This window comes from Hippoglossus hippoglossus, chromosome 3 (genome assembly GCF_009819705.1).
Source record: "Hippoglossus hippoglossus isolate fHipHip1 chromosome 3, fHipHip1.pri, whole genome shotgun sequence".
In the NCBI taxonomy this organism is placed as follows: domain Eukaryota; kingdom Metazoa; phylum Chordata; class Actinopteri; order Pleuronectiformes; family Pleuronectidae; genus Hippoglossus; species Hippoglossus hippoglossus.
This window is the reverse complement of record NC_047153.1, coordinates 15330609-15618966: the sequence shown is the minus strand read 5'-3', so window position 1 is coordinate 15618966 and position 288358 is coordinate 15330609. Positions and strand designations below refer to the sequence as shown.

The window sequence follows — 288358 nt, the reverse complement described above, 5'->3', positions numbered from 1 at the left end:
CCTCCTCGAACCAGGAGTCGATGACATCATGAAATGAGGTGACGCCACGAGGAAAACGCTGACTGATCAAGCCAATGTGACTGAGCGTTGTGGGGTGTTGAGGGGAGGGGTCTCTGTGACAGGACTCTGCCATCTCTTTTGCCAGTAAGGCCAACTTCTCATCCCACTCCTAGGGATAAAGACAATAGGAATAGTGTATTTAATCAAATTAGTACACTCCTGCCTTTTTAAACTAGGAATTCCACCCAGTGGTTTGTATGCCGCCGCCAACCAGTGCAGTCGTCATGATGTGTTTCCCCCAAACTCACATGAGGTCACAATCACCTTTGACCACTGAAATCTAATCAGTTGATCTTCAAGTTCAAGTGACAACTGGTCAGAATTTGAAGAAATGCCATAAAGACAGACTTCATCTTGTTCAAGAGGCTTTGTGAGGCCACAGTGACCTCTGACCTCCGACCACCCACATCTAATCAGGTCATTTGTCATCTTGAAATTTGAAAGAATGCTCTCGAGGTGTTTCTTGGGGTCACAATGACCTTGACCTCCAAATTCCTTGAGTCAAAGTAAATGTTTGTGCCAGATGTAACAAAATTCCTGATGGGTGATCCTGATATATCACGTTCACATGAACATGAGGTCATCGTGACATTGACCTTTGACCATCAAATTGTAAGCACTTCATCCGTGAGTCCAAATGAATATTTGTACCAAATTTAAAGAAATACCCTCAAGGTGTTCCTGAGATATCTTGTTCAATATAAAGGTACAGACAAGCAGCAGACCTGTCAGCAGGAGCTGATTATCTTTATCGTGAATAGTTCCTCAACAAGTGATGCATAGAAAGGCATTAAATAATAATTGATAAAAAAAATAATGACTTAGTAATGACATCAATAATTACAAACAGGAAATTCTAATCATCAGATAACTCATTCATCAAAGTGTGCTGTTTGGATCTAATAAAGCTTGTATTGTACTTTGCAGATACTGATTAAGACGGGATGACAGAAGAACTTGTTGGCATGAAGGTCGTTCCTAATAGTGCCTGAGTGATTTAATTATTTTCATGGGTCGGAGCCAACTGTTGGCTGAAGTGGGCGACAGGGCAGGAGACATCTTAGGCAAACTGCCAGGTCGTGACAGGGCCAACAAACACAGACTGACACTCTGGTATAAACACTTCACTAAAGCCCTGGTTTGAGTGGCACATTTTCCAAGCTTTGGATTGGCTGCTTCAAACAAACGACTGGTTTCCAGACAAACTTTCCTCTAAAACTCTGCCACATTTACTTTAGTACTGAAATCATTGCAGTTAGTTCTGTTCCGACTGGGAGGGTCAAATCTTTAACATTTATAAATGATTGATGGATAAATGATGGGTTATTGTTTTTGCATCAGTAATCCTTTGTATGACTCCCGGAGTAACCAATAAGGGAAGGGTAAATTAATTTTTTTTTTTTTTTTTTAAATGAAACTATTTACTGCATTATAGAGAATCTAAGCTCCAGTGTCTCTGGGCGAGGGATATTGGATGTTGGATTTTGATTCTCCTATTTATGCATCCACAGGGGCATTATGTTTTCAGATTGTCCGTCCAATTCTTGTGAGCACAATATACCGACGCCTTAAGTGAATTTCTCAAATTTGGTACAAACTCAGGGAGGAACTGATTAGATTGTGGTTGTCAAAGGTCAAGGTTGTTGTGACCTCACATAAAACATGTTTTTTGCCTTGTGAACTCAATATCTCAGGAGTACCTGCAGGGAATCTTTTCAAATTTGGTACAAAATTTCCATTGGACTCTCCAATGAACTCATTACAATTTGGTGGTCAAGGGTCAAAGGTCACAGTCATAACAACAAAACTTGTGTTTGGCCTCTTGGTCACGATAACTCAAGTCTGACTTTAGGGAATTTCCTCAAATTTGGACCAGTTGTCAGTTGGACCTCAAATATCAACTCATAAGATTTTTTCATTCTTATGAGTTCATTGGTCAAAGCTAAAGGTCACTATTATGGATGCAATATGTCAGGAACACAATACAAAAAAACATTATCGTTGTGAGAGTACTGGTAATTTTTTTGGTTTCTTGATAAACTTTCCTTTAAGAGAAACTTCCTACTTTGAGAAACAAGTTAATTTTATTCCAAGAAAAGTCAAGGTGTCCCATTGCCATCTTTCCTGTCACTGAGCTATCTGTGCATCTACTAAAAAAGGTACATGCATTAATCTCTTAAAATGAAACGTCTATCCAAATGTTTCTGCACGGTTACGCAGTTTGGAGGATAAGTATCAAAGCTATGACTCTGATGTGTGGTGTGGAAAGGCTGATCAAGTTCAGCGTTCACTCTGCTCTGTGATGAGACAAGATCTCGTGGCCAGGAGGTTTGTGATCTTCATATCAAAAGTTCATACTGAACTTTAATTATCTGCATCTGAGAGAGATGGTGTGACCTCATAATACTTTTCACGAGCTCAAAGAAAACTCGCAGACGGGGAACTGGGTGAGAAAAGGAGGAGCATCATTTATTCCTAAAAATATTGTTATCTTATCTCAGCCTTAAGCAAAGCCTAAAGGACTATATTTTAATCACTTAAACACAATCTCACCATAATGCTTGCTGGTTCGTTTCTGTACGTAAAAAAAAAAAATTCCATATTCAGATATTCAAAAACTCAGTGGAAGCCTTGAGCCTTTTAACGTCTATCAGTAAAGCTCTTTAATATGCCTCTTCAGCTCGACAAAGCCCCTCTGAGGGTTTTTGCAGGGAAATTACCTGTAATACCACAGCTGTGAATGCAGAATGATTATCCACATCCTCTTTTTCTCATTACCGCCTTATCAGTTGAGAACAGTTCTCTAAGGCTGAAGAGCAGTCGAAGAAAAGGGCTTCAGTCGGAGCATGTGGCTTTGAGGATGTAATCTATGAAGTGACAGTTTGCCCTGGCACAAATCTCATAGTCGGCCCGGAGGATATCTAATCCATTGTGAGCGTCATAATCCATCATTACCTCTCACAATCACAATCACATGCAGGCAGGACAGTTGTGTGGATGCGGTAAGAACCGAATGGAAACGCAATAGATGAAATGAGATAGGATTGTGTACTTTGCAGAAGGTGGGGTCAGAATAACCCGAGTGAAAGATTAATATTCAGAGTTGGAGCACATTCAACAACATCTCATCGTGGCGCTCTGACCTTTTATATCACTCTGTCAAATTTATGATTGACAGTGTATCTAAAGTAATTTAACTATCTGTGTTCATCTGTAGGGTTAACAGACAAACAAGTGACTAATGATGCTTGATTCTACTTCAATTCTATTTCAGAGGGAAAAAAAGGAGAAAAACATTGGTGTAATTTGACTGTGTGACATTCACATGATGCTATACATAATGCTATACATGATGCTATACATGATGCTATACATAATGCTATACATGATGCTATACATAATGCTATACATGATGCTATACATAATGCTATACATGATGCTATACATGATGCTATACATGATGCTATACATGATGCTATACATGATGCTATGCAAGGCTAATTACTTGTTTTCATTTGTTGGTTGGTCAGCAGCATTACGCAAAAACTACCCAACGGATTTCCACGAAACCTTGGTGGAAGGACATGATATAAACCAGAGGGAACCCATTAAATGGTGTGATTTGTATGGGGGTAGGTCCAGGATTTATTTTTACATTTTCTTAAACATTGTGAGATACGGTATTTTTCAAATTTTTTGTGTTTTTAATGTAACTAGAATGGCACTGAGAGAGTGTGTACCTCTGCCAAGGCCCAACAGTCCCCTTATGAAACTGCATTTCAATTCACTAGATCTGATACATTTTTGTCATCAAGAGCCATGAATAATTCTGTAAGAAAAAATTCTTGGATCTGCCCCCTGATCCAAGTCCACACCAACATTTAATGGGTCCTTCCTTGGTTCTTATCACATCCTTCCACCAAATTCCGTGGAAAACCGTCCAGAACCACTTAATTTCTCGGACATGGAGCCCAACAGAATTATAACATAAGGACGGCTTATGAATCTGCTGCCTATGGCAGTAGGTGTTTAATTTAAAAAGGCATAGAGGTAATGATGTCTGAGCTACTGAGGCCACATGGCTTTCATAGTACTGAGATACAAGCCAGTAGCCAGTCAGATTTACCTTCAGCCTCAGTGTACCCTCAGGTTCAGCTTTTAATGTTATTGGGATTAAAAGGCTGAAACACCTGATACAACTAAATATTATTATTTTCATTATAACAACTAGTCTGACAGAGCTTAAATGTGATAGTAATATATATTTTGTGAAGCACTTTGTAACCTTGTTTAGATAATCGCTACAAGTTATTATTATTATTATATTATATTACAACACGTGTTGACTTTCTCTCCCTCCACTGTTGCATCAGTGGAGGGAGAGAAAGTCTACATTAAAAAGAAAATCATTCTCATAGAGAGCTCTGTGGGCAGTGTAGCACCTTCAGTTTTTAACAAGAGAACATCAACAAATGGATTATGTTAATCTGAAACCCACATTCACACCACACACACACACACACACACACACACACACACACACACACACACACACACACACACACACACACACACACACACACACACACACACACACACACACACACACAGAAGAAACAGACAATAGGTGTCACAAACCATTTTTTGCATGTTAGCTGCCATGGGTCTGACCCGGCTGCGCAGTCTATTGTGCTGGGTGACAATCTGCGAGTACTCCTTCACCCCGAGGCCTGGGAGAAAACAGAAACGCTCATTTAGTATACATCTGCCCCTGTCGCCACGGCAACGGAATGCAATGTTTTGGCGGGATGTTTGAGTTTATGTCAGAGAGTGTGTGTGTGTGTGTGTGTGTGTGTGTGTGTGTGTGTGTGTGTGTTTGTAAAGTTGGTGTATGGACTACGTCACAGTTTCACTCAAGGGTCTCTTCAGTTAAACACAAAATATCAATCAAAACAATGACAATTAATTTTCACCATGTCTGCGTGTACTAAGCTAACAACCTCATTTAAAAAGAAATAATAATACCCTGATCATCACAAACACACATATACCACTCAGGATGCTTTTGGCCTGTATGACAACTTTTCCTTTTTAATAACAGAAGCCACACCATATGACTTCTACATTACATTACTATATATAATGTACTGGAATCATTAATTCAGAGATGTACGGTCGTCCTATGGATAAATAACATGGTCAGGTAGGAACACCCCTGATATTTACTTATTACATCTGAGCACGTCATAAAAAAGTTAGGATGCATTTTCAGATTCAGCTCTGCAGTAACAAGTTGCTAATTGTGCCATGTGTTTGGATAAAATACCATCAACTTGGTAATTTGTTAATCTCATGCTGCACTTATAGAACAGTAGGGCAGTGACAGAAATGCTGGGCTGCTGGTGCTTTGCCAGATAGATTTGGACAGCTAAGAAAACCCAGAGTCCACAGCTTGAAGGATTGCCACTTGACTGTCAGCATTAAGAAAACAACTCCCCACATTCATTAATGTGCCCCATAGGTCACTCACTGTACTGTATTGATGTACAGGGTTAATTCTATGTTATGGTGTTATGCTTAATTCAACCAGGAAGGACCAATTCAGATTTAATATCTCTTCTGTCAGGGAGTCCTGGTTAAGGTTGCTGAATTAGTAAAAAACAGTCAAATATAATTACAAGCAGGGACAAACACACACAAACATACTAAAACACAGCAAACTGATCCATAACAAAGAACACACAACGAAACACATGGGATCGGTAGTTAAAACGAATTAAAGAAAACTTCTAAACATGCCAATGGAGGCGATAGTAAGTTTACAAGTTCATCCTGCACCATAAGCTGTAGTGCGCGTCCCTCGTGGACACCTGACTCGTGCACAGTGAGTGGAAACAGCGTGTTTACCGGCGGTGGAGGAGTCTGGGATCATCCGGTGAGCGAGGAGAAACGGAGCCAGCGGAAACAAAACCACGAACAGTTCCAGGTGCAAGGGAGCTGCTCCAGGCCCCATGGTGGGTGAACTACAGGAGGGTTTCTGTACAAGTGACCGCTCGATCAGAGCTTTCCTGCCCTCCTGCCTCCTCCTCCTCTTCCTCCCCCTCCTCCTCCTCCTCACTCCTCCTCTCCAGCAGTCACCACATGTCTCTATACCTACAAGGACCCACGACTCATTTCATGAGACCGTTTTCTTTATTTAAAAAAAACAAACAATCCATGACAAGAAACTCAAAACAAACATTGTATCTTCAGAGACGTCCTTTCTAAGGATTACAAACAGCCGCAGTGTCACACGTGCGCGTGCAAAACGAGCAGCTCATCATTCACATCTGTAGAGTTTATTCTGTAAAGTAAAACTTAAAAAAATGAAACCACATGACTCAATCATAGAAACGTTTCCATCGCACAATATGTTGTGCTTTTTATGCATCAGTTATGTAACAGAGTTTTTAAAAAGTTTATTGTATTAAAGAATGTGGCCAAACAGTGTTAGAAAAAGTGTAATAGCTCCTGCTATTTAATCATACATAGTAGTTATTACTAATACAGTGATGTCCTTGTCGATGTTACTGAAAGTCGAAGTGATGCTAATTCTAACTTTTTAGTGCCTTGTTTTATTCCCATGAGCACTTTGTAACATTGTTTAGATAAGTGCTACATATCTAAAGTTTATTAGGGCCCGAGCACCTCCGGTGGGAGGCCCTATTGTATTCCAAAGGATTTGTATTTCCCTTTTGGGGTTTTTTCAGGGCCTAGACATGCTCAAATTGTTACCAAAGTTTTCAGGGAATTCAAAACCCCAAAAAGTAATTGTATGCTGGAGTAATTTGAAATGGGCGTGGAAAAATGGCTCAACAGCGCCATCTAAGGAAAAGCCCCTCAGTTAGCTTTCACCGATCTTCACAAAAATCGTAGCCCAGGTGTATCATGACAAGACAAACAAAAATGGTCAGAGGTGCAATTGGAAAAAAGCAACAGGAAGCCCGCCATTTTGACTTTAGTGGCCATATTGGTCATTTTCCACATTTTTACTTTGACGAACTTGTCGTAGGGCTTTCATCAGATCAACTTCATATTGAGATGAGTGTCATTTAAACAAGATGGAGACAAAAAACTAACTTAAAGATCGATTTTTCGTCACACGGTGTGACCGTGGCGTGGCGTCAAAGTTTGATTACACGCCATCAAAATGAGGTTCTGTATCTCTGACATATTTGTTCCAATCGAGTTCCAAACTAGACATGTAAGACAAGAGTCCCAGCCTGGTGACATCTACACAGAAATCTTGACTTAAAATCACAGCGCCACCTGCTGGCTACAGGAAGTGACATGTTTTTACTTTGATGAACTGCTCCTGGCTGCTTTACAATATACAGCTCAAAAGAGCTCAGTCAAGTCATTGGATCATGGTCAGAATTGTGACATTTCCTCAAACCGTGTAAACATTGAGGTGCGGCGAAGGTTCATCCTTCGCCAAAGGAGACGATGTTGTCATAAGTCCAGTGTGCATTGTCCTATCACTGCCAAACTGATGTCTCATGATCAGAGACCAAGCCTGAACAGTGTCAATATGTGTCAATATTTCCTCAGTGTCATAGCGCCACCTACTGATTCGCCATGAAACAGGAAGTACTTTGTAAATCCACTCTGCATTATCCAACCGGCTCCGAACTACTGACCTATGATCACAATCCTGACCTGAACACATCCATATATTAATATTAGTTCAGGGTCATAGCGCCACCTACGTTACGTTACTTTTCGTTACTTTTCGTTACTTTGTAACTTTTCGTTACTGTTAGTTACTTTTCGTTACTTGTCGTTACTTTGTAACTTTTCGTTACTTTTAGTTACTTTGTAACTTTTCGTTACTTTTCGTTACTTTTAGTTACTTTTCGTTACTTTTCGTTACTTTTCGTTACTTTGTAACTTTTCGTTACTGTTAGTTACTTTTCGTTACTTGTCGTTACTTTGTAACTTTTCGTTACTTTTAGTTACTTTGTAACCTTTCGTTACTTTTCGTTACTTTGTTACTTTTAGTTACTTTTCGTTACTTTCGTACTTTTAGTTACTTTTCGTTACTTTCGTTCCTTTTCGTTACTTTCGGTACTTTTCGTTACTTTCGTACTTTTAGTTACTTTTTAGTTACTTTGGTACTTTTAGTTACTTTTTAGTTACTTTGGTACTTTTAGTTACTTTTTAGTTACTTTGGTACTTTTAGTTACTTTTTAGTTACTTTTGTACTTTTAGTTACTTTTGTACTTTTAGTTACGTCACGTCACTGTAGGTCACGTCACTGTAGGTCACGTCACTGTACGTTACGTTACATTACGTTACGTTACGTTACGTTACGTCACGTCAAGACGCACAAGATGTTTTCATGTAACAAACAAAATATGTCCTATTGTTTCCCCCCAGTCGTTCGGCTTCCCCATGATGGTGTGTCATATTGATGGAAAACCAGAGATGTTTTTTGGATCTGACCGATTTCAGCTCATGGCCCACCGCCTCGGTGAGAATACTGTTGTACTCCGCATCTTTCACAAACCAACACATATAATGTAAAACTGAAATGATAAAGATTAACATCTGACGCAGTCTTAATCTACTGTTGAACTTGCTGTTTGTCACACTTGAGAAGAGAATGACATAAATGCAAGATGTTCAAATATTGCTTTCATCCCGTTTTTATGGCATCAGCTGACTAAGACCAAACTTAAAGGAAAAAATGAACATTCGAAGATACATCAGTGGGATAAGAAATACCCAAAATTATGAAACATAAAACAATCATTTATTTCCAGCAGGGGAATATCTTCCAACTCACTCTCCCTTCCCCCTCCTCCTTCTCCTCCTTCTCCTTCTTCTTTCTCTCCATTTGCTCTTTCTTTTCCTGCTTATTCTTCTCTTTCTTCTCCCTCTTCTTCAGTTCGTTGCTCTCCTTCTTCTCCTTCTCTCTCTCCAGTTGCTCTTTCTTTTCCTGCTTCTTCTTCTCTTTCTTCTCCTTTTTCTCCTTTTTGACCTTCACCTTGTCCGAGTCGGTCTCAAAGGTGAGTTCCTGAAAAGACAGAGACAACATAAGTGTCAACACTTTCTTCCTCAAAGTCTAAACATGAAACAAACTTACAATCCATATAATTCAAACCTAAAATGATCTGATTTAACGTACCTGAAGCTCAATGTTCTTCAGTATCAGGGCCTCATGCTCCTTTATAGCTACGTTCTCAGCAGCCAGCTTCTTCAGTGCAGTGTTTTCTTTGTCCAGAGCTGAGTTTTCAGCAGTCAGCTGCCTCTCTAGATCACCTTTCACTGCAGCCAGAGCAGCGTTCTCTGCAGCCACAGCAGTGTTTTCGGCAGCCTGCTTCTTCAGAGCTGTATTCTCTTTGGCCAGAGCTGAGTTTTGAGCAGTCAGCTGCCTCTCTAGATCACCTTTCACTGCAGCCAGAGCAGCGTTCTCTGCAGCCACAGCAGTGTTTTCGGCAGCCTGCTTCTTCAGAGCTGTATTCTCTTTGGCCAAAGCTGAGTTTTCGGCAGTCAGCTGCCTCTCTAGATCACCTTTCACTGCAGCCAGAGCAGCGTTCTCTGCAGCCACAGCAGTGTTTTCGGCAGCCTGCTTCTTCAGAGCTGTATTCTCTTTGGCCAAAGCTGAGTTTTCGGCAGTCAGCTGCCTCTCTAGATCACCTTTCACTGCAGCCAGAGCAGCGTTCTCTGCAGCCATAGCAGTGTTTTCGGCAGCCTGCTTCTTCAGAGCTGTATTCTCTTTGGCCAAAGCTGAGTTTTCGGCAGTCAGCTGCCTCTCTAGATCACCTTTCACTGCAGCCAGAGCAGCGTTTTCTGCAGCCACAGCAGTGTTTTCGGCAGCCTGCTTCTTCAGAGCTGTATTCTCTTTGGCCAGAGCTGAGTTTTGAGCAGTCAGCTGCCTCTCTAGATCACCTTTCACTGCAGCCAGAGTAGCGTTCTCTGCAGCCACAGCAGTGTTTTCGGCAGCCTGCTTCTTCAGAGCTGTATTCTCTTTGGCCAGAGCTGAGTTTTGAGCAGTCAGCTGCCTCTCTAGATCACTTATCACTGCATCTTTCTCAGAGATGATGTGCTTCATCTTCTTGTCAAAGGAAAGCTCCATCGCCTTGACCTGGTTGCACTTGTCGCTCAGCTCCCTTTTCACCCTCTCGATCTGATCGTTTCTAGGACGAGAACTCAATTTGTAGATGTACTTTTCTTTGTCCTTCAACACCAGCTTCAACTCCTTGAGCTCGTCCTCCAACTCTGTCTGCATGGCTCTTCCAGAGTCAAAGGCCTGCCCCTGTTTGACGGAATCAATCTGATCCTGCATGGCCTGTTTGTCCCTCTTCCACCTAGCATCATTTGTGGACATCATGCACTTCAGTGCCGCATTTTCCTGAGCTAGCTCCATTCCCTCAAAGTCCATTTCCTTGATCTCTCCATGGAGGAACTCAATCGTTTTGCTGGGAGATTCCACATGATGTACAACGGACTGAAAGACACAAACATACATATAACAGGTAAATACACAGTCCCATCATAAGTTTGGATACACAGAAAAAGACAAGAGGTCTTTCATCTTCATCTCTAATGATCCACACTGCTGAATGTAACTTTAACAGTTACATCACTTTCATCAATTCAGACGATTTCTCATCCATCCATTCATTATCTCTCTTAAAACATTGATCATCACATGAAATTGTTACGAGTTAATTTAAATGCAGTTTCTGCATTTCTCTTAAGTACAGTATCTCAACACTAAAGTGAAAGTGAATTATCCTAAACAGAAGCTGCATAATATCCACAGAGACTCATTTCATGGAAAGTATTGTAACACACAGACCGCAACTGTCAGTTCAGACTGAATGTCAGGTGACTGATGTGACGGGTTTATTGAAAATTCACAGACAAAACATGAAATAATGAAATAAAATGTAAGGTGGTCTGAATATGTGTAACACTAAAAGTGTCTCCTGATTAGAAAATCTTACCTTGTTTCTTAAGTTGTGTCCCTTCTTCATCTTGGCTGAACACAGGTACAGGGTAAGTGTTGTAGAGAAAAATGATCCGTTGTCTTCTAATAGTCTTGATGTTTCTTGGAGCTGTTGTCTTCTCCCTGTCTTGGACTGGTAGCAGTGTTGAATATGAAGGGTCAGGTTGGAGCTGTTATCCTGTCGCCGTCTCAAACTCAACTGACAAATTTCTCCTCCAGAGTTCAATAAATAGGATTTAAAGAGGGTTTCATACATGACATCAAAGGAACAGTTGGCTACACAATACAGGCCCTCATGCCTGTGTTCAATAGGGCCTCCCACTGTCTCCTACTGTTCGGTAGGAGACAGTGGGAACTAGAACACAGGCATGAGGGTTTCAAATGTGACATCAAAGGAACAGTTGGCTACATAAAAACAACATTGAATAAAATATCCGTAGGTCTTGAATTTCCTGCAAAGTTTCATGATCTTTTGAGTATGCCTAGTTAGGGCCCGAGCACCTCCGGTGGGAGGCCCTATTGTATTTTGAGGGATTTGTATTTCCCTTTTGGGGCTTTTTCAGGGCCTAGACATGCTCAAATTGTTACCAAAGTTTGCAGGGAGTTCAAAACCCCAAAAAGTAATTGTATGCTGGAGTAATTTGAAATGGGCGTGGAAAAATGGCTCAACAGCGCCATCTAAGGAAAAGCCCCTCAGTTAGCTTTCACCGATCTTCACAAAAATCGTAGCCCAGGTGTATCATGACAAGACAAACAAAAATGGTCAGAGGTGCAATGGGAAAAAAGCAACAGGAAGCCCGCCATTTTGACTTTAGTGGCCATATTGGCCATTTTCCACATTTTTACTTTGACGAACTTGTCGTAGGGCTTTCATCAGATCAACTTCATATTGAGATGAGTGTCATTTAAACAAGATGGAGACAAAAAACTAACTCAAAGATCGATTTTTCGTCACACAGTGTGACCGTGGCGTGGCGTCAAAGTTTGATTAGACGCCATCAAAACATGAGGTTCTGTATCTCTGACATATTTGTTCCAATCGAGTTCCAAACTAGACATGTAAGACAAGAGTCCCAGCCTGATGACATCTACACAGAAATCTTGACTTAAAATCACAGCGCCACCTGCTGGCTACAGGAAGTGACATGTTTTTACTTTGATGAACTGCTCCTGGCTGCTTTACAATATACAGCTCAAAAGAGCTCAGTCAAGTCATTGGATCATGGTCAGAATTGTGACATTTCCTCAAACCGTGTAAACATTGAGGTGCGGCAAAGTTTCATCCTTCGCCAAAGGAGACGATGTTGTCATAACTCCAGTGTGCATTGTCCTATCACTGCCAAACTGATGTCTCATGATCAGAGACCAAGCCTGAACAGCTCTATGTGTCAATATTTGCTCAGTGTCATAGCGCCACCTACTGATTCGCCATGAAACAGGAAGTACTTTGTAAATCCACTCTGCATTATCCAACCGGCTCCGAACTACTGACCTATGATCACAATCCTGACCTGAACACATCCATATATTAATATTAGTTCAGGGTCATAGCGCCACCTACATTACGTTACTTTTTGTTACTTTTCGTTACTTTTCGTTACTTTGTAACTTTTCGTTACTGTTAGTTACTTTTCGTTACTTGTCGTTACTTTGTAACTTTTCGTTACTTTTAGTTACTTTGTAACTTTTCGTTACTTTTCGTTACTTTGTTACTTTTAGTTACTTTTCGTTACTTTCGTACTTTTAGTTACTTTTCGTTACTTTCGTTCCTTTTCGTTCCTTTCGTTACTTTTCGTTACTTTCGTACTTTTAGTTACTTTCGGTACTTTTAGTTATTAAAGTAACTAAAAGTACAAAAGTAACTAAAAAGTAACTAAAAGTACGAAAGTAACTAAAAAGTAACTAAAAGTACAAAAGTAACTAAAAGTACCAAAGTAACTAAAAAGTAACTAAAAGTACAAAAGTAACTAAAAGTACCAAAGTAACTAAAAAGTAACTAAAAGTACGAAAGTAACTAAAAGTACAAAAGTAACTAAAAGTACAAAAGTAACTAAAAAGTAACTAAAAGTACCAAAGTAACTAAAAAGTAACTAAAAGTACAAAAGTAACTAAAAAGTAACTAAAAGTACCAAAGTAACTAAAAAGTAACTAAAAGTACAAAAGTAACTAAAACTACAAAAGTAACTAAAAAGTAACTAAAAAGTAACTAAAAGTACGAAAGTAACTAAAAAGTAACTAAAAGTACAAAAGTAACAAAGTACGAAAGTAACTAAAAAGTAACTAAAAGTACGAAAGTAACTAAAAAGTAACTAAAATTACAAAAGTAACTAAAAAGTACGAAAGTAACTAAAAAGTAACTAAAAGTACAAAAGTAACTAAAAGTACGAAAGTAACTACAAGTACGAAAGTAACTAAAACTACAAAAGTAACTAAAAAGTAACTAAAATGTAACTAAAAGTACGAAAGTAACTAAAAAGTAACTAAAAGTACAAAAGTAACAAAGTACGAAAGTAACTAAAAAGTAACTAAAAGTACGAAAGTAACTAAAAAGTAACTAAAATTACAAAAGTAACTAAAAAGTACGAAAGTAACTAAAAAGTAACTAAAAGTAAAAAAGTAACTAAAAAGTAACTAAAAGTACGAAAGTAACTAAAAAGTAACTAAAAGTACAAAAGTAACAAAGTACGAAAGTAACTAAAAAGTAACTAAAAGTACGAAAGTAACTAAAAAGTAACTAAAATTACAAAAGTAACTAAAAAGTACGAAAGTAACTAAAAAGTAACTAAAAGTACAAAAGTAACTAAAAGTACGAAAGTAACTACAAGTACGACAGTAACTAAAAAGTACGAAAGTAACTAAAAGTACCGAAAGTAACTAAAAGTACGAAAGTAACGAAAAGGAACGAAAGGAACGAAAAGGAACGAAAAGGAACGAAAGGAACGAAAAAGAACGAAAGTAACGAAAAGTAACTAAAAGTAACAAAGTAACGAAAAGTAACGAAAAGTTACAAAGTAACTAAAAGTAACGAAAAGTTACAAAGTAACGACAAGTAACGAAAAGTACAAAAGTAACTAAAAGGGAAACGTAACGTAACGTAATGTAACGTAACTAAAAGTTACTTGACTTGACAGTATTTTAACAAAGACACAAGTTGAAAATATGTGTTTTGAGTTAATTGTATTTTTTGACAGCCGTTCCAAAGGCTCTGACTTGTTTCAAATTAAATTGCCTCAAAACATGGACAACATTTAAATAAGTAGTCAAAAATTTCCAAATAGAATCTTCTTTTAACTGTTTCCCACAATCAAATACTGATGACTCTAATACATCAATGTATCAAAGATGAGGCAGTAGAATATATGTCCTTACAAATTCTACTAATATCATCATATCATACCTATTATCTAATAGCAACAAGTAAAGTCAATTTTTGTGTTTATATTAATTTGGTGAACTTTTTCAATGTGGACTTCTGATGTAGTTGTTGGGATGAGACAGAAGATATGATACATAAACATGTATTTATGATATATAGAGTGCTGTTCCTGGACTGGCTGTAGACACCGGGGCAGTAGAAGAGAGCCGTCATGACATACTGCCGAGGGACAGATGCTGCAAAGCACCAAACTGATCCCATACAGAGAGGTCAGCACGAACACCAAGAGGGTCAGCAGGAAACTGCGGTGGTTTGCCTGTCCGACACAGCTGTTTATCCTGCAACACCTCAACACAAACACACAAACACACAAACACAACACAGACCCACAAGACAAAGATCTGTGAGACCCAAGCTGACCCGGATATGTTGGCTCCATATACCTGCTGTATTTAAAATAACTCAGTAGATGTAGTATTTGAAGTTTACATTTGAAAGACTATTGAATATTTCCTGGTCAGACTATCATGTGGGTTATTCTAGTTTGGTGGTAATAGATTCAGTATACTCACAGTATATCATGGTTGGTTCTGGAGTTTCTATCTATATAGTAAATGTGAATAATAAACAGGAAGATTAACATCATATATACATTTTATTCTTTTGTCTTTGAGGTTGTAAGTCTATTGCAGACAATGAAACAATTCAGAAACTGTGCATGAGGTATAAAGAGATTTATAAAACTGACATCATCATCTTTAATGTTCTTGGCAGTGTGCAGTTCAGGAAAGTGTCTGATAAAGCTCACAAACAAATAGACACCCTGTCTTCCTGGTTGGCCTGAGACAGATCCCAGTTTACCAGTTTTCTAGTTCAAGTTTACATTTCAAGACATTTTTGCTGGGAGCAGTTTCCATTTAAAAATCAATTTTTGGATGCAAAGAGTTTTTCACTTGAGCCCCCGCTCCCCAAAATGTCTGTGCATGGCCCTGAGGAAACCAGTGGGTACAGTAGGAGTCTTTGCTTAAGACATGAACGTTGTTGTGTAATTACAGGGCAGTTATCTAATCTGTCATAATTCAATATTCACTTTCATGATGTGGTGTGAATGTACAATTCAAAGAAGTATAAAGATGTTATAATATCAAATCCAACCCACCAGACACAGTGGTGGTCCAGACGCTTGACGCAGGATCCACAGGTTCGACAGTGTCCGGCCCGTTGGGGTGGCATTGTTTTGCACACAGAGCATCTGCTCCACTTTTCTGTCAGGGCAGGAGGAGAGGAGGAGGAGGCCGCTGATTGGATGGATCCATTAAGATGTGTAGAGTCCTTGTTAACCTCCTCACTCTGGCTGTGATAGGAGGTGGTGTGAAACCCTGGGCCCCTCTTGGTGTGAATGAGAGATCCGATGGTGAGGATCATGCCAGCAGTCACAGTGCACAGCTGCAGATGGCTGACGTCCCCACACGGTAGAATCTCTGTGATGAAGAGGTAATACATGTAGGCCAGAGAGAACAGCGCCAGAGTGAGGAAGAAGAGGGTGCGTCTCCTCTTGCGGTGCGTGGCGTAGTAGTACCAGAGGACCAGGCTGGGCAGAGCTGTCAGGATGATGATGCCCAGCAGGTAGTGCAGCGCTGCGGCCCGGAGCAGCAGAGGCAGCAGCACCAGGGCCGGGATCATGGAGATCTCCAGGTTGTCAATCAGGGCCCCGAGGACAGGAGAGTGACATCCGCTGTGAGGGGGTTTGTGTCTCAGCCACCTGCAGCGCACACATTCAGGCAGAGTTACAAACACATGAAAATAAAAAAACTTAATTAGGAATGATGCTAATACACTTTCATTGATCAAACTAATAAGATGATATGAGGAAAAATCACATGTTGTTTTCTTATTAGAAGGGTCAGACCCTGTAATTTTAATATTGTGCTTTGGTGTGATGTCACACGTGTTTGGTTTTAAATAAACTGTAAAAAGATAAATAAATGGATAAAATAAAATGAATTTATGATTAAATACATTGCAACATGAAGTCATGAAGTCTCAGAAGGATCTGGGGCCCTGGGACATTTCTTCACTCGGCCTGACGTTTATTGTACTAAAGCAGGGATTCCAAAACCTTTGAGTCCTTGATGCCCAAAATAACCGAGTCAGAGATATGTGACCCCTATTATCCCAAAGGATATTTTAGCTGAGCTTGTTCACAAAAAATCTCCCATGTGCAATGTTTCCTGTGGTGACACTCATCTGTCATAATCACCATGCATGGTTATTTACATGGTTTTATTCTAACAAGTACTTTTTTTAGCTTTTGGAACAATTATGGCTAAAATGTGATATTGAGAATTGCATCTAAATTGTATTTGATGTCTGTAAATCACCTTGTGACCCTTTTGTGTCTCATTAAAGGTCATACTTCTTCTAACCTGTTAAAGGCCTCGTCCAGATCGTCACAGTCACAGCAGCATCCGTACTGGTAGATATCACACTCGCAGCAGCACATGGGATCATCTGGCTCCGGAGGCTTTAACTTCTCCCATTTCATTATGGCTTGCTGAAGTTCACAGGGCAACTTCGTTCTCTGGAGCGATGCACAAATGAACTACACCATTAAAACAAACTATTAGTGCAGGGAACATATCTATGGAAATGTACTGACAGAATCTATAACACAAAAACACACACACACGATCTATAACTTTGAAAAAAGCACATATATACATACATATCAACATATATATAGGAGCAATTATCGTAATTATAGAGGGTTTACTTTACATCTGAATTGGCAGCAATATTTCATCTATCTTACTGTCTATAATGATATAAAACCACTTATCAATTAAAAGCAACTAATTAGGGCCCGAGCACCGAACGGTGGGAGGCCCTATTGATCACTCTCTCCACTAACCGCAACAGGCTTCAAAATGCCTGTGCTCGGGCCCGTTAGTGCTACAACGTAGCCCTAGTTATTATTATTTTTATTAATATATTATTATTATCGCCATTGGAATAGTATAATGCTTTGGCACCCACTCTCTGTTTTACTAGTGAGTCAGTCACTGAGGACAAAAAGTCTAAATCATCTCTGTTATCATTTCCTGATGACAAAACGTGGTTTACTCTGATGCAGGGCTGAGGCTGAGTGTTCATCACTGTTTCAGGAGGGGACGTTTGTTTTAAGGGACTGATGTTGATTATTCTGATGAGATGAGCTGTGTTAGTCAGACATTTTCAGATATTCAAGTGTAGCAGAGCGTGAGGTGGCAGAACTAGTAAATGAGCGGATCAGTCTGAGTGGGCAGGTTCCACACGGAGCTGTCTGTTCAAACACAATGACATGTGTTTTTATGGACCCAGTGTGTGAAACATGAATCACGATCTGCACACTGTGGGGTGATTCACCGTCTACAGATCACTGCTGTGCAACCCAATGCACTAATTTCTCTGCCCTGTGGGCTGAATGTATTTTGCACTGAGGACTCAGTCCCTGCAGCCTGTCCAGTTATCACACATGCTTGGGTTTTGTTGCATCTGTGAGGGTTTGTCTGACCCTGCTGAGTAACAGCTGTGAGCACAGTCCGCTCTTCCTGGCTTGGTTAGACAATGCCACGCACAAGATGATTCCTCAGGTAAATCCAACCACCACTGTCAGCTCCTTCCTGCCTGAGGGTCTCAGCCTTGTCGTCACCATTGGAACAACAGTGGTGTTGGTAGCACACGCTGATAACAGAGGTCCGTACACTTCAGTTTTCTCCATAGGGCATAGTCAAGCTTCAAACTCATTCTTTTCTACCAGTCCAGTTTTATATTTACTACCTCCACCAAGGAGGTTATGTTTTCACCCCTGTCTGTTCTTTTATTGGTTTGTTTGTATGTAAGCAAGATTAAACAAAACCTACTGGACAGATTGCCATGAAACTAGATGGAAGGATGCGGTATAAGTCACCGCATCCTTTTTACTTTCTTTAATTTTGGAAGATTGAACATTCTCACAGTTTTTGCAGAGAATATTTAATGGCTCTTGAGGAAGAAAAAAATCAGGCATCTTTAGAGCCTGATATCTATAAGTGTGTAATTTAGGGCAGTTTGATTTAAGGGGACTGTTGGGCCTTGGTGGAGGTATAGTCTCTACTGAGGGCTGTCCTAATTAGTCTTATTTTGTTGAGTCCAAGTATAGTACAGGGATGCATGTGTGCACATATTCCTGCAGAGGGCACAGCTCCTCTGTAGCTGCATCACTGGCAGTGAACTGTGTGTCTATCGGCAAACGCAGCATAATGATTTCAAGTTGTTACGTAGTTTTCCAGCGTATATAGCAGGTTACATGATTTATCATCTAAGCAATATAACCAGTATTTCGTTATATTGATATGATACTGGTGTTACAGTTATTATTGCTTTAAAATAAACAGCATCAGAAAATAATGTCTCAGAGAGATGGTCAGCAGGCAAAGAATGTGCTTGGAAATTTAGTGGTAAAACTCTTTTATTGCATTTTGTTAGGAAATGCGAATGAAAAGGACTTTAACCAAACACAAAGTGGTCAAGGTGCTGATTGTGTATCTGTTATTGATCCAGAGAAATTATGTTTTCTCCCACTTCTCCGTAAACAAGATAAACTAAGCTGCTTTTTTACCTGCGAGGAGGTGCAGTCCAAAATTGAATAAATGCATAATAACGTGGTCCAATTTTTCTTTAAGTCTCCCTCCCTGATTGGCTGCTGAAGAGTAAACCCAGCTGCATTCCGCAGTAGTTCTCCTCAGCAGCTTTTCCACTGCCAACTGTGTTTTCTCTCTCACCTGGAGTCCCTGCACACAGCGAGGGCTGACCACTTCCCACACAAAGTTCAGGCTGCCTGCAACCTGTGACACCTCTGAGGACCGATCGCACACTGCACATTGGATCAAGACTGGAGGAAACATGCTTGTGTCAGCAGCACTCGTCATCACCATAGCGTGTTCCTGCTCACTCCATCCTGTGTTCGGACAGGTATGTGAAACACACTGTTATTGCCTAATGAGCGAATGAATGGATCACAGTAGGAGGATTTGGCTTGTATGACATCATTGCAGTTAAAGACAATGAAAGCAGTGACACTTGTTCAGCTCTGTTGTATCTATTGAACTGATTCATTGGTTACAGTGTGCATCTGAGGAGCTGCTGTTTATGGTTTGAAAAGCAAAAACTGTTCAAATCTGAATGAGCTCCCTCTCCTCTGAAGTGCAGCTCAGACAGAGAACGTCCTTGCTTGGCCCAAACATTGAGTCACCCTCACTTTGCATTCAAACTTCAAACCCAGAGGCTCCACTTTATGAACAGCTCAGTATGTCTGTGCTGTCGTTCACAGCAAATCTGCTGAGAATTTCCAGAAAGCTGCTGCACTGACATGTGTTCATGGCTGTGTGTGTTGCACATGTGTGTATTTCTTTGTGCATTGCTCAGAGATGGCTTAAATATATGTCCATAAGAATATCAGTGTGGTGCTTTAGGTCTATGTATATATATATATAAAGGGATAGTTCACCCAAAAAGGAAAATTCGCTCATTATCTACTCACCACTATGCTGATGGGAGTTTCAGGTGTAAACAGTGTTGCAGCCAAATCCAATACAATTGAAGTAAAACAAAACTGAAAATGCCTCCACACTGCTCCTGTGGTGTCATTCAAGTGTCCGTAAGCCCCGACATTCATATTCAACTCAAAACGGTGTCATTTACACTGTGTCCTCTTGAGCCAGGTTCTCTTTTTTTTTTACATTTGAAGAATTGGTCACCATTTACTTAAATTGTATTGGATTTAGCTGCAGCGCTGTTTACCCCTGAAACTCCAAAAGTGTTTTGTGGACTCAAACACGTCACCCACCCCTCCATCGGCATAGTGGTGAGTAGATGATGAGTGAATTTGCAGTTTTGGGTGAACTACCCCTTTAAATACACAAATCTGGTTAGATTTAATAGAGTTGAACTGGAGTCTTAAGCTCCTGTCCTGCATGCCTCCGAACACTGTGGTAACAACACCCAGTGAACATGAAGCCATGTGAAATATCACCTAGCACGGACAGAAAGAGGCCTTTGACAACTACACTTTAAACACCAGCAGCCCCCCCCCTGACTGATTGAAGTCCCTCCAAACCCCAGTTTGGTCCAAATCAGGTGTTTTCAACAAATATTGACTCTTCTTGCATAACTCCTGCTGGAAGAAAACACTAATTGGTTGTCTGAAAACATGTAGGAGAGGACGGCACAGAATGACGCTGTTGAATGAAAGGGAGTAAAGAGCGAGCGGGCATGCACGGGTAGAAAACACGTCCCTGACACTCCATTCGTCCGCTCCTTGCAGCCAACAGAAAGGGAGGTTGTAACGGGAGGTGGTGTTTGCGCTGAGGGCGTTTCTACCTGACTGTCTGACCCCAAAAGCCTAAATTTACCACTTCATAGAGATCCAGTGATTACCTTTAATGCAACCTAAGCCACTTTTGCTGATATTTCCCCCTCTCATGACATATAGCACGTTTCATAACTTTTTATACTGAAGTTTTTAAATGTCCATGCAGGCTCACACCTACGACCACGTTGACAGAACAGTAAACTGATTACTTTCAGTCTGTGTTCGTGTGAATGACTTGGTTACAGCATCTCGTTTTGGGTGGAAAAACATGCTCTGATAATACTGCTTTTACTCACCCATGTAACAGCCCAGCCTCTGTACTGCACAGCTCTCACTTCTTCAACAGACCTTCATTTGCTTACATCCAGATGGAGCTGATTCTGTTTTGGTTACAGCTCAGATTAAATTTTTTCAATGTACTTTTAATCAAAGCATCTTCCGAGATAGAATGAATGGAAACTTAGTTTTCCGGCTAATGCATCAGTTACTTCACTGGCTTGTGGCCCTCTGGTCTCTTTTTCATGTTGACAAATATTTATTTTCAACTCACCTGAAGCCAGAGGAGAAGCTTTTCTGTATTCATAAATTCAGCAAATAACAGCATTCCTTTTTCAGAAAACAAGTTTTTAAGCAAAATGAGTCTCCTGCAGCTTTTAACCCTAACCTAATACTTATAGTAACAGTATGTATATTTGCAGATCATTGCTAAATGCAACAACAGAATGAAAAAAGGAGGACGTCTTGTTTTTGTCATAAACAATGGTCCTAAACAGTGCACAAGATAAATAATGTAACACATATTTTACTCCTAACTTCATGTATCTACTTTCATTGTGGCACAATACATAATAATATATAAAGAATAAATAATTCGATGAAATCTGAAAATACTAATTTCCCCCAAATTGTACGCAACATCTCCAACTCAACATCTGCACCAAAAGGTAATGGTTCCTTCTTGGTGGAGGTAATATATGTGGTTGCACTTTTATTTGCAACGTTGTTAAAAAAGAAATAAAATTCTTCATGAAATATCCTCAGCGTCAGTGAATTTGAAAAAGGCTTTGAACAAGTTGTGAATAATTCAACACTGTAGTCACCCCCTCTGTTTGGTTTCAGGACTGCCCCAGCAGGCAGGAAATACAGGGCTCTCTGAAGCAGGTCCAGAAGCTTCTCTCAGCACACGAAGCCTCGTACCTGCAGAGTCTACGCAACCTGAAGAAGAAAATAAACTTACTGCAGAGCAGTGCAGGGAGGCAGACGACGAAAGCCATCAACAGTGAGCAAAACATCCTGAGACGATGTTAGATGTTAAAATTATGTATTCTGTTTTTTTCTTTGATTATTAAATCACCTCCTGCTTTTCCAACAGGCACCTGCACAAAACTGGACGCACCCATGAATGGAAGGAAACTTGGAAAGTCGCACAGCGTGAGCCATGAGGTCCACTTCCTGTGTGACCCTGGTTATGAGCTGGTGGGTGCAGAGAGCAGGGTTTGTCAGGAGAGCCTGACCTGGAGCGGTCAGCAGCCGACCTGCCGAGGTGAGACACAGCTACCCGGCCTCAGCGGGATCGTCACTTTCCCCACTGTGTGCTCCTTCCCCACCAGAGTCTCTCCTCCTCTTCTTCACCCTGACCATCTCTCATCCTGTTATCTAACCGTCTGATCACTTTTACAACCCTGTCATCATCCTCTTTGTAACCCCCCCCCCATGCTCTCTATTCCCATTCCTCTTTTGGTGCATCATGCGTGACTCCACTGTTTTTCTACATCAAGATATAGTTCATATATGACCCATGGTCATATTTCCTCTCTACGCTCTGTCATTGTCCAGAGAGTTTATTGAATGCTCAGACATGTGATATTTTAACCGCAGCATCTTGACAGCTCACTAACTTTGAGAGAATGGCTCAGAAGCTTTTTGATCCAGCAAAGCCTCCCAGCACCTGCTCCACCTTCTCCCTTATTCTCCTTCTAACACGTACATATGCCATGATGTAATTTTCTCTTATCTTTCAGCATCAGAGATATTTGGTTTCATGTGCCCCTGTATCTCTGACAGGGCTCAAACATATAGCACCAGTGTTTCCTCGTATAACCCTCCTGTTTGTTTCTTTCCCCTCAGACATCAATGAGTGTGCGTCCTCTCCGTGCCTGAATGGCGCGACGTGTGTGGACGAGATGAACCAGTTCTCTTGTGTCTGTGCCAAAGGCTGGGCCGGAGCTACCTGTCAGAGCCCCGTGCCAACATGTAGGGATTACACACCCACACCCCACACGCCTAATGGAGATGTTTATTTTATCTTAACATGTTGCGATAACCACTAACACGTCAGACAGCTCAAACACAAAGGGGTTTTTGAGTTTTTTGATATTATAGGAGCAACAAATAGCTAATAAGCCTTTTTCAGAGCATATATTTATAGTCTACTTTAGTATCAAGACTGCTGAAGGAGATGGCATTGACCTGTGGTTTGGTTTGCCAATACAAGTCAGTGCTACATACCACAGAGTGAGTCCAAGACAGTGCTGGTTGAGAGGCTGCAGTCCTCTCCCTGGTGTGACTGTGAATCTCTGGAGCCCACATAGTTTAGTTTCTCTCTTTTCATTTACTATTTATATGCAAACATACAATACAATACATACAATTCATCATATCACTATGATGATAAACTCAGTCTAATCCCTCAATTAAAGTTAAAGTTAAAGATATTATTATATTGTCTGGAAGTTAGATTTGACATAAAACATTATTTATAAAAACATTTTTATGAGGATTATTCAAATTCCCTGCACACATAAATATCAGTCCCCTAAACTTGCCTATTTTTTAAATCAAGATTCATGAATTATTCTCTGAGAAATCAACAAAAATGTAAAAAAAAAGATTTCCTGGTGTCGGCCCCCCTGACCCCAATCTGCACCAATATTTAATGGTGTCTTCCCTGAAAATACCGCATCCTTCAACCAAATTTCATGGTAGTCCATCCAGTAGTTTTTATGCACATTTTTCTTCGTGCCCACAAACCGTCCATCAATGACTGAATGATAATGAGCCCCAGATAAAATCCTGAGCTACTGCATTACAGAAAACGTCTTACCTCTCCTCTTCCCTGTCTTCCCCATTCAGTCTTTGTTACCATGACAAACACATCTGCTGCCACCTCTGCAGCCACCGGTGGTGCTGCTGCTGCGGCTACCCTGCCAGCTGCCACCACCGGGCCCTTTGTCCGTCCATCACGTTGCTCTATAGTGCAGGGGACCACCCACTGTACCTGTGAGGCAGGATACACCATCTCTGGCCGGGACAGCAACATCTGCACTGGTACGACAAATTCCTTACGACTAATATACACATTAGTTTGTTTTTATATAGGATGCTAACTGTGTGTTTGTGTGTGTGTGTGTTTTTTTTTTCTTTAGATATAGATGAATGTGAGCTGTTCCATAATGGCCAGGCGGGGAAACTGTGTTTACATGCTTGCGTTAACACCCCTGGAGGCTACCGCTGCACCTGTCCCGTTGGATATAATGTGACCCGCGATGGACGCAGCTGCAGAGGTGCACTCACATATTTATTTTCCTGTTTTGTTATGAAATCACTTATAATGTTATTATTCCCAACAAAGCAGTGTGAATGATGTCCCAGCTAACACTGTGTTGATGTTTTCTGCCAGACATCGACGAGTGTGCCACCAGACAAAACAACTGCACGAAGGACCAGATGTGCATTAATACATATGGTAGTTTCCAGTGTGTCCATGTGGACTGCCCCAAAATTCCTAATGCTACATATGTCAAGACGTCGCCTATGTGAGCATTGTCTTCTGCATTTTTTGCTCCTGATTCATTGTACAAAAGAGAGATTTTCCACAGTAACGAGCATATGGTTTTTTGGCAGTACAACATTAATTCCATTGTTTGAACAACATTCCACTCACACTCTTTCAGCTACATCTGTCTCACTTTTCACTTGGTTTTCTTCTTCCCAGGCGTTGTGAACGTAACCCCTGTCCTTTGGACAACAAGGCTTGTTCTCAGACCCCAAATTCCTTCTCCTACCATTACATGGCTGTCGCATCCAACCTGTCAGCTCCTCGCGTCATGTTCAGGGTCTCAGCTTTGCGTCCGATGGGCGACACGCTTCGCTTCTCCCTGCTGGGGGGGAGGTTAGCTCGGCGCCACTTCACAGTCCAGCGTTCAGACCGTCTGACAGGTCAGCTGATGCTGGTGAGCCCCGTGCAGGGGCCTGCCACTCTGGAAGCGGAGGTGGAGATGAGCGAGCTGGAGAGACGTGTCCAGCTGGGGAAGTACATCACCAAAATCACCCTGTTTGTTTCCCAATATGAGTTCTAGAGAAAGAAGGTGGAAACACTCTTAGAGCACAAAAGACAAACTAAAGTCCGGTTTGGATTTATTTAAGGAAGGCATTTGGCCATTGATGTGTGATGATATGGTGACCATCTTAAAAATCCCCTGTACTGTCGGTGAAAGAGCGGTAACAGCCAGGTAGTGAAAACATGAAGTGCAGAACAAGGTGTGTTGCACTGCTGCATGTAATAAATGTTTCAGAATGTTTGCTTTTCAGAGACACTGGTGTTCAGCTACAGACATAAATGCAAATGACTTCAGTATAAGAACATGAGTTTTGTTGGGAATAACTTTTGGAATTTCCTCTAAATCTATTGCAAAAAGACAGAAATGAGTGTAGGAGTTATAAAGGACGAATGACACAATGTAGACAATAAACCTGCACTAAACTGAAGGACACAAACAAACTGAACCAGGAAATATGTGGAAGGTTCATCCTGAAAGAAAGTGCTGCTTTTTAATGAAAGTCTGGCAATGTTTACATATATGCGATGTATATTGGACACGTAATCATGATGTGTTATAACTTTGTAATCCTTTCTGCTACCATGTTTCATTCTGGTTTTATTGCAGTTCAATTTCCAACGCAACCATTAAAGCACCATGTAAACCATAAAGAGTTTGGTCTCTTCTACTTTTGTGAATATGTTGTAAAAGCAGTCAGATTAATATAGGTATATATGTATACATATATCTAACCCAGCCCTTATACTTACCCTGAGCTTTTTTTACACACACACACACACACACACACACACACACACACACACACACACACACACACACACACACACACACACACATATATGTATATACAGTGATATAGTACAGTATGTGAGCAGTGGTTGTTTGAGAAACACACAGTTCTTGCAGTACAGAGCCGTGCTGTTCAGCAGACAGGCAGCCAAAAACAAGCTACTGAAAAGAGCCACTGTGTTCCTACTTTGCCTGAATGAACTTTAACTTTTAAATCCGCAAGTACACATTGAAAAATGCATGAGCATGTCTCGTGCGCACTGCGAGTCGTGTATGTGTAATCATTTTCCTGTCAAAAGGACGGGTGTACTTGGAGAAATTGTGACGTTGTGATGAAATGTGCCGCACCAGCCATCTATCTTCTCCACTGAGCTGTGCCACATTTTGAAAATGAGACCACACAGAAGTGCATCTGTGGACAGTGAGGCAAAGTGTAGGTTGACTGGGAACAAACAAGGTGTATTTAGTTGCAGAGGAGGCTTCAACCGAGATGACACGACTGAGAGGGCGGGGGGGCTTTAGCCACAGGATCCTGAAACAAGTCTGTACGCTGAGTGAAGAAAAAAGATGCACGGTGATAGCGAGGCAGACAGAGAGCGATGGTTGAATAGAGATGGCTGAATAGATGATTCAAGCGAGGCAGTCACTGGCTGAGGGTGTGGGCTGAATTAAAAACTGTCTTTTATTACCACTGCACACAGAATGCTCTGGACTCAGTCTTGCCCTCTTGTGTCCCTGATGGGAAAGGAAGAGTTCAATCACAGTCCCATCCATGTTCCTCAGGGATCCCACAAGAGGTGGTCATTCAGTATTAAAAGCTCAGCTGGGTTTGCCTGTGTGAGAGCACCTGATCTGGAGTCTGGTGTTTCGTCTGCTCTGTGCGCCTCACTGTCCTCTCTTTTCCTCCCCTTCCTCTATGTTATCATATTACATCCACTTTCACATCCTTCTCCTCCAACTCCACTGTCGCGTCTCTTCAGCTCTCAGTGTGGCTGAGTCACACTGTGCAGATAAAAAAAAAAAAAAAAACTCGTAATGAGCACTGGCAGTGTGTGTGGGACTGAAATCAATATCCTAATCTCTCTCTGCTTGTGCAGGATAGTCATAAGAAACCATCCCACTCCCTTTGACTGCAGCTTGGGTTATCAGTGGTACTTGCATTTGAAAGGAAATACCTCGGTCTCATCTGAAGTTTAATAGAACAAAGGAGAGTGGGACTGGTGCTGCTGAGGCTCCACATGGTGCAGACAGGACTCTACTGTCAGTTTGGCTCAGGGTCTTTTAGTGTGGCCATGATGGTGAGGGTGGAAGGGAGGGAGTGGACATGGTGGTGGCGTCCGTAGTTGTTGTGTTCAAGGAAGCATAAAAACTGACCTTGTCTTTCGTCTGCCACACCACTGATCCCCCTCCTTTAGTATTCTCAGCCAGGTGTGGTCGGTACAGTCTATGGGTGTTGAAGCCCAAGTGGCCTCTAAACACACAACCAAAAGCATAATAGTTGACTAAAATTACCAACAAAATAGCCAATAAAAAATAATCCAGCGATAGCAGCCTGGTAAACTGGATCAATCAAATCTCATCCATGGGTTGGAGCTCCTGTCAGTGTTGGAGCCTCCATGGAGACGATTCAGCTTTCAAATTTGGGTTTGACACGTACTCCAGAAATGTCCAGAGATTTTCCAGAGTTTGCTTTCGACATATGAGGAACGCAGCAAGAGATTGTGCGGATCAGAAACGTTCACGACAAGAGAATGTCCGGAGCATGCAGGAGGCAGGACGTGACGGAAAGATTCTATGTTTTTGTTTACAGCACAAATCCTGCGTTGGCCTTTATTGTCAAAAGCTCTTGAATCCCATTGTCTTTACAAGTTGACAACTTTGTCTACATATCCCTCGACATTTTACCAGAGGTCAGGCAGGAAAATTACCTTTAAGTACGATTCAAGTCAAAGTGGCTGAATATGCGGCTTCTTTGCATCTCTGCTGTTTGTTAAATCTGTCATTTGCTTTTAAATTGCAGTAATTTCATTGTTGTTGCCGAGCAAAAGAAAACCTGCAAATGTGTCATAGTCTGTAAAGAGATGCGTTACTGTGCATAATCAAACTATGATGTAACACTGCCCCCTGCTGATCACAGATGAGACTTGCTGCACACTCGATGTCCGCTAAACCCTGAAGCCACAACCTGTGATTTTACAGCTGCTGCAATGCTTTCCAACAGAGTGTGGTTTCATCACTGTGGAACATGTATAATGCTTGTAAAATGTAGATGGTGAAAAGGGTCAAAGACTCATCATGATATGACAAAGCATGTGTATTAACAATACATACCTATACAGTCACATAGTAAAAACCTTCCTTGAATTTATCTGAGTTGATTGTCTATTTGAATTATTTTATTTATACGAATAGAAGTAGCTAACTCAGAGCGCATTTCTATCAGAATGCCTTTTTTGATTTTACCTGGGTTGTTTGTTCTTTTTATTTTTGTCCTTGGTGATTTGTTGTCTTGTTTATTGGGAAACAGCATCTTGAAAAGTGCTATAGTTCTTTATTATTATTATCATCATTATTATTAATGATGATAATAATACACGTTATTTGTATAGCATCTTTCATACAAGAAATGCAGCTCAAAGTGCTTTAGATAAAAATAAAAACACGTTTATATATAAGTTATATCTTATTTTTCAGTCTCACTATGACTTTTAGCCAAGTATAGACAGTACAGTCTAATTTTACAATGCAACATCCATCAAATAAAATGAAATGAAATATCAGTAAAATAACATAAAAACAAAACAATTTAAAGTAATAGTAAATAAAATATCAAAATATGATAAATAATAATAGGTCATAACTTTAATCCAGGGTCACAGGAAATAAGACTATTTCAGGGCCCCTGGTCAGGGTCAATGTCTCCGTGTGAAGATTAAACTCAATCATAAGATTTATTTTTATTGCTGATTTATAGGTGAGTAACATCAGGGGAAACAAATGCAGAATATGAGGTATCGGAATTCAACTAATAAATGTAGCACAGGAATGTTCAGATACTGTGATTCTTTGTGGATCAATGTTTAAAAACCTCTTTGTACTGAGCCTCCTCATCCACGATGCTCCTCCGAGACCAAACCCGAAACACAGCCCAAACTTTCGGGCTCCTCCCTCCAGCTGCCCCCCTCAACCTCCAGCCTCCTGAACCCCCTCCAGTGTTCTGCTGGACCCATGGAGCTGCTGCTGCTGCTGCTGCTGCCTCACAGAAAGTAAGATGTTTCTCACACTAACACCCACTCACCCGGTCAGTGGATCCAGATGGTCAGTAGCTCCTCCGGGTGTCGGTGTCCAGCCTCATCCTCATCTTGTGGTTTGTTGTTCGGACTGCTGCCTGGCTAAGTGCTAACGTTAGCTTAGCCGAAGTTATCTGGGGGAAACATGCAGCCTAACGAGCAAGTGTAATAACGTGGGGAACTTCTCGTAGTAGGAGCTTTAGAAAAGTCGACACTTGTGTGTTTTCTCTCATTTGTGTGTTTTTTCCTCCCACGGGTAGCGGTTCCTGACGCGTCCATCTTTATCTGGTGACTTTGGCACACTGTGGTAACGGTGGCTAGCTAACGTTACCCTGCTAACATGCTCAAAATAAGTTTACACCACCTCGGAACACTTCGGTGTGTGCAGACAAAGTTTACACACAGAACAAGTAGGTTCCCCACGTTGATAAACGTCGTGTCGCGTTCCTGATCGTAGTCAGAGTCGTTGTTTGTGTTATTTGTTTACAATGAAGACGAGTGACGACTTTCAACTAACGTTATTAACTATAACGTAACTTTATGAAGAGATCCCACATTCAGTTTTCAGACTGATTCATTGTTGTGAATGTCGTAGAGCTGCATGTGCCAAAGTGTAAATAGTGACGCAGGAGACAATCCAGGTGGTGAGAACTATCTTTACCGAGCATGGATCAGAGAGGTTTGTGTCCTGCTGCTGTGAGAGGAGGAGCAGAGGTTCACCCAAAACATCCTGATCAGACCTCATCACTGCAGCGGTTTATTGTTTGAATTAAATTTGTGCCTCTTTGTGACAGAGCATTGACTCATAACACATCATAACAGTAGTTACTGGGTGTAACTATGACTCTATGAACACACACTTGAGTACCCTCAGCACCCTAAAGCCCAATTCATGCTCCTGCGTTGAATCTATGGCGTGTACCCTACGGAGAACCCTACGCTGTACCCTGACATGCAGCTCCCCAAAAATGTAACCACGAGCCAAGATGACTCCGATCACAAGAGCTTGGCAGCATGGCACTCTGGGAGACAGTATTTGTTGCAGTTCTTTAAGAAAATGTAATTGCTCTTCAACATCTATCTGCTCTTACTCCAACATGGCAACACTCCCCACTGTTCTGAAGTAAACAGAGACGCCAGAGGATTCGTAAATAAACGGATCGGAAACCGGAAGCAACTCATCACAGCAGCGTAGAATCTCTTTGACCACTAGCATTTCGGTGGTGTAATTGCAGAATGACACACACCCACGCACAATGAATGCTCACAACAGCGTACGCCCTGTGCGTAGGCTACGTACGTTCCTTCGATGCAGAGCCATGAATCGGCCCTAGGGGTCGGAATGTACTTGCTGTTGACTTCAAGTGAGCAAGAAGGCTGCTTCGAGTATGGTGCATAGGTGGTGCAAGTCCTCTGAATTTATCTCAATGTATACACAAGTTGCAATACCCTCATCCAGGCCACGGCTGAAATTAGTCCTTGATAGAGTCAGTGGACACATCACATGGGGACGTAGAGTTTTCTTTTGCCGTTCTCACAATTTTCACGACGTGTCTAATTTGGGGATCTGACATACCACCTAGGAATGCGCAATCGTCGAATTTTCTGTCTTGATTTTATCATCACCAAATTTGTAGCTACTCGAGATTCGCTATCTGTCTTTGTGTTTATGCAAATCTGGAAGTAGAAGATAGATCGGTTTGAGTTTATGGAGCAGTGCTCTTGGCAATCTTTAGTTGGAGTTCTGTTGTGTGCCCTCTACTGGAAATCTCCCTTAACATGCATTGTACCTAAACACGTACGTAAACAATAACATTTACGATGCAGCCGGTTGCCTACGCGTGTTTACACTGTAAGTTTGTTGGGGGCCTTAGGGCTCATTTCAATTTCTGCCTTCAAAAAATCAAGAAAAAGTGTGTTTTGAGCTACTAGGTTGGTTTGCTGTATTATCATGTCATCAGTCACCTCCTCACTAGTAGTCTTATTACATTCTTCCAGATGATGTAAGATGTTGTGGTCCAAAGATGAACAATACATAACAGAAGAAAACAGAAGAGCTCCAACAGCGAAGCAGAGATGTCTCTTAAAGTGCCTGGTGGCCAAGGCAGAGGGGACTTTTCTGCAGTGCAAGTAGCTGTTCGAGTGCGCCCCCTGCTGCCTAAAGAGCTTCTACACTGCCATGAGAGCTGTATCACTGTGGACACTGAACTTTGCCGGGTCACCCTGGGCCATGACAGACACTTCCTTTGTGACTTCCTGTTTGAAGAATCCTGCTGTCAGGAGGAGGTTTATTCTGAGTCTGTACAGCCACTCATCGACGCCTTCTTCCAAGGGTTCAATGCTACAGTGTTTGCCTACGGACAGACAGGCTCAGGCAAGACCTACACCATCGGAGAAGCTAATATTTGTAAGTTACTGATTTCTTTTTTGCTCTTCCTACATTGTCTACTTCAAAATATTTGGTTCCAACAGTGTTTTTCATCATCAGCGTAAATTTGAGCTGATATTTTCCCTTTTCCTTCCTATTCAATGGCATTTTGCATTGGATAAGACCAGAAAATAAGAAGACATCAATGTGACTTGTCCAAACCAGTTGCATGTAATTATTTGTATTTAAATTGTGTTGTAGGTTCCTTTCGAGATGAGGTGCAGGGTATCATTCCAAGGGCTGTTGCAGATGTCTTCAAGCTGTTGGATGAAAATGACCTCACAGACTTCTCTGTCCGAGTGTCCTACCTGGAGGTCTACAAAGAGGAGTTCAATGACTTACTGGAGGTCGAGACGGCCAGCAAGGACATCCACATCCGAGAGGATAAAGGCAACATTGGTATAGAATACTAATATTTTCATTCCGCTGTTACATGTATTATTTATGAGCACATTTCTGCGGTTGTGAGAATTGTTAATGGTTGGTGTATGCATGTATTTACATTTTATATCTGTGTGTGCTTTCATAGTTTTGTGTGGCGTAAAAGAGTGTGAAGTGGAGGGTCTTGATGAGGTGTTGAGTTTACTAGAGTCAGGAAACACAGCCCGGCACACGGGCGCAACCCAGATGAATCCAAACTCCAGCCGGTCACACACCATTTTTACAGTGTACATGGACCAACGTCGGGGGATTTCACGCCTTTACGGTGCCACTGCAACGTCTGGACCACAAATGTTGTCTTCCAAATTCCACTTCGTTGACCTGGCAGGGTCAGAGCGCATTTTAAGGACAGGGAACACTGGAGAGAGACTGAAGGAGAGCATCCAGATTAACAGCGGACTGCTGGCCCTGGGAAATGTTATCGGGGCGCTGGGGGACCCCAAGAGGAAAGGCTCTCACATACCATACAGAGATTCTAAAATCACAAGGTACGTTTTTATTAAGTTGATCAGACACATGAGATACCGTAACATAATACAGGATCTGGTGTAAAATGTCAGTTTGGTTTGATATATATAATCTTTGTATCTTCTAGGATCCTAAAAGATTCCTTAGGAGGAAATTCAAAAACACTGATGATTGCCTGCATCAGCCCATCCTCCTCAGACTTTGATGAGAGTCTGAATACACTGAACTATGCCACGAGGGCAAGAAACATTCAGAACAAGGCCACTGTCAACTGCAAGCGTGAGCCCGATCGTGTAGAAGGGCTGGAGCAACAAATCAAGGCCCTGCGCAGAGCCCTCGAAAACCGCCACCGTTCAGAGACCCGCATCATCGCTCACGCTGATCCAAACAGGAGGCCGCGACTCGGAGAGGGAGAGATCAGCAGAATGCAGGCCCAAAGTGCTCACTACCGGACCTGCACGGACACTGCTTACAGGTTAAAGTTCATTCATCAATCAAAATACATGAAGTTTGTTGTCATGTTGTTTAACTACTCTTGAAACGTCTTTAAAAAAAACGAATAATAGAATGTTAGTATATATATATATATATATATGCTGCATTTCTTAACTTAATTTCACTCCATTGTAATGTTGCTGATACATCACAGGTTACTGCGGGAGCTGCAGAGTGAAGGGGCTCTGAGTGCAGAACAGGGTTTGAAGGTGAAGGAGTGGCTGTGCTCAGTGGAGGAGGAACAGAGCCGACTGACCACTGCTTCAGGACCAGACAGTGGTATCGAGAACAGCTCCACCGAGGAAAGTGTTGCACTGAGGAGGGGAAGGCCCACTGTGAGGAACCAGGTTAGTCTCTTAAACTCTCAAATATTTAGACAGTAATTAGAAGAATTTTTAGGAATTTAAGTTCCTTACTGATATGTTTATAAATGTTTTTTATGAGCAGGATCCAGAGGCTCAAGAGGAGAGTTGGAGTCATGAGCATGAAACTGAGAAAGGTGGAGAGAATGAGGACAGTGTTCAGCTTCAGGCCCAGATTCAGCGGTTGGAGACAGAGAACACAGACTTTTTAGCTGCTCTGGAGGATGCTATGGAACAATACAAGCAGCAGGTCAAACACACTCTTATTCTAATGTTTTCATACGTAGGAACCATGGCTTAGCAATTGAATTGGACCAACATTATTCCATTTTCTTTTGAGCAAAAACCAAGTTAAATTTAAATGTTCAATGGCTTCTTTAAAGATTTGGGCAAAGATTAAAGATAATCAATTACTTCACATTATACAGATATTCTCCCTGATGGAAAGCTGCCATAACACTTGTTTTCTGTGCATTCTATTTGAACCTTTTTTAGCCTTAGGATATCTTTTAACTTATGTGATTGTTTTCCTTGCCTCAGAGTGATAAGCTGCAGGAGCAGCAGGACCTGATCGCAGAGCTGCAGTGTCAGCTGTCCACTCCAGGGCTGGTGGGCCTTAACCTGAGATCCCGGCCACACACTGCCCCTATTGCCTCCATGCAGCAGAGTCAGAATGGAGTCACATTCAGACAGGTAACCAACCAGTAGAGCTAGACTAGAGTAAACTATTTTTACACACTTTACAGAGTATATCACAGCCTGCTTCTTTGTCAACCTGTGGGTGTATGTGTGTGGTCGCAGATGAGTCCAGTGGGCTACATCGGTAATGGGCCTGGTGGTGATCACGATGGGAACCTCTTTGAGGAGCTGGGGATCCAAGGAGGAGCAGAAATGTCGGACACAGAAGAAGAGAGCAACTTCTGCCAAGAGAGACGCAAGTATGTTGTGTTTATAGAAATCACAACCTACAACTTTCAAAGGATTCAGGGTCAGTGCGCCATGTTTAAAGTGCCTATGATGTAATGCTAGTGATTGTCTCAGGCAGGTGAATCTAACCTGGACTAAAAGGGAGGTGTTGTTTGGAGGACTAACAGCTGGTGGTAAAGGTCCAGCATCTCAGCTGCCTCAGCACATGTGTTTGACCAGAAAAGCATGTAAGTGTAGAACTGTCTGATGTGCCTGTCTTTCAATTACTGCCACAAAGCCTTGTCTGCTTCCTCATTACACCTCCCGGCTGAGCTGTTGTTTACTCTCTGATCACCGTGTAGCCAACTCCAGTTCTGGGGACACATCGGCACGCGGGAGCTTGAAAGGTTTTGAAGGCGCTTCAGACTGGGGGCTACATCAGGCACAGCAGAAGATCCGCGAGCTGTCCGTCACCATCCGCATGAAGGAAGAACTCATCAAGGAGCTGGTCAAAACAGGTATCTATCCGCATTATCGTTTTATTAGCTGAACCTTTTCCAAATATAGCCTTGTCTCTGTTTTCTTTAAGCCAATTGTTAATCTTTGCCTTTGTTTTCTTGTTATTTTTTCAGGTAAGGATGCTCAGGCCCTGAACAGGCAGTATAGCCATAAGATCACAGCTCTGGAGAGTGAAGCTGTGCAGGCTCGACAGGAGCTGCAGGAGGCCCAGCGGCAGCTGCAGGATCTAGAGAGACAAGAGAGAGAGATCAGCACAACGGACAACACAAGAGCACAGGAATGTCGCAGGAAGATAGCTGCTGCTCAGAGCAAAGTCAAGGTTCGACTGTCATACCTATTAATCCTTAATAACACATCAGCAACAGAGCCATGTTAAATTAAATTGTGTGGCCTTCAATAGTTCTGTGCTGCAAAGATACAATTTTAAACCCAGGTTCCTGCTTAATGTCTAATCCCTTGATATATGATTCAAAGCAGCACTTCTACTCTGACCCTAATGTTCTTGCACTTGAACATTTTTATGGTGGTGCTGTAGGTTCTAAGTCAACGTCAACGGGATACTGCTCGTCTAGCTAACCTGCCCGCACAGAACGAACGCCGCGTGTTGGAGCTGGAGCGCAGTGTGCAGTCTATGAGGCAGCAGCAGGAGCAGCTACAGAAGCGGCTGCGTGAGGAAAGTCAGCAGAAACGACGTCTAGAGACCGAGATGCAACGAAGAACTCACAGAGTCAAGGTAGCACTGAAGAGAACACACTGACAGAGCAGCATCAGTACATGTTTTTAATGATCAAACAAACACTGTTAGTGTATTTAAGAAATGTATATCACCACCCAATGCTTCGGTTTTAGTAGATAATCAATCCTACACTGATGTAGCTGTTAATTTGATGGGAAATGTATTAGTGGAGATGGGACAGATCCCATTTGGCTTCAACATAAGGTTTCTTACTGAGAGTTTTCTTAGAAGCATTGATTACTAAGCTGCTCTCAGCTTAAAAGAACTTTCTGTCAGAGTTGCCTGTAATTGTTGGAGTTTACCATAAATATCACAGTACATTAGTGCCAAAAGCGTTTATTTGCTTTCTATAGAATTAGTTTTCCTTTTATCTTCATCGTCATCGTCCTGTAATTCATTTGGTCTTCTCCCCTGCCTCCACCGCAGGAGCTCGAGATAAAGAACGAGCAGCAACAGAAGATCCTGAGGATAAAAACGGAGGAGATTGCTGCGTTTCAGAGGCAGAGGCGCAGTGGCAGCAACGGCTCAGTCATCTCATTGGAAGAACAACAGGTCTAACAATTTTCTTATTTAAAATAGTGCAGTGTTAATAAAAAATTAGCCCCCCCTGACAGTTTAGTGTGAAGCCATTTGCTAGCTTCATCACCACATGATCCACTGAAGAGAAGTCATTTCATTTTATTGCAGTGTTTTGTGAAATTGACAAACAGATATTTCAGCTTAGTAATAATAGAATACTGTTATTACGTGTTCATGGTGATAAATGTGACTTTAAATTGCACGTGATAACCAAGTATTTTTTATTAGAGCTGACTCACCTTTTTAAGCATTGAAAATACTGTGATACATGAAAATACAGTGCAAATACACAAGCTTTTTAATCTATTGTCAGTAGAAGTAATATAATATATGGAATCTACATAGTTCTTGAGAATTGATGAAAATGTGCTAAATGTATTTTCACTTCCTGACTTTGTCACTTTATCTTTCCTGTGTGCTTTACTACCAATGAGCAGAAGATTGAAGAACAAAAACGCTGGCTTGATGAGGAAATGGAGCGGGTTCTGGAACAGAGAAGAGGACTAGAAGATTTGGAAGGAGAGCTGACGAAGCGAGAGACGATCCTGGCGAAGAAAGAAGCCCTGCTGCAGGAACGCAGCGGACTGGAGACCAAGCGGCTCCGCTCCAGTCAGGTATCAATCAACTCAAACCACTCACTTGAGCAGTCATGGGAAACTGGCAAAATACTGAATGTTTGTTTTCATCTTCTCACCAGGCCCTGAGTAAGGACCTGGTGACGCTAACAGGGCGAATTGAGTCCCTTGAGAGAGAGTTGAGTGAGAGGAACGGCCTCCTTCGCAGCAGCAGCGCTCAAGATTCGCAACAGATCCGCCAAGAGATCTCCAACCTCCGGCAAGAGAAAGATTCGCTGCTCAAACAGCGAGTTGAGCTGGACGATAAGCTGCGGCAGGGTAACCTGATCTCCCCTGAGGTCAGATATTACTCTGGAGATCAAGCATTTGAATGTGTTATGCTCAGAATGAGATAGAGATAAAATACTTAGCAATTATGGTAATTATGGCTGGCAGGACCGTGGCACTAATTAGACCTTACTGGAAACTCTAATATTAGCTGTCTGTTCACATTATCATTAAGATTGTGTCTGCTCTTTCAGGAGGAGCGAACGCTTTTCCAGTTGGACGAGGCAATCGAGGCTCTGGATGCAGCCATCGAGTACAAGAATGAGGCCATCAGTCAAAGACAGAGGCAGCTGAGGGCTTCTGCCAGCATGCTCTCCCAGTGGGAGATGAACCTCATGGCCAAACTCAGCTATCTGTCTGGCTCTGAGACCAAAGCCCTGCTGTGCAAGTACTTTGACAAGGTCTGAACTTCCGTGTGACATTCGACTTTTCTTTTACCATGTTCACCCATTTCAGTCATCCAAAATGCAATATTCTACTTTGTTAGACAAGACTTTTTGTTGGTTACAATATCAATCGTATTAAACAAAATCCTTATTAGTCATAAGCCATTTTCAGGCATGAACGAAAATGTCAGGAAAATTGGGTCTTGACATTTTCCGCAGAACTCAGCAGAGGATTGTCAGATGCGTTCAGAACAACAGGAAAATGTCCAGAACATTCAGACAACAGGGTGATGTCTGCATAGAGCACGCATGAGGCAGGACTTGACGTATAAATAATGGGGCGGAAGGCAGTTATTGTTTGCAGCACATCAACACCATTTTCACGTGGGCCCACTCGTTCATGTTCTGGATATTTCACTAGGGGGCTGTTAGGAAATGTTGTGGAAAATGTCCGGAGCAATTGACATTTGCATTCTCATGTTGATGTGGATGTTTAATGCAGGTGGTGACTCTGCGTGAGGAAGAGCGAAAGCTGCAGCTAGCCCTGGCTGAGCTGGAAATGCAACTGGACGAGCAGCAGAAACTGGTGCAGTGGCTGGAGAATGCCCTCGATCGCACACAACTCGACACGGATCGCCGACTCACACAACAGCAGAAGGAACATGAGAAGAGTGTGCAGCTCTTACTGCAGCAGTGTCGAGGTGCATGGATATTGACAAAATAATGATTTGATAACAGATTCAAATTCTTTCCATAATCGGCTGTTAGAACTAATAAGTACTAGTACTCGTGTAACTTAATGTTTGTATTCTCTGACCCTGACAGAGCAAATGGACGAGGGGTTGGCAGGAAGGCAGCGGCAGTACGAGGGATGGATCCATAACCTCAGCAAGGAGCTTAACCACTTCAAGGCTGCTAATGTGGAACTAAGCAACAAGCTGAGGGAGCTCTGTGGTTCTGCTAAAGGTAAATATATGTAAATGTTAAATCTGCCTGTTTTGCCATTAGATCTCTGTGTTCCCACCTGTTTTGTTGAGTACGCTGTTGACTTGCCTTGTCTCTCATCTGATGGTAAAGCAGCAAGCGTCTGCAGCATGGAGAAGCTGACTCGCTGCCCCGAGGACAGCCCAGGGGTCAGAACCGTGGGCCAGCCCGACAAAACTCCCAGGTCTAGGGAGGAAATGCGTGAGCTGGTAAACACCCCGCTCCCGTCCACATGGCGGCGCTCTTCCCTACCTATAGAGGAGCCTGCAGTCATGGATGAACTGTGGCTTCAACCGGCTGGGGACGTCTCGGTTAACCGTGTAGTTCAAACTGGTACGGGGCCCTGGGTCGGGCAGACATCCCTGCCTGTGGTCAAATCTCGCCGAGAGTCACGTCGCCCCAGCCTCAACGTCGGACCACTGAACTCAAACAATGCATTAATCGACGTACGGAAGAACCCTGTCTGAATTTTAGTAAAATGTTACTTTTACGACCAATCACCTAGATTTTGTTCTGTGGTTTCAGAAATATTGTTTTGTCCACTTTTTGTCTTTGTATTACAGTTTTTATTCTTGTATATAAAGTTTTGTATTAAAAACAGAAATCCACTGATTTTTACAAGAAGCACTTTCACTAAGGTAAAGTTTAAGTTTCCGTTTCATACCGTCATTTGTATGTTTCTATTCTTAGCAACCATGAAAGTCATTAAGACGTGAATTAGTTACATTATTACAATGTGACATTCTCTTTTCTTTTTTTTCTAATAAGTACGCGTCTTTTCACCTTTAAAATATTTTATATTAAACTGTTTTTGCCTTCCACACTCATCTGGCTTGTGTTTTCAGTGGCAGACAAAAAACTCCAGATAACGTAATGCACAACATTTTATCTCACACCGCTCGAAAATATAAACCACAAAAGAAATAAAGTAATTAATCATTGAAATCTATTTCAGTAATACACTGTAGCAAAGTAGGGTAAACATAAGTGAAATCCCTTGAATCAGGTGATTTAAGACAGGTTTTCCCACTGGGAAGATGAGAGACATTGGATGCCCATCAATTAAAACTTCATATCTTTACTCAGAAATAATAGGTGGAAAAAGGATAAGCTTTTTTCAGTGCCCCTCTAGACACCCAAGGACACCCTACAATACATCATGAATAATTAAGGCAAACCAAGCGTTAAAATCAGATTAGGAGACACAAACACGTATCAATACAACATATGTAACAGTTAAAAATTAAATCTAAGGCTAACAATCAGGGGAGAGTTGTTTGTACATCCCTGACTGCCCTTTCAAAAGAAATTGCTGATGGGTGATTTGGCACAATGTCAATGTTACTTTGCCAATACAAACTTTTATTTAAAAATAATTTGCAGAAGAAAAATCAACCAAAGTTTGAAAATATAGGAACTAATTTAAACTGTTCTGATAAATGACTTTGAGACCTCCTGGTATAGAGAGCTAGTTTAATTTAAAAAGTAGACCCATCACCACCATTACTACTATTGAATGTAAGGTTTAGCATTAACCTAATGTTACCAGCAGCCAATTAATATGATCTATGGCGATAACTGTGTCATTGTGCAGTACATATCAAGTCTTCTGATCTGCATAAACATCCAAGTTATTCCAACACTGTATCAAAACTAATCCTGAACTCAATAATGTAGGAATACAAGAGACAGTGAGGTAGTGTTGCCAAAACCGAGCACTAGAGGGTGGTATATCCTCAGTTTTTTCTCATGAGTTGAATCTTAACAGAGGGATTGTGTGTAAAATTGATGCCCATTTAAAACACCAACCAGACTTAAAAAATATTGCCAGTTTTAAAAAGGAGCATTTACAATAATTATACAAATTAAAATACTGTTAGTAGTTTATTTGTGGTTTAAGGATAAATTCAACTTCACTCCTTCGCATCAAAACTAACAAGAAAGGTCCTGACTGCTTCATGCTGTCCAGAAAATAAAACAACCTATCGAACTTGAAGTAAAGCCGGGTATTGATCCGAGCTACACTTTTCTGCTCAGAGGAGCTGAAAATAATTTTAAGGGTATAGACTCTTGGTGAGAATAAATTAGTATAAAGTCTAAATTTAAAGAGAAACCACCAGAGAACAAGCTGCAGAGAGAACTGAAATTCATTCTTGAGACTCAGTGAAGCAGATATACACCTGCAGAGTGTTTGCTTTATTCTGAGTATAATCATTTGGATGGTGTATAACCTTCACCAGGGAAACTGTTCTCTTGTGGCTCTGTTAGGTCTTAAATAACTGTAGAGTTTTTGATCACTAGTGGTACTGCAGAGCCAAGTCTTAATGAGAGAGCTTCCATACTGTGTCTACCTTGTTCCCTGCTGCCAGCACAGACATGTGATCAGCTGGACTCTGTATGTGCTGTAGGATGTAAGCGGTGCACCAATTAAAAAGGAGAACAGAGTGTAAATACAGGTTGTCTTTGCTGACGTGTGGGAAATCAGGGACGATGCAACAGGGCAGGCAAAGCAGGCCTTTGCTAAGGGGCCCCAAACTGAGAGATGCACCGGAGAACGACTGATTATATTTAATTTAGTCAGAACCCTCTTAATTTCTACATTTGCTATAGACACCATGGTTGTAAACCCCCTAATGAGGCCCCGTGTTATAGCTTCCTGTGACAAATATTTGTGGTTTTACAGGTTTGGTTGAAGACTAGAATGACTAAATGTGTGCGTATTGACACGTGAAACGATCTCCGGATAATCTCCTGAGATTGTTGGTGCAGTGGACATTTCCCCTCCACTGGAAGACGGACAAACACAGGATACTGTCCGAGTGAGCTCATGTGGAAATTCAGGAGGAAAACGTCCGCAGAATTCATGGCGCGTGAGTGGGGACGTTCATGACATTTCTAACATTCAAGGGATGCACAACTGAAATAAATAAAAAGGACCAAAATAGCTCAGGGTGAAAAATAGGAGCCACACGCGTATAAGTCATTGATGAAGATGTCAACTTGGAAAGAGCTTTTGTCGATAAGGGCCGATGAGGTGCTTTAACAAAACCATGCACAATTTATACGTCATGTCCTGCCCCTCACCTGAACACTCCGGAGATTTCCCTGTTGTTGTCGACACGTCTGACTCCGAAAATCTCCTCATAAGTTCCTCATACATGAAAGGAAAACTCTGGAAAATGTCCAGTTTTCTAGACATGTTCCACAGTTCATGTCAGAAAACAGCTTATGATGTGCCCTATAGTGGAAGTTTTGCACCTAAACGTAACTACTTTACTATTAGCCATGTGTGTGTTTGTGCTTATGTCTTTGCTGATGAATTTTGCCTGACGCCCCCAAAGTCCCTTGAGACGCTCCCGCAGGAAATGTTTGCTCGGCCTTAGCATGAATGAAACTGGGCATTTCTGTGTGCAATGGTTTCTTTCTCTGTGCCACCACCGAGGGGCACTAAAGTCAGAAATGCTCACCCTCTCTGTAGAGGTTTTTAAACATTGGGTTAACAGATTAAAAACTCATCTATCACCACTTTATCATCAAGAGGCCACAGAGTCAGAAATATATATCCTCACTCACCTCATCTGTATTTATACTTATATACATGTAAGAATGGAAAACAATACATATGCCTGATGTTCTTCCTCACACAAACCACATTTAATTATAGGAGTCATGTTATATATTGAATACTTGATAAACTAAATTAGAGCTTCATTCAGAAACAGAATGTGTGTTGGTTTTTCTTTTAACCTTTTTAGATGGAGACACTCGAAATAAGTTAATTCTAATAATGATCATTTAATTTTTTAATTCCAGATGTTTCACCTTAAACAAACGAAAGTTCAACAAACCGTTCTCTCTGGTAACTTTAGTTTATTTGACACCATCAGTCAAAAGGATAATACGGTGAAGGGGAGGCTCTCGCTGATTGGTTGCCAGCAGTTTGCCGTCGGTGTGACGTGATCGCAGCCGTGAGGAGGAGGAAGCGTTTAGAGAGAAAACCGTCAGAGAGGAGGTGAGAGGAGAGGAGACCATCCTAGGCTCGGCCAGGGACACAGTGGGGGAGAAAGCACGCACACGCAGAGCGGAGAAAAGGCTCCTCTGTGCACCGGAGCCCCGCACATCTCTGACGCGGGAGGAGAGTGCCGACCTCCCGCCGGAGCCTCCCGATCACGCACGGATACAAACGCGCAATTGACCGCGGAGCTCTCCTCCTCCTCCTCCTCCTCCACAGCCGGGAGGACACGCAGCCTCGGGGCAGATGCGGTGGGATTTATCGACCCGATCCACGCGCACCTGCACATCTGGAGCCTGGAGGACGCTGCACCGACCTGACCTGCTCCACATGTGGATGTTTTTTTCCCACCGCGGACGCAGGATGCAGCTGATGATGGAAAGTGAGTGTAATGATCTGCACTGATGAGACCTGGCTCGTGTCACATGCACGTTGATGCATCTCATTCACTGACCTGGATGTTATTGACCTGCTGCATTTATTTAATATATTAAGTTCTGGTGTTTCTCATTTGTCGTCAAAGCCACAACCAGCAGATGAAGTCACAGTGAACTACTAGGTCTTATTCTCATCGATTAGAACAATTCGATTCTAATTTCTATCAGAGAGCAAATGTATAGTTGAACCATGTGACAGACTTTTTCCTCCAGGCCTGTTGTGTTTCATTCACCCTCCAACATCCCGATCTAATAAATGCAATTCATAGTGAGACGGTTACTGATGTGTCCACTTATACACACAACAAGAAAGTGACGCATATGTCAACGCATCTGTTTCCCAATTAAAAGCACTGACGTCACACGCGCTGACCAAGAGAAGCGTGAGTTCATCATGAGGTTATTTCGAGCTATAACAAATAAACTAACACACACACACACAGTAATGGCTGTTTTTCTCAAGAACAACATTTATTGAGAAGAAAAATTACACAGAAGGATTCACTAAACCAATTGAGCGCATAACAGTAATGCAGGAGTGTAAAAGACTAAGGCATAAAGACCATTTGATTTTTAAAAGTTTTTTCAATCTGTGATTTTAACCTGATGATTCTTAATAAAAATTATGAAAAATATATAATGAGGAGCTGAGTTTACTCTTAAAGCAGGGGGGGGGGGGGGCTTTATTTGGGTCAAATCTGTGGGTGTGCTTGAAAAGTGTGGGAGGAAGGATTCAAACTAAAAAACAGCTACAGGTTGACTTCATGGTCAAAATTAATAAGTCACACCTTCAGTTGTAAAGAGCAACAGGAGCTTTTTAGGTTAGTTAGTTAGTTAGTTAGTTAGTTAGTTAGTTAGTTAGTGAGCTTATTAACCATGTTGGAGTTAATAAAAAATGTGGATGAAGTCTTATAGAGTGGCAGGTGGATCTTTCATTTTAACTTTCCAAATCAAAAGAAAGTAATAATCATGTATTAAAATGAAGAACTGGTTCTATTTGATTGAAAAGTTATGGGTGTAATTATGTTACCATTTTTCAATTACATGTGCCAGTTTTTGAATGAGGCCTGTCACTAAAGGCCCGATGCATTAACACCATCATCATTGCCTTTGTTCCCAGCAGGAAGCTTCAGACTTAACCTTGTGCTGCTGAATCAACCAGCGGAGCGTGTTCCTGTCTTTGGTTATCTAGCTGTATGAGTGTTAATCCTCCTTCATAAAGCTAGATAACCGAAAGTAGGAATGACCTCCACACCCCCCATCTCCTAACGAAGAGAAGAAAGAGAGAAAATCCCAGATGGCAACACAAGAGGACATGGAGTGTGTTCAGGTAGGTCTTCACATATCAAACAATTGTTTTCATCTGAACGTGAAAATGATTTGAGTCATTTATCAAAAAATAAGGTTTAATCACAGTAAGAGGTGAACCATTACTCTACTAACTGATACGTTGGTGTATGATCTTAACTGATCAGGTTCAATGTCAAACTTTTTCCACTTCAAGCTTCTCATTTGTGAGGATCTTTGTATTCTGATGGGTGAGTTGGACAAAATAAGGAATCTGAAGACATGTTAAAGGCTGTAGGACGGAGTGTTGGACATTTTCTTTTTCCACAATTGACATTTGACAAACAGACAAAATCCATCATGAAAATAATTATTAGTTACAGCCTTAAGACACAGAGAGAAACAGATCAATACTACAATTATGTCTTTTTATTTTAGTTTTTTGAAATTAAAGTATTTACACTCTGATATGCTTTTAAAAGAAGATAGAAAGTCATTTTCTGAAGGATGTCAGGGGCACATTTCAAGGATTGATTTAAACAGATCATCCACTTTCTCATTTATACAGAAGAAAGTTAGGAATACAAAATAAATCTTTGTGACAGGTGAGTAGGTAAGAAGAAGAGACGACCGCACGTCTTCTTGCTCAACAAAGAACATTTCATATTCAGTTAAAGATCTTCTTCAGATTTATACCTGCAGAATGCAGAATGCAGCCAGTGTTGACATCTCAACTTAAATGTTTCTTTCCCACATTTTCTTCTGACAGACTTTTGATATGTCTGATTTCACTATTACTTGCTGTTAAGTTGTCCGTTCATTATAATGTCTCTGTTGAACAAACCAAAAACTATCAAATAACTTAACTTTTGCTTAATGTTGCTGTTGCTTTGTTTAAACTCAAAAGCTGCAGATAGTCAACTGTGACCTGAACAGAAAAATATAAATTACACTTAATTTGTGAAATAATTGAATCTTGCACTTATTCAAATAATTGCATCAAAACAGATGCCCTCATTCTTTTGCTTATAACATGCTGAAAATTAAACAGACCGATTGGAAGAATATATGTCCGTTATAATAAGCAAACGTTTGATGATCTGCAGGTTTAAATTATACAATCAAGAAACTATTGCTGTTAACTATTGCTGTTAATTCCCTGATCCGGCATATTAACAATAAAGTTAACATATACATAATAAAACGAATTAGTAAATCAATTTTGCATGACACTGTCTGGTTTAGAAATTATTTAGAAATTATCATTACTTTTTGATTCATACTAAATACATTTGTTTTTTTACATTTGTTTTACTATAGGACAGATTTTAAATTGAATCTCGATGCTCATGCATAAGGAGATTGTTCAACTGTCATAGTGAAATCTAAACCGTTTCCCTGTGTCAGACACTGACAGTGCAGAGGCCTCCTGCCATGACTGAGTCTCATGTGCGGGTTGCAGCTCATCCTCATGAACATCATGTTGTGTGAATGGAAGCCATCTTGACGGAGCCTCCCTGCTGCCTCTAAAATGGTTGTGTTGGCGCGGAGCTGTGGCGCGTTAATTGGCGCATCGTTGCGTGTCTATCAGGCGCTAATCAGCGCGGTGTGTATAAGGCCTCGTGTCCTGAGTCTCATCACTGGTCTGTGTGATGGAGCTGCTGCTGTAATTAGTGAGGTCACATTTCTGAGGCCTGTGAAAGGTGAAGCATTCAACTGCTTATAGTGTAAAAGTGAATATTAAAGCAGTGAAGCAATGGTGCACAATGCCAGGACACTTTCATTTAAGATTATTATATTATCGGTTGGATCTCAGTAATATCATGAATCATAACAGGTAAAACGTCAATTTAGTAAATTCAGGTTTACAGTAACCACACTGGTGATAGTGGACTGCTCTAATTACCTCAAAAATACACATGACTATAGTTTTATAATAAGCAAGATAAATAAATGCATTCATCCAAAGTCGTTTTTCAAACTCTTGACATTATACGATTATTAAGACTGTCAATACAGAGCAGACAAAATAATTCAGTTATTTTAATGGAAAAAAAGCTAGGAAACATAAAAAATGCATAAACTGTATATCTACAATACGTTATAAGAAATAACAAATACACTTTCCTTGCTTAAGATTTGATCATACATTGTTTTTATGTTTATTTGTTCCTTTAAAACAAATCTTAATTAACTAGTCCAAAATATTGTTACCTTACATTTAGAGAAATGATAGAGCTTGAATAATACTACTAATGCTACTAGTACTACTACTTATAATAATAATAATAATAATAATAATAATAATAATAATATACAACTTATAGTGGAATGATAACGAATAATATGAAACTTAATTCTTCTGAATATATGTATTTAAGTCAGAGAAGCGAAGGCTAAAACAACAGGCCTTTTATTCTGTAAAGCTGTTCTGGTAAAAAAAACATCAGTCCTAGTTCATTCATGCATTCATTATTATTTATTATTCTATTATATATATGGGATGAGTAACGGAGCAATGTACACTTTTCATTAATGATTCCATAACCATTAATTATACATCGCAGACGCAGAGGATCAGAGCAGCAGCTTGCATTTATTTTATTTTCCAAAAAGGCCAGATCCTCGAAAGCTGGTAAGAATACAGATGTTGAATTTGAAAAAGGAAAAAGGATATAAACTGAAGCCTCTTTACTGTACCTCCATCCCAAACACCTGTCAGTGTCCGTCTGTATCAAAGCATCACCTTTTTACAAACTGAGCACAAATGACAACAACTTCCTCCCTCTTGTATCCAGATGTTTGAGGAGCTGGTGGTCCCCCTCGTGTCCAGATGTTGAGCAGAGCTGCAATAGTGTTGACGTGCACACAGGCTGAATTTACTGTTCTGTTAAATACTCATCATCAAAAATGACCCTGCGTTAATTGGCATTGCTTCTGACGCAGAGATGATCGCCTACTCACGTGCATGCGCCTCTGTTTTATCCGCAGTGTTGAGAGAATCATCCCAAACAAATAAGAAAAATGCGCTGCAGACATTAAGGCTTCTTGCAAAAATAAAAGTCTTTATTATCCGAACGGTAGCGCTCTCTGTTGGTTTGTGGTTTCCACATCTCTGCATGCGGTAAAAAAAAAAAAAAAGAAATCAGACCTGAGTCAAAACAAAGAGCCTGACGAAGACGCACAATAAAGGAAACAATCGCGCAACTCCAGCCGTAAGGAACAGGACACAGACGAGCGGTGCATATTAACATAATTGCATAGAAACGAGGGGAGCAGATATTTAAAGGCGCAGCAGCATCAACCTCCGTCTGAGAACAACAACAAATCCAGATCAGTGTTTGAATAATGCAAGCAGAAATTAAACTTTCATTAGTCATGGTCAAATTGTTTGTGGTGTTAAATATTATTTATAAAGGTGAAGTAGGCCATTGATTCATCAGGACAATTAACCTGGACTTATAATACCTGTTAGAGGGAGCTACACGTTAACATCACAAAGCCAGAACATTTTACATAACATACATGTACATGTGTCTTCATTAAGGTCCAGCTCCTTTTATTGTCCTTATCGTTTAGAATCGTCAAACATGAACTTTAATTAAGATTGTGGAGTCAAAACTGTTAAATCATGTCAGTTAAAAATGCTGTTTTTTTTTTCATCATGGTATAAAGAAGTAGCCAACTGCATTAGTCAGCACTGTGGCCTGACAAAATAAAAGGGGAACTGTTCCTTTATTAGAAAGCATGCAGGCTGTAATTAGACAAGCAGCTGGGGGGAGGGAGCATGTGTGAAGGTGGCTGATAATATGAGCTCATCCAGTAAAATACTCAACGGCAGCCAGGCACAGATGTGAATCACCCTCATTATCTTCTTTAAAAAATGTATTTCAGTCTAAGATGCAAATGTTTCTCTGTGTGAACCAGTTTGGTGAATCACACTGAAAGAGATTCAGACCTGATGTTGCTGAAATTACATTATATAATATTTACAGTGTATTTGTGTTGTGTGTGTGAAACCAATTGAGCATCTCAGAAAGCTTAGAATTGTGCGACAGGGTCCCTGAGAGTTACACTGATTATTTGCTTATTTGAGAAATAACATTTGATATCAACGAACCTTCTCATTTTACTCTGACCACTCAATCTTCAATAGTTATCATCAATCAATCAATCACATTTATAGCCCCTATTCACAAATAACAATTTGTCTCATATGGGTTTAACACTCTGCACAAGGTGTGAAAACTACTGTCCTTAAGGTGAGGAAAACCATGAAATAAAAAATTCAACTGGAGAAAAAGAAACCTTTAGAGAAAGTCCCAAGAGTCAGACAGAAGTGTAATCATAATATTATTAATGGGACCAACACTCGATATGCACCTGTACGGATGTAAAGTACAAGTGATGTTTATTCCCCCGATGCACAGACACAGTGCAGCCCAGTGTCGGTCGGGACACACTGTCCCCTGCAGCTGCACAAGACCTGTTGGTAAACAGCAGCCAGAGTCCACATTATCATTCTGATCCTGGCTTTGCCCCACAATGGCTGCTTTGTGAAAGGAGCACTTGACAAAGGTCCGCCACCTCTTTTTTCCCCCAAAACTGCACATGTGAGAGGCTGCTGCACTGAATCCTGAGCGTGCAGCGAGGTGGGGACCACGCTCCAGACCAGACAGTGGCAGATGACTGCATTAGCACTGCAGCCATGAGAGTGTCTCCTGGAAAAGTTGGCCCTTTGTCCTCTTTATGTCTCTCTCACAGCCAGTGTATGGGTGTGTGTGTGTGAGTGTGTGTGGTCTCATGCCAGAACTAATGTTAACGAAAAAGAATAACGTGGCCAATAGGCCAAATGTATACACTGCTCAGCATAGTTCTCTGCTACATCTCAACAATTCTCGCTTTTGCAAACATGAAGCCTTCCTAAAATTTTGTCTAGTTTAATTCCCACACAAAACACAAGTGATGTTCAATGGGGCCTAAATATAAAACTATCAATAACAGGAGGTGTTATGCTTTAAATTGAAGCATGACATTGGAAGAAAACACTGAAAGTTGAAATAAATGTTAATTTGGAAAATCATGTGAATTTCCCCCGCTGTCCATTGAAAGCAATCGGATTAAATGATAAAAAACGTACAGATCCAAATCCCTAAAATGCAATATCTGAAACATTAGAATTCAGTTATATAAATTTTGTCTGTAAACAAGACAAACAGAAGAGTTGTCTCCTTCCAATCCAATACATCGGATGGAATTGCCCTCCTTCAATCAATCTGTCTCAAAAGATACACTAAATAAAGATGAAGTAGATATCATTTTTGATTATTTTTGGAAATGTGCTTTAACTCTGTAAAGAAAGGTGTAAACTGGTGGCATCAATAGGAATCATATAGACATATACGTTGACTTGACTTGAGCTTTGCAGAATGTGAGAGAGTTGCACAGTTGTGTGCTTTTGGGGGTGGGGGGGGGGGGGGGTTGCATGATTACCAGAGTTACTGAGCATATTAACAGAGAGGATAATCAATTACAACACACAGATCAGACTGTTCAGCTCAGTCAGCCTGAGGTGTGCTTGTTTGTTTTCTAATGTGGGACCTTGTTCTCATGATTTTACCGTAGCGTAGTGACCTGATCATGGCTGTCCTGTCTCCGTACCAGAACCTGGTAGGTAACGAATGTAAGCTCCCCTGAAGGCAGGACATTGTATGTTTTACGTCCCCCTCTCCCCCCACAAAGATACTGCAGCTGCGATCCTGTCTTAATCTGGGGGGGATAAACGTGATTATCCTGCTATGGCTTGTTCTTGGCTTTGTAACAGCAACAGGGGACCTTTCACGGCTCCTTTTTTCCCATGGTCGAGTGGGTCTGAGCAGCTAAGACCCCCGATGTGGACGAGTCGCCATTCATCAGCTGCGGGCTGCAGCAAACAGGCATATCACACCGATCCTCTGCAGGCAGATACACAGAGATAAACACTGAAGGTTGAAAATATGACATTTGTATGATGGAGCTGCAGCTCGTCACAGTCTACGTCTCGACTGTCTCAGTCGATGCAGCTGTAACTCAGATGTTCTCTGTAGATCCTGGGTGACTTCATCAGAGACATTGGTGCACTGTACAAAAAGTGACTGTATTATTAATATTCTCATTGTTATTACTATTATTATTATTATTATTATTATCCAGATGTCTTGTTTTATTTATTATTTCATTTGAACAGAATATTTTATAAGATATGTCTATTTGTTTTTTAATTATTTTCTGGAACTTTCTACCACATTTCAAAATCTAAAAATTTTGTTTGCCAAACTGCACTTTCAAATGTCAAGAATTAATATCCTCACATCCCTAAACATTTGCTTCTTCGTGATTTAAACAGCAGATTTTTAACGTTAACAATATGTAAAACTATTTCAGAACAGAGACTCTCTCAGGGAATGATTTCCATTCTCCCCCGCCAGTCCTTCAGACAAGTCAGTCAAGTTCAAGTTCACAGGGGCACAAACGTCTCGACTCTTCATTCACTTCTGTCATCCCCCATCCCCCCCACAACCACACCCCCACCCCTCCTCCCCCCCCATGTTCTTTGGTGACTGCATGGCGTTACTCTGACAGAGGGTTGTTGTTATGGCAGCAGCCTGGACAGCTCGGCTATGTGCTGCTGAAAAGCACGGCCTGTCAGAGAGAGAGAGAGAGACAGACAGAGAGAGAGAGAGAGGGAGAGAGAGAGAGAGAGAGAGAGAGAGAGAGAGAGAGAGAGGTTCCCCCCAACAGCTGGGCACAGACACCCACCCCCGTTCAGACACCTCCCAGACCCTGGGAACACCAATAATTTCACATTCATCATCCTCACACACACGCCCACATACACACACACATTCTTCTACTAACCTTAACCATCATAGCTAAATGTCTAAAGTCTAAACCAGTGAGGACCGGCCAAAATGTTCTCCCTTTTGTAAGATCTATGCTCAAAATGATCCCCGCAAATATATATAAATAAAAATACAAGTACAAGTACACACACACACACACACACACACACCCCAACCCATCTCAACCTCCTCCACTGTTAAACCATAACTTTTGAACTTGAATTCCATATATCTTGGTCAAACGAAAAGCAGCAGGCTTTGATTTCTAAAACTGTCAGTGGGCACAACTGAGCCATTGCACCATGCCCATGTGCAAGATACAAATCCATAAAAGATCCATGAAATACATAGCATTACTCCAAACCTGACATGTGTGCTAAGTTTTGTGACATTTTGTGACTCAGTTCCTGGCATGTGTGTGTGTGTGTGTGCGTGTGTGTGTTGTAGGGGAAGAAAGAGACACATATTTTGTTAAGGGCCCATTCAACTCTGAGCATGAAAGCCTGATCATTTGCATAAACTACATGCTGTCTGATGGGCGGGGGTGTTTGGGGGGTGGCAGCCACACTGAGAGAAGATATGAGAGAACATGAGAAAAAAAAGAAAGCAGGATTGTGCATTGTGAAGCTGCAGGAAGAAAGAGAAGATGTGAATACGAGAGAGGGTGAAAATTGGCAGAGAAAGGGTCTTACCATGTCTCCCAGTGGGATTAAATTGTCCAGGAACCTTTTTATGTATAATTTGATCAATCTGACAGTACCTTGGCTGTAGGACTGAACTCAGCCTGATCTCACATCGCGCCCCCCCCCCCCCCCCCCCCCCCCCCACCTGAACGTCATCCGATGAGATGTTCAGATGATGCAACCAGTCACAGAACAGTGTAAATGTTCCTTGTGGTCCCTTTTGACATGATTTCTTATGACAGCATCTGCACACAAAGCACGTTCTGTGTGAAGGTTCAATTACCGAGCTGATTTTGACTGATCTTATGTTTGTTTCTTCTTTTTTTAGAAAAGAATCAGAGTGATGCTGGTGCCACCCTCTCTGTGCAGGATGTGCAGCGTCTTCGTCGGTGTGTTCATCACATGGATTCTCTGCAGCCAAACACAAGGATTTGTCTCTGTGCAAATTGGACAACTGCAGGAACGTGTTCTCTCTCTCCTCCAGACTTTAACAAAGTTTGAACCACAATTCATTCATTGATTTCATTTTCATTTTTTGGTGTGAAAATGAGATTTGATATTGAGTCATCAGTTATACTTGAGTGGAAGATTTTATTTTCAAATGCATGTTGTTTTTTTGAGAATCCTGTCTGTAAAATGATTTGGAAGAATTTTGAATGAAATGTGATAAATGTGATAAAATAAATATTAAAAAGAACACAAATTATTGCCTGTGGTTTCCAGGTGACGAGCTACTTAAGGGAATTGTCGCATATAATGACAATATGTGCTTTAACTCTTGACTATCACATTTGAGCATCAAGGATAGTGGATTTTACTTTATCAATGACACTATGGTATTTGAAATGATAACAGTCCGAGGAATGAAATGCTTTTGTTTCATTTCATAATAAAAGAAATGTTGAAGCAACATGATCAATTTGTCATCATTTGCGTTGTTGAAATAAAGGCTGGTCTCTGTCAGCACCTTGGACAGAGGCAGTCTCCAGGTCATTGGTAGGGGTTGTATTGTGGAGCTATTTAAACTTTCCATAAACAGGCCGGCACTGCTTTTTCACATGTTCAATAAAACAGACAGAAAATGGTGAGAAATGTGAACAAAGATTTTCTCTTTGTTTTGATCAGTCATCTCTCGGATAGATTATCAAAAGAAAACTCAAAGATGAAGCGTTAACCAGTGAACAGGTGGAGAGAGGCCTTGGCTTAACACACATGACGAAGAGCACAGAAAGTGATGTGATAACATGTGAACTCTCCCTTTACACATTGCAGACTGTAATAACGTGACAGGCTCCCTCCATACTGTGTTTCTACATTTGATGAAATCATGTACAAAAAGCTGAGTTTACCTCGTCACACTAACTTGCTCACTTCAGTCCAAAAAAGTCTTAATATCTTCACCTGCACCAAGACTGAATCCAGTCATTTGTCTTCATGTTGTACCGAGACATAAAACATTCAGATGATTTACATATTGGTCCCATGTCACCTAATAATCAAAGAGTCGATCTCAAAAGATGGTATTAAGTTGTAAACTTTACTCAAACGCATTGTTTCTGTAGCAGCACACAGCGTCAGTCTGCTGTGGGCCTGAGGGAGTCGTGACCTTTCACCCTACAGGGACTCAAGCTGACCCGGCACAAGCCGACAGACACGTGTGTTTTCCCCTGATGTGTCTGCGACCCCTCGGATACTGTGACCTGAGGATCATCAGGGCCTGTTTAGAGGAATCAAAGGTCATGGTGATTTTCTCTCTCTTTTTAATCATTAGCCCATAATCATTAAGCACATATTCATCATTAGAATCACTTAAAATACTGAAATCATAAGGGAACATTTTCACAATTCACTTTGTGAAGCACCAAATAACAACATAAATCATGTCAAAGCCGAGGCCTTATGTTATTACTCAGTGACTGTTTTTTATCATGGTCGTGTTTTAATGCAACGTTAAGACACAGTTCATGTATGTGACTCTACATCCTGACAAAAGACATGAGAAATATTTTTCAGTTACTGGAATCTTCAATTACAGATACACCGTATGTCTGTAAGTTGTCCATTTTAGTCATTTGGTTTTCTAGGTCCCCTTAGGCTTGATGACAATCTTTATACTGCAGAAAACAAAGACATTTTACACATATAATGTGCTTCCAATTTTGTGGCAACATAAGTCTCATCACCTACAAACTCTTTTGAATTGGAGCTAATTCCTGCAGTCACAATGAAAAGAGTGGAAGCTGTTGAGCAGCAGATCAGTGCCCATGGTTTCCAGGTGACCACACACTTATAGCATCGTGCATATACTGCCTGGGATTTTTTTCTCGACTCTATCACATTTGAATATCAAGGCCTAACATCTCATGCACGTCGAACACACATACAGTCAATGAAACATTTCTGGTCATTTCATAAAAAGCGAATGTTAATAAATAAATATAATAATAAGATTAGCTAATAGACAGACAGCACTTCCCTCCTGTCACCGTAACTGTGTGTGATGCATGGGAAACCGTGTCAGACAGGGATGAGGAGGAGGAGGAGGAGGAGGAGGAGGAGGAGGAGGAGGAGGAGGAGCGGCTGGCTGCAGGTGCTCTCTCTCACAGAACTCAGTGTGAATTCATTCATTCATTAAATCCACTCAGATTTTCTACTTGTCATCAAATAGAGATAGATGTTTCCTATTGTGTTCAGAGTCACATTACTCACCAAAGCTGAAAAATTCATTTCCAGACACTTGGGCGTGCTGTTATTGTACATAAATAAACCAGCACTTATCCTGTAGCACCTCATTCTTTACACTGCTGCACTACGGGCAATAATAACCCACGAGACAGGACTGAATTCAACATTTATTTGTTGTAATCAACAGAAACATGGTCTTAAACTCTGCAAGCCGGATGCAGGATGTTCAGAGTGGACTCACATGTCGTTGCACTACCTCATGAATGAGTAGTGGGCCGCTGTAGACCAGGGTTGAGGCTGCGGAGGGCTGCAGATGATTGTCTAGTCATTTATATCTTCCAACTCAGTGAGCTTTAGGTCTTGTACTCTGAGTTTGCATAAGAATAGAATCAGGTCCTGTGAACTTCCCCAACCTATTGACCCAGCACCCCAGACATGAATAGCTCTGCTTTGAGGCTCCCCAGCCTCTCAAACAAGCTTTAACCATGCCTTAAGTCCCAATCATGGTAATTTAATATATCTTAAGCCCGGCTGTTTTGCTGGAGCCCCTCTACAGTTTATTTTAGGCATTCTCTGCTTCTCACCTCATCAGCGATTCTCCTAATTTGGCGAATTTAAGGAGCTGCCGTGGCACTACAAGTTCCTTTTCAGCAGCTAAATAAGCCTCGATTCCATATAATTAGAAAAAGGTTGTTTTTTTCCCTCTATTATTATTCAGTCTGTTGATTTAGAATAAAGAGGACAAATCTCACCAGTGGTGGAGCAGCCTGAGGATGCCTCAAATGCACCAGTGCAACACAAGGGGCAGCTTTAGGTCCAGTTACGTGGGGTTTGTGGATAGAGACAGAGATCATTACTTCATATATGTGGCCTGTGGAGACTGGCTGCGAAAGTTAAAGATGCTGACGTGGAGTTTTATCACAGTAACTCTCTTATGATTGTAGAGCACACAGGCCTTTCAAAATGAGAAGGCGTGAAAAAACTATTCCTTTAGAATTAAATAGACTGCATTTCTATTACATATTTTATGTTTTATTTGCGTGTCTGAAAAGCAAAATCTAATTTTACACAATTTGAGCGATCATCAATTTATAAAAATCTTGTAGGAAACAAATTTAAGGGTCAGGCAAGTACAGTATGAGGAGAGTTTAAATGTGGTAGCGCAGAGAAAGATGAAAAAAAATAAGCCCAATTGAAATTTTGCGTATTTCCTGTAAAAGAAGTGTCATGGGCTAAAAGAAAAGCCTGTACTTTTTGTGTGAAAACCAAAATACAACGATACAACATTAACTAGAATGGTACACACATAGTAAAGCACATATTGCCACCAAGACCCAATAGTCTCCTTAAATTCAAACAAGCTGCCCTAAATTGTTCACACTAATGTGTTCTACCCTGACCCATACACCCGCACACATCCTTTCACCAAGTTTCATGGTAATCCGCTGGGAAATATTTTGCTTAATGTTGCTTAATAACAAACATAAAAACAGACGGGAGAAAACATAACGTCCCAGGCGAAGGTAATGAAACAAATCATCATATGATCCTCAATTCAAGATTATCAAGACACTGTTTTCCTTTCAGAGAGCATCGTTTGAAGACACTCTGCAGATACACAAGGCAAAATAATAGATTCAATATTACAACCTTCACTTTTTCTGACGTGTTGTGTTTGATCGTCTTGTGTTTTTCATTCCTCACAACGCGGAATGTGTCAGATAATGGACAGATACATGTATTTGTCTTCCTCTCACTCATCACTCATCTGGCCGAATGACTCGTGGTCCTGTCAGTGATAACAAAGGTTATTTTACCACAGGAACCAGGTGCTTGCCTTGACTCTGTCCCTGAACCACAGGTATACAAACCTCTTCGCTAAATTAAACGCTTTTTAACTTCCTAATAATAAATGGAGAGGGACAATAATGTGATTGTCAAAATGTGTTGGAGGTCACATGGAATCTAATTTAAGCTTTTTTATTGTCTCATATGAGTAGTTTGTAAAACTTCTAACAAAATATTTATTTTATTACATAATAAAAAAAAATTCCGTAACAAGAAACATACCAACAAGCATATAAAGGTCTTTATTGGCAGTCAATATAAACTTATTTCTTCTGATATTATTATTATAGATAAGAAAAAGAAAAAGCTTGTGGTGGCACATATATCTTTCACAGTGTCACAGTAGCCTACGGTCCTCTACATTGTGAAGACTGCTGCTTTAAATCACAGAAAACAGAAACCAGTGGGATCATCATTTTTTCAAGAGTTACAGTTTTGAAATATTTTTGTTCTTATACAAATAATATTCTCACGTAAGAATCACCTCGATTAATGTGTTGAATAAATTATAAATGAAATGTTCGTCTGCTCTCATGATGATCGACCTGTGGTGTTGTCACTGTGGCACCACCTGCTGGAAAAACAGCAAAAATGTTCCAGTCTTACATACTCACCAGCACAAATGTGTCAACAACAAAGATTGAGAACAAGCACATCTCACGGCTCATTTTTGGAAAGCTGGACGCAAACTGTGAGTCACTTCCACCAGCATTGTATTATGCAACGCCTTACCACAATCTTTTGGCATCTCTTTCTTTAAAGAAGCTCTCTGCAGAGTCTGCCCTGCCTTGTTCCGTCACCTGATCCAGCCACAAGTATGGACACACAAATGGCAACACCCAAATTATGTTTGCCTTTTGTTCCTTTAGCTAGTACAGTATATTCAAAATAACAGGGAAGTTGGTCAAAGTTAGTTTGCAGCTCTGCTAAACGAGGATTACATTTTTACATGCATTTTCCCATAGCAACAGATTCTGCAAACACCACACAGCCCAGCTCAAAGAACGTTTCATCAAGGCCTCTTTTGTCCGCCTGCAAGAAAACACATCCTGTTTTCGACACAAGAAAAAATACTGTGAACTTGTATCTCAGGTTACTCATCCAAAAAGAGATGGTGCGTGTGTGTGATGGTATGATTTGGTGTGTAGGAATAATTGTGCTCATTTGAAATAACATAACGTTATTATATACACATAAAGCTCATTATACAAAAACAACAGTAGGTTGGACGCTCATTACTGTGACCGAAGTGTAATAATAAAAAGGCGCAATCCTTTTGTTATGTCTTTGTTGTGTTTTGTGTGTAAACTTTGTCAAGAAGTGCATTGTTTCAGTTCCTGTGGCTGATGAGCTGGGAGGATGGGGCGCACATGGACCTTTCCCCAAACACAGACACGGGACTGGTGCTGAAACAAGGACCTCATCAAAGTTTGGGACACAAAAAAAGCGTTCCGTCTCTGCAGATCCACAAACTCCCAGAGATTTGTACAAGACAACAAAGCTCGCGTTTGTTTCTCTACCCTCGTCGACCCAATCAGAGCCTCTAATGAACACGGTTTCTCCTCAGAGAGTGGACATCAAATAGTAGCAATTATCTGTGCAAACTCTGATGAGGTGGAATCTCATGCATTCATGGCTTCACATTCAACAACAATCTCATTCACTGCACAACCACAGCCCAGTGAGGCCCACTCTGCAAAAAATACTAATGATCTCTAATGAAGGTCCGTACTATGATCCATGCCGTCCACGCTCACATGATGCACAATTCACACACACACACACCATGCACACACACAAACACACACACATACACAGATTCTAACAGTTGATTGAAAACTCTTTAGGTTCATCTTATTTTGGTGTTAAATCTTGGTCAAATAATTAGATAAGAGAAAATAACAGATGTGCACAGTGAGCAGGACTCTGTCGTCGTCCAGCAGGACGTTCAGTAGCAGTCTAATTATTCTGACTGTTGCTTCCTTTAACACCTGAAATGCTGAATTGTCCTATTCTCTGCTCTCCCATCTTAACAACCAGGCCACGTCTCTGCTGTGTTTCAGCCAAACCACAGAAAAAAACCAACCGGGAGGTCATCTCTGCACTTTGGATCCGAGTGTAATCATGTGTGGACTGTTGGATGGATCGCAATAACATTTTACAGAGGTAATCATTTATATGTGATCCTCTGACTTCTCCTCTAGCGCCACCAGCAGGTTCACATCTCAGATTTTCAGTGAAATGTTTTTACAGCGATTCAAATTTGGTAAAGATGTTTATTTCTCCCGCAGGATGAATTGTTTTCTCCTGGCTGATGCATTACATTTTCATGTAGCACCTGCATCCGGTCATTTCAGTTTGAGCAATTTTCGGGTTTATGACAATATATCTGATGTATTATAGACATTCCCATCATCCAGCTGAATGTCAGCATGCAAGCCACCTTATATCAACATTCAGGTCAAACCACTGCAGTGCTCATAGTTTAGTCAGAGTTGTTACATGGCTGTAGATCTGTTCATTTTCACGTCTAATATATCTGATTTCTATTTTCTTACTGCCAACAGTTTTTCAAGTTCAAGTTTATTTCTTGTTTCAACAGCAAAAATAAAAGTGTACTGTACTGTAAATTATAAAAGTACACACGAGAAAAACCTTAAAAGCATGAATCAAATACAGAGCCAACAGCAGGATGAGAATATTAGGCTTGAATATCAGTCCTCTAAACATGCCTAATTTTTATCAACAAGATTCATAAAATATTTTCTGATCTCTGATCCGGATCTGCACCAAAATGAATGGGTTCTCTCCCGACTCATACGTACGGTGGCCCTACGTGATCCTTCTACCAAGTTCGGAAACCAGTCCTGTAGTTTTTGTATAATCTTGCTCACAAATACACAAACAAACAAACCATCAAACAAACAGACAATGTTGGAAACATAACCTCCTTAGCGGAAGTAATAAAGTATGCATTGTGCATATTAAGCATACTTGTACGAATACATATATTTACACCAAAAGTGGGTTCATTCGCTCACATTTTCTCATGGTAAAATATAAAAAATACCTTTTGTTTCGTCAGGACTGATGTTAACAGTTTTTCCTAACATGCATGTGCAATGAATTCAAAGTGATTCAAACGTGGCATTAAATGTAAGATTTAATCTTATGGTTCAACCTTTACATCTGAGCCTATATACTAAAGTATAATATGCCTGCTATAATGATGGCCTGAAAATGACATTTTTAACTTGTTATCGATATGAAAATAAGGATGCACACTTACAATCTCTCTCTCACACATACACACACACGTACACACATGTCTATACAGGATCCCTGTGGCAGCGAGGCAGGGAGAGGAGAGGAGAGGAGAGGAGAGGAGAGGAGAGGAGAGGAGAGGAGGGACACAATCACAGGGCCACAGTGTCTCTGCAGCCGGGGCAGGGCAATGTGTGCACATCAGGTTTTGTGAGGCCCTGACGAGATGTGACAGCCCAGCTCTCACTAAAAGATCCCTGAATTTAGTCCATTTTTATGCCTTTTCCATTTACAATGCTTCAGTGGAGATTTCTTTATTTCAGAATGGACAATAGTCTCTTTCTTTCGCATTCCCTACATCTCCCTCTCTCTCCCTCACACACACACACACACACACACACACACACACACACACACACACACACACACACACACACACACACACACACACACACATGCACATGCACACACTCACACACACACAAAGCCTCGCTGGCAGACGCACGCACACTTGCTTGCTGTCATGCTCATTTTGATGGTAATTAATGACATCACCACTGCGTGCGGGTGCATGGTGGTGTGTGGTGTGGTGCGTTTGTGTGTATGGGGGGGTTGCGTTTGTTTGTTGAGCAAACCGTGGGAACAGGGAGCTCTCCAGGGTGGCGAGTCAGGGCCTCCAACAATACATATGCTGTTGCTTTTCACCCAAACACCCTCCCTTCCCAGGAGAATCATTCGTCTCCCCTCCTCTCCTGTCCCCCCCGTTCCCTCCTTTTTCTTCCACGACTTTCCCTCCATTCATTGTATTTGTCGCAGTGTGGAGTGTGAGGTTGCTGCCCCCTCTCTGTCAGTGTGTCTCATCAGCATCAACTTGGATGGAGCTCAGGGTTTCTGTGAGGATATGTCACCAGGGAGATTTACGAGACATGTACAGTCACTGTGAAACATTGAAGAGTGTAAAGCAACCCTTTTTATTCACTGCTGCTACTGTATGAGTATTACTTCTCTGTATTACAACTTTTTCTGTACTTTCTTAACTCATTCATTCTGCTTCACAAATGTACACACACAGACGGCCTTGACAAAAGTAATAGAGAGTGATCTCATATGTATCCTATAATACTGCAGACCTAATATAATAACCCCTGAGGGTCCTTGACGTTTAAATAAAGAAAAAAATGCAGGCAACCACCAGAGAAGCCAACAACAAAAGGTGCAGTTTAACTAGTTTTGACCTCAGACAGAGATCAGGCCAGAACCTGTTAAAACAGATTTACACCAGGTATTGCTCACATACTGAAATTACCTTTCTTCTCTTCTGTTGGACAAATATTTTTTGTTCAGCAGAAACCATAGAGTTAAGTCACTAAGTCAGGAGGGATCTGTCAACATTGAACCCTGTCAACTTCCTCAAGAATTTCTCCAAAATGCTGTTAGGAGCTGTCATAAAACCTCTATTTAAAAAAAAAATGTAGATACCTCAGTAATAGAAAATTACAGGCCCACATCCAACCTCCCATTTTTGGGCAAAGTCATAGAAAAGCTGTTCATCAACAACTCAACACCTTCTTGGCAATAAATAATTGTCTTAATTCCTTCCAATCTTGATTTCAATGACAACCCAGCACTGAGACTGCTCTCATGAAAGTCCTGAACTATATAAATATCTAAATACAGATAATAGCAAAGTGTCTGTCTTAGTACCACTGGATCTCATTCGATGGAGTTAACCACACAATACTACTGGAAAGACTGGAAAACTGGGTAGGACTCTCTGGTACTGTTCTCAATTGGTTCAAATCTTATCTGCAGGGTAGAAACTATTTTGTATCAGTTGGTCCTTACGGAGCTCAACAAACAGCAATGACGTGTGGAGTTCCCCAAGGGTCCATTCTTGGTCCAGCTCTGTTGATCAACTAGATTTATATAACAATAACACTACTAAACCAAAACACTACTCAGAGGACGACCAAGTCAAAGTCTCCAGGTGAGGGTTAACCCTAACCCTCACAGTTTGTCCATTTACTGAAGCAAACTGGGCTGTTAAACTTGTTTTTTAACATATTTTAGTGAATGACACTAGCATTAAAAATAATTAGTGTTGAATTGCAGAGTCGTCTGCTGACAGCTTCCTTACTGGAACTCATTACCTACTTGTGTGCTTCCGCGTGGCACGCTGCAGCCCTATTTTAATATTTTTGATTGATCATTGACAAGATCATTTATCACAATCAACAGATCGTAACAGGCCTACCTTAATATTTTGAATAATGCACCAAGTTAGAGATTTCCTTGCACAGTTTACACATATAGTTCTCTGAGAATTCCTTTCTTATCCAGGTAAAATTGGTATTGTAAAATGAAATATCCTTAACTCAATCGATATCGAATCAAATCAAATTGGAACTTGAATCGAGACCTCGTTGATCGTAGTTGAATCAATTTGGGAACACAGTGGCGATACCAGCCCAGTTGGACAGTGGAGACGCTGTTCCCCGTGTTCATTCGCATGCAGAGCATTTGTAGACTAATCATTTGTGACAGGGGAAGCCTATTAGTATTCTTATTAGTACTCTTATTATTACTAAAGCTTGTTTTTGTTTTAAAGTATTTTATGTTTGTTGTAGTGTTGTGCTAAATAGGTATCGTTGCTGGTAGTTGTTTTATTTTACTAGATAAATAGCTAGAAAGCACAGCTACCTACAGTATTTAGCATTTGACAGTTTGCCAACGCTCAGTCATATAAAGTGAATGTACCTGGTTGGATAGTGCTACACTTAAAGCTGTCATACGGTTAATTGAGGTTTAATGTAAAACTATGTAAATTCTTAAACATTACCACTCTACATACAAGTGCTCTTGAAATTATTCAAAATGATTTGCACATGAGGAAAAGGTTAGGATTTCAGTAGAGAAGTAATTGTATCAGAGGTGTGAGCAGCACTAGTACTACACTACTCAAAGTTCTTACTTTGGACAATTTCACACATGGAGATTTTGATATCTCATGTTTCAACTATTAGTAAATTCTACATTCTATTGACACCAGACCATGAAGTAGTACATCTGAAACCGATTCAAAAAGGCCCCAAACTCTGAGAGCTTGCTCCTTTTATGGTCCATGTCATTGCTCCCAGTTATATAACACAATAGGTTTTTTTTCATGTTGCGTAAGAGAAAAACCAAACCCTCTGTGCTGACATGCTCAAACTGCATGTTTGACACGGCCTTGTCAAACACAAACAGCGGCATAATAATGAGAAGGTCACAGGACTGTGAAGACCTTTCTATGTCCATGTGACACAATACGTCTGAGAAACAAAAAAGGATTAAATGTTTTTCGGTCTAATTAAAGGTCCCAGGGTTGACAATTTTCTGGTGTTTTATTTTGAAGTTTGAGTCTGAGCCTCTCTTCTGATTGGTTGACCGTTGATGAGTGCCACACACCCAAGCCAACCACATGGATTGTGGCTGACTGCTGTAGCTTGCTAAAACTCACATTTTCAGCGATGGTCAGTCAGCGCTGAAATGAGCTGAACAGGAAAACAGTGAAATGCTGACGAAATGCTCTGGTTGGATTTGGTGCAGAGATAAACCCTGGAGCATTGGGCCTGGGCAAGGTGGAAACTCCCGGATCATCTGGTGGTGTCAAGGTGACCATCCGTGGTTTATCAGTGTCCAGAGCCAATGAATCCCGCTGCCCCTGCCTCCAGCTCTCCGTAGCTGTTAGAGCCTTTGAGTGAACCATTTGGTTGCCAGTGATCAAGGCCAGAGGAGCATGCATAGCCGCAGTGATATCTTGATATTTTCACAGTATTTCCTTTACACCCAAACCTGCTTTGGAAAGAAAGAAAAAAAAAATGGGAGGGACTTTTAAATAAAAAAAACATGTACAACGTAAACAGAGAAATGTTTTAATGCTTGTACAGGCACTGTCTGTTGTAAAGTATAGTTTAGATGTTGATCTGGGAGTTATTATTGTGTGATGGAAGTGAAATGAAACTCGAACGGCTCAGTCCTTTCTCTTTCTTTGATTTCATTTCTTCTCCACTTTTCTCTTCATGTTATTATCAAACAGGCTTCAAAGAGGATTTTTTTACTGGTACACGGATGTATATTCAAAATGTTCAACATGTACGATAATCCCAAAACTAAGCAATGATCCTAATGGCAATCAAACACTTAGTCTTGTGCTCTAATTAGGGGCAGGTGGAGCACTACATTAACCAAACCATTCAGTTTCCTTGCCTCTCATGGTTTAAAGCAGCTCTGGTTTGAACTGGGGCCTTTGTGGCTGAATCAAAGCTCTCCCCTGCTATGAATGGTGATTTCTTTGCCTCTCCTCCTCAGCAGTGGCCGGCTGAGAGGTCTTCTCCCCTGAGACTCCCCTTTGACCCCAACAAATGGACTCTTGTCAAATGAATAAAGAAAAAGTGACTGGCCTTTAGTGATGCCTGGTGTTCGGCCAATTGCTGTTTGATGAGTGATCACAATGACAGAAAGGAGACTGGTGCAGCTCAGAGCTCAGTGGGACGTCCGGTGATATGACATCAGCTTTACAAGCCCTGGACCATGAGGATGTCTGGGAGGTTAATTTGAGGGGTTACTCCTCAAAACATGATCACAAGTGTTTAACGACAGTTTAAAAAGAACAATAAGCATCTTCGGCCTTGTGTTTTTATTTTTCAAATGACAAAAGAATGTAAACTGATGGATTGTCATCGTCATGTGGTTCTTTTTACTAATGAGTCTTAGTAAGACCACAAGAGCCCCTGATATCTCACTCAATGTCCCTTAGAGACCACTCGGTGAGGACAGTGAGAAAATGCAGGTTTTTGCATCCATCTATTGGCCCAGATGGAATCTGTAGCCTGCTCCAATCAGCTCACAAAGGTGATATAATTGCCAGGGCAGGATTGGACAAGGCCGCTGCCTTTGGAGTTCTTCAGTCTCCTCTTTTTCCCATTGCACCTATTCTCTCCCACTCTATACACACTGATTATAGTCCCCTCCCTCATTGTCCCATTATCCTCCAACAACAGGCCAATTTGTCCCTCCAGCTTGGCTCCCGCCTCCCCTCCTGCTGCGTTATTTAGCCCCTCTTCTGCACTTCAATGGCAGGTACTGATTGGAGAACTTCCACAACCTCTTTGCTGTTCCTCAAAAAAATCCCTCCTCCCCTTCCCAGCAACCTTTAATCTGATTACAGGCTTTCTGCAGCTTTTCAGAGGAGGCCAGTCCCAGGAGGACAATGGCAGACCAAGTGGTTTCACAAACACTCTCCCCAGGGTCTTATGATTCACAAGAGGAGCTGCGTCCACTGTCGTCCGGCATCAGGTCCCAGCAAGACCTGTCTACACACAGATTTAACATCATCAACATCTCTGTTACAGTGATACTCTCTGTGCACTTTAGGAATAAAAACAACAAGAAAAAGACTGGACTTGAGTCAAGCTCCTTTATGTGTCTGTCTTCTTTTTAACAGGGGAAACAAAGACTGAAGCCCATGTTCTGATTTGAGTCCTTTATGCTGCACAGACTAACATTACTGAGCCTCTATTACTGTGAAAAACTCATGACACTTAGTGATATTAGCTATTTGTCTCTCACTGGAGGCTACAAATCAACCAGTGCTCCAAGTTTCCTGAGAAGCCAGATTTAGATTAAATTTGCTGGAGGATGTATGTTTTTCATTTTTATATAACTGGAATCTTTCCATGAAATATCATTATACGAGCAGCTGTGGATCAGGAGATAGAGTGGGTTGTCCACTTACCAGAAGGACGGTGGTTCCATCCCCATCTCCCCATTCCGCATGCTGAAGTGTACTTGGGCAATGGGTGACCAGCAAAACTGTACTGTAAAGCGCTTTGAGTGGTATAGTACAATTCACCATTTATTCCAAATAAGTTACGTCATTGACATTTATTGAAATTGATAATAAAATATGCTGAAATAGCAGCATCTGTTTACGTGATTGTTAATAAATCTAACACCATGTCGTACCCACCTCGCTGTGTAAACATCTCAAAGAGACATTGGAATATTGACACATTTCTTTGTGCACTGGAAAACGTCTAAAAACTTTTGAAAATTAAAAAGTGATCATTTTAATGATTAGCTCTGAGACTATTGAGGGAATTTCTAAGTTCATCTGTTTTGGCTAAACTTTATTGACACTATAATGCAAGCACAATCCAAACTTAAAATCTTCTAATATGCAAATGTTTTTTATGAAATAATCTTTTTTTTGGTTAGGCTATAGAAAAAAATGTATAATGATACAGGTGTTATTGATAATTATCATGACATTATTATTTCTTTTACGTGTCAAGACTTTTTAGATTTTTGCTCCTGAGTGAAGGTTGTGGTTTTAAATTCTTGTTCATGGGGAGAGAATGAAAAACGCTTGATACCTGGTGTCACAGTGGAAAACCTCAGGTCTAATAAGATTAAGTCAGAGTGATGTGAAATATATATAAATTATTTTTGGAACCAAAATAAATATCCTCATGATTAAAGGCATATGATATAAGTGTGTAAGTTCTGATCTTCGGCCCTCCACCTCAAAAAAAGGCTCTCTCACTTATTCACATCAACTGGAGTTTTTTTTTTTTTTTCAATAATTCAAGCAAACACTAATGTTGGGATCCCACATATCTGTCATATTTTTTATAAAAATGCATTTAGTTTACAGATTAATTTATTAATGTTTAATTACAGATTCATTTATAAATTATCTATATTGGGGATTATGGATTAATATAAGACTGACACAAGTGTGTGACAAGGCAGTAAAACCACAATTACATCAAAAGAAGCTCAGTTCATTCAGGTATTCTGCATCTGACAAAGTTCCAGCTCCCTCCTCCCACTTCCTGGAACTGAATGTGACCATCACTCTTTTTTATCCAGAGATATATTTTTCTTTTTGTGTCTTTCACCTGTTACAAACTTTATCAACATGCCCACTCACTCCTGATGAATCTTGTGGAGGATCGATGCTGCATTCTCGCATCCTCTGGACTTTCTGCGGACTCTAGGGGTCCAGTCGGAGAAAGTCAGGAGGCTCTCACTTGGACAGTTGCGTTCACACATACAGCGCCACTAGAGAATGTCCGGAGTTCAGTGCGTGACTGAACGAATGTCTGAAAGCAGCTTATGTTAGCCACGCAATATGCTGAATGGATATTATTTTCTTTTCATCGTGTGTCTTTAAAAATGAGAACAAGAACATGAGAGCAAGGACAAAAGAACTTTATTCTTAATTTGAGTTTATCAGCTACTCGAAACAGAAACTATTTGAATAATACAATAAGCAGATTTGTAAAACACAATCATATATAGTGTATCAGAGGTAACATTCAACACTACATCAAGCAAACTACTAACAATTGTATTACAGTTACTACAGTTACTCACAACGTCTATTTGAACAACAAGTCATTTATGCAACAAACAAAAAGTGGACTGGATTTGTATATACAACTTACAAAGACCTATACATATAGTTTGAAAGAAATAGGTAGTAGAGTTCAAAGACTGCTTAGTTTAGCAGCACAAGTAACTTTGATTTCTAAAGGCTTTTTATGCAAAATATTTTAAATAAAATACATTTGCAATCATTATTAATGATAACTTTCGCAATCAAAAGGTGAGACTTCCGAGTGTTGTTTAGTCCTTTAAAAGAAGGACTTACTTTTATGTAGACACCAATGTGTTTCCAAACTCGTTAACAGTATCTCTCAGTTCTTCGGTGCATTATAACTTAGCTTATAGAAAATAAACACCTTGTCTTTATCTTCTCATCACACTGCATTGACTCAGTGTATATAAAGCTTCTTTCAAAATAAATTAGAAAGTGATTCCAGTTTAAAATGTATTTCGAGAGCAATACTTGCTCTTCAGATATTTTGTCTATATATTTTTGGTCACTGCTTTATGCAGCTTGGTTATAACTTAAAATTTTGAATAGCTCATTGTTGAGGTTTGCTCCTTCATTTCTTTGTGTTGTTTCACAGTTATATCAAGTTCAAGGTGACATGAGAGGGTCGATCTCCTGTTGTGCCGCTCTAACTTTGCTCCACGGAGAAGTTTGACTCAGATCTGTTGAAAGAAATAAGGACAACAAAAAAATGAATGAATGAATAACTGAAGGTGAGAACACGGTGCATGAGGACATGCATGTGTGAGTGAGCTTACATGTCTTGGTGCTTGTGTATCATGTGGTTGTTGTACTCCAAAACAGGCGGGATGGAATCCTCATCCTCAGGGACCTGAAACAACAACAGACGGGATCGGATCATGAGGCAGAGAGTCAGTGATCTCACTTGAAACAACTGACGTTTCTTTCCTCTCTAGTTACATGGCGAGACCACCATCTAGTGGTAGAAAACCACTCTCACCTCCCAGTACACTTCATCGTCATAGCAGTTGTCATCAGCGGGATCGCCCCAGATAGGGAGCCTCAGGATGAGACCTTTAAACAGAGACAAAAAAAATAAATTTAGATATATAATAAACATTGAGCAAGAATTCTGCAACGATTTTGCATTTAAAAGAACACTTTAAAATGTGGCTGTCCTAATTACAAACTACATTCTGTGACATAACAGTTTTAATGTTTAAGAGCACTTTGTCAGTTTGATGGTTGAGAAGTATCACTATTATCATTATTTTTATTATCATAACATTTTCTCAAAGTCGAGAAAATATTTTTAATTTTTAAAATATATTATATTTATACATCTGATTAAGACATTGAGGTAAGATGAGAAGATACAATAAATGTACAATACAATAATAACAATAATAATCAACTAAAATGAAACAAGAAAATATTAGGAAAACAAAGAAAGGGAGATTTTACAAAGGGTAAATAAAAAGATAAATAATTAGATATCTTAGTGTATTGGTTTGGCTCAGGGAGTATCCCAAGGTAAAGAGTAGGCTATTATGATTTACTTTTTCATTTTCTACAGTATTTGTTTTCTCTATGTTACTTGAGTCCTTGACACCGCTCATTTTTTAATACTCACCGACAACCCCGCCTCCTACAAGTCCAAATGCAATAGCTACACATGTGCCAGCCGCCTGGAAGCCTCCCTGTGTCCCAGGAGACCTGTCTGCAAAATCGCCTACAAAGTCAAATGTGTTGATCAACCTGGACAGAAAAAATAAAAAAATAAACCTTTGTAAGCCAGATTTTCAAAAAAAGGACCTTTCACTGAGAAGAAACTGAAAACATGTCTGTGAATAGAAGCAATAACAGTACTTGATTTAACAAATGATATATGTCTGTTTCGGTCACTTACCCCTCTTTGCTATAGACAGACTCAGTGGCCGCTGCAGCAACGATGGCACCTATGAAGCCGCCCAGCATCCCTGGCACAGCGTGCAGGTTGTGGATGCCACATGTATCCTGGAGTTTCAGATATTTCTCTAAGAAGGGCTGAGAATGAGAAAACAGTCATATGTTAATTAGTGATCTGTACGATTTAAAAACACTGAGGTCAAATTTCCATTCAAGTCCAGTGTAGCTTTCATTTTTTAGATAAATCTTCTATAATTCTACAAGTAATTATATGAATAGGCTCATAATTCTGGTGTAAAAATATGTAATCTCTTCCCATTTCCCCTAAATCAGTACGGGTCATATTCATTTTAAACTTGCAAAATCACCTTAAAACCACAGAACAAAGTCATGCAAAGTATCATGTTAGGAGTCTGCAACACCTTTAATTATTTTATTAAATTATTTTGACAATATCTCTCACCACTTATTGTCAGCCAGTTATTTTCCCAGAATGCAAACCACAAATTGTTTCAACATATAATTGCCCTTGTCTGCTTTCATGTTGCGCCATTCATGTTAATTCGCTTTAGGATGACAGCTTTACCGTGCAGACAGATCATAAGTCAGTAGGCGGAGTCTCACCGTGACAAACAGGTAGCCGAATGTGGAGATAATGCCGCAGCAGAAACCCACGATGAGTGAACCATAAGGAGTGATCATGAACTCTGCCGCTGTCCCCATGGCAACACCACCAGCCAGAGTGGCATTCTGGATATGGACCTGTCAGGTGAGACAGCGGGTTAGACAAGAGGACATGAGTAATAGACAAATATGAATGATAAACCATGACTGTTCTTCAGTTGGCTTGTGGGTGTTTTTCCATGTTGTTACCATGTCTAGTTTTCCTTTCTTGTCAGACATGCTGGAAATGGCCACCGTGGTGAGCACAGAGGAGGCGAGGGCGAGGTAAGTGTTGATGGCGGCTCTGTGCTGTCCGTCGCCGTGGTCCGTGATGGCCGAGTTGAAACTGGGCCAGAACATCCACAGGAACAGTGTACCTGTGAGGGGGAAGAACGTCAATTAAACCATCCAACCGTTGGATTTTTACAGTCAAGCTTATAGATCTGAATCATATGAGAAAATCCTGTGTGTGAGGCTAAAAGTTATGGAAGTTTAAATCATGAATCAGTCAATCACTCACCGATCATAGCAAATACATCCGAGTGGTAGACGGATCCATTGAGGCTTTTGCTTTGATTCAGGTGTGGTCGGTACAGGACCCATGAAATGGCCAAACCATAGTATCCTCCAAAGGCGTGGATGACCATGGAGCCTCCAGCATCTCTGCACTGTGGACACATTAAGATTTCACTCAACGGTAGATACACAGCAGCAGCACAAAATACAACCTACAATGTCTGACGGAAAATTATCCCTTTGGACAATTAATACAACACATTGGAACTGGATAAAACTTCAACGTGATTGTGTTTGGTGAGACTCACATGAAGTAGGCTGAGGATGATGTACTCCTCCACAGCAAAGAGCGTGACGCCAAATAAGGTGACAACCAACAGCTGGACAGGACTCGTTTTTCCCAGCAGGGCACCGTAGGCGATCAGAGTGCCGGCACAGCAGAAGTCGGCGTTGATCATACTGTGTGGGACGAGGACGACAACAAGAAATGGGTGAATACGACCAGATCATTTAAGTGAGGCTGAACCAGGCAAACCTTGACCTCAGTATGTACAATGCAACCTGTCGTGTTCTTTTTTCCTTAGGTAGAGATGGTAGAGTCGGTCTGGTTCAAAAAAGTATTTATTTAGAAGCAATGAACAGCTACTACATAGCTATGGGCACTCAACGTACAACCCGCAAGCCGCCTAATACCGCCAGGGAAGTCAAGAGTTGCCCCGAGCGGACGGTGGGTGCAATATTTATAATAATAGGTAGAACTTCAGCAGGAGGGGGAATCACGTGGCTAGTGCACAGGCTGGTCCCAGGCTCAAGGCACTGGAATTCGCCAATGATGAGGAGCCGCTCCCAGTTTCATCCCTCCTTTGACAGTAGCTGGGACAAACCCGACCACCAACAGATATTCAGGGCTGTCAAACTTATAGCAGCGGAAGTAGGAAGAGGAAACGAGGAGCAGGCAACAAAGAGCTGTGAAGTCCACACCCTGACCTCGAGCGGTTAAAGAATGAGGGAACATTTTGACTTATGCAACACACCTGTGCAGTCCACCTGGCTTCTTCCAGTTTACCGAATGACTGACACTGCACAAAATAAACATTTCCTCTGGCTCACCTCTCAACTCCGATGTGGATTTTTCCAGTAGCCGGGTCGAGGGCGTGGAACCAGCCCTGCATGAGAAGGGCCCACTGCAAACCGAAGGAGGCAATCATGAAGTTGAAGCCAACGGCGCCAAAGCTGTATTTTTTCAGGAACGTCATGAGGAAACCGAAGCCAACAAAGATCATGACATGGACGTCCTGGAAGCCTGGAGGGACGGAGAATTAAACATGAATCAATCAATCGATGATCATCAAGATGTATCGAGCTGTATTCACACAAAGTCAGTTGCATATCTCAAAATTAAATAGAACATCAGTTGACAGTGTCTTTAATTTTCGACTCGGATTATTTAAATGCAAAGTTTAGGTTTCTTATATTCATTTTCAATTACATATTTCCCATATATTCTTATAGTTGCATGTTAAGATTCTTTCAAATTGCAAAGTATTGACAGGCAAAATACAATTATACATTCGATGCCAGACTATCACATGTGAACCCAGAAAAACAATCATATAAAAATATACACATAATACATACATGTGTATTGTGTCAAAGTAAAGGAGGTCGTTTGAAACATTTGAAGCAGAATTTCTTGAATTTGCCTTTCCTTGATCCCAATCTAGATTCATGTGATAAAACTGCCTGTTTTTAAAAAGAACATTATATTTGATTTCTATTCATATCATAATTTATGTATTTTTTCTATGACCATCGGCATTTGAATGTAACATCATTTTGTGATGTGGTTAGATCCAGCAGTGAACAGGAAACCAGGACAGACTAAAGCTGACACAACATGATTCCAGCTGTGAGAAATATGAAATTTTACATAAACATTAAGAAGGAAATTAGAAATTCATAGTCATCTATTTACCATGAATGGAAAAACATTAGAGGAAGTACAAAGTTAAGTGTGTGTGCACAACCAACAGCCCTTGTGAGTGAAACACCCATGATCATCAAAATGACAGCTGCATTTATCATCACAGAGGATCAATCGCTGAACTTACTGGGATATCTGAAATAGAAGTCATTTTCAATGTCACTGGTGATGTTGTGGTCCCTTTTGTGCTCTGCCCAGTGGGTGTCTGACTCCTCATCATAGCGGATGAAAACTCCAAACAGCACAATCATAGCAATCTGCCAGACCAAGCAGACGGCCGGCAGACTGATACGCACGTTGGTGTTCTTTGTCCGGCCAAAGAAATTCCTCATGCAGTCAGCACAGTTCCCCATGTTGACGATTCTCTGGTCACTGCTGGGCTGTGCTCCTCTTCCTCTGCTGTCACCAGGTAGCAGGTATTTATGGAGCTGTGGGGAGGTGTGCCCCACTTTGCAGCTCATTCACAGGGGGTGGGAACTCATACCTGGGAGGAGGTAAACCACTCCTTACCTGCTCTCTACCTCCACTCATGCTGTTCTGGCCTCTTAGACCAAATTTCCCTAGGAAAATAAAGTCATTAACACCTATAATGGAAATTGCATAGTACTGACAGAGTTGTGTGAATTAACTTGATATGATTAGCATTATTTTGATATTGCAACTTCTAGCAGTTTTTACAAAATGTTTAAAAATGGCGGTCAAAGTCAAAGACAGTAAAACACTATCAATAAACAGTGTGTAATGATGAAGATGTTCATGTACAAAATGTAACTCATTCATCTGCGATAATGCTCTGAATGTTCACTCTGCACCAAGGAGGTTACATTTTGGTGCAGATCCAATAATTTTTTTCACTTTACTGAACATTAATAAACACAAATAATAATAATTAATATAGTTATTATTACTAATACTTTATTTATTAATATCAATTGTTAGTAAGCCTATACCAAAATATACCTGTGCTAATCCCACAGTTGTTTACACGCTATTCAGATCTGCAAGTTACTTAGCTTAGCAGTTAGCAATGACGTTTCTCTTTAGTTTAGCTCTTAACGTAATTTGGGGATTGTGCGCCGTCTTTTCAGCTTCAACTCCTCCACACTGGGGCTTTGCTTTCCAACGCATTTATCCTCTCCTCCAGGGAAAACAGCGTGGTGTTTACTTCAGCCAGTTTTTCACACCGAAAACAGAGTCATTCATCGAACCACGCAAACAACAGCTTGTCTGGGGTAGACAGACGCTTCATTCAGTTTTTTCCAATAATTTGGGAGGAAAAATGTTTGGCGATATGCTTTATGTGAAGCACAGTGTTTTGGTGTCAGCAGAAAGACTTCTCTTAGAAAACTGTACAGTGGTGCCACTCTCTCCATTCCAACAGATTTTCTTGGATCATCAGATGTACCCTGCAAATTGTATCACTGATTACTAAGCTTAGTATAATTATAGAATCATAAATTGTAGCTTGAATAGATTTGCCTTATATAAGTAAGTATGCTATGATGCATTATAGCATACTTACTTATATAAGGCAAATCTATTCAAGCTACAATTTACCCCAGATGCCCCATTTATCCAGGAACAGAAATATGATTCTGCAGGTTTTTATACAAATCTGCTCTGGGCCAGACGGGGCCACCATGATAGAGTATAGTCTGATTATAGAATTCAAAACCGTATTTTTTTAATTACGGCAAACTTGTAATAACAATAACAGTCTAAAATACTTTATAAAGCACAAATCATGAGGTTAGTGAAGATGCACACCTCTGCTAGTCACATAGTGATGAAAGAAATAATCATGTACAGAAATATTATTCTTTGATGCTTAGAGATGCATCGATAATCGTTTCATAATCAAGTCGTAGCCCTCTGAATCGGAATGGAATCACGAGACTCCCTACCTACAAACAAGTCCAGTTGCCTCTGTACACAAGTGCACCTTTCTGTCATGTGAAAGGAACAAAGACGTAGTCGTACACGTGCATCACATGCCCGCTCCTCCCTCAGTGTCCTCCATCCATCCTATGTTTTCCTGTCTCGATGATTATCAGAGAACAGAAACCCGAGAGATGCTACTCTAAGGATTCATCATATGTCATATGGTGCACTCACGGTGTCTCTGTAATACAAAGAACATTCCAGATGTTATCTGTAACAAAGATCCTCCCTTTAGATAATATTTCAATGCAGTGCATCGCTGGTCTTTGCAGGTTTTACCAGCCCACAGCAACAGGTCTGCAAACACTCACATAAATACAGAAGAGGATTAAGATTCCTGTCAAATATAATATAGACATAATGTAAAAAGATTTGTAAGGACAGTGAATTTTCATTTATTGATTAATGAAAATTCATGAGTCAGTATCTTGTCTTTCCAGGATGTTTGAACTGTTAGGTTGTACTGACTGTTTTAGCTGCACAGTAACAACATTTAAATAATACAAATACATCAACTCAAACAAATCAAATCAACTCACTGAACCTACAGATTCACAAAATGTTGCTAATGGCACATTTTAAGAAAATTATAGAAAATTAAGGTTAATAAAAACACACAGAAGGATCAGAAGTTAAATTCACAAACTACTGACAATAATCATTGTTCAGTTCTAATACTTGAGATTATAGTCCCGCTTTCATGTGTGAAAAAGAAACACATATAATTTAAATACAGGCATGGACACAGGAAATTCACAGGCAATTAGAGTCACATTTAAAAAGAGTGCGAGTGGGAAAAAAATAGCGGTGTAATCTGCAGGCTTTTAAAATCCTCAAGCAAAAGCAACTCTCAGCTTGTTTGATTTGTGAGGGTAGAATCTAAAACCAGTTCTTCCAATCTCAGGTTGAACGTTAAAATATCCTGTGGCGTGACATTGCAGGTTCTGCATGTGACACCACAGAGCACCGGCTCACATGATCAGGAAGCAAGCAGAAAAAATCATCATAACTACAAACCATATTTCCACGGAATCACGTCGGCCATGACACCTGTCAGCATGCTGATGTTTAAATCCACTACTACTCTCACAAGTCATTAAAACAGTCATTGTATGCGGAAATTATAAGTTATATATCATAACAGTTAAAATCTATCTGAAAGTATCTGATCATTTTATCTTTATAATTTCCATTGCTTAGTTTTGTCTTTACTTGCTGGAGATGGGTTTCCATAGTTATTAGATACAAACAGGTTTGTAAGTGTTGACTGTAGTTTAGACGCCATCAGCTCCTGAATCTAAAATCGGTGTCAATGTGCCATCACTCTTTATTGTTGTACAATTAGATATAAATGGTTACCATGTTTGCCTTTTAGTCGACACACTCTAACCCATAATAACAAATATCTGCAATCTCTCTAGTAAAAGTATGAAGACAGCTGGTTACGGTACTACAAACTTTAAGGCATGAAGAAAAAGACTCTTGTCAGAACTCAAATAAAACTAAAGGAGCAGATCCTTTTTAATCTTCTTTAAAACGAAGCAGCATCGTGAAACCTCACTGTCGACCAATTCAACCAAACGACTGATTCCTTCAATGTTCAAGCTTCAGATTCAACAAGTTCTCAAAAAGACAGTGGAGAAAGAGAGGACAAAGAATGTTGTTTGACCACAAGGTTATTTTCAAGGCTCTGTCACAGAAAGGTCAACTTTAAGTAAAAGGTTCTGCCTTTCAGGAACATTTGAATAAACAAACCATTTTAAATGAACGCTGCAGGAAACCAGAAATAACTACAATCTTTCCAAAATAAATTCAAGGAATATAAATTTATGAAGGACAACAGTGGTGATAAAGTGTTGCCTTTAAACATTTTCACTTCGTAGTGTTTAAACATGTGACAGGAGGGCAGCATGGAGGTTTCAGATCTTATCTGCAGCAGGCATTTCAACAATGTTCTCTGTCACATGCTGTGCTGTACTCTGCCTTGGGCACTCCGAGCCAAAGAATGATGCGCCTGGAGATATTATGAGCTGCTGTCACTCCACAGGTAAGTGAGACACAGTTCGATGCACGACAACTATTCAAACGACAAAGCTCTTCAGGTTTGTTCCCTTTCACCAGAGCTGAATCTAAAACAAGATCTTCAGAAGTTGTACAAGTGTACGTTGGTCAACGATCAGCCTGGTTAATAAAACAACTCCCAACACAGGTACAGACCCCCATACGTTAAATACCTGAAACCTCCCATGAGAGGTGAAACACATGCCAGGCCAGTTACCTACTAACACTTGTACAACGTCTGAAGACACCAGACTGAAAAAAGACTAAACACACACAAGCAAGTGTTTTTCAGAAAAAATGTAACTGTACACACACATACACATATTGCTCACATATGGTGTGTGCACAAATTTACTGATTTGTCACGGTCTGTTTGGAAAACAATGTCAAACCTGCAAGTCAAAAAGTAATAAATCATAACAAAATTTTATTAAAAAATTCCTTTTCACATGATGAATGTATTGTTGACTTTGGAATCAATTTGCGTTTGATACTTCATTGCACTTCATTGCAAAATATTTTCTATTGTGAGATGACAGACATATAAGAAGCAATACCAGGATGTGAAACTGATCGTTATGACAGGGCTTATTAACTTCTTTACTTTGTGTTGGGTCAGAGAAATGAAAGGTAATTAAGTGTTTCATACTTTTTGTATGAAGTGTGACTAACCAAAGAATGGGGCAGGGACAGTACGTAACACAATCAGATGCCGCAGAGATATGAGAGCGTCAGCCAGTCGGCCTTTTCTTGGTGACAGAAAATGAAGGAACACTCCTGAGGACGATCTGACTCAGTGATAACCCTCAGTCACAGTGCTACAATCTGAAGAGGAGACAGAACTCCGACTTTGTCAAACGGCATCTTTGTCTCTCACATGGTTCATCACGCCACTAAAGTTCATGCACATGCATCCGGAGGTGTGACAGGCATCATGTGCCTCAGTCTGACTGACTGGGCAGGTGACTAAGAAGTGAACATTGTTTCGGTTACATTTATAAGCTGCTGTTTGTCTGTTGTTTGTATTTTAGAGAAACAAATAAGTAAAACTTAATGAATAATTTGCACCGTTTTACTGCCCCAGACGAAATTAGATATTGATTTGTCTAATTTGGCAAAAGAACATTTTGTAATAAGTGTAGGAATATGTTGGAAAAGGTAGAAGAACTTGGGCAGAACAGAACAGAGCACAGTGGTAGAGTACACCAACTGACAAAATCCTCTTCAACTTTTTTAAGTAGAGGGAAAAAATTGCTGTTTAAAAGTGTCCGCTAGGGATTTTGTAATAAAAATACCTAAATATGTAAAACCTTTTTTTACCTTTTACCTTTATCTTAAAAGGGCCTATATCACATGGCAATCCCTCTGCTAGATTATTAACCAAAAACAATTAGATCTTCCCAAAATTAAGCTTATAACCTGATAGTTTAAATCAAATCGTTTTAAAATGTTTAAAACTATTGGGAGTGACTATAAGGATTCAATACGTAAAGGAGTAAATCATCGGCATAGAGTGACAGCTTATGTATTTTTTCCCAGGCGAGTATTGTGCCCTCAAATTTCTCCTCAGATCGCAGCCAAATGGCCAGTGGCTCAATGGCAACAGCAAACAGAAAATGGGATAGCAGGCACCTTTTCTTGTGCCATGGTGTAGCTGAAAGGGGGTTGTTGACCCAGGAGATGAAACCTGAACAAAGACCAAATCTGTCCATCACTTCAGAGAGAAAGTCCCACTCCACCCTGTCAAAACCTTTCTCAGCATCCAGCGACACCACCACCTCTGGAGTGCTGGAGCTATAGGTACATTAAGTATGTTTAAAAGTCTTTTGGTGCTGTGGAATGTTTGCCTCCCCAACATGAAGCCTGTTGGATCTGATGAAATGATCCCTGGTAAAACATGCTAGAGGCGGAGTGCTAAAATATTTGTCATCTACGTTTAGTAGTGATATGGGTCTAACCCTCCTGCAAAGTAAAGGGTCCTTATCTTTTTTAGGAGAAGAGTAATTGTAGCATTAGTCAGAGTTGGAGGGAGACGGTCAAGCGACAAAGCCTCATTATACAGTGCCTTGCATAAGTATTCACCCCCCTTGGACTTTTTCCCATTATGTACTGTTACTAACTGGAATTCAAATAGACTTAAATAAACTTTTTCCCGTTTGATCAACAAAACATGCATAGTACTTTGGAGGTGCAAAATAAATTTTATTGTGACACAAACAATAATGAGAACAAAAAAGTTGACATCTGTTGGGTGCATAAGTATTCACCCCCCTGTGTCAATACTTGGTAGAACCCCCTTTCGCTGCAATTACAGCTGCAAGTCTTTTGGGGTATGTCTCTACCAGCTTTGCACATCTAGAGATGGAAAGGTTTGTCCATTCTTCTTGGCAAAAAAGATGAAGCTCAGTCAGATTGGATGGAGACCGTCTGTGAACCGCAATCTTCAAGTCTTGCCATAGATTCTCTATTGGATTGAGGTCTGGGCTTTGACTGGGCCATTTTAAGACATTAACATTCTTTAATCCAAACCATTCCTTTGTAGCTCTGGCTGTATGTTTAGGGTCATTGTCCTGCTGGAAGATGAACCTCCGCCCCAGTCTCAAGTCTTTTGCAGACTGCATCAGATTTTCTTCAAGGATTTCCCTGTATTTGGCTCCATCCATCTTTCCCTCTATTCTGACCAGTTTCCCTGTACCTGCTGAAGAGAAGCATCCCCACAGCATGATGCTACCACCACCATATTTCACTGTTGGGATGGTGTGCTCAGGGTGATGGGCAGTGTTGGGTTTTCGCCACACATAGCGTTTTGCATTGAGGCCAAAAAGTTCAATTTTGGTCTCATCTGACCAGAGCACCTTCTTCCACATGTTTGCTGTGTCTCCCACATGGCTTCTGGCAAACTCCAAACGGGATTTTTTATGGATCCCTTTCAACAATGGCTTTCTTCTTGCCACTCTTCCATAAAGGCCAGATTTGTGGAGTAGACGACTAATAGTTGTCCTGTGGACAGATTCTCCCACCTCAGCTGTGGATCTCTGCAACTCCTCCAGAGTAACCATGGGCCTCCTGGTTGCTTCTCTGATTAATTTTCTCCTTGTCCGACTCTTCAGTTTGGGTGGACGGCCTCCTCTTGGTAGGTTTGCGGTTGTGCCATATTCTTTCCATTTTCTTATGATGGATTTTATGGTGCTCAGAGAGATGTTCAAAGCTCTGGATATTTTTTTATAACCTAACCCTGCTTCATATTTCTCCACAACTTTATCCCTGACCTGTTTGGTGAGCTCCTTGGTCTTCATGATGCTGTTTGTTCAGTAATGATCTCCAACAAACTCTGAGTCCGTCACAGAACAGGTGTATTTATACTGAGATTAAATTGCAGACAGGTGGACCCTATTTACTAATTATGTGACTTGCAAATGTGACTTGTGAATGCAATTGGTCGCACCAGATCTTTGTTAGGGGTTTCACAGTAAAGGGGGTGAATACATATGCACTCAACACTTTTCAGATTTTTATTTGTAAATAATTGTGAAATCCATGTAATATTTCCCCCCACTTCCAAATGATGCACTATTTTGTGTTGGTCCATTACATAAACTCACGATGAAATAAATTTTAATCTGTGGTTATACCATGACAAAATGTAGAAAAGTCCAAAGGGGGTGAATACTTATGCAAGGCACTGTACATATCACGCAAAACTGGAGAGAGGAGTGGAGTGAATGTCTTGTAAAATTCAACCGTGAATCCATCCGGACCAGGTCATTTGCCACTCTGTAAAGCTGTAATCGCACTCATAATCTCATTTGTTGAAATTGGCCTGCATAGATCCTCCACTACCTTGCTGTCAACTAGGAAACTTAATAGGATTCAATACACCTGGTGGAGATTTAATACTTGTAATAAGCCTGGACGCAGCTACAGCCCTGGCTTGTTGGGCCAGAAGCTTGCCCGCCTTGTCATTTTTCAAAAAACGTACACATGAAAGTTCGAGATGCTCTGAGGGATGTTCGCGGACTGGGATGTGCTCTGTGAGCCCCATTGAAACAACATTAACTCTATGATGATGCACTATATAAATGTCTTCGTGGAAAACATCAACATCATATCCAATAACTGTGGGTCATGTGTCCTAAGGTATGAATTGTTGTGAAACTCACTGGAGATGGAAATCAGGACTGTATGGTATGTGGCTGATAGGTAGTGTCTTAAACTTCCTGTTCAGAGATGGTATCTCTAGGGGTCGAGTCGGCCAATGACTCTTAATGCCCCATAAACAACTCCCAGTGAAACCAGCTGCAGGGTAGGTCCAGCCTCTCAAGGAACCTCAACGACTCCTAATGACCTGTAGTCAGTTAGAACTGAAGAAGCCTCTTGGATGAGAGGTGAAACGTCTTCAAAAAACTCAACCAAGTCCAATTGGCCTGTTTTTTAGCACTTGGATATACCAACACCATGATGACTGAGAATGTCCACAGACAACATCAACATTAGTTCAAAGTTTTCCTAACAGCAGAACAATGTGAGGGATGTGAGGGGTGTGTGGCATGATATGAAGAAGACTACAGGTTTTAAGACTAAGAGGAATCATCCTAAGGCAAAAACTGGACGGTGTTGGACGGTGTCAACATTTGACCCCACATGCTTTTAAATACATGCACAGCACACCAGAGTGACCACATGTAGCTTGTAGCTGACTGTTTTGTTTAAGTCGCTCATCTAGGCTAAATGATATTGTTTGCCATGTTCCCCCTTAAATCACATTTCAAGCTCGTTTGATCATCCATATGTTTTCTGATACATTTTTTGTCTCTTTTCTTTCTCATGCATTTATGCTCTTTATCTAATTTCCTTTTAACACATTTTGTAACTTGGTAAAAAACAACACAAATAATAGTTTATTATGTTGTTAGACCGTGTATATATATTATTTTTTTTAATCAAGACATTATTGCACAGAGGTCACTTTACACGTTATTCTGTAGGCTATAAAATTTATGAAAATCCATTTAAGATAATTTCTATATAAGGAAAATACATAAATATCTGACTTAATATCAGAATAATATTTTCAAATTAATCAATTAGGAAGGAGCGTGCTGGAGCAAGATCCAGAGCAATAACATTTTTTTTGGAGTGTAGCAAGATAATGTATGTTCTCTTCAACCAATACCCCACATTTATGTCTTCTATCCTGACGTGGGCCTCTACACCATAAGACACTCATGTGACAACAGAATGTGCTCGACTGGTGCAGCAGATCCAAATGCAAATGAGCGAGCAGTCACTTAAGGCAGCTGAAAGAAATAAAACTGACAAGTCATTCCTTCAGTAAAAAGGTGTTAAGTGACAGGTGCCACGCCCTCCTCTGTGCAGGTGTTTTTCATCTGAGAAAAGAATTTGAACCCGACATTAAGGCCTAATTGGGAGCATGTTGGGTAATTTTTTGCCTTTCTACTCTGAAACAATTACAAAGGATTTGAGTTCATTGCAGCTCTGAAAAAAACTCTTTATTCCTTCTGTCGTCACGGGAAATGTGACGTCCCCTGTATATATGTTTAAATACACCCTCTTCCCCCCTCAACAGCCTGGCTGTTAATAGAGGAGGTTCCCGCGTGGTTTTAATTAAATGCACGGCACACCAGACTGACCTTATGATTGCTTAACAGATATTTTAAGCATTCTATCCATTTATTTTATTTTTGAGATAATCATAAAGTTCCCTGCTAATTCTGACTGAATCGATGATTTTCCAAGCAGATCCCAGTTACAAAATATCCAAAATGTTGGAGATAGTAAGAAAATAGTGAGCAACATTTTTATCGTCCTTCTGTTTCAAGTTTTATTTCTTGTCCTTTCTTTCTTTCTTTTTAGGTATTTTGGTAAAAAAATAAAAATACAGGCTACACACATAAAAGTTTATTATGCTGTTAAATGTTGTATATATAGTACAGTAGCTGCTGTAGAAACCATCCTGCCTGGTTCTGGCGTTAAAGCAGTCGTCTCAATTCGCACTCAAAGATGTCAGCCCAGTTGTCCTCTTATCCCACATCAGGAAAGTCCAGGGTGAACTGCCATTGCTGCTCTGGTGCAGGTGAGCAGCTATTTCAACCCACAGTGTTCTGACCGGGGCCTTTAGATCTGAGTTGACGACGCAATCTTCTACCTCCTTCAACACGCCCTTTCTCATCCGAGCAAAGCAGGCAGCACAGTGATAATCATGTTCTCTCCTTTGTCTTGTGCCTTTAACACAATCCAGTCCATCGTGCTTAAGGTAAGTCATAAACTAGACGCCTCCGCAATCTCCTGAATTACTGCCAACCTGACAGATATGTGTCGCTGTGGGGATGAGCGTCTGAACAGGTTGTCAGCTCCACATGATCACTGCAGGGAACTGTCGTCTCATCTGCTCTTGAATGTGGTGAAGACCAAGGCGATGACAAACTGTTGAATTACATGGAGGACATCATATATCCCATTAATCACCTGCTGGATCCATCTATCTGTCAGTCCATCCATCTATATTTCATGTTTTGTATTCTCTGCTGGACTATTATTAAATTGTTGTTGGCATCTCATCTTGCACAGGTGAAAAGGCATTGTCTCTGATAAACAGAAAAGATCATGTGTGATATTGATTTTAATCCTTATTAAATAAGGCTTAAAGGAGCGAACACTAATCTTCTGGTCCAAGGATGTTCAGGACAACAAAGCAGCGATGGATCACAGCGGTTTGCAGAAAGTTGTGTAACAACCCACAGTAACCTCTCCATGACATTACACACCCACCATGAGCTGGCGTGTCACTGTCACGCAACCATGTCACTTGCTTTTGTCTCAACAATTTGAACGTTTTCTGTCCTTGCGGTTGTTTTTCTACTTGAGTCCTTCAGATGTTATGTTTTGATGTTGATATTCCAACAGCAACCGTAGTTATGAGCTGGCAGCTGCAGTCAGGACTGGTTTGCCCACTATACAGCAAGAGAACATTTTCACAAGACTATAAGCATTTTAAACCTTTTTGATTTGCTGAAGATCTTTTTCTACACTAATAAGTGGTAACATTAGATAGACAGTTAAATTATTCTTCTTGTTCTTTGAGTAAACGAACAACAAAATAGTGCAGACTTTACAAAACCAATCCTGTCAAACAAGTGACGATCATTTGGCTGCAGGTACAAAAATGCTGTCTAGACAAGCAGCTACTTATGTATGTTTAGATTTCCCTGAAGTAGTGGAAAGTTTCCAGAAGTGACAATAATGATTTGCCTGTGTTTCACAGTGATAAATCATTAGTTTTAATCTGTTAATATGGTTACAGGGTCTGAAACTGGATTAACATTATTTTATTAATATATATATATATATTTATATAAACAAAATAAATATATTATTCTCATCAGGTCTTAAAATCTGTTTTTACAGAGGCATTATCCATGTATAATTTGTTTGGGCTTTTTTAAATCCCTCTCTCAATTGTCAAGTTATAATAATTTCATAATTTTGTCACTATCTGTGAAATTCAATTGTGCTTTGTTAATTCAAAGTTCAACTTTTTCCATTCAGTAGTAGCACAAGTAAGCACATAATAATATATATAATATTTAAGACAGCAAAGCAGGTGTAGCACCTCTCTGCTAATTTGGAAGTAGAGTTTAATATTGACAAATGGATCATGGACTTGTTCTATCTAATCGGCGTTTGTCTTCCACGTGTTCACCACGGGTTTGTGTCCTAACTGTTCGTCACTTCACTCACTATAAAAACTCGGAAAAAATACAGGTAGGCCTACATTTTTAGATGCATGCACAGCAAAGTGTGTGTCTGTTTAGTTAGTGGCGATGAGCCATTACATGAGACTGTGGTCAGTGAGTTTAGATGAAACATGTTTACTATAGTACTCAGTACGATTACATTTTTAACTGCCTTGTTTCCTCATACTTATATCTAATGTGCACTGGGAGTATCATCACGTTGCTTAAGCATTTGAAGCATTTAAGATTCCGCTACTCAAGAGTGCTTTCAGTTTTGGCTGTGAAATGCACAGACTTAGAGTGGATGAAGGGTTGAAAGGAGAAATCTTTTTCGACATAGTCATCTCAGATTAAATTTTTAATAGGTCCTTACCTACACTATGCTATCCAAACATATGATGAGGAATCATTTTCTGATCAATGTAAGCTTTACAATGTCTCTTCAGTCCTAACATTTGCAGAGTAATTTGTTATTCACACCATATTTTTATTGATTTAAAACTTAATCATATGGAGACACCGAACCAATTAATAATCACACCAAGTTTGGTCAAAATCTGTTCATGCTTTGTTGAGTTATTTTGTATACACACACACACACACACACACACCCCTCTGTGCTACTGTCCAGGATCCTAAAGCAGTCCAAGAATACAAACATTGTGAGGCTGATAGGAGTGTGCACACAGAAACATTCCATCTACATCATCATGAAGCTTATTCAAGGTGAATATGATCCTGTTAGAAACCACATTTACATCCCAACAGCTTTGAGACTTAATGTGCCCTCATCACTCTATATGTGTGTAAGGGAAGACAATGCCCAGCTTGTGCAGCTATTACATAATAAACTGTCAAAACAGTGAATGTTGAATGAAGCATGAGCATCTGTATTCATCTTTGCTTGTTAAGGTTAGCTGAGGTTAACTCAAAGGTAATTAACTGGAAATGTTAAAGGTTTTAAGATTTTTCTCATATGAGTGAAGCTGTGAATCAATCAATACGCCTCAAATGTCAATATCGTTTCTCCTGCACTACACACTTTAGTGATGATTGGATATTCACAAGCTTGTAGTAAAACCTGTTTGGTTTGTAATTTGATTTAAAAGCACAAAGCAGAGTTCGTAAATGACAAATTCCAACTGTGAAATTTACGTCATACTTTTTCTCACCCAGGGCAACTGAAAACCTTCCCCTACCCTGCCTCTGATTGTCTTATCTTGATACTCTCAAGCTAACTCTTACAAATCATCTCTTTTGATGCACACACCTAAGCAACCCAACCAACAGAGGCAATGAGTACTATTCTGTTTAAATTCTTTCGCACAGAAATGCTTAACTCGGAGTGGTGAGCTAACAAAATTGTTTTACGCCAGTAAAGGCCCTACATGATTGTACATTTCCTCACCACATTTTTTTTACTCAAGTATGATTTACCCAAACTCATAAACGTCAGTAGCCTCCACATGTTTGTGTGAACTGTGAAGGAGGAAAAAATCTGTTGTAATCAAAACAAGTTCTGTTTGTTTAAGAATCTGAAACAAACACACACCCTGTACCGCTGAGACGACGCCTTCAAAGGACATTATGTACCCATGTGTCTAAGAGTCAAAGATTACACGTATTATATTTTTTATTTAAATTACACAATTGTAGGCTGATTCCCTAACCAGAGAACTGTAAATTGCTGTATATGATTAGCAGGGAACAATGCATGGATCCTGATGAAAATATCAGGGCACATTCAGCAAACTGATTTCTATGTGGTCTGATTGAATTTGTTGGCCCTGTTTTGGCCTTGGCAGAACAGTGTTTGTTTTTTCAATGGAATAAGCTGACAATAAGCTGCATCCATAAATGAAACGGATGAGAGCTGTAAGAGTGAACCCGGTAAGTCGTTGTTGCTAAAAGACTGTTGAGCGGAGTAACAAGTTCAGTGTGATAATTGTCTGTGGGTGTGTCGCTATGAGTGACACATTTCACATGACATTACTTCTAGAAGAGTTAAGTTAAAATGCTCTGTAAAAAGACAGTTACATAAGCCTGTCTTTTCATTTTCGATAATTTCTCCATTAAAATGTGTTGTGTTAGTCCTGGATTCCCACAGGCTTCAGACTTACAGAACTAAAGTCAATAGCAACCACTTAAGCCCCCAGCACGTCTCTGTGGTTTCTCTCAGACAGAAATGGGTGTCAATGTTCAACTGCTCTGTAATGTGCTGTTATGAGACACAAGGCGTACGTGTATGTTAGCATAAATTTGTGCCGTCTAAAAGAAGACGGATGTGTTGAAAACAAGCCTCTGTTCTTTGGAGGAGGAGGCATGAAAAGACAAGTGAAAGGGGCAAGAGGTGAAGAAACAAAAATGCTGCCACCAACTGGTCCATTTACTGAATTTCAACACTTTTTCTGAAAAACTAAAAAACACACTTCCAACCGTCCAGGCTTGTATTATGTAATTTTTTTGTATATAGTAGTAAGTTCAGCACGGAGTTTCTTGAAAGATGGTCTGTGTTTGGCATCGTACTGCCAGCAGCTGGTCATAATCCTGGAGATTTCCACGGGGCAGCCATGAGGAGCAGGCATACGGTATCCTGAAACACACACAGCATCATTTTTAAATGATTATAAAATACTTTTAAAATCACTTTTAAGGCCCTGTCTGGTTTGGCACACCCTTATATCTCCGAGCTGCTCTACCCCTATGACCAAACACGCTGCAGATCTATCATCTGTCCCTAAACCCCTGGACTTTGGAAGGCCTTGCCCCAGGAGATCGGGCGCTGAATTGGTCTCCCATTTAAAAACACTCCTTAAAACACATTTGTACAAAGCTGCTTTTAATTCTTGATTCTGATTCTGATACTTTTATTTGGTTTTACTTATGTAATGGTGGTTATGATGATTCCTGTCACTTTTGTCAGTGTGTTTTATTCAGTTTGTCTATATTTTCGGCCCTGTTTTTTTCTCCTCTGTGTTTTTCGTTGCTTTGCTCTGTTTTAGGAACAGCACTTTGTATCTTTCTTTTTTTATAAGTAATATAAATTAAGTTATTATTACTATCAGACATATAAGCACACTGGAAACAAGTTGTCATTGTCATTTTGTCACAAATGTTTCAGAAAAGGTGTGAAACCAGTTTGAAGGAGCAGGGAACACAAACACGTGGACAGTTTATTGTGAGTGTCTGATCCGAGCATGCACCTCTCTCCACTTCTTCTCGTGTCTGCTGGTTGCTCATGCTGGTGTAGGGCGACATTCCCATGGAGAAGGCCTCCCACAGTAAGACACCGAAGCTCCACACATCACTCTCCGTGGTATAGCGACCTGAACACACCAGCAGGGGGCAGCATTGGCAAAGGCACAGACGGGTCACTGTCAGATTTCTGATTGACCATTTGTCAGAAAGAAAGAGGAGAAGTGTGTCTGGCTGTGACTGGAGGGCACAGGGGGTAGTGCTGTACCGTAGTTCAGGGCCTCGGGAGCCGTCCATTTGACAGGGATCTGTCGGAGGCCGCCCTCTGCAGAGTACACGCCATCCTCTTGCTGACGGGACATCCCAAAGTCACTGATCTTCACCACATTGTGCTCAGCAACCAGACAGTTTCTAGCTGCCAGGTCCCTGAAAACCATAAAAAAAGACAACAGAGAGAGAGAAGGGGTTTTCACAGAGGCTGATGAAAAGATGGTGAAAGACACACAACGTGATGCTGTGCTCGAAGAGACACAGCAACAGAGCAGACGGCACTCGAAGGAGTGAGAGAACAGGCGTTCTGGTCATGTCTCTGTTGTTGCATGTGAAGCAGTGTTGGCATGAAGCGCTGTACAGGCTGAGCATCTGATCTGTCCCTGCTGGGCAAATCATACAGCGACCCAGTAATGAGCCGGATGTCACAACCTCATGTCTTCTCCTCTGGAGCAACAACAACCTCCACCACTGTGGTGCTTCACCCGAGGCAGGGGAACTCATCAAGATAGAGTCCACTTCCTGAGATCCTCAGCTCCACTCAATAACTGACAAAACCTCCTGCAGCTATTCAAGTAAACCACATTTAAAGTTGTACTTAAATACAGTAGGTGAATGTATTTACAACTTTAACCACTGAGCGAGTCCATGTACAAATCCCTTTGTCTAAACACCTAGTTGGTTGGTTGGATGGTTTGATGAGACCTAACAATCCGTACTTTAGAAATGATACAAAACTAGAAATGATGTGTTCTTCATTATACATTAAACAAACAGTTGTCCCTAATAAGACATAACAAGTCGAATGAAGATCATATCATTTCAAATTTGGTCTCATTTGATATAAAGTACGGTTTCATACGTCTTATTAGCGCACTGTAAAATAAAGGGATCGATTGGCAGACCAACCTGTGGATGCACTTCTTGCTCTCCAGGTACTCCATACCAGTTGTTACATTCTCTATCATCTTGATCAAAATCTTAGGCTTCAGACTTTGACTCTTCTGTCGCAGAAAGGAGAGAAAATCACCACCTACACACAAACACACACATATGGAGTGATGAGGGCACATTCAATCTTGAAGCTGTCGGGATGTAAATGTGGATTCTAACAGGATCATATTCACCTTGAACAAGCTCCATGATGATGTAGATGGGCTGTTTCTGTGTGCACACTCCTATCAGCCTCACAATGTTTGGATGATCGTACTGCTTCAGGATCCTGGACAGGAGCACAGAGGTGTGTGTGTGTGTGTGTGTGTGTGTGTGTGTGTGTGTGTGTGTGTGTGTGTGTGTGTGTGTGTGTGTGTGTGTGTGTGTGTGTGTGTGTGTGTGTGTGTGTGTGTGTGTACTTACCTGGCCTCCATCAGGAACTTACTCTTGTGCTCCGGGGCCAGGTTCTCTTTACAGGTTTTCACTGCTACAGGAGTTTTATCAGCGCGTAAACAACCACTGTACACTTCTCCAAAGTTTCCCTGTGTCACAACAACAACAATAACTAATTCAACATACGACAATATCCTTGGTGAAATGTTCCCAGAAGTACAATTTTATGCAGATGAAATGGGAAATAAAGATGTATATAAATTCTAATGGTTGCTGTGGTGTCCACACTGACCATAAAGAGATCCCGTCCCAAAGCAATATCAATGTAAGTGATTTACGCTACATCTGCATCTACAGTACATCCTCTGTGTAGAGATGATTTTGTTCAGCTGTGGATAATATGAGACTGCGGCTGTCGGAATTACACAAAGTGTTTACCTTCCACAGTTAGTTTTTAAAATGCGCTTTTTGTATTTCCAAGGGCAAATAGCCACAACAAAGAGATGGTAATATAAAGTCGAATTTTGTACAGTAAGATAGAAACTTTTAAGATTTCCCACTTTAAATGAATAATTCAAGCCACTGAAGACTCGTGACAGCTTAAAGCAGAACTACAGAAGATATTTTACTTTGCATTCTGTATCCATCACAAGAGAAGATCTCTTTCAAGCCAGAGGAGGATACAGTGCACCATGTTTTAAGTGACTGTGACTCATTGTGCATGTCGTCTTTGTCCTCTGGCCAAAAAGTTTCATGCAAATATGTTGAAAACATTTTCAGAAGGAAAAACACCTGTCTCTTTGTTATCGGTGGAATCAAAATGAAATGTTTGTGTCTGCTCACTTCTCCGTCAACAGATGTCAAGCATACCCACCCGTCCAATAAGCTCTCCCAAGATAATATCATCATGGTCCAGAACCCACTTGTCCTAATGGGGTTAAAAAACAAACAATGAGAGATATGTTGCTCTTTTATGTTGTGAGACCAGCAAAGGAGGACAGAAAAGAACAGAGACTATAGAGAATACAAAGGAAACCTCTAGACTAACTATACAATGGCATTGCATTGGGCCCAACAGTTCCCCCTTAAATTCAATCAGGCTGCACCAAATAATAAACACACATGTATCAAGTATTAGTCTCCTGAATGTGCCTGATTTTACATTGAATCATTAATTATTCCCCGGGAAAATGTCCTATCTCACAATGAATTAAAGAAAGGGAAAAAAAAATCCTGGATAAGTCCCCTGATCGGGATCCACACTAAAATGTAATTGGTTCTTCTCTGATGCACGTTACATCCTTCCATCAAGTTCTGTGGAAATCCGTTGCGTGGTTTTTTTGTAATCTCACTTCTACACAAACAAACCAACCAACGTACAAACACTTTACAGGAACTTGTCTTTACTCTGGGACATAAAACAAGTCCCCATAATGTAAATCATTTAATATGAATGTAAATAAATGTTATAAAAGGGTGAGATTTAGCTTTAAGTTATATTTACGTTTAGGTTAAGGATATAGGTCAAGCAGTTAGTAGCTATGCTTACTGTGTTTATAGTAAGCCTCAATCAATGTAATACAAATTAATGTCCTTTGTAGTTGTGTGTGTGGTATAGGTTGTAATTAATGTAATTGGTTCCAAAGTTCTAGAATGTTGATTCTCCGGTCTCTCGACGTCACTCTTCTCTCATTCTCCTCCCTGAACACACTCTTTACGTGTGGCTGGAGGATCTTTACTTGTCAGCGCTGAGCTTCTTTTTTTCTGCTTCTCTGTGATGGACAACAAACAAATCTCCATGGATCACACTGTGCAGGCAGCAGAGGCATCTACAAGCCCATAAGGGTCCTGTTTGAGACGTGTTCACAGCAGATCCACTCATACAAGTCTCAAATTGCCTTAATGGCTGAGTTTTTGAGACTTCAACAAACAAACCAGCTCCCATCTGATATGACTGAACTAATTTAGTAGCAGGAGAGACGCTCAATGAGAGTCCAGCTTTGGGAGTTTGAACTGGAGGTGTCCAACGGCGCTGAAATCCTATTTCTCCTCAATCTGGTGTGGGGGGTCAGCTCCAGCTTGAGTCTCCAGAAACCATCCCTGCTGAGTTTCAGAATCCTAAGGTCATCGGCACGCGAGGGGTGTGACAGAGCAGTGGCAGCAGCAGCCCTCCAGCTCCAAACTGCCGGGTCCAAGAGAGGTGGTGCCTAAAGTGGTGCAGAGCTTCTGGCAGCCAACCTACAAACACCAACCTCAACATGCAGCTCAGTACAATGGATGTTGGGTTGGCAAAGGTGTTGAGCACCTGTTGGCCAAAGCCCTGCCCTCACTGGACCTTCAGTTCACCCAATCCTGCGTCACCAGACACGACGTGGTCTGGTCCATACAGGAGAGTGTGAGACAGGGCTACACCCAGGACGTCCTGCAGGCAAGGCACCTGAAGTGCTGAGAATTATCAGCAATATTGCAGCAGAGAAGATCTGCCAATTATTTGAGCCTCAGACAGACTGCACGCAGTCAGCAGATGAGGTGGCTGTAACAACCCCTGATGAGGACATAAACCAAGAGCCTGGTCTGGAGGAGCACCCTGTACCGGATTCAACCACAACCACTCCTCCACCAGCTCTCACAACCACCACTGCTGAAGACCAGGAGCCTGGTCTGGAGGACACTGATCCAGACTCAGCCATCTTTACTTCTCCACCACCTCCTACAACCACTGCTGCTGAATCTCCTGTCATAAAGAGCCGGGATGAAGCAGAGCAACAGCCGGCAGTCAGCCTCAAAGTGCAATCTGCTGTGGTGCCAACACCGTTCCCTCCTGTGACCACTCCAGCTGAACCTGCTTCGGTTTCAGAGGGTGAGTGTCTCTGTCGGAGCAGCAGACACTCGGTTCCAGCAGCGTGGCCGACCCCACGATCTGTCAGCACTGCGACGCAGACGGACAGTTACCTCAGTGAGGCCTCACCTAAAAGTAAAGGTGGAGTCAGAGGCCTCTTCCGCCGGATTACAAAACTGTCTGCCGCTGTTTCCAGCTTAAACAGGAAGAGTAACAGCTATTCCCTGGTACATGGTTTGTTTCCATTTTTCAGTGTCTTTGGTAATCAAGGACAAGCAGTGGAAACCATTGATGCATTCAGATAGTAACTTATATCTATATCTATATTATATCCATCCCTGTGAAGATATGAAAGCTAAATACCTTGAGTATAGGTTTCCTCAGCACAATGTCAGCCCTCTTGGTGACGTGTTGTTGTGAGGTCAATAGATGATGGATCAGCAGAGGGATACTGTGGAAACCCTGTCCGTCTAGACGGTACAGATTCTACTGACACAAAAATAGAGCAGCATTTACAGAAGTGTACTGTTTTGCAATCAAACAGGTGGGAGAAAAACATGCATCAACATCATGAAAAAAAATCATAAAATAATTGCTCTTTTTTAATCTTTAGATTCATTAAAAATTAACCAATCTGGGGCCAAATTTGTGTTCACTTTAAAGATCGGAACTTCAGCTTAGTTTGCTGGAAATAGTCACAGACTACACCTGCTTTCATAACTTCCTCCTGTATAATAACAAAAAACTGGGAAGGAAACAGTACGACCATATTTTACCTAACACAAAGCATTCTAATCTAATAGGGAGACCCACAGCACAGTGTCCAGACTTCAACCCCGTGGAAACCAACCAAAGCAAACCTTAAGTGCAAAACCTTTATAGGAACTTCTGCAACAGAAATAGAACAATTGTTTCAGTTCTGTTGTAGAAAAAACAGTGTGTTTGTCAGATGGACGAGTAAAGATTTAGGATTTAAGATGATTCATTTCTTATTTACAAAAAACCTAATGATTTATTTGTTCTAATCTTACATTTCAGAAACACTGAGACATTACACTCTAAATTCCATTGGCTGGACAAATTTAGCGTTTTTTTGACCAGTACTGTATATCAAGTAAAATGTGCTTCTGCGAGTCCTTTTCTCTAAAAGCGTTCAGATTTACTCACATCCGTGGTCTGGATTAGGAAATGCTTGCAGGATCCGTCCCATTGCACAGAGAGCACGTAACCCTGTTTCTCTTGACTCTTCCTCACCAAGAAGTCTCCATCAGTCTTCAGCAGCTGCAGGACCTCCAGTCTGGGGATGGCTCCGTGGTACCAGTCCTGCTGCCCCAGAGGACGATCCACATCCAGCACCGGGGGGAGGTCTGGAAGCACCTGGAGGCAGGAGCAGGGAGAAGCAGAATCCTTAAAGCTGCCATGAATAATGAAACAATAAGAAAAGATAGAGGATGGTTATAGGAGGATTCTGCAAAGATTATAAAGAGATAGTTCAAAGAAGATTCTGTAATACTTTAAAGTCTGACTGCACCACCCTTCATTCCTCCAGGGTACCACTGAGCAGGGAGTTGGAAAGAGGGAAGTAGTTCACACTTCAAATAATTTAGACTTGAAGGCCAACACATTATGGACATTAAAACATTATTTGCCCAAAATGATCTTTTAGAGCCAACATGCAGTCGTTTTTCTCTCTCTGAAAGTTTAAAGATGAATGAATGACAGCACAAGGCCTTTTCCTGATGAGAGTTTGTGTGCAGGACAGTTGAGTCAAGGCTCCCTGTGTGCTAACATCTGTCTGCAGCGATAAACCGACGACGTGTAGACCGGCTGCCTGAGAAGTAAACCTATAGCTTTAGATCGGGCAGAATTTAGCTAGTAGTAGCTTGACCGACAAAGCTGACCTCAATAAGTCCCGTGGTGCCTTCAGGAGCATGCGACTCCCCCAGAGAAAGATCATGTGCCTGAGTCAGCTGCAGCAGCACAGACGGTATACGCTCTGAAAATCTGACACTTTCACCAAAACATGATGAATTGTTTGCTGTGTGGTTTGAGGGAAGAAACAGATGTGGCAGTTTGAGTTAAGAGCAGGAAGGTGTTAGATGGAGGAGAGAAAGTGTCCTTCAACTGAAAGAACTGTCCTTCCTGTCAGCAACACACAATGCTATAGATTCTGTTCAGTGTGTACAATGTGATCTCACACTATAAAACATAAACACTTGTTTTACATTGTTTGGTGTGTAATTGTTTAACGTACCTCACACTTTGGTTTAAAAAGGCCACTTAGATTGTTGATGATCCCGTCCATCAGGATTTTGGAAGAAGTTTGACCGTGTTCCTGGAAAAAATAAATAAAATCAATCTCATTCTATCAGAGTAAAGATACTTGCAAGATTATAAAAAGCTGTATTTAGGTGTTCAGTGGCAGAGAGCGCAGGGATATAGAGGTTCACTTCTTGGATTTCACTGTTTTTGGTCACAAACCAACGTGTTGCCTAAATTCGACCAGATGGTGTCACTACATGACAAGTCGGAGGATCAATCAATTCGTGAGGATTGAACTGGACTTGTGACACCTCACCTCTGAGAAATACTCTCAACAAATGTGTGTTGGTTTAGAAGAAGTAGAGAAAGAATGAAAAAACACACATGCACACAGGGAGATCATGCAAACTCGGCCATGGCCAAGCGGAAACCTTCTTCCTGTGAGGTGACAGCGCTAACCACAAAAAAGCATGCTGCCCTAAACATTGTTTATATTTTACCAGTTCTGACATCTTTATGCTTACATAAAGACGTCTGTCTGTATCATACTGTTGTTGTGTATCAACAGTAGTTTCAGACGTCCATGTTGGATCATAGACGTCTGAAACTATTCTTTATACCATGACTTGTTTTTGAGGGTAAATACAACACATCTGGCTCTCTGACAGAACTAATATGATTAGGAGGGAAACAAAGCGTGTGACAGAGAGAACATACGCTGCTTGAGTTGGATGAAAGCGAAACGTTGTCTGGGTCCAGTCTCAGAGCAGACGGAGGTTCTTTTGAGCCCAGCTGGTCCAGTTTCTCCTTCAGAATAAGTCTCTGAGCCTCCAGCTTGGCCCTCATGCCCTGAGACAGAGCGACCTGCTGCCGACACCCCTCCAGCGCATGTCTCTTGCTGAATTGGTAGACCCTGATTAAAACAGAGCAGCTGTATATCCACAAAGGTAAAGTATAAAGGGAGGAAAAAGTCAATAAAACAACACAAGTGACACAATCCGAGAGCACAGGAGCACAAAAAGAGCCTGTCTGGGCAAATACGTCTGCAGATGCTTCCTATTGATTAATGAAATCAATATTAGGGCTTCTTTAACAAGCGCTTAGTCAGCCGGTGAGCATGTAAGAGCATTAAACCTCAAATAACCCGAGAGCCTCTGAAATCCTAAACCACAACTGAGCTGGGTCTTCATTGTAGAGATTCTTGAAGCTCCAGTATCAACACAGGGTTCAACCACCATCTGATCCCCATCACCCCGACCCCCACTTTGTGGACGCTGTTGTCACCTCTGAGTTCCTGTGCAGCACACACACGTCACACACTGCAGCCACAGCTCCATTATGAGTCACTTAGCAAGTCCCTCTAGGGCAATTTGGTTAGAGCTGAAACAATTCCTCAGTTGTCAGGAAATGAATCAGCTACCAATGTTTGTTCGGGTCATTTATCAAGAACCAAAGCCAGACGTTCTCTGATTTCCGCCTCTCAGATGTGACAATTTGCAGCTGCTCTTTGTGAACTCCATGTGTTTGAGTTTTGGGATGTTTGAAATAATCATTAGTTTCTTCCTAAATTTATTATTTGTTATTCATGTTTTAATTAGTCCAATATAACAATGTTGTAGGATTTGCAAATTGACATAGGGGTCATTGACGTGACGCCTATATTTTCTGTCCGACTGCCTTTTCTTCTGTTAAAAAAAGGTTTAAATACATAAAGAAATACCATATATATGTAGTACCTGTCCCGTATATGTACACACTTTAAATTTCCAAAAACCATTAGTTATTTAATTCTGACCCTGTAGCAAGAGCGGAGAATCTTGCTCAGAGAAGAGAAAGGTATGTTAAAACATTTTAAAAATGAAAACTACAAATAAACCATCTAGATGAAAAAACACTAAAATCAAATAATTTGAAATTTTTATATGATTTTATGTGTACACAACATTCCTAATGTTTGAATAATTACAATAGATATTCTTTTTTTTTGTATTTTAAAATTGGCCTGTTAAAAATCCTTATACGTCATTGACCCATAGACCAAGCGAGCCAGGGGCTCTCTGGGGCCTGAGGAGTCTTTAGGGTAGTTGCCTATACTTTACTGGTAATCTCGACTTGTGAGAGTGTCACTGTGAAAGCAATAAAGTACATCAAAGAACTTCTAATGCACTGAAGTCTGGACGTTTTCCTCAATATTTCCAGAGGGGCTGTATGTGAGTGTCTGGTTCAGTTGCTCCAAACTTTTTCGACCAGCCCCATAGTGAAATGTCAGAGTGAGCCCACGTGAGAATACAACAGTAACATTTCCAGAAAATGAGCACAGTGAGCGAGTAGGTGTGATGATGACGTTTCTAATACATATCAGATGCGAAACTGGATGACCACATATATCTCAGAATGAAAGACGCTGACAAAGAGGTTCACTTGGAAAGACAAACGTGATTCGAGAGCTTTGGACTAAAGGGCCATTGCCGGTGTTCTGCTTCCTGCACCTTCTAACCAGGCACCACCCCTCACCTGAATGTTACAGAAATGTTCCTGTTGCTGTGAACGCATCTGACCGGGACAATCTCCAGAAAATGAGCAAACCCAATATACCAGGCATTTTTTTAGGGGTCTGAAAACCGCTCTACAGACAGGAAGTGATATCAGTCATATCATTTAGCTTTTCACCAAAGAGGGGGAATAAGGATAATTTTACAAAATGTCTAAAACTATTCCTATAACTTATAAGCCAACATCAATCAATCAATCAAATTTTATTTTTAAAGCCCATATTCTCAAATCACAATTTGTCTCATACGGCTTCAACAAGGTGTGACAGTGTTCTTAACCACATGTGAGGGATCCCTCTCCCAGGACGGACAGAAGTGCAATAGATGTGTAATGAAGAACATCAGAAAAACAAGGGTATTTACAGCATTAATTAGAATAAACAGTTTGTAACGTAATGGGAGGTAAATGAATTGATGAATTTTTGTCAGTAATGGTAGAGTATCTGACATATTGTGTATCTAGTAGTCTTGTTATCATGACCCGCAGCCACCACGATCAGATGAGTGAGATGTCCTCAAAGTGTTCAGATTAGAGAAAAGTTGGGTAAACAAAGATGAGATGAGCGATGATGTGATGTGATTAAAAGCTGCAGATGAGTGTCTTTGTAGTGAGAAGAGAACAGGCCAAACGCTGACATGCATGTTGTTGCAAGTCCTTCAAATGTACATAACAGCCTCCAAACTTGCTTTGCAAATAATATCAATATCAAATTCAGTGTCTAAATGCTGCCCTGAATGCTCAAGGACACTTTGGCTGCAGCATCGAACCAGCAACCGTGTGCTCACCCCACATCCCCTCTATTCCCGAGCCACGTCTCCCCACAGGTCCCACAAGGTCAAACTAACACAGTTGATTTCATAATCCAGAGCAAAGCGCGAACAAATCCTCCACTCGTTTCTCAAACACCACCCCCCCACCTCCCCTGTGTGTGCTCCCCAGGTGCCTCAGCAAGTTATCGGGCTTTTGCAAATGCACACGTTGTTTCAGAGTGTGTCCTCCAGGAGCTTGTTAATGACTCGTTCCCTCCCACAGGACTGTGAACCTCTAACACCTTCACACAGCCTCGCCAACCAAGACAAACAAGGGGATTGAGCTCCATATCTCAGACCATATGACTGCATTATAATTCATGAGGCACTTACTGCCCCCAAGAGAAAACACTGGCTATTAGCTGTTGCCGAGCCAAGAGCCCACTGAACTCTCCAGATGGAAAGGCCTGCCTGCAGAGAATATCTTCGGCAATTTGTCTTTGCAGTTAGCAAAAGGCTGCGTAGTTTTATTTTTTTATGTTTAAAACTCCTCTGAAGCTCTGAATACAGCGTCAGAGGATGAGTGATTCTGGCTCGTGTCTGTGGTCCGCTCACCTCTGGCCTTTTTTGACACCTTCCAGCTCGGCATCCAGCTCCAGCTCCAGCTGTTCAACAGAGGTCTGCTGGGAGCCCAGAGTCCGAGCCAGGTCCAGCAGCTCCCCTTCCACCGCAGTGAGTCTGGGAGAGAGGGACGGGGGAAGTAATGTGGCGAGAGGAGGAAGATGATGCAGATCAGTCAGAGGATATAGGTGGCAGAACAGAATGGGGGAGGGTAAGAGGAACTAGTTGAGATGTTTAAAAAAGGAAATTGGAGTTCAGTGATGTGATTTTGCAGTGTTTTCTTCTCACTGGTGCTGGATTGTCTCAAGCGTGAGGTCGTTCAGCTCAATCTCTTTGGGGTTCAGCTGCTCGCTGTCCTCCAGAAGACTGCAATCAAACTCTGCACAGGCAGGAATCTCCCCCACAGACCTACACACACACACACACACACACACACACACACACACACACACACAGAGAAGGTTCATGGCACCAGTGCTCTACGTGGTGGACATCTGAGGTTGTAATGTTTGTGGCTGTCGACCTGTTCTGTTGAATGAAGCTGTCGTATTCTGTCTGAGGATCGACGGCCGTCAGAGCAGAGGAGATCTCCCTGTGGATCCTCACCACCTCATGATGGAGGAGAGTGGAGATGTCAAAGTACTCCTGCAGGATCTCCTTCCTGGTTCACAGGTCATAACAACATGTGTTACACTTGAAGCACAGATGTTGACCTGTTCATTGACTCAAACTAGTGTATTTACTTGTACTGAAATACATTTTTCATGTATCTGTACGTTACTTCTTAAATTAGATTTATTTTCAGGTACTTTTTTACTCCACTACATATAACAACAAATATCTGTACTTACTATGCCACTACATTTTTATAATGCACTGCGTTATATCTTCACATTGTTTTTTATATGGTTAAAAGTAATCCTTAAGGAGAGGGAAACTCAGCAGCATGACTGGTCAAGACGAAACTGAAAGTGGTTTGTAGGAGGCAGACTTTTACTTTTGATACTTTAGGTATACTTAAACATAACTGCAGGAGCCACATTTAAGTTCATATAAATTCACTTTATTTTGTTATTGTTCCTCAGATGGTGTACGGGCAGACGCTCATAATACTGGACGCTTGACAGGAAAGACCTGCAGTGTCAGCCTCAATCTCAATAGCAGATAAAAGGGACTTTAGACTTCTGCATTTCATTTTGAAATGTTTTGTTTGTTTTGCAATGAACAGTGAACCTAAATTTGGATTCATTGTTTGGGGGATGTTTGGGCTGCGAGTCTGACAAACTGCCCCTGCACTCTCCATGTGGTGTCACAAGAGGACAATGGGGGAAAAGGAGGTTACAGGTCAAACCCATTCTTAAGATGTTGTGCCAACACAGGAAGCAAATAATGTGCTACTTTTTTTGTATGTATGTATTTAAACTTTTATTTAAATACAATGTTTGAATACTTCCTCCACCACTGCATTTGAAGCAACTTTAAACTGTATTGTTACCCCTGGTGACGATATTCTGCTCTTTTCCAGAGCAGTAGATACGAATTTCCAGATCAAGAGTCTGCGCAGTTGATTAATGTTAAGAGCCTGTCTCATAAAAACTTGTTCCAACAAGCTGTGACAAGTATTGTTTCTCTCCTTTCATATGATTCGTTTTTCTTACCGTAGACACAATGAAGGTATCAGTACCAGCTTTTCTAATTTGGATGTTTAAGTTAGTCAAACACACACACACAGACACACACACACACAGACACACACACACACACTGTGGGGTGCATTTGATCTTACAGTATGAGCACCATCTCCTGCTGCAGAGACTGCAGTGCGCTGAGCAGGGCGGGCTGGATCTGACTGTAGTGGTGCTGATGGTAAACTTGAGCAGCTCGCACACACAGGACGTACTCGTTATGTTGCTCGTGAAGTCTCAGCAAAGCTTTGACATAACGGTCTTTAGCCTTGTCTCGCTCTTTATCTGCACACATTTAGGGGAAGAGGACGACACAGTATGAGACGGTGGTGAGACACATGTAGGTTATTTATGTGGTTCAGTAGTACATGTGACAAATTTGTCTCTGGGGGGGGGCTTCAGATCAACACACATCATACAACACCATCTATCTTCAGCCACCCCGCTGTCATAAAAAAAAAGAAACTGTGCCATCAGTGTGGAACTGATTCTGATCAGAGAAGTGAGTTATGGCAGGCATCTGCACCTTTATAGGCCTCCTGGTGCTTCCTCTTAGCCTGAGCTGCCTCTCTCACTGCCTGTCTGTAGCTGCTCCTCATTCTCTCCAGCTCTGTGTGGGTCACCTGCAGCATCACACAAACACACACACACACACAACAGCATCTTTCACAGCACAGAAGATATATGACTGTGCTTCAAACGAGCAGTTTGTGCCGACACAAACCGAGAGACACAGGAAGTGGACAGAGGCCTTAACCTCAGTGGAACATGAAACATGAGAGAGCCATGAGGAAATGATGTGACATTTGCTGTGCAGCTGGTATCAGGACCTTATTGCACAGATCTATTGTATCACGGGGATGTGGACAACAACTGTCTGAATTTCATCTGCACTATAATAAACCAACTGCCATATAGAGAAACAGCGTTTTATACACAAAACAGTTTATTTATAAATGATGAAATGGTGTTAATTACTTGACAAGTATTTGTTATAAGTATTTATTCACGGCACCTGAGTTATGTGTGGTCATTTATCTAATATATCAATGATTAATAAGTGAAGGTTGTGTTAGAATTTCACAAAGTAAAATAGAATTGTATTCAGTGGCATCTCCTCTTTTTTTTAAATCAGATTTTAGTTTAGTGTGTGTGTGTGTGTGTGTCACACACCTTGCTGAGCTCCTGCCTCAGTAGATTCCACTGCTCTGTGTAGGTTTTGCGGAGCTGCTGTTTGTCTCTGATGAGCAGTGTCAGTTTGCTGATGGGACCATCAAGCAAATCCTCAGAGCGCTTCTTCATCACCTGACTGAGAGCGTCCGTCTGAGCGACCAGCACGTCCCACGACTGACAGACACATGGCAAAGGTCAATTCAACCAGATTAACAAACCTCGGCCATTAATTGCTACTGGTAGCAATTAATGGAAACCGGTTTAAATAGCTGACACATCTATGTGACATGTGCAGACACAGCTCTGAGTTAAAGGTAGTGCTACAACACCATCAGCTTATTGGTTGTAACTCAGGAGTCAAAAGTCCAACATTTACTCTAATTTTCACAGTCCAGGTAGATGTGATGATCAGATATAGACCTGAAGTTCACACAGACAAAAAGAGAAGCAGGAGAAGTGGGAGTGACGTGTGAAGGGACAACTTTTAGTTTCATGTTATTTAAGTATATTGTGCACATTTGTGTGTGTTCTCTGTTGTGTTTTTATTTGGTTTTGGGAATGAACTTATTTATCAATTTTAAACTATGGACCATCAGCAGAACAGAAATGTTGGGGTTACCTGAAAGAAATTAAGAAAAAAGCTACAGTATACTTTGGGCTGATCAGTGCATTTTGTACATCTCACTTAAATGCACAGAGGCTCCTGAGCCGTCACTACACAATATATGGATGTATTTTCCATTGATGACCGAATTTATCGGTGCTTTTCATTAAATTAATTTGAAAACTGAATTAAATTCACAGGCTCAACTCTTATAAGGAAACAGTTTCTTCCTCATATGACAATGACAAAATTAAAGTGTAGGTTGGCTGCAAATGTATTTCAGCACCTAAATAAATTGTCTATGTGTCTCTTCCTCCACTGATGATCAGTTAGCAGTGTGATATTTACGGCCTCACCTTGTTGAGCTGGCTGATGTAGTCCTGTCCTGCACCGAGCTGAGGTCGCTCCAGCTTCTCCACCATGGCAGCCATGTGGTGCAGCTGCACTGAGAACTCCCGCTCGCTCCTGGCCCGCTGACCCATCCACTTCTTCATGACCTCCATCAGGTGAAGCTCTGAGTCCAGCAGCCGCATGACTGCTGCATGAGCCTGTGGGCACCGCAGGTCGTCCCCAAAAGCCATCTCTGAATATTTCAACTCTCCTCCCTGCCAAGGATTTGTTGTCAGCAGTAAATTCTACAGCTCCTCTGTGTTTTCTCAAGAGACGCAAACTAAGCAGTGCCAGTGATCAAGAGCAACTATTTCTCTTTGACCATCGAGCGCTTTCACTTCCCTGTGAGAAAAAAAAGGCGCATGTGAGAAAACACTTCCTTGTGTCTGTTTGAATGTGGTTACGCTCATTATAGAAATGTTGCTTTCAATTTAGGAACAACGTTAGAGGCCCAGTGATTCAAACGCTTTAGATCGGTTTCAACACGCAGGTTAGAATAACCACAGGCATGCATGAGTCACTGTGTGCATCAGAAATATCAGACAGTATTAACTACTTATTTCCACAGTATTTGCACAGATACTGTGCTAGTGTTACATGCCACATGTACTTTACTTGAGAAAGTCAGTTCCTGCGCTCCATCTCTAAATGTGGCTTCAGCTGTCAATCATGACGCTTCGCCCCATTTTATAGCATGAAAGAACTAATTCATTCCACACTTATTTTTGACGAATACTTTTTACTTTGGTGGGTTTTATGACCTATACTGCAGCCGTGACACGAGGTGATGATTGAGATGCTGTGGCTTCACTTTTGGGGAGCAGTCACGTCGGCCATCTTTATATACAGTGGCTGCAGCCTCGCATGCTGAATGCAGGACTTTCACAGAACTTGGATTTTTCCATTGTGCTTTACAAAAGTAAATTACGAAAATTAGCAAAATTCTTCTCTCAGTGTTGTGTTTAAAAGAGATATTGTGCTCATCGTTGGGTTGATGGTTTTAATTTGTGTTGTTACTTGTAAAGGTTCACATGCTCTAAAAAGCATGTGTCCCCTTTACGTGTCTTGTTAGTGGAAAGACTATTGGAGCAAAGTTTTCCCAACAGGGAGTTTGATGCAGGCAGGTGGAGGTTTACTGCTGAACCCAATATGTTACTACACATGAAACAAAGAGGAATTGATTTAAACATATTGCTTAGTGCTGTTTACCTTTGAGCAATGGCTGCTGTGCTGAAACTTTCCCAAGGTGCAGTTTTTTTCTTCTTCTCTCAAGTCCACTGTTCACAGACTGTAAAAAACTGCTGATGGTGTTTCTTGCATAAAAGAAGAAAAAGCTTTTCATTTTCTTTTTACCTCAGCGTGAACCCGGCCTCACTTCATTACTTGTATTTATGACTTGGTTGGTGTTGGGAGCAACTTCTCTGTTGTAAACCCATTGGCTTAATTACACCAGCCATACATCATCAGATACACTCATTATACAGGCTGGAGAGAAGAAGGGACAGAAACACAGAGAAATACTAATGCAGCAGGCCCCAGGGTGCGTTCACACACCACAGCGGAAACACTGAGGCTACAAACAAAGAATGATCCTTTATGTGGGGTTGAAATGTAAAGACATCACTGGTCACGTCGACCTAATTCTAATCTTATAAATCTAATTTATGACATCCCAGGACTGTGATGTGGGAGCTTAGTTGTCTGTGTTCATGTTGTCCTGTTCATCTTACTAGTTAATGTGGATGTCATTAGTAACATTGCATTTAGTAGAAAACCAAACTGCTGCAGGAACTAGAAAGACAGTATCATTTAAACTATTTTAAACCATGACAACCAGGACCTTCAGCAAAACAGAATAATTTTTTGAATACCTCAAAGAAATTAGGAAAAAAAACACTTTTACAGGTGACTTTGAGTTTTTCAATCTATTTTATACATCGCACTTAAAAGCGCACAGTGACTCCTGAGCACTCACATTGGAAAGTGAAAAGAAATATCAGCCTTTGACCTAGTTTGGTGGTAATCTGTGCAGTAGCTTTTCGTGTAATCCTGATAACTAACTTCCTTGGGGAAGATAACATTTTTGACCTGATGATCACAATGGAAACATTTATAAATGAACAACTCTCTAATGTCAGTGAACTACCTCCACTACACACAGAACTACATCATACAATTGAGGTGTTATTTGCTTGATGGGGGCCTGTAACTTTATACCGTTTTATTTTATCAGTGTCTGATAATGGTTATATTATAAAAATATAAATCCTTATTATAACAAGCAAGCTATTCTGCGTTTAAAAACAAGTTGGAATATCTTTACATCAATGGCAGATTATTTGTTTTAAAGAGAATAAGACTATCAGTACTCAAGTAAGATTTTAAGCAATTAAAGATACATGTTTTAGAAATTGAATGTATTTTGTATGTAAGAATTATATCTGTAAAATTATTAGTAACCCTAACCCTAAAAAGTGAGGGAATTATTCCATTAAAATATAGTGAAGTGTAAAGTAGCAGGGAAATTAAACACTTAAGTGAAGAACATTAAAATTATACTCAAGTATAATTTTTACTTATCCTGTTTGTCAGGTGGGATTTTTAGTCCACGAACATCAGAATAACATTTCATGCAAATCCCACAGTGGTTGATATGTCAGAATGAAGTGTTGGTTCCACAAAAGAGCAAACATTAGTTCTTTCACTTTTCATGAAACTCAAAATTAAACTGCTGATACTTGCGCTTAAAAAAGGTTGTTCAGTGCAGGGCTTATACTTAATATTGAGTAGGTTTACTTTGTTCTAGTACTTTAAGTTAAGTTGTTCTATCACTCACTCTACATGAATACCACCAAGTAATGATTAAAAGTGTTCAAGTGAATAAAAACACATTCAAATTTGCATAGATCTTTATTTTAGTAGAATCTATAATTGACATCAATTAAATAAAAAGGAGAAAAACAAGAGCAAAAGAAAAAAAAAAATCCTTAAATTACAAGAAAATTACACTGCACCATTCATGTAGTACAAAAATAGGCCTTATTTTAGAGTTATGTCCCATATAAGATAGTCATTCTTGTACACTATTCATAGGTCACAAATCTGTAAGGTACTGTGTGCAGCCACAGGCCAGGAACCTCCCGAGGAGGCGGCAGGAGGTCAACCGAGTCGTCTGAGGCCGCTTCACTAACCGCCCCGTCACAAAGTGTTTTATTTATACTTCAACAAGCATGTGCACACACACGGACGCACGCAGATCTGATTCAGCCCTTAAGTTAATGGAGATGGGATACATTCTGCCTCCTCCCTCCACAGCTGCTGAACAGGGTGTCTCAAAACAAAAAGGGCAGAGATGACAGGATGAGATCAACATAACACTTTGAACGCAAGCGAACGGGGTCGATGGACTGTGACAACCTGAAAGCAAAACGCGTCTAAGCGGTACATCAGACAGCAGTGAAATGATTGTATTTGGTTATGCCAAAGATATTGCTCCGATCAACTCTTTCCGACTTAATATGGATCACCTCCGGCTGCGTCCTGAGGGCGGACCGCAGCTCCACACGACATGAATCAGTTAATATAAAGACAAAGTCTGTGTCTTCTTTTCTTTTATAATCAGAGACAACAATTTGCAATGAGCACTTTTGTTTCCTAACATTCCTGTAACTTTGTATATTAACAGGCTTCACACTCCAGTGCCAATGAAGAGGTTGCCTTATAATTAGGAGCAGTTTTCTGGCACGATTAGAGAACCTCTTACTCTTTTTTAGTGTGGCGTTTCCATCACGTTCTTGCAGTGAAGGGAGAAAGCTGACTGCTAATGGTTTCTCTCCCCGTGCTTTGGAAGCACTCGCTACTTAATGCCTGTCTGCGTCCGTGATATTCTTAAAAGTTTAAGACACTTGAATACTCAGAGTTCATCAGTTTAAAGTTTTCAGAGTTTTATCAAGCTGTAGTGACGACAACATGATGGATACATGATTTCATGTGTGCACTTTTGGAGAAACTTTGTCGTTTTTCTGGAAGCAATAAGAATCTCTTCTAAGGGAAGATGTAGAATATACAATGCTGACTAGACTGAGCATCAACTATCCATAATAATGGCATCAAACTGGTAGAAGTCCCACAGTATTGTTCACCTAAAAGAGCAAATTCAGAGCCTCCAGAGTTTAAGAAAATAATTTGTGGAGGCAATTTTGTTGCCACAACAGATAATGAGCAACATTATCTGTTGTTTGCACACTTAACCACGCTGGGAAGCCAATCATATTTGGCGTCTCCAGTCTGAGGCTGCAGTTATTACATTTTTGAATGAGTATCCGTCTTAAACTGGGGATAATCAAAGCCTAAATGGCAGTGGGCACTAATGTACAGCACACAAACAGTATTAACTTTCTCTAAGGCCACATCCTCTGGTTGGTTTCCAATCCAGTTTAGTGCTTTCTGGCGGAATCTGCCACGATAAGCCAAATGTGCTCCACCTGCACTGGCCATCTGAGATGAATTAGGCTTCCTGGCACAATGTTGTGTTTGAGAGGACACACACCAGCTCTTCTCCATCCATCTGCACAGGATTTTTGGCAGGTTTAAATTGTCTTTATTCTCTGCTGATTTTTTTATATATTTTTTTTTACTTTGACCAAACTTTTTCTATTCAAATCACATTCAACTCTACACGCAGTTCTCATGTGTTACTCCTTCTGAGAAGGCTTCCCAACACATGCGGTTTCATTAAAATGGATTTGTTTTGTGTGGTTGTGCACCTTCACCAAAAAAACAAGGAAATTGATTGTCAGTGACAGAAGTGAAAAAGGTCTCAACCCCAAGTGGAACAGTCTGAGTAGAGACTGAGTGCGAGCGGTAAGGAAAACAAACGCCCACAACTATTTTACATCGATTTCAGCACTTAAAACGCTGGCCAACAAGATCTATGGGCAAACCCTCCATTTTCTATTACAAAGCCGATGGCTGCCCATGAGCGCTGATCATAAAGGCATACATACACTTCAGGAGCGATAGAGGACTAGGATTTACACAGCAGCTTTACAGTTTCTGAATTGCAAATTGCTTGTTTCTCTTCTACAACATAGATTTGAGTGTTTTCATATCTGTCCTAAATATAATGTGACCTCTATAATCATTTAACAGCTCCTCTGACTGCATATGAAACCTTGCTGAATGATATGAGAGGTAGATAAAACGATGAGCAGCTGCAGTTTTGTATGCACGTCATCACCATGACAACCTCTCTCAGCAAGCTCCACTGTGTTTCTACCAGCAATAATAATAATAATAATCATCATTTCAACAAAGCAGAAAAAGAGATCAATGGATTCAATGTGGCTACACTGGATTAAATCACGAGCTGCATATTTTAGATCATAACCTGCCCAGAAGAAAAATCACTCTAAAACTATCTTCCCTAAAGGTATAATTAAAAATCTCTCAGAATAAATAGTTCAGCATCATTCAGAATATAATTAATTGGCAAGTACACTGAGAGATGATCTGAATTTCAGATTAGATGAAGACTGGAGGGGAAGTGCAGAGACGCTGATGAGATGTGGAGACTCGACGCAGGATTTCCAAACAATATTCAAGATTTGAAGAAAAAGAGCAGGAACCGTGAGATGAGGGAGGAAAAGAAAGCTTCACGTCAGAAGGCAGATTCATTTTTTCGCCACCTTTGACCACACACACACACACGCACACAGGCTGTGTATAATAGGTGTTTGTGGTGCTAATGTGCTCTAACTAAAGGGGAAAGCCTTAATGTATTGTTGTCGTTTCTGCTCCGTCAAGAAATCAATCACAGGTAACTCAACAGCCGCCAGCTGCTTGGAGAAGCTCTTGTGCTCGACAGTCCCACATTGTTCTGGGTCCCATCAGCATCTCAGCTGCTTCTCTCTCAGCCGCAGGGTGTGAGCATGTCAGACATTGAATATCCCCAGAAGGGATTGTGCCTCAGGGTTGATATAGTAGCCAATCTGCAATTCTCTGTGTGTGGTGTGTGTGTGTGTGAGATTGCTTTTAATTTATCAATTTCTTGGGAGCCCTCCATGAGAATTTATAGTTTCTTAACCACGATACGGTCTGTTCATTGAGAATCCCAGAAGGTAGGAAAAACGTTGCTAGTTGTTTGACTCAGTTTGTTCTGCCAGAGCTGAGAGATCGTTCCAGATCGTGTCAACAATAGAAGAACTAAAGCCTCCCCCCCCCAATCACACGTAGAACAATGACTGTGTAGATAAAAAGAGCGACTCTATGAAAGATGGATTTTGCTCCAAGTAAATACAATAACCGTCTGGTAACGTAATGACGTATCCAGAAAGCTCTCAGCCTGTTTTGTTTCTCTGACTCTTGACACAGAATTTTAAACCACCAAAGTCTGGACATTTCCTTCTCACTCACTTATCACGCTCTAGATTTTTAAAATGCACTTGAAAAGCACTACGGATAAGAGATGCTTTTCTGAACAGACGTTTGGACATTAATGTCACCAAACAACACTGGGTAGAATTATCTTTTTTGTTGTTATCAGTTGTTAAAGTTGTTGAAGTTCTTAATGTGACAGGAGCAGCTTTAGTTTTCTCTATAAAAGGGCACAACACTATTCATCAGATTTACACGCTCAGTCACACACCGTCATTCAGACATGTGTTCGTTCTCCCACAACCACACACGTCTACTTTTCACAATCGACAATCTCATCTGGCTACTGCACTGAGACTGAAGGAAAGAGAGAAATAGTGAGAAGGAAATAATAATCATTTGCTTACTGTAGGAAAGGGGAGCTGGAGGGGAAAATGGACTCTGCACAGACCCTGGGAGTGATTGAGGGTAAGAGGAGGGAGAGAGCCAGTTTAATAGAAATGCGTTGATGTGTGAATAAAGCAAAGCTTGGGCCATCCCGAGTTCTGAGAGACAGCAGCTTCCCATCAGGTCTCCCACAAGCAGAGGGGAAGACAAGACCCCGGAGTGGGGCTCAGCTGAAAACCCAGGCGGACAGAAAAAGAAAAAGGGATGACTGTGAAAGGACAGTTACCACAGCCCTGAATTACCAGAGAAATGGGGCTGACAGGATTTTAAAAGCAGGAGAAAAGGAGGGATGTGCGGGAGGCATTAAAGAGCACTTTGTGTTTTGATAAAGGCAGTCCTCTCATTGTGGACGTCAAACTCTTCGTTTTCGGAGTCTGTGTTTACGCCGTCATCCCCCCACACTGTCGGGATGCCACGGTAAGACACCACCCTATTTCCCCCGAGGCTGAAACTACCCCCAAGACCACCACCTCCCTCCAAAGAAGGCAGCTTGATGACTGCGCCTGAGCGCAGCTGCAGCAGCAGGAAGATGCCAGCGAAGGTGGCGATGATGGCCATGCAGCTGAGCACGGCAATGGTGATGGGCAGCTGGGAGCTGAGCTGGACCCGCGTTCCAGGGTTACCCGGGCCTACTATGAAGCTGCCAGGGGACTCGCGCATGTATTGGTTGAGATGCAGGCAGGTGCCAGAGAAGCTGTTCAGGGAGCTGTGAGGGGGGCAGGACAGGCAGGCCTCAGGGCTCAGGCTGCTGCACGTCAGGCAGGGCAGTGGGCAGGGAAGGCAGGCTGGGACGGAAGCTGGCGATATGAAGTTTCCCACTGTGTAGTTAAGGGGTTGGGAGCCCACTGAGTAACCTGCCGGACATTCTTTCACACAGCCCTGCTGAAAGAGGTAGTAGCCGGCGTTGCACTCTGTAACACAGAAAGAAACTGAAATTAACAGTCACACTCAACTTTTACCTCCTCATAGGAGTCAGGACACATAAACAGAGAACCAGGACTCCTGCCCAGTCACTCGTACCTCAGAGCACAGAAAACATGGTTAAAGAATGATAGCTTCGTCTCTGACAGGGTCGTTCTGTCCCGAAACAAATACCGACAGTGCTCACACCAGAAATTATGATCTATGTAAATGTGATCCATGCCTGACAATTTCTGTCAGCTGATTTCTTGATTTTCTTACTTGACTTAAAAATGAAGGGTTTACTGACAACGTTTCCTCTTGTCCTTTTGTTGGACATCATTTAAGCTGTCCTCCCCTTTTGCTACAGAGCCAAGATGGCGAATATTGAGAATAAGGAGTGTCACTCTTTATGATCATTGAATGCATTGTGTACATTTAGTGCAGTGCGTGTTGCTACACTTGTCAGTTATGCTCTCAAAATAGCAAGTGTGCACTGTCTAACACTTCTGTATTCACTCAATCCATGGGTCATTGTGAGATGGTTTTGAGGCAATTTCACTTTCATGTTGCCATTTCCACTTTTTGTTAGTGCATCACTTGCTTACTAAAAAAAAAACTGATGATGAAACGCTTTGCAATTGATTTGCCGAGACGTTTAAGTGAACGGACCCATTTCCATTTGCAGCAGGTCCAGATGCAGACCATTGCCTGTAATAGCAATTAACAGACTCTGGCTGCCGGGGGTAACAGAGCTGAAAACAGGAGTGTGACTCAACAGAAGGAGGAAAATCAGATTTACAACAGCAGCTTGTCAACTTGTTCAAAAACAAAGAAAAATAAAGTCTTAAGCCCAAAGTTGTAAAACCCTGTGCACTACAGGATACATGATGATCAAAAAGGTTATGATTACATTAAGGGAGCCCTCAAATGATTATGTTTATGATGTTTTCTGTCAGTATGTACATACTTCTGACAGCCTGTAGGGGTCAGACTGTCACTATTTCAGACAACATGTAGTGTAGGTGGACCTCACACTGTTAGTGGGAGCTTTAGACCTTGAACTGGATTTGGATTCAGCAGGAGACTGCAGTGTGGAGGACAACATTAAATTTAGATGAGATGATGAAAAAGATTTCATCAGAAGTCAGATCTTCATTCAAAGTTGATACTAATACTAAATTAGACTCCTGATATGAAGCATGTGTGACTTTAAAGTAGAGCTGCTCACATTTGGCACAGAGAGACAATGCAAACAGATGCAGCTGAGCACATACGCCGTATGTCATACGGGATAATATTTCATCCCGTTCACCTCACAGTATCCAGGCCACTTCACTTATCACATCTCCACATGACGCTGTCATTATACTACCAGTCCTCAGCTGCTGTGACAGAAACTTCCTGTGAGGACCCAGCTGGAGACCAGCGACATCATTCTTACCGATGCATATCTGCCTTAGGTCCAGGGTCTTACAGCTGCTGCTGGTGGGCTGCGGCTTGTCAAACGAGCTGGAGGATGCTGAGCCGGTGCCATACAGCACCAGGCTGAACTGGGTCAGAGTTCCTAAGTGGAGGGATGGAGAATAAAAGAAATTAACAGAGGGGAAACGTAGGCCTGTCAAAATCAGCAAGGTTCCAGCTCTCCCGAGGGTGAATTTGTCAAATGTACCCTCCACTTATTGTAGACTGAGTTTCTGCATTAAGTGACAGAAAATTACTCTGGAATGAGACGCAATTTGAAGACGCCATGATTTCACTTTGAGCTTAATAAGAGTGTCATAAAGTGCACATCTCAGTGTAGGGCCTTTAAGAGGTCCCACTTTAGTAAATCACCTTCATAAGGAGGGAGGTGTGAAGTGTTCTACGTCGGCTCTCTGTCCGTCTGTCGTTTGCTCAACTTCCAACTTGGTGGTTTTTGTTTGCTGAGGATCCTGAGATGGGTCAACTATACGATTTTTTCAATGAGCACTTGTCTGGACCACAACCCTCGGGACTGATATTTAGTGTGTGAGAAATTTGGTGCAGATCCAAATAAAAATCTGGATCTAGTGAATTTATATTTGGTTTCATAAAGAGACTGTTGGGACTTGGCGGAGGTATGCGCTTTAATGTCACATGCAACTATTAGTAGGACTGACTAACCATACTAATAGAAATCTGTCTTTCTTTATCTAAAAATGAGAAATTGATGACAGCTGCTCATGTGTGAGAATTCACAGCTTTAATTTGCTATTGTTTTAAACTTAAGATCTTAAGAAATATGAAGAAGGCGCATTCTTATTCTATTTTCAGACATTTCATCTATCAAACAATTATTGAATCATTCAGGAAAGTAAGCAGCAAATTAAATTAAATATGCAGGTGATTCCAGAAAAGAGTTTGCTTTTTTTTTATCTGTTTAATAAATGATGAAGATGTTTCACCATAGTCGCTGGCACCAGCCACATTCTCAATCTCCAGTGTCCACGGCCCCGTGGGGTTCTCATCCCAGGAGTGGGTGGTCATGAAAGCCCAGTCATTAAAACCCTCCGATGAGTAGTCATGAGGCCTGCAGGAGAACAACACGCAGACGGCGTAAATGCATTGTGTTTACCAACAGTTACTATATATATATATATGTGCTTGTGCAGTTGTGCGTTTGTACCTGGGGTGGAGCAGTGTGGAGCGTGTGCCGGCAGGACTAATGAGGTGGATAGCCAGGTTTCCCCTCCGGTTGTAGGACAGGGTGAGCCGCGCCTGAACGTGCTCTAATGAGGTCACGTGACTGTCTGACCCAATGCAGGCGCCCACGCTCATGTTGATCGATAGACGGCTGCCAATATTCCTGTCAAATGTGAGAAACGACACATAGCAAAGACATGTTAAGACAGTCGTGTGTGTGTGTGTGTGTGTGTGTGTGTGTGTGTGTGTGTGTGTGTGTGTGTGTGTGTGTGTGTGTGTGTGTGTGTGTGTGTGTGTGTGTGTGTGCGCCTGCTTGCGTGTGTGCATGCCTGCGTAGTCTTGGTCTGTGAGTGGCTGAAATTATTACTGGCTTGTTCTAAGCTCGGGATAAGCTTCCTTCCAGGTAAGTGTGTGAGTGACATTTTGCTCCTGGCCAGTGTGTGAGCCTGTGATGGGTGAAGAGTTTCTGGCCTTGAACAGGATTAGTCGCTCACAACCTGTTGAATCAGTGTCCTCTGAGGAAGTAAAGCAGCCTCCTCTTGTTACCCCCCCACCCCGCCTCCCCTAAATCCGCTTAGGAGATTACACGCATCCACAACAATTCTGAGGAGGAGAAGGAAGGCGTGAGGTTTTAGTGACACTGAGGTGCCCACATTATAAACAGGATGTCGTGTGATCACTCGCTGTAATCACCTTTGAGACTCTCTCAGAACTATCTCGGAATTTACACTTAATGTCCACATTATTGTGATGCAAAATGACTTCAATGTCCCCTTCAATACTTTCATGTTAGGCTACTGAAATGCATTTTGTGGTGGTTCTGGGCAGAGTCACAAAGGGACGTGGAGGAAATGGAAATTTATACAAATTGCTGCTGAAGTTTTTAATCATTGCCAGCTGACCACTGCAGCACAGTCTATGATTTAAGGCCTGAGAGACATTTGTGGCACTATAATAGTCATGATGGCAGAGAAGAACAGAGGGATATGCTTCAAACTTGAGTCACTGTAGAAAGATGAGAACTTTTTTATCAGCAATATTTCAGTAGCAGCTGCAGGTGAAAGTCACCTCAGTGACAGCGATACATATGATATGTGAAATCTAAAGGACTCCTGTATAATAACACGAGAACTATATTGTGCTGTACAATTATTAATTATATATTACTTTTGTTCAACTGTGTTTTTACTTGACATTCTGCATGTTGCAGCAAATATGGCCACATCACATGCATTTTACATATGTAATTTCGCATTTTTTAAATTGTTCTGAATCCTAACTGCAAAGATCCTTTAGAGAAATGAATGTGAATGAAATCCAGAGTGTTTCGAGCTTTACAGAACCACCGAAAATATTCTGGGAAGCAGCCAAGCCTAAAGAGCTGCCATCCATTTGGTAGAGTATGTTACAGAGAAACAAGAGAGTCTCTGAATCATAAATCACTTTCTGAAAAGATATGTCAGAGCTTCAAGCTTATGCCACACTCCAGTTTGTTGAGTTTACGGTTATAAAATATTTTGTATCACTGGTGGAAGTATATGATAAAGTCTGGTAAATCCTCTTTAAAGGCTATATAGACAAGATATTAAACAGTAAAGGTACGGTTGGTGAGTTGTTCCTAAAACACTTGAAATCCTCCTGATGCCCAGATCATCAATAAATAAAGTTGTATTAAAAAACAGAGAAAAAGCCATCATTTCAGTTAGCGAGCACGGAAAAGTCAGCTTCTGACAGTTGTCAGGCAGCGTGGAGTAATAGCATTCTAACCAGAGAATGAAGTGTAAGTGTGTGTGTGTGTGTGTGTGTGTGTGTGTGTGTGACCCTCCCTGGGAAATTGTTGTCCTTCTTCCACATTTATAAAGCAAGCAAACATGACACCTGGGTGAAAACACTCTTTTTCACACTGTGACACAAACATTACAAACACACCAGGCCTGCATACAGAGGTTCCAACACCGACAGGAACACCAACCCACAGCAAGGCAACTAGATGGATTTTTTTGGGGCTCTGCTGTGCTCGCCATGCTTCAAAGCACAGTCAATTTTCTGATGAAAACACAACGGTTGTCTTACTGATATAATATAAATCACAAAATGAAAACTTCTATCAGTCTGGAAATCATCAACCTCTTAGCCACAGAACATCACTTAAAACCTCATTCATTGCTCACTCTACAGCCAAAGTAAACGGGCAAATACTGTAATTGGTATAAGGTTGATGATGTTGATTTAGTGCCAATGTTGATATAGCCGTTCAAGTACCATTTCTCCTTTCCCCTTCTTGAGAATAGTGCCATGATTCTTTTTAGGTTAATGACAATGAGCCCCTACCTGCTCATTTATTTCACCTCACTCCAAATAAGTAAGTCAGCTAAACACCTACAACACAAATTGAATAACCTGCCTCGACTGCTGCTCCCAGACGCTCCGACCATCTGCTCTGAGCATCTCACGGCTGCAGCAGATAGAAGAGAGAGAGAGAAACCTCAAACCCTAACGGAGCGCATAATAAAGAGACGCCCGACTGTATTTAGGCCGCGACACCAGGAGAAGGAGGAATAAAATGGCTGAGAACACATATTAGATTACAGGAATGCAAATTGATAGATAGATGATGATGATTTCTCTTTTAAATGCTCCCTCAAGAGCGGAGCAGCTACACCAATACACATGGGTACGCACGCGAACAGGATGCCACCACTGTCAAGTTGAAGATGAAAATAAATGGAACCACTGCAGTGTAGAATGACAGCTCAGTCATACGCGAGCATCTCATCCTGTCATGGAACAGTTTAATGTCGATTTCTCTTATCACACCCTGCGTCTCATATGTTCAGCATTATCTCGCCATGCTTTTTAATCACAGCAAGAGTTAATGTAAAACACCAATGCAACAATCAGTCAATACAAACAATGTATTCACTGCACATTTAATTACTAACATTTCATTTCTTGTGATGACATTCTTACTGCTTTTATTTAATCGTTTTTAATTTATCTCCCTGATCACGTCAGCTTTATTGATTCCCGATTGTCCTCTTCATAGTTGATCTTTTACTAACTTATCATTTTCTAATTATAGGTTTGTGTTATACGTTTTTGTTTGCTACGTGCCACTGCCATCTTAGCCAGAGCTCTCCAGTAAAACAGATTTTCTTGTTTTCAAAGTCAGTCCTCCACAGCCACAGATGATGCATTTATACATGCCGAATAGTAATCCTCTTCTCGTATAAATCACAATATATGTCAAATCAGTGGACTGCCCCTATAAGTATAATTACAAATTTTACACTTTCCCAAAAGGCTGACGCTTTACTTTTCAAAATCGAAACCACCATTTCAATATTTAGCTTCAAATAATCTTTTAAAATCCAAAACGCTAAGTGTACATCAGAGCAGCACATTGGGACTTGTTGTCCAGCAGGGGGCGTGCCTGAAATGCAATGTCCACCTGGAGCCACAGTGAGGAAATACAGTAGTTGTGATTTAACAGTAGAAGAACAAATTGTGGGAAAGGTTAAGGCGGCTTGCCAAGTTTGTAAATTGTAAACATCTCTCAGCGATGTTGGCTTGTCACACAAGTGAGGCACTGGAGGCACCTTCCGACGAACGCAATGACATTAATTCTACAATGTATTAGGATTAGGCTACGTGGGTTGCATATAAATCCATTCAAACTAATTACTTATTAGCTGCAATTAGTGTGAACTAGATTATAAAAAACAGCTGTAATATGAACAGACACTTGTAACCAGGGTCTTGAGATACATTTTATGTGCTCTCTGTGTGTGTGTGTGTGTGTGAGAGAGATACCAACCTTGGATCAGAGACCATGGTGATCACACATTTCCTCTGCGGCCCCACGCTGTTCCATGTACTTGCCAGTGATACAATGGCACTGGCATCAAGTAGACCATATCCATATGAATGGCTGACTGAAGAGCCGGAGAGAAAAGAGGAAACGGACACATGAATGGTGGCCTGCTGATTGCAGAATCGTCACAGATGTTAGAGGCCTACTACTATACAGAGCTAAACGGTGTGGAGGCCATTTAAAAATCTAACACAAACTCTGAATTCCTTTGCATTTGGTTTATTAGCCAAACAATATTGATGAGTCTCAAAGGGCATCTGGAGCTACAGAGGGGCGGACGAGATCTTAGGAGTTGCAGTACCTTTGCGTCCAACCCCATTGGTCCTCCAGTCGTTGGTGAGCAGGTGGGCCGGGTGAGAAGTTCGTACAACCAGATGTTGCATATCCCTCCAGGTCAGGTTTTTACTGGAACATGTGAATATGCAGACACACAGACACACACAGACACACACAGACACATACAGACACACACACAGGGGGTCAGCATACTAAAATCAAGTTGAGGCACTCACACAGATCAAACAGACGTCTCTAACAATACATCCTATAGTCCCAACCTGCAGGTCGACAGCTGATTAAATACAGAATACAATGAAGCAGCGTATGCATTCTTTCCTCAACTACACTAAACCATTAGCCAACACATGTTTGAAGTCCGTCTCTGCCCTTTAGCAAATGTGTTGTGACGAGAAAGAAAACCTTGACGGTTTAAAGGGAACAGGCACAAAGGGTTACAGGAGCTCATTGTTGCTGTTCTTGCTGTGAGCCGCTGCGTAACTACATTCAACAACCTTATTTCCAATTTAGTGAAATTAGGCATCCTCCTCCATTAGTCCATCATAAAGAATGATTTGTGCTTGCTGTGCCATTTGTAAAAGCACAATTGAAAATTGTCTGAGACTGAGTGGTTAAAAAGGAAGAAATATGGGATAATGAAGCAAGACCAATGGTTAAAGCCTGATTTAGTAGACTGTTACAGTGAATAAGTTACAGTTAGAAAACTCACATGATAGCATTCAGGTAACAATTAAAGCTACTCAGGTTTTCCTGAATATTTTGGTTAATATATTTTCTCAAAACAAAAAATCATCCACTAGAATAATTAGTTCAGAATCTAATCACGAAATCATATTTTAGAACTTTTCTTTTCCATAGAAACTGATTAAAATCAACTAAAATCTGTGAATAATGCAGATATGAAAGGTTAGAATGAGGCTGTACAGCTGAAGAGAATTGCGAGGCTTGGTAAGAACCAGAAAAGATAGATAGACAGAAAGATAAGCACTTACTTGGACTCAAGGGCAAGAGCGATGATCCCAGCAGCCAGCGGGGCGGAGGCAGAGGTGCCTGTGTGGGAATCTGTGCATTTTGATTTCAGGTCTGTGGTCACCTGGGGAGGATAAACACGGTGGACTTAAATAGACACTCAGTCAAAAACTGACAAAGTGGAAAATATAACATAATTTTTCTTAAGGACAAAAACACAGATTCTCTTAGGGCTTGTATTTCACTTTAATTTAACATAAATGCACCACATCCTCCATTATTTATTTTGCATATGTTAGGTCCAATCCTCACACAGCCTAAACTTTTACCAGAAGTGCTTTTGTGCTTCTATATTAAAAAATACAGATATTTAAATATTTAAAATCTTGATAACTGGAATTTCTTTAAGTAAGCATAAAAATCTTCCTCCTCCAAGTCGTCTTCTTTTATCATCTCATACTAATTTGCTGGAGGCAGAAATCGCCTAATGGTTGAAAGAGCAGGAACTTAAGAGCAGAAAACCCACAGCATGACTCCCCGGACCAGCTGGAAAATCAAAGCAGGAGAATTGTATAACTTATGCTCTCCCTCCCACAACAACTACCAGTGAGGTGTCTACGAGCGAGATCAAACTGCTCCAGCTGAGAGCTCCTTGGTGACCCACAGCAGAGGGCTGTGGTTGTACTGGGCAGCTCCCAGGTGGAATTTCTGCAGATGCATGACTTTAAAGCAAGGTGAAGCAGAACCAGAGTGTTTACACTCAGCAAATCCCCTCTCAGGAAGGAGAAGGGTTACAGTATAATGGATTGGAAAAAGGCCCCCAATGCCCTGCTGTTTAGTCCTAAAAGGGGCGGTTGATCTAGGCAACTGGAAATGACTGATAGAAAAGTAGCTGTAATAAAAAAAATCATCTCAATGTGCTGACTAATGCACAGACTCCAGAAAATGATATTTTAACAGACTAAACAGAATAATAAATGCGCAGGCAGAACTGACTTTAGCAGCCAAATTATGCATTCAGGAGCTTCCCATATCCCGCTTACTTTAAATTGAAAGAGAAGGATAATTTGAGTGTAATTAAAAAGAGGAAGAAAAAAAAAAGAAATAGGCATTTACATATTCGCTTCTGCATAACCCAGAGGTCCACACCTCTCTCTCTACATCTTATCATTCGCTGGTTCATGAGTGACAGCACAATTAAACGAGTTCAGCACTGAAGCATTAAGGGACCAGCTTCATGTCACTGAGATGTCATAAGCTGTCCGTCCGTTTGGTCTGGTCGTTTAACTCTATGCTGGAGGCAGAAAGTAAGAGGGTGTGTGTGCGTGTCTCCGATCCATGTAGACTCACGGGCGTAGACTGCCGAGTTAATATTTGGTTTTAGGGTTAAGATAAGAAATAGGTTCATATTAAAGTATTGATTAAGTCTAAGTATTTAATTGTTTAAGATTAGGGTAAGGGGCTAGGGAATACACTATGTTGTTGACACCACAGGGACAGTGAGATAAACATGAGTTTGTGACAGGTGCAGCAAAAGACTAAAGATGGACTTTCACACATTCAATTTTCATTAAAAATAAGACAAGAGGATAAACGGAGGAAAAAAGAAAGAAGTTGTGAAAGAATAGTATATATATATATATATATATATATATATAAAATCGGTTTCCATTATAGCATGTTCAAATTGCTGGCTTTGCCTTTGTTTTGTACTCGACTCACTCATCTATGTTTAGAAGCTAGAAGCAACAAATGTGGGAAATACGGAAATTCTGATTATATTGTTATAGACTAGGTTAGCTCCAGCTGGTTCCAACATTTAAGCGGCTACATCTGAACCTGTCCTGCAGGGCAACTGAACTTAACTAAGGAAATAAAAAGTCTCCCAGTTTTATTATACACTTTAAAGCAGAAACTCAATGTAAGAGACCAAGTGTGAGGGAAACAGAGAAAGACGGATACAATCAGATACAACCACAACTCACTATCTGCTTCTCGTTGAGGTTCCCCGAACTGTAGGTGGTGGCGAGGGTGGAGGAGCAAGCCTCGCTGTACCAGGGGACATTGCCGTTCTGGGTGGAGCTGCTGATGGACAGCGTGTAGATGCTGTTGGTGTAGCCGTCGCAGTTACAACTGTCCTTCTCCCTCCCTCCATTTCCAGAGGCCCACACAAAGATGGAGCCCAAACCATTGCGGCCCTATGAGAACGTAAATCACAGTCAGGCCAGAGGAAAGAGACGACCACCTCAGAACCTTTCATTCATCCGCTATCCAGAAAGGAACAAAATCTCATTCAATCTTAATGGGAATCCTAGTTATAGGAGGGCAAATTCATTTCAGGGCTCATTTCAAAAGGGGCCCATTAAAACGCAGCGTACATCACAGAGGCCAGGGTGGTCACTCAGTATATTAAAAAGGGCTAAATATCGCATGACAGCGATGCAATACAAAAAGGCGCCACGACAACAGCGCACTGTAATAAATCATCCAACCTCTCAGCCTTTGAAGTGCAATAATTTTCATCTAAGAGCCACTTTATTGTATTGAGTGGCACTGTCTCTCTCCGCATTGATCAATCCCAGCTCTGCACCACCCACACCACCATCTGACAGCACTGTCACTGTGGCAATTATCTTAGTAGTCAGTGTCAGCAGTTCCAATCAGCTTTATGGCACATACCCTGAATCCAACTGGTCCATAACAAGATGGATGTATTTATTCATGGAGTACAGATGTGGGACCTCAGGGTGTGATCTGTATGCTTATTAATCTGTTGACTTGTTCGGTTTACATTTCTGACAAAGGCCCAATGTGCCACAGGAACTGAAACAAGAGCCACTGCTAAAAACAGGGCTCATTACACGACAGCGTGTTTTTTTAGGTTGCAGGGTTGCTCGACGCTGACAGACTAGTTCCCTAAATATCTTGTCTATGCAGATAATCAGGCATGTGTCTGGAAGCCTTTGATTAGAAATGCTTGTCAAGTAATTGAAAGCTCCAGTTACCGTTTAGAATCTATAAAACAACCTGGATGTAAAAAAGAACAAAGTGTGAGATCAAAGATGAGCAGGCAGTTTAAGAAGCGCCCACTGACAATGAATACTTAAATAAATAAGAACTTTTCATACTTTGAATTTTGTCAGCGCTGCTTCTATTCATTGTCAAAGATGTTCCTTCCTGTTGGCCCTTTAGAGGACATTACTTTCAATTCATAATGGTCAGGGTCAAGAACTGCTTTGTTCTTCCCGCTTGTGTCCTCTCATGCTTGAACAGTTCAATTACCGCCCGCTGAAAGGAAGCCCCACACAGGCAGTAAATAATTTCCATCTCTCACAGAAACTCTCGCATAATACACAACCGCACACACACCTCTGTAACTCCACGCAGAAAGGCTTCTTTGGCAAGTTTGGCAGGTCCGTCGACCGTCTTGCCGTCGTCCTCCGGACCCCAGCTGGCACTGTAGATGTCAATGTGTTGGGGGTTCAGGCTGAGAGACTGGGCCTCCACCATGTCAGTCACCTCACCGTCCAGCATACGCACACCTGCAAACATACACAGACAGTTAATGTGAAACTGAAAACGTAATGAGTAAAGAAACCAAGTGAAGCGATTAGTTCAAAATCCTGCTAAAGACTGAACAAGGCATTCTTTACGACGCACAATTATTTATTTACAAATTTTAGTATTGATACCAATAATGGTACTATTAATAATAAATTTCATTTCACATTATAAATAAACACATATGTAACACAAAAAGTGTTAAAAAGTCAAACCAAAGCTAAAATCAGGTTGAGAGGCAAAGACACCAAACAGTTAAAAATATGCAAACACAGCAGTGACTAAAAATAAAACCAAAAGGTGAAAAATTTGATTATTTTTGTTAGTGGACACTGATAATGTTTATCTAGTACAAGTTACACCGGATTTACTGTATATATGTGTACAATGAACATTTTGACCAGTCAGGAATCTCTGTTGACTTGTTGGGCATCTACATGAACAGTGCTGAGTTGTGAGTTGCTAAAAACAAACAACTGATTCCCTGACTGACTTGCACTGCGGATGATGTAGGAAAGGAAAGGAGGAAAGTGTGGAATAAAAAACATCTCTCTGCTTCTGCTATGTCAATTCCATTTCTGTTAGACTGTGCATCGTGCCTGCAACGATGCTACAGGCTAAAGCAACACTAAATCAGTGCCATACTCTTTCTAGCACCAAAAAAAAAGGAGGAAAGACTACACTGAAGCACCTAACAAGTGCTGCAGGTGATCTGGATTTTCAAGATGCTGTTCGTCTACACTGCTGTAGTTCCTTGTGTTGCAGCTCTGACTGCGCTAATGTTCAGCAAGGTTTGACACGTGCAGGGGCACAGAACTGTGGTGCTGTTCGATTTGCATATTTACACACTTCCCTGCTGCAGAATGTCCGTGTGTATTTGTAGAGTTTATGCAGTTGTGCAGAATCTCTGTATTTGTGCATCTGCAGTGAGGCTGTAATAGACGCCACCATGTAAATCAAACATCTGATTTGCTTTGGTGCTTGATCTGGTTCGCGGGAAAAAAACAAGACATGGCAATCAAAAATGGATTGAGATCAATTACATTGTGGGCGGACTGCCTCTTCAAGTATGAAGCAAATAGGAGACTGAGAATTCAGGTTAAAAAAAAAAATGATGGAAAGCTTTAGTTGTCTTCGCCTACGTGTCTGGGGGAGATTGGTGCAGTTGTGCGAACAACTCATCTGATATTTCATGGGAGGCTTCAATTTAAGACTAGTTTATAAATTTCAAGTGGTTGCAGATTAAGTGCTTTGCCAGAGATAAAATATAAATACACCCATAATGGAGGATAGGTAGACAGGGAGTGAGGCGTTTGTCCTAACCAATTATTTCTGTTTCAGTTTCGGAGGGTTTCTGAAAACAGAACTCTCTCTACTCTCTTTTAGCAACAATCCTTCACAGATAAGAGGTGAGGAATGAAAGACACTTTAAAGCAAACTTTCTCCCCAGGTTAGTCAATGCTGCAATACATGGGTTAAAATACCCAAGCTCTGGGTCTTTGAAGTTCTCCCAAAGAATCAAACAGGCACTGCGCTGCTTGTGTTTCCATGGCAGCCTGCTGTGAGAGGGCCATGTGATTTACTGAGGAGAATCAAGGATCTCCGTTCTGTGTCCAAAATATCCATCCATCCCAAAACCCAGAGACAGGTGGTACATCAAAGTTCATTGCAGTTCTTATTTATATTCGTGTACAGTATTATAAACATCGATGTTGAAAGGGAGACTCATGAGTCGCTTTGTAACCTTTGGATTGCGCTGCAAATTAAGACAAGTTAACTGCTGTTACCTCTGCCAAGAAGGTTATGTTTTCATCTGTGTTGTGTCTTTTTGGTTGTGTGATAGTTTGCAGCATTACACAAAATCTACCGGATGGATTATCACGAACATTTTGTGGAAGGGCGGGACATGGTCGAAGGAAGAGCCCATTCAATTCTGGAGAGGATTTGAATAAGGGAATGGATCCAAATTTTGTCAAGCGAGTTAGTAGAAATAAACTGCAGCAGCGAGAGGCTGTAAGTAAATCAAAGAAAATGAACATTTCTGGCTACACTCAGACAGTTTGGGTGGTGACCCTCAGAGGTTGCAACTTTATGCTTTTTTTGGAACACAGAGTAAACATGATTCCAAAGGACTTTGTTTCAGTTCTTACTTCAGATCCTATAGATGGGGAAAAAGCCTCAAGTGTGGACATAATCACATGTGTAGGTTTTTCACAACACCGTTTGTCTCCTGCTCCACCTACATGACAACACGCAGCCCACTTGTTATATTAGTAAGGCTGAATGTGTTGTGGTACATTCCCCACTTTCCATCTGGAATGATAATAAAATCTAGAGTTATGGCCCTATTCTGACAGGGTTCAAACTTTATTACAGCTAGAAGTAAGCTGGAGGCTACCGGAATAAGCAGAACAGTAATGACACCGAGCATCCAACACTGAAAAGTACAACACATCCTCTGCATAGCAATAAGAAAAGAGCCAACACTAACACAGTCCATGTACCAGCAATGTGACCATAACAACAACTCACTTCCATCCTAATATCTCACTGAATGTAGCTTCAATGTTGGAATCACACTGAGAGAAAATAATAAAATAACAACAATACAATGAAAATTGTATGCAAATCAACTTTGTTGTTTTTTTAATATCAGAGAGTTACTGAAGCTCCTTTTGAAGAATGGAGGCAGAAACTACAAAAACACTCTCTCCCCGTAGGCAGAAGCACAGCAACTCATCAGGGTGCAAATCCTTTTTAGAACAAACAAATTAATATTTCACAATATTTTGCGACTCAGATCACATTTTGTAACTTCTCCGTCTGTGTGTCTCTCTCACAAACAAATGAACTGTTCATTCTGTAATTAAAATATTATGTTTGGAACTAACACGGCCATAAACTGCACTGCAGCAGTCATCTCGGATCGCCTAATGCACACTGCAATATTTTTCATCTAAATCTATGTGTTATTTGCTGAGTGAATTCATGTATAATCGAAAAAAGCACACAGGCTTGTTTGGGTATGATCACTGTCTTTGTGCCTCTTGCAAAACTATAGGACAGAAAATACTTCCATCCATCCATCCATCTTATCCTTTGAGGGTTTCACATCAATTAAAAATGTATCTAGAATATTTAGTTTAGAAAATGTTAATGTCAATAACAATTAGCTATTTATCCAACCAACAATATAAAATGCCAGATTATTCAATTAGCAGCAAACTGTCATAGAATTGATGTGGACTATATTTTACTGGAGATCCTCTCTTAAGTCAAGTCAAGTCAAAATGTATTTATAGAACACTTTAACCACTGTTGGTAGTACTGAAAAGGCTTAAGACGAGAATATGTAGATATACACAAAAACAAAGAATAAATTGAACACACAAGTGCAATAACATGTTAAATGGCATAAATACTTAAGAATTACAATATTATACAATAACAGACGAAATCCAGTGAGAAGAAGTGGGTCTTAAGCAATGACCTTAACACTGTGAAAATGGGAGAAGATTAAAGTCTGCACCACTCTGCATGAACAAAATGGTGTTAACAGACGCTGGCTCTTCAGGCAATGACACCTGGGAAATGTGTATTCTGACAATTTGTCTTCAGTCTATCTGTGACAGGGCCTCAAGAAATATCTTACGATGGCTTTAGACAAACCATAAAAACAATTTACTGCAGTCAAACACTGACTCCTCCATCTCGCTTGTTCTCCGACGTCTTTAGAGGAAACACGAGCACAACCAGATGTTTCTGAATACACTGAGTTAGTAGTTTAATTGGAATAATCTGTACAATCTAACCAATCCACCTCTGACATAAACCCTATTTGTTATAAAACTTTAATATTGAACATTTGGTAATTCAGTAATAGTGTATTGAATTTCATTACATTAAAATGTATATAATGTTTTGTCCACGTACATTTAAACTTAATACATGAGGGGGCAGAACAATAGAAGAGTTTTATCTGCAATTTTTGTTTCACTTGTGCACAGGGAGAGAACAGTGAGTTTGACATTACGTTAACAAAAGATCTTAAAATCTAAAGCATAACAGTTTCAGAAAGTGCTTATGACGGCGCTTTTTCCCCCCCATACTGTTACTCCATGAAATAAACAATACTCTTACAGTGCAGAGCTAATCCACATCATAACTGTGGTGATGCTCAGAAAGATTCAGTGGCATGCTGTGCCTGAGAAACTGACTGACAACAACACAGGCTGTGCAGAACAAGTATTTCAGCTTTTCTGTCAGTAAAGACGAAATCTGAATAGAAGCTAAGGTCTGGCTCTTCTGAGATTATAGACATAATCCATTTATTTCTATTTGACCATACCTCCAATCTTGGCGTCATAGGCCACACCGACTCCACAGATCCCATTGTTGGCTACTGCTGCCACTTCTCCAGCACATCGTGTTCCATGCCTGAGAGCAGGAAGAATGAGAAAGTGAGAAGCATATTTTATATAACATATTACATATACACACTCACTCACACATATACATTGCACAGACCCACAGGTAGTGTTCTTCTCAAACAAAGATTTCTTGTGAAATAATGTGCTCCCTCAGTGCTGTGGTTGAGCTGCAGACTGAGACAAAACAAACTTATAAAGACAGATTCTTGGCTTTGATCCATTTAAACAAATAAGAATTCCCATTTATCCAGAAGAAAACGTTGTGTTGATGAGACGAGCGGAGCTGACCATATGTTAAATACTGCCTAAGTAACCTTGGAGTGCCGACAGCACTTGAATAAAGTCAAGGTAGCAGGGAAATTAGATGACAGACTACCATCACACATGGGAGGAAAATGCGAATTAGATTTGCCCTTTTCACAACGGGTCTTTCATTAAGCCTGAGCCTCACTGGGTAGATCTGCAGTAACGAGATCCAAGAACCTGCTACAGCGGGGCCGATCATCACATTCCAGTCAGGTGCATCCCCCTGGTCAGCCAGATGGATATGTATCCTTAACGCCCTTCAAACCATGACGCAATCCCCTCTGGATTGCAGCCATCCCCGAACAGGATTGTTGGAGGTTTGGCAAAACTGTGCCATACCTACGAACAAAGCATGTTCACTACTGAAGAAACTATTTACACCAACAGGCTTCTATTAATGCGCTCTGGGCATCCACACACACACACAGCAGGGCATCTCCTGCTGGATTCACAGCGAATGAGTTGGAGGGGTTGATGATGCTTTTAACGTGCGAGAAACACAAAAATGAAGAAAAAAACAAAACAAAAAGAAAACAAATATCTCCCAGCAAAAATAAGGTGTCATACACGTAGAAGACACCGACAAAGATGTCAAGAGAGAGAGAAAGGATGTATATTCAATATTAATTAATAAACTTTATACAAAACAGGCAACCAGCGCTCTGTAGCACTGGCGGCTTGGACTCATCAACATAAGTGAGGGCAATAACAATTGATCCTCCAGTTTGGGGTTCTGCGTACTTAGTCAGGCTTCACTGAACTTTAAAAAAAACAGGTGAACAGCTCTTTGTGCAGCAGCGCTGGCATCGCGTCTGGGTTCTGTAGACTGGGTCCTGCAGTCAGTCGATACTTGCCACAATTACTGCAGGTCACTTAACTTAACAGTTTCTGAAAGAAAGCTGCAACCAGCATCACCACAGGCCAAGCAAACAGCCCCCTCCAAACAGACAGGTTTAGAACGAGCAGTGTACTAGTTTTAATAATCCTCAAGACTTTGATTTCTTTAAAGAAACATGTGTAATGACAGAAAGTCAGAGTACTTTTATTTATACTCCTCAGTCCCCAAAGATCTCTTGAGATATGACGATAAGCTGAGAGGGTGGAGGTTAATGTTAATGCCACATTCATCAGCTACATCTTTCTCCACTTGTAAGTAGGACTGTATAACAATAAAATGTATTACTAGTCGGAAAAGAAAACACACGCTCAGACTAAAGCCATCTGGTCAATTTTCCAGCGAACTTTATCTCAACATTCCTGGAAAAGCTGGTCTGTTTACTTTGTAGTCTTATGACCTACAGCATCAGTGTTTGTGATGCATCTGATGATAAGGAGCAGCCCAGGTGTTCGCAATAGGATGCCAGGCATGCACAGGCCTATCCCTCCTGTGTTCAACTCTGTTTTTTTCCAAATCTTCCTTTGACAGATTCATTAAAGTCATTTACACAGTGGACTGATTCACGGCATACAAATGCTGTGAAAGAGGTGAAGCCCTTGGTTTCTGAACCTGATTATGCAAGGACTACTTGCATAATCAGGTTTTCTGGGAGTGATTTTCATGGGAGTGATGAAGTGGATACAAGAATATATCCTTTCACTGCTCCCACTTACTGTTCGGGTCAATAAAAAGGGAAGAAGAGTGCAGCTATGTGTCAAACTGAATGAATTCTGATGTGAAGGCAGTTTGCGCCTTGGTATTTTATTCAACATGACTTAGAGCATTTTCCACCATAAAAGGCATTTTCATTAAACAATTTGCAAGCACAACTGCTCTGTGTTAATCCAATCAACAATGTTTAGTGCAGCGAATTACCTTCAAGGTCAAATCTTATTTCATGTAGTGTTGCATTCACACAAGATTCTCCTAGTTTGAGTGGGGAAAGTACAGCTTGAACTAAAACATTAGCAGTAAGTGTCATTTTAGGACAACTTACCACAAATCATATTTGTTTATATACTTCACGGACTTCAGAAAAACGGATTACAATGTCGAAACTTTTTAAGACCATGCACTACATTTGACTCTCCCACACTGGGACAGTGCAAGAACAAAATGTGGAGATAGGTCTGGCTCTATGCTAATGTAGTAAGACACTGTAGTTACCAAACTTTCTGGGAAAATCAAGACTTGAAAATACATCGGTGTGATAAGAACTTCCTAACATGACAGAAACCATCTATGAGAAACTTTTTTTGTATTTTGACTGTTTAGTTTGGTTCATGTCGTAGTGTCATGCTTAGGAGTGGGATTTATGACCTATACTGCAGCCATCCACCAGGTGGCTTTTGAAAAGCTTTAACAACACTTTCAGCCAATATGTCCTCCATCTTTACATACAGTCTATGGACAGCAAATTGATATATAAACATATAAAGGATTGGGGTGTAACGTAAGACGTGGCATAATTAACCAAAAATGTTAAAAGTAACTGGTTCTAAAGAACAGATCCTTCATATTGTCCTGGAAGCCACTCGCCATCAAACTAATGTTAGATATGACCCTCGGGTCTACTGGGTTTTTTGACCTGTGGAAAAGGGATTAGGTGTTGCACACTATTGGTGTTGTAGAAAGGTGGAGCATTGAGCCAAGGCACTTGAGTATAAACATTGAATTGTTTTCATTGGAGTCCTTTAGTCCACAGGCTGTAATGGGCAACCTAGAAGTCAGGCAAGGTCTCATTTAAAGTTACAATCTGTTCACACAAATCGTGAAGCAACTCTGACATCTACATCAGTATTTATCATTACCTGCAAACATATGCCCAAAGCCATTATAATGCTTCATTAAACTGGTTTATGGTAATTTGTAATGTTAAAAATGGCACCGTCGTTAAGATTTAAATAGTTTACGGCCCACATAGCCAAATGAGACTTATTCCATATTTAATTGACTCAGTGAGTTCTACTGTCATTAGGATGATCAGTCCTGATGAGATGCCTTAGGGAGCTACCGGTCCTCCGACAATGAGGGCAAGGCTTGACTGAATGTCCTCATTTTGTCTGCATGCACACATCTCTACTAATGAGATTGGCATCACATGAAACCAAACCTGGATTCAACCTCCAGGCCCGGGGTTTCGAGAGGAAGCTAAAGAGGTGAAAGAGCTACAGCGCAGGAGATCATCACATGAAATGCTCCAGTTGTAAAACTCCTAGAATTTGTCTGCAGCACAAAAAAGAGCTGTCTGTCACGACAAGTACATCATTGTTCAATCAGTTGTTAACAAGACACAAAGAATACAGACCTGATAGACTATCTGACAAACTGACTTCAGTTATGAGATAAAAGACAGGTCTTTATTCTCAACTGCTCTCAGAAAATTAACTGTGTGAATCGCAAAGATGACAACAATCCCTTTGAATACCCGAATAGATTAAAACACTATTCAACAACTATCTCTACCAACTTGAACATGCAAGAATAACGAAGTCAAGAAGTCAGACATTATGGCAGGTAAGGCAACAAGAGTTTTAAGATTTAGAAGAAGCACTGTTACAAAAACTAGCATGATAGGGGTAGTGTGTTCTATTTACAAACTCACGAAGGAACATTTTGTGATGACGTTGATACCTGGGGTCTCGAGAACTGCTCATCTGAAAAACTGCACTGTACTTGTGTCTTAAGAAACACATCCACCAAGTCTGAGGTCCATCGGATGAGAAAATCAAAAGACAGACAGATTTTCTAGATTTCTTACATGAATAAAATAAAAGAAAGGATTGTATATGTCCCATGCATTATGACATTGTCCTTTCAATAAATAAAATGTTTTCTTCCTGCACACTCACGTCTCGACATGCCCCACTTCGGTAAAATGAATACACCAGCTAGATTTACATGAGCTTCCTGCAGGCCACAACAAAGCTCAGTGAAGCAACAGTCAATTAGTGTGGGTCCCTCCCACACTCCCAACATTACACAAACTCTGTGTTAAGACAAACTGCTACATATCTGTACTGCTTCCAGCATCAGCTGTTATCTCACACTTACAACAGCAGTTACATTATGACCAACAAGTGCCTTTTATTCAAAACATGCCCTCGCTAATCCCTAATTGATTAAAGACTCATTCCGGTCTTGTTAAAAAAACTTCAAAAACACCCTTTTTGCATCTGATACATTGTGCACTGGCTCAGGATTCCCACATCCTATGTAACAGAGATGGTAGGAGATCAGAGTGAAAAAAGAGCAATTTCAGGGAAGTCTTGTACCGATTACGGAGAGAGAACAACTGTGGTTACAGCCACTACAGTTGGCTGCTGGCCCGAGACCGACAACATGATCTGTATTCATACTGACAGCTGGCAGAACCATTATCACTGTGCAAAACCTTAACTACCCCTCTCTGGAGACTAGCTAAAGAGACGTGCTATTGTCATGCAGATGTATCCACACCAGGTCTGTGAACAACATGGAAAGATGGGAAAGGTATTCACTCTCACCTGCACTGGCCAACAAAAAGGTTTTTGAATAAACACAGCAATCACAAAAGGTGCCACATGTAATAATTGAACATTTCTAAATGTGGCTCCTGCAGTTTGTAATAAACATACATTAACAAGAAGAGGAGTTATAATGAAAAACAAAGACATGAAAAAAAAAAGAGTTCAGAATGATTCAATCATTATAGCTTTTGGTGTCAAAATTTGAAACCTAGTTAAAAATTTCATAAACTACAAAAAGGGTTTGAGTTAGATATCAAAGCTATACATGCACTCCGAATGGGAGCTGTATCAAAGCATTTCTGAATAGAAGGTCTGGCATTGTGATTTCATATGGTGAAATGCATACTCGTCCAACACAGCATTGATCTTTTTTTATCTTCAGATTCCCAGACATTGCCCATATTTGTTGTCTCGCACGTAACATCTTTCATCCATTTATTTTCTCTATCTTGCATTAGCGTAATTGCTTAAAATCACTGAGCATCCTGAGGCCGTGTAAAGCCACATTTGCTATTCATTAGTGTCTGGGCTGCTCCAAACCTCAAAGGTAAATCTGTACAACTGTTTTTCTCTGCTCATTCTTAAAGTCTGTTAATGGTTCTGCCAGTATACTAATGAGCAGGATTGCAGGACCGGCGATGTTTATGGAGCACGGTAAAGAGAGGAATATGAAGTAAATGTCTGCAGAGAGATTAATGTGGGGTCTGGTAAAATTAAATCAGCCTGCTGTTTGCAGTACTGTTAAATAGGTCCTTTCATCCATCACTGTGCATTGAATATGTGCAGTCAGTTTGCACCATACCCTTATCTTGTTTTTTTTTCACTGCATCATAATCAAGAGAAATTCTGCATGTTTATTACACATGTTGAAAAGTGTCATTCTGGTGCCCCTGCACTAAATCAAGAGGCAACGAGTGGAATGTTTCTGCAGAAGGCTGCCTGTTTAGCCAGAAAACTTAAATTTGGAAACTGTCCCGATACAAGTCAGAGGAAACCCTGGAAAGAGAAACATCTAGATCCCATGCTGTCTTAGATAAACATGAGGGTGAATAGTCACATTGCTACCGAGCCATCCTCAGTGCTGCCCGTATGAAGGGAAAGAAAGACAGCTTTATAGAGGTGAACAGACTTGTGCTTTCTGCAGGGAACAGACACTTACAGTCTTACACAGCCTTACACAGTTTCATGCCCGCCCACAGGTTGTTTACACAAGCATCTGCAATAACCCACTGTAAAGTAAGGGAAAAGAAACACATACTCCCTCTCAATTGGTCCTGCCATGAAGGCGACACGGGGAGCTGGGTGGCAAGAGATAAGGGCCGGGGTGAGTAAGGGTAGGAAAGAGGTGCAGCCAAAATGAAGGAAACATCCCCAGTAAGTGTCTTAGCTCGGCTCTGGGCCACTGTGAGCCGCCAAAAGAGCTTAAGCGTGCCTTGGCAGAGATTGTGGATCTGTGGAGCTGCACCAGAGGGATGTTCTACCACATTCTTCCACAAGAAATCCCATCATTTAGGCTTTTGTTGAAAAGGGTGCTGAAAACTGTCTCAGGCACCATGGCACAAAAATGTGTAAATACAAATACATTTGCTATGTATTTTATAAGATTATAAACACACCTTCCAATACCAGCATCCACCTTATATAAAGCACACCGTGTCTGAATGCATCATTCGTACTTATAAAGAAATATGGTAAATTCCACAAACTGATCCAGGAGCTTTATCTGTTCAATGGGAGATTCAAAACTTATTTCAGAGTGGATCAAAACCAGTTTTTCTTAAATAAAATAATTTAAAAAAGCTGGGTAAAGTATCAAAACAACAGAGATCCTGCTATGAAAGCATCTCTCCGGCACAGCACCGATGCATCTTTGTAAGGTAATCATAAGCAGTCACATGACCTACAGCACAGTAATGATTGTGAGCCTCTACATAAAAATAAATAAATAACTAAAATCCTCTCAGGCCAGTGGCCCACAAACAGCAGATTACAGCAAATCAGAAATTAAAGTCAGATGGGAGGCAGGCGGTGGGAATGAATAAAAGACGAGCAGTGGCCCTCCCGAGCCAAGAGATCTGCTCTGTTTCATTAATGCTGATGAACTTAATTCCATCAATTCTCTGCAAGACATCTCTGTGGTGGTAAACAACTCCTAATGCCATCTGCAGAGGCCGCTGCAATAAAGATATGTCCTCATCAATCCTAGTGTTGATTTTCTCTTCTTATCCAAGTTATAGAAATGCCCTGGTGGTACCGGTGCAATTTATGAGGCTAAAGCAAATCCACATACTGTGATTCGGAGACAGGATTCACATTAAGTAATAACTTTAAAATTTAAAAGATTTGTATTCAAATTTTGGACAAAACACCACAGGATACGACCTTTAATTGGACGTGTTCCCATAAATTATGCACTCAGACAGGGAAAGGGAACAATAAAAAAATAAAAATAAAAATACGACAGCCAAAAGACAAAGATAAGAGCGGAAATTACATTTTTATCTGTGCAGATTTCTACTCTACCTGTTATCATTAAGCTGCGTGTATCGGGGCTGAGGATCTGGGTCGCCATCATTCACATCGTAACTGGCATCTGGGTCCTTTAAAGAGACATATTAGCTTTTTAGAGTCATATATAAAAACCATCAAAATTGGAATGATTCTTTAAATCCATCTCATATTCCAATTTAGCAGCAGGAAGACACTTTTCTCTTGAATTCAAAACCGTTTGTGGCTGGAGTAGCACAGATTCTCCACAGAGATCTTAGCTCATTTAGGAGTCATACTCACGTAGTTCTGCATCAGGTCGGGATGGTTCTTCTCTATTCCGTCATCTAGGATGGACACCACCACACCTTTACCTGTGTAGCCCATCTGCCACGCAGCTTTGGCATTCAAGTCACGTTGGTTGCTGTTGTACTGAGGATGGAGGAAGAAAATGACTTAGATAGAATCTAATTATCCAAGAGGCACTCAAGTGCCGACAAGACTGTGCTTTTAACAAAATTTGGAAGGGCTTACTCTATTACAATAAGGGCATTTAAGTCATTTAGATGAAGACTGAGCCCCTGACTAAAACATCTGGGGAAAATGAGGCTACTTATTGAATTTCAGCCATTCCTCCTTGGCGAAACACTTAAGTTTATCAGTGAGGGGAAGGCAAGGTGACAAAAGGCAATCTTTATTCAGAGAGCATTTGAACCATGCTTTTATTTATTACATTTATTATTAATACCATCAAAAGAAAGCACTGAATTGTATGATGCCTCACATGAATTATTCCGTATTCTTTTTGATATGCTTTTTGACATTCAACTTGACCTTTGGGCAAAAAGCCGTATCCAGCTTTCATCTAGTTCAAAGCTTTTTAACACGTGCCAGTGGTTAAATTTAATGCGTCAGATCTACCATCCACCATCATTTCCTCTCAGATTTCAGGCCCATGTGAACAGAGTCTATCATACGCAAAGAGGTTTGTTCCTCAACCTTGTAACGTCATTGACGCTTAAGCCATCAAGAGGAAAATCAATTAAAGCTGAGAGTTGTGATATGCGATTCTGATTCAAACGGGAAAGGGCCTTTTGTGGCTGACAAGCTGAGCGAATAATAAATGTGGCATGTACAAGACTCCGGTTTGAATATTGCTCATCAAGTCTTTTTCCTTCTTCCTTGATGTCAGCGAATCCTTCTGGCCTTGACATCTTGAGCATGTATAGAGCACAAGATCGCTGCTTTGAGGCTTGCCCACGATTTAGCAGTGGAGGGAAAGAAATTTGTCTCATGATTTAGATAAATTTTAGAAAGAAGGCATTCATTCATTGTAACAGATGATATTGACCAATTAGCATTTGCCAGTCACTTACGCTCTCCTCTAGCGAACCAGGTCCATTTTTAATAAGGCACACACTTTTTATTTACTGTCAGGATAGAGGGGCATTATATTACTAATGTGTTTAGTATAATTACCATATTAATTCAAAACAACAGTACTTTGAAACAAGTCAAAATAATGTAGTGTAGTTAAATGTAGTTATGTAGACAGAATATAAGCTCTCCGACACCAGCCGCTCTATACATTTTAATCAGAATTCAAAAATGGCTTGAATACAGAGAGGTGGGGTTACTGTCAAAGACACTCCTCCAGGCTCTGATTGGTGGTTTCGCAACGGAAGCATTGGATTCATCCAAACTGTATTACAAGCAGTAGGTGGAGCCAGAGGAGCAAGATTTTTATAGAATATTAGCTTCTGTCCCAATTCAGGCTCCTGTAAATGCATTATTTTATCCCCAAACTGGTTTTCAAAGAGAGAATGGTGGCGGCAAGCGACGAGACATCCGATGCTTTCACTTTTAAAAGTCTCAACTTTGAAAATCACATCACCAACATCACCAGAACAGCATTTTATCATTTGAAGAATAAATCAACACTTAGAACATTCTCATCCCAGTATAACTCACAAATATTGGTACATGCATTCATCTCAACCAGGTTAGATTACTGCAATGCTTTGCCGGTTTACCAAAACACACAGTTGGACGTCTGCAGCTCATTCTGAATGCTGCAGCCAGAATCAACTTCAAAGTATTTAATGGTTTAGTTCCACAGTACATTTCTGACTTGCTCACTGAATACAACCTGGTCAGGCCTATCAGATCAGCAGGCAGAGCTTTTCTAGTTTTACTCAGAATCAGATCCAGGTCTGGCAAAGGTGCCTTCAGTTGCTATAGTCCTATTCTCTGGAACAAGCTGCCTGTTACCCTGAGGTCCATTACAACGGTCTCAACTTTCAAAAGCAACCTTAAAACGTTTCTGTTCTCTCAGGCCTTTGACTCATTTTCTGTATCTAGTCTGTCCATTTGTGATGCATGTTTCCTTGTCAGCTGCTGTGTAATTGTGTCTTATGTCTGTGGGAGTTTTGAGTGCTACTGTACTGCTACTATAACTGTATGTTATAGATCTAATTGGTTCATGGATGTGTGATGCATTTGTTGTATGCTTTTCGTGTATTTGTTAGTATACACCTTTACATCTGTTTTTACATGTATTTTGTTTTATTGTATTCTCTCAATGTGAAGGACATTGAAAGAGTTTCTTATAATAAAATGTGCTATATAAATAAAATTGCCATTGCCAAGAATCAGGCTTACTCCACTGAACAGCTAATGGCACACGTTAAAAAGCATTAGCATTAAAACTTTCTCTTCGTGTCCACTTAGAGCTCTGTTACCAGTTCAAAGGCTGAAAAGGTGGGACAACATGGTGATGAAGATCCCAGAAGATCCTCCTTGGTACAGACCGTCTCATTTCGGTTCAGCCTTCGCGTTCTATGTGGCCCACAAAGGCAGCCTCCTTAGTGGGCCACGCGAGCATAGCTGGTAATAGCTGTGTCCCATTTGGGACACAGCTATTACCTGCCTCATACACGACTGTAAGATGAGAGTGACAGCAACTATGACACATTTTTTTCCTTTCTGTTTTGCACTCATACAAGTTCAGTAAAGCACCATTAAATGTTCAAAAATAGCAGCACAGTAGATTTATTAAAAATCTTTTATCATAATATATCGATTTTTTAAAAATTTGATTTGTGAAATTGACTGTACTGTACAATAGCTGCCAAAATTAACTAATTGGTTGAAATAAAATCTGACAACTATTTTGATAATCAGTTATTAATTTGTCATTTTTCTTTTTACAATTTTCAGTGTAACATCTTAAAAATATATGTATAAATCAGCCTTAAAAAGGATACTGACATCGCTTGTTATTTTATCACAAAACTATGCTGTATCCATATGTAACGGAAAGGTTTTATTGTGAGTTTGATTGCATCAATGGTGGTTACTATATGGCAGAATCTGTTACATCTAGTGACAGTGGTAGAATCGGGCAGGAGCTTTTGATCTGCATATTTGCATGTCAAGGTCCCACTAACTCCAACACATGGGGGAAAGGAGTCGGTTAAAGCACTGACATTTTGAACAACGAGTCAGTTTTGCATCACCATGAATCTTCTTCAGCCTGAAGCACCTTCACAGTAATTGAAGAAAAAGTGGAGCCGAACAGAAAATCTCAGGGGTTTTTACTGCTGCTTTTAACAAGCCAATGTATCAGTGACATTCTTCAAGTGAAATGTGAAAATCAATCAGCTGAAAACAAGGGAGCTTCAAGATGAATCGCCTCTGTCTTTCTTCCTTTGTTGCTGTGCTGTCTATGGACTAAACCAAGATTTTTTTTTTAGAGCATGCAATTCTGAATTCAAAAGTTGCCCAGTTTACTTTTGTTGAACAGAACCTAAAGCTGAAGCCACTCAGACTTGAGCTACAGACACAGCAGTATTTCACATAAAGACAGTATACTGGATTCATACAGGCTTGTCTTTTGACTCGGTCACAACATCAAATCCCCAAATTGAATCACCTGTATTGACCCTTGGTGGATGAAAGGCTCAACCAGTGTGCATATGCCAAAATACCACAAATACACACACACACACACACACACACAACAATCTTCATACTCACCAGGTACCACTGGTCTCTGAACTTGGGATCTGAAGGTTCTGCGAAAGTATCCCTCTTTTTCCTCCTCTTCGACACCTGTTGTTCTGCCCAAGTCACCTACAAAAAATAAACAAACACATGAAGAGATTAGCAATGCAAACAAAAACTGGTTGATGCTCTTCAATTATAGAGTTTCCATCTACAAAGAATACAGCTCACTGTCATGGTGACGATGATGCCAGCCACGAGGGTCACCATGCAAATGCATTAATAGAGATCCTAATTCTCGGCAGAGTGACCTCAGACAGTGAGATTAGAGGCACTGGGATATTGTGAACTTCTCACTAATGAGACTTGCTGATGAATTCCAGAGCACCACGAAACTAATTAAAATTTCTCGGTTGATGTAAAATGGGATATAGCACAACCATTTATGGGTGTACCTAACAAACATGTATACACTGACAATTTACATACAGAGGTACAAATACAGTACAAGTCTGATAACATGACAGCTACCCAATCTGCAGCATGCTTTCGTAAAGTGCAAACTTCTAAATACTGACAGAAGTGCAAGGCATATAGTGAAAATAAGCCAGCATCTCACTCCCACCGCAAAATTGGGCTGAACAGAAAAATGCTTGGGTAGACGAGAACAGATGAAAAATTTCAGCGAGAGAAGACAGAATTGCCTCCCGCAAGGACAGAGCACCTGATGTGAAGGACAACCAAATCACAGCACACCTCCCTCTCCCTTTCCCTCTACCTCTGCAGATCACTAGAGACGTTAGAGTAAAAGAGGAAAGAACCTACCTCAAACATATGAACTATTTTACAGCATGGTTGATAGAGGATCAGGCTTTAATATAGGTTTTCAGTTTTAAAGAAAATGCTGTCATTTTCTTTAAAACTGCAAACCTATATTAAAAGGGGACATAGCATGCCCATTTTACCACAAGTTGATATGGTTCCTTGGGGTCTTAATGAAATGTCTGTAACATACTACAATGTCAAAATACCACAAGGATCATTTAAAACAGCACCCTTTTTACCCTGTATAAAACAGCCCTCCACAGAGTGACCTGTTTTGAGTGCCTGTTCCTTTAAATGCTAATGAGCCAGCTCCCCCCTCCCCCCCCATGATTTTAAACGATATAAATTACATATTTTATATGATATAAATTATCAAATATGCATCCCATACTTTGTATTCCCCTTCTGTTGTCCTGGAGTTTTAATTTTCCCAATCACATAATTAAATGTCCCCCTCTGCCCATCCACTTCAAGCACACAAGCAGACAGACAGAGAGAGAAAGAGAGGTGGGGGGGGGGGCTATGAAGACCATCATTTACCCCCGAACCCCGACATTCAACGGGTACAACAACAAGCGGAGAAAGCAGAATCGCGGGCTGACCTTATATATACACAGTCTATGGGGCTGACCAGCGGAGAAATGCGCGTCCCGTGTGAACAGCCAGGCGGCTGCGCGCTGGAGAACGGCACTGCGCTGCCTCGCTGCGGCGCTTCCGTGTCCGGTGTAAACCCGGCGTAACGAGTGGGGGGGCTCTGTGTGTTTGTGCCAGTGTTACAGTAGTGCCGAACACTGCGGAAGTCTTCCACACTGCTGGCTGTGTGGCGTTGACACAAATTCCAGCTCATGCATGGGAGAGCGAGCGGTCGCGCCCGAGCAACTGCTGCAGCCTCCCAGTCCCAACGATCCAGACAAATGCCACATGTGAGTGAATCGCGGGCTGACCAGCGCGGAGAAATGCTCGTCCCGTGTGAACAGCCAGGCGGCTGCGCGCTTGGGAACGGCGCTGCGCTGCCTCGCAGCCTCGCTGCAAACCCGGCGTAACGAGTGTGGGGGGACAGGGGGTGGATGAGGTGGGGGGTGGGCCAAGGCCATGTAGGGAGACTTCCAGTTCCTTGTTACGACACAAAACCCAGGAAGCGCAATCGAGTCACTCAAGCATGACGTTTCTGACTTAGAGGAACCATAACAAAACACGCGAGTGTTTTTGGGTTGGTAGACATGCCAGATACCCACATTAACGTGTAGAAGCACTAACAAAGTGGAATTTGCATGCTATGTCCCCTTTAAAGCCTGATCCTCTCTAGGAAGGACAACAAAATCACACCTCCCTCTCCCTCTACCTCTGCAGATCACTAGAGACGTTAGAGTGAAAGAGGAAAGAAATAATGAAGGTCACATTATCTGCTACACTGAACCTATGCCAATCCAACAATAGCTTTATTCTAATTCAAGGTCCTTTTCACTGACTGAAAAGGACCTCTATAGTCAGAGAGACAAAACTCAGTTAGATAAAAAGGACCTAATCCGAGTTATTTTCACTCAGGCAGAAATCTAATTAAGATTTTCATTACAACTTATTCTTTGTAAATACAATTATTTCTATGGTCAGAGTGACAATCATACACTTCAGCAGCTCAGCATTCATATACATTTTCAGCAGGAAATGCATTTTCTAGTTTACTTTAGTAGTGTCCTAAGGTGTATGTGGTTTGCCCTTTTTCATCTCCTTATCTGCTTACAATGCATCCTTTTCACACATAAGTACATTTGGTCTCCACATTTGGTCTCTGCTGTGTGCCAAAATGCCTTGAAATTAAGTACCCTGACCAATTGTAATTGATTATAAAGACACTGTCACACTGAGCTTTTCCTACAAATAACTACAATGTGTCTTTAATCTGTGCATACAACCAAAACATTTCCCAAATCGCATTTTTGGGAATTCAACCATTCATCTCATTCAGGTGATTCCTGTTGTCATTTTATATTCATACTATACTATTGTCTTCATACTAAAAATATTCTTCAATCTTTCTTCAATATTTAGTCTTTGGTCGCAAACTACTCCCACATACTTCAAATAATTTTATCCATTCAAACATCAAAATCTTCAGCTCTTTCAGGACATTTCTGCTTAGCGATGAAACGGTTCCTTTTGTAACTGTATACCAAGTTGCTGATTTAGTTGATACTATCCAGCATCAACCAATGTAAGCAAGTCTCTGAAACACAGCCACAAGTGCAGGATTTGTAAAAACGTGTGTCTTCAAACTTCCTTTGATGTTCTTCTTCTTCTTCCTGTTTATTGACAATTCTACTTCTTCGTTTTGTTTACTGGCAAGTGAGATCCAACATCGAGGTGAATTACCGCCATATTCTTCTTCTTACTTCTTACAAAGTCGGTCAAAGGCCCCAAGGCTGTGATCAAACCACCTTAAAGGTTAAACCTAAACACTTCCCACTTTGCAAAGTTCCTCAAATCTTCCCTTTGGTTCCTACTTCTCTGTAGTGCTACATTACAGTGGCAGTGGACATCACATTGCTTTGATGTTGGCCTTTACCTTTCATCGTCATACATTTTCAGCTTTATTCAGTATTTCATAAACTGAACAAAGAAGAAGAGGAGCACAGTAGACGGCGGTAACAGACCTTGACGTTGGCTGCCACCCACCAATAAACCAAACAAAGAATAAGAAGAATCTTGGCACACAGTGAGGAATATACAATTCTCACATCACTTAACAGACCGGCTAAGCTACCGATAACAATACCCACTAACCTGCCGTTGCTGTGTTTAAAAAAATGAGCTCAATGTTTAAAGAGCTCCTCGTGACAGGGAAATTCTGCGATGCAGTCATTGAAGTTGAAGATGTCAAGTTTCCAATCCACAGGATCATTCTCTGCAACTGCAGCACCTTCCTCCAGTGAGTGATCACAAGCAGATTTATTTTATACCCCTTACATAATCAGTAAATCATGACAGTTTCCTGTGATGTCCAGTGGTTATGGATATTGATTTTTGAAGAAAGAGACCCGTTTTTAAATTGAAATTAGAATTGTCAGTTTAATAATGCTTTCCAAAAAAAGAAGGAAAATTAATCAATTCTGACTGCATACGAGTGAATCAGTCCCATAAAACAGTAATATGAAGTAGGGGTAGACCGATTATCGGACTGCAAAAAAAGTCAATGTCAACTTTATGGTCAAGTCTGCTATGAACAGGACACAGACGGGATAGAAATACTGTTTCTCTCTGATCCCAGGTGTAAACATACAAGTAGACAGAACAACAAAAACAGTATACTATAAAGGTTAGTATATTATATATGCTCTATACATTAAGTACCACCATAGCAAATTTTTGTGGCCCAGATTTAGCCCACATCCAACCCACATACATGAAGGCATTTGGGTGGTCCTAGGGCTGGGCGATACGGAAAAAAATCTTATCACGAAAAAAAACATCAGTTATCATCAGCTGCTCCTCTGCTGTTTTCTAATCACTCACACGTAGAACTGATCTTAATAAAAAACCTGCTGATTTCATTTTAATGTTCCTGGATAAAAGGGGCATCGCTTCTTCTGCAACAATGACGTTAAAACACAGCGTTGTGTCATAATCTGCGGGAGGAAAATTCTATTCTGTCTGCAAGAGTGTGTGTGTGTGTGTGTTTGTGCGCATCTCTGTCCCTCGTCACACACAAACTGATAATCACATGTATTTAGTTATTAATAGATGATGTCGGATCGTGACTCCGAATCGTTCCCTTTACTTTAACCCTGGTGTCCTGTCTGTGTGCGTCAAATTACGTCTCGTGTTGTGTAGCAGGTTTAAACGTGTCTCATAAACTCTAGAGCTAATCAAACAAACACAAAGTAAATGTCAGTCCTGTACGTGTCCTAATAACTTGTGATCAATGATGGTGTTTATTGGTAAAGTGTAAAATGAGCGCAGGTCAGCGGGGGGAGTGAGGAGGAAGCAGACTCCGACAGAGACTGTGACACATACAGGACGACCGGAATTTGAATGTGCGTCTGTCCTGAAGCAGTGGTGGTTATAATTATTCAGCGGTGGGAAAATGCTAAAAACAATGAATGTAGCGGAAAACATGACTCGATTATGTTCAGTCGCTGCATCGATGCAGAGTCGTCCACCTTCTGCTGCTCCTACGCTCTGTGCTGTTCACATCAACCTAACCTGATGTGGCTGTTACTCTATTCCAGCCACATGACTGGTTCGGTGCATTGGCTGTTTGTGTTGTCTATCAAAACATGGATGAAATGAGTTCTATCGACCATTTCTATCAAGGAAAAGTTATATTGCGATAATAATCTTTATCGTTTTATCAACCAGCCCTAGACAATCCGCTCCTTTTTTGCCAGATCTGGGCCACAAGTAAGCTATAGCAAAAGGTATGTCAACCACAGGTGACACACCCAATTTGTTTTACGCTATTTGGACCATATTCACTATTTTAGAAGTGGGCCTCTTTAGGCTAATATTTATTTTCAAGCCACAAAAGGGCCAGAAGTGCTCTATCATTGCCTGAAGTGGCCCACATCCATAAGCTATCTGGGTATGGACCAGATCATTACGTATAAAATCAATGCTTGTCAATGGTATATTTACACAGAAAAAAGAAAACCCATTATTTCGATTTCAGGTGACAGTTATTGGTTTGATTTACACTTAAGTGAAAACTACAAAGAGTCAATAAGACCATAAATGTACCCAGACTAATATATAGATCTAACAGCCAGCAGGCTTCATTAATATAAGAATTGTGCTCACTTGAAAAGATCATGGTTATTTTCTTTTCACTTCATCCCTTCTGCTAAGAAAATTATTTTTACACTGTTATTGTCAGTAAAAAATGGTTAAATATCTATTTTTACTCATCTGCTTTGTCTCCATCAGAACTCTCTTTGAGAACCGGCCCGCACAAAGAGCTGTTGAATTACCCTTCATGTCTCCTAAGATCATGCAGCTAATCATTGAGTTTGCATACACCGATTTCGTTCCTGTGATGGTGGACAACGTACAGGACTTAATGCTTGCAGCTGATTTGCTCAATGTAACAGGCATCACACAAATCTGCTCTGACTTCATGGGTGAGAAGCTTTGCCAAAAGAACTGCATCGGCATCTGGCAGTTCACAAATGTCTGCTTCAGCTCTGAGCTGCGGTGTAAGGCCTTCCACTATATCACTGATCACTTTGAGGAGGTCATTCCCTGTGAAGAGTTCCTGCAACTCACTGTGTGGGAGTTAGCCAAAATTCTTGCTAGCGATGATCTCAACGTGAAGACAGAGAGTACTGTGTTTGATGCCATCCTTTGCTGGATCGCCCACATACCTGAAGAACGCAAAGGACACATTGCTTTGCTTTTGTCTAAGGTAAAATAATGTTCTGTCACTACATCTAGTCTAGATATACTCTACATCTTCATTATTCATCCTGATGCTTTAACACTGGCAATTTGTTTCATTTGGGAAATACCCCAAAAAACGTTAACATTAACATACTCTGTCCTCTTGTCCCTGTTCAGGCCCGCCTGGCTCTGACAAGCAAGGATTACATTATGTCCAATGTGATGTCCAACAAGCTGGTGAAGAACAACTTTGAGTGCCAGAAAATTGTCGCACGGTCTCTCAACATCATCTCATGCGATATTTTATTCTCGGGCACTGATTTCTTCAAATCTCTTGCCCATCCTCGTCTGCCTAAAGTCATCCTGTTGGCCATTGGAGGCTTCAGCAAAGGCCAAATAACTAGCGACGTTCAGGCGTACGATGTCCGCGCTGACCGATGGATCGTGGTTTATAACAATATGAAGCATCCTCGGACAGATCACAAAGCTGCCTTCCTCAATGGGTACGTCTACTGTATTGGTGGCCTTACAGGATATTCAGGTGACCTTGGAGAGTTTTTAAACAGTGTATGCAGGTTGGACCTGGGCAATCACACCTGGCAGGAAGTGGCAAACATGCACTATCGTCGCAGCAATGTGACCGTAACAGTGCTGAATGGGTTCATCTATGCCATTGGAGGCCAGAATGAAAATGGTCACCTCAAAAGTGTAGAGCGCTACTTCCCCAAAACCAACCAGTGGAAACGTATTGCAAGCATGCATGATCGGAGAACTGGCGCCTCATGCACAATACTCGATGGCAAGGTATGTGAAGTGAGATAGGAAATAGAAATAAGAAGAAGAAGAAGATGTATGGGGAATAATAGTATATTTGCATGCATTGCATTACTCCACACATAGTAACATAGTAGTATGATCTTCTGCAGTTGTGTGGGTAAGTGAAAAAATGGGTAGTGTCAGACTGAACATCTTCTACAAACGTGTGTGTGTGTGTGTGTGTGTGTGTGTGTGTGTGTGTGTGTGTGTGTATATATATCACATTCCATATCACAATTTTACACAATGTACTACTTGACGTTTAAAGACATCTCTGTGATATTGGCAATCTAATTATTGGTCCAATCCCTTTTTAGGTGTGATTGGTAGTTTCTTCACTAGATGTTACTGTTGCATATCAGCTGTAATTCACTAATGATCTGACAATGGTGTCGGAATATTTCAATAAAACTTTTGTCTACCCTAACCTATTCTGTTGAAAGAAAATAAATGTGGCAGAGAGGAGAGGAGGAGGGGGGAAAGCGGGAAAGAAAAGAGAGCAGTAACACTTGATACAATTTTGTATTTAGGTTCTGTGAGACTGGTTATAAAAATTACAATAGTGATAGCCAAAAATGTATGGCAGCAGCAATGACAGCACAATTAATTAAACTAATAAAGAGAATAATAAATAAGCATCATAATGATAGCTGCATATTTCCATTTCATTATTATTCTTACTGTGATTATTATCATGTTGGAAACAGTCACCAGTTAAAAACTACCACTGCTCCTTTTCTCTTCAGATTTACGTTTGTGGTGGTTTACGTGGGAACGTGGCCCTGCAAACGGCGGAATATTACAATCCACAGACAGACCAGTGGACTGTGATCAACCCCATGAACACCAGGCGCAATGGAGTTGCAATTATTGCATTTCAAAACCAAATCTATGCAGTAAGTACACAAAACACTCCTGACATCCACATATCACTGAATGAAAGTATGCAATGTAAAGTATAAGAGACCAGCACCTTTATCCAGCAAGAGCCTACGGCCGTGGTCTAACATTTTGCTATGTTCACCATCTTACAACATGTTAGCATGGTAATATTTGCTGAAGTCATTGCAATTCATCCTGGGGGACACATGTCTGTAGTCTCATGGCCGTTAATTTAACACTTATTGTTTAATACTTTTAATTTACTACTGCCAATTCAGATATATTACTCAAAATAACAAATTCCAACCTCATGGTAGATACAGTATTTCATTGGATAAACACTGCCATCCATTGAGCCATGCTCGATCTATCAGCCTTTTAAGATGTATAAACTGTTCTGTAGTTACAATTGAATCCTGATAGAAGAAATTTGGACCTTCTAATCCAGCGGTTATTAATAAATCCAATTGCCATCTACTTTATACTGTGCATACCATATGACTCCGTTTAAACCCATTCATATGACTCATCAAATTTCCCAACACAGCTTGGTGGCCTTGACGGTAACATCCGTCTGAGAACCGGTGAGGTCTACAACCCCCAGGCCAACACCTGGCATGAAGTGTCCTCCATGCTGACACCCCGCAGCAACTTTTTCCTCGCAGAGATTGAAGGGCGGATCTTTGCTGTTGGGGGCAAAAGCATCTTGTGCACCACCACTAATGTTGAATACTATGAACCTAAAACAAATCAGTGGTTTGAGGCCAGGAACGAAAAACTGCCTGTCCGCGGCCAAGGCTGCTGTCTGATATATGGAATCCCCAACTTGGTCGAATATAGTTCCCCCCGTAATCCGCCTGACGCTTTTACCCAAAGTGACTTACAATAAGTTCATTCAACCATGAGGGTACAAACCCAGAACAACAAAAATCGAGAAAGTAAAATTTTCATCAAGAAAGCCAAACTACAAAGTGCCATATGTAAGTGCCATATAAGTGCTAGTTATTTATTTATTTATTTTTTTTAATCCAAGGTGTAGTCGGAAGAGATGTGTCTGTGTGAGGAATTCCCTCAAGAAGCTCTTGAGCAATCGGGTTTACGAGAATGGGACAGACAGACAGACAACCTGAACACATAATGCTCATACTTCCAGCGTAATACAGTGCAGAACTTAAACAACAAATATATCTTTTAATAGATTTAATATTGTGTATGGGGTCCATAATGCCCAACTTAAGTTATGTCTTGCAGATGGTTGACCTGAGACACCTTAAGACCTTTACAGGAATGCTTTAGATTAAGATGTTTAAGGTTTTGTGCAAGGAGTGGCCATCTTGTCGCTGGCATTAGGATAAGATCTGCCTTGAGACAATCTCCATTCTCCAGATAGTAACAATGCTGACATGACTTCTAGTGACAGAGGCTTGTTATCTACTCCCTCACATTTTCTATAATGCTGAGATGTTTCTATTGTACTTCAAGCTTTTTGGTTCGGCTGTTCGAAGTTCAACAAACAATCTTCTTTGTCAACAGATCTATGTTAATAAACATATACTTAAATAAAGTCAACTGAGGCTCCACAATCAGGTTTTTTTATTTACCACTGTAAACACCTATTAGAAGTTCAGCAATCCTTCATCAATCATATGTGATCTTTTTTCTTCATCCCAAACCTACTGCTAGGTTCATGTTTAAGTGTAGAGCTTCTGACAAACAGATTCCGTTTTCCGTTTCCCGTTCCGTCAGCCAGTCTATGAGATCTGGCAGAGGTCCAGGTACCTTGGTCAGTAATTTGACACTCTTCAAAGCATTCAACAACAGGAAATAGAGTGACAATGTTCAAGGAAATCCCAAAGTGGGACATGGACCATATCTAACATGGATGATAAACCCAGCAGAAGCTATATTATTCCCAGTGTGTACCTGCAGAGCACAAAAGCATGGCCGGGGATAGCTTGGCCAGGTTTCATAAACTTTTATTGAAGGCATCAGATCAATTTTGTCGTATACAATGCATCTGCAGTTGCACTTGTATATATTTATAGGGAGACTTCAAGCTGTGCCAAATAACTGTAACTGCCCTGGAAATGTTCTATTTACTGAAAAGACTGGACATCGTTTAGACGTAAACATGTTGATGTAAATTGAGAGACTTAAAAAGCAGGGAAATGAGGAATAGTGTGAAAAATGTATCAATTCTCCAGCGCTGGTCAGCTGTATAATTAATATGACAAGATCAAACAGCGACATAGCAGAGGAGCCTGAGCCTATATCAGCTTGATCAGTAATGGAGTCAACTGATCACTATTGGTTATACGACGCCATTTCAGATCAATTTTTGACTGATCTATTGTGCTCTGGGTAATCCAGCTGTCAATGGCAACCTACTGCACTTCGACCTGATCCTGACAGTGTTGTTTTCAGCCAGTGACCCACAGAGCCCAAATGAAAAAGAAAGCAGCCCACTGTTCCAATTAATAATTTTCACATTGACGTGTGTCAGTGAGCACAGCAAGAAATGCCACTCTGGTTGGAAAAAAAATGTATGTATCAGTGACATTAGACAGGTCCACATCAGCTCCGAAGTTCTGCCGCCAACTGAAACTTTTGAACTTAAAATTAGATTTTGAGGAGGATGACAAGAGGCTCGTTGAAATCAAATTAAACTTCCCAGTCAAAACAACAGACTACCACCTCTCTCCCCAAATTAATAAAAAAGTTAGGCTGTGTTATGAAAAACTGTCTCACCGTTATATAGCAATTTAATATACTCTAAAACAAAAGGTCATCAGGGTTTTACAACTTCCCTTTTGTAAAAGTTTCTCTGATAGGTGAGTCTTTAATGAATGCTCATATCGTCTTTCACAACTTCAAACACAGTGGCTGTATTCCCTGAGCGATGAAAGTTAATTTCACACTCTTCCCTTTCTTCTTCCCAATGGCGTAGGACACAAGTTCAGTTTCAAACTAACCAACTCTCTTGTAAAACAGCATCAAAATATCAGTCGATATCGATATATATCGCGATATGAATAAAATCAGCGCAACTGCACTGAGGCGCAGTGCTCCGCTGCTCAACTAGTGACTAATATTTATGTTCAACTGATGTCACTGCCTGGAACTGTGACACTTTACAAATAACAATAATTGTACATTTTGAACAATCCCTCCCACTTATATCTTTTTTATCTTCCTATAGTATTTTCTATGAAATTTTTCTATGAAATTTTTGTTACCTATTTTATATATTTTCTATATTTATAATAGCACCCAGAGAAAATTCCATGCATGTGTAAACCTACTTGACAATAAACCTGATTCTGGATAAACGGGGCATTGCTTCTTCTGCAACAATGAAGTTAAAACACTGCGCTGCATCATAACCTGCGGGAAGAACTCTCCTGTCTGCAAGAATGTGTGTGTCTGCTCGTCTCTCTCCCTCTTCACACACGAACTGTTAACCACATTTATGTAGTTATTAATCAATGAGGTCGGATCATGACTCTGGATCGTTCCCGTCACGTCTCGTGTTGTGTAGCAGGTTTAAACATGCGCCTCATAAACCCTTAGAGCGACGATAAAACAAAAAAACTAAATACAAATTATGCATATGCATTTTCATGGATAAACTGTTAATATATATACATTTTATAACCAACTCCCATACCGTCATCCACCTCTCCACTTTCCATTTTTTCAGTACAAATTTCTCCCCCCCCAAAAAAACAGACTAAACAGATACTGTCTTACTTAGATTAAGCTCCACGTGTCACTCACCTGCTCCCCACAGAACAACATAACACATCAACTGTACCCCTCCCAAAATAACCTTCTTACCTTGGGGTCTTTTTGTAGACGGACTTGTGTCCCTCTGTGATCTGACAGCGACCTCTTCACTACTGTGCGATGCCGAAAGTGATAATAATCACCAAATACCTAGAAAGACAAAGCAATTGGATCAGTTATTCCACATGATCATTTAAATATCTTTCCTCAAGTGTTAAAACAAAGAGTCTATCAGTTTCCCTTTTAAAATAAATGTGAAGACTAATAAGGGGAAAAAAGTATTTAAAAAAATTGGCATGAGATTGAAATAAAATATAGGGCTCAAGCCTCTTTTTGCCCCAGGGTCTGAATACTTTCTGAATGCAAGTTTAGTATCAAGTAAACAGACATAATAGTTACAGCCCCTTTGCTTGCTTTTCACTCTTTATATCACTGTAAATTCAAATTCTTGGGTTGTAGAATAATTATTATTAAAAAAACTTATATAGATAGGTGTTAATTGTAACGCTGAGACTATAATGAACGTAGAACATGAGTGATTGTCTGTTCAGAGTAACATTTTCACATTCCGTTAAATAACATTAAAAAAAAAACTATATACTGTTTACCCATGAACCGATTGAACATCTATGAAGGTACTCAGCTTGTGTTTACAGCTCCATATGCAATGAAATGTTACTTAGTGATTTCGCTAAAGAGAAAAGGGGAGTCGTAAACAAAATTACCACTGCACACAGTTACACAAGACTATGAGCAGCATAACCACATGATGTGTGCTAAAAGATGTTCTGTATTGTCCCAGCTAAGGTTGAAGTAGCGCTAAGCTACTGCAGTGGGTACCGCAACATTCCTTCATTCAAAAAGAGGCACGAAGCATTCCCCCGACCTTCTCTGCTCCCGTTTAATCACGGTAAACAGGCCGACTCCAGCCAGGCCAACACAAAAGGCCCCTGCACACAAAGCCAGTGGACAATGGGGAGGCAATAACCAAGAGGGAAGATGCACTTTACAGTGATATTCAGCTCAAACCACTGCCGCAAGCATGTGTGCAGGCATGCGCATGCATATGTGTACATTTTAAAAACTAAGAACTAGACCAAATAGAAAGGATTACAAACTGGAAAAAAAGCCTGCAGTCTTTCTGAAGAGAGAAATAAGAGCAGGTATCAGTTCCATTGTGTTAGACCAGAAAAAAAGAAGCTGGGGGGTGGGATACTGATCAACGAAAACGAGGTCAAGAGTGGAAGGGTCCATTAAGAATCTTATAAAAACATATCCTTAGAAACAATACGTCCATGTCCAATTCATCCATCCATCGTTTTTTTTTTTTTACTAAATATTTGTAATGCATCTTGCATTTCTGGGCACATTGTCTTCTATTTAACATTATATCCCACAGACAACACTAGAATGTCACTCACTAGAGCTCATACTTCCACCAAGGCCAAACAGTCCCCTTGAAATCAATCAAGCTGTGTCAAATTTCACACACTTATGGAAATCAGTCCCCTAAATATGCTTGATTTTTTTTATGAAGACCTATGAATTATTTCCTTGGAAATCTTTGAAAACAAGTGTCCTTGATCCCTTTCCTGATCTGAAACCGTACCAAAATTTAAAGGGCTCTTCCCTGACCAACACTTTTACCAATAGTCATCTGAAAAGTGTGACAGTTCACAAATACCTAGAGGTTGTCAAAAGTAATTCTGGGTAATGTAGGAAATCACTAATCTGATCATCTGAATCATGTTTTTGGAAACGTTGGTATAACACTTACTTACTATGCCAACTATTTTCTACGCATCTACAGTTTTTTTGAGAATATAAATTGTCCACAAATTTTAGAACAGAAAGAAAAGATTGCAAGGATTCTTGCAACAACTACCAGAACACAAATGAACCCAGAGTGTCCTCAGTCTGACCAGAGATTTGTCAAAAGATAGGAAAAACCAACACTTGTACACATGCAGAAATGCCCAGATTTACACACACAGGTTCACACACCCACATCGATTGACACAAAACCTTCACTCAACCAAATGAAGCCAATTCTAATGCTGCTAAGCGTCTCAACCATCATATGGAAAGTTAAGAGTGCGTGTCTTCAACCATCTAATCTCAAGATGTTGTTTCTGAGGGGTTTAACCTTTTTCCACTGGAGGAAAAAGGCCATTTACGACAAAGACATTTAGATGGAAAAATGATGTGGAAACGGATCAGGACTCGTGGGTGACCATTACTGATGTGATAAGCCGGGCGCTGATAGAGCAGAACAAGCTTAACTGGTGCTCTCAGAGTAGCCCATTACTGAAGTGAGGCATTAATCTATCAACCTCATTAAAATGCATGGTAACAGACGGCGGAAAATGACTGTCTGCTGGTTTGTTTGCATGTTTGCTCCCTCCCTGCCTGCCAAATTTACCTTGTTGGAGAGCACTTATCAAGAGGTCTGGTTTCTCATCTCCAGTGACTGTTGACACAATTATGTTTTACAAAGAGCCAAATAATGTCTGGAGACAAATTGTGAAAGGTTTGGAGGCTGCAATAAAATGATATGACACTGTTCTCCATATGGAGTTGGGAAGAACAAAGCCTGTGGATTTTGGAAATTACACTTGAGGCAACATTGCAGTTAAACTATGGACTACTGACGTTTAACTGCGCTTGATAACAGGGCCGCAGGATGTAGGACATTACCATATTTAGTTTGTGCATCAGAGAGTTGAGATAAATCGAGAAAATGAGACTTATGCAGGCACAAGCGATTTAGCCTCCTAAAATAGTTGGGCAGCTTGTTTATATAATGAGGCTGGAGCCTAATTACTCATTGCAGTGAATGGGTAGAAAAGGAGCATGGCCCGCCACAGTGGCAGCTCAACATAACAAGCAGTTTCTTTTAAAGCAGGGGAGAGCAGACGGAGCTGCCCAACACACCTGAGAATAGGTTTCCTCCTGGTTTTCCCCCTGCAGTATTTGTCCTGCAGCAGTTATTCTGTTGCTCCTTACTCATTAACCTGAGTTTTTATTTGGTGTCAGGGATATGTATGCATTAGAATGCATGCTTTGACAGTTTTTGTTAGTCTTAACACTGCAGGGAGAGTCACAGATTTGGGCTCCAGAGTGCGACCAAAAATCTGTGAAGCAAAATGGTTTGTATTTCTAAAGCGCTTTTCTAGTCTTGATGACCACTCAAAGCACTTCACAGTACAGTTTGCTATTCACCCATTCTCACACACATTCATTGGACGAAGCGGTAAATGCTCATCTAAATCATAACCATCCAGTTTTCAGAGCTGGTAACATATATCCTGTGCCAAATGTTTAATATTTATTCAAGAGCAAATTTCATTAACAGAGCCAGAGAGTCCATTTTATTTATTGTTTTGGTTGTCTGTGGTTGATGTTTTATTTATTTTATTGGTATTGTACAATAAAATATATAAAACTGAATCAATATTCTAAACAAATCAAATCAAACAAAGCCCTAGATAAGAAATTACCAATGCAACTGTCAAGAAAAGGTATACTTGTTTATTATTGCGGTGCCAAAAGGAGGAAAAATGTTGGGTGCACCTAAATTAGTTTAGTTATTTACAATCTGCAAATATTTCTGAAAAGTTCTCACTGTTTCATTGTTAGAGGTGGGGAAATCTTGGAACCCATTCGCTATTGTCTTCCAATCTAGACAGTCTTCTATTCCTGACGAATGTTTCTCCTCACAAAACACAGTGAAAAGCTATAAATGCGTTTCTGCCTCTTTTGCTCTCCATGTGGTCCATTAACCTGCAGGCAACCAAAGCCAGCTCAAACCTGATTGGTCAAACTCGAAACGGAGCCAGAAGGCTTCTTCTTGATGGCCGGTGAAAGTGCGCCTATGATTTCAGGGAAATGTTTGTTGATTTAATGTTGAAAGCCACCCCACTGTGATGTAATGCTGGAAAAACCCCATTACCTTTTCACTATTAACTCAGATTAAATGACTATTTCTATTCATGACTAGGGTTGCAAAGGGGCGGAAAATTTCCGGGAAATTTCGGGAAACTTTCCATGGGAAGTTAAGCTCGGGAATTTTGGAAATGTTGACACTTTTTGCAAATGTTAGCTTATAACAGGTAACTTAAATGTAGTTGAAAACAAGACTAGGCAAGCCTAGTCTTTTCATGACTATTACAGCTATTCATGACACAACCTCTGAGATTACACAGTAATAAGTAAAAAAAAAAAAATCAACTAGAGATGCCTTTTTTTTTAAACCAACTCTAATACACCAGGCTTCTAGCACTAAAATCTTGTCCATCGCCTACAGAATCTGGATATTCACATGCAGAATCTGTTTGTAGAGACTCGGGGTAGGTTGATTGGCAAAAATATCAGTTTCCTTCAAATGTAACAGGGATCAGAAGGGTGACATTTTGATAAGATTGATCATTACTCAGCATTTTATAGCTAACTGAGGGTAACGTTGCACAAAAGCCATGAATATCTCCACTGGGGATTATTAACTATCATGCAATCATCATATCTCGCTCATCAGACAATATAAGAGACATTCTGAACTTCTACATTTTTCCTTCCTTTACACAATGATTTCACAAACGTCATTTAGAAAAAAAAGGGAACAAATTTTGTCCTTTATTCGACAAAATAGAGAAGTGTGAACTTTTAAGCCTCGTCTTTTTCATCTGGGCATCAACAGATGACAGAATCTTGTGCTATGTGATTCTCAGATGAGTAACTTGCCCACTTCTGCAGCCTTGCCATCAGTCAAATGTTTCCAATATCCACAACATTGTGGCCGCCCAGTGGAACAACCTCAGTCACAAAGCCTGATGCCTTAAGCCTTTATGAAGATGAAAAGCCCTTCACTTCTACTTCTCCCTCTTATTGCACTTGACAGGGCTCTTGTCTTGTTTTTGTTTGCGTAACGTCTGCGTTTTCACTTTTTCCATTAGTAGGGAAACCTTGACCAGTTTGAAACTTGTAAACATCATTGTCCTGGAAACACTGAGGCCTTTTCCACAACAGGAACTTGATGACCCATAACTCAATGTGCTGCTTTTGTCGCTCAACACATTGTGAGCAAGTTCCTGACACATTTCAGGTGGTGGTGATACTAAATCTCACTTCTTCAAGGTGCTCTGTGGAGAAAGAAATGTAAAACACCTAAATTTATAACTCAGGTTACGCATTCATTAAAGCACTGTGAGGAAGTCACTTTTAAAATATGGGCAATATTATGAGATATTTCTTGCATCCTGGGGAAAAAACTCAGGTTCAAGTTATTGGAAGCGTTTGGAAACTGTTACCAAGTTCCCATAGTGGAAACAGCATTTCTGCAGGTTTTAACAAATTAAATTTAAGATTGTGAGACCATAATTAATCAAATTGAATACCCATGTCCAGTACGACAAATATGAAGGAATATCAGAGTCCCAGAATTGCTTACACTTACCCATGATTGACGATAGGTATTAATTAGCCTTGTAAAAGAAGATATATATATATATATATATATATATATATATATATATATATATATATATATATATATATATATATATATATATATATATATATATATATATATATATATATATATATATATATATATATATATATATATATATATATATATATATATATATATATATATATATATATATATATAACAGAAGTAGCGTTAACATTGCGACCTAAATGTATATAAGACCTTGTATGTCATAACATATGTTAAACTTTTTAAGACTGCAGATACCCTGCAAATAAGAGAAGCAGAAATACTGGTTCCCTGCAGCCGACCTCGACGTTATGGAGTAAAAGAGCCTGTAAAACGTTTAATGTCATGGCAGAACCGCTACAGGGGTGTTAGCTCACAGACCGATGCTGTCCTCAGACGACCGACCCTTCACAGCTAGGCCCTTTATGATGACGTTGGGGTAAAATCCAGCCAAGATAGTACACATACACAGTTAGATAGGCCTTATAAACACCAAGTTGTATAGAGTTCATACACACAGTCAAAATCAATTATAGAAAAGTCAGTTCATTTCAAAGTAGACCCGCAATCACTCACTGGGCTCTATTCAAACAGTTCCAGAAAGACAACACAGTCAGTGACCAGACAAGCTAAATCATAGATATGCTGTCATGTCCATGGACGTTTCCCCTTCAGCTTTCTTCTCCACATCAGTGTTTGACAAAAAAAAGAAAAAATTGTAACGACGTGGTAGAAAGAAAAAAATTACCCCCCTGGCCTATGAACACTGTGGCTCCACCACCAGGTCTGAACTGGCTGACTGTGCTATATGTGAACTTTAATCTAAGGATGGAGTCAGACGCCAACTCAAATAAGTAGTCCATCTTGAGCAGAGCTACAACCCAGCAGGTGCTGCACTAAAAGGGTTATTGACCCAAGTTGCCGTGGCCTCCGTCTAAGAAATATATATATTTGAAAATAACCTCTCAGATAAGAGATTTGGTCTGTTAGACAAGAAATTCGGACTCTTTAGCATTTCCAAATAAACCTGTTTACTCTTTATTAAATTAAAGTGACTTGAGTCATGCGTTGCTCTTGTTGGGTCAGATTTGCAAAAGAGTTATAAGGTTCAGTAACTTTGTTTTAACACAGCAAAAGTTAAGTTTTGTTAATGGTACAATCCACTTGTTGAATAATGGGCTTTTATAATATATTGAAGCTGTGGTCCTAAATCATTTCAAATATCATTTACAGACCAAGACAGTCATTAATTTGGACCCCCATGCGTCATTCAATACAGTTGACAGCACATCCCCTCAGAGGAAAATATTCTTCCACTGTCGTATGCAATTTGGTTGAGGTCCAATTAGGCAGATGACTTTATTCAAGACAAGTCTGTTTTTTAACTGGTTGCTGATCAGGCTTTTACAATGGATTTGCTGTATTCATATTAATCATGTTTTTTCTGAAAAAGAATCAAATGAAGAGCACAGAATTTGGGATGCAGACTCTTCCTCTAGTGCTTCTTGAATCTGAATACAGCTGCTGAAGAACATGACAGATGTCTTCACTAGTGACACAAAGGATGAAAGCAACTCATCCACAGTAGCTGGTTCAGTGAATGTATTTTCTTAAACCAGGTCACAATACACTATATACACATTTCTGCTACAGCCCACCTTTCTCTGAACTATCTTATTATCTAATTCTTAATGCAGTGGTAGTACTCTCCTATTGTTCATTACTCTTCCAGTAACATTTTAATTGTCATTAATATTTTAAAAAGTTGAATCTTCATCCTGTGAACATCTCCCAGTTTGCTGCAGTGAACGTTGAGAAACACTTTAAAACTTTTTTTAAATGGTCACAATTGGCTCAGTAAAATGCGATAACTTGTGCTTTTGCATTCAGAGACTGTACAGCAGCAATCAGGGGGGTGGAGCCGATGTATTGAGGTCGCGCCGATACACGCTCGACCAATCAAGGGGTCAGTTTCAGCTGTCAATCATGACATTTTACCCATAGCATCAAAGAAATAAACACATGTCACATCAATGGGATGAGAACTACCTAAAACGACCGTAAACCATCTTTGAAAAAATTATTTAACCTATATTTTGACTTTTTAGTTTCGTTCATGTCCCATTCACCAACATGGCCCAGGTGGGATTTATGAAGTATACTGTAGCCAGCCACCAGGTGGCAAGCAAGACACTTTGGCTTTACGCTTGGGGAGCAGTCATGTCGTGTGTTTTAATAAACAGTTGATGGCATAGATATGTACCATGCTAAACATTTTTCTCTATGATTGAAAAGTGTTCATTTCTACAATGTAAAAAAAAAATAGTCATTAGATTTTTATGTAGCACTACAGTGTACATTCTTAGCAAATGCTTCCTATTATTGTGCACTTAACAGTATGAGCACTTACAGTACAACACATCTCACTCTTCAAACAATCCAAAGAGCCCTAACCATACTTGTGCAATGATTTGCTGTGGCCTACTTAGCAAGAGATTGTCACATCTTTAAGTTTATTTTTTGTCAGATCTGTTGAGATTTTCAGATTTCTTTCATGAAATAAAAAATATATAATTCTTTATGTAAGGAGTTTCAAAGACCATCCATAATTAATGTGAGTAAAACTGAAAGGAGCTGGTCTAATTGTCATAGAACGTCCAACATGATGATTCTCTAAATCAAACTTGTCTGGTAAAACTCTTAGAGCTGGAAGAAACAACTTTTCACTTTTCATAATCAGTCTGCTGGAAATCAAAGGTCGCCCCATTATAATCATATTAACAGTCGAAAAGATAATTTCTCCACATACGTCGTCAACTCTCACGCAGATGCTTTAATGAGCTCATCCTCATTAGTGGAGGAATTCGACTGCATCCATTGCTTGGTACTTAGTGTCGGTCTGTGTCTGTGTCTCTGTGTGTCTGTGTCTGTCTGTGTGACATTGGAAAGGGAAAGAGGGGAAGCATGATTTTTAATCACGAGGGAGGCAGCTCTATCACAGGGAGTGCAAACAGTATGATTGCTTCTGACACCCGGAAGGAATAAGAAATTTGATCTCACTCTTAAGTCTCTATTGAACCTTACAGTATAACTGACCAACACATGGTTTAAAGGGGGGAAATCTAGTAGTGGGAAGGCATTTTAAACTCCTCTGTTCATGTTTTTTAATCTTTCCTACATTTTTGTTGACGTATTCCTGTTGATGAAGTGTATTAACTTATTACTACACACCTCTTCTGACAAACCATGGATTTGAGATTATCGTGATTCCACTTACTTAGTTAGCTAAATTTAGCACAAAGACGGGACACAGGGAAACCGCCGGCCACCTAGCTCCACCTCTGAAGTTCACTATTCAAAAAGTTTATCTTTACAAATCAAGTGAAATGTTGTGGTCTTACATGGTTCTATGTGCCAGAATATTTCTTTAAGGTTTTAGAGTGCATCCATTTTCAATGTCATAGCATTCAAAACACATGCATATGCTTTCACTTTCCCACTCTGAACCTGTATGTGTACATTAAAGGAACAGTAGATGAATCAGTTTTTAGTGACTGATGATGTTTAAATGAAAAAAGAAACACCTTGAAAGTATGGAGCATCACATATTTATGTGATAGGATAGTGTATCCAAGGACTTTGTGCTCTACGTAGGGCGAAGTAAAGATTGACTGTGATGGGACACAAGATTTACCATTTCAGCTCAGGTACTTTGCTTCTGAGACCCTTGGTAGGAGAACTGGAAAGAACACTGCTAGATAGGAAGCTAGGACAGTGCACTGTCCTGGGGTTTGACAGAATCAATGTGACTTGACGAATAAGCAAACAGTGAGATTAAAACTATAGCAATTAAGTAAATAATTAAGCTGAATTTTTCTGTCTCATCATTTAAGTTTTTCTTTCTTATTGAAATAATTGTTCGTTTAAGACATGTCAAGCAGAGTGAATGGCTATTCAGGTCAGTTTTAGGAGGTATATATAGAGGTAATGTCCTTGACATGAGTTTGACAGCTGTATCTGAAGGGGTTGCTATAAAATTAACAGGGCATTACAACTGGCAAAGAAGCACTTGGGCTGTAAATGCTGAGTGTACAAGGGCAAAAGTAACTGTGGAAGTCTTCACTTCAAATATCACATCTCATTAATAACCTGTTGCGTTTTCCCATCTTCTCTCTCACACATAAATTAAAGACATCGCAAAGGGTGATTGCTTGTGGGACAGAAGCTAATAAGATTTAAGTCATGGCGTCTAATTTTATCTCCCCTCTTTACTCTTGGAGCAGAGATAGGGCACTGCTCTTTGACAAAAATACCAAACAGGTTCTTCCGACCCAAATGAAAGACTGGGGCCATTTCAGGAAGCTGAACTCTTTTCTGGCAACTTTCTCTCTTAAGTATTTCCATCACTGTCATCTTCCTCCACAGAGGACTGGCCACTTTTGTCTCTGCACCCTACACAGGTACCCAACCCCTGGCCACTTTCCTTTAATGGACTGTCAGGAGGGTTTTCCAAAAGGTGCACAGCAGCACTGTTTAGAAATGTTAGGAGGGTTTTTTCTTCTATAATCAAATGCTATTTTCATTTGACAATAAGTTGGGTTGAAGGGAAAATAAAGATCTATTTGGCGATATAAAGTTTTACACTTGCTGCACATATTGAATTTCCAACATCTTTCTCACATTATTACTGATTTGGTCATTCTAGCGTGTACTGCCGCCCACCACACACATGAATATGAGCTCTCATTCTACTGCTGCCAATGCCCGGGGCTACGCACATTACAGCGTGTGATCCTGTCCGCTCAACAAAAAGCCTCCAAATTATTGTACTCCTCCTCACTGGACTGTAGGTAAAGTGGGGTGAAAGAAAGACGGATCACAAAAGAAGATCCAAACGCACAGCTTGAAGAGGAGGAGTCCTCCGAGACCGTTTGTTACTGTTGTTTCCATGGAGATCAGTTACAGCTCAGTTCTGACGGTGTGGTATATTGTCCGAGGGCGAGGAGGGTAGGAGATGGTGACAAATGCTAACAACTTTACAGTCTGTTTTACTGCCTGTGTTTCTAAGCCATTCAAAAATAAAGTGTGTGACGAGCAGGAGAATATCCGTAGGAATTTAAAGAAAATCTTATTTCCTGCTTTTTTACAGTGGCATTTTACTCAAGCATGACACCAACCACAAATGGCTGAGAGATTTGGTATGGTATGCACTGCGCGAGTCAATTTGGTGATGATGGAAAAAGTGAGAATGTAATTCTGTCTGAATGAGAGACTGTCTCAGTCATTACTTATCTGTACCGCCTTTGTCTTGGTTGAGGAAAAAACAACAAGCTGTGAATTTGGATAAAATCCCCTCACTGCTTCCTCTACAGACTTACTGGTGAATTTGATACAATAATAGGTACCTGGTTCATTAAAGGCCACTACACAGACACACACTTTCTCGTCATGCTCGAATGGGGTTAAACATCAATTTCACAGATAAACGTGCAGCAAAAGGTGAGAAATTGATGTTGCCAAAAATTTATCCTGTGACTGCTCACTCATACTCAGTGCTAAAATATGCCAAAGAGAAAAAGTTTTGAAATGAATATAATCTTCTATAATACTACTTCTTAATAACTAGCTTGTCTTAATAACTGCTTGTAGCCAAGGACAAATTTCAATGCAAGTTGACAATTATGATTTTCTATTATTGAAGGTTTTCTACACAATGTCACAGTCACAGAGACGGATAATTACCAGTGCATAAATGTACATTTGAGGCAGACCCATTTTCCAGCTACCTTGCAGAGATTACATTCTTTAAGCGCTGCATCAAAGAACAGCATCACAACTTTGAACAGTGCCAGGAAACAGACACGGATCATTTCTGAAAGCACTTTTGATATTTATCTTTTGAAAGAAACCAGAGGACATCCTGTAAGTAAAGGATCATTTCCTTGTATAGCTCAGTCATCATTTAAGTAGGTATTACAGGCCCAGCGAGTTACACCCAGGGCTTAAGAAGCAACACAATGGCCGACTAGATGTAAGGAATTTGTAGAATCTCTTTTCAGACAATTACCAAGGAAAGTTATGCGAGTATGTAATTATGATAATTAAAACTGGTTGACTGATTTATGTTTTCCCAAATGCACTCAACAGCTCATATTACATTTACAGTGGTCACGCATGCACTGCTTTGTTGCATGCAATAGACCTGTTCGACTAGTGTCATCGATGGACCAACAAACACAGCAATGTGCAATCAAGTGCAGCAATCAAAAAACCCATAACACCCTCTCACATCAGGCTTTTGTCTGCAAATGGGAATGGATATAATCCGCAATCACTCCCAGGACAAATGACTAATGACCACTAATTTGGCACGACAGTGAGGTGGGACAGTGTCTTGGTTTTCGGCGCATTTGTGACATCGAGCATTACGCACCGGGGGGAACTGAAACTCATCTGCTGGCAATAGTACAGAAGCCAATCTCCTTTTTAGTGGATTTACCACTGATTTTGGTGTAAAAGACTATGAGCTAATAAACTTGGATGTAAATGTGGGACTTCAACATTACAACACAACAACTTTGTAAATATTTTATTGGTAAAGAAAATCTAGTCAATTCATCTGTAAGACCTCAAAGATGCATTTTGGCAAATAACACAGAATGTAAAAGACATGTTTTGTGTCTTTATAAGCAACATTGAGTATACGAGCAAAATGGATGCACTAGTGAGACAGATGAGTTAATAAAACATCAGGGGCTGTTTGTCCTTGCAGCTTGAATCAAGGCTGAGTAGAGCAGGTAATGCCCCGAGAATAATGAGCATACGTTAATCAAAGTGTTACTCTGATTTACAGTGAAGCCGAGTGAAAAATAAATCTGTCAACAGCAATTTAGTAAAGTTGAAATTTGTTGAAAGCAGCGAGTCTATTTTTGAATAATTGGATTGAGCCTCCAATTGGTTTGTTTTACCCTCTCACTTTCTATAATCCATTGAAAACAAATCAACATAGAAGTCTACGGCACACTGGGTCCAGCTGCAGCCGCCACGGATGTCAGAAAACTTTGCTCCTCCGTATCTGAAATTGATGTGTTCATTTTGGTGGGTGAATGTCGATCAGCACAATTATTCATAATTTCCAATCCCTGGGTGGTATGAACAAATGAGCTCTTTCAACCAAATAATTCAGCAATCGGGGGAAGATATGTTGAACGCAGTTACAACAGAGAATTATTCATAGCAGACAGCAGCGCAGAGAAAAACAGCTCGGGTCTCATCGACATTATGAGAATGAAAAGCAGTCACAGCCTTGTCAAGGAACATTAAACTCAAGTAACATGGCTGCCTTCATTTCAGCACCATCAAATAAAGCTGTGCTGGGTCTGGCATAAAAATAATATCGTTCAGACCCTCGTTCCAACGAGCGGGGAGTGTAGGGACATTATGCAGCGTATTGTCTTGCATATTATGTGATCCTGGCACAGAAAAAATAAATCACCATCAAGTCCCACATCAATGCAGTTTAAGTAACATGACATGAGTGGAGAGAGATGTGCGTGCAAGATGAATTACCGAAAGCAATTATGTGCTCAATATCCATCTCTCTCAACTGACTAACTTCAACGTCAGATCATGACAAGTCCTCTGAAAATTCAAGCTAAACATGCATCTCTGATCTGGACTATTTTCATAGCATTTGTTGTTCAGTATTTCAGTCCAACCGTCTTTGGGGCTTGTTGTTTTGGAGGGATTGCATTTCTCATAAAAGTGAGGGCAGATAATGAATGTTTACAGCTTAGGAGGGGCTGTGGGCTTGACCTACAATGGTCAGTTAAAATTTACAGATGTTCACTTTCTCAGCTGTTTCATTGCTGTGAAAGATCTCATTTTGGGCCGTTACATACAGCTTGTGTCACGGTGCGTCGTGCCCTCCATCGCCGTTCTCGACGGGCATTGAAAACTCGGGGAAATTTTTCCATCCATCCCTTGACTTATTTTGCTCAGTAACCACAGTCTGGCTGGTGGAAATGTCAAGCAAACATTGAAGGACAAAAAGAAGTCACAAAAACAAAGTGAGAAAAGTCTTTGAGGTGATTGGCACAGTGGTAAAGGTGGTCATTAAAAAGCAGGGCATGGCAGAAACTGTATATCTGGATGAGTCCTCACTGAAACAGGATGTTCTCCACGTCATTGGAGTACACAGACAGACACAGAGCCATTCTCTGTCCAAACCTCCTCCTCAATCTCCTTCACAGCAGGAGAGAGTGAAAACAATAGAGCTGCACATAAACACAATAGCTGAGTGCTACTCCTATTGAGCTTATAGTGCCATCACTTCATCCTCTGGATATGTTGCTCTTCTCAGAGGGAGGTTTGATTGTCACAGCATCGACATACGATCCAAACAGCGGAATAAAACTCTAGCAACAATCTCAAAAATGTTACTCCTGACTGCTTGATGCTATTTGTTACAGTGAATGAAGGGACGTAAACACAGCAATTGTGTCCTCTTCAGGGTGAAATCGAACTATCTTGCATTTGACCTTCATCACAAAGTAAAGAAGCAAATGTAAACTCAATCACTGAGGGGGGATTTAAATTAGAGCACAATAGGGCCTGGTCATGTATCTAGCACATTACACCTCATCTCAAGACGATGTGGGTGTGCACAAACTGTGCTGGATTGACAGCTCTCTCACTCTGATGCGTTACTGCACCTGATGGAGTGAGCATTTCCACCCTCTTTATTGCTGTCAGCTAATACAGTTTGGTGGTATCTTCTTAAAGGTTCAGTGTGTAGAATTTAGTGCCATCTAGTGGTGAAGTTGCATGTTGCAGCTGAATACCCCCCCTTCAAAACAAGAGAACCTGTGATACTTTTCAGTTGTCATAAAAACGCAAAAGGTGTTTAGTTTGTCCAGTCTGGGCTACTGTACACAACATGGTGGCCTCTGTAAAGAGGACCCGCTTTCGATATAAATATAAAGGGCTAATTCTAGGGTAAAGAAAACAACAATTTGTACAATTGCCATAAATCTTACACACTGGACCTTTAAATCCAAGCATAGCTCCAGCCAAGGTATAATTAGCCAAATAAAATATCCAAATAACATGTAATCACATACTTATGTTAACCCAAGGCTTTTAAGGGCTAAACAAGTCTGTAATCTCTGTGGTGTTTCACTTTGTGATATCAAAGCTGGCAGAGAACAAGACAATATTTTTTCTCTCAACAACCTCAATTTGTATTTGAACATATGGCATCGGGTGTGAAGCTCATTAGCCAAACCTAGTTAAGTCCATTACTTTGTCCTTTTCATGTGCCCCATGTCTGGATAAGTATGCGTGTGCCCTGTGGTGCCATTTCAGGTCACACTAGAGAGGAAAATTCCTCTCTCTTAAAGAGTCCGACCCAGTCTCTGTCCAGCCGACTGCCACAACTGCTGGATTCAGCTTACTTGTAGCCCAAAACCACACCGCTGCTGGGACAATGACAGGAAGGCCGACCACAACAATTTCCTCGAGACTGAAAACACCAAATCCTACAATGTCTTCAGTTCTCTGCTCAACATGTTATTCATGTGATTACACAGATTCACTCGGCTTCAAAACCACATTTGTTTCACTTCCTCTCAGCTTATAGGAAGGTGTTGATAATAGAATGCATTTTCATTAGCTGTTTTTGCATGACTGACCTGGAATGACTAAAGTAACCGAAAGGCACACGTTAGGTCATGGTTCCATATAATTTCTCTCTCTCAGCATGTAATTGCAACTGTGCAAATCACAATGCATGTTTCCTGCAACCTTGTAGCACCAGTCTCTGAGATTAATGTACATTGGGACAACAAGGAAAATGTCCCAAAATAGAAAAATGACCCAACCTGATACCAAAAAAGGATAATAAAAGGTTTCAGGCTGCATTTTGTGTGTGTGTGTGAGAAGGGGAGACAGAAAGAGGGGGGAGACAAAGATTCTTTCATAAACAGCTAGTATTATAGGTCTGCTAAGCAGTGGGAGGCGGACTGTTTTCTGTGGATTAAACACTAAACCCACTTGTTGGGAAAGCTCCCTCAGAGCTGAACCCAGCACAGGAATCACCCATTTCAAATGCACCATAATTGCAGTTCTCCTGGTTTACTTAGTGTATTAAAAAGACGAGGAATGGCGGGAGTTAGATTCTCAGGGAAACCTGGGAGCTGAAGTACCTCCGCAGTGCCACAGCAGAGTGCGACTGAGCGCTGAAAGTTGTCTGGCCTGCTGCCCTGGGAATGAGAGCGAGTCACTGAGGCTCACCAACTATAGCCACCACAGTATCCTGTCCAAAACATTGGTAACATTCTCTCAGCTGAAGCACCCTCCACAGGAACGGATCAAAACACATTGACATTGCTCGCAAAGCAACATCATGTGGCAGGAACCTGGACATTGTGGGGTTGTGAGAGCTCATTTCAACACCGGCTCTTACACATATGTACAATCTGATATATGGACTGTGTTCACGTTACAACACATAGCAATAAAACAATGGGGACACACCTCTAAATGAATGTGAGGAGGTTCTCCACATGAACATGTTGAACAGGAAGGCCGTGCATAACTCAGTGAAATGAAACGCTGCTGGAACAACAGGCATTAAGTGGAACTTGATCACTCAACTTCATCTCACAAATTAGGCCTGGGAAATAATTCAATATTACCATTTATCACCAAAAATAAGCCTTCACTTCAACAAAGCTCTTTTTCCACTTAATCAGTGAGTATTGTCCATGGTAAATTGAATAAAAGAAAAAATTAACTTTCAGTTTAATGATGAAATAATCAGTTTTGTCTGATATAATGCAACACAGTTCATTGTGTTAAATGCAAATTTGATTTTATATGACTGTTCATTTTTTGGAAATAGAACAATTCTGCACCTAATCGGTTTAAAAATCCAAATTACCTAATTGAGAATATTTTGCATTTGCATATTACAGCATCTTTCGTATGAAGAATTACTGGTTCAATTGGTTTTAGATCATTGTAGCTGAATATCTTTGGGTTCGGGGCTGTTTATCAGTCAAAACATGGGATCTGAAGACAACATGGTGATCAGCATTGTTGGACCATTTTATAAAATGATCGAAAAAATTATCAACAGTTGGATAGTGAAAAAACTAAATCAATAGTTGCAGCCTTAGAGGTGATGTATCCCAGTATAAATTATATTCAATCATATCATGTAACCTACAGCAAACAAAACAAGAAAGAGTGAGTGCACAGTGTTCCTCCCAGCAGTCACAAACAAGTTATGCATTATTACTGTATGACTCCCACTCCAACAGCATCATGGCAGCAAACTCACTTAAAAAGAACGACTATATAAAAGCCACCCAATTCAGTCAGCACGACTTAAGTCAGCAAAATCATCACCCACAATAAAGGAGATGAGCTCGCTCCTCAATAGGAAGCATCAAGGGATTCAATTCCACAAACACCTAAAGAGGTGGGGGATGTTGGGGGGGGGGGGACGGGACTGTAACTCATTGATGCATAGCTTACATCAGCAATAAAATATTCATGAACATTCGTCTTGAGCCCACACACACACACACACACACACACACACACACACACACGCAACTGATACTGTAAACAGATGTTATAAATTCCACTTCCGTTTAAACATGGATAGATGACCTAGAAAGAAATGCTGTTTAAGAGCTTGTGTCACTCGACTGTCAAGCTCAAACTAGACAACCTTTAAGGACTTCCATGAAAAGTCACACAGAGAGACCTTGACAGGGCTGTCACATCAATAAAACAGATATTGTGACATACTGAAAGAACAAACACTTTTTAAAACGATGCCAGGAAAATAACTAAACTGTTATCTCTGGTGCATTTAGGAACCATTTTTGCCAAGTTGGCAGGTTACCACAACATTACTGGAAACATTCAGGCACAAATAAGCACCTACTCCGAGTGCAGTGCTGCAGGGAGGGAACAGCCTGCACAGTGCATGATTGGAAGCACTGAACAGCTCTAGAAATTAAATTCAAAAAAGGTGCAACAAAATGCAAGAAAGGGAGACAGAGGGGTTTATTTGTCGCCTTGACATTATCAGCCACTTCGAAGACATGGTAGCCCTGAGAGCTCGGAAAAGCAGAGCAATAGAAAACATCTTCAATTCAAGAACACTTTCATTAGAAAGTATTTTTTAGACATTGGCATTTAATCTTAGTTATGCCCAGGCCAAACTGGATGCGCGATAGTCGAGGGTGTGTCACAGAAAGTCTTGCTTGCAGCCACACACCGCCGCTCTGCTGTGAGAGTCTGGGTCTTGCCTAATTTGTCCACGTGTCACAGTTCACAGGAAAATAGACTGTGATCTTTCACCGCAGTTCCAATGTCTTCCTGTCACTTAAATCACAAACCTAAATATTTGCAAAACTTCCTGTCACCGTTGCGAGGTAAAAGTACTCTAGCGTTTCTGTTGACTGAATCCATTCATTTGTTTTAACAAGGTTTTGTTTCTCATCATTGTAGGACCAGAAGATGAACAGCTTCATACTGTAGTGCCCTGGCATTCAGTTGAGTACATGGGCCTTCTTTAATTCAAGGAAATACAGCACACCTCACATAGCAGCTCCGCAGCAGGTGGAACAACAGACATGTGCAAGACGCAGTAGATCAGTGACGCAGTATAGCTTAGCACAGTCACATTACAAGCAACAGTGACACGTAACAGGCTTACAAGTCAAAACCTTTAAAAATCTGTCGAACGTCTGGAATTAATTCTAACTTTGTCCCCCCCCGACAAGTGTCACATCTACAAATGAATTACCTGAAAACTGTAGTAACAGACAAGTCATCTTCAAATTGCTCAACTTAAATGACGTTATGATGTTGAAGCCCCCCCTCCCCGCAAGCCTCGAATATTTGTGGGCAATTCACACTGAAGCCTCAAAAACGATATTTTGGGGTGGCCCTAATGGAAAGGGTACACAGTTTTGCACAATCTCAAATTTGATCCTCGTGGTGACAAACAGAAACCTGTTTTTCCTCCACTCACTGTCCTGGATAGTTCAACTGTGTGAGTGAGGGTGTCACCTGATCTGCAATCTGCATGAAGCATCTCTGCTACAATGCAGCACAACCAAACACCTCAAGACTGCAGATCTGTTACAACTTAGCAGGACTCCTGTTACAAAGAAAAAAAGAATCACCTGCAGCCGCCATAAAAAAATAAAAATAAAAGCTCCACATAAATGCTGCATTCCTCCCACAGTGCTGCCTCCATTAGGCCAGTTACAGGCTTTTAAATGTTCACCTCATTGTTTTCATTGTAAAAGGCTTATCAGATCCCTTTTCAAAAACTGCACAACAAACAACCACCTCCCAGGTCGGCTTGTGTGTGGGTGTCTGTGAGTGTGTGTGTACAGAGGCTGGGTCGTACAGACCTGGTGGGACAGGAGCGCTCTGTCCTACATGCTCCGTGACACGACACACAAGCCAAAACAAACTGCTTCAGATTGAAGACCACAGTGTTGAACAATATGGCTCGCTCCAGCTGCCAGCAACTTAACAATTTAATTTTCTCTGCTCAGCCACTGAAGATAACAGAGGAATATACGCAAGAGCTTAAGGGCTTCATACTAAACTTTATCATTTAATGACAAACCACGAAGAACATCAGCATTTCTCATTTTTTTTAAACCTACATAAATTTGATGTAAATTAATTTAGCAAGGACTCTAGTTTTGAGCAATAATAATAAAACTGGAGGTTGTTGCCCAGTACAACCAGAGTCTTATCTCATGGCCACTGGAGCAGACGGGTAAGTGCATTGTTTAACAGCCCCATTAATTGTCTTCACTCCATAATGTGGTGTAGTCATTTCTTCACTCAGATTAATAGTGTTAGTGCACGGATCAAATTTGTTACCCTGCGTTTAAAACCTTGCTTCCTTATCATTTCTTTAGCATACACTGTGACATCCTAATCAAGGACATAAAAAACCAACAGCCTTCACCTCTGATCAAACCATTAACACTTCATGCTGGAATTCAGTTTAACACACAGGCAAAATGCCAAAATGCAACAAGAACCAGGGATATTCACTTGGTAGAAATCTCTACACCACCAGAACGCTACTTTAAATAGCTTTTAATGTGAAAATATTGCTGGCATACTTCAGCACACTTCAAGTGATTTTGAATTCGATGGCTTTGATTAAATTCAAGTATTATGATAAATCTTATTTAGTCCCAAAAAGGTATTGTAGTCTGCAAAGACAGTAGGTGGTTAAAGAATTGTATTGGATTTAAAGAATCCAATACAATTCATAAAACAAATTGATCTTTTACTCTTTTGATCGATCAATTGATATTTCTTAAAAAAACAAAAGATTAAAAATAGCCATTAAAACTGTTTTGTACCAACAGTACTGTACTTGTATTTTCGTCCGACAATAATAAAGCAGCCAGAGCCAAAAAAAAACTACACACCCTTTCATTTTTTACATTTCATTGTTCCAGCTGAACGTGTTTGGCACTTCGACTTTACCAAGACATCTCTCAGCAGAGAAAACCTCACCTGCATGTTTTTACAGCATTGAATACATTTAACTTAACCAAGTAGGGGGTTGTTTAAAGTGTAGACTTGATTTCAAATGTTGCTTTTCATTAGAAAAATGAAGCGTTCCAACAGAACTAAAAGTTATTTTCCATTTCAGTCCCAACATTCTTTACATACCTCCACCTTCTAAGTGTGTGTTTGTGTGCACGCGTGTACGTACATGTGCACATACTCATACTTAAAAGTTAAAGAGGTGCCTGTCCATGTATTTGCATGTCCCCTCAGCACATCTGGCTCTGGTTACAGCCCCTGTGACCTGTGTGTGGTTCGGCTCCATCCCAGCCCCCATCGCTCCCCTTTGCTGGAGCAGAGTAATGACTGTGCTGCTGGGCCTTTGCTGCTGCAGTTCCCAGGACCCCTGACAACATGGGTGTTCATTCCTTTGCTCTAGGCTGGAGATGGCCTCCTGCTGACCAATTTGTTTTTTTTCCCCCTTCACAATAAGTGAAGCCAGTGGCTTCGTCCAGACATTTATGTCATCCTCGGATTGTCTCCAGATACACCAATTCCTATGCTGTTTTTGTCTTTTTAGGATGTTGCCTTCTACAACACTTGTTCTAATAGTAACCAATGGCTGCCGTCAGCACGGAGGCATAAAAACATTATTGGTTTGACTTGATGCAGATTGATGGTAAATAATTAAAGATTAATTAACACGAATAGCACATACAGGGCTACAAAGTGTTATCCGTGGTAAAGCTATGATGAACTGACAAACTGAGCAGTGAGAACAGATCTCTATGTGAAAGGCGTTTCAGATAGTAGCATCTGATTGTCTTGCCCTAACTTTTAGGGGCAAAACAGTGGCCCTGGTATTATGCGGACACCCTTAAGCTTGCGAGTTCACATCTGGCATAAGGAAGTGTCTCCACATGCGTCTCCAGTGACCACTTGTGATTAGATCTCCCTTTCTCGCTCTATATGCAAATTAACACATTCATCATTTGTATTAAAAAAGATCAAATGATGTTGTTTTAAGCCCATCTGACAATACAGATTGGTTTGTTGTCAATGTGCATGTGTCAGAGGGAGAGGGAGAGAGACACAGCCTCCATGCAGCTGTAATAAATAAGATTTTAGTCATTTGAAAGAAAAGAAATGGAAAATCAATACGTGGCAGTCTGCCTCTTAATGCTGCAGTCGTGATGTTTTGCACAAACACGTTGTTGAATTAGTATCAATATAAGAATCATAAGACTTACAAAGTCTGCTGTCAGAGAACTCTGCTGTATACCCACAGGACGGGGCAGAGATCCCTCAGTTCATTAGATATGACAGACGGTTCAGGCATGATCAAAATCAGGTGGTATAAAAAGAACAGGGTCAAAGGAGGATCAAACAAACTGATGGCAGGTCTCTTGTTGCTCAGCTTGCTTTGTAGCTGTAGGGAGTGTGTGTAGGCGTGTGTCTATTTAGTTCCTCTACGACTGTGATGCTGTCTGATAAAATCAACATACAAGTAAGTTTAAGACATTGGCTGTGCTGTCATTTGTAAAAAGATAACTCTGAAACGTGCGGTTAGTTGAATGAGCCACATAGGGGGGGTGTGCCTGCAGATGGATATCTCAACCTTGCAGGGCAATAACAGTGACTCTTCTCCAGAAAGTAGCGAGGTTTGTTGGAAAAAATGTTAGATTTGTGGCCAACTGCTTTTTTAGGAAAACACTCAGGGATCTGAAAAGTCTGGCGACAGAGGAGCCACGTTGGCAACATTGCCTGTAAATCTCCTCTGTTGATGTAATAGAAACTGTTCCCGACAATTAATTTTGAGAGAACAACAGCCAATGAGGAAACTCATTCTGCCGGCCAACCAAATCACTCTCTCATTCATAGCTTTGGCCCTGGAGACAAACAACCATTATGATCACAGTGTCATCTTTTTTATTTTCTCCAACTATTTACAAAGTCTTCCTATAAATTATATTACAATGATTCAAGGAAAGGGGAACACAACGTGTACCATAGGTTTTCTGACAGATGAATCACTTTCCTCCTGATGTTTAGCTGCCATGTTCATAATCTACAAAATAACAGAAAGATCAATTTATGTTGAAAAAAAAATAATAATTCCAAGGATGTGTAGTTAAGCAATTCATGTACTTACATTTCATATGATCACCAAAGTGATTCCAACATACTGTGTCAGGTACGTTGCTTTATGGGGTTAATGGTTTAGGGTTTGATTTGGGCTACATTGGCTCCAAAGTCCTTCCCCTCAACACTGAACTCTCCAGCAATCCAAACAGGATAAGTCGATCTCTGCAGTTTATTAACTTTCAAAGAGGAGCATCTGCACTGAGATGAAGTGGGATCTGGTCTGCTTAGTGAGAGAGGCCAGAGGCTGGAATAAAGGGAGGCTCTTTCTCCCATTGACAACAACATGAGACCCCAAAGGCAGTGGGACCAGACTGCAGAGATGCACCAAGCTGCTGCTGATAAACCATCCTGAGATGAAAAACAATATGATACTCTCTGGATGAAAGGGCTGGCCTCATAATGGGCCCATACCAAAGAGGGGCCCGAATCCAACAGTTCTCACTGAACTGTGTTTGCAGTGTTATCATTACTGCACTTCAAAGCAGCACCATCTCCAAGGGACATGCTACACTGACTGTATAGGCCTGTGCGCTCCGTTTGGAGCCATCAGCTCTCATTGGCTAAAGTAGGCCAGAGCCACGGCACACAGAGTGGTGTGTAAAAGATTAATGAAGATCTTGCACAAGTAAACCAGCTTACAAAACATGCTTACACATAATAAAATATTTAGAGGTGGCAATCTATAAAGCTGGTGTGTTTGACTCGAGGACCCAGGAAAGGCCCTGTGGGTATAGTAAGTTAGTAACACATACTGATGAATGGAAAGAGTAATGCTGGTTTCCATCCAAGTGTGTATGGTGTGGTCTGCATATAATAAATGATTAGAAATGCAAAAGGGACAGCACAGGATCGCAAAAATGTTTTTAGACCCTCTTGGGCTGTTTTTTTTATTAAATTAGGGAAGTGTTTGATGTATAGCGATAAAAAGACATTCGTCATACGCATAAAGATTTAGTGTTGTTTGTGCTAAAGGCTGACTTTAAATGATCTGTCCACCACATTTTAAATGGCCTGTGCTTCCCTAGTTTATGACCGTTTTGTGTTTACATTGGAATATCGTAAAACACATCTTTGTTTTGACCTTCAGTGCAGAAAATACTGCAAATAAAAGCCAACATAAATGAGCAATAACTTCCTCAATATCATTTATTTCCTATAAGGAAAAGTTCTCCATTTTCCATATTTTTTGACATTTCAAAAGTTTATTTCACAATTTCGAGGGTGTTTAGTCTCATTTCTGCCATATGACACTTTGGTGGCCATACAGCACAAAACAAAAAAAAACAGGAAGCGCCTGTGTGGGACTGCACAAATCATGCAGAGGTGCAGCTTGTCTTCTAAGAAATCATCTTCTATCCTGTCAGATGATTTCTTAGCAAATGTCTTCAACACCCCCGATTTCCCCCACGGTTAATTGTTTGAGTTCACCAGAGTCCAATTATGGACTTCATACCTGCATCCACGCATAGTACGTTGTTTAAGTCACCGTGGTTGTACTGTGCAATGAAGCTTCAACCAAGAGATGGGTCAAGAATAAGTTTGCTCTACATGCAAACCCCACTATTAAACTAAAACACAATACGTTCAGTGTTGACAATACAAAAAAAAAAAAAAAATGCTCCTGTCCATGTTTGACTGAGTACAAAGTGTGACTGAATAATAACCAGGGTATGCACTGTGGAACTCGATAGAGATCTGTCCAAAGTTGTACTGCCTGCAGAAGCCATGAGAAGGGAATGGTGAATTTCCCTGCTTGATTAACATAAAAACTAATTACTGAGAGGGTTCCTACTGAAAATTTCATGTGTAAATATAGTCTAAAAGGCACCAAGTCACATGCAAATGAGGTCATATAATCTGAGAGAAAGACATGAATATAAAACAGAAAAACTTAACTAAATTTGATGTAGGCTGTAAAAGGTTAAAGGGAAAACCAACCAAATGTGGAAGGAAGAGATTAGAAATTCAGCCCTCCACCATATCTTTCGAACTAATAAGAAAATTGTGAAGTAGATTAAAGTGAACTTCTTACAGAGGCGGCCTCTAAGTGCAATGCTGTGTCATGAGTTACTGATAGGAGAGTGTCATTTCAAGTATTTCATCAGAACTATAGATAATATCCATCTCTCGTGCTCCTCCTTTAATCTTGTGCTGAACAGAATATTAATCATCTTCATAAAAAGTTCCAACCTCTTCTGAAAAGAGAAAGAAATCTGCACATTATGTAGCAGAAATAGGCCAAGATGGTGCCATGCAGTACAGTGAGGGCACAGTACTGCAAGCACAATCCTCCCTTACATGCAAAGCCCTGCGGTGGACCTGGAGAAAAAGCTCTGAAGGAATCTAGTGAGAACAGACCAGTCGTGTGAACACAGCCGTTTTTATCCACCACCGGTGACAGAAACCCCTGTTCAGAAGAAGGGAAGTGACACATTTCTGAGAAACATTTTTACTTGGAAGTGAGCACAGAAACCGTTGTTTATTTATTTTTCACATTTCTTTCATCTGCCTCTGGTCAAGTTTCTTTTTTTTTTTTTTTCACGAATGAACACCAGTTATCTGCTTCATAGTCGGGGAGGAGGAAGCAGGAAACTAATTATTCTTGCACAACTCTTACACAACATTTCCTCACAACACTTGTTTCTCTGCGGTTGACTTCACGCTTGTTGTGTAATTACCTCCACCAAACCTTGTTTGTCTGTTAATTAGTAGCATTTTACAACAACAACTATTGGATGATGGCAGGATGCAGTATGGGTCAGAACCAATTTTGGTGCAGATCCAGATCAGGGGATATTCATTTTCATTGATGTCCCTGGGAATAGTGGATGGATGTAGATGAAAAAAAAATAAGCATGAGAAACTTGGTGCTGCTTGATTGAATTTAAGGTGGCGTTGTGCTCTATTCATTGTGCTATTCTAGTTATACAAGTATGATGCTGCAGCTTCACCTCTCTGTTATGAATGTAATATGCAAAGGCTGTCTTTAAACAAGATTAATGCAGGTAATACAAAGGCGGTAGATCCAGAATGTAGTCATGCAACATTGCAAAGAGCAAGGGAATTATTGAGTCAAAGCCGCATTGTCAGTAAGGGAACGTTCAAAAGCTGGACACAAGATGGAGGAGATGGTGAACGCCTCAGGCCACAGAGCGAAAGAGGCAATGTTTCAAAACACCCGAGTGACCTGAAAATATTAAAGAATCCGATCTACAACGGTTCTTTTACTTTAACCAGCAGTCAAACTAAAACGGGTGTTTATGTTACAACAGTGACCACAGTTGATGCATTTTTCAATCATGTTCGGATCCCTTAGACAAATCCTCACAATCATTACAGTGTAATATATAGATCAAATAGCCTAACTTGTGTTAGCAATTCCTCTAATCCCATCCCACTTTTTAATCAAACACCGGTGTAATAAAAGGTGCAACTAAACAGGACCTAGTACAAATTCTTAAGTTCCCCTTTGTAGAAAATGTACCCTGCAGCACAAGTCTGATGATGTGGGCAAGAAAAGGTCTTTAAAATGTAAAATAACCACCTGGAGATGCAAGTTGGCAGTTAATACCCATTTACCGCTGAGTGACTCAGCCGTTTCCTAATTTTATTACTTTAACTTAGTTTTAATTATTCCCCTCTTTTTTTTCCTAAAACGGCCCCATTATCCTGAAGTGGAGTCAAAGTGAGAGGTGTAATCCATTTTCATATCACATGGTCACAGCAACCTTTTACTTTTAAAACCGATGGTCCACCTCATTTCAGGCACATTAATATTCCTATATGTGGCATCATCTATCGTATCTCAGTTCAAATGAAGGGAAGAAGAGATAAAGGGGGGTGGACATTTAAAGCCATTGGTTGCTCTCGGTGCATCAGTGGTTTCCTTGACTTACCGCTGTCAAACAATGTTCCAGTTCTGCAGTTTAAGGAGTCACTATACATCACATTTAAGATAATTTCATCAAAAAAAATGAGGATGTATTGGATAGGTGCCATATTTACAATGATGAGTGCAATATTTTTAGATTTGTTTCAAATAGCAAATGGCTGCATTTGTAAAGCGCTTTCAGCCAAAGCACTTTACGGTTTTATTCTAATGGATGCAAGCTATAATGCGGTGTGACCAGTCCGACCAGCTGGAGCTACAGTACTTCTGGTTCTATGGAGGAACAAGGAGGAGCTAGGAATCAGACTGCCAACCCTCTGATTAGTAATTAGGGATTAGATGACCTGCTTTACCTCCTGAGTCACCACTGCCCCATTGAATTAAACCAAGATCAATTGTCAGCATTATCTTTATCAACCGAGATTCAAGCTGCCTGCTGTGGGGAGACAACCCTGACCTGTGTGGCTTCGATCAGACAGTGGTGCTAAGCACTGAGCTCTCATGTTGTTGCTATTAAACCTAGTGTTTACAAAATATGTGGACAGAGTCACCTTCATGACAACACGCTTAGTGTGTCATGATGTGGGAACATAAAAATCCGACATGTTTATTGTGGAGGTTGTATGGATGCCATAGTGTGAGTGGAGGGGGAATAAAAACAACCATCACCGCCACCATAAACGGTGCCCAGCTGCAGCCTCTGATCCTCCCCTCCAGCTCTCCTGCCTAACTCAAACACCTGCACACAGTCAGACACAGAGCTGCCCGCACAGCCTCGTAGCGCACGCACACCGGGCCCAGCCACGCATCGCTCAACCCGTGGGTAGAAAACATTTGTTTCCTCCCATCTCTAAAGTAATGCCTCAATTTAATCAGTGAACAGAGATGTTTTGCAGCCGTGGCAGCGCAGAACACGGGAGCCTCTTTAGTTTAGTCGTCACTAGTGGTTATAGCTCACCTTTTCAAAGTTAATGAACTGAGAGAATTCATCAATAACACGCTGATGGCTGAACAGATGTGACTGTTCCATATCATTTGCATTATGGTTTGTCATGGCGTTGTCAGGAAGTCTCCTGAGGCCGGTGTCTATACAGCAGTCAAGTTAAACTGGGGCTGCAACTAAACATTACTCATCAGTTGATTATTTTAGCTTTTAAATCACTTGATCTATAAAATGTCTGAAAAAAAAGTAAAGCCCACCACTGAAAAAAAAAAAGGGCTTGTGATAGCATCTTCTAATGTCTTGCTCTGTTTACAGTCAAAAATGTGTCCTTGGTACTTTATCCATTGTAGGAAAGCACAAAACTTTTACGTTTGAGTGGGAAGAATGTGAAAAGTTTGGCATCTTTTCCGACATCAATTATCAAAATTGCTGCCATTTCTTTTTCTGTCGATTGACAAACTGATTAATTGACTAAACGTTGCAACTCGAAACTTAATCCACGTTATCCTGTGGTAAAAAAAATGCAAGGGCAGCACAACCGGCTGAATTTTGATGATTATTTATGTGATGATGCACTTTATAAATCTTTTATTTCAACACTCCAGGAGCCTCCTGAAGTGGAGGAATAACTCGCACATGCACGCTGCGGTTCTCCTCTTTGGCAATGAAAAGGTGCCTGCCTCGTAAATTTCTGCTTGATATTTCAAACTGACTTTTTCATTTGGTGTTAGCAGCCTAACATGCACGGGAGGATAAACAGTAGGTGACGAGAAAATATCAAGTAGTACAAAATGGTTGCCATGGTTAGTTTGCACTGAATGCATACTGGGTCACATTTTTTTTTGCATTGCTGTGGGTTGTAGCTTTTTTTCTGACCCACCTTCTCTCTGACACAAAAATGTACAGCACATCAGAGATCTGTCTCATGAGGTTAGTTTAATAAGAAGGATAACTGGTTGGAGTAAATACCTAGAACATCTGTTTTCACTCAAGTCCATGTTTCATATTTGAGAGAGCTAAAGGCTAAAAGCTGACTTTATTGGGCTTTGTTAGAAAGGCCCCTTCCCTGTCGTTTTTTTTTAACTTCTTCATAGAGGTTGGGTCAAACCTAGCCCGTCAATCTCACTCTGGTCAGACATAATAGACCAATTTCTCTCCCTAAAAATATCATAACATGGTTTTAAGCAAGTTGCTGAGATGAGCCAAACCACACAGCTCCTCAGTTGTGTAAGTACATGGGTGTAATTGTCTGGATTACCCTGTCGTTCACGGCAAATACATAGTTAAAGGATTTAAGTGTGTAGGATTACTCATTAGTCTGCATGCTGTGATTCAGAGCACAAATAACATTCCTGGTCATGACCAGCACAACCAAACCGAACACTGCTCCCTGGAAAGGTGGTGAGACAGGGGTCTTAAAAGGAGCTGCTAGTTCTCGGTGAAGGTTTTGGTGTTTCAATTTGCTAAATAAAATAAAATGCTGATGTGTAGTTAGCATGACAACTATCATCAGATACCTATGTATATACTTTGCTGATATACCACATTAAGTGCTGTGACAGGCTTGCTGTAATTGGGCTGCTGAATGTCACTGGGGGAAAATAACATGGTACGTAGAAGAGTTGATCTTATAAACCTGCACAAAATCCTCATCTGTAAGGTTTTCCCATCTAGTGAGAGACTCTAAAAACTAATAAGATATTTAAATACTTTGCAACTTCTTCATTTATAGAGTTTGAATGGATATATCAAAATCGATTAGAATTTATTTAGTTTTCTTATTCCCTTATTGTTAGGAAGACACTTTGGTAACTGTTGAACACAAGACAGACTTGGCTTTTGACTTGATGATAAAGATAAAGAATAAATTGGCCATTTAGTTTCCACTGGGGTCCAACAGGAAGTCATAAAATAAAGAATTCGTCACTGAAGCACACAGGGAATATTTATTGTTATTCATTAAATCACCCACATCTACCATGCTTGAAAAAGTATGGGCATAATAATATCTAAAAATTAAAAGCTTTCTCAAAATGGCAGATGTAGTTGCGGTAACTATTTTTTGACTTCATCAGTTCAGTTGATGTGGATTTAAAGTAGGTTTGGGTCAGTTTAAGTTAACTGACGATTGAGCATCACGACTAATCACAGCATGTTGGACATGTTAAAGTCTGAGGAAGCAGCTGTTGTCCTGCAGGAGACCATAATCATAGTGTTTAAGGTTCTTCATTTTTGATCCAGTCAGTGTCAGTTTGATTAAGATTATTTCAAATGTCTTGAAGTAACATGATTTTTTAAATCAGGGAAATAAAGTACACAGCTACAGCTCAACAACAGTTCACCTCGCCCCCTCAAAAGCTAATTTCAGGTTATGAAGCATTTATCTAGTCGTCATAGTTTTCAGTTCCAAACCTTTGTGGTTGTACCATTAAGCTACCATCATAACCCATTAACAAACACACATTCTTAACATACAGAAAATGTATGAGCAAGGATGGAATAAAACTACTGTTGTGATTTCTGAATCAGTCAGAAGAAAAAACATGAAGCTCCTTGCAACACATCCATCACGACACAATGTACCGTATATATTTAATGGTATTCAACCCCTGACAAGATGTTTACGCTGAAAATTGGTTTTCACTGCAGATTCCTAACTGACAAATCTGAGAGAAACACTGATTATTAATACCAGTTTCTAAACACTATTTTTGGATGGGTGAGGAATGGGAAACAAGAGAAAACGGAAACATAGATAAGCATAATGCTCCTGCTGAGCTGTGCTCACCAACAGCTGGGCAAACAGTGTGGCCCAACTAAATGAATTTTAAAAATTATACAGAGGCATCATAAAAACACACAACTCAATAAATATAAATGAGAATATCTGGGTATTGATGAGAATATAAAAACAGAAATGAATAATGAATCTGATATTTGACACATCAATAGGACACACTGTAAATGAGCAGAAAGCTCACCTCATTATATGCAACCCGTTAGAAAGTCGATGAGTGCATAATCAAAATGTAGGCAGTTTTATGTTCACTTACGGCCTTTGTAAGACTTGTAGTCTGAACTCAGCACTTTGACTTCCTTATCATCTCTAAACCTCATACGACTGCAAATGCAGAGAATAGGAGTTTAAAAATCGCAGCTTTTTACTTACATGTCCGTAATTCATGAACCCATGTTTACTGGCAATTCCATCAGCTTCCTCCTGACCTCCAGGTATGTGGACGGCCCATGTGTTGGTGTAGACCTTCTGTCCCAGCACTGGTCCCAGCCCAGAAACCAACAAAACTAACAGAGGCCCGAGTAGCAACTCCAGCAGCCCGAGCCTGCGGCCTTCAGAGGGGGATGGAGGGCCAGAAGCCATGGGTTCTCCAAGTGCAGCACAGTCTCTGAGCACACGGTATGTGCAGGTGCACAGGGAGACAATGAAGGGGACAGTCACAGCTCACCTGACAGGAAACAAGAGAGAAGAAGACAATGAATCATCACATTTACACAACTGCAAGGTTTACGACACCTGGTGAAGATCCCACTGTTTAACCATTCCTTCTGATCATCACGACCATACAACTGCAACACAAGAGAAGCCTGTATAACCTTGGCATGTCAACATTCACAGGGAGACTATTCTCATGAGGACAAACAAGAAGACTACGTCCAGATTGGAGGTTTCATCTCTCCCTTTGTAGCTGCTCCCATGTTGGGGGGTATAGGATCAGATACAGAGCGGTAAACGTAGTACAACACATTAAATAATGTATTCATCCGTTTGGCCATGTGCAGGAACAGCCACCCCACCAGTAGTTCTGAGCAGGCGTACGACAGGCCAGCTAAGTACAGGCATTTGATAATCCCACAGGAAGTAGTGAGCGGGACGTCAAACCCAGACCTGATGTTGTGGTCAGACGCACAGCAGCAAATGTTGGCCCTGACACTCATGGGAGGATACAGTAAAAAAGGCTTACGAAAGGAAAATGCTTAGGTATAGTAGGCTGGCAGAGGAGGTGGAGAAGTGTGGTTGGAAAGCTAGACTACGCCCTGGATGCTGAGGGATCACAGCGGAGTCAGACTCACTAGAAGGTGAGGCAGCCACTCGAGGGTGGAGTTTGAATGCCTGAGGCGGCAATGGCAGCCCACCGAATGACTGCAGCCAAGGAGAGAACATACACGGTGTCGGGGAGAAAAATGTTCACCTACAATATACTGAGTGAGGGCATCGTAATATGCTGACGATGTGTTATCACCAAGCGATAAATAAACCCACAAATGTTAAAACACTTCACACACACACACACACACACACACACACAATAAGACAAAGTATGATATTATATCATATGATCGTACAATACCCCGAGTGCTAGGGCACAGAGTTCAGCTCATGATTAAATTGTTTAGTGATACAATTTTGCCTCTAAAGGATGTTACTCCGAGTCAGAAAGGTCAGCTGCACCAGGAGTCTGTTCAGAAAATGATCCAAAGAGCCAACTCCATTATAGCCCCGAGTTTAGTGGACGGCACTGAATACAGTGCTCCCATTCTGTGTTTCCTCCTGTATGCAGTCTCATTTGTTCTCCAGATACACGTCTACTGTGGGACAGGGTTTCTCCGGTCATTTTGCAGGTGTAATAGCCCTCCTATAATGACCCTGTCTCCGGGGGTTAGCCATCCAATGGACAAAATTGACAATTTCAAATCACTGTGCCATCCTGCCACACTCAGGCTGTTCAATGTTTCCCTGGGAAAATGTGTTGTGAAGCATGAATGTTGTGTTCAGGGGTGGCTGGGGTTGTTTGTTACTGGAGTTTACCATTACCACAGCATTTCATATTGCAAAAACAATGGCACTCAGTAGAGCGCATACTTCGACTAAGGCCCAACAGTCCCCTTGCATTTAAAACAAGCTGCACCAAAATTGGCCAAACGCATAGATATCAGTTCTATAAAAATGGCTGATTTTTTTCCCCCCCCAATCAGGGTCAATGAGATAAAATGTCAAAAAACGCTGTATCATCCAGAGCTGAACCAAAATTCAATGGGACCTTCTCTGACTCATATCGTATCCTTCCACCAAGTTTTGTGGCAATCCGTTCAGTGGTTATTGCATAATCCTGCTGAGACTCAAACAAAGGAAAATATAACCTCCTTGGCAGAAATAATGAGCAACGCATTGCTTGAACTAGTCAAGCTACTATATTAAAGGACCATAAATGAAGAGGAGCACTCCTTCTTTCAAACTAAATTCAATATAATTAGTGACATAAAACTGAATTTATAATTCATACATAAAACACTTTGATCGTGACATGGAAAATTAGACGCACGGATCTGGTCTCTGGCTTCACAGCTGCCGTCTGTGCTCTATTTGACCAGATACTTCTACAACACAATGTCTTCACTTACAACAATTTGTGGGAAGACTATAAAAGGTGGAGATCGTTTGCGTCACTTGCTGCCAGGTGCCATATTCTCCCTGTTTGCTAAGTCAATTTGCTTTTATACTCAGATGCCACTTTATTAGGTACACCTGTACAATGTAATAAAATCCTGTAAAACAGCTGTGCCATGACGCTCATCTTTAAAAAGCTCATCATGTTTAAGTTTTTGTTGGAACTATTTGAAGTGTGTGAATAAATTTCTATGCTCCACACATGTATGCAAATGGGAAGGGCATAAAAATTTGAAACACCTCTCAAGATAATACAGTCCAATACAACGCCACCTCTTACTACATACTCAAATCCTGGAATAACATAGTTACATTTACGCAATTTCAACAATGTCACCAAACATCATAAAAGCAGACTTTATGGCAGAGCAGTTATCTTGGATAAGATTGTGCAGGTACCATTATAATTAGGTGCAGTAGCTATAGCTAAACACTCTGGAATATAAATACACCATTTTAGCGTGAATGTGAGTGACTTATTGTCCAAGGATTGCATTTTAAAAAGAAATGGACGGCGTAAAGATTGCAAATATGTTATTTTACAGAGTGTTGCATTCTGGTTTGTTTGCAGCCTTTGCCCGACACAACTGTCAGACCAGAGTAGGCAGTACAGCTCATTTACATCTGCAGTACCTGACCAGGAAGAGGTTCTGCAGCTCAGCTAGCAAGTGTTTTCAAATCCACCTATAGTTGAGTCTTTCAGAGTATATAAACAACCGTTCTGTCAGCCCAGTTCCTGAAGGCTGGTCTAATGAGTTTCCCTGCTACGGAGAGAATAAATAAAGCCATGACATGAGAGGGGGAAAAAAAGTTCTCAGCGTCTCCCGTTGTCTTTACAGCAGAAATGAAACTGTGGGAACATCTGTCAAACAGCCCAGATCTACAGCCGTCACAGATGAGGAGCTCAAAAAGTCAGAAAAATGTTAAGTCTGAGAGGAAATAATTCAGAGAGAGGAATGAGAGCGAGAAGAATCGACTTGCTACTGTCTCTCAATCAGCTGACTAATGACTGAACCCACTGAGAAAGTGACCTGCCTACAGACATAAAACCAGAAGAAAAAAATAAATTGGTAAGCATCCAAACGCTGTAACATTGTCAGATGGCTCAGTGAGGACGACAACATCTCAATCGATTCACTATAAGCCTTGTTTGACACTTGTTGTGTTCAGCGCACAGTGCCATCAGTCGCCAACATGTGAAGGATTACCTCCATGATGCTCGCTTCATGAATGAGCATATCTGTGTTCTGTCTCTTCTTGCTCTTGTCTAATAGGACTGTGAAAAACTATAACTCGGTTTTATACTTTAAAAATAACTGTCTGTGAGCGCAGCTGAAGTCGAGGATGCCTTGTTTCTCCTGTAAATGTTTCAATTTAGCTTTATTCATTTACCTTTTGGAATGTTTAAGGTTTTTGTGTAACAAAAGAAGTACACACCAAAACCACGTTTATATCAGTCTCCACTGCTTCAATCTCCATTGGTCCAAGTTTGAAAGATTTTTCTACACAGGCTGGCAAGAAAGGTATTCACCTAATGCATTAACTTAACTAGAAACAGACGCATCAACGAAACACATAACTGATAATTAACTAATAAATGAACTGATAAGAATTGCTAGACATTTTTCACAGTGGTTTTTGGGAGTGACGTGCTGAACAAATCCAATCTTTTATTTGTAAAAGTAATTTAAAAGACTTTTTAAAAAGGCCCTGCGGCCAAACCTGTTAGATTAATTTTTACCTACATAGAGAGCTTGTTTCTAGTTATGTGGGGTTACTCTTCTGTATTTCTTTACATTTAAATGACAATAGGAGCTGAATTTTTTACACTGAGATTTGACAAAAATGTTAGGCAATTAAATTATACCGAGAAAAGCTACATTTCAGAGATCGGTCTTCGGGGAATCGTTGCTAAGGTTTGACGCAACTCTTGCCACTGTGACAATCCCTTCAATGACTCATTTTCAAGTCTTAATTAAAAAACAATGCTAAAACATAATTCCCATGCAAACATTTAAATGTCACAAAAACTCGTATGTGTAGCTTCTTCATCAGCGGCAGACACCAGATTAAAAAAAACACATGCAGACAGCCCTGAAATGTTTCTAACAAAAAGAGGCCCTGTTTGGTCAAGGGCAATTCAAATCAATATTCAAAACCCTTGAACCCTCTGCAATTAAAAGAGGCATGTGCGGAGCTGATAGAAATGTTAAGCTATGGACTCGATTTTAAAACTGCTGAGGACTGAAGATAGTGTGTTTTTTAACAGCAATAACCTGAAGTTATCTCAGCAAAGTAACAAGTAAAAGTCTGAAGGGTTGAGACCGACCTGCTTCAGAGTGCCGTGGCGCTGCAGTGCAGGTAAATTGCCTTCTTGGCAAACAACAAGCTTTACAGGTCAGTCTGGCTGTGAGCTGACATGACAAGTTGCTAATCCATGCCAGGTGATTTAAACAGTATACATTCATTCCACAGACACCTAGTAATGGGAAACTTTACATTAGAGACAGAGTGTAAAAAAAGTGTAAATTAAAAGTCAGCAGCTATGTCTTTCAATTGGGAAATAAACACCCAAATCACTTCACCGCCTTTTAGTTCTTCCTTCCTGCTCAGTTAAGCCTATTTTATTTAAACACATGAAATTAAGAAGAGAGGATTTACAACAAGACTAATTACAGCTTTACTTTTCGTTTTTAAAACATTAATTTTAACAAAAGCTGAAAAAAAGACAATCACTTCACTGCCCGTCAATCTTCTTCTTTAAACCAAAACTGTTCAAACTGTTTGCTTGTTTTAAATATTTGTTTTTAAGTGCCATACACAATGAAAATACAACAACACAGAAGATAAAGTAAATAAAAGTCACTCACTCTGTCCTCTGTGGTTTGATTCTACAAGTACACACAGTGTGAACGCGTCAAGAGCTCTGTCTGATCTCCACACTGGCTCTGGTTTTAAGCACACACACCTGTGACCTCATCCGGGCGCTCAACCACTCACTTTTCTGAACGTCAGCGTGAAAACCACACGCCGAGGCACAACCACTGCCCGGCTACTCCACTGTTGGCGAGACACAAAAGGAGACGCCAACTGTCCCAATGAGAGTGGTCTTTAGCGTTACTACAGTAAATGACACCATATGTCAGACCGCGATAACAGAGATTATAATGGGAAAAATACAAAAGGCAAATTATAATTAGCCAAGTGTCATTAGGCCCAAAGGATAATACCAGCCTCATTACCAAACCCATCAGGACGTTTTTACAAAGGAAACTGTTTACACATCATCACTTTATTATTTACATTTTAATGAGATTAAACCAACTCGCATTGAATTTAGCCCACATGACCGTTTGCTCCACACTCAGATATGTTGTAATTACAGCCTCACATTGAGACACACGTGAAATCAATATCACAGTGCAGGCGCACTCAAATAGCCCTCGGAGTGTATTTGAGAAATAACAACCAATGTGTGTGGCAAGGAGAATAACAAACAAAAAAACACTATTGATCCTAAGGTAATTCAGTAATGTGTCATAAACACTCAAATCACACCAGTGTTCCCGGATACAGTGCACAAGTGGACAAGAAGAACACAATCTAAGATCATAAATTGGGATGTAGAGAGGCACTCTCATGACAGATTGTCAGTGTAACACGGGGTTTATCACCATTACGCCCACACGGTCCTCACATACAGCAGTGAGTAGTAAAGGGCTACACAGAGAGACAAATTAATATCTACAAAATTCATTTACGTCTCATCATAAATCCAGAGGCAAAGAGTGAAGACACAAACGCTCTTGTGCATTAAGTGTTAGCTGCTTCACCATCATTTTTGCAAGTGAGCTGTAATATTTATAGCACTTTATCGTAAACTCCATTTGATGTTTAATGACTCGACTCGACTCTCCAAAAGACCTAATTAGAGCACTTGCAAACAATCACTAAACCTCTGGTGTCTGCTATTCATTTTTTTTTTTTTTTTTAACAGTCCTCTTTGTTTTTTTTACACTAAACTACTTTGTCAGACTTCCTGCAACAATGTTAGCATTAACGCTTCAGAATCTTATTTTTCCCTCTCGCTGAGTTCACTTTTCCACAGATAAGAACAATAACATATGTGAATTCCATTAAGGAAGCTCGCAGGGCGAGGAAATTCCTGCTCGACTACATGTCATCGTGCTGCACATGGAAACCACCAGACTGACACGTTCATATACTTACAACAATGTGCTTTGTGTATCAGAGAAGCGTTTTGTTTTCCTTTGGTTGCATGTATGTGCACGATAGAGGAGCTTTAGCCTTGTTCTACTTGATCCATACTAATCAATATTTCCTCACCAGAGGGGTTAAATGACAGTGTTGGGTTTAATGGAAGCAAACACACAAAACACAAGCAGGTCTCATCATATCAGAGCGCAGCATCTGCTATGACATCCAGTGTTAGGTTACACCACTTTCTCACATTATAGTGCTCACATGAATCCAGAGGATGTTTCATCAAATCCTCTTTATCGCTCTTCTTGAAAACTCGCTTCTCATTTTGCTTTATTTTTTCCTTCTCTTTTAAACTTGATAAGTTAGTTATGGACCAAACACCAAAGCAAATCCCTTGTATGTTGAACAAGAATTAAAGACAAGAACTACTACAACAATTAAAAACAACATCAGTCAGAGGGGATCAATTATTCTCAAGTCAGAGTTCAACGACAAAAATGTAGGTGCAGCAGACTCCATAATTACAATAGTTATACTAAGTTTTCACATTAATACAGGTCATATTTCATGAGATCAAGAGTGTGCAAGCATTAAATGCAGGGTCCGACCGAGAAGAGAGGATCAAGACTTCGATCAATACAATAACAACCATTAAACAGCTCACGTTCATGTTGTGAGATATATTGCTTCTCATGTCAAAGTCTAACCACAACAATGTAGGTACCACAGCCTCCATAATTGAAAAACCTTTAACGTAATAGTATCAACATTAATCCAGATCACACAGTCGGAATCCCACGAACAAACATCAGCTCATATTGATGCGTGTTTTCCAAGTCTGCATCAATTACTTCTCATTCCTAAGCTCAACCACAATGTACGTGCCGCAGCCTCCACCATCAACACTGACTTTTCACATGAATCCAGATTACGTTCCGTCCGGTAAAGAGTGTTCAAGAATTAAATTCAAAGTCAGAAATAGAGGATAAAGACACACCAACAACCATTAAACAGCTCGTCTTCATGCGGGGCATCTATAACTACTCATGTCAAAGTTCAACCTCTATGTAAGTGCAACAGCCTCCATGACTACACCAACTTTTCAGAGAACAGCAAGTCCCATCAATCCAGATCCTACAGTCAGACTGAGAGAATCACAACAACAACAACAACAACCAGCTCATGTTCATGTTGTAAACCACACGTGGACGGATAAAGTTGTTTCCATCGATTACTTCTCATGTCAAAGTTCATCCTTACGTGCCACAGCCTCCACGATCGCTGCTGATAGAGGAGTGAGCAGTGCGAGGAGGGGACACGCAGAGTGTCAGCAGCAGCTCAGGAAGCTCAGGAAGCTCAGGAAGCTGAGGAGCAGGAAAACTTCTGCCCCTCAGGCCTGCAACACTTCCAACATCAGCTGACAGCGGGGGGACGCTGAGAGTTTCGGCTCGGGGGGGAGGAACTCACCTCACAAGTTGAGTCCGTGACAACAACACGCAGTCAGACTGTGGATCTCTGTCTGTCTGTCTGTACGTCTGTACGTCTGTGTCTCAGCGGCGGTGACTTCCTCCTCCTCCTCCTCCTCCTCTTCCTCTTCCTCCGCCTCACTAAAATATGTCTGGAAACTGTGCCGCGCCGCGATTAAACTCGACGCGGCCGCGGCGGTGCTGCTTGTAGGCGGACCCGCTCCGTCTCACAGGTGCCTCCCCCTCCTCTCTTTTGGCTTTTTCACTCCCCTCGTTCGCCCCTCACGAACTACCCGGACTTCTTCCTCACATGTTCCCTCTCGCTCCCACCGAGCTGCGCGGAGACCACCAACCACAGAAACCGGACGCGGCGCAGTCGACGTCAGCTCGGCATGTGTGTGTGTTTAAACCCCCTCCTCCTCCCTCACTCCCTCCCTCCCTCCCTTCCTTCCTTCCTTCCTTCACACACACACACACACACACACACACACAGTAAACTAACAACCGCCGGGATCAATAACACAACATAACGTCCCGTCCCTGAGTCCAACTCGCGGACCACGCAGCCCGAACAAGTGAGGACACAAAGCTGGAGCAGAAACTTACGAACCTTCCTCCCGCATCGTGCTCGACCCGCGGCTCGCTGGCTGCCCCACACCGCGGCGTTCAGCACCGACGGCGGCTCGGCGAGGCGACACAAACACCGATCACGGAGAACAGCTGGCTATAAATAGTCATGATAGCCCTCCGGTGCACCGCTGAGTGGTCCGCACAAGCCCCAGGAAATACGTCACCGCCGCGGACAGAGCCGAGAGAGAGAGGAACACCTACTCGTGGAGCTGCGGCGCTGCTGCACCGCCACCTGCTGCTCGCACGCGGCGCAGCAGCCGTGGCGTCAGGGCCCGGCCTGTGTCTGTCAGATATTTATTATAGTGAAGAATAAGAGTAAGACGTGTCCAGTATGAAGCTGCAGCCCAGGAAACACCACGATGCTTGTGTGTTTATCGTGTGTTGCTTACTGCAGCGCTTCTCGGATGGGGGTGCGAGGACCCCTGAGATATCAGTATCTGTGTTTGCCGACATGCAACAATAGAAAAACTTATTTTTCAGAATAGAAACTGTAGAAACTGAGCACCTATATCTACATTTTACACAAAATATGTTAATATTCATCAAGTTCTATATATTTGGTTATATTTTTTTGTTTCTTTTATTTATAATCCATGTTTAAACTTTTAAATATCAAGCCTCAGTTACATTCTTTACCCTCTTTAACATAAGGGATTGATAACATCTTAGGAATCATTGGAAAAACATATATGTATACATAATCATCAACAATTGGTGTCGGCTTCTGCTCCCAAGAATCCACAGGCTCTAGAATCCAGTGTGTTCAGATTTTCACATACAACTGCACATGACATCATTCGCCCACAGCCGCTGTTAACTTACCCCTATGCTGGAATAATAATACTCCTGGGTCCCACATTTTATGCGTATCAGACAGTTTGTGAAAAAATTAATTTCATTCTGTTAGATATGATTAAATATACCACACTTTAGAGACTCAACACAGAATGTAAAAATGTCCGTTTATATTCAAACAGACAGAAAATATTACAACAGGTGACATTTCTGTAATGAAACTTTCAAACTGCACGTGGCTCCTATAAGAAGGAAGATTTCCATGGAGATAACGGGGCTCGACGTTACAGAAGTGATAAATAAATGGGGGCAAAATTCCAAAGGTCTTTTATAGATGCCAACATCTGTATTCAAATTGTATCCTCCTTTGAGGCAACACAAAGCGTTTCATGTGGTTTATGGTGCTATTATCATCCGTAAATACACATTATAGAGCTCAGTGCCTATAGTTACAGCCGTAACATATCATTACAAACTCGTTTGCTTGATCACAGGGTTAAAATTAGGCTGTAAATTTTGAAAAGCCTGTTCCTCTGTCAAATAAACATTAATCACTGATTGCTTCTTCAGATTGCTCTAACAAAACAACATCATACACAATACAGCTACATATAGTGATTTACATCGTTCCAGGAGGATAACTGAGATAAAAGTGAGGTATGTGCAGCAGAGCACAGGCAAGTGTGATGTAAATTCAAGGGCCAACACACACAGAAGGAACAGACCAGTTTAAAATATTTATTTGATGTACAAATATGATGATACCAAGGGAGGCCAATGGACAATTCATTATTTTCAGCATTTTAAATGAGTTTCCACAATGAGAGGCACAGAGCCAGTGAGCAGAAAGCGAGGCTGTGTGTGTTCAGGGCTGCTGGAGCCGAGTTTCTCCCTGTGGAGGCACAGGAACACAGCGTTTATCATCACCTCATAAAAACAACAGAGAACATCATGGTTGCTTAGCAGAGTCAAATATTATCATAATACACAGCGTGTGTGCTCATAAATACTTGGATAAACATAGATAAAATATCAGTCAGTCAAACCCTGAATTCTGAGTTCATTAAAATTAGATTTTATCAGAAATATTGTTTTTGAAGACCCCACCTCTCAGCTCCAGCAGTGGGTCTCCTTCATATCGAGCCAGTCCCACCGCTTGTCTCTGCTCAGCGTCCAGCTCCGTCCACTGCTCCTGGGTGAAGGCCCACGCCTGCTCCTCACTCAGCCACGACAACTGAACAGCACTGAACACCACCTGTCAGACACACATCCAACACAAACAGTGAAAAACTATAAGAAACTGTGTCGTCTGAGGTAACCAGGGTGAAGAGGCGTCAACCACTTTATTTTATACAGTGAGTATTTGTATTTGTCATATTTAAAAATCTACCAATTTAGTCAACATTTTCATTTATACCACATCTGCACTGAAGTTTAACATTTCTCTGTTGATTGGTCTGAAACCAGCTGTGAAACTCACTGCCATCTTCTTTGGTGATATCAGGGCGATGGCTTCAGGGGTCATCCCCTCCACTTGTTCTTGTACCAGAGCTGACAGCATCATGTCCTCCAGGCCCACTGGACAGATAGACAGACACTACAGTCAGATAATTGATGTTTCTTACATCAAATTCGAGGAAAAGTTGAGGAAAAAAAACCTCCTCCTGCTTCCCCCTCTGGGATAATTTTATTTGCACCTCTTCATCCAACAGCTGTCGTGTCCTCATCCCGCCCTCCTCACTCACAAAAAAAGTTTGTACCTCCAGGGATATCATATTGTATTGTACCTGCCAACGTTCCAATTTCAGTGAAAACTTCTGGGCCCCAAGCACTGACGGGTCCAAAGGCCTCAGGTCTGGACAAACGACTCATGAACGCTTCCATCTGCTGTTCTGTGCACGGCAGGGACATCTCCCGCAAGAACACAGCGGCCACACTGCAGTTTGAGGAAAACCATTCAGGACTATTTGCTCCTCTGACGGTATGCAAAATGTTTTCCAGAGGTTGTGCACATCTGTTAGCAGGTGTATGTGATGTCAATGGATGTCGATAAAACTACAAGCACGCCATCTTGTAATGCTGCAGGTAGGAGGTTAATTACTTTTACAAATGAGAAAATGAGCATTTTTGTTATCTAATTTTCAGAACATATGTCCATCTTTGTACATATTCCTTTTAGTCTGTGTCATTTACCTGTTTGAATGATAGTGAGAGGAACTATTGCATAATATGGCAATTATGGCTCTCAAATAATCATTTGGTCTTTATTTTGAAAAATTAAAGGTCTAGGTGCAAGACCTTTTTTTCTTATACCTTTTTTTTCATATGTTGCATGAATGAAGGATTGTGTATAATCATACATGAACATTTGACTGACCTGAGGTTGTACGGGTTCAGTCTCTTGATCTCTGATGGATACAGACCACAGATCAGATGCCCAAATGTTGCCAGATCGACATCTGTTAACTGCTCCGCTTTCAGTTTGCGTCTCCGCATCACACCCGAAACCACGGCTCTCATCTGAAAAAACAGTTGCGTTTACCACAAAGTATTCACATCACGTGTATATCTGTCCTTTTTCTCTCAGTTTTACATCCGAATGAAAAAATCAAAGTTTCACCTTCTTTGGGCTCCAGTCTGTCAGTGTCCCCAGATGTGCCAACACACCCGGGTCGGTGAGATCTATGTCCTGCAGCTCTCTCTCTCCCAGCTCAGTCAGCACCGAGCCCAGAGCCAGCACCTGATCCACCCGCAGCTCTCTCACCGGACTGAAGGACTGGAGCGAGTCAAGAACCACAGAAAAAAAGAACTCTTCTCATTTACTCAGCTGTCCTTGTCAGCCATTATATAACTGCCAGCTTTACTGGTCATCTTTACTTTTTATCTTCAGACTTTATACAGATGCAACAATTCCAAGGCACTATTCAATTGTGAAACTATGTATTTTTAAGTTTGTGTTCTCCTTGTGTCTGCATGGGTTTCCTCCAGGTAATCCTGCTTCCTCCCACGGTCCAAAGATGTGCAGCTTAGATTAATTGGAGACTCTAAATTGTCTCTATATGTTGGCCCTGTGACGCGCTAGTGTCAGATGTGATTGACTCCAGCAAACCCCTGCAACCCTCAAAGGATAAATAGTGTGGATAATGGATGGATGGAGGATTTTTCTTTAAATACACTTGATGGGGATACTCTTTATTTCTTAGAAGAAGATCCCTATACTGTAGTTACTTCTCCAAATCAAGGACAGGGGGGGAAAAACAACCACTGTCCCCACATCCCATCCCATCTTCAATCCCACCATCCCAAATTGAGAACAATAAGAAGAAATAGCTGTCATTATTATTATACATCTGATTGAATCATTAAGCATGCTTCCAAGGCAACAAGAGAAAATAAAATTAATTAATAATAATGACAGCAATTAACCCAATGAAACAAGAAGGGAGAAGGAAAAGAAAGAGAGCGAGAGGAAAAGGGAAAAAGAAAGATTTGATACTCTTTGTGTCCTCTCCCCTTTTTCATCTCTCAAACAAACCTTTATATGAACTATGATGGAAGAGGATACAGAAAACAAATATTGTACAGAAATAAAAAACAAAATAAAATCTTTTAATACTAGCTGAGCCAAACCTAATACACTTGTTATGGGGACAGAACTGCTGCACCACGTACATCTGATGTGAAGGTCATGTGAAGGATGACACATATTGTCAATGATTGACCTGGACATTGTCTGGATGATTGATGGGAGAGAACATGTTGTTAAAATAGTTCAAACTGTCTGTGTGGATGCCTGGAGAGTGAAAGTGACATCAAACAAATAAAAAAAGACTTTCTAACCCTGCATGTACTTTTGCAGGCAGAGTACTTTTACTGACCTGCCTGAGTTTCATCCACAGTGACCGGCGCTGCTCAGAGCTCAGCTCCGCGTCCTGACCAACAACTTCTACGCACTGTGTCAGATCCTCCTGCGACATACGACTGAGCTGAAGGGGTGTCCAGGCCGAGGGAAACGTTCCTCTGATATCTGCACAGCTTGGAACTGGAACTACTCAAAGACACATTGGATTCAGTGCTGTACGCATTGACACAAGTGGTGGAGTGGTGCACCAGTAATCATAATAATTTGCTTATCCTGTAGATAAACAGCAGTAAAACGTGTGGGAAGCATTTATTGAACCTTTTGCCCTCCTGCTCCGTGCTCTGACGACGCCTCGGATGAGACTCTGAGTCTGTTGTCTCTGACGTTGCCGGTCCGTGCACTGAGTAACACAGACTTCACCCACCACACTGTTCTCCAAGCGCCTCTGAGCCACCAGGACCTGTTCCACTGTGTCTTTACTCAACACTGCCTGCGCGAGAAAAACACAAGATATTGCCAAGAAAAGTCTCGAGGCACCAGTTAGAGTGAAGGGAAATAAATCACAGGATTTGGATGGTGCTCCTGGATGCTTACCAGTGGGATGGCGTTAATCTGCTTTGTTGAGAGAGAAAACACCAACCGGCCCAAATGTTCCACATCCCCAACTTGCCATTTAGAAGGATCCCTGGCAAACAAGAACACACACGTGTCTTATCATTACTGCGGCTGCCAGCACAGTGCTGGGAATTTCAGGCATTTTGTATATTTTAGATTACATATTTACACATTTATACTACATAGTACTACTACAAACTACAATTGTTTGAGGAAGGTGTTTTTATTTATACTGAATGATTTACTATATTTACTCATTATGTAAAATTTTAGCCATGCTTTAGTGAAAAGGCCAAACGATGTATATTTTTTTTTGTTAGTTCACCACATCTCAACGTCACTGAGATGGACATTAATGGTTCTCAAATGATTCAAAATTAAGACTTTGTTATAGTTTGGTATATGACCCTGTTTGCTTTATTTCATCTGTGTCTTTACCCGAGCAATTCTTTCTGGGTGAGCAGGGCACTGATATCTGTCAGAGCCTCTTTAGGAAGGCAGAAACTTATCATCTCCTCCAGCCGCAGAGCCAGAGCTCGTCTGTCCACCACAGCCAGACTGTCCCGGTCCAAGAAAGGTAGTAAAGGCCCCAGGATGTCCAGAGTGGTGCCATCAATCTCCTCCTCAGCCTGAGAGGAGCCCTGCAGAGCAACACATAGACACACACACACACACACACACACACGCACACACACACACACACACACACACACACACACACACACACACACACACACACACACACACACACACACACACACACACACACACACACACACACACACACACACACACACACACACACACACACACACACACACAGAGAGAGAGAGAGAGAGAGAGAGAGAGAGTGTGTACACTTGGATTACAAGGATTTCACACTGAAATGACTTCAGTTGTGTGGAAAGCTGCAGTGAGAATGAGGCAGGTCATGGCCTGAATCTCTCTCTCCATCTGTTTCCCTCCCTTCATTTGTTCAGGCTTCTCAAGCAAACACTTACCAGATTTCCAGATTTAAATAAACAGAAATAGTCCCACTTTGCTTTTGCATGCTCATGGTTACAGTTTATCATTTTAATACCCACAGATTAATTCCAGATTTCTATGCAGCAACTGGATTCTCATTACACTTTTGTAACTAAAACCTAATGTGTAAGCCCCTGCACGTCATGTGAGAATATGCAGTGAATGCAGTATTGGTGTGGTTCATGTTGGTGTTTTACCAGCTCAATTTTGGCCTTCTCAGCTAAACACGTCTGCTTGTAATGTGGCATTCTGAGGAAATCAGCAAAGTTTGCATGGATGTGGTCCAGAACGGCTTGGAAGGAGGCATTAGAGAGGTTCTCTATCATCGTCACTCTGGAAAAGAACAGAGCAGAGGTGTTAAAGAAGCCGTCTCAGGATAAACCGTGAAATATGTTAATATATGTGTATAATTACTTACGGTAACGTTGAAGCAAACCCAGGGTTGAAAACTGTGAGGTCAAGTTCAGGCTGTTTCCTCATTTCCTCTACGATACATTTCCGCTGGTAACACAGCCCAAACACATCTGAACTTGTTAGTATTAAACTTCGCTTTTTGATTCATTATCACAATATTTGTTGAAAATTAGTGTATTAGGCAATCTGACGGGTCAAGTGTTTGCTCCTCACCAGAGCAGGTCTCAAGCCTCCAGACAGCTCACTAACAAACTGAAGCAACTCTACAAAATCTGTATCATTGGTCCAAAGCCTAAAAAAATCACAGCTCATCCCACCGGCGACTTGACCCAGAGCCCTAAAAGTGAAAGATGTTTCATTTTAATATTTTGGTTTTGAGTGTTTCAAACAAAAAATACTCATTGATTAAAATAGTTTGGATGTTTTGATGCAACACATTTCCAACTTACCTCACTGACTTGCTGGTGATATTTTTAAATTCGTATAATTGTGTAAATAGGGACTGAGCCTGTACAGAAAGAAAAAGCATCAGAGTCAGCACTTTGATTGTGGTTTATTCTAAAATAAAGAACCAAAATCAACTTGCAGTTAATTAAACAGCAGCAATATTCCCATGTTTTAGTCCATTAATGCTTTAATTGTTCAAAGAATTTGGTTGAAATGTCCTTTTAAGGATGACAAGTCCACAGGGAAAATGTCTTGCAGCAGCAGATCAGATTATAATTTGATATTCTTGGTTTCTGGCATCACACAGAAGATGGATCCTGTTGTTACATCCGCCAATGAGATGATGAGATGTTTTCATTGCTGCACTGTAATAGGTAATACCTTCGCTTCCTTATATTACATGAGCGCTCTACTTATTTCTCACTTTCCAGTTGATTCAACTCATGTGTAATGTGAGTAATGTGCGTGTTTTGCTTGTGAAGACGTAAAAAACAATTTTTATGTGAGTAAACTGGATTTATGTTACTGAATGTAAAATAAAAATGAGTCCTCATAACTAATCATTCTTTGTTGTGCTTACTTTATTTATTATTTATCAGTTAATCACTTTTTTCTCGATAAGTCAGACTAACTTGTTTTACTTAAACTGCTTAAACTTAAAAAAGAACAATTCAATTTCACCTAGCTGCTTTAGGGATCTCCTGATGACGGATGGGGCTTTAAACTTTTAGCTTTGTTTAAAAAAAATTTAATCTACAGCTGCTCTGCAGAATTGCCAGACTGCATGTGGAATGAAACACTGGTGGTATATTACTGTCTTTATCGGCATCAGTCAAAATCTCTTTGGTCAGAAGACACAAATAAAGTTTTACAGTTATTGAAATTGAAAACTTTAGTCTAATATGCAGTGTCACAGTATATTTCAGAGCCGTTGCTAAGTGAAAGTCATCTTTATTGATTTGACTCAGGTCTTATTAGACTGAGAACAGGTGGTGAAAGCAGGCTAACACACTCTTGGCCGTGACAAAATCCCTTTAAGGTAGCCATTATTAATTTACGCTACACTCCTCCACACCATTGTACTACATCCAAACTAATTAGCTTGATGGCGGCTGATGTCTACAGAGTATTAACATTCTGAAAGGCTCATGCGAAGCATAGCAGATGAGTTGCAGATTAAAGGCAGACCGAGACTGAAGCTGGTAACATTTTCTTCTCAAGTCAGAGAACTGGAAACCTATTGTTGTCATATCAATACAAAGTTTAAGAGCGCACAAAAGAAGATTAAAGTCAAATGTGCACCTGCTGTGGCGACCATTGTATGTCCCGGTACAGGCTAATGTGTCTCAGGATTGTTTCTCCATTGGTGGCCTCTATCAGCTTCCTCAGAGGTACAAAGGATAAAAGACAGTTGACCTGCTGTGTGAGGTTCTGCAGGTCTCCGTCTAAAGCCTGTAGACATACAACAAAAAATAAATGTACATTTCAATGTAGAAGGTAGAAGCCTTTAAAGGCCCTTCAGTCAAACAGTAGACGATTTGTTACAGTGACGGTTTTTGACCAGACGAGGTGTGAATATTATTTGGAAAAATATCACCAGATTATTAACTTTCGGAGCTGATTGGTCAGGGGTGGGGGGGTGACACCCCTGCAGTACAGAACTGTGTGCTTGTTGGTTGAATATGCACAATGAAAGTATCATCTACCAAGTTTATGCTGAATCCTGCCTGCCTGCTAAAAAAATTGTAAAATCGTAATGGATGTTTTAACAGCCACAGCCCCAGGTAGGATTTCTCTGGGTTGCAATGTATGCAGTCCTCCTGTTCTTATCGATGCCATTTCGTTTCAAACTCTCAAAATGTATTATTAATTAAAGGGAATGGCATCCCCCCTCATCCCCCTACAAATTGGCTACTAGGTTCAAAGATTACTCTTTTAGACAGTAGAGCCAGATTAATGCTTCGGGAACCACAGTTTTTGCTTCTTGATTTGATATGTTCCAACAATTCTAAGGAGATGTTGAATTATATCAACTTTCACAAACCTCTCCACCTATTCTTTGTCTTTTACACAACATGTCACAATAATGTGGGAGTGGCACCAAATTCTACGGAGGAATGAAAAGATGAAAGAAGTGATAAGTGATGTAGTTTAGAAAGTCAGCGCCGTCACCTCCTGCATTGCATTGTACAGCATGGCTCTATGGCCAGGCTTAAGCTCAGTTAGCATGGTTCTCCAGCACTGACAGTGGGCAGTTTGACTGATCTCAGGCCACTGGAGATCTCTGAGCACAGCAGGGGAGAGACCAGAGTGCAACGGCTTCAGTCTGCATAGTTCTTCCACTGTGAGCTGGCAGAAAGATTAAAAAAACACAGGTGATTGTGCAGTCTTTTGACATTAAGCAGAGGTATTCTGAAAATGTCTACTTACGTTGGTGTTTTTTGAAATCTTGGATAACATTAGAAATGCCTGAGGAAAGGATTAAAAATTAATAAGGGTGCAGTGCACACAGAATACACGCTTTCACATTTTAAGACAGTTGCAGGATTTTAGGTAAAGGTCATGTATTTCATTAGTGTTTATCCTCTTCCTTAGTGTAGATCTTTAGAGACACTTGAAACCGATAAGTGAAATGAATAATGCAAAAATGAATAGATAGATAGAAAATGAAATTCCCTGTTGACCTGTGCTGGGGAATATCTGTGTAATCCTGGTTGTGAGAGGACTTCCAGGAGCTGTTGTGAGGGGAGTGACAGCAGGAAGGAAGCTCCTAATTGGGGCAACAGACCACTGAGAGCAGACAGCTCTGAAGGAGCCATGCTGCTGATGTTCAGGGACTGAAGAGCTGGAATGAGCCACGAGGACAACTATCCACAAGACAGAGATAGTCAGACATTGTGTGGTACGACAGAAAAACAGAGCAGTAGGTTAGAGATAGAGATTTTCTGTAGTGTTCTGTACATACAGTAGATGTCAGTAATTACTTGGGCCACTCACCCTCCCGCTGGTACTGATCAACCCCTTTGACATACACTGAGCCAGCTGCTGCCAGAGAGCAGAGGACATAGCCGAGTCCTGAACATACGAACCCAGTTCTGCTGGATCCAGGTAACATGCGAGGACTCCCAACCTGCAAAAAACAAGAACCCTTCAATCATCAAACAACTTCACACATGTTTTACTTTGTCACCGCAGTCTGAAAATATCTGAATATTGAGTCGAAACCATTCTAGTGTAAATACTAGATCTGCAGTTTCATACCTGGTAAACCACCATCCAAACAAAACCATGACCTAAGTCATCAACACTGACCAATGAATGTTCCAGTTCAATACTTAAAATGTCATTGAAGCCCACCTCAGTATGTTATCACCAGTCAGATTCTTCTTCCTGCTGAAGAGGCTGCGGAGCACATGGCGCCCCCTCACACCATCCAGACTGCCATTGCCTAGCAACTCTACAAGAGGAGCAAGCTAAGAGAGACAATGGAATAAATATTGAAACAAAATTTCTGACAAAAGAGATGCAGCCAGTATGTCAAGAGCTTGAAATCAGTGAATTGGCCTCTGACCTGTTGAGACGTCAGTTGCTGAAAATGGCTGATTGGGAGGTAAGGCAGGAGTGGGAGGATGGAACTGAGAAAGTACGGTGGCCACGTGGGGACATCACCCACCGCACTCGACTGCAGGAGGCGTTTCACAAAGGCCTTTTTCTGCAGTGACTTCATCCCTGAGCTGTGGTCACGGATGGCCGTCAATCTGAAGAGCGATGAGGAGGCCATTAGCATCGACACAGGAAGATGTGTCTGAATAAACGCTTCGTGGGTCAGTAACTCACACACTGTCGTTGATTATCAGGGAGGCGGGGAAGCTCATAATGTCAGAGACAGACATGAAGGGTATGAACTGAGACAGGTCCACAAACAGCTCCGGGGTCACTCTGGGGAACTTATGGATGAAAGCCGCAGTCATTGTTTCCATGGCTTGCAGCTCTTTTTGAGAGGGCTGCCAGAGGAAACAAAAGAGCGCGACAGTAACTGACGTGTGTTCATTTTGACCCTGACACACAGAGAGTGCAATAGAATAGGACTGTGGTCACTAGAGCTGTACATTATTATGTTACTATTAACAAGGGTTGAGAGCTTTTCATGCAACATTAGCTTCATAAAAATTGTCATAAATAGTATTTTTATGTGGTGATTTGACTCTCCTGCTCCATGTTTTCCTGACATCCTGCATATTTTGTCTGCGGGTGCGTTCACATAGTCCAAATAATCTCCTTTCCTAACCACTATTCCCTGACCCCAATGGAATATGTTATGAGGTCTAGATCATTGTCAAAGAAGAAGAGGTCGAATTTTTATTTTTTTTTCACAACGCTAACAAGGGAGAAACTCGATGCCTTGACCATGTTATGTGAACCGAAATGTCCCAAAAATAGGTGGCGACATTTTGGTGTGGTATATCTGGGGAGGAGACATAGGAGGAGACATTGAACAAGCAGGTATGCTGTTGCCACAACTCAAGCTCAAGTTACCTGTTCACATATCCCGTAATATATCTTACAAGTAGCATTAAAACTTTGTGTGTGCCCGATCTCTACTCTGCACATTGAGTTCAGTGCTTTGTGTCAATCTTAACACATTCATTGTTTTGTTGGGAGTTTTAAAACAGACCTGGCTGGTTTCAACTTGTAGCTGGTTCCAACTTTGGTGCATATGGGAGAGAAATCTCTTCACTGCGTCTTTTTCAGCAGACATCACGAGAGTGCGGATGCTGTCTCTTGGCATCTGCAGGTACTCCTGACAAGAAAAAGTCATTAAGCAAAATATGAAGTTCAGCGAGCTGATCTGCTGTGAAATGATAAATGTAAAAATTGCTGCACAGGCAAGTACCTGCAGCAGAACCCTGAGAGCAGATGAGTTGTCGTCCTGCTGGATGAGGTCCCACAGAACAGGCTGTTGTGACAGCAGAAAGTTATTCACTCTTTGCTCTGTATGTGTGTGAGTGTGTCTGTGTGTGAGTGTGTCAGTCAGCTATCTTACACTGAAGCAGCTCAGCAGGTCCTCTTTCAGGGTGGTGTTCTGCTCTCTGCGCAGGAAGACCCCCACAGTGTTCAGGACGCTCGTGGAGGCTTCTGGCTGCAGACCGGCCCAGGATGCGTTGTCAAGGAGACTGGAGAGGAGGATGGCCTGACCCAAACCTTGTCTTGCCTCTCTTTCCCCTTCATCAAGCCCCGAGGAGAGGCCCACCATGAAGTCCAACACTCGCAACACATACCCCAGCACCACTAAGAACCCTTCACGCTCACCTCCCTCGACCTCGCACACACTCAGCTTGTGAAGAACGTCCACCAGCATTGGGGCTGGGTCCGCACACAGCTGGGCTGTGTCAAATTCATATGGCGCTGGGAGCATGTCAAAAAATCTCTGCAGGAAGCACTTCCTGCCCTCGAGCTCTGCCTGCAGATCAGCACAGAATTCAGCAAACTGAGGCAGTGATTGTAGCAGCTGATTGTACAGGGAGGTGTTCAGACACATGTACTCTCTCAGCCCAGGTGTCTGCTCGCACAGCTCCAGCAGGGTGGTGTTGGTGAAGCGATGCACAGCCCATTCCCTGTATTGACAGGTCTCCTCGGTGGTGTCAGCATGAGAGAAGTTGTGTATTTTGGAGCAGTACGTTGCGGCCCAGCTGGCCTCTGGCAAGGATCGGTGTGAGTCAGGAGACTCTCCACCGCACAAAGCTGAGATCATGGCGGAGTTGTTCGGCAGGAAGCAGTGTCTGAAAGCCTCTGCGCTTAGCGACCTGCTGCCCAGCTGAGCCAGGCAGCTCTCATCGACTCCTGGACTTCCTGTTGTGTCCCCTGACAGCTGAACACACAGGTCGTCTATGATGGTTTGGTTAAAGAAATGGTAGTCCTTTGTCATAACAGCCTGCAGATAATAGGATATAGGAGTTAACGTAAAGTACATACATATAACATGTCCTTCGTACGCCTTGCCATTCAAAGCAGTGATCTATTACCTGATGTGCTCTCTGCAGCCAGAATGAGGAGTTGGCACACACGGTGTTGTTGAATTCATGGGCAAAGAACTCACTGCAGATGTGGACCCACAGGAAGTCCTCTTCAGCAGCAGACAGGTACCAGGCTGCATCAGAGCACGTGGCGTGCAGGTCGAGTTCCATCTGAGCCACTGCAGGGTCAACTGAGCCGTTCTCCCCCTCAAACAGTTTACAGTAGAGGAACACAGTGAAGTTGGAGACACCGCTCAAGCCCGGGATGGATTCATTGCACGCTGCCTCCAGGATTTCTGTTGAGGGGGAGTGCTCCATCTCTTTCAGCTGGTCACCGTTCTCTCTCGCTCTCCCGGTATGTGGCTGGCTGAACTGGGAGTGGTGAGGCACATTGGAGGGTTCATGAAGGCGGTTTCGTTTGGAGATTGTTTGTGAAGAAGGGGCCATTTTAGATGATGAGTGGGCTGGGGTTAGTTTTCTTTCAGTGGAGGGGCACGTCAGGAATGGGATTGAGCTCGGGAGACCCTGGGAACTAACGCCTAATGCCTGGGTGTTCCACGTCACATTATGTCTTATCCCCCTACATATGCATGGACAGATGGTAGAGATGTGAATTTACAGTCAGACATGTGAAAACGAGAATGAGACACATTTCATATTATATCTTACCATAAGATCAGCTGCCTCAGGTCACCTTCAAAAAGACAAATAAAAGCAAATATTAACTGGAAATCAGAATGAATGACAGGTGGAAAAAGCCTCGGGAAGTTCCTGCAGTGCACAACATAGGGCTGATGCAACAGTGCAGCTCAGCCAACAAAGCCCAAGATATTATGTTACTGACATCAATGAGAGGATAAAGAGATTAGCCGCGCTAACGACAGGTGCTTTCATTGACCAGGATGATTAATACGATTTTAAAGCAGTGTGAGTCACTGTCACATTCTCCCCTGGGTTTGTCAGGTGAAACCAGGGCCCAACTTAAGAGTCTATTAAAAAGGATGTGTTCTTGGTATGTGAAATTAAGTACAATTTAAAAAGTTAATTATTTGATTTCTATATAGAAAATGTTTGAATGGACATGATTTAATTATGCACACTATTAACCATTGTTGCTTTGCCAAGTGTTGGCCAGTAAAACTATTCTTAATCACCTAATGATTCATTTATGAGATTGTTTGTATGAATGCATTTTAATTAAAATGTGACTGATTGTGCAAACACCCTCTGAGGCCAGCTGCCCCACAAACTCACCAACTGAGCAGCGACCCTGGGCGTTGGGCTGTGGCACGTCCACCAAGCCGCTGACATCATCAAGCAGTGCCATGGTAACTCGTGATACTTTCTTCCTCAGGTTACCATACACAGAACTACCCACCCTGTGCAGGAGGCCGCTCCTCAGCCCGTCTAAACCCTGCACGAGAGCTACATTCCTCTGTGCCAGGTGACCTCCTCGCTCTCCTCCTCCTGAACGTGATAACGCCTGTAGCAGTAAATTCTGCATGGAGTCTGGATCATCCTCCATGGCCATCTTGTCTTCCATAGATAGGTTTCCAGACAGCCCATCCTGCCTCATGGCCTCAGGAGGCAGGCTGAAAGGCTTCAAACGTCCAAACGCACTTGAGCCTTTGCTGTGTTCACCTTCTCCTGCTGGGTGCAGACTGACCACAGGCTTCCAGTTGCGTGTTTCTAAGAAACGCAGCAGCTGCTGAAGCCAACTAACACTGAAGGCACAGTCACTGCGACCCTTCAGGGCACAAATGAAGCCCTGCAGGCCTGCACTTGCCTGGCCATACGTCCCACTGACCATAGCTTGAAGTGCAGCTTCCAGCACAGCGCTCACTGTTCTCCAGTTCTGAGAAAAGAAAGTCAAGAGAGGCCTGTGGGGCTGTCGCTCTGAGAGACTGATGAGACTCTGCAGCAGCCCCAGGAGCCAGTCCCAGTGAGGGCTGCCCCTGAGGGACAAGAACCAGTCCTGCACTTTGACGCTGGGTCGGGGGGGTACCCGGCCGTTCCACTGGTTCTGTGCAGCATTCCCTTCAGACTGGAGAAAGAAATGCAGCACCTTCTCCCACAGCTGCTCCTCATCTGGCTCCGCTGGTGCCTCCTCCAGCTCGGCACCCATCTCCTGGAGGTACTGAGAGATGTTGTAGAGAAAACCAGAGAGTCTGTGTCTGTCAATCGGCTTGCTCAGTAAAGGCAGGGTCTTGGTGGGAAGAAGTGATTTTAGACTCCCCATGATATTCCTCACCCAAGGGTGCATGGACTGGTCCTTGTTTGTTTCTGGAGGAGCTTTCTGAGGATTCCAACCACCTCCTTCACTCCATTTTGAGAAGATTTCCTTCAGAATGGCTTCTCTCTGTTCCTTTTTACCCCCTCCTGGAAGAGCACAGTTATAGACATCTTAAGCCAGCATCATTCCACAAGCACATCCAAACAAACACAATGTTCTGGTGGAACACTCACCTGTTTTCTGGGAGGATCCTTGTCCCAGTAAAACAGCACAAACTATGATGCTTGTGAATCTAAGAGTGGCCATCACTGACCCTTTCTCCGCCATCTTCATCTCATGTCAACGTGACCGGTGACACAGTGGGGTGACATCTTTGTCTGTGGGCTGTTTGTCCTATTGATTTCACAAAATCCTGCAATCAAATGGATAGTGTTGTTGTTGTTTCATTGAAGAGATGGGGTGGTCTCAAGGAGTAAAGTATATTAGAAGAGAGAGAGGCTATTAAACCTTAATGACTGGCTGCCACATCACCTTACCGCTTTCGCAGCATGGCCACTAAACGAGTATCAGTAAAGTAATTAACTAATAAAACGTATTAAGATGTGAGCTATTAAAGATAGTGCTGTATATGATGTTAAAAAGACTGTGAGAAAACAAAAAGAGGTGAACATGAAATAAGGTAAATGCACAGTTAAATACACAGGTTCTGATTCTTAAAGAGATTTAGGACAGAGTAGCAGAAAGATACTGTACATCTCTTTCTGGTGCAACAAATTTTTTTAAATAAATTTTAAATATCAATGATAAATCACAATAATGACAATTTGAAGAGAAAAAACCCTTTTCAGGACTCACCAACAGCTTCAATCCATCCATGTCTTAAAGCTTCTCCTAAGCGGTCGGCAGCATCTTATCGGCATCGGCACGCTCAGAGCTGACCTCTTTCTGAGAGGCCCTCTCCGTTTCACCATCACTCTCTCTACCTTTCACTCTCCTCCTGCACCCCTCCCACCTCTGTCCTCCATCGCTCTCTGCTCTTATAGCTGTTTGTTTTGGTCTCGGGGGTTTAGGTTGTTTCTCGGTTTCATGTTTCGCGAGTTTACTCGTCGTCCTACTGTGTGGTTGACACTTTTATATGACAAAGGACAGAGAAAGGGAGAGAGCATTGGGATTAAATGTGCAGAACTCCTGAAAAACAGCAGAGGTGTCTCATTTGATGTACAACACACGTTTTTTGTTTTCCCAGCTCTATTTTGGATCTGCACAAGGCTACAGCAAGGTCACAGCCCTCAGCTAGGTGCTTAATCGAGGTGAAAATCTGGATCATGTTAATCACACCCATGATATCTATCCCATTCTCTAACTGTCCGAGGTCTCCCACTGACTAATTCTCTATTGAGCTGTCTCTCAGCTGGGACTCGTCTTGTGACTGCGGGTTTGTTGTGGTGGGGGGGGGGGGGTGTAGTCTTACTGACGGCGCCTGGCCAGCGGGACTGTGCAGGCTGTCAGTGTTTAGACACATTTATCCATCGGTCAGGCAGACTCACAATTGAGCCCTGTGCAAGGGCAAAGCAGCAGGCTCCCAGGAGTCAGACCACTGTCTGCGGGCCCTGAAACCCAAGAGGCCCGAGTGAAAGGACCCCCCCCCCTCCCTCCACTCGCTTTAGCTGTACGATACCGGGGCCTGCACAGGCACAATAACTTCCTCCTGTATTATTGATACCACATGGAACAGCGATCACTCAGTGAAGCAGGGCTCGATTCACCACTGGAATATTCAATGAGAAACTGGATCCACCCCATATGTTCCTGTTCTCTCTGCTGGAAACTGAGTCCTGGCAGCGAGGAAATCAGCTGGTGAAACCAACTGTTCAGATTGGAATATTTGGTCTGAGTCCAGCTTTTGTCCCCATCACACAACAGTTAAAAAATGCAATAATACCTCGACACTGAGCTGATCTTTTCTTCACTGGCATCAGGACCAGATTTTCTTTCACTTGCTGTTTTCAATGTGATGAATTGATTTAACTTTCACCTACCTGACATTTATAATAATGCCTCAGCTCTGGAAACAGCCGTGGCTGGAGGTATCATGTTCTCAGGTTGTCTGTCCACCCGTCTCACGAACACCTCAGGGGACTTTCTTCAAATATGGCGTAAACATAAACTTTGAATAAACATTAACTGATTAGATTTTGGTGGGCCAAGGACAATTAAGGTCAATCATCTGATATAAAAAAAACCTCAAGAATTAAGGTGCTAACTAAACATTTCATACAAATAAATGGCAATATTTAATATTCAACGGTCAAAGTACAACTGTACTGTAACATTTTGATATTTCCTGCAATTTGACTGGTTGGTTCCTAGTTTTTCAAAAGGTAGTATCACATGAAGCTGAGAAGGATCTTTAACACTCTTGGTGCAGAGCAGGATGAAAAAGGACTTTAACCTTTAAACAAACTGCCCACTGAAGGTTTTTACACAACATATATCATGTCCCTGTAGCTGTAAACCATAGATATACCTGTACCTGTATATAAAGATGGACGACTTGACGGCTCCCCAAATGTGAAGCCAAAGCATCTTGAACGCCACCTGGTGGCTGGCTGCAGTATAGGTCCAATCCATCTACCAAATACTGTACAGTACAAATACATTTTTCTGAAACATGGTTTCTGTCATTTAAAGTTGCTCTTATTACACCAATTTATGTCCAAGTATTCAAGTTTAAAAAAAATTGTTATTTGATGATATAAAAACAGGTGAAACGTAATGATTGACAGCCTAAGCTGACTTGCGATAGGTCAAACATGTGTATCAGAGGGACTTGCTACCTTGTGGAGACTCTGGGAAATGAAGAGTTTGTATCTGGAATATTTTGGCTACATTTCTGGATAGTGGGAGGAAGTGAAGACAAGTTGTCCATCTTTATATAGTTTATGCTATAAACCTGTCACTAAAATGGTCTAAATAAAACTCAATCATTACATCAGTGAAAGGGTTCAGCCTGTCATATCTTAGAAATAGTTTATCATTAGTGGCTTATAGTTAATTAAGCAGCATAGCACTTTGTCTTTAATTGTAATTTATCATTCTTTTATTCATCAATATTAACAAGGTATATACATCACACATGCTTAAACAGAAAGTCCCATTGTGCTTAACAGAGAAAAAACTAGGAGAGGCTAGAGTGAATTTAGCAGGTGCGAATAGAGGGTAGACAATTTTGTTGAAATTTAGTTTAGTTTGCTAAATCGCTGATTTAAGACATTAATGACTTCATACAATAAAAACAAAACGTCATTGTGCGGCAATAATCAAGTATTGTTACTAGATACTATACTTCAAGGTTAAGAAGTAAGCAGAGCTCCCCGACTGGAGTTAGGGTAAAGTTGGAGTCAAGTTGAGTATCAATAGACTCGACTTCACTTGCCCTCAGGATCTACTGCCAATCAACCAATATACTGACAATCAACCTGACAATCTGATTACATTACATTTCATTTAGCTGACGCTTTTATCCAAAGCGACTTACAATAAGTGCATTCAACCATGAGGGTACAAAACCCAGAACAACAAGAATCAAGAAAGTACAATTTTCTTCAAGAAAGCCAAACTACATAAAGTTTGGATAAAGTCTTGGAGACCGGCAGAGCACCCGGAGGTGGTACACGCAGGCACTTGGAGAACATGCAAACTTGCTGTGAGGTGATCAGCTCAATTCAAGTCCCTCTTTGTACAAAACGTCACCCCTCTCCATGCATCACTGGATTAATGAGCAGCCCTACCTGGCTCGGGCCCAGGTCTCTAGGTGGTCAGGATGCCCATAAATCAACTTCTCGTTATGAAGTGATAACGAGATTATTAAACTGTTGTTTAACATTCCTTGTTAGAGAGTCAAAGAGCTGAGTTAAAAGTAGGGATGTCCTGGTCACATTTTCATGCTTCTAACCCTGTTTCGGGTTGTTGTTCTTTTATCATTGTTTATAGTTTGAAACAGCAACATGTTGCTTATTAAAGCTACAATAACCTTTTCTTGAAAAATGTAAATATGTTTTTTCAAATTGAGAAGCTTTTCTTTAAGAAAACAGTCCCTGCATGATGCATCGGAGCTTTGCTGATGGTGTTTTTTTATCTAAAATGTCTGTTTTCTCACTTTTGGGCAAAGCCAAGATCTAAGACCCGTCCTTGAATCTTTCCAGCACGACTGCTCTCAAAGGGCTCAGCACGAAGCTCCTCCACTGGGACACCAAGAGCCCTTAGCTTGGCCTTGTAGTACAGCAGCAAATCCTCACGCGCCTGTCGGGACCAAGAGTGTGAACTTCAGTACAAAACATGTTTAAATATTATCATTGTTTCAACAAATATGTAAATGATCCACTAACCTTGGAAATCTGATCTTTTTTATACTGTAAGATCTTGATGGTATTATTGTCGGAGTCAAGGTTTTCCTACAAGTGAAAAATAAATAATGTAAAAATAAAACGTCTTTCTCTTTATGTACAAACAGCATAAAACACATTTCAGATACACATAAACAGTTACCTGGATGTTGTTTATGACCTCACGAAGGCCTGTTTGGTCCATGTTAGAGGAAGTGAGCACAGAGTGGAGCTGAGCGTTTGTCTTCTCCAGACTGTCTGTGAGAGCTTTCAGCTTCGTCTCCAGCTGCATGTGCTTCAGATCGGCTTTATGCTGCGCCCTCTGAATAGACTGAGAGTGCGTCTTGTACAGCTCGTCCCTCTCAAGCTGAAGCTGTGCGACATGCACATACACACACGACATACAGATGCAAAAATAGTCACTTAGACATCTGGCTAACATCCAAGGTGCAGACAAATGGAGCTAACATTTGAGCAACATGACACCGTGCAACTCAATCTTAACTTTTACCTTGTCGAATGTCTCTTGCAGCGTCTCGTAATCCTGTTTCAGATCATTCATCTTCTTTTCTATGATCTTTTCTTTGGTGTCCTCCTGTCATAAATAGTCTCTTATGTTAATGTACAGTATGCGACTAAAACACATGCCAAGCAAATAAGCAGGTAGCAACAAATATAAGTGTTCAAGTCAGAATTGTAACTCAACAGAACCTTTTTCATTGTGCTGTGTTTCATCTTTTTCTTCTTTTCAGCGATTTCCTCTTCAGCTTTCGAGAGATGCTCAGCAAGACGTTTGTTATCGCGCATAAGAAGGATCAGGTCCTTTTCTTCCTGCTTCTGTTTCATCTTCATTTCTTTCATTTGTGTCTAAAAAAAAGTTAAACAAAAGATGAAGAAAAACATGACTGGATCAAAACTATGCTGCGACAATTAAGAGAAATCCAAAAGGTATAATAATAGATGTCAAATTGATTAGCAGTCAAGACATTGACTTTTCACAAATCTTTTAGACAAAACAATTAATAATCAATAATCAACCGTATCATGAAAATAATCATCAGTTGCAGGCCCAAACCAAACATCAGACATTTCTTTGTTTTTATTCTGAGGCTGAGTGTGTGAACTTGTACCTTGAATGAATCATTCCCCTCCAGAACCTGTTGTAAGTCTTTAACCAGCTCACTAGCTTCCCTGAGAGCTTTGCTGTGGTCGGATATGAGAACATCGATGTGGCTGTTCCAGTGATCTTCTTTCTCACTGATCCCATTTTTCCTCATGTTGTCCAGCTCTTGTAGCAGAAACGTCGTCTTTCCCTCATACACAGCTTCAGTTTCTATTCAAAAAGTCACAAAACACGATGGCTGCCATTTAGTTCTTGACAGCTCACACACAAAACAACCGAATAAAATTCTGGCGTGGATCTGGAAAAAAGGGCGGAAATTGAGTTTTTTTCTCACTTTCTGTAACATTACGAAATAGGCTTTTTTAGAAATAATAACTCATGAATCTTGATGATAAAAATAGGAATATTAAGGGGACTGATATTTACGAGTGTGTTTAATGTATGGGCAGCTTGGTTGAATATAAGGCGACTATTAGGCCTTGGCGGATGTATGCTCTCTGCTAAGTGCGACTCTAGTTTACCTCTGAGTTGCTTCTCCAATTTGTCCTTCACTTCAGTCATTTCTTCGGCATGTTTCTGTCGAGACAACAACCACACTGGTATTTGAAGGAAATACATCGAGGCAAAAGTAAAAAACTGAATCCACTCATGTCAATCGTGTGTATTACAAACCAGTTCAAGCTCCTTGACAAGGTTTTCATCGTCAATCTCCTCCATCTCGACCTTGATGGCCTTCATTCTCTTATGAAGCTCAGTCTCTAATGTTTCCTGCTCTTTCTGCTGCATTTCAGTCGAGACTAAAGCATTTGCTCTCAACTCAGAGATCGTGTTCTGGTGTTCACAAAGCAAGTGCTTCATCTTCTGGTTAAACACCTAGTGGAGAGAACAAAAAAGTCAAATATAAAATGTATTCTCTTTGGACCTGTCACTAGTTGCTGCTATCAGGCTGTGCCGTCGCAGAGCTTTTGGATCCCACGCAACACCATTCTGTAGCCCTGTTTTAACGCCGCTTTTAAGCTTCCTTTAAATCCGACTCTCACACAAGCAAAGATCAGATATTGAGCAGCTTTGATTTGACATTTCCCCAGTGAGGAGCTCATGAAAGGATCAGTATATCTCCATAATCCTTGCTTTTCATGAAAATAACACGAAATCTGCCTCTTTACTATGGATGACAATATGTTATTGTCTGTAAAGCTTTAACACGGAAAGAGTTGGAGAGAGTGCTGTTTCATTCTCATTTTGTTTGTGACCCTTGAACTAATCCGGCAGAAGAAAAATTGGCTTCTTGTGTGATGAGGATATTCAGTCTTTCAGTGTTTTGGGGGTATTTCACACATTGCCGGTGAGGGATTTGTGAATTTGGGGTTCAATGTGATGCCCAAAGACATTTCGTCATGTGCGATGGAGGAGCCAGGGATCGGACCACCGACCTGGTTAGTGGACAACCCCTCTCTATCTCCTGAGCCACAACCAACCAGATGTGGAAAATTTGTGGAATCCAGGAATACTTCATCACACCTGCAGTATATTTACATTATGTATTGTGAGGTTTTACTTACAACATATATATTATTATGATTCCAACAACCTCTGATCAACAACATGAACCGTAAAGAGGAATGTATTGCTGGATTCAATCATTTATACTTTGTTGGTCTAGTAATTTAATAATGTATAAAAGTGATGTATTTAAAGTGTATATGATTGATGCCAAATTGAGGGCTGGTAGATGGTAAATGTACTTGAACGTTACTAAAGAAAGTACACAAAGGATTGTGGGACAGTAAAGCTTGTCCTGACTAAATTGTTCAAAGGTTGTGTCGATTTACTGCATTTAAAGAACCGTTCAATCTGGACCCCCTTGTTCCCTGGACTGTCATATTCTGGATTAAAATACCGACTATCCTGTATCTGTCCACTCCCTTACCTTGATCTCTACTTGGTGGCACCTCTCATCCTCTTCAATGTCCTTCTCTAGGTTGTTCATTTCAGCCTTCATCTCCTGTAGCTCTCTCCTTGTGTTCTCCGAGAAGTTTTGAATCGTGTCCCTCTCCAGCTGAAAGTAGTTCCGCTCCTCCCTCTCTCGATCCAGCTCCTCTCGAAGGCGCACAATGTGCTCTTCCATCTGAAATAAACAGAAATATAGTTTTGGTCGATGATCCAGAGAATTTCTAGTCGCTTTTAATTACTATAACAACCAATGTTGAACCAATATGAGTTTGAGTTCTTAACAGAGCTCTATGACCACCTGTTGATCTCCTGCAGAAAAACGCGCAGTGTAGGTTTTTGTGTCTTTCAGGGATTGATATCCTGTACTCTAGGATTAGCCATGATTAGACCGGGCTGAATTAAGTTAGTGGAACATCTTAAGCCTCAAGTGGAAGTTGAAGCTTACTCAAGCTGGAACTTTTGATTTAACAGGAGTAGTTTAGCCACTTTGATGGCAAATACTTCCCAGGCCACCATACACTCCAGCACACAATCAAAGTAAAGTTCGTGGTCACAGGGGGAACTACTCTGCCTATGAAAACATCATATAACGTCTACAGTAGGTCTGATAAATGAACCCTGATGTTGTCTTCAGTGTAACACACTACACATCCTGCGTTTTAAACTGGTCGGTTGATATCTTGACACACATTTTCACAAGAAGGGAGATGATAATGTAAAAATGTGACTGTTGGTAGACAACATTAGAAACTAAAAGCCAGGATATGTTCTCTGGCTTGAGTTCCCTGGCTCTGTCCCAGTGATCATATTGTGTGGATTCCCTCTCCCAGAGCAGATCACATGGAGCAGCACACCTCCCTCTCCTGGTGGGAGAGGTGTCAGCATCACTGCGGCTCTGACCTGCTCCTTGGACAGCTCCTCCTTGGTGAGTCCATCTATCAGAGTGGGCGTCCTGGTCTTTGCGGGCTTTTTACCCGAGCCTTTGTTTTTGGGAGGCTGGACGGAAGTCAACATAAGAGAGGAAACAAGGTTAAACCCGCATCCGATCTATAGTAACAGCGGTATTCAGTCTAGCACTGCTGCTAAGTCGCTAGTCCAACACAACAACCGAGCGAACCACAGTGTAGTCAGCCCTCACTGACCGTAATGAACGACTTTAATATCTCACCATCGTATCGCACAGCACAGATAACACGGAGAGACGGATACAGTTTCAATTGTTTCAAGTCCACTTCGGTCTCAAGCCTGGAAACTGTGCGCCGTCAATGTGTCGCCATGGAAACAGTTGTTGGGGTCTGTTGTCATAGCAACGTGGATCGGGCATATCCAGGGCCGTCACTCCCAGCACGCGCTGTGCGTGGGGCACCGGGCACCACAATTATGAATTGGTGAGTGATTGAGAAGCCAAGTTACCACAGGACCGGAAGTGGAGCCTTAAATGGCTCTCAGGCTCCCTGGTCCCTGGTTCCTGTCCCGGAATGAAATGCAAACGTGTGCATCTGTAGAGCTTCCTGTAATATATACTGTCTTCTGCAGTTTGTAAGGTTTACAAAGTCTTCTTTTCTGTGTATTTATATTTATTTTTTAACAACAGAAGAAACATTGATAATTAATATGTCATTATTTGGTTTATTTTATTGAAGAAGATTGTACTTTCAAATACTTATGTATGTGTGTGTGTTGCTGTTTTGCGTGTTCTATAGTACAATATATACTGTCTGTGCAAAGTTTTATGACATGTCTTCAGTTATGTGTGTGAATAATTGAACAGTTCTGTTTCTTACAAAATTACAATAATTATACAAATAAATATTACAAATATTTGTAGTTTAATTTTATTGTTTTGTGTTTTTTTTAATTTTCGGGGTGGGGCACCAAAAAGCAATTACACCAAATGGCTAGCATCAGCACTGTGTAGGTGTTAACTATACAGAGTAGAACTATGTGTGTATTTCACACCAAATTTACCATTCAGATTATGACATATAAATGCACATATATATATATACATACATATAAATGTACATGAACACACGTGTATATATTTATGGAGAGTACTATTCTGTGTATTTTATCTATTTCTATAGTTTCTTTTCAGTAAGATTATACGTCCAAAACTTAACTTTATTGTAAAACCTATTATTAGAAGGTGGGTTATTAGGAAATTATCAAGAAAGTGTTTATTATGTCTATAACTCCTCCTGTGGGTACCAGTTAGTGGAGATTGGTGAAAAATAATCAATCTGAATCAGATTGTTTTAAAAATACAATATAATTCTTGATTGGAGGAGCTGTCATTGCTGACAGTGGTACATATAAGAAAAAGGTTGAGTTTCAGTTTACATGTTGCCAAAACAATCTGCATTTACACATTTTTTATATACCAGAAAAATGGTTTACTGCTGAAAATGAATAAATCACACTCAAAGAGTCCATTACTTTGGTCAAGACAGAAAAATCTACTGGATGGATGATGTTGACACTGTCTTCAGGCATTCATAGTTCCTGTAGTTCTCTTGCGCCACCATGAGGTGGACTTTTTAGATTTTTTTGGCTAAATGTGATGGTGATCATTAAACATTTTACCTGCATATTAGCACAACATCACCATTTAGCTCATCAAAGTAAAACTTGTGTATTGTATTTCAAACCATCCAATCAGCTCCTGTAGTTACTGTAAAACTTTGCTCTTATAGGTGACGCTGTCAAAGAGGTCTTGGTTTAACTGAGGTTTGTAGATTGTGTTTTTGTGTTCTGGTATTTTTGTTATGTATATGAATATGCATAATATGGACACAATGTTCAAAATCATTTGTTTATTAATTGTTAAATCAAGTAACTATTTAAAAACTGACTGCTCTTTACAACTCTTACTTTTGAAGTCTTATTACAACAGTTCATGGTCAAACATTGAGTAGCGGGAGGTCAAAGAGGTTTTCACTTTCATCCAGATTATACAGGTTTTCACGCTCAGCTGGTGGCGGTGGCGGTGCTCGGAAGAGTGAAGAAATAACTGAGGAGCAGAAATATACACGTGATTATTGGGAAAACTCTACAAATACTGATAGTGAATAGATAAGAAAGCCAGAAAATAAAGTGGACTTACCTTCAGAGGTCATAAGCTTTGTGATTATTTCTGTATTTATTATTTCTGCAAACAAATAAGGGAGGAGACACAGTTAATCATAAACTAGTACACGGTCAAATTGACTTTCAAAATTTAATGAACATCAATAAGTCAGCGTCACTTCAACAACAAGAGCTTTACCTTTAGATGGGTCTAGTAGGTCCCTCAGTTCCCTTGATAAATTTTGCACTGGAAACAAGATTTTTACTAATTAATTCGATTTTTCACTTTTTATACTGTATCTACTGTACTAGAAAGGAACTCACAAATGCTAACGCCCCATCTGCCATGTTTTAGCAATTGAAGCCTTTTATTTAGTCTGCTCATTTATCCGGATCTGCTCTAAAATTGTATTGTTTCCTCTTTAGGTCATGCCCCACCCCTCAATAAAATGTATGGAAATCGGTTAAGTAGTTTTTATAATCCTGATCAACAACAAACAAAAGAACGCTGATAAAAGCATAACCCCCTTGAGGTAATGATAAAGGTAACCTCAGCTCTTCCACTCTTATTCATTCTTCTTTTTCCAAAGAAAAATAAATAGTGATTGTCACACATGTGATATCACTCTATTGTTCCTGCACCTGAAGTTCAATGCAAAGATATTTTCTTTCCGACAGAGACTTTGGATCTATATGGCAGAAGGTAGAGTCCAAGCTGAAACAGAGTGTTAGATTTCTCTTTCAGTGGCCAATCAACAAAAACACTAACAGAAGCGGCAGAAACCAAAATACTCACAAAAAGGTGAACGCATTCTGTTGAGCGCAGTGTTAATACGCGGCGATGTATGAAGCTGCTGCTGCATGTCCTCTGTGGCCGCCTGTCTTGATTTAGCGTTGCTTTCTGTCGCATGTGAAGAGGACATTGCTAACTTGGCCTTCCGTAAAATTTCTTCTGGCGGTGGGACCGGCAGTACGACAGGAGCAGAGCCGGCAGAGAGTTTGTTAAGGAGTAGGACATCTATGGGGCCGCTGATGCTTTTCAGATGGACCTGGTACTTGGCTGGCCTGTTCTCGGTCTGAAAGAAGATGTACCCACACACAAAGTCATTCCGTCCGAAGTAAAGGCAGCAACAGCAACAAAACATTAGGCCACAGTAGGATCCAGTGATGCAGGACTTACAGCTTTGGGTATGGGAACGTCAAACTTTGTGCCAGATGGTGCTCGTACCGCCAGGAGTGTGTGGCCTGATGAGACATGAGACACTGTAAAGTCAAAATTTATTTTGGTCTTCATATATTTCGAGTCTAGTGAAAAACCACAAACTGTCAGCTGCCGTGGTGATGCAAGCACTGTCGAGATTTTATACATAAATGTTTGTGTAGCTGCATGACGGCCGATTCTATGCTGCAATGCGGTGTCTTTCATGGCTGGTATAAATCCAGTGAAGACTACACAGACTTTATGGCAAGTACCTAAATGTCTATGCTGTTTTACATTGTTTTTTATTATTCTTCCATCTCTTAGTTTTACAACAGACAACCCCATCAATGCAACTCAACAGCAGCAGAGTTGGCTTTTATGTTCGGCAAAAACAAAGTGTGTGTTTTTCACTGCACGGACTCAAAGCTTTCCTCTATAGAATGAAAATGTTTCCATTTGGATGGTTTTTCACTGCATCAATGATACGCAGCCGACACAAACCGTTGAGAAAGTGAATGATGATACGTTACCACTGAAGCAGTTGCAGATATCTTCATGATTCACATAATTCAGGGTTGATCTGAATTAAGGTTCAATATGAAAATACTGCGATAGTTCCCAGAGCTAGTTGCTGTGTGACAGGCGGCCATACTTTGATAAAACACCTTTACTATAATAATGAATAGATTTGCCTAATAACATACTGCATTTTCTGCCATAAAGGTACAACTTGCATTAAATCTGATCACAAGTCTATTCAACATCTTATTTACACTTACAAATACCCACATTTCTCCAATCTCTGCTAGATGTTTTTGTAAATAGCGGTAGATTAATAACATAAAATAACGTTGTTGAAAATCCATGCATTCTAGAGTAAATGGGCATGAAAAGGATATTTGCTGCAGTCTTCTGTCGTGTGTCTGATGCTCTGTTTGACCCACATTCTCTGCAGGTCCAACATCAACTCTATCTCCTTCAGGTCCTTCACCTCCAACTTTAACTGGGTCAGTCTGTGGTTTAACTGGAAAACATTCTGTCCTGGCATCGTATCCCTGATTTAAAGAATGCATGTGTATTTTATTGTGAAATGTATTCGGCACAACATTCTTGACCAAATGCATGCACACAAGGCAGGGATAAAAACTTACTTCCACTTTATATAGCGGCTTGACACCCTACTAATGAGTCCAATGCCCTCCAACACATTTATGATGTCATAGATTCGCCTTTTCCGTCTGACAGCCAGGAGCCTGATAGCCTGAAAGAATAAAACAAAACTCGTCCACCACAGTTTCTTCAGCCTCATCCTAAGAGAGTTTTTATTCCTCAATGCAGGATCTTTATAGTGTTATAAGTTTATGTTTATTTAAAGAGTATGTATGGTGTACAGCTGGACATTTGTACAATGGGGTCTGATAAAGTCTGAGACCTCTAAACATTCTTGGGGCTACAGCCAGCTATTGTCATTATCGATCAATCTGCACACACACACACCCTCACACACGCTCTCTCTCTCACACACACACAGACACTCACACGCACACACGGACACACACACACCCTCTCTTTCTCACACACACACAGACACTCACACGCACACACAGACACAAACGCACACACAGACACACACACACACACACACCCTCTCACACGCTCTCTCTCACACACACACACACACACACACACACAGACACTCACTCACTCACTCACTCACTCACACACACACACACACACACACACACACACACACACACTCACACTCACACACACTCACACACACACACACACTCTCTCTCTCACACACTCACACACACACACACACACAACACACGTACCACTTTGAGGTCCAGCAGTCCTCCCTTTGCTTCTTGCAGTAACTGGACGAACTGGGTGGTGAGCAGACGGAGGCTACTCAGTTCTCTGGACTTTCCAGTGGCCTGGTCGGACATGGCGGCCTCCTCCCCGGGATCCTTGTTGCTCCTCTGCGGGACACAGAAGCAAAACAAACACAGTCGCTCTCTGTTGTTTGAATCAGCCGCGTCGGACCCGCCTCACACAACCGGAAATACTTTGTTTAGAAGTTTAATATTCTCAGCGTTTCCGGTATGAGCTCGCTTTGTGTGTTTTAAGAGAATTTGAACACACACAGGGTAAATAAACCGCACAGGGAATAAAACGCATCATCGTGCTCTTCTCGTCTCTACTCTCACCACTCGTCAGCGCTCACTGAGGGAGGTTTATTGTGAAAAGGTGGTACCGGGAATACTGACATTCTGTGCAGATTTTCAGTCACAAAGTTTGAATTAATACAAATCAAAATGATGTATTTATGACTGCTGTGTTTTAAAAGGCACGTATATGTAAACACAGTCATAATATCTGCGTGACTTCAGTGAGAAAGGTGAAAATAACTAAATGTGATTGTTTTCACCTGGATCGTTGTCAGAACGGCGGATTAAAGTTGCTACTGATGCTAATAAACTAATGCTAACAGTCCTGACGACGACAACAGACATGTGATATAAGTTTATAATTACAACTTAATTTATCTTCCGTCAAATTCTGATCTGCAGACAGTGATTATCACGGTAGCCGTATGGACCTGCCTTCAAAATAAAGGTCACGTCGTTTCACTGCTCTGATGTCTCCTCTCTCACTTTTGATGGTATCATTAAAACATTTTACTTCGTGTGTTTCCTATTACATTTCAAAACATTAACCCAGAGGGAGTCTTGCTTGAGTTTCATTTCCTGAGCATTGACCTAAGTTGTACAGATCTCACCACCTCCATCTATCATCTATTGTGTGGACTGTGGTGTTCTGTAGCCTCCTGGTTTATTTATTTTCTGGCCCACAACTATTAGTGACATTTAAATTTAAGCCTATAGTTAATCCACCAAGTGTTCATTGTAAATTAACTCCTTCCAGGTTGTTAAAAAACCCAAAGTCCAAGAAAAAAACAAAACAAGGACAAGACCCCAATGTTCTCAGGACAGGTTTATACTGCCATCACAGAACAGTATGAAGTAAAACAGTAAAAATATGAATCAATATTATTGACACAAGTGCTTGTCACCAGGACAATGCCTGACAAATGCCCTGTCATTAGTTGGTTCTGTACTTTATATTCAGATTCCCAAACAAATGAGTGAAATTAATGAAATGATTAAATGTTGTAGTGAACCTGGGCTATTGTTGGTCCATTGACCGGCAGTCTGGGGCTGTGCTGGTAGTTGACTGCTCTTCTCTGTTAGTAATCATATGTACATCCAACCTACTTATTTCAAATCTAGAGAGCCTTGATACCCAGCAATGCTAATGTTATTGAATAAAAATGGATGTACCTGCATGTCTTTGTGGTTTGTTTTAATTGTTTTTTTTGTAATCTTAATGATGGCTAAGTTCCATTTAGCTGCTTGAGGGTCCTGGTATTGTTCCTCTTGGCTCATTGAGGGACCACAGATGTTATAACATCTGTGTATTTGCTCCTGCAACAAGTTAAATTATGAACTGTGGGCAATCTGAATCTTTGGCAGATATCACAGCTCGCAAACACTTGTAACAGTCAGATTATTTCTGTCTTTCAGTCTTGGTTTAGTTGTTTTCACCCACTCTTCCTGCAGATCTTCCCAACTCCTGAGATATTTTTACACTTTTTGTTTGCATCCAGAATTTGTTGATAATCAGTGGGATTCATTCTCCTCTGGACAACCCCAAAGCAAGATATCTGCACCTGTATGCACAACAGCTGGCAGAATGGCAAGATTTTCTTTCCATCAAATGTTTGCTTGGTTTTTTAGCCAAAAAGCTCAACTTTAACTTTATGTGTTTGCAACAGACCAAAACTACTCTTTCTTAATCATATGCATAAGTAGGGTGTTGGCCTTTGTGATGAGGTTAATGGTAAATGTTATATCTGCTCTTGTCCAAATCTTGTCGATACTTTCACAGTTCCCCTTAATGGTCATTTCTGACATTTCAGACAGTGGAAAACTGGAAGCGTGTATTTACCTTTTTATAGCCTCTCCTGCCTCATGACACATTATGAGTCAGTTGCTCAGAAGAGCCCATGGTTAAATGATACAACACGGTTTGAAGAGTCAGAGAATGCATGCTCATCAGACAATTGCAATAGCAATTATTGAATTGATGGATTCCCTTTCAATGTAAAGTTCTGAGGCTTTACAACTATTAGGCCACCCAAATATTTGCATGTCACAATCACTATTTATTTTGAATGTTTGAAGAAAGGCAAATGTTAAATATGTTTGGTGCAGAGGTTGCATTTGCTTTAGTTTACTCCAGAAATCAGCAAAATATGTTATTTGTCCCAGAACCTTTGCATAAAACTAAATATATGTCATGTCTATATTAACTGCAATATCTTTATCATTGTAATTTCATTGAATCCTGTTTAATTCTGCCTTTAAAAAGCCTCTTTGTGATTGGTGTTGTTTACTCCCTATCACTGTGCTGAGCTAAATGTGCTCAATCAGTGCCAGAGTTTCTGGGTTTAACATGACAAACTGATGACAATAAATACTTTAAGAATAAAACAGTAAAATATATAATAACAGTTAAATGTACCCATATAACGAAAGAACACGTTTGTAATCTTTCTCACTTGCTTTTGAAACTTTTACTCATTACCACTCGAGGGGAACGATGTCCCGCCTCTTCGCAACCTCTGATTGGGTTAGGATTGAGCCACTTACAGAAAGGGAGAGTGGTGATTGGTTAGGATCTGGGGGGAAATCTGGGTGTTTGTGTGTGTGTGTGTGTGTTTGTGTGCGCGCGCGGACTGTATATAACGCAGTGCGGACTCAGACGCTGGTCACGTGACCCTCAGCAGCAATCATATGACCTGCACGCGGAGCTGCGGAGCAGGACAGAGGAGGAAGTTGAGTCTCTGGTTTTGAAACCGTCTTCTCTCGTGAACACACTCGGGCTGTTTCCGTCTCCGTCGTCAGCGGCAGTGTTCGGCTCGCTGATGTTGTCCTGCGGGCTGCTGCTGTGTTTGCTCGCCGTGCTGCAGCTCGGCTCCTGGGCTCAGTACGCCCCGGACGAGGTGACACAACTGCCGGGTATGATGTTCAAGCCCAACTACCGGCAGTGGTCCGGGTACCTGCGAGTAGGACCGGGGAGGTTTTTCCATTACTGGTAAGAAACTGTGGTGGAAGCGTGGAAAGCAGATGCGTGTATGTTTGTCCTCACACCTACTGGGCGTCTCTCTTCGTGTCTACACACCTGGAGAGGGAGGTCGCTGCAGCACAACAGCTTCCTGCACTTTAGTATAAGTACTTGTAAGCAACATGTCCGTCAGGCATCAACAGTTCTGCAGTGAAACTTCCCCTCTGACAAACTGTGTAATAATTAATAACCTCACCACCTATGTGCCCCTGGCCCGCAGAGTCCTTTGAAACGCTCCTGAGGATGTGAACTATAGCAGTGAAGTGACCTGGGCTGTTATCCAACAGCAACACACACGAGGATTTAATTTTCTTTGACAAAAACATTCACCTTGTAGCATAATGTCACTATGAAAAATTGTGAATCCTTGCACACATCTTTGGAGTGTGTCATAAGTTATTTTAGAAAAGGCAAACGTTGTTTTGTTTAATGTGGTGTGAAGGTGTACAGATGTCGGTCCATTCGGTTAAAAAGATAGAAACTCTCATGTGCAGAAGTTGGGACGCAAACTTGAGTATTGACCTGTATGGTGCAGTTCGGCCTCTCTGACCGTGGTCCTGATCCCCTGCAGGTTCGTGACCTCTCAGAGGGACCCGCTCAGCGACCCTCTGGTGCTCTGGCTGAATGGAGGCCCAGGCTGCAGCTCGCTGGATGGATTGCTGTCAGAGAATGGACCGTTCCATGTGAGCATGCTCACTGTGTGCATACGTTTATACCTGTGCACTGAATGTAACGTCAATCTGAGTCGGCACTGTTGAATTTGAACTTTTCAGGTGAACGATAACGGGGCCACACTGTATGAGAACAAATTCAGCTGGAACAAGATCGCCAACGTGCTGTATCTGGAATCTCCAGCAGGGGTGGGATACTCCTACTCTGATGACCACAACTACACAACCAATGACAACCAGGTGAGTTCTGTTAATTGTAGGAGATTTAAAAAGCAAAGAAAACTATCAGAACAAACTGGATAAGAAATAATTTCATATGTTCTCTTAGGTTGCTGCTGACAACTATGCAGCGCTGCAGGGTTTCTTTACCAAGTTCCCAAATTTCACTCGAAATGACTTCTTCATCTTTGGAGAAAGTTACGGTGGAGTCTATGCCCCAACCCTCAGCCTGCTCGTGGCTACAGGACCTGCCCGGATCAACTTCAAGGTGAGTCTGTTTGTTTTGTATCACCAGCACGATCAGGTGCTCTCTGTCAGTACTGCTTCCACAATACAGTCTGATGATGGAAACTCTGCCCTTCAGAGGAACTAAGCCAGGTTTACTTTCAGTTGGATAAATCTGTTCTCTTTGAACAATGACTTGTTTTCAGGGCTTCGCAGTGGGAAACGGAATCAGCAGCTTTGCTCTCAATGACCAAACTTTGATCTACTTTGGTTACTACCACGGCCTCTTTGGAGACGAGTAAGTGGCACATTGTAGAGGAAGCTTGTTTCCTTTTTACTACGAGGAATACTATACAAATATTAAAGCCTTGTTTCTGTGCTTGATGTTTAATTTTGGATAAAATAGCTGTGATCAGAACTAGGGTTGCAAAATTCCGGGAATATTCAAAGTTGGAAACTTTCCATGGGAATAAACTGGAAACTTTTGGGTAATTTATACTAACTGTATTTACCTTGTCATATACAGACATAAATATAAACATTTTGTTTTGTCATAAGCAGACATGCGTGCAAACATTTCTAATACAAATTTTAAAAATGACATTTTTCACTTAATCCATTTGTGAGTAGAACTCTACCGTCTCCATGTGGATCTCAGGATAGAACCCGGTCAGCGAAAACTTATCAAAACCTGCAGGAACGATGGACTTAAATATGAAAATCTGACCTCAGCAGTTTCCTCTATGTGACAGTATGTTGGAGATGAGTATTGGTGGTTTCTGAATATATTTTTAATTTAGAGGAAATGGATGTGAAGTGCGTAGGGGAAGTTAATGGGAAGTAGTTCACAGGTGTTAAATGTCTACTGTGGCTCAGCGGAGGAGAAAGCGATGCTGATGACGTCATCAACCATGATCTTGGTTGTTTTAACCAAGATCATGCTGCAAGATCTAGAATTGCTAACGTTAGCCACTTGCCAGCAAGACAATTTTGTTCCTGTGGACTATAAATACAGTCACCTGTTTGCGTTGTCAATCAATAATGGATACTGCGTGCTTTCTCGGACAAGAGGACTTCGGACTTTCATTTGACGCATTTGATCATGTCGGGTTGAGAGAAAAATAAAACAATCCATTAATTCTGTCAATTTGGTTTACAATAGCTAGCGACATCCTTTTCAAAGAAACACAGCGTGTGCTGCATTCCATACATCTTTAAAATAGAGTTTTGAATGACGTTTTTATTGCTCAGCCTTTAATTTGCGGTAATTACTTTTATTTTTGATAAGTAGCCCAACTCGCGCTTTTTTGATGGACCCCAACAGCCGCGAGTAATCGAGGTGATGGTGTACTTTTGTGTGGACATGCATGCATCCTACTCTCACTGCTGTAAAAAGTTAGCCTACTGTATACAAATAAACTTGGTATTAAAATGAACATGGCTTCAGTGTAACAAGTAATCAATATGCTAGGTAATGACAAAGACGTTCAAAAACAACAAAGTCATAGGTTTACGTTTCTGGCAGACAATGTTCCCAACTAGCTGCAGCCAGGTTCCAGCTGAGCTAGGCTTGCCTAGTCTTGTTTTCAACTACATTTAAGTTACCTGTTATAAGCTAACATTTGCAAAAAAGTGTCAAAATTCCCACGCTTAACTTCCCATGGAAAGTTTCCGGAAATTTACCGGAAATTTTCCGCCCCTTTGCAACCCTAATCAGAACATGGGAGATGTGAGGTATCAGAGGAAATGAAATGTGGGTCATTGTTAAGTCTAATGTAATCTATGTGGCTTTTGACAGTAAATTACATCTATATGTAAAATGGAGACTGGGTGTTATATGAAGATCAGTTCTCTGCTACAACAGCTTGTTTTTCTTGGTCAACATATTATTAGAATTTCTGAATTGTTTTTTTACTATACATACATTTTAAGAGGGCTTTGACAGTTGAGGTCATTTCAGACCTCCTGAATTTTCTGAGAGGGGCTGATTGGGAGAACGCAAATGTAGCTCCAGACATTCTCCACATTTTTGTATCTTGGTTTTTATGTGTACCACTAACAGTCAAGAAACTAAAGCAGGAATACAGTATAGATGGCACAATACCGTGTATGTTTAGTTTGTGTTTGTAAGGCAGTGTGAGTGTCAAATTTTAGATCACGGTAAATGGGTTAAAATACATGACGTTGTAAGCTGCAGATTAGTGGATGCAGAGATTTCTAATTTTAAAGTTTTTATTGTCTGTGCAGTTTGTGGCGGGATCTGAACAAAAACTGCTGTGAGAAGGGGACTTGTAACTTTCACAACTCCACGTTGGAATCCTGCAAGGAGCTGGTAACGTGCACTATTTCTACTGGTGTCTAACTTGGATTTTCTAGTGTCGCTCTTTTCAAATTTCACTTCTTCCTCGTCTCCCTTCAGGTGATGGAGGCCTTCGATATCGTGTATAACAGTGGACTGAATGAATACGCCCTCTACTTGGACTGTGAGGGTCCCAATAGATTCCACAGAGGCTATGAGAGGAGCATGATTCATCTGTTTAGGAACTACAGGAAACCTCTGCAGAGACACAAGGTGAGCGTTTTACCCTTTCACCTCTGCTTAACGTTCTGATTGTCTTGTGTTATTGTTAAACTTTGTTTTAATGTAGTTTTCAGACAGAGTGACTTCCTCCGTGTCCCTGGGTGAAGTTCCTCCCTGCATAAATAGCACAGCACAGATGAACTGGCTGAACAGGGGCGACGTGAAGAAGGCTCTACACATTCCTGATGTACTGCCACCATGGGACATCTGCAGGTATGTTGCAGTGAAATGATTATAATTAAATCGGCTTCATCTTAAGTCCCTCTTGTGGTCTGTGGACAAATCATGAATTCAGTTAGAGGTAACTGATTCCTCTGGCTGTGTCCTGCTTGTATCACAACAAATTACATCAGATCTCCTCTTACCACCTTTTATAAATCCAGAAACCTTTGTTCGGTCATCTGATTGTAAATTTGGCATCTGTTTGACCGGTTTCAAACTGTATTGCAGTGCTTTCGAGACTTGTATACATTATGAGTCGATACTTGTGGCATCTGAGCCATTAAAACACTTCATTAACACACGTAAAGCAAATTTGAAATGCAAAATATGTTGGTGAAAAGATAAAAAGGAAAATGAGTTCATGGCAGCTAAACAATATTTAAATTTCCAATAAACCTGTCAAACTACATCTTCCTATACAGTCTGGTGTGTGTGTGTATAGACTGTATATGAAGATGGACAACACGACTGCATTCCAAAATTGAAGCCAAAGTGTCTTGATCGCCACCTATTGGCCGACTGCAGTACAGGTCATAAACCCATGTAAGTGGATGGGACATGGACCAAACTAAAGATAACATAAAGTCAATGTACACCCTTTTTTCTGTTTGTGATAGGTTGGGTTTTAATTCGTAAATTTGATGCTATAAAAACAGGGTGAAATGATTGACAGTTGAGACTGACTCATGATTGGTCGATCCCATGTATCATGGGACTCAACTAACCCGGCTCCATCCCCAGATTGCTCCCAAGAGGACTCTGGCTCCAAATGCATAAGATGGCAACATTTGTATTCAGGATATTTTGGATTCATTTCAGGGTAGTGGGAGGAGTTGGACATGAATGTACACTCTACATCAGCCCTCCTGGTTTTGAACACAGTGAAGGATCAATTTCAGCTCGTTGCAGTCTGGACTTTGTATTGAGTCATCTGTAGCCGTCCTGTGTCTGTGCAGTCAGGTTGGATGATGATGAACACTTCATTACAGTGATGATGTTGGAGAGAATTACACCAACCAGTACCCAACAATGAAGGAGGTGTATCTGAAGCTGATGTCTCTGGGCCTGCGGGCGCTCGTCTACAACGGAGACACTGACATGGCCTGTAACTTCCTGGGAGACCAGTGGTTTGTGGAGGATCTCGGCATAAAGGTTAATTCAAGGAAATATTCTAAAACATGTATATTTGTATTTAAGGCTTTTCCATCCAGAACCACAACCAGATACACTTCTTCTGTTCTCAGGCGACCACAAAGTACCAGCACTGGATTCATGAGGACCAGATTGCAGGATTCTACCAACAGTTTGGAAACGTAACCTTCCTCACAGTCAAGGTAACCCACCAGTGTGGTGTTGAGTGTCTGCCAGGGAAGCACTGTGATGTGGTGCCATCATTGTGAAATACTGTTGTCCTGTGTTTCAGGGTGCCGGCCACATGGTTCCTCAGTGGGCTCCAGGTCCAGCTCTTCACATGTTCCAGTCCTTCCTAACCAATGGATCCTACTGAGACTGTATATGTTCACCTGTAGCCTGCTTCAGATAAACTGAACCCTGAGATGAGCAGTGTGAGTTATTCTGTTGTTCCAGAATAACTGATCTGAGTTAGTTCCATCAATATATATTTACTCTGTTTAGTGTGAGCCTGGTGAATGGGGATTAAAAAGCCATCATCAGTGGAGCTCTGACATTGTGATTTCAATGAGGTTAAATGGGGGGGGAAATAAAAGAGCAGAGCTGCAAAGGCTAATGTGTGGCAATGTACATTGTCTTTAAACACACAGCAGCCTGTGTCGTAGAAGAGTCAGTTAACACGGTTATATTGTATTTGGCCTAGTCCACGTAATTCAACTGCATTATTTAGCAGATTGTAATTTCCTTAATGGTTTATAAACTGTAGGATTAAATGTTTGAAACTATTTATTCAAATGTAATATGGCAGCACATGATTAAAATGTAGATCAGTTATATAGATCTGACTGTAACCTCAGTCTGACAGACCCATGGTTTCAGTGACTTACATTCAAACTGACTGAATCTTCAGATGTTTATTTTGCATTTAAATATCTTGCACAACTGGGTAACAAACATTGTCCAGAAGGGATTTAAATCTTTCCCCCAAAATAAACCTCTGCAAATTAATGAGCTCTGATATCAGCTGTTTACTGAGGTGATGGAGCACATTATCAAACTGCTCTTCTAAGCCCAGCAGGGGGCAACAGAGAGAAACTGTTGAATAAAGGTCCAGAGAAAGTTGCTGCTGTAACTGACTCGGGGGTTTAAATGATCAGTTTCTGAAACAAGTCTCATCTCGGGGTTTTGCACTATCACTTTTTACATGGTTGATCTCAGGAAAGATGATTAACAGGGAAAATTACTTTTGGGACATTTATCACTTTAATTGTTCATGCAGTTTAAGCTTTTGTATGCCTTACCATTTGTGCGGTTGATTCTTCTGTGCATCACTTTGGATTTTGAGATGATTCAATTGGGAAAATTGAGCTTTGGGGATATTCACATCTTCAGGATGGCTACAGTATTGATATTTTCAACAAATGTAGCTGAAGTGATTTAAAGGAGATAAATGGAATGGAACCAGTCTGGGTAAACGCTGTAACTTTTCATTTGTCTTTTTATTAAATGTTATTTTTGAACACATGGATTGTCAGATTCATTCACATGCTTTGAATGGAATTTATTGGAGCATCATAAGTAGGTTCTTAAAATATTTTCCTAATACTGACATATTTGCAGAGTCGTAGTTCTGTGTGAGACAGCAGGGACACATGATTTGATTAATACAAAGCCTCAGAAAAGAGTTGAACATTTTACCAGCCTGAAAATCAATGACAAATTGGAAATTCACCAAAAGAGTAAGAAAGAAAACAAATCTCAAATGGTTGAAAACTATTTAAAACCTTAAAAGAAATTGTAATAAAACAAAGACGCTATGAACAGTGTCGGGTCCCACACAGCATTAATGTTTACACTGCAGCTTCTTTCCCTCTATAAATAAGTTGTATTAATCCACCAGGACCCAAACAAAGAAATCCCTTTTACCATTTGCCCCTCATCTAAAAAGGTAAAACACCTTATTGCTGAGTTGACTGAAACCTGGTAAAAACAAGGCTCAGTCTTACATTATGGATCAAACAGAATTCCTGAAGTTAATGAACTAAATGTAAAACCAGGATTAGTCAGTTTAGCTTTGATTGTTCAGGTTAAATATACTTAATTCATTTGCAACTTGATTGAAACAGTAATTTCATGAAATAATTTACTACATCTTACCAGATAACATTGTTAGTGTTGAATAGATGAGGAGCATCAAACAACATAAAGTTCACACTTTGGTTTTAGCAAAAAAAAAAAACATTCTTGAGCGATGTTAAACCTCCTGCTCAACATTCAACTACGTGTCTTCTCCTGAACTCCGTCAGTTGCAGCGTGTACAAGTGCCGACTGAAACCCGTCGGTTACGGAGTCATTTAAAAACCCTGCTCTGTCAGGAACCTGCACCCTGAAGAGACTTGAGATTTCACATCCCGTCGGAAGACGTGCTGCTCGTCTTGCTCACCCTGCAGATCTGTGCAAAGTGGATGGCCCCATGTGCTTTTCAGCCTGTTTGACACTTTGCTGTTTCACACATTGTAACCAACCCGGTTTTTGAGGCCTGTTTGGCTTCATGATCGCAGCTTTGTACAAACTTAACCAACATGATTTAACCTCATAGCTAATTATGAAACCAAGAAAAATGACTCCCTGCATCTATTCTAAAGTGTAATACATGTAGTATAAAAACCTGAAAACTGGAAGTAAACAAATCAATCAGCCCTGCAGTTAACACAACACTCAATAACCATGTTGTGTCCTAGTGTGTGCAAACCCATCACTCGGTTCAATTTGTCATTGGAAAAAGAGACAAACGTCTTGAGAAGTGGGTCAATTATCAGCAGAGACAAAGTGTAGACGTGGGAACCAGCGCCTGTCAATTCTCAATGATAAGAAAGATACGATTTAGAGTTACAATACAAAAACAATGTTATCTAAAGAAAAAAAAAGAAAATCTATACAAATTCCTCCAGCTCTTGTAAACAGGAATGTGTCACCCATGCAGGCTCCAGAGCCGAGGAAAGCCTGTGGAATGACTACACCATTTCACTGCAACTTAAAAGCACCATAAAAAGAATAAAACATGCAATTTAAATAAAAGAGAAATTAAAAAGGCAAAGTGTCTGAAGTCACTCGGCATTGTATGGTGTGTTCGACTGCTCCCTGACTGAGCGCAGAGCTCTGTGTGGCGCAGGGATGTCACATGCTGCAGTGGTATTGATTTTGTTTAAATGAGTGTCATGAGATGCTTCTCCGTCTTATCCAGTTGGTCATATTAGCAGCACAGGACTAATCACTCCCCTCATTCAACGACGAAGAACACTCCTCTTAGCTGACGACGTCTTGATAGATGGAGTTGGTTGTGGTGAGGCCAAAGATGAAGGTGCCAATTACAACCATGACAACACCAAAGATGACTAATCCATGCCAGCTGTAAAAAGAGAACGAGGTCATTAGTGTCTGAGAACCTGAATTCAACATTTTTATTTCCGACACTGAAACAGATGGACAAAGTTAAAGAAACCACAAATAAATATATAAAAAGCTTTGATAAACCCAATATGAAAATATAAAGTCATAGCAAATAGCTCTCTCCAGGTTGTGGGTGAGTTGCTGCCCCACGTGAAAGTGTTTAAGCATGTCAGGGTCTTGTTCACAGAGTGAGGGGGAAGATGAAGTCAGTGTGGGTCGGTGCAGCAGTATGCAGGCGTTGTACTGGACCGTGGTGGAGAGGGAGCTAAGCCGCAAGGCAAAGATGTTGATTTACCGATCAACCTATGTTCCAACACTCACGTATGGTTATGAGTCTTGGGTAGTGAGCGAAAGAACAAAAAGAGTGAATAAACTACAGCGACACACATCCTCACTACTCATGTGTAGCTACAGTGCAGCACCCAGCCATGTATGTGAGCATGGAGACATTTTGATTTAACCGACTCATACATGAATAAGCAGTATCTCACCTGGCAGTGCGGCGGTCTGTCTCTGATAGTTTGGCTTGCATCAAACACAAACCTGCCAAGTACAAGAGACGTCGCATAAAGATATTGACCTTTAAATGCAGAAACGAGAAACAGCAGCAAACTCATTGAGGGTAGTTTTACCCGGAAAGACGAAGATAAAACAGGCTGCCAGTCCTCCAATCAGAGAGATCACCCGACCAATATCTGGGATGAAGAGGGCGAGGACGAGGGTGATGACGAACCACACCAGGGTCTGCAGGATCCTCCTCTTCTGCTCGCGTCGCACGCACACTTCCACCTGCTCGCCTTGGAAACGCAGCCAAAGCCCTTCGATAACGGCCCTGGAGCCACACGATCACACACGAGAGCAGTGCGGATAGGTTTCATAAAGAACATTGATAAATCATAAAACTTCTCTGTATCACTGAAGAGGAATGCAACAAATTACTGTTTTAAATCAACAATACAGTTTCTGAAAACTTAACTGAAGATATTGACTCAACACCAGAGCTTTTTTTTCTCCCCACTTTTTAAAATGATAAAACTGTAGATCCTCCTGAATGTAACTGTATCATTTGTGAGGTAACAAGATGCTGTAAATACATATTGTTCCTGGACTGTAAATAACGTCATACATTAGAATGTTTTATATTTTTGACATATTTAATGTAGATCATTGGACACATCTAGTCGATTCTCTATACATTTATTAGGTGCAGTATCTACACTGAAAATTATTCAGTGATCCAGAGCATCAGTACAGTGATCAATCATCATGGCAGATTCAGTAGATGATATTAGCTGAGCTCAGATATTCGAGTATCTGTGTTTATGTTGACAATAAGTTAATGTTACCGTGTGGGAGGCTTATCCCAAACATTTGGTTCATGTGGAGCTAATGACATTTTTACTAGTCTGCTCAGCTTTTATGAATTAAGATTGTGTTTTCTGAAACAGTTTTGAGAGCAGAGCAGATTTTTATTCCTCATGAAAACAGAACATAATCTTATTAATTCAGAAAAACAAGGCAGCGAATGCAATATGCTTCCGTACAGTTGATACATCAGTCAGGGAAGAACTCCCCCGACCCACTGCTGCTTATAGCAGCTCTAGTTTGTACTGTATCTTACCTGCCACAGAAGTGTAGAATGGGATAGGATGTGATCACACAGATAACAATAAAACCTCTTGCAATGGCCACAGCAATATCATCAGGAGGATACGACATCAACACATCCTGACTGACATTGGAGCCAAACGTCAGGAAGCCACAGACGCCTGATCAAACACAAAGAGCTAACTTCAGTATTGACAGCAGATCACGAGACACATGCTGCTACACAATGCATAATGTTTTATACATCTGATCCCAAGAACCAATAGAGGAGAAACGTTCTGCAGCCTGTTACAAAGTTCATAGACATTTTAATGAGTGCACATTGTGTTTTAAGTAAACACATTAACCATCCAACCGACACAGTACCTGTTCCTGTGTAAACAAAGAGGCAGATTATCATGCCGAGTGTGACCACGAGTCCCCAAGGTTTGAGATCCTTCTTGCTCATGCTGTTGAACACCGGCACACAGCTGACATGGCACTGCAGAGAGAGGTCAGCAGGAAGAGCATACGACAAAAATAATCCATCAATATCATAATCCAATATTAAGAAAGGTGTAATTATATGATCTCAGATTAAACCAAATGAGATTACCTGGAAACCAAAGCATATGGTGGGCATTGCATTGAAAACCGCTGTCCAGGAGGCAGCGCTGTAACAAACAATGATTTAGCAAAGCGACAAGGTTTGTGTGTGAAAGAGTCGACGGACAAAGATCAAATGAGTGTCGGACTCACCTGGTGGGAACATATCCTGGAGTCACCTCTTTATCTGGCCAGATGTACTTTATAATGACCACAATGGTAACATACCATGTTCCCATCACACTCAGTGCACTGCAAAGAAGAACAAATCAGATAAAACCTAAAGAGTCAAGAAAACATGAACTGATTTTCATCCTCAGTGAGAAATCAAGCGGAGTGTACCTGGCGTATTTCTGAAATCCAATCTCTTTGGGAATGGAGAGAGGAAGAATAACCAAGACTGCAGTGACAACAATGGTGAATTTGCGGTCAGTGTACCAGAAGCCACCGGTGTTGTCTGCGTCATGAGCCACAACTGCTATCACTGCAAAGCAGAAACAGGAATTTACAAAAACCTTTGAGAAGGACCGACTGTTATGACTTTGTGTTTGAGAGTCAGAAGGGGTAGACTGACAATTTCCTTTTGAGCACATTTTCTCCTGTTCTTGTTTATTAGGAAGTTAAGTTATTGTAATTACATTTTTGGATATCTGGATTTTTTATATCGATATATTGATTATATTATTTTGGCCTTTGTCGACGTTGAAGCTAAAGGACTGCTCTGGATTTATATTGAGCATTTTCTGACATTGGTTGATATTTAAGAATTGTTCCCTGTGAGCGACTTGGGGAATATGAGGAGGGAGGCTGTACGCCGGAGAAAAGTTAAGAGAGTGCCACAGTTGGAATTATCAAACTGCTGCAGACACGGCAGAGATTTGCTTAATTGAAGTCACAGCAACTTCATTCAGTCATGTCAAAAGACAGACAGGAAGAGGTGGAAGGTCACCGTCTATTTGCAGAAGCAGCCTGGAGTAGGATTTCTACACAGTCAGCATCTCAGTGCAAGGAAATGCAAGAGTGGATCACATGAGCGACACATTTACTGAGCGAAAACGCTGAGTGGTGTTGTTCTTGATGCTCTTTGCTCTCTTCAATGATGCCACTGCCTTTTGTAAAAAGCTAATCAACACTACTATGACCAGACGTCTCCCTTTGATAAATAAATGTCAGGCAAATGTAGGTGAAAGAACAATCAGCACTAAATAAAGCCGAGGGTGGCTGGCAGGTGAATGGCGATACTTACAGCGATCCAGCTGGTCCCCTATGACAATAAAGAAAGCGATGCAAGTGCCGAAGGTGTAGATGGCGATGGCCACCTCACATACGACTCCTGTGACTTTCCCACACGTGGCTCGAACAACCTCCTGATAGGTGCCTTCATTACTGACCTGGAGAAACCAAACAGATAGAATTGGGTTAAACTAAAACCAAGAGGTTTTAAGTCAAATATGACTTTCACATTAGAGCCTGAGTGATACATTAACTGGCTGGAAAAAATATCAGCAGTTATTAGACATTCCCAGTCATCGTTCGTTTGGCAATATGCATAGATTAGAAAAACTTATTTTAGGGTATTAATGTTATATTTCATGAATAATTACCTGACCAGTGCAGTTTCTGTGTACATATTTCAACACACTTTTTTTCCCCCCCAATTGAAACAATCACGTAAAAGTGACAACTGATCAAAAGTTGAAGAAATTCCCTTAAGCGGTCTTGAGATATCACATTCAAGAGGCCAAAGACAATGTTTTTGAAGCCACTGTGACCTTGAAAGTGTAAAATGTGCTGACTCAATCCACAGTGTTTTAACATCGAAGCATAAGTCCGAGGCAAACAGGAAGTGAAAGTCTGATCATTTGTGCAACGCTCTACTATTTAATGAACAACCAGACAAGAAAAATGTGCATAAACTGCTCTGATAATTCCAGCACTTATGAAGGATAAATAATGACATCAGAGAATGTAGATGTTGGAGGAAAGTAAAAGAGCAAAAGGTTGAAACAGTGAGAGATAAAGAATGTTGAGGAAGTCACAGACCTTGGAACAGTAGCCGAGAATCACCAGTCCAGTGATAATGAAGATCAGCATAAACTGAAAGAGAGAAACAGGAAGCATCATGTTATAGATCACATTTCAATGTCTATCAGTAGCTTCGTTGCTCACTAAACAAACACAGACAGTCGGAATGTGTTCAATCACTGCAATCACTGCAGACTAATGTAAATACTGTGTCCGTCTGTGCTGAAGCCAGGTTTAGTTTAAGTTATTTACAATCAGGCAGAAACTTTAGTAATTTATCAGGCGAAACAATGTTTTTTCCACTGGTTTGAAGTAGTTGAAATGTAAATCAGCCTGATAAAAGGTTGGTGGGTTTATGTTTCGCAGTCTAAAACGAAGGAGGATTCTTTTTCTACAAAGCTTTGATTGGACATTATTGCCCAGAGTGGTTTCCTTCTCGCTGTTGAACTGAAGTGTGTTTTGGCTCCAGGGCCGACTTTAATTTAAGACACTACTTCAAGTTAATTGGGAAGATATTGCTCAAGGAAAATTATAATCAGATGAATTAAAAATGAATTTTTGGGGGGTTGCAACCGAATTTGTGATATTAAAACTAGGGGTGGGCAATAAAACAGTATCAAAAACAAATCACAATAATTTTCATCAAAAGCAACACAACAAAATCTGAAATATTGATACAATGCTTATGCATTGTGTAAACAGGTAGAAAAGGTTTAAACACATTAACTGTTCCACCTCAGTTTGTAAAATGTTTAGCTGTTTACAACGATTTTGTCATTCTCTGCTCAGAGTTTAAAACCACAACCTTCATTCAGGAGCAAACATCTGTCTTAAAACCTAAAAGGAAATAATATGACATTTATCGATAACGCCTGAATATAACTTTGGCCACATCATTCAGCCAAATTAGAGCAAAGGCTTAGAGCGGAGAACACGTGCTTCATTCAACAGGGAACAGGAGTCGTGCGATCTCCTCTCACCATTTGAAGCATCACTCCTGCAGTTACTCCTCCAGCCATATTGAAAGCTGCGGGGAAGTTGAGCAGACCCGCCCCCAGCGCCGCATTCACCACAATGAAGACTGCTGCCAGAGACGACACCCCACTACTCCCCCTCCTGTCCGTCTCAAGGTGCTGCACGGAGTCCACGCTGGGGCTCTGCAGGAGCCACGCCCTTTCTCCAGAGTCGCTGCTCCCAATGCCACCCCAGTCCTCCATGTCAGCGTTGATCGCCATGACTTGATGGGCTGCGGCTCGGCGTGTGAAGCCTCACTAAAACCTGAAGATCAGTTTTCAACTGTCTGAATCCAAGGGGAAGTGAAGTGGATCAGAGCGTCTGAGTGAAGGGACGAATGATCCCTCGTGTGCAGATGGAATATTTTTTGTCCAGCCACTTTAGATCCACAACTCTCAGGAGCAGCTGATGTTTCTCAATTATCACCAGTGTGATGGTGGAGCCACTCAGTGCTCGACCTGTACAGAAACATAGTTTGCATATTCTAGACACATGCACTGGAAAATAACAACTGAACACGTTTTCTTATCAACAAAGTACGTAAATTACTGTAAATGAGCAGTTGGACTTCATGTGTAAATGAATATAAAAGAGGCAGATTCACAGATACTGTTTTCCTGAAAGAGATGCTCACTCACAGGATGACATACATTTTTTAATTGAAACTATGATTTCTTGATAAAGAAATAATTTGAAAATTATCTTCAGTCACTTTTTTAACATGTTGAGGTCCAGTATCCTTGTCTAATGTGTTAGTCAGTTAACCCACATGTGAACATATAGCAGGCTGCCAGGTTTAGCAGGTTTTGATCATCTGTGGCTCTTTAGAGCAAAGTTTGGATTAGCCAGTAGAATTATTTCTATTACACCACGATGCATCTCTTAAGCATAAAAACTAAAAACACAGTGACAGTTGGATTAACAATACTGTGGAGTACACTATCCTGTATCTTATCATCCTTAAACTGGCTTCCCATCAATGTCGGATTTAATTTTAGGATACTTGATTCCACATACGGAGCACTGCATGGTCAGGCTCCTGCTTACATCACTGACATGCTCCATACGTACAGCAATCCCAAGTAGGTCATCTAAATAGGGTTAACAGAAATCTCTGACCAGGGCTAAGTGGTCCTCTCACGAACCAGATTAAAAATTAGGGGGTAGTTCTTACAATGTTGTGGCCCTAACTTTATGGAAAACTCTTTCTATAGATTTACACTCTACACTACACTACTTAAAAAAGTTGAAAGCCACAACTGAAAATGTATTTTCTCACCATGTGGATTGTAGAGTTTGAATCCATGCGTTTTTACTGCCTCCCTGTCGCATGCAGTCATTCATTGCATACATTTATCAGGTATTTCTACTTTCTGGTGTTTTTGTGACTTTGGCCACTGTATTAAATACGACATTAATTACTCAGCTAGAGGTTACTTCCTGTTTAAATCCACAGTCGTGTTTGCTCGTGGTGGGAACTGTTGGGGTTCTCTATAATTTAGTAAAGTCTCAATGTCACTATGTAAAGCACCTTGAGATAATATATCTCGTGATTTGGCGCTATAGAAATAAAACTGAATTGAGTTAATTTGAGTCATTCTTATGAGCGTACCTTTATCCTTGCAAATCCATGATGCCTGACTCTCATACAGCCCGGTGCACACCAGGGATCTGTAACAGAGACACACACATTCATTTACTCTTCCTGAAACACAAATATATATAGAAGCGTTTCAATCAAGCTGGATAGCCAATACAGATATTAATACTAATATAGATACATGTTTCTCCTTTTAAAAACACTGTTCTTGGTGCCAGCAGACATACAAATAAAACAATAAATCCAGCTCGGTCGATACGGAGAGTGTGACCTGTTTGTGCTGATGTGACCTCAACCATCAGCTGCTGACATAAACACACCGGCGTTCAGTGAGACTCCATGTTTGACTTCTCATTAACGTGACAATAACTTGTGTTGTCCTCTGCTCACCTGCAGTAGCAAACAGTTAGCAAACACCACACACCTTTAGGGACACACAACACACGTGTGGACGTCTCTACCTCGGTTACTTCCGCTGTGTCCTCGTCGCCGCTCGGAGGATAACGTGTAGAAGGCAGCAGCTTTAATGTTTTCAGTCAGAGAATGACTGAGCAGCTCCGAATCACAGCAGCTGGGTGAAAACAGCAGAGACACGTGACACTCCGTCATGTGACTGAGCAGCTGGGCGCGCCCGTGTCCGAGTGGAATTGTGGGTAGCGTAGTTCTCTGTGTTTAGAGGGGCCTCCTCCTCCTGAGCCGAGTACCAGCGCCACTGTTTCCAAATACTGCATTACGAATAAAAAACAACACTAAAGTAAAAGTGTGTAACTATAAACAAGAGTGTATTAAAAATCTAAAGATAAAATGTACTCAATCCAGAAAATTGAATGCTTTCAATGTTTAAGTTTTACACATCCTTGATGCACCATTTTGTAAGAAGTTTTTCACTGTTTTTCTTTACAATTTATTTATTATTAATGTTAATGATGAATGATTATTCTCCAATTAATCAATTGGTTGTTTGTCTTGTAAAAAGTCCGAAAATAGCAAGAAACGCCATCCCAGTTACCCAGAGCCCAAAGTGACACCTTCACAATGTTTTATTGTCAGTCCCAACCTGTTATTCAAAAAAAATTATAGAAATTTATATAATTTAAAGAAATTATAACAAACCTTCATATTTTTTATGCTGGCACTATGAAACTTATTAAGATGACCAGAACAGTTGCCTATTCATTTTCTGTTAGTTGGCTAATGGTTTCAGCTCTACTTTATATATTGTTGGATATAAAGTATAATTTTTATGACCGTTGTCTTACTTTTTCAAGTAACTGAAAAGTCATGGAGAGTAAAATTAAAAGCTGACATGAGGAAAAAACACTCAAGATAATACATGTACTTAAAATTTGTACTGAAGCTCTTCAGAAAATGCACTTTGTCACTTTCCACAACTGTTTACTTTATAGGGGGATTTTGTTATAATTAGCCCACTAAATACAAACTTGGTGCTGCACTGAAACAAGTGAAATTCAGTTATCGGTTTCAAAATCAGAAGGCTCACAGCTGAGTCCTACTTGAAAGGAAACTGAACAATATATACTCTCACAAAATCTCTAAGTCATTGATTACCAGCTGAAACAAAACTATCAATGATTATAGGTATTTAAGATAAGCATTATGACATTATCCTGATGAATCAGAATAAACAAGATGCAGGCACATATGCATGGAGAGGAGTGTGAAATGCTGGTTAACTGATGACATTAGGGAAAACAAGGACAACACAAACCCACATTAGAACAGATGATTACTCTATAATAATTTATTGTTTGTTCAATAAGGTACATGACTGATGATCCATTATTGTTTCATGACAGAATGCAAAACATGGAGGCAAAGTGCCAGACGTTTCAGACTTATGAGCAGAGTTGGGTGAGAGCACACATTCTTAAATGCCACCTGTGCCATCAGTCTTGATGACGAACAGATTCACTCACTGCCACGTCTCAGTGAATGAGCTGGGAGTGCAAACGTGTTGATGAAAAACTTTGGTGGAAGTTATTGATCACTTCTTTGTACCGAGTTGAACTCTGTAGGCTTGTGGACTCGTTTCAGGGACTGACCGGGAGACTGCTGCCCTGCAGGTTTAGTGGAAACGTACTGAATACAAGGGAGATTGACGGGCACATTCCAAACAGAGATAATAAGGAGACTAAATTACCAGATGATTGATTAGTGCAGGTGAACTACCACAGATTAGTCTGAATAGTGAATAGATTACCCGATTGACAAATGCCTGTAAAGTCTAATGATAAAAACAAAATGTGTCAGCCTAATCTTTGAAACTCAAACAGTGCTTTGCTGCTTATAAAGTGCTACAACTTAACCGTTCAAATTAAGAAAGGAAAAATAACTCTCGTATTTCAAGTGGCTTCCGAAAAGTGAGGGAGATCTCGCCTTGCATGTAAAACTAATGCACAGCCTAGCATGACCCCAGTGTGAGTCTCCTGATGTTTTCTAGTGTGCCCAGAGCAGATACAGAGCACATTTAGGACACTAATGCACAGCCAACAGTTGATTCCACATGACAAATACACACAGATGAGACATCAGTTCAATCAGTGAGAGGGAGATTTCTTTTTTTTCTTTAGAATTTGGCAGGGTTCAGTTAAATTAAAAAAAAAAAATTTAAAAAAAAGCAGCAGCTGCTGAACAGGGACAAAGTTGAACTCAGGATGAAATCCAATCAAGAAAAAGTGTAAGTAAATATTGAGCTCTTTTCTAATGGCGGAATGGAGCAGACAGAGAATAAGTAGCACATGGCGCTCCTCATTCACACCGCTGCTTTGATTTTGTAGGTCTTCTAGAATGATCCGCTCTACTTGGTAACCGCGTGGATCCCCTCCGCCAGGTAGCCCACGTTTCCAGAGGTCACGCCCGCCATGGAGATTCTGCCGTCCTTAGTCATGTACACGGAAAACTCCTTTGTCAAGCGCTCAACCTGTGGGAAAACACATTGACACGCACACAACACATTCACGCGTCAGTACTTTCATGTTTTCAAGGATCCTCAGCAGCAAACCAGCCCAGTGTAACCCTAAGTCCATCAGATGGTAGTTGTTGACAAAATCAAAGAACAGACAGAGAAAGATTTCTGGATTTATTAGTAGGACACTGACAACAAAGTAAAGAGTGTTTCTTTCTATCATAACCTTTTAGGACATTCAAACCATACTGGTAACTATGTTTTTGCCTGTTCAAAATATGCCTGTCAGTGCAGGTCACTGTTAATAGAACATAACCTGATAGGAGTAATGTGTTATCCTACTAATAAATCCAGAAGGTCCGTGATTCTGTCTCTATTTCTTTCTGTCTGGCATTTTTACTTTCTCTTTGGTACAGGTGCTTCTTCTGTAAACTGTAAAATGTTCTCAGCACTCTTTCATCTTAAAGGAATAGTTTAACACCGAAGGACAGTTTGATGAGAAGATAGATATCATTCTCATGTCCACAGTAAATAGATCACACATCGTATGTTGTTTGTTTAGTTTTCACAAAAATGACTCTGTTTCTTGGCTTTAAGCAGTTTGTAAAACTGCCAGTAGAAACTCTTATCGGATTTTGCTGAGTTATACGTCTGCTTAATGGCATCATTTGATACAGTTGGTTTAATTTCAGAATTGATTTTAATGAGGAACATATTTTTCTGTCATCCTCGACTATCAGCAGTGAAAACCAACAACGTGTGTGTGTGTGTGTGTGTGTGTGTGTGTGTGTGTGTGTGTGTGTGTGTGTGTGTGTGTGTGTGTGTGTGTGTGTACCTGTTCGGGTTTGAGGCCTGTGAAGCAGAACATCCCGATCTGGTCGATGACGTGCTGCCAGTTGTGAGAGGAGCCCTCCTTCTTCAGTCCGGCCGCCAGCTTTTCTCTCATCTTAATGATGCGGTTTGCCATACCGTGGACCTCCTCCAGCCTGGGAGGAATAACAAAACGATAAAAAAGATCAAGAATTCCATTTTGGAATGAATCTTAACTGGTTTGATGCATATATATATGTATGTATGTATGTATGTATAGATCAATTGGGACGTACCACAGAGTGTTCAGGTCTGGTGTGTTGAGAATGGTTGAAGCAATTCTGGCACCGTTCATTGGTGGGTTGGAGTAAATGGGTCTGATGAGGATTTTAAGCTGAGACTCGACTCTCTTCGCCTCCTCAGCATCGTTACACACGACAGTGAAGCCTCCCACACGCTCACCTGTGAAAATCAACATGCACCATATGACAGTTAAACAGTGATTTACAGTGCTAGCTGACCAGCTAAGAAAGTAACTATATTATCTCACATTTTAGTACGAATACATGTTGTGCTTTGAAAGTCTGATTGATTTTTTGAATAAGTATGCTTTGCCATCATTGTTTTACCACTAGGTGGTGACAAAACACAAGCTTGACTTCACCCAGTCAGTCACAAGGTAGATTGTTCATTCTCTGGTCATGAATTCCATCACTGCCAGTCACATAAAAATATTTACGCACATGTCTCAATGATAATTCAATAGAAATACCTTATATCTACTGTTACGTCCCTTTGATCTTTATTGACATTTATCCAAGAAGCGTCTGAAGTGGACACTGACTCACCATAAAGTCCCATGTTCTTTGCGAAGGACTGGGACAGCACGATGTTGTGGCCCTCCTCAATGAAGTGGCGCACAGCCCAGGCATCACGATCAATGTCTCCACTGGCGAAGCCCTGATAGGCCATGTCGAAGAACACGAGCAGATTCTTTTGCTGTGAGGTGAGAAGGAAAGGGGAAGGACGCAGGAAAGAGACAACCAGTTAATAATGTTTAACGACTGGACACAAGGACAGTTCTCAACAACAGTGGAAGAACTTGATTGTAATATAAATGGAGAATGTGTATTGACGTCATTCTGAGAACTTTTTTGAGGTGACGTGTGCGCACCTTCACAACGCTAGCGATCTCCTTCCACTGCTCCATCTTGGGGTCCACACCGGTGGGGTTGTGGGCACAAGCGTGCAACAAGATCACACTCTTGTCGGGCATTTTCTGTGATAAAACAGAAGGTTTTGGAGAGTCAACAATCAATATCATGTAGAGCACAGACTGTGTTTGAGGACAATGTTTTCACTGCAGCCAGACATATAAACGATTACATTATACGACAGAAACTTTTGGTCGGATCAGTCAGTTTAGCACTGCATCCCCTGAACGTTGTGCATGCGTTGGTGACTGACTGACAATACATCATTGGTGGGCCAGCCAAGTTTTAGGAGTTGGCTACTGCACTTTTGAAATGTATTGGTGTCCAAAGCAACTTGAAGAGAGTCATCAGTTCTGCCCTGAGAGTGAGACGTTCACCTCAGAGAGATGGAGCAGCAGTTTATTACCCAGACGGCACTTTTCACAGCTGCTTTCACACATGCAATGTAAACCTGAAGTGTTCGAGAGTCTATCCAGAGGAGCTGACTGATGGAATTCAAATGTCCATATCAGCGGAAATGGACATTAAATGGATTTGACCCTCTCAGATCCCTGGTACAAAGTGTGTGAAGTGTCTGACTGAGCTGATGTGCAAACAGATAAAACCGGCTGATACCAGGCATAATGTAAATACGATGCAATGACGTAATGAATACGTTATTTGACTTACTGAGGTTCCGCAATAGTTTTAAACTACGTCCTCAATTTTCATATTGATCATACACAGTCCAGCCATATACTCAATTTTGACCACAATGTACATTCTTTTTTAAATGAAAGTCAAAATGATTAAAAAAGGGCTTCCTAGCAACCAAAAACTCAGTTCCTAATTAAACTGAAAGCTGACCACTGATAAAATACTTTGTGATAATTTTTTGAGGGAAATCCCGATTTCAGAGCATGAAAAGATGCCACAATAGACTTGTTGATCAAAATGTTCTAAAAGGATCATGCTGTCAGATAAACCTGAGGGGATAATTATCAGAAAACAATATTTGTAATAAAATTTGCAAATGTTTCTTCACACATTTCCCTAGAGTTCATCATTAATGTCTTACAGAAATGTCCTCCAGAGCTCCTTTGAAGTCAAAGCCACATGTGGCGGGGTCGTAGTATCGGTAGGCTTTGAGCTGCATGCCAGCGTCTCTGAAAATGGGTGTGTGGTTTCCCCAGGAGGGCTTGGGCAGGTACACGTCACGTACTCCGTGGAATCGAGACTGTGACAAGGGAAAAACATGGTGAGATAATCTTACCTAAAATATTTGTTTCTGCAAAAAGACCAAAAACAAGAGGAGCTTACCAAAAAGTTGGCTCCAATGCGCAGAGATCCAGTTCCTGAGATGGTTTGAACAGTGATGTTCTGTTGGGAGAAGAGATCTGGACTTTACATCCCTCGGATCTGATTTGAAGTGTATTCAGTTTTTGGGAATATTCAACAGTCAAACTCACCCTGCCGCTCTTCATGACCTCATTATCAGCACCAAAGGCCAGTTGGGCACAGGCCTTGGTGAAATCCCCCAGACCACCGATGGGAAGGTACTCCTTATCCAGCTGTTTAGCTGCAATAATACCTTCTGCCTAGAAGAAAGTGGGAAAATAAAAAGTTATAAAACACTACAGTAATTTCCTTTACTGTTAATCTGCAGTTTGTACACAAAACATCTATACTTTTAGTTAACATTTGTGTTCAACTCTGTACAAACGCATTTACACTTCCTCATGGTGACAAGGCAGAAATTATCCTAATTACTAACACGTGTCTCACTCCCAAATACATGGAATGCTAACATGTTCAGAAATGCTGATTTTACACGGAGCTGCAGAAGCTGGGCTCAGGATGACAAAGCAAGAATGAACCAATGAGAGAGAACCTGAGCAGCAACAACATTCTGACCCTCTAACACCCGGTGAAAATATAAACTATTAATCTCTCTTATGGAATTTTCGGAGAGACTCAGTCTCAGTACAGGGCTGCTTCTCTCCCTAGACACCACACATATGAAACTGCGTAGTCAGGTAATACTGTCTCCAGAACTAGAAAATACATTTACTTGTTTGGAACTAGCAAACCAATAGTCTCAATGACCTGTAGGGGTTTAAAGTGTGACCACAGGAGATCAGACTTCTGCATATGAGAGGACATCATGCACAGTTGATGTATTGATGGAATCTGAATTTCTTCTTTGCCAAGCTTAAATAAATATTTCAGCATAAGATATCAAAGGACTCCTGAAAACTTTCTTCACTGATGAGTTGACCATTGATCAGCAGGTTTTCCACAACAATCTCCCTTAGTGACCCCTCTGTGTGTGTACGCCTGCGTGTGTGAGAGAGAGACATGAAAAAGCACACAAATATTCAAGGAGGGCTTGGCAGCAGTTCTACCTTGCGCACACAGCTGAGCACAAAGGGCTTTCCCTGGTCGTCCCTGTATGCTCCCACTCCCAGGTTCATTTTCTTGGGGTTGGTGTCTTTCTTGAAGGCCTCGGACACCCCCAGGATGGGATCGGGGGGGCCCATCTGCACTCCGGTCCACCATGAGCTGAAAGACACCACAGCAGGAGAATAATGATGCGGACGGGACAACAAACACTGAGGAAGGTCAAGAGTTCACTGATAAGAGTTCATCTGAGCACATTGCACTGAAAAACAGCCATTACCCCCACAAACAGAAAAGGGACTGCGTCCTCACAAGGTCATGAACCGTGCTGCTTCTACACCGGACACACTAACGTTATAACTGTATTAGCCGTGCTCCTGTGACATGCTGTTGGCCTAATGCTCGAGATTAACGCACTCATGTGACCTGAGGATACTACACTAACGTAAATCTCGTGAACGACACATGCTCAGTGAGCACAAGTTTCATGAAACAAACATTATAATCCATTCTGAAGGTCCAGAGTCCAAAATCAAGAGTAGCAGTTAATCTGGATCTAAAACACACACTGGTCCCTACAGAGTTTGGAGCAGGATACTTGATATTGAAAAAATGTGACTATCCTTTAAGAAAATATAATTATGAACAAACAAACAGATTATATTCAACCTTAAGCTTTTAGCAATATCTGCATTTTTAAAACTGTCAGTTATCTGGGCTGAGACTGCTTGTTTATTTTCAGCACATAAGGTTTAATAATGTTTATCTACTGTTACAACAACTGAGTAATCGCATGATTTTCTAATTGTGTCAGGTACAACTTTAGAAAAAACTGAAAATGATCACAGAACAATAAACAGTACAACTAATAAATAAGCCAAGTAGAATGGTACTCAGTTGAGTGCATACCTTCACGAAGACACAACAGTTCCCTTATGTAACCACATTCATATATATTTTTATCCCGTCAAATTGCACACACTCATAAATAGCTGTCCCCTAAATATGTCTGATTTATTTCAATTAATTATTCTCTGAGAAATCAAAGAAAAGGTTGGAAAAAAAAACCTATCTTGCAATGTTAAAGAAAGTTAAAAAAATTGTTTTATCCTGGATACGCCCCCTGATCTGGACCTTGTTTTTTGCGTAATTTTGCCTACAAACAAATAAACCAACAAACAAACAGACAGGTGTGAAAACATAACCTCCTTGGGGATGCTAATAAACCCAAACACTACATCAGAATATAGTCTGAATTATACATTTATTCCCATATAATACATATATATCTATCATAAATCCTCGTATTTAAAAACATAAACCACGTAAAACTAGATGTGAGTGGAGAGGAGATGGATGAGGGGGGAAAAAACCTAGCATGAGGGACATCAGCTCAAAGCTGTTTCTTAGTATGAGGATGACTCAAACACTAACTGGCTTCTCTGTGCATGATGTGTACACCACTATGACCAGTATTTAGTTGAATGTTAATCTGTGGATATCTGTCTTGCGATATCTACAAAATGATTCCCACATTTATCTCCACAAACATTCATAAAGCAAAACACTGTTGCATTATGGTAAATAAAGCTGAAACTATTAGCATTTTAAATCAGACTGCAAATTAAAAGCTAAAAATAAACTAGTAACATTACTAGACTCGTCTTGTGTGTTAAAGGCCTTAACGTCTTTGCACTGTTGACTGTTTTGTTGTAGGATATTTGGCTGCTATGTCATAATGGCTTGCTACTAATATAATAATTGCCATTTAGCTGTAACCTTTGACACTTAACATTAATACATTAAATACATTCTGTCACACATCTGCTTGGTAAAGGCGAATTGTTACATATTGCGACCTTTACTGCACTGCTGCTCACACATCGTCTCAGGTTTCTTCTACTTCGTAAACCCTATAACGTTTGCAGCTAAATTTAGGTCTTCAAAAAGGGCAAGAGTCTCCGATGTGAGGCCGAGTTTAGTCGTGCAAGTGTTCACTTAAATACAATGGAGCGTTTGATCCTGTGATACTATACAGGCTGTAAACTCAGTAGCAGCAGCATTTTACAGTGCAATACAGCAGCAATAAGAAAACGCAGATAAAAAGCACACTGTTGAAGTTTATAATGTCCAGACTGTGTCAGAGGTGTACTTTTAAGGCTGTAGTTTGTGGTCTTAAGGTGTTTGTGGTCTTAAGGTGTTGTTATCACAACTCCAAGTATGTGATTCTGTCATATACTTTTGAAGTTTAAGATTAGATCAGATTGCCTTATTTTCATTGCATATACATATATTGCAGTATTGTGCACTACGTAGTATTGTGCAACTGATCATCCCAGCAACAGAAATACAACATGCAGGAGAACATCTGGGTGGAAGTGGTCGCATCATACCTGCAGGGTGCATGTACACAGAACCTTTGAACATCTGAGCTTCAGCGTTTATATAAACATCACAGCGACTGACAGTTATCAGGGATCGATAGACCAAAGGCTTTAGAGGTGAGTTACAGGTCAGGACTGCAGAGTTTACAATACCGTTCATTCAGATCTAACTGTTTCTTAGTCTGGCTACAGGTGTTTGGGGGGAAAACCCTATTGTGTTTCATTTAGTCTTGGGAACCAGATCGAGGTGTTTGAACATGAGGAGACAAGTCAGAGGCAGAAACTGTGGAACACACCCTGTCAGACAGAAATGTGATCTGACTACAAATCGAAACCAAGCGTTGGACTGGAAACAGGAGCTGAGGAGAGATCAGGTACCCAGACGTCAGATGACGCTGGGTCTTACTCTAACGGAAGCTACGTGTCATCAGTGTAACGCAGATGGACGCGCAGCATCAGACTTAAAGTGGTTTGTCCTCCAAACGGATCCAGAAAGGACACAGGCGCCTGCCTCAGCTTCACTGCGAGATATGAGCCAATCAGCGATCGAAGGCGGAACACGTCAACCAATCAGCTCTCACAACTTGCCCGACTACGACAAGTCGCTTAGCTCAAACAGTACGTGGGCTGAGGAAACTGAACCAATTGCGATCGCTTAAATGCGACTACAAAGTTTATCCTTAAAGCCAAACACAGGAACATAAAACAAATCCCAACACACGACACAAGGTTCAATAATGAATTATTTTTAACGTACAAGATCCACCCGAGCTGCTCTGTTCTCCTGTGCTGCTGCTGCTAAACAGGAACTTGTGATACATCCCAACGTGACTTTCACGAGGAGCTTCGCTGTTAGCATCGCTGAGTTAGCATCTAAAGTCAGATTAACACCTCAGAGAGGAAGTGTGGAGCGACAGGCTCTGACCCGAGGAGCGTGACACATTCCTGCAGCTGATCTCCCATGTACCTGGGCCCGGGTTAACGGTTTGACCCCTGTCTTAAGCTAACCAGCTAACAAGTAGCCACACAGCGCTGTACGCGGTAACGACGCTTCACCGTGAAATCTAAAGGCTAAGAACAGAGCAATTAACGTGAGAATACGCGTGTGTGTGTTTGTGTGTGTGCTGCTCCTGGTGAAGCTAGCTGCGGGGGTGACGTGACAGCTCGCGGCAGAGCAAGCCCAGATGACGGGGTTCCGAACGTGTCCGTGTCCGCTGGGTACGAGTGGTGCCTCCGCTGTTTACCTGTTGCGGGCGGACAGGGCTCCCAGGGACGGAGAGACGTTCCCCAGACAGTAGATCACCTTGTGGGACTTGAGAAGGGCCATCGCTGCGCTGCGGAGTCGAGCCTGGAAGGATGTGGACGGACGTGAAGGGCAGCGAGCAGCGGAGCGACGCGCAGGTGCGTGATGACGACAGAGCAGCACACGAGACAGCGCAGTGACGTCAGTGGGGAAATGATGTGGAATAAATAACTTGTTCTTTGAGCTATTTCTGTGTCGTATTCGTTAAGATTGTCATTCAGTTTTGTTTCAATTTTTAGAATATTGTTTTTCAGTTCATTGCGTTATTCATTTACTTTATTGAATTTCTGCCATCTATGATTTTGTTTGTCATCTGCTCTCTTGTGTTGTGTACTGGTTTGTCAGATAGTACATTTAATATTGAATCATCTTTTTAAGGAGGATTAATGTGAATATTGTATTTCCTTTCTTTTTATCTGATTGTTGTTTTAATTTATTATCTGTCTTCTGCTTTAGTTGTCTTGGTCGTAACTTTTCGTTTTCAACAAAGTAAGAAAAAACAATGATGTGCTCTAAAGCAAATCAATACTATATCATCTATTTGATTCTTCCTCCTGCAAAAATCACATATTGAAGAAAAAAATTGTTCCCCCTGTTTTTAAATATGAAACAAAACAAATATAGAAAATACAAAATATAGAATGTAAAGGATAACAGAGAGAAACAAATCAGAATATGGAAATATTTGAATGTACATTTATAAATTGAAGGGAAGGGCTGGGAGTTTACATCTGGACACATTCATGCACCTGTGACTGACAATGTATGACAGACAATATTTAATGCTTTTGTACTCTGAGAAAATAAATGTCCCTGCAGTGACTATTATAGAGCACACTCGATTGAGTCTAAACCTTGATAAGAAACATAATTTAACATAATACTAATGTGTGAAATCATTTTATTATATGTGTGTGTTTTCCATCAGTCCCCCCCTGGAGAAAATACAAACACAGAACTTTATATAAAGAGACAAAAGTGCAACTGTTTTACCATCTGTGATTAAAGTGTAAAATCTGATGTAATGTTTATTGTCCGTTTAACAACAGTGATGTTGGAGAAATTACCTTTTGAATATGTGTATGATAACTTTATATTTTCAGGTTGCCACCCAACAGATGAGGCCTTGTTTTTACTTATAATTATTGTATATGCTGCAAGAACCCTGACCTTTGAATAAAACATCTTTAGAATAATACGCCATTTAAGTTTTTAAATGATTTACAGGGTTTTGAACAGCAAGTCAAACATTATTCTTAGTTTGTAGAGACGTTTATCGTCATCCTCTGCTGGATGTTTACTGTCCAAGCGTTGAAATCATCAACACAACCTTTATGGTTATGGTCTCAAATAATACATATTTCCTGCAGCAGCATTCCGCAGTAACTCAATTTGTCCACTTGAGGACAGTGTTATACAAAAGACATTGCATCATTTTTTTCAGCAGCAGCTATTTGCGTGTTTATCTGCTGGTGAATTTATCCAGGTCATTGTAGAAGCTTTTCTAGTCACGGTACTGACTGTCCAATTCAGCAACATGTCCAACAGGACATCTCAGGTCATATTTAACAGATCAGAGTGTCTGTGAACAAGTTGATTTTTACAGATCACTGAAAATTGAATGCTAATTGTTACCTGCCCAATTGCACACAAAAAAGAGTGTATTGTTTTTGATTTAATGACAATTAAAAATAACTGTCACTGATTAACTTTCTGGCTGAGTACTGTTACCTCCATCCTTCCACCAGATGGTGGCCTTCTCCACATTTCACTGCACAAATCCCACCACACTCACTGCTTCTTGCGCAGCAGCTACAATTTTACTTAAAAATGACGTGAAGAATGAGAATTTGTTTTGGACACATGGTGGTAAACCAACCTTAAAACATTGCAATTACAGAAATAGTCTCAGCCACTTAAAATGTGGATCACTTTGTTATAATATAAAATATTCCTCTATATTTCTCTTCACCCAATCTCACAGCATAATACTCAAGTGTGCTTTTTTTTCTCTGATGCTCAGGTCATACTGTAACATGTGCCATATTAAGGGAAGATGCCAGGCTGGCTTTCACGTTCTGTGTTGTCAGTTTGTGCGAACAGCAGCTTCACTGTCACTCAGTCTGTGCAGAAGGATCCTCGAGGGACATGAGACGCTGGAGCCTGGAAGTGCATGAAACAGTTCCCTGCAACTGTGCAAACAACAACTGGCACACAGGACGGGAAGTGTTTTTGGCTTGTATGTGAGGCTGCAAGTGTGCGGTGCAGATAGAGAATGGATATTTCCAACATACCCATCATGTCAGAGAGAACCCAGCAACACATCCAGTGTTCTAAAATAGCCATTTATCCACATTCTCTATTGCTTATTCATTTGCAGTGTGCACGGTTTTCACTTTTGTTTCCTTATTAGTAAAGGTTGTAGCTGTAGGTTTGTAACACAGTATATGCATGTCCTTGTATAAAATAGTTTTTTTCTAAAGGTTTATTATGTACTTGCAAATCATGACCTCAAAACTGAACTAAAATCATTCTACACTGTCCTCAAAACACTTGATGGACACAAACTGACGACAGTTAAATCGACAGTTAAATATCTCATGATGAAGAGAAGTAGGAGCTGGAGGACGTGTGGAGCAAACAGCACGTAGCTGAAGGGAGCGTCAAGACGAAAGTGCAGCAGAGAAAGAATAATGGAAACCGATCAGAGAGAAGTGTCAGTGACTGTAATACTGACTGACGTTTCACAGCTTAGTTTAGCTTCTTATAAGCCCCATTGTACAGAATATATGAGCGTGCACAGTATCATTGTTGGTGTTTCCTATAAAATTGACTCCAAAACTTATTGAGTTTATTAAGTTTAAGCCTGTTTTTTTTTACGCATTTTATATTCTAACACATACAATTCAGCACATCTCCAGTCACTGCTGTGACGTTACACCGCTGTGGTGATGGAATGATGTGAAGTATCAAGAACCAGAAACGAACCATTAGACACTAAGTCGTATTTCATATAATCACTTACAACAAGGCTGTGAGTCTAAACAAAAATAACTTTTAATTTGATTCAAGGGATTTGATTTGCATTCATTTCCAGTTTTTGTCTTTTGTGTGCTAATAGATTTCACAGGAAACAAAAGCAATAGGGAAAAAAGACAGAAGATTAAAACAATAATTCCATAACGACAAAGAAGCTGAAATAAAACATTAATAATTCATCAGGATCATATCTGAGGTACGGGGAAATCCTGAAATGTTTGTTAAACTCCCGTGGTTCAGCACTGCAGACCGGCTGCCCTGCAGTGTGTGTTTGTGTTTTATTACAGAGAACATCTGGTGCATGTGTTTGATTTTAACAGGAATAATTGATGCCCAGGAAACCAAATTAGTGCAAAGTTGTTGCAAGGGTGAATGTCTTCATAAATTGTGTTGTTTTTTGTTTCACATTGAGACTAATCTGCCGGTGAATGGTGTTTCCTTTTAAACTCAGCACACAGAGTTCTTATTTGGACTGGCCCCTTTCAAGTGGAGATTATGATGTTTTATAGAGTAAAAGCACATATATTAGCAATAATATAACATTAACTTCTTTTATCGAGTGTTAAAAGTGTCCCAATGAGTCATGACAGTGTGACAATGATCAATGCACAATACCAGGACCCTGAAACTGATGCAGCTAAATGAACTGTATCCATCTTTAATTGTATTATGTATACCTGTACCTTTCTAACTGTGACATGTGAAAACATCTTTGATGAAAAAGACCCATACTGGCATCTGTACCGAATTAGAACACCTCTATTAGAACAAAGACAAAACTTACTGTCCCCAAGTCGACCTCAACGTGATCAGAGATCAGTCCCAATAACAGGAAACTCTTGTGGAGGTGTGTGCGGCCTTTAAGAACAATTACTTCTATGTTAATTCTCTAATGACATTTTTATGTAATTATGAGTTTGATCACACCTCAGGGACATTAAGCTGCACATATAATCATAATTAATGTTTTACTTAGAGAAACACAGATGATTTATTAAGAATGATGAATTGTACTGTAACAATAGTATGAGCCCACATGTGTGTTAAGCTGAGCAGCAGCATTCTGTAACAACCGGAATCCCACGTTAATGTGGATTTTATATTTCATTCAGTGCTTAATTAGCGCTGCATTATGCTTCACGTATTCTTTTCCCCCCAAGAGTAAGATCCAAAAATATCCCTAATATTTTTAGAGATTTTCTAGGGCAACAGAAATTCCCTAAACAACATTCATATCTTAAAAGAAAAAAGACAGCCGTGAAAATCTCCCATAGTCTTTATCAAACAAAGTAGGATGTGGTGAATAGGAGATAAAGATAATAACAACAAAAGACGAGCATCAAGGCATCTTTTGAGTCGTGTGCAAAAAAAACGATTGTTACCTCTGAATAGTTTCAGTGCAGTTGGAACCTCGGTGACATTTTAACAGTGAAACGGTGACGTCCATTGTCTAATATCTGGGAATGTGTGAGAATGTCGACACAATATCTGCCTTTAAATGAATAACAGTCACATGAAGAAGTAAAGGAAATGTGTCTACTATCCTCTGTGTGTGTGTGTGTGTGTGTGTGTGTGTTTGTGTTTGTGTTTGTGCACAGCTGTACACAGGGTAAATAACAGAGGGAATCTCATCTGTCTGTTTTGCTCTCTTGTCTCATTCTCTCCCAGAATGGGACTGATGTGTGTGAAGGAATCAGAGCGGATATAAGTCTCTTTTTCCTGCTCATCAGCAGTTAACGGCTCAGCGCAGTGTTTCACTGTGTGCTCGTGTGTATGTGCGTGTGAGAATTTGTATGCCCACATGTGTAAAACACTGAGCATTGGGCATGAAGTGGTGAGCGCAGTATTGTTTTTGTGTATGACAGTTTGGGTGTGTGTGTATGTGTGTGTGTAGTTGCAGCGATGTTGTGTGTGAGGGGGTGTGCTTTAAAAGATACTGAAGTAAATTAAACATGACAGAGCTGATGGTTAATTTATGGAAGGTGGACATAATGCTGAAATATGGGGGTGTGTGCACTGTGTCCTATAGAAAGATACAGAAAAGTATACTATGACGTCATATTTCGGTCAATGGTGAACGTTAAACTAAAGATATGCTGTTATTAACACTTTATGAGGCAGACTCATTATAAAATATGCTTGTGGGATGAGGTGTTCAGGCTCAGATACATTTTTACGATACAGACACATTTCAATTATTTAACTGCAAATCATTGTTTGCCGAGTTGTATTTTTTCACGCTGCATTATGGCAGATTTGTAGAGTTGCAGTCCTTCTACTGTATTTTTGTTGTCCTTGGCCTCTCTGCGTGTCCCACTCTGCTCATTTCTTCTCAAAGTGCCACTGAGGCTTTTCCAGACTTTTCGCCTCCATGAAAAATGGAGCAGCACAAGCTTTTTCTACTGTTCTTTTTACCAGGAGATTAGAAAGTGAAGGTGGAGCACTCTCCAGAGAACGCTCTTGCTCTGGGCATCTGTACCGGAGCTTTAATCTTCACTGGAGCTGCACGATGCTCTGAGAGGGGAGCATACCTTTCTTTTACGCACCGCTGAGAGAAAACTCCAAACAAACCTTTCTCTGTAGCAACAGTGAAATTATCACCCTGCTGTGTAGCAGAGCATCATTGAGATGGAGATACACCTTTTTCATGCAAGTGAATAAATGGGGCAAACATTGTCATGGTATATTTATTTATCTGTCAGTAATATCTTTAATAGAGCAGTTCAAGCCTCATCAAACTAATTAAGTCCATGTTAAATTTAATAGAAATAAATCAAATAAATACTGAACAAAAGTTTCCATTTTAAATTGGGCGGGAGAGGAAGATATATATATGACATGTATGCAAAAATACAAATACATATTCAAAACAAGTCAAATAAATAAATAAATACACAGTATATTCCTCTATGGCTATCTCACTATGCATGTAAAGGTAAAATCAAGAAACAACTCAGAGGGGTACAAAGCTAAAACAGCAGAGTCAGCAGAACACTTTGTGCTTTCAGGAGCACTCTAAGTGGTGAAGCGAGGTTAGAGGTCACACATGCACCAGGTTACATCAGGAGGTAGGAAGGAGGAGGCGATGATGAGGGGTGGTGGAGGGGGGGCAGCAGGTTCCTAGGCAGGGAGGTCACAGCTCAGAGTCCCTACAGAGGACGATCTCCAGCTCGGCGCGGTACAGCTTCCCTCCGTCGGACAGAGCCATGATGCTCTTCTTGTACCCGCCGATTCCTGTTGACCCCACGTCCTGCACACATGCGAACGGCGTAGGTTAGAAAAGTCACAGTCGGTTGGGAACAAAGTTTGGTCTGGTACAGAGGCCATGTACTGCAGGCAGCTACTCTATCTCAGCTCTATATTTGGCAAGAAGAACAGAAACCTGAACTGATCAATCAATAGGGTAAACTCTTCATTACCATTTTGTTCTTGTCACAGAGGTCCTTCAGCAGAGCATCCAGCTCCTGCTCGTCGATATATCCATTACCGTCCTGGAGAGAGAGAGAGAGAGAGAGGGCAATGGTGGTCTGAACTATACAGGCAAAACTGGTTTTCTTTAAAGGGTCAGTGTGTAAGATTAAGGTGGCAGAAATTGAATATAAAATAATCCAAACATATAAATAAAAATAAACATATAGACAATCCATCCTGAAGGGAACATGAATATTCGTCCATTTGTTTGAATGCTTATTGTTTGAGGGGGTGGGGGATGATTAGGCGAGAGGTGGGAAATCTAAATATATAAGTATTATAAAGCCAAAATATCACAAATAAATCCTTGCGTGTTGTCAGGCTTATGTCAGTAGTGAAGTATAGTTTCTACTGAAGTGTAGAAATGTGGAATTTTCTGTAGTTCGATCGAGCTTTAGTCCAGTTTGATCTCAACATCTATTTGATGGATCGCCATTCAATTTTCTAAAGACATTTACGGTCCCCAGAGGATGAATCCTGATTTAGAGGGTTTTCCTTTGACACCAGGAAATTTACAGAAGATAATTAATGTCAATTGTAACCATGATGACTGATGTGAGCATTTAGCCTCAGCCTCACAGAGCCACTGGCATGAGACTCCTGTGTATGTTCTGTACATTAGAACAACGCACTCACATAGACATGTGCACAATGCATTACAAATACCACACAGAAATGCACTTTTCACCTTGTCATAGAAGGCGAAGAGGGAGTCAAATTCTTTAACCGTGAGCCTGATGCCCTGTGAGACAGAGAGAGGGAGAGAGAGCGGTGAAAATTGTTAGAAACTGATGGATATTTTTAGAGAGCAGTAAAAGCCCCATTAGATCCAGAAGAGATATTAATCCATGGAGATTATGATAACTGGGACTAGAGTTGAGTTAATCCCGATCAGACAGACTAATCCTCTGTCAGAAAGGAATTGTTGATCTGCTCCACCGAGCCAGCGTGTACATATGGCAACATTCATGACAAATGCATGTGGGAGATCTATGTAAATTAACATTGTCACTGTGCTACAAATAGTGAACTTTAAAGATTTGAAACGATGGCTACTGTGCATTAATGCAATAATGTCAAGATAAGAAAATACAGCAATGTACATGGAAATGTGCAGTAAATAGTTTTTATTTTTAGATGCAAATTTAAGTCCTGGATAAAAATAAACAGGACTTAAATGTGAATAATTTGACTCTTAACATAACGCGAACATAAAAGCTGTTGATTTACATTGGATTCCATCGTGTTGTGAAAGAATTGTCATACTATAATATTTAATTCCTTAAGGACTTAACACAAGTAAACACACATTTGTGTCAGTGCCCCATATGTTCGTTCAGTACTTTGATGACAAATAATCCTCTTGCACGGAATCCAATAATGTTGAATTGTGCTATTGTAAATCTCCTCTGTTGTCTGACATTTGTAGATCAGAAGAATGACACTTGAAATCTGACCAAAACAAATATTCCCATGATTCCTTGTTGAGCTCAAGGAGGAACAGAAGGTATAAATTTACCTGGAACTTCAGCAGGAAATTTTCCTGCACCGGCAAGAGCCTGTGGTAAAACAAAGAGACAAGATTGATGTTTTAACCGTCCTTTGAAGAAAAAAAAAAACTAGATTTATAAATAGAGGAGTAAATACAACAAAGTTACGCTCACCTTGCCATCTCAGAGAGGCCCAGCTTACCATCGCCATTCAGATCAAACATCCTTAGCTGCACAGAAAGAGGATTAACATGGAATTTATCTGGGAATCTGTAACTAAATATGATCATGTGCTGCACGGACTAACACATTAAACACATCCATTCAAGTCAGATTAAAAAGCAGCGGTTCAGTGTGTTCAGTCGGCAGATGGATGGGAAGTGATATCTCGTGTATTGTGATATCTCGTGTGCACAATATACTTACAATACGTGTAAGTGTATTGTGTATTTTTCGTGGTGATTAGAATGTGGGTGTTATGGAGTCTGAGTGATATTAAAATTAATGATTTAATTTACGGCGCAGAAGTGATGTATTGCAGCCAAGTGATGAAGTTTGAACATATGAACACGAAGGCAGAGCGCAGACAGAAATGTCCTGGTTAATTCTTTGAATTTGAATGATGTCAGAGTCTGCATGTCTCATCCCAGCAGCTGAAGTTAAAGTTTCAAACACAACACAGTATAATGTACATGTAATACAATATACTTCATCTCTGGGTGGTAATGAAGTTGTCACTGTAAGGTTTATATGAATATTGATCAACTCAGAGGAAATGTTGGATTTCATGAAAGGTCTTTGCTTGTAAAGTCTTGAGTCATGATTTTTGCCAAAGCAGAGAGAAGACAAACACACAAAAACGTATTCAGCGTCTGACGATGCTCACGATTGTCTGCGTGTACTCCTTGAGCTTCTTGTCGTCGTAGCTTCTGTTGGCCTTCTTCAGCAGGTCTGACAGGAAACCCTGAGGAGAGAGAAACGCCACGGTCAGAAAGTGAATGGTGTTGATCTCTATACATACTTAGGGTGTAAAAGAAAGTGAAGTATTTTCTTTTCAAGGAGTAGAACTTCCCGAGCGTTACGCACTTGTGCAGGTTCAGTAGCACCACAGCACCAGTTACATAGGCTATTTATACATATCATAATAAAAAATGTGTCAGATATCAGCATCTTTATACAAATTGAATTATTAAGGTTTTATTTTATATCACATATGACACAAACAGAGAATGATGGTCAGACTGAAGAGCAGTGAGAGTCCAGCCTTCAGCAGATATCTCAGTCTACTTGTGTCAGAGCAGCCGTGTTTTCACCGACTCTACATGAAATCACTTCATTGCAGACTTTGATTTGTCGTGTTTTACCTTCAGCTCGTTTGATTCGATGTATCCACTGCGGTCGGTGTCATACCTCCTCCAGGCCTGCAGGACAAGAGTGATGCTGTTACACAAGCTTTCAGGAGAAAAGGGTCTGCTTCAACCACAATGACAAATGAGAAACACACACTGGACTTTACAAAAGACCGATCTTCTCTAATTCAAAGCAGGACAAAGACCTTCGTAAAGAGAAACGATGGTGTCATCTGACATTGTGTAAATATAGAATTAGTCAAAGTCCTCATCAAAGATGGATACCTACTCCAGCACTTACTGCCTTTCCCCTGCAGAAAGCTGTGTTCCATTCATAATGTATAGCAGTCTGAGAATAGCTTTAACACAGAGAGCAGCATCCCACCACTGGAAACCCTCCTCAGCCCCACTACACCAAATGTGTGTGTGTGTGTGTGTTATCTTCAATCCCAGTGGTGATGTTCAATCGTCATCAGTGTTTTCTCTTTAATTATCTCAACGTGTGCAACTGAAGATAGAAGTCGTTCTTTATGGTTTTCAAGAATGATTCAGAAGTTCAGGTCAAATATGGTGTGAGTTTTTTGTTGGTGAGATATCAGTGTAAAACATTGAGTGTAAGTTCATTTCTTTACTAAGTTTAGTATTTAGACGCTTTTCTGGTTAAAACTGAGGTTTTAATTCAAATCGTTCATCACTGACACACTCATTTATGGATTTGAACTTGAATTTGAGTTTAAGTCAGAATTTTTCCTTTCAGCTGTTCATCAGAACACATGGAGAGAATCTAAACATGTGATATCTTCATACTGTTAGAGACCAAAGTCTCTGACATTGTGCCGTTTCTATGAATGAACAACCTACAGCTGTACTCGACTGTTTCCAAACGAAACAAATACCAGGGAAACAGGAAACTGTTATGGCTGTGATAACTTGAGGCATTTTGTGGGACTCGGATTCTTTATCATTACTAAACTGAAGATGAGGGTGAGAACTTAATTGGCAGAGAAGATCTAACGTAGTACAGAGAGTTAAGAGTTGTATATTTAGAACTCGTGATGCATAAATGAGGTGTCACAGTTATTATATGCACATGTGAATAAACACAAACTTACAGCCATGAATTGAGTGCTGGATCCCACAAACTCTCTGAAGCAGAGCAGGAAGTTTTCCTCCGTGGGCAGAATCTGAGCCAGCTACACAGAGGAAGATCAAGACACAATTTTAAATCAAGGCATTATTTAAATAGTGGCTGTATTTTTAAGATGACTTTTTGGCATTGACTACTTTACTGGATAGATTCACAGTGATGATACGTAAGTTATGTATTTAATTCCTTCTCACCTCGGACATTTCAATCCTCCCATCAGCATTCTTGTCAAAATTGGCCATGAACTCCTTCATCTGTTCTTTGAACGCAGCATTTGAAGGATCCTGCAAGTTCATCACATCACAATTCAAAGACACTTCAGATAACACAGTCTATAATTTAAATACTTTCATTTAAATACTATATATTCCTGACAAATATATTTTAAAACATATAATAAAGATTACATTTACTGGCTATCATAATTTACAATAGTAACTCACTTTTTATATTTTATATTTAATATAATCTCACCAAAGTAATAATAATAATAACTTTAAACAGCACTTTCTTCAATGCTACAATGTGGTTTACAAAAGAGTGGTTTACAAAAGAGAAATAAAACCAGACAGGCAGACAAAATGAGAATAAGATAAGGAACACAACAGCCAATAAAATAGACACACAATAAAAAGATCAAATTTGAAAAAAGTATTGGTATTGCAATTTTGAAGTATAATATAGAAAATTGTGATCAATGTATTTTTCTGTTATTCTTTACATGATTTATTGAAGGCAGACTGATCAATCTGTAGTGAAAGTCAAACAGACAGAGACTCTATATCCACTCGTGTCACCTACACGAGTCACTTTGTGTGACTCTGACTGTTCTATTCTCTGTGAGGTGCTTCGCTCACCACGCCTGGTCCTCGTCTCGCAGACTCCAGCTCTTTGAAGAAGTTCTCCAGCTCCTTCCCTTCGATGTAACCATTTCCTGCGGAGCAGCAGAGGGGCTAGATTAGTTTGGCACAAATTATGTTATGAAGCTTTTAAGTTGTCTGAAACTTTGTTGACTGTTCAGAGGTTTGATTAAAAAGATTTGGATGAAAGATTAAAGGTCACATGGAGGCGGGGGGTCCCTTCGTTTTGAAACCGTCGCCAAACCTTGAATGTTAAGCCCAGTCTCAAGTTCGGTTTGATTGAACCAGAACGCTCCCAGAACCCCTCGGTTGGATTGTATCCAGGGTGCGTCTGTGCTTACGGCTGTGCCTCAATCAGCTTGAGTACTTACTGTAGCTAGTTTATAGCCCTGAAGTTTGTGTTGAAGGCCAAAACTATTCTGAGAAATTCACATCCTGAGGGAAGTCTGGAGCACAATAACTCCAAGATTAACACGTTATGTCATCTCTACACGACTCAAAACTTTAAATTGAAAACCTCCGCTTTCCTATATATTCACATTTGTATAACTTTTGCCAAATTGGTATTTACGTAGCTGTGGAGAGATTGTGAAGATAGAGAGACGTGCAGCAGCAGAAGAGAAAACACCAGACTGGAATCAGTGTAGATTGGGTGTTGGCGGATTAGTGTTTTCTGGCGGTGGGCATTCAGACTGATTCTCACTGTGTCTGGATTTGTCCTTCTCCTGACAGTCACAGCACCAGGGATGATTCATTATAATAATTTACATTTTTTCCCCTGCAAAGTAACAGGGTAAAATACAGGACATTGTCTTTTTAATCATAGGAATGAGTCCCATCTGTCTGCGGCCCGAGCGAGGATCGGAGGGGTTTGTGCCTTCTAACGAGCAAAAACAAACATCAATAAAATTGTTATTTCAATTCAGAATAAAACACAGATGCACAGAATAAAGTGCAGAGATTCACCCCGCTCCCCGCTTCATCTCTTAATCTCTGATCCTCTCATCTCCTTTCCTTTCTGATCATTTTCTCCCTCACCTCCCCCCATCCCCATCCTTCATCCTCCCCGTGCTTCATTTACACATTGTATTTGATAGGTGCTGCGTGTCGCCATCTGTGCTCGGTCGAGTCGACGTTTCAGACAACACAAACTACCTCAGGGACACAGAGCTCCAGGTGCGGATACGAAGTACGCAGACACAACAAAGCCTCATAGTAACCTGAGGTTCAACTTGACTTGTATTATTCAAAACTGATAATAATTATAATTGTTAATAATATTATTTCTTTGATAAACCCGATAATAAACAACACCAGTGTACTTATACATATATTATAAATGTTGTACTTCACACTGAAGTCTTAGATCAGTAATGACATCGACAAAAAAATTCAAGGGTGTCGAAAATCTCATTGGTTTAGTCTTAAACGTACAACATGCAACTTCGTCCACTAGGGGTCTCTCAATCAAAACATTAACAAATGACCTATCTTGATGATTTCGTAAAGCCATTTGCCATTGCTCATAAAAATCTTCCTGAATCTTCGCGACTCAGGTACAGACCACATTCATAGATGATGTAATTTATCAAAGTTTTGTTTAATTTCAGCAAACGGCAATGAATAATCTTGATCCATTACAAGTGACCAATACAAACAGTGGAAGGGAAAACCAGTCAACTGGCAAACTGGCACAGTGCGTTTGTCCGGAAGTTGCAGCAGAGACAGACAAATCCACGGGTAAAACAGATATGATGCAATTAAAAGGCGACCAAAATGAAACGTCCTGTTACCGTGAATAAAAACTTGGATATCTGCAATTTGAGTTTAAACATTATTGGAAAAATTTGGGATAATGTAAGTACACAGGTCAACAAAATATTTAACATAATTCTAGTTTTTTTTTTTTCATGTACATAAATTAAGAAATAAGATGAAATGAACAACTAGAATCTGCTCTGACTGATTATCTTTCTCTTACAGCACCTACAGTGCAGAGATCAACACATGTCAAGATAGTTCACTCAGAGCCAAATATGTCAAGCTCATAGTGGGACTAAAGTAAAAGCCTGGGGATCAGTCAAGTCAGTAGGATTGATCCTCTGGGGACCATGAATGCAAGAGTAAGAGTAAAAACTTCCATGAGAATCCATCCATTATTTGTTGAGTTATTTCAGTCAACATTTCCATCTGTGGAGCAACACTAAAATGATTAAATATTCTAGTAAATTATTCATCTGGGCCTTCATTTTTATGAGATGACTATTAAACTCTCATTACTTCCAAACGATTTTTATAAATTTACCAGCAAACGTCCACAGAGAGATTTTTTTCCTTTTTTCTACTTAGTGACCACTGAGGCGCTCAGCAGCGCTCGCTCTGTGCCGCCTCCTCCTTTTTGCTTCCTCCTTGCTTGGCTGGCTCAGCTGGGTGGGCAGAGTGCGGCAAAGTGGTGTGATCAAGTGTGACAAAAATGCATGTCAGAAATGGCGCATACACAAGAATGCATGTGGCATTTCCATTTCCCTGAAATGTCAAAATAATGATGGTCACTTCCAACGCATTATGTACCTGCAGTGCAGATAACTAGAGGCCACATGGCAGAACAATGAATCTTGCTCTGAGTGGCCCAGAATAAACTCCAGTTGACTCTCAATTCTCACTTTGTACTTTTACAGAACAGTCTTCATGAAATGTTGTAAAACCAGAGGTGATGTCCTACTTTTTTATTTTGATGTAATAGATATTCTTTCTTCTGCAAGTTAGTCTCAACAGATTAATTAATAGCCTTCATTAAATTAAAAAACCTTTTCACCATACTGATGACATTTCCAGTGTCTCTGGTAGAGTCTATTAGCTAATTGTATACACACTGTGACGGAAACAGGTGATTAAAGCTGCACACAGTATCTCAGGGGGAGAAGAACAAATAACAAGTGAAAAGTATGACTGTGTTAAATTCCCCTGGCTTGTCATAAAGCCCACATAAGCAACTGTGTTCTCACTTCATTGGGACTCACTGCCAGAGTTTAGCTGCTGCACAAATCTCAGCTGCCACATGGAGCGAACCACTGCACACTGAGCAGATGTAGCTCTCTCTCTCTCTCTCTCTCTCTCTCTCTCTCTCTCTCTCTCTCTCTCCCAAAACTCTGAGGATCACAACTGCCCATCGCTCGATGGAAATCCAGCTGCCTCAAAACAACAAGATCCTTTTAAGCATGTTTCATTCGTTGTATTCAGTCAAGCATGCTGTGAACTTTATCTTTTTTCTGTTTGCCCCAGTTCTCACTGCAGCCAGTAGGAGGCCCAGTCCAGTCGGGCGCTGCTGTTCTGCAGCTGTGGTCAGCCTGTTGCTGCCAACGATAGATTTTTAAATTGACGATTTCATGTTTACTTGTGTGTCTACTTGAAGTGAGGCCATTTCTGCCATCACTTCCGAGGTTCTGTTCCTCTGAATCAGTCAGTTTCCATTTTAAAGTCTTCTACAATACAAATGACTAACAGTCACTCTCTCTGGCTGAGTGGTAATGAGGTGTCTTGTTTCATCATAGACTTTAGATAAAGATGGAGGAAATGACTGCTCCCAAAAGTGAAGCCAAAGTGTCTCAATCGCCACCTGGTGGCTGGCTGCAGCAAAGGTTATAAATCCTTCCTCCTCCATGTTAGTGGATGGGACAAGGGGCCAAATTGAAAAGAGGAAGTGCATGTCCACATTTTTTCTCAAAGATGGTTTCTGTCATTTTTTTATAGATCTGATGTTTTTTCAAGTGTAAGTTAGTTTGGTTATTTGATGCAATGAAATTATAGTGACTCATCATGATTGACAGCTGAGTTTGATTTCTGGATGGTGGGAGGAAGTGACACGTCATCCATCTTTGTGTACAATCCATGTTTTTTATCCAGTCAGACAGACCCTAATGGTTTATGTTTTACATTTACCTTTAACCATTTGGGAGAAGCTTTTATCCAAAGTGACTTACAACTGAGGGACAACCCAAAAGATTAAGGTCAGTAGAAGACGTTGAACAAAGAGCTAAATCTGCTCAGTAAGTACTACATGTAGGAGATCAGGTGAAGAAGTGCACTGAAGTAAGTGCAAGTTAGAGGAGGTTCCTGAAGATAGAGTGGGACGCTCCTGCTCCGATCGCATTTGGTAGCTTGTTCCACCATCAAGGAATTTCAGCAAGAACAATCTGGACTGTGGCTGTCTTGTGTGCAGGGATGGAAATGAAAGATGACGTTGGTTGGAGGAGCGCAGAGGCTGATGACAGCAGACATTAAATCATTTTATCGCTCTTAGGAGGGAGGTTTTAGTGTTTTTCACCAGTTGTGGGCCCAAGAAGCATTTTTGTCACTGACGCAAAATTCACCTCACAATTCATCATCTAAGTGAGGAAGTGATTGGTTTGGGGGGTTTTTTCACCCTCATTACAATTAGCCTGGTGCTGCAGCAAAAACACATAAACTTCTGCAGAGGGGCTGCTTGAAGACTGTGGTTTATAAGAATGGTCCAGGTGGGAAAAGTTCTGGATCAATAAGCCAGCTGGTGATTTACACTCTCTCTGGATTTATAGTTTAATCAATATCCGCTGAATGCTCTGATGAACCCTGCAATCCAATGAAGAAATGACCTCGTCACATATCAAGACAAACATGTAACTGGTTTAAGATGTTGTATTAGAAAGTGTGTGTCCCCTGAAGTGACAGTTGAATAGTCAACATGTCCTCCAGACTATACAACAAGAGGGCGATTTATCATTGCCCTCTATATTGTTTCTGATCTATCACCTCACGACAACATTGTTTATGAGGGGCCGTTCAAAACTGTCACAACTGTTGCAAAAATGACGAATGTGATCATCTTCATATCTATCACCGCTGTGGTCGAGGTTAAGAACTGCATGCGTTGGCACAAAAATTACTCAAAACATCGTTGTCATGGTTAAAACATGTTGACGTTGACACAGGTGGAAGGAAACTGTGGTTTGCAGTGCTGCTGTGTTGTGGCAGCAGGGATAAGTAGTTTTGCAATAATAGATATATGGGATCCTACAATCCTGTTTGATGAAAATGCACAGTGAGTTTACAGGACAGTGTTTTGAAGGGGTTTAACAGTAAAGGTCAAAGCTGTCTCTCTTAATGGCTGGAGAAAATAATCCTTCAGTTGAAATTGGATCATAAAAAAGTCACAACCGCTGAAGTGGCTCGTACTGAGACAGTGGATGACGTATAATGACTTCAAGGCTGTGTGCATTGTAATTAACTACATCTATTGACTACTGACCCTCAGTACATTTTGAAGTCCCTTCATACTACTTCTACTTCACTAGATTCACTACACTGATTTGACAGATAGAGTCACTCTACGGATTAGGATTTAACATGTGGTTAATAACGCGGCTTTAATCACATTAATAAAATATGATGTGTTATTAGGGTTGTCAGTGACGGTTATTTTCATCATTAATCTGATTACTCAGTTGATTGTTTTCTCAAGAGGCTGGTACATAAAGTCTGAGAAAATGAACTAAAGTAGACAATTTCCAAAAAAGAAATCACTATATTTGTATTTTTCGTCCAACCAACAATTGAAATATTCTGTTAATGTTCTTTTAATTAGGACAATATAAAAATATTAAAATCGTATATATTTCAATGTAGGGAACTGAAAAAAACCCATTTCGAGCATTTTTACTTAATACAATAATCAATCAACTACTTGATAAACTGACCAATCATTTCAGCTCAAGGTAACCAAGTAACCAATGGCATTAAAAACAGACCAGTTCAGCTCCACCCCCAAACCAACAGTAAATGGCTGCAGCTTATATAGGTTAATGCACCAGTAATTACAATCCATAAACGAACAACCACACGTGCTCCACCTACACCCCTTTTACTTTTTATGCTTTAATTGCATTTGTTATTATCAGTCATATATTTTTACTGGATTAAACGTTGTAAAGGATCTTCAAACACACACACACACACACACACACACACACACACACACACACACACACACACGCACGTCTCTCTATAGTTGTGAGGACACCCATTGACATAATGCATTCCCTAGCCCCTCACCCTAACCTTCACCATCACAACTGAATGCTTAACCCTAACTCTAACTCTAACCCTGAAACCAAGTCTTAACCCTCAAACAGCCCATTGAATTTGTGAGGACCAGCCAAAATGTCCAAAACCCTCATAACTATAGATAGACACACACACACACACACACACACACACACACACACACACACACACACACACACACACACACACACACACACACACACACACACACTTCCAACCAGTTCATTCCCAGTAAGCTCTCAGATTCAGAAGCTCCTCCCAGCAAACACCCCTTCTTACTTTTTCTCTCTCACCCCTCCTCCCCCCCTTTTATCCCTCCCTCCCCCACCTCTCATTCTCACATATATTCGTACATACATGATTTTTACACGCACGCACGCACGCACACACACACACACACACACACACACACACACACACATTATGTATATGAATCTCCTTCCAGTATAATGAACAGACCTTGTCAAATATAGTTGACATTATTGTTTTTGAAATATGGTATTAATACATGTTGTTGTTCATACATTAGAATGCACCCTGCCTGGATAATGCAATGTCCGATGGGACTTGACAATGCTGTGGGCTGTTTGATTACAGTCATGTCAATGAAGCCTCTTTGAATAAGAATTTTAAAGAATTTAAAATAATTGATAGGACCTTTAAGAACATTAAACTGTCATAAATGTCTGTTAGTTTTTTTTTACCACAGCCGTATTACAAATTTAAGGGAAAAAAACGAAAACCAAACATAAAACAATTTCCTGTAGAGTTGGTATTCATTTGGATTAGCTGAGCGTCACTGGTTTATTATAATAAAGAAAGAAACATAGATTAAATTCTACCTGGAATTAAAAGCTGACTTTTCTTTTCATTAAATTAGATTTTTTTTACTAAATTCATTCATGAATGAGTGAATCCAGTTAATGAACACTGACCGTCTGCGTCGAAGTGTCTCCAGATGTCGATGAACTGCGCTGCGGTGAGCTCAGCCAGGTGCAGGTGTGGCGGCTGCTGGGCCTGAGTTGCCATCTCTTCTCTTTTTTTGTATTCTTCCTCCTTCAACTGACAGTTGGATGTAAACTTTTCAAGGCTCCTTGGTTCTGTGGGCAGCTCCTCCTCAGCCGGAGCTTTTAAACGCAGCCCCCCCTCCACCTCCTCTCCTCCCTCTCCACCATCCCTCCATCCCTGGCGTTTCTCCTGGCCACCACAAGGGGGCGCCGCCACCGTGCTGAGAGTCCGCAGGGAGCAACAACAGGAGACCAATTACAGGAGGAGGAGTGGGGTGCGGAGGGAGGGAGGCTCTCCTGGGTGTTTTCTTTGCCTGAGTTACCATTAAGTGCTGTCCAGGTTGCTGGTTTGATTGCAGCATCATTATACATCATCCAACCGTGCTGCTCCCACCATGAGAAAATGACATCAAACTATTTCTCCTGCAGGGCCGGCTGACTTTGCTGGATCTTGTAGGATCTATGTCACCACTGGACTGTGAATTATCACATAAAGCATGAATACATTAAATGCAGCATCTACAGCATTCCAGCAGGAGAGAGTCAAAACAATAAAAAAAGTGCAGTGCTGTCCATGTCAGGCTCCAGTAAGGAACACATTTCCAGAGGCATATATCCATCAGGTGTCACTTACAGATGTGACTGCACCCTTCTCCACATTCCTTTGCCTTTACTTTCATCTCCTCCCTCCTTCAACCCTTCTACACCCTCCATCATTACTCCTGACCTGCGGAGGTGGGGGGAACACTCACTCTCCTTGGTCAATTGAGCCCATATTGGCAGCAGCAGCCGCCGCAGCAGCAGCAGCAGCAGCAAGGCTGTTGCATAGCCAGTAAATCACCAATACGCCTTTGTTCATGCTGCAGGATGAGCCACACACTCCTCCTATCTGTTTTTCTCATCTTATACTTTGGCGCACCTCCCTGTTCAGTTGGGTCCCCACCTCGCTGGTGTAAGTGAATGATGGGTGGTGTGGGGGTTCAGATGGAGAGGATGCAGAGGATGCAGAAGAAGAAGAAGAAGAGGAAGAAGACACTATCTGCTCCCTGCAGAGCCGTGTGCTGCTAATCAGATAGAAATGGAAGAACACAAACACAAGGAGAGAGTTTTTTTGTGTGTGTGTGTGTGGGGGGGGGGGGGATAAGTCCTATATGTACAGCTAAGCATGAAAGACGAGAAGAGGGGGAGATATTTATAGGAGCTCTGATGATAAAGCTTAAACTGTGTGAATATGAATGAGATCATTTATAGGATTTGTTTGCAGAGCTGCGAACTCTCTGATCCAAGTGTTGGAGGTTAAGTGATGGGATGAATTATGGAGAGTTGTATGATATCAGAATAACAATGGTGGATATGGGACAAAGTTCAAATGAACCTCTGATCAAGTGTTAAGTGAACACAAGTATGCACATACACATCTGTGCACATAGTAAGGTAATGGGATGCACACACAGACACAACTTCAAGGTAGGTGCACACACACACATGCACGTATAAACATATAGTCTGTGTACGTTTACACCTACAGCATGAGTTCAAAACAGGAAGACCGTCAATTCATGGATCGCAGACAGAGACTGTAAATAAATATGGACCACGCGTCTCCACTTCCTCCCACTGTCTAAAAATGAAGCCAAAAATGTTTGGGAAAATAAACACTGTGTAGTGTGATAAGAACTAGAAATGACAAAAAAAAACATCTTTGAGAAAAATATACAGTATTAGACGTGTACTTTAACTTTTTTGTTTGGTCCATTCACTAACGTGGAGGAGGCATGGTTTATGACCTATACTGCAGCAAGCCACAGGTAGTGATGGAGGCGCTTTGGCTTCACTATTGACAAGACGAATGAATCAAGCGAAGCTGCACAACAGAGCTCTTTTCCCTAATGAAATGCTGCCTCCTGCTCATCTCTGTTTGTCCAAAGAGAAAAACACTTTTAACATGAGTGATGACAACAAGAAACACTGATGATGCTAATTTAAACTATATCTCAGAAAAATTAACTTGGTCTATATGTGTGTGACTCTATCATGCAGTGATGGTTGAATCTCAATCGCTTACGAACCACATGGTGCGGAGAGAGTTGACATGGATATCCAAAATAAAAGTTTATAGAAAAGAGAGGTCAGAGGGTACGAGGTGTAAGGGGGGGTTGTAACAGAAAATGAAAGTCTGAAGAGGATGCATCGTACAACATTCTGACTTTGATTGTTATTTATCCTCTTAAAATATTCCCATCTGCTCAGATCAATTGAACTTTGACCCCAAACCCTGAAGCCATGGGAAGTCCTGGTGAGGTGGTTTGATTTATTGGTTATTGTGGATGTGGGCAAACACAGTTTAAATAGATGTTGACCTCTCTGCCAAAAACGATTTGAAGATTCTGACGTCTGCACGACATACCAGAGTTGGCCCAGTACATCTTTTTAGTATGGACTCGTTTCAAATACTAATGATCGTCTGAGAATATTTCAAGTATTTCAAACAAATTACCACCCCTACTTTTAACGATGACATCTCCAAACCTGAACTTTCTTTTCTTCACCACTAAACGTCCAAAAAAGCCTCTATACTCCTGCATGTTCTGCAGCCAATCAGATATGTGTACACTGCTGAAAAACAAGTTACACCAAAATCATCCTCGCTGATATGATGCCACTGAGACAACAGCCTCTAAAAGAACATAATTACACGCTCAGAGGAACAACACATACCAAATGCGCATGCTGTTGTTGGGAATGAATATCACGGTGTGGGATGTTTTGTGTGGAAGTGTGCATGCAGATTAAATTAGGTTTGGTGAGTTTGACTGCCCGAGACATTTGCTCTGGTGTTAATGCGGTTGAGCAGCAGTCGGGGTGGGAGTGTAGGATTTGTGTAAATTAGAGTGACAGGGTGCCTCATCGCTGTAATCAGCCATTTGTTATCAGCAGCACAATGTGGACGATGGTGGGATCTACAGAGAGAGAGAGAAACAGAGAGTTTCCAAAGGCTGGCAAACCTATGCTGAGCACAGATAAAGCAGAATGCAGTTTTCAGTCCATTTGGGAGATTGGGTTGTGATTACATTTCTGCAACACTGGCACAGATAAACACCTTATAATGAGAACAACTGCAGCACTATTCACTGCATGCCAATTGTTATTGGCAACAAAAATGTAGAGAATTGCATTCGGTAACATTAGCTGACCACCATCACTCTGCATCTTCCTGCTGAGATAGGATCTGAAAGTACACAATGCGCTCAAAACACCACATCATCACTTGTGGCGTATTGCAGCCAAGTCAACTGCATAAACTGTATTTTTGACGTGGATGAACGGTTGGGAGAGAAAGGCTTCTCCCTGTGTGCAGGCAGGACGATGTGTTCCGCCTCCTCCACAGGGAACAATTAGGACACTGGATCTCCACAGAGCACATTTCTCAATTGCAAAAACAACCCAACCGCAAGTAATAATGTCACCTGAGACAAGAAGTGATTATTTGTCCTCATGATGCAACAGTGGGCCCTGTAGTAAAGCTGCTATAGGCAATAACCTCATGGATCTACAAAGTGATGGGAATGTACTGGTGACAAGAACAAGAATTTTAAGTCAAATCCCCCCCGAAAAAAACGTAGAGGGGACACAACACACACATGCATCTGAAAAGAATGTTCTCATTTGTGTCACATGAAATGAAAAGTAAATATGATGCTACAGCAGCAGTCCGTGAGAAGGGGCGTGGCAAAGAAGGCAATAGCCGGGAGCATGAGATGAGAGGGGCCCCCGGAGAATGGCTAATTACAGCAACAAGAATTTTGTATGAACTCCCTTAAATTCAGTCATTGGTTATGTACAGGAAACCAAAACCTAACAAAGCCCCACGCCATGAGCTTTTTGCCAGAAGGTTTGTAGTTTTAGAGGTTTGGTTAAAATACTTGAACGTCTTGATGTGTGAATATGATACATGTGGGATGGTGGTGGAAGTTTGCACTTTACTTTACTATTATTTATGAGTATGCACACTATGCACAGAATTGTTTCAGACATTTGAGACGGGTGAGAACCCAAAGACAGATAATGGACTTAGCAGGAAGTACAACAAAGGAAATGTTTAATTCACATCATACAAAATAATACACAAAGGTAGATTCAAGGTGCCGAAGAAACACAAGGAGATTCTGAGACCATAACATAAATCGAAAAATCCTTTCGAAAACTCAAAGAGTCTCTCAAAAGCATAATCATGCCAATTGTCTCAGTTTGGTTCAAAGAGGAGGCCCCCTGGTCCCTTTTGCCTCGGGCCCCTAAAGTCCCTTGAAACACTCCTGCCAGATAGATCAGCGTAGCACAAAGACTGGAAACTCCATCTTCTCATGTAAGGAGATGCAGCATGAGCGGTAGCTTTTTCGCTCTGAGTGTGTGTGTCTACACAGGAGTCACTCAGACACAGTGAGTGTAGTTCCCCCATGCTTTGGCAGCGCCCAATACCCAATCCCTGTGATTATGTAAGTAAAATGGAAAGAAAAAATGATGCTCCAGTTGAGAGAATTGTGAGCCATTATGCAGAATACATGGACAGCTGGATAGGAAATATTACAGATGGAGGAAAAAACTGAATGTTTCTGTTGTGTACCCATTTTCCTTTACCACTTTATATATTTATATCTGGGCTCAGTGATATTTGAAAGCAGAATCACATCCTACTAGGATAACCTTTTGGGCACAGTCCCTTCTTCAGGCAAAGACTAAAGACAAAATAAATGTATATATAACAGTATGAGAGGTAGTGAAACATCCTGGCGTCACGCTCCAGTTACATCTCTTGATGACTTAGCAGTGGTGACTGAATCAATAAAGTCTTGTAGTGTAACGCCCTTTTTAACCATCACAGCCATTTACATGTGTTGATGAGCATCAGGGAACAATGTGAATGGTGTTTCCCTAAATTGTGTGGAGCCGCACCCAACACGTTTGATTGAGTCAATGAGTTAAAGGCTCGTGTCACCCTGACCTGCACCCCCACCTCCCTCTTCATCATCCGTGGTTTTTAGGGGGAATTATCCATCTGTGGGGACAAACATGCATCACACACACGGAGGGCAAAGATGTTTAAGTCCAGGAGCTCAGCGCCGTGATGAATCACTGTGTGTTGACAGGCCTCCATAAACAAATGCACCGGAGCGCAGCAAACACTCCCACATGCACATATAAAAGTGCAGTATACATACCAGAGCAAATAACTATATCCTCAGATGGATGTGTACAGTACGTGTGTGTGTGTGTGTGTGTGTGTGTGTGTGTGTGTGTGTGTGTGTGTGTGGTGTGTGTGTGTGTGTGTGCGTGTGCATATTGGATGCCAACAACAAGTGTCCCCGTGGCCTGATTTGTGCTCTCTGCCCCCTCCTCTGTCCAGGCAATCCCTTTTATAGAGTCAATTCAATTCAGCGGGTGAACTGAGGTCGATTGATGTGCTTTCAAGCCAAGAGCGAGCGACGTTGAGGCAGAGAGTAAGAGAGGGAGAGAGGGAGGGAGGGGGGGGGAGAGAGAGAGAGAGAGAGAGAGAGAGAGAGAGACCCGTAGCAAACAAAACAGCCAAAAAAGGTAGTATATCAGCATTTAGGTCTGATTGATCAAACGTTCGGTGGTAAAACAATTAAAGTATTGGAACAAATTAATTAAATGAAACTGAAAAGCTTTGCAGGCCGTGCTGGACCTAATCTCGCTGTCAAACTGTTGGTAAACATGTGTGACCCAACAAACATGCACGCCACAGCTTCGCACACAAACTGTCCCGGCAGCTGCACATTTAAAGCTTTGGCTCTGTCGTGTTTTCATTTTGGACAGAAAGTGACACAATGAGCTGAAAGTGCAAGCTGCTGGCTCCGAGTCCAGGCCGGCCGGGTTTTATCCTCACCAGATTAACATTTTAGACTTTTCAGATTTGATTTCAAACACCCCCACCCTCACAGAGAAACGTGTGACATTATTCTAATACCTTTTAAAGTATTTGTCTCCCAAGGTGTGCCCTGCAGTAAATACTTTTATAGTAATGAGTAGTAGATAGTACTAGCCATAAAGACAAAGAGATATAGATATGATTAAAAAGACATTTACGTTGTTTAAAAAATCTGTTATTTCTTTCCAAATTTCAGAATAAGGAATCCAGTATACGAGACATTTGTTCACACACACACAAACTCTGTCGCATATTCTAAAATAATAATAATCAATCTTCACATTACATATTCTAAATGATTTTAAAGGTGATAGTTTGTTTGTTAAAGGTTAAATCAACAATGTTCAAACACCTTGGTACAAAATTCTCATGAGGAACATAATAATGTCATACGCCTTTTTTGTTGTGTTGTAGAGGTCTGATTAATAACTCATTAAGTACCATACATCTGGATAACTGATTGGTGAAGACATGAAACCGATATATAATAAGATGTAAACACAGCTCCGCCTGCGTCCTCGGACATAAAACACACGTTGTGAGCGACAGATCTGCGTTTCCTGCCGGCTCCTCTCGGCTCACACGAGAGACAACAAAGCAGGAACACCTCAGGAGAGAGTTAAACTGATTAGCATTTTAAAAGGACGAGCCCCAAAAGAAAAAAGAAAAAAACACAGAGCTTTGGCGATAAATCTGAGACTGTCAAACATGATTTACATACTCGATCCATAGAAGCAGCCATTAGAACAGGAACTAAACTGCAATATTTCCAAGAATCGACAGAGATTGACACTCCAATTCTGGCCGAGTGTCAGAGGTTAATTGGTTGTTGTTGTTTATGAACGGAAAACAGATGCCACACAGGAAGATTTGCGACCCCATATCCGTCATGTCTCCTCTGCTGAGTTTTAACATTTTCCCCACAGACTCCCAAGTTGCATCTTCAACCGTCGTTCAGCACCAAAACCGTCGCTTCAACACAAATGAAAGTGGGATCGGTTAATTCCGTCCTCCTCATGGATTTTTCAATTCTCTCTTAGTTAAGTCTCATGGATTAATGTATAAATACAGTCCGGCGTGTATTTATCACTTCAAACATTATCTACAGCAGTCACAGTTTCTTAGCGAGAATGTGTTTTTTTTATCTCGCAGAGTGACTCATTTGAAGTCAGCCCATCATAGTTTGGTCGGATTACATCTTTACTTTTCAATTTTTTTCTTATCTATGTCCTGTTAGTTCTTTTCCATTTTCAAATTGCCACTAATACTGCAGAAAATAGCCGAGCATTATCACTGTAAGTGTTCTACAGAGCAGAAGGCTTTTTAGAAGTCCTCCGCCATGACAGTAACTTCACAAGCTGTTCTCCAGGCCTGTTCACACAAATTCATATTATAATAACTTAAATGATATTTGTTCATATCCCCATTTAATGCAGTAAAGGTTTGTGTCCATCACACCAGATGTTCTATAGCTCGTGTTTTTTTTTTCCCGTTTCAGAGATTGATCCATGTTCTCTGTGTTTTTTCGATGATCCATCATTCCTCCATATACATCCATAAGCGGAACAAAGGCGGCTTGTTGTCTGCAGACAGCAGCTGCACGAGGAGGGGGAGTTTCCTCGTTTGCATCGCTGCAGCGTCGCCGTGACAGCGAGCAGATGTTTACTGGGATTGCTTAGTGGGGTGTTTATTTCTACACTTTTCCTCATCTAAGCTGAAACATGACTGTGTAAAGACTCACACTATATTCCAAAATCATCCAACCCTCATACAGGCTCTACATGTATTTACCTGTCATATTTCACTGTCCATTTCTGATGTGATATTTTAAAGACTCCATCCGATCATCATGTATAAATTCATTTTAGATTTTATTTGTGGTGCTTTATACAATCATTATCAAATAAGTATTCTTGGGAAATAGAGCTTACAATAATACTATTCCTATGTACTAAATACTATGTTTAATGTCTGAAGGATTGAGCTGTCATATGTTGGTTGTGAATCTTTTCTCTTGCTGTGGTTCTGCTCCTGTATCTGTATAAGTTTGGTGTGTTTTGTAAGCCCAGTGGCACATTTTGGTGCAGGACACCAAATTTACGAGATGTTCAAATGTCACATTGCATGAACAAGTTGAAGTTTATGGATAAAAAAAAAAACTTTGATATCCTAATCTGATTTGCATTGTTCTGAAAACATGGAAGCTGAAATATCAAACTGGAGCTGGGAGCTGGGGTGCATTTATTTAAAGAAGCTGAATCATGTTGCTGAATGAGCTGAAATGCAAATGATGCACTGCCAAAGCTGGAAGCAGAAACAAAATGCTTTTAACCAGATGAACTGCATCCTCAAACAGCTGAAACCCTCTTCAGTCCCTCTGGGGAGAAACAGCTCAGCTGAGGGGAGAACTGGAGGAGGAGGAGGAGGAGGAGGAGGAGGAGTCTCACATTTTTTCAAACCTTAGTTGGCTGGGATTCAATGACATGTTTAACATAATAACTCTGAAGATAGGTAGACCTACAGAGGCTGAACAACCTGAAACCTCCCACTAGTCAGGTAGAACGGAAGATGCCTCTTGGATGAGACAGGAAACATCTTCAAGAAACAAAACTAATTCCAGTTGCCTAAGTACACATGTACAACTCCTGAAGATACCGTGACTGAAATTCTGCACAAAAACAAGTCCTATAGAGTTTGTTCCAGAGCCTGAAGTCTCACAGGAGAAAATCTGGAAAAGAATCCACCAATTCCTCAGTTTGACGGCAAAAGGAGAGAGAAGGTGTTCACATCCAGCATCCGGATACTCCTTCACCTCAGTGGCTCAGCACCTTCCAGTATCAGCACCTGTCTGCCGCAGGGCGACACGGTGGATCAGTGGTTACCGCTGCCACATCACACACAGACCTCAGCCGAGCAGCGGAGCTATTTCTGTGTGGAGCCTTAATGTGCCTCCATTTGTCAGTGTGGGTTTCCTTTGAGTACTTTGGTGTCCTCACACAGCCCGAAGACATGACGTGCAGATGAACCGGACACTCAGAGTAGCTCCTTATTCCTTAACTCCAACTCCATACCACACATGTATTATAAATGCTCACCACTCGAAGTGATGACAAATAATCACAGTCCAAAACCTCAATCTCCAGGACCCAGAGGAACTAAAGCTTCTTATTCATTTTACAAGATTAACCTCCTTATTTGACTCTGGCCCCCATTTCAACGTTTCTATAACCGCCCAGTAAATATGAGCCTGACGGTGGCTCCTGATGTTGGATATCCTCAAACTCATTTGGATACGTTCTCTGGGAACCTTAAATGTTAGTGTGGACCAAAGTGGTGCACCGAAGAGGACTCACTTTGACTTTGTCTTCTTCTCTGTGTCGTACTGCAGTGATGATGTAGCATCTGCTTTCACAGTGACAGTATCATCAACTGGCCAACAGGAAGAGAAATTGATCAGTGAGGTGATGAAGTTAGATAGAACAGACAGGTGTGACCTGACACATTTACCAATCAGTGTTTTTTTAGTTCTCAGCCTGGACCTTTAACTGAGAGCAGTCTATTAAATATGTAGTGGCCAGTGGTGGAATAGGTATTTATGCTGAGGATGTTCTGTGCAAAGTTTTATTACATCAACCTACTTTATTTCTTTCACAGATCCGTGATCACATTCACAAATTGAGTCTAACAGGTAAAATAGCTTTTTCTCCTAAAATGAGAAACTCTCTTACTTGTCATGCAGTCATTTGTCAAATTGGAGGGACACATGACAAACGACTGAGGTGTGACAAACACGTCCTGCTCTGCAGAGAACACCTCTCTGCACACTGGTTCATCCCTGCTGCTTTGTTTTGTTGCATAATGAGAGTTTCACTTCACCTGATCTGTCATCGCAGACAGCGGAGCAAGTGTCGAGTCTCCACTCAACAGTGAAGTGACAACTAAAACACTGAGATTCAAAGGGTCAGCACAAGATGTATATCAGCTGAGAAACAGCTTCTGTTGAGCTTTGCTGCAGTTTGTCTCATTAACATTGGCCGTGTGACAACATGGTGTTTGACCTTTAATTCACTGCTTCCCTCAGGGTGAGTTATCATCAATACACATCTGATTTATTATGATTTAATTTGATTAATTTAATTTGACTGACATTTTATCACCACATATTATATATATTATATATATATGGTATAAACTACTGTATATCATGTCTACTTGTACATACACAGTATATACTGATACATGTTTTTACAGTTGACCGAGTTAAAATTACACACACCACTAACAAATGATAAATAAGCACTTTTCTAGGTCAACAACCTTTACATGAGTTCACAAGTTCGCCATCCAATCACTTCCCCCTTCACAGATTAGACGGTGTCAGAATCAGCTGAAAATATTGGTGTGTGTGTGTGAGTACATATTTGGAAAGGCCAGTGTGGTGACAGAAGAATATTGCACTGAGGAAGGATTACACTCCTGCTACACAATACAATCCAGTCACTTGAGTCAATCACACACACTAGCTCTCTGTCTCACGCAACACACTTGCTTTTTACCAAACCTCACCATTTATGCAATGACAATTTCTTTAAGACTCTCACTGTGCCCTCTTCATTTTCTTTCTCTCCCCCATGTAAGAAATTCTGAAATCTCCTGAACCTTAATTTGTATGAATCTGCCTAATTTGAATTTGTGTGTGTTTGTGTGCGTGTAGGTGTATGGTTGCTGGTGTCGCTGGATTCAAACAGAACACGAAGACAGATTACTGGAATGTGATTTGCTGATTTGCTCTCTGATCCAGTTTTTGACTTAAATCCAGGTATTAGACTAACATAATGAAAATTTTGAGATATTGAGATCTTTTTTTGATGCCAGTTTTATTGTTGTCTGAGACATTTAAAGTGAACAGGCTGCCGGATCAGGATTGTGTGTGTGTTTCTAACCCTTGTCTCACAGATGCTGAGGGATGCTGGGTAATCAAAGTGAAGGTATGCAGGCACTGCACCAATCACAAATCTACCCAACATATCCATTACCCAAAGGAAAGCTGCTATATAACTGTAGGGTGGGTAAAATGAATGACTGGGAGATAGTGGCAGGAGGACTATTACAACTTATCTGACATCAGATACACAGGATACACTGTATTCTGTGGGCCACAATCCTTGGTGAGTACTCACACAGTTTCAAATCAGAGTGAAACTGATTGAGTACCACACCACACATGGACATTAGGAAAACTACAGACTTCAGAGTATTGGACTGTATCTGCAGTGTCACAGTGCAGTGCAGTGTAATAGCGGGTCCACATTCATCACAACAGTATCAGTTCACCTGAAATAAACCTAAACATTCACCTGAATTCTCAACTTATGCTGCACATCCATATTTAAATCCACATGTAAAATCCTCACACTCAAATCTTCAAATCATTTAAGTATCAGCAGATGATTAGTAAGAAAATCAGCTGCTATTAATATCCCACAGAGATGGGTCGACTTAACACCTAACTTTCTGAATATTTATGTAAATATTCAGTTTTGATGGCTTGTTTTGTCCAAAAGGTTTATTCTGTAAAAAAAAATATATCTGGAATGGATATTTTCCACTATAAGAACAACAGTTTTGTCATATCTGAAAATTCTGAACAATAAGAATTCAGCCATAAACTAAAAGGACTATTTTCTTTCAGCATATTTTCAGGCTTGCTACTTTGACCAGCAGGAAGATTTCAACAGAAAACTTTGACATCACACCAAGTGTCAGTGCAAATTTTTATTTTTTCTTGTATGGAAATGATCTCTTCAGTAACATTTTCTGCATATTAGAAAAACAGAAATCAAAAATCAAATCTACATGTAAACAAATGTAAAAACTAGAAAAATATACAAATACATTTTTATTGAAGCTTATGTGACAGTATGGTTGATTAAACCCTGCAGTACTTATACCTGCATGGTCTAGAGTTTAGTGCATTCATTCTGTCCTTTCATATGAAGACAGAATATTTTCCTCACTGCAAAATGTCAGAGAGAAAAAACAGCCAACACAATGAGATGAAATAATGTGTTGTTAAAGACAACAGGCACTTTAAGGTAAATGGATCAAACAAAAAGAGTGAATTTTGTTTAGATTTTTTTCGGTGATATTTAAGCGCCATCTGATATGTTTAGTTAGCTTCTTTTTCTATGATTTATGATGTATCCATCAAATAAAGACACGTCTTTAACAAGGATCCTTCTCCTCTGAGCGGAAAACATTTATAACTGAATATGTACCGAACTGGACATTGTACAGTTTGGAAAATAAACGCGTCTATCCAAGAGATTGTTTCATAAAGACAAAAAACATCCTCAATAAATAATAAGCATTCAAAACACATTCGATCAAAGGGTCCTAACGGTTCTCAAGGGAGCGGTGTGAAGTCTGAAGAAACGGGCAGACAAACATTTGGAGGTGTGACGTTTGAAAGAAGCGAGCTTACCACACCTGTGCAGCCCATTCCTCATCTCTGCTTGAGGCTCGGGGCTACATGAGCTGCTATTTACATAACACACATGATCCTCAGACCTAACTGTCTGTAGTTGCATTGTGGGAAATAGAGTTGCCACTTTCTGACAAGGAAAAAGAATGTGTCAAATAAAATTTACCATATCTTTGGTTGTCGCATAAATGTTGATCTGTCCACCAAGATTTAAACATTGTTAAAAGAGTGAACAGATTAATGACTTTTTTAATATCAGCACAGAAGAAAGATTCATAGTCTAAATGCTGGAAGTCGTGCAGTTAAAATTAATGACACCAGTCGTGAATAAATCACGTCACCGCTCAATAACCTGCACTACGACTGATGCATGAGAAGATGCAGCTTCTGTTGGATGATTTCCGAGTTCATGGTCGACAGGAACTCCGTCAGTCCTCCAGTGAGCAGCTCCTCCATGGGGGCAAACTGCAGCACCTGTCTGTCCCAGCCAGAAGTCGGACTGTCACCGCCCTCTCCTCTCAACAGCTGACTCATGCAGTTGTGCACGTCTGTGAGAACGGGCAGTATTCGAGCGGCAGCGCCGGCACAGAAGCCAACGCACACAAGCACCGTCCCGACAACACCGGTGGGGGGCGGACACCTGAATGTGACTGAGCGAAAACACACATGCAGGCAGAATACAACAGCTGCTGTGACACGTGTGAGGGCAGAAAACACAGGCAGCAGCAGGGCATCCCCAGAGTTCAGCGTCTGCAGGGAAAACACAACACTGCCGACGAGCTGCTGCTGGTACAGCGGCTCCCCGTCGTGCAGCGTGATGCAGCCTCTTTGAGGAAGGGAAGGCTCCGCAGAAAACACTAAGCCCAAATCCTCAATTTGGTTCTCACGTGCACACCAGACTGTGCGGCTGCCAAACACCAGGCACTGTCTCTTCTTTTTGTTCCCGCCACTGTCACCTGGAAGACCGGCCAAGATGGAGGCTGCACAAACCACATGGCAAGAGTCACAGGGCAGCACACCAGTCCAGTCGACCACTGTGTCCATCAGGGCTTCATTCAGGTGGTTTAACAGCCCTCCTTCACAGAACGGAGAGTTTCTGATTGCAGGCAGCGCGGGCCCCACAATAACGTACCACGAATCCATGTGACACTTGGACTGGGGGCCTTCCAGCACGCAGCCCGTCCCACCGGCCTCGGTGCAGTGTCTTTGTATCCAGGCGGCATGGTTACCCTTCTCGATGCGCTCCCTCCAGGTCAGGGTCTGCAGCTCCCTTCGCTCATTAAAGGACCCTGTTTGCTTCCTCTGCCCCGGAGGTCGACCCCCTGAGACGCTGCAGCAGGCGGGACTCACAGTGTTACGAGAGACCCATCGGCTCCGTGGAAGGAAGCTCACCTTCACACAGAGAGAGAGGATTGATCAAGCCTTTTAGAAGACTTATAAAGTCAGCAACAATGAAACTTGGAACTAATATTGGATTCAATTGAATTCAAGCACAAACCAGAACATAAAATACCTTCAAAGGGTAAATCATAATTTATTCATCTGTTGTACCCCACCAAGGAAAAATTTAAGATTTGTATTTTGTACATATTAATAAATGGTCAATTATGTGATCAATAAAAATCAAACCTGATCAAAATCTTGACAATCAATTCGCCAATTCGGCAAATTGTGTTTGGAAAAAAATACAATAAAAAGAGTGATGAGTTGCAACTTTGCTGTCTTTCAAACTAGAATTTATTTTTTACTGTTTTTTGTTAGTCAAACTAAACAAGTGAATAAAGCAGCATTATTCAAGACAAATTTCTGTGGCCGTAATATCAACAAAAAATGATTGTATTTTTTTCTATATTATCTTAAATGGGTAAAATCTTATCTAATCTATGAGAACCTATATTTCTCTTCATCATGTTTGTTCAGTTATTCATTTATCACCAAGTACGATTTAACATACACTTATATATGGTTATTAATCAATAATACCGTATAAAAGGTAGTATATACCGTATGTATAATTCTTTCTGAAGCTACTTTGTAACAGTTGGTAAATTGACCATTAAGAGAAACAGTTTAACTCTGACAGAGGTCCTACCTGGAATCGTTGCAGGTATTCATGAACTGCAGAGTCCCTGACGTGGTCGAGCCGCTGCCTCTGCTCTGTGCTCATCCTTTCAAACAGTCGCAGGTTTTCTGTGATCGTCTCCAGCTGTAGCGTGTGGAAGTAGGAGCACACCTCGTCGTGCTGTTTCAGAAACGACTCTGGAATTAGTTCATTTGGGAAAAGTGCCTCTCGGTCGGCCAGCTCTGGACCATAATTCCGAATGAGTTTAGAGAGCAGGGGCCTCACAGCTTCCTTGCCGTCATAGTTCAGACACACTACATAAACCTCGGAGTTGCCGGCCTTGCTGGTGGCAGGTTTGAAAACGTTTACAGTGCGGAAACAGCAGTTCAGCAGGTAGAGTAAGCAGATGGAGGAGTCTTCGTACAACGTGAACATCTTCAGCACAAAGGAGCCACCGGGGCTCAGCAGCAGCAGTGCAGCGGTGACCTCGCAGTAATGCAGCGATGCCACCAGCGCCTCCTGCTCGTCTGGGTTCTCCTGGCAGTCGAAACTACCGTCTGCTGTCACCAAATCCACTCTGTGCATGTTAGACACAAACTGCTGCAGCTCCAGCAAGTGCTTCTGGAGCATGATGTTGCCTGTGTTGTCGGAACCAAAGAACCACCAGGGCAGCGTGTTGGCGATTAACCGGTCATCTGCGATGGTCGTGTTCCCCCCGTTAGCCTCGTGGTACGGGTTGAGAGTGTTGGCTGCCCAGGTCCAGTCGCAGTAGCGCGTGGCCTCGCTGGTTTTGATGTAGTGGTTCAGAGCGGCTATAAAGGCCCCCGGAGCTTCACACAGGTGGACGGTGTTCAGCTCTCCACTCTGAAGAGCCTCCTCTGGAAGAAGGTTAAAGGTTCCCAGGATCTCATAGAACTTGCACCAGGCCTGAGTGCAGATCTCGGCGTTGGCAGCAGAACGCACGGCGGCGATCACCTTCCCCGCTCGATTGGTGGAGTTGGTGTGCTGATGCCAGACCTGGATGTTCTTGTCGCTCAGCTGGTTCTTCACAGCGTTCAGAGCCACCTTCAGGGCCTGCAGCCGACAGTGCTCCTCCACCGTGTGTTTGAGAGCATCATTCGGATCTGGGATACTCCACTCGCCATCCGACGGCTTTACGTAGACTCTGACTTTACTGAAAAGACCTTGAATCTCGATCAGTGTTTCGGGGTCAGACGCCACCACGCCACTGAAATGCTGCGGCTTGACTTTCCTCCTGGTCCCATTTGCTGAGCTCATCCTCCCCACCTGTCGAAGACCAACACCAAGAGTTAGATGCTGACTAATTAGAAGAAGAAAAAAAACACTCTCTGTTTTAATGTTATCCACCAGACCGTTCAGTATTAATGTGACCTGCTTACAGTGCATTTCTGCACACAGCACATTCACAGTGAATTATACCAAGACTCAGCTCCGCATCCCATTTTGCTCTACATGCATGAGCGGTGTTGAATTACTAATGTCGACTCATTGTGATGTGGTGCCCTCAGGTAACAGAGGCGACTGTAAATACTGGTGATTACCTTACTCAGAACAACAAGAGGGTTTCCACATCACTGCTGATTACATACACTTTTCATTAGAATGACTACATTTTGGCAAATGTTCACATATTTTATCAAGAATTTCAGATCGTGAATACATTTGGATCCAAGTTAAAATAAATACTTTGTTGGTGCAGTGTTGAAAACACACATCTGCACATTGCCAGCTGTTCATATGCTAAGACAACAGCCCAGTTTTCGGCTTTGTGAAAAGCGTTTTTCTTCAAATTGATCTTAAGAAGTAGAGAAATTCCCTCAACTCTTCAGGGAACACTCGTTTTCAGACAAGAACTCTGGAAAATATGTGGAAAATTAGGTCTGGACATTTTCTGGAGTTTGTCTTTCACATGTGAAGAACACAGCAGGAGATTGTTCAGGTCAGTACAGCGCATCAACACCAGTGTCAGCCCTTATCACCGAAAAGCTATGTCGTTCTCTTTCCAAGTTGACATCTTCCACACGTACACTACATCTTTCTCATGAAAAGATATTAGCATTCTATTTTTCAACGTGCCCACTTGCTTGCTGTGAATTTTTCAGACAGTTTCCTGCTATATTCTCTTATGGGCTTACTCAGATGTATTAAGGATATTTTACCAGGAGGGTGGCAGGAAAAGTTACACAAAATGTCTCAGACATTCGCGTTCCCACCGACAGCCCCTCTGGAAAACATCAGGAAAGTGTCCGGAGTTCAGTGCATGTCTGAAGGCAGCTTTGATGTTTCAGTTTATATGAAAAACTCAAAATACCTGTGTTGGAAAAAACAAGATTTCACAAGATAATGATTTTATGTTTGATCACCACAGTGTGGCGCACAAAGGAGCATGAGTCGAAAACTCTGTTCAGGTTAATCCATGATGCTAAGACATTTAACTAAGCCACATCAAACTTCAAGTCCTGCTACGCTTGAAATAATTTTGAACAATTCATGCTATTATTGAGCAATTTCTAATTCATGGCATAAAGATCCTTTACAGCCAGAATCATATTAACCCCAAAGCTAATTCTCCGCTCATGTGCACATGATTTAGATGACTACACTGGGCAGGAGGACAAATTTCTGGGTTATTTCTTGATTAGTCTTGAGTGGCTCAGTGATGAATGGCGATATACGGCATAAAGCTAATGACAGCACATCCATCAACTATTCATCATAAATCACCCTGATAAGCACTGCTGCTGCGTATGGAAGTCATCAGCTCTGTGCTGTTTGTAAATGGTTCAACGGTTGTTAATATTTCACAGCTGGATGTTACTGTTTTATCCATAAAGAGATTCAGAGAGGTGATTAAATATAGTTAGAGAGACCAGTCTTGGAACTGATTTCTATGAAGTGTGTGATGATTAATTAGATCCACGCGAATCATCCCAGATGAGCTGTAAGATTATAAAGAATCAGTGAGAGCATAATAAATAAAACCCTTCAGTAAAAACCATCTCGCAAATGAAAAATTACCTTAGAATTATCTATATACTTGTCAGTTGAATTAATATTAGTGGCAAATAATGGGTTGATTAATTACAGACGGAACATTGATTAAGACTAAATATATTTGCACGACGAGCTTGTCAAACATGGTGATTTTTCCCAATCAAATATCATTTTTTTAAAAGTCCTTTTATTATTCTTTTAATTCATATGAAGATGAGAACTTGGTTTCTACACAGCGGTAGGGCTTTGTCCATATTTTCTGTCATTGTATCAACTAAACATTTCATACTTTAATAAATTATCCAGAAAAGAATCTCCCTATCAACTGATTTGAGGAAATGATTGGGAAATGCATGTTCATCTTCGATCCAAGGATTTCCAGTCTTTCCCTGCATTTTTGTCAAAGTAAGAAGATCTCGTGTTGGTGAAGTTCAAACTACTCACACCGTGTGATCATTGAGTCCTAATCTGAAGGGTCAGTAAGTGATATGGAACTGAGGCATCACCCACTGGATTAGTGTATAGCTTTTACCACAGACTCATTACATACATAAAACATAAGTTAATGAAAAAACAGCATGATGGTGAAATGTTTGCTCGTAGACTGGACACAGAGACAGATCCAGTGAGTGTTTCTCTCTCCTGTGCAGTCAGTGTGATTTAAGGCTGCTCACACTATCTGAAACAGAACTGTTGGTGTGAGAAAAACCATAATAAAACGACCACGTGTAGACGTAAGCAGCCTTTGAGCTGAACAGTGAGTCCTGCGTTACTGTGGCTGCGTGTTCTGGGCTGTGAAAACCACTCAAATAACCTGTTATGACAACTGCTGATCGTGGAAAACATGGAGTGAATGTGACACACGGTTCTGTCTCCTCCAGGTTTCATCGCCTCAAACCCGCAGTGTGTGAGTTCACTTGTCCTCTGGTGTGTTTCACGTGAATGTCTCTGTCCCCGTGCACAGTCTGCGAGGCTGTTTGTCCACAACTAAACCACGAAACACCCGAAAACAGCGATGGGAAACTCACCAAGCTAATGGCTGCAAACAGGAAGCTGTACCGAGCCTCACGTGACGCAGAACGACACCGCGCATGTGTGTGGAGAACGGGCGTGGTCTCCTTTAAAGGTACACGTCGTGCAAGTTAAAATTAAATAAATTACGTTAAAATAACGATGTGATTAGTGTGAAGAGAGACGGTAAAGCTTCAAATGGATGTCGTACAAGTTAAAATTAAATAGATTACGTTAAAATAACGATGGTGATTGGTGGGAAGAGAGACGGGAAAGCTTCAAATGGAGGTTGTACAAGTTAAAATTAAATACATTACGTAAAAATAACGATGGTGATTAGTGTGAAGAGAGACGGTAAAGCTTCAAATGGAGGTTGTACAAGTTAAAATTAAATAGATTACGTTAAAATAACGATGGTGATTGGTGGGAAGAGAGACGGGAAAGCTTCAAATGGAGGTTGTACAAGTTAAAATTAAATAAATTATGTTCAACTAACCATGTGATCGGTGTGAGGAGAGAGGGGAAAGCTCCAAATTCATTTTCATGTCCTCCATCTAAACAAAGCAAAACAGGTTGCTTTAATACTCATTTTACATTCATATTTTATTTCTAATTATTTACACTTATCTGATATTATTAATTTTGTTCTTCAATTCCATATGTACAGCAACATTTGCACTGTCAGAGGTAAAATAGAGGCAGAAATATTAATATGTTACTGATGATTTAATTTTTAAAACACGCACAGTTTTTTCTCCCTCTTCCGGCAGTGAGAGTAATTGCAAAACAATCCCCCTCCAGTGAGGAAAAGCCACACCAGTGTTCCGAAGCGATCTTTGTTGATCACCTTCTTTTTTTAAACTTAATCCTTCCCCTGCAGTTTCTTTTCTAAATTGCGCATTAGAAACCTTTGTTTGAGAATTCCGTCCCCATCGTTACAGAAGCTCATTACTTTAGATCTGTAAAATCCATGACCACCACTGGGTCAGTGGGGTAATGTAACCACAGACACCAGATTTAAAACTCAGACAGAGAGATCTAAAAACCTGCCACTGTTGGACCTAATTAGCAAAATGTGAATCAATTCATCAATTTGAAATTTGTCAAGGGTTCGAATGTGACAGATGTTTATTTATATGTAAAAGTTCTGATGTCCGGCTTTAAGGAAAGATATAATTATAATAAAAAGACAGAAATGGAACTATAACCATAAAAAATGTCAATATAATAAGCACTGTTTCAAATCTGGTGAAAGAGTCAATGGTTTCAAATGGTGTTTACTTGACTTTTCACATGATACTAAAAATCTTACAGGTATCAAGGAGCCTGAAGCTTCTTTATACAAAACAATTTACAGAATGATAACCCTAATTTCTTGGCTTTGTGTCCAGAAAATATTTATGCTTTAAAAGTTATTTTAATTATGTAACTTTAGTGGACTCAACATTTCAGATGCATGCAAACCAAAATAAGAGAATGACGAAATAAATGCTGCTCCACTTTGAAGTATTTAAATTTTCAGTTTAAGTGTATTCAGCAGGGTCTTTCAATTCAATTCAATATTATTTGTATAGCTCTTCTGTTCTAATGGATTTGTTTGTGTGTTTCTTTCCAGATTATCCACTCTGACCTGTGCCTTCATGTTATATAATTATCAGAGCTGGCATGTGTGTGCTGATGAAAACAGACTTTTGGGTTTTACTGTTTGAATCGGCTTTATCGTGCTGTTTTTTATTGTGGCATTCTCTGATCGACTTCACATATGCTGCTGATGTAAAGGTTAATCAGGCTTTAACAGGAAATGTGTCGCTTAGTGAAAACAGGACACTTACAGAAGGAGTCTCATCCATAATTAATGGCCCTTTGGGATTTCCAGGTGCAATTAGGATTTCCATAAATGGTGGGTGTAAAACATTTTTGTAGAATTTACTGCAATAACAGTGACATGTCTTGTAATATTAATGTGCACGCTGTGGAACTATCTTTCTATATATGTTTTAATGCTCCTGCAGTGCTGCCCAAATGGCTGTATGTCAAACTGGGTCATGAAGAAGTGGAGGGGGCAGCAGGAACGGCTTATTTTGGACATGAATGCAAGAGTTTTGGACCTGATAATAATATGAAAATGCTAATATTACAACGAATTTCCCTGTATTCTTAATACATATTTCAATAAAATGTTAACTTGTGAGCCATATTGTTTGTTTTACCTCTGCAAGGGAGAAGTGTAAACCATGACTGGATCTCATGACTGCTTTTCTTCTACTGTGTCCTCTATATGGATAAAGATATGAATACATTAAAAATGACCTCCAAAACCCTGTTTGTTCTCAAAGTTGGCTCATTGGGTTTTCATCTTAGCTGCAGTGTTTTGTGCAACAATGCACAGATTTACATTAACATGTGGTGCTGTCAGGAATGTGCAAGTACACTAGTAATATCATAGTACTAAAAAATAAATAAATTACAGATAAATTAAAGTCTGGTTTGCCTCATTATATTATTATAATGGCTATTTATCTGTATCGGAGATCATTGATCATCTGAGAGTAGTTGCTACTTCCATGTAAAAAATACACAACAAAAGTGGTGGGAAAAGTATTCAGATTCTAGAGACAAGTAAAAAATCCTACATTGAAATTTATATTTTTTAGTTATGATACTGATACGTACAGTAGCCTATATGATAAGAAGCCATGACTACATCACTACACAGCAATAGTTAATTTAAACACAGATTTAGCATATATTATGGGATTTAACATACATGTGATATATTAGCATATAAATGTATTTCTTAATTTACTCTATTGCTATGTTACATTTACCTCATAGTCAGAGCTGGTAGTTATGTTACAACCATGTTGACCAGGTTCATGGTCGGGTAAGAGGGGTTTACTATAGCCAGGTTACCCATTGTTAGCAATACCAGTTGATAACACAAAACGTGGGCAAAGAAACACGGTGGCAACATGTGTACAGGTAGCAGTTAGACAGTATTGTGTGTACAATTGATTTAATCAGACACAATGTCAAAACAAAGCTCAAAAGATTAAAACATAAAATCTTTACTGTCAACAAGAGCTGAATTTAAGATACATTTTGGTAAAATGTGATTTTATGTTATAAAGGAAAAGGATAAAAAGGAAATTTAACTGTGAATGTGTGTTGGGTTATGTTATTTCTAACAGAGGCTTGAGGCACCAGGAAAGTGCTTCTGAGTTTACAGTATTCAAATCAAACCCAACAACATACTGTATATATATCACAATTGACATTAAAGCAACTGGAGTTTTAAAGGTCATGTGTGAGTATGAACCAAAATTAAATGAGTTCTGAAAATGGTAAGAGAGACAGATACACCAGTACTCCACATGGCACATTATTCCTAAAGGGCATCCGCTCCACAACATTCAGCTCAATGTGAGCTCCACTATCAAACCAGCTGTGTGACGCAGGCAGAGATAGTGTCCACAGACTCATTTAAGTGTGCACCACTGGGATCTCACTGAAGGAAGGCAACACTGATGTGATATACAGGTATCAAGTGGACGTAAAACAACGTTCTTCAAACCAGAGGAGCTTTTGTCTATGTAGAGACTGGCACCTGATTTAGTCACTGATCTACGATGGCAAATGAGAGGATAACGGCACTCACTGAGGAACAGTTAGAAGATGTCAGCCACTCTGCAGCATCGAACCTTTCCACAGTCTGTAGTGAACAATAATCAGGAGACTTATCCACAGGCTATATTGTCTTCACTGTGGTACATGAAGGAACCTGGAGCCTGATGTCTTCAGGTTGTGTTGAAGTGTTGAAGTTAAAGTGTTGTGGGTCTCACAAGTACGAGAGCTGATATCAGCAGCAGTCGGGTTGAGTTTATGGGTTTGTTCTGAACGATGTCAGCAGCACAGTAATTTAAGATGCTTCACTACAAACATTTTGACAGAGGAGCTGACATAGGTGGGATTATTCCAGAATGCAGTCACCGCTGTGATGTTGTAATTTGACAGGGAAAACGAATTGATTATGTCACCTTTCTACTGGTTTCTATTCATTATTATTATTAATAATATTAAGTATAATAAGTGAATATAAAAGTTTAAATTTAAATTTAAATTTTAACAGTATGTACTTTGCATCTAACCAGTAGTTACCTCCAATAAGGAGGTTATGTTTTCACCTTTTTTTCCGTTTGTGTGTTTGCTGGTTTGTCTGTTTGTGAACAACATCACACAAAAACTATTGCACACTTTACCACAGAACTCGGGGGAAGAATGTGGTGCGGGTCAGGAAATAATCACAGGGGATAATTAATGGATCTTGATGAAACTAATCAGGCATATTGATGTGGTGAAATGTGGTGCATCTTGATTGAATTTAAGGGGACTGTTGGGCCTCGGATGAGGAACACGTTCTAATGAGTAACATTCTGATTAGTAAAGTTTTTGGAACATCTGCTTATGTTCAGTTTCACTCGACTGGTACCAGTGCAGGCTCACAGTTTGCTTTTATGACTTTCCCTGTTGTATTGAGAAATTGTGTTTTCAGAGAGATGGAAAAGATCCGCTCATTATTTGCACGCACATTTCACAAAGGTTTGACGTTTTTTAATGTCTGAGACAAACTAAACTTATTTTACATTTGAGTTATAAAATGGTTAACATGAATAAACTATAAGATTTTTAGTCATTGTGCAATTTAATCTGCCATTTTGCCATTGTGGCTTATTTGCATCATTGTGGCTCTAACCCTGGTAAAACATTTAAAAACCATGATGGAAATGATCAACATTAGTGCCCTTATAGTGTCACAAATAGGATTTATTATGATCTTGCTTCACCGCTCCCTCACACACAAGGTGACGGGGGCCTCTCCTTCACCTGAGCTCATTGCCACTGCTGCAATTATCCCGCAGAATTCCGCCCGGAGGTCAAAGATCTGCTGTCACCGCTTCAATAAAGGCCGAGCAGCGGAATGATGGACGCATGTTATCTCCATGATGATGCTCTCTGCCTGCTGGTCATAACCTTGATGCATATAAAACAAGGTCACACACATGCATGCACACAACCATATGGTACACACAGTACAGTGTTCGACACTGTCACCCACAACAGTGCTACAGAAAGATATTTATTTTGTATTTATTTGTTATGGGGAGAGACAGTTTTCTTTCCTCCCCCATTCTTAACACAGAAGCTTTGCAGAATTCAATCCGTGTGATAGTGAGGGGAAAAACATTCGTTTGTCTATCGTCTATCTTTGTGAGGACACTCATTGACATAATGCATTCTTTAGCCCCTTATCCTAACATTAATCCATCACAACTACATGCCGTAACCCCAGCCCCAATCTAAACCATATTCTAATCGTAACCCTACAACCAAGTGTCCTCACATTATCAAAATGTTTTCACTCCAATGATTAAAAACTCACATTGGTCCTCACAACATACAGCAAAGTATTCACAAACACACACATGGTAACATAAACAACACGCGGCCGACTGTTTCCATTCAGGCCTTCTGCTGTCATTCTTATCAGGACCAATTAAACGTTTAAAAGGGACGTCGCCACAAATTGCCGTTTCATTAATTAGTACTGCACGAAGCCCACATTACAAGTAATCTTTCAACAACAAAGGGCTACGGGGGACAGCATAATAATGAGGACTGGAAATGAGTTTTCATAGGCGGAGGAAAATTAAATGATAATCTCATGCAGGGGATAATGGATGATTTCTGCAAGGCTAGAAGCGCTGTGAGCTCGAGATGACAGCGTCAGTGGGTCGGTCAGTGGAGTTTTGTGCAGACTGGAAGATCTCGTGGACTGACTGGATGGACTGGGATGAAATCTGTTACACGTGTTCATCACTTCCATCAGGGTGAAGAATAACTGACTCTTCCTATAGATCATTTTATTCTGCTTTGTGGTGATTAAATATTCACAAAACAAATGACCCATCAGTCTCAGCTATAAACTG

The 288358-nt window shown here is 40.9% G+C and overlaps 15 protein-coding genes and 1 long non-coding RNA gene across 30 annotated transcripts in view; 4 read left to right on the top strand and 12 right to left on the bottom strand.

Moving 5' to 3' along the window:
* The window catches only part of LOC117759212 (C-type lectin domain family 18 member A-like), a 12407-nt gene extending 6197 nt beyond the window's left edge, over positions 1-6210 (bottom strand). For both annotated transcript variants that reach the window (XM_034581228.1, XM_034581227.1), the window contains exons 1-3: positions 5968-6210; positions 4699-4790; positions 1-169 (exon numbers count right to left, since the gene is read on the bottom strand). The exon at positions 1-169 is cut by the window's left edge and continues 65 nt beyond it. In XM_034581228.1, coding sequence (XP_034437119.1) covers positions 1-169; positions 4699-4790; positions 5968-6073 — 367 coding nt within the window. In that variant the 5' untranslated portion in view covers positions 6074-6210. The remainder of the gene's footprint in view (positions 170-4698; positions 4791-5967) is intronic.
* A 5122-nt stretch (positions 6211-11332) lies between these two features.
* LOC117759337 (palmitoyltransferase ZDHHC23-like) lies at positions 11333-16977 on the bottom strand. The gene is given in 5 exon segments (XM_034581405.1): positions 11333-11411; positions 14608-14660; positions 14662-14770; positions 15592-16194; positions 16859-16977. Coding segments are annotated over 5 exon segments (963 nt in total).
* A 2221-nt stretch (positions 16978-19198) lies between these two features.
* Positions 19199-25807, top strand: LOC117759255 (fibulin-7). Its single transcript, XM_034581308.1, has 8 exons — positions 19199-19424; positions 21943-22102; positions 22196-22366; positions 22951-23076; positions 23956-24150; positions 24249-24386; positions 24503-24638; positions 24818-25807. The coding sequence occupies exons 1-8, from the start codon at positions 19356-19358 to the stop codon at positions 25179-25181; spliced, it is 1359 nt and encodes a 452-aa protein (XP_034437199.1). The 5' UTR covers positions 19199-19355; the 3' UTR covers positions 25182-25807.
* A 3266-nt stretch (positions 25808-29073) lies between these two features.
* kif7 (kinesin family member 7) lies at positions 29074-39275 on the top strand. 3 transcript variants are annotated; one of them, XM_034581307.1, is made up of 20 exons: positions 29074-29218; positions 31257-31649; positions 31872-32069; positions 32200-32599; positions 32707-33054; positions 33229-33421; positions 33522-33686; positions 33977-34129; positions 34238-34374; positions 34478-34590; positions 34705-34860; positions 34975-35180; positions 35397-35594; positions 36024-36149; positions 36614-36790; positions 36874-37089; positions 37273-37479; positions 37967-38165; positions 38290-38430; positions 38545-39275. In XM_034581307.1, exons 2-20 carry the CDS (start codon positions 31319-31321, stop codon positions 38913-38915), a joined length of 4035 nt encoding a protein of 1344 aa, XP_034437198.1. In that variant the 5' UTR covers positions 29074-29218; positions 31257-31318; the 3' UTR covers positions 38916-39275. The 3 variants fall into 3 exon arrangements, with proteins under 3 accessions (XP_034437198.1, XP_034437197.1, XP_034437196.1); XM_034581306.1 differs by having other exon boundaries at positions 38542-39275; XM_034581305.1 differs by having other exon boundaries at positions 38290-38431; positions 38528-39275.
* Positions 39276-42467: 3192 nt separating this feature from the next.
* On the top strand, positions 42468-52663 carry LOC117759253. Of its 2 annotated transcripts, none has more exons than XR_004613452.1 (3): positions 42468-42842; positions 44021-44227; positions 52077-52663. It is a non-coding gene; the product is annotated as an uncharacterized LOC117759253 (long non-coding RNA). The 2 variants fall into 2 exon arrangements; XR_004613451.1 differs by having other exon boundaries at positions 44018-44227.
* A 14125-nt stretch (positions 52664-66788) lies between these two features.
* Positions 66789-72424, bottom strand: rhcga (Rh family, C glycoprotein a). The gene is made up of 11 exons (XM_034581304.1): positions 72149-72424; positions 71148-71340; positions 70346-70496; positions 70042-70189; positions 69732-69898; positions 69483-69620; positions 68860-68996; positions 68584-68708; positions 67951-68024; positions 67748-67821; positions 66789-67651 (listed from the first exon to the last, which is right to left on the bottom strand). The coding sequence occupies exons 1-11, from the start codon at positions 72372-72374 to the stop codon at positions 67618-67620; spliced, it is 1467 nt and encodes a 488-aa protein (XP_034437195.1). The 5' UTR covers positions 72375-72424; the 3' UTR covers positions 66789-67617.
* Positions 72425-85836: 13412 nt separating this feature from the next.
* Positions 85837-101778, bottom strand: fes (FES proto-oncogene, tyrosine kinase). The gene is made up of 18 exons (XM_034581297.1): positions 101411-101778; positions 100451-100624; positions 99804-99900; positions 99379-99562; positions 98116-98253; positions 97881-98000; positions 97587-97709; positions 94387-94582; positions 93662-93742; positions 92575-92784; positions 91771-91893; positions 89443-89496; positions 88599-88717; positions 88370-88464; positions 88152-88275; positions 87241-87398; positions 86981-87103; positions 85837-86370 (listed from the first exon to the last, which is right to left on the bottom strand). Exons 1-18 carry the CDS (start codon positions 101633-101635, stop codon positions 86228-86230), a joined length of 2487 nt encoding a protein of 828 aa, XP_034437188.1. The 5' UTR covers positions 101636-101778; the 3' UTR covers positions 85837-86227.
* A 4280-nt stretch (positions 101779-106058) lies between these two features.
* furina (furin (paired basic amino acid cleaving enzyme) a) lies at positions 106059-186938 on the bottom strand. 5 transcript variants are annotated; one of them, XM_034581302.1, is made up of 17 exons: positions 183267-183325; positions 182726-182875; positions 178102-178396; positions 147939-148037; positions 136239-136334; positions 132504-132632; positions 132237-132313; positions 124880-124968; positions 120340-120512; positions 118956-119168; positions 116994-117094; positions 116006-116109; positions 115648-115765; positions 111814-111993; positions 111593-111717; positions 110611-110733; positions 106059-109177 (listed from the first exon to the last, which is right to left on the bottom strand). In XM_034581302.1, the coding sequence occupies exons 3-17, from the start codon at positions 178309-178311 to the stop codon at positions 108570-108572; spliced, it is 2445 nt and encodes an 814-aa protein (XP_034437193.1). In that variant the 5' UTR covers positions 178312-178396; positions 182726-182875; positions 183267-183325; the 3' UTR covers positions 106059-108569. The 5 variants fall into 5 exon arrangements, with proteins under 5 accessions (XP_034437193.1, XP_034437189.1, XP_034437190.1 ...); XM_034581298.1 differs by lacking the exons at positions 182726-182875; positions 183267-183325 and adding an exon at positions 186697-186938; XM_034581299.1 differs by lacking the exons at positions 182726-182875; positions 183267-183325 and adding an exon at positions 186088-186459.
* Positions 186939-188229: 1291 nt separating this feature from the next.
* On the bottom strand, positions 188230-203115 carry LOC117759276 (stereocilin). Of its 4 annotated transcripts, none has more exons than XM_034581336.1 (30): positions 202978-203115; positions 202356-202534; positions 201144-202268; positions 200559-200583; positions 199899-200469; positions 198920-199807; positions 198770-198832; positions 198551-198676; positions 197713-197879; positions 197447-197633; positions 197233-197348; positions 196873-197005; positions 196560-196742; positions 196306-196344; positions 196048-196224; positions 195178-195327; positions 193878-193936; positions 193642-193765; positions 193433-193515; positions 193212-193347; positions 192427-192629; positions 191968-192058; positions 191692-191863; positions 191390-191559; positions 190132-190287; positions 189889-190031; positions 189299-189447; positions 188992-189089; positions 188619-188766; positions 188230-188403 (listed from the first exon to the last, which is right to left on the bottom strand). In XM_034581336.1, the coding sequence occupies exons 2-30, from the start codon at positions 202453-202455 to the stop codon at positions 188315-188317; spliced, it is 5871 nt and encodes a 1956-aa protein (XP_034437227.1). In that variant the 5' UTR covers positions 202456-202534; positions 202978-203115; the 3' UTR covers positions 188230-188314. The 4 variants fall into 4 exon arrangements, with proteins under 4 accessions (XP_034437227.1, XP_034437228.1, XP_034437229.1 ...); XM_034581337.1 differs by having other exon boundaries at positions 202982-203115; XM_034581338.1 differs by having other exon boundaries at positions 202356-202515; positions 202978-203103.
* A 2821-nt stretch (positions 203116-205936) lies between these two features.
* On the bottom strand, positions 205937-210907 carry gas8 (growth arrest-specific 8). 2 transcript variants are annotated; one of them, XM_034571446.1, is made up of 11 exons: positions 210752-210907; positions 210484-210579; positions 209561-209758; positions 208303-208503; positions 208152-208206; positions 207638-207840; positions 207219-207374; positions 207019-207102; positions 206671-206880; positions 206511-206576; positions 205938-206424 (listed from the first exon to the last, which is right to left on the bottom strand). In XM_034571446.1, exons 1-11 carry the CDS (start codon positions 210752-210754, stop codon positions 206278-206280), a joined length of 1419 nt encoding a protein of 472 aa, XP_034427337.1. In that variant the 5' UTR covers positions 210755-210907; the 3' UTR covers positions 205938-206277. The 2 variants fall into 2 exon arrangements, with proteins under 2 accessions (XP_034427329.1, XP_034427337.1); XM_034571438.1 differs by lacking the exon at positions 210752-210907 and having other exon boundaries at positions 205937-206424; positions 210484-210653.
* A 1477-nt stretch (positions 210908-212384) lies between these two features.
* LOC117753418 (transcription factor E2F4-like) lies at positions 212385-218544 on the bottom strand. The gene is made up of 10 exons (XM_034571498.1): positions 218481-218544; positions 215692-215838; positions 215005-215114; positions 214753-214908; positions 214384-214427; positions 213833-213897; positions 213449-213728; positions 212852-212899; positions 212690-212734; positions 212385-212596 (listed from the first exon to the last, which is right to left on the bottom strand). The coding sequence occupies exons 2-10, from the start codon at positions 215803-215805 to the stop codon at positions 212487-212489; spliced, it is 972 nt and encodes a 323-aa protein (XP_034427389.1). The 5' UTR covers positions 215806-215838; positions 218481-218544; the 3' UTR covers positions 212385-212486.
* A 52-nt stretch (positions 218545-218596) lies between these two features.
* On the top strand, positions 218597-225619 carry si:ch211-122f10.4 (lysosomal protective protein). The gene is made up of 11 exons (XM_034571458.1): positions 218597-219016; positions 219618-219729; positions 219820-219957; positions 220046-220204; positions 220368-220459; positions 222409-222493; positions 222581-222733; positions 222810-222955; positions 223954-224116; positions 224209-224298; positions 224388-225619. Exons 1-11 carry the CDS (start codon positions 218847-218849, stop codon positions 224469-224471), a joined length of 1392 nt encoding a protein of 463 aa, XP_034427349.1. The 5' UTR covers positions 218597-218846; the 3' UTR covers positions 224472-225619.
* On the bottom strand, positions 224590-234985 carry slc38a7 (solute carrier family 38 member 7). 2 transcript variants are annotated; one of them, XM_034571466.1, is made up of 13 exons: positions 234768-234985; positions 234390-234448; positions 232744-233235; positions 231782-231835; positions 230985-231129; positions 230081-230222; positions 229892-229990; positions 229749-229806; positions 229520-229634; positions 229167-229314; positions 228178-228377; positions 228037-228088; positions 224590-227504 (listed from the first exon to the last, which is right to left on the bottom strand). In XM_034571466.1, exons 3-13 carry the CDS (start codon positions 232996-232998, stop codon positions 227402-227404), a joined length of 1371 nt encoding a protein of 456 aa, XP_034427357.1. In that variant the 5' UTR covers positions 232999-233235; positions 234390-234448; positions 234768-234985; the 3' UTR covers positions 224590-227401. The 2 variants fall into 2 exon arrangements, with proteins under 2 accessions (XP_034427357.1, XP_034427365.1); XM_034571474.1 differs by having other exon boundaries at positions 234839-234981.
* A 1139-nt stretch (positions 234986-236124) lies between these two features.
* On the bottom strand, positions 236125-245526 carry LOC117753404 (aspartate aminotransferase, mitochondrial-like). Of its 2 annotated transcripts, XR_004612244.1 has the most exons (11): positions 245335-245494; positions 241712-241868; positions 240776-240904; positions 240627-240686; positions 240385-240543; positions 239288-239392; positions 238962-239112; positions 238410-238575; positions 238139-238289; positions 236299-237318; positions 236125-236264 (listed from the first exon to the last, which is right to left on the bottom strand). XR_004612244.1 is itself a non-coding variant. In XM_034571487.1 (10 exons), the coding sequence occupies exons 1-10, from the start codon at positions 245415-245417 to the stop codon at positions 237196-237198; spliced, it is 1284 nt and encodes a 427-aa protein (XP_034427378.1). In that variant the 5' UTR covers positions 245418-245526; the 3' UTR covers positions 236125-237195. The 2 variants fall into 2 exon arrangements, 1 of the variants encoding a protein (XP_034427378.1); XM_034571487.1 differs by having other exon boundaries at positions 236125-237318; positions 245335-245526.
* A 5581-nt stretch (positions 245527-251107) lies between these two features.
* LOC117759390 (calretinin-like) lies at positions 251108-263972 on the bottom strand. Its single transcript, XM_034581475.1, has 11 exons — positions 263784-263972; positions 256747-256823; positions 256084-256173; positions 255855-255935; positions 254758-254814; positions 254280-254357; positions 253568-253623; positions 253423-253462; positions 252592-252645; positions 251852-251923; positions 251108-251682 (listed from the first exon to the last, which is right to left on the bottom strand). Exons 1-11 carry the CDS (start codon positions 263875-263877, stop codon positions 251566-251568), a joined length of 816 nt encoding a protein of 271 aa, XP_034437366.1. The 5' UTR covers positions 263878-263972; the 3' UTR covers positions 251108-251565.
* An 11589-nt stretch (positions 263973-275561) lies between these two features.
* Positions 275562-282449, bottom strand: cmtr2 (cap methyltransferase 2). Its single transcript, XM_034581276.1, has 3 exons — positions 282389-282449; positions 278376-279632; positions 275562-277675 (listed from the first exon to the last, which is right to left on the bottom strand). The coding sequence occupies exons 2-3, from the start codon at positions 279621-279623 to the stop codon at positions 276641-276643; spliced, it is 2283 nt and encodes a 760-aa protein (XP_034437167.1). The 5' UTR covers positions 279624-279632; positions 282389-282449; the 3' UTR covers positions 275562-276640.
* Between the last annotated feature and the right edge of the window lie 5909 nt (positions 282450-288358).

Coding starts and splice junctions, on each gene's coding strand:
- si:ch211-122f10.4 (XM_034571458.1), top strand. CDS start 218,847: ATGTTGTCCTGCGGGCTGCTGCTGTGTTTGCTCGCCGTGCTGCAGCTC. Junction 222,494..222,580: donor TGGAATCCTGCAAGGAGCTG/GTAACGTGCACT, acceptor GTCTCCCTTCAG/GTGATGGAGGCCTTCGATAT. Junction 222,956..223,953: donor CCACCATGGGACATCTGCAG/GTATGTTGCAGT, acceptor ACTTCATTACAG/TGATGATGTTGGAGAGAATT.
- LOC117753404 (XM_034571487.1), bottom strand. CDS start 245,417: ATGGCCCTTCTCAAGTCCCACAAGGTGATCTACTGTCTGGGGAACGTC. Junction 240,905..241,711: donor TGCTCAGCTGTGTGCGCAAG/GTAGAACTGCTG, acceptor ACTTTCTTCTAG/GCAGAAGGTATTATTGCAGC. Junction 238,290..238,409: donor CCAGACCTGAACACTCTGTG/GTACGTCCCAAT, acceptor TATTCCTCCCAG/GCTGGAGGAGGTCCACGGTA.
- LOC117759276 (XM_034581336.1), bottom strand. CDS start 202,455: ATGAAGATGGCGGAGAAAGGGTCAGTGATGGCCACTCTTAGATTCACA. Junction 202,269..202,355: donor AGGATCCTCCCAGAAAACAG/GTGAGTGTTCCA, acceptor GTGCTCTTCCAG/GAGGGGGTAAAAAGGAACAG. Junction 193,766..193,877: donor ATCACCAGCAAGTCAGTGAG/GTAAGTTGGAAA, acceptor TTTCACTTTTAG/GGCTCTGGGTCAAGTCGCCG.
- fes (XM_034581297.1), bottom strand. CDS start 101,635: ATGGCTTTTGGGGACGACCTGCGGTGCCCACAGGCTCATGCAGCAGTC. Junction 100,625..101,410: donor ACATCAGCCAGCTCAACAAG/GTGAGGCCGTAA, acceptor TGTGTCTGTCAG/TCGTGGGACGTGCTGGTCGC. Junction 88,718..89,442: donor TGGGAGAGCTTATTGGACGG/GTGGGTATGCTT, acceptor GTTGTGACACAG/GGAAACTTTGGAGAAGTGTA.
- furina (XM_034581298.1), bottom strand. CDS start 178,311: ATGGCTTCTGGCCCTCCATCCCCCTCTGAAGGCCGCAGGCTCGGGCTG. Junction 116,110..116,993: donor GCTCTTGCCCTTGAGTCCAA/GTAAGTGCTTAT, acceptor CACATGTTCCAG/TAAAAACCTGACCTGGAGGG. Junction 115,766..116,005: donor CAATGGGGTTGGACGCAAAG/GTACTGCAACTC, acceptor CCGGCTCTTCAG/TCAGCCATTCATATGGATAT.
- LOC117759255 (XM_034581308.1), top strand. CDS start 19,356: ATGCTTGTGTCAGCAGCACTCGTCATCACCATAGCGTGTTCCTGCTCA. Junction 22,103..22,195: donor GACGACGAAAGCCATCAACA/GTGAGCAAAACA, acceptor CTTTTCCAACAG/GCACCTGCACAAAACTGGAC. Junction 23,077..23,955: donor TCAGAGCCCCGTGCCAACAT/GTAGGGATTACA, acceptor TTCCCCATTCAG/TCTTTGTTACCATGACAAAC.
- gas8 (XM_034571438.1), bottom strand. CDS start 210,597: ATGTTGACTTCCGTCCAGCCTCCCAAAAACAAAGGCTCGGGTAAAAAG. Junction 209,759..210,483: donor AGGAGCTGTCCAAGGAGCAG/GTCAGAGCCGCA, acceptor TGTTTATTTCAG/ATGGAAGAGCACATTGTGCG. Junction 206,577..206,670: donor AGGTCATAAACAACATCCAG/GTAACTGTTTAT, acceptor TTTCACTTGTAG/GAAAACCTTGACTCCGACAA.
- slc38a7 (XM_034571466.1), bottom strand. CDS start 232,998: ATGGCGATCAACGCTGACATGGAGGACTGGGGTGGCATTGGGAGCAGC. Junction 231,130..231,781: donor TTCTCGGCTACTGTTCCAAG/GTCTGTGACTTC, acceptor TGGTTTCTCCAG/GTCAGTAATGAAGGCACCTA. Junction 229,635..229,748: donor CCATATGCTTTGGTTTCCAG/GTAATCTCATTT, acceptor CTCTCTCTGCAG/TGCCATGTCAGCTGTGTGCC.
- cmtr2 (XM_034581276.1), bottom strand. CDS start 279,623: ATGAGCTCAGCAAATGGGACCAGGAGGAAAGTCAAGCCGCAGCATTTC. Junction 277,676..278,375: donor AATACCTGCAACGATTCCAG/GTAGGACCTCTG, acceptor CTCTGTGTGAAG/GTGAGCTTCCTTCCACGGAG.
- LOC117759390 (XM_034581475.1), bottom strand. CDS start 263,877: ATGGCAACTCAGGCCCAGCAGCCGCCACACCTGCACCTGGCTGAGCTC. Junction 255,936..256,083: donor GGAGGATTGAAATGTCCGAG/GTGAGAAGGAAT, acceptor TCCTCTGTGTAG/CTGGCTCAGATTCTGCCCAC. Junction 251,683..251,851: donor TCTGTGACAAGAACAAAATG/GTAATGAAGAGT, acceptor GCATGTGTGCAG/GACGTGGGGTCAACAGGAAT.
- kif7 (XM_034581305.1), top strand. CDS start 31,319: ATGTCTCTTAAAGTGCCTGGTGGCCAAGGCAGAGGGGACTTTTCTGCA. Junction 37,480..37,966: donor TGTGCAAGTACTTTGACAAG/GTCTGAACTTCC, acceptor TGTTTAATGCAG/GTGGTGACTCTGCGTGAGGA. Junction 38,166..38,289: donor CTTACTGCAGCAGTGTCGAG/GTGCATGGATAT, acceptor TGACCCTGACAG/AGCAAATGGACGAGGGGTTG.
- rhcga (XM_034581304.1), bottom strand. CDS start 72,374: ATGGGGAACTGTGCTGACTGCATGAGGAATTTCTTTGGCCGGACAAAG. Junction 69,621..69,731: donor AGAAAGGAAAACTAGACATG/GTAACAACATGG, acceptor CTCACCTGACAG/GTCCATATCCAGAATGCCAC. Junction 67,822..67,950: donor ACGATGAAGTGTACTGGGAG/GTGAGAGTGGTT, acceptor TTGTTGTTTCAG/GTCCCTGAGGATGAGGATTC.
- LOC117753418 (XM_034571498.1), bottom strand. CDS start 215,805: ATGTCCGACCAGGCCACTGGAAAGTCCAGAGAACTGAGTAGCCTCCGT. Junction 213,729..213,832: donor ACGTTCCCATACCCAAAGCT/GTAAGTCCTGCA, acceptor ATCTTCTTTCAG/ACCGAGAACAGGCCAGCCAA. Junction 212,735..212,851: donor CCTACTAGACCCATCTAAAG/GTAAAGCTCTTG, acceptor ATTTGTTTGCAG/AAATAATAAATACAGAAATA.